Source organism: Lichenostomus cassidix, chromosome 4A (assembly GCF_008360975.1).
Source record: "Lichenostomus cassidix isolate B80296 chromosome 4A, HeHo_3.0, whole genome shotgun sequence".
Classification (NCBI taxonomy): domain Eukaryota; kingdom Metazoa; phylum Chordata; class Aves; order Passeriformes; family Meliphagidae; genus Lichenostomus; species Lichenostomus cassidix.
Window position 1 is genome coordinate 12,219,871 of NC_139485.1, and position 267,516 is coordinate 12,487,386.

Sequence of the window (267,516 nt, forward strand, 5' to 3'; positions counted from 1 at the left end):
TAAAATGATAAATATAAATTCAGAAGTGTTTTTCTTTTCTGAGCAGGAATGCTCAAAGGCAGGAGAACTTACAAGCAACTTTCTTAGATATGAACACTTACGCCAAGAAGGGAGATGTTGGAGCAGGCAGCCCCTCTGAACACAAGGGCTTTTGTTCCACCAGCCTCTGAGCTCTGAAGAAGTTGGGGGTTTTTTTATTCTTTTTTTCTTCATTTAACTCTGCTGGCCTGCCAGCTGGGTATGAGCCAGAAGGGTTATCCAGTCAGACCTTACTGCGATATATTTACAATGGTAGTGCATCTAAGGTTTGTTTATTTCAGGATTAAAATTCAAATGGTTAGAACCATTTAAATAATTAAAGGGCAATCAGAAAATGCCATGAAACCAAACAAATCAGGAAGAGTCATGGAAACCATCAGCAATATTTAATTCAGAAATTCTCTTTGTTAGGGAACTTAGCTGAAAGAAAACAGCTGGATGTAGTTCAACCCTCTAAATTAAAAACAATCTAACAAGGTCTATAGGGATAACTCTTTCAGCTACATATTGGAGACCAGATTCACTTCTACCAAGTAAATGCAATAGCACTCAAAGCTAGAAAGGAAATTCCTCAGAACTGAGGTAGTTTCTAAGTATCAGCACATTTTCCAATTCCTTGCAAGGCAACTTAGCTATTTACAATCCATTTTTTCCCACACATAAATTTATAATTTTTTCAATTTTATGGTTCCATGATTTATTTTCTAAAGAAAAATAATCTAGCCAGAATATCCCTAACTCTACTAACATCATGTTTTAATAAATAACTGGCTACTTCTAGTAAAATTAAGCCTCCAGGATTATTTATACCAGCCAAGAATACTCCGTCTTTATAGCTTTGCAGAAATTTGGTGTGAAAATAAAGTTGAGTATAATGCTGACCCTGAGCTAACAAGTAATTAATGCTTCAATATAAAAATAGAAAATTATCTTTTATGACACAAGAGTGGAATAGAGCTCTCCCTGGACTGCTCTCCTGGCTGGATCCCAGCATCCAGCCAGACCTAAAGGCTACCCAAATCAGGAGAAGATGTGTAGAATAATTTTGAGTCTTTCCAAAGACTTTGCTTTCACTAAATTATGTTTAAAATTATTTCATCTCTTTTCTTAAAAATATACATTTATTTTATTCATGAGTTGCTGTTCACCACAACACTATTCCAACTGCAACAGCACAGGTAGAGAGAGGAGGCTGTCTTGGGTAGTGCCAAAAAGCTACAGGTGCTGGGCATCAGCTCCCAGGAGACCAAAAACACCCAAAATGAGGCATCTTCAGCCCTGTCAGCTGCTGCCTGCTCCTACTCCCATGTACCTGCAACAGTGCCTGCTCCTTCCCTTTTGACCCCACCGGAGAGGAAATAAAACTGCTGTAAAAACAAACCCAACCCCTCCCCACCTGCCCTCCCACACAGGATTCCTTAAAATCAGAACCGAAACCATTAAAAAAAAAATCAATCCAGCATTCACCTAACAAACTTGCAGACAAGACACATGTTGGCATTTGGATCTGCGAGACGACAAGTTGTTTCCAACCGAACAAGTTTAATGCCTCATTCCCGTGGGGGATGCGCGTTGGGAACGAACCCACAGGAGTTACAGCTAATTGCAAGGATCCCAGGGAACCAACGACAACTCTTCTCAGCGTCTGCAGAATGGGAATTCTCTGTAGTCCCTTCCAATTTAACCAAGCCTCCTGTAAGGCAAGCACAACCTGCTCCTGGCATGGATGCCCTACGCAAACAGCGCCCTTGGCACGATGACCAGCTCTGCCTTCACCTTCTGTTTTACCGCATAATGAAGACAAATGACTTCCACTTCTCTCCAGATAAGGCAACTAACATAATGTGGATAAATGGGAAGTTAACTACATGAAACATTTTCTGCTTGTTGGGCAATTATTTTTTCCCCATAAGATAACATGATAAATAAAACCTGCTTCTGTACAGATATTTCTCATTTCAGAAACACATACTTGTTACAGGCCAAGAGAAGACCCTGGGGTTTTTGTTTTTGTAAGAAATACAGTAAAAGGAAAGAAAAAAAAAAAGAAGTGATAAAGACACAAATGCAGAGCTAACTACAGGCTTGTATATACATTTTTGTTATCCACCTCTAACATGGACTCTTGGTGAACAGGATAGACTGGTAGTTCCCATTCCTGTTATTCCCAGGATAGCAAGGGAAAAAAAATAAATCAGTATCTTAAAACCAGTGGCAACATAGTAAAAACTGTACACTGTTGTCCATTAACTTAAAAAGCAAAGTCTCTAGATGGTATAAAAGTGAAAGCAGGTGCCTTCTACCTTCGATAATAAAAGTCTTTTCCCCTCCCCCTATGCTGCACAATTATCTCCATTGTCTTTGCATGGCCAAGAACAAAATGCTAAGGAGCAAGGCTGCTTGTGATAAGCCGCTCCTGGTGGCAGCAGAAGTGTTCACGGTCTTATCGCTCTTGTTGGAGTTCCCAGTGACCTCGGTGGCGTTGAACTCGAACTCCGAGGAGCACTGCTGGAGCTCACAGCCGCTGCCGCTCTCCTCCCCGCTGCTCTCCTCACCTGGGGAGACAAACACACCTGCTGTCCTCCTCTGCTGCCTGCACAGGGCAGCAGGGGGAAAAGGGAAGAGCGTGGCTGCTGTGGTGTTTATGAGAGGTAAGTGTGGGTCCCCTGGTTGATGGGACTTCTGTGTGCGTTCATCACGTCTGGGCAGTGTGTGCTCACAGGCCAGAATCCCAACCCCATCCTGGGCTGCACCAAAAGCACTGTGACCAGCAGGTCAAGGGAGGAGATTTGCCCCCTCTGTTCCACTTGTGAGACCCCACATGCAGCTCTGAATCCAGCTCTGGGGCTCCAAACATAGGAAGGATCTGGAGCACGTGCACAGGAGGCCACAGAAATGCTCAGAGGCTGGAACACCTTTCCTATGTGGACAGGCTGAGAGAGCTGGGGTCGTTCAGCCTGGAGAAGAGCAAGCCCTGGTGACACCTTACTGCAGCCTTTCAGTACTTCAAGGGGCTTATAAAAAAGATGGGGATGAACTTTTCAGCAGGGTCTGCTGCAATAAGACAAGGGTAATGGTTTTAAACTAAAAGAAGGTAGATTTAGATTTGATATAAGGAAGAAATGGTTTATGATGACAGTGGTGGAACACTGGCAGAGGTTGCCCAGAGAGGTGTTAAGTTCCCCAGTCTGGAAACACTCAAGGTCAAGCTACATGGATGGAGCTCTGAGCAACCTGATGTAGTAGATAACTCAGCTCATTGCAGGAGGGTTGGACTAGATGATCTTTAAAGGTCCCTTCTAACCCAAACCATTCTGTGGCATTATAGGAACATCCCTCCTCACACAGCCTGTCAGAGGCCAGTTCCCACCCTCCTTACTAACACGCTTACCCACAGCTGAAGCTTAACCAGCTATCCATGTTAGCATGAAATCCTATTAAAAGGGAAAAAAGAAAAAGCAAAAGGCAAACAACAGCAAACATACTTATGTCAATGAAGTCGACATCGTTCCCACTGTAGGCATTCTTCAGCTTGTTGGTCATCACCCGCAGAGCCATGATTTGCCGGCGAATCACCATGTCTGGCTTGGTAATGTCAACTTCAACCTCTGGGTTATTCACTTGACTTGCCAAGCCATTTCCAGTCACTGCAAAGTCATACCTGAAAAGAAACCATTCCTGCTGGTATCAGAGCTGCAGTTCAGCAGGGTCCCATGCCAAAGGGTGACAGCATGGGAACTCTGCAATGCCTGCTTTCAGTCTGGGCAATATTCTGAGCCCAACAGGATCTTTCCACGTGCTAAACCTCACATAGCCCTTCACCAACTTCTTACCCCATCTCCTCTCCCTGCAATCTCTGCAGTATGTGGAATGAAGCAATGTTTCATTTACATTGTGCCACAAGGGCAGGGGAATGACAATTTTCTCCCCAGCTTGAAAAGAAAAGGAAGATATGGGGTTTATATTAATAATGGCTTTCGACAGCATAAATCAACTTGCTGAAGAGGCTACAGAGCAAAACAAGGTGCTGAGATGCCTTGATGCCCAGTTAGATGATACTTCTGGGCAAACAACCTTCGAGACCCTAGTTATCCCACAGAAACCTATAGTAACTGTTGGAGGCAAGAGTTTCATTCTGGTTTTGAATAATGCACCTTAACCATCAAGCTGAGATATTGAATGTGTGCTTCTCACCACACAGACGTGAGATGTAAATTTCCCTAATAACCCCAGCAGGAGAAACATCTGTGATGCTGAAGATGAGATCCTGTAGCCCCACACATCAGAGAAGGGGAAAGCCAAGATGCTCAGCTTCAGAAGGTGTACATGCTCAGGTCTGCACACACATACAGCCTCCGGGTTTAAAAGAGAGACTGAGCGACAAAACTCAACAGAATACATTTCCTGAAACAGGTATTTGGAGTATCATCTTATAAAGCAGGGATAGAACACATTTCCCTTTCTTCCAATTACCTGACTTGCTAAAAAATCAGTTTAACAAAAGAAAACATAACTTTTCTTAGTTATGGTGCCAACATCAGTACCACAAGAGAGAGAAGCCAAAGCAAATTGTCTTGCCCACCCCACACAGTATATCCAGCCTGCCCTGTCTCCTTGCCCAGTGCTGCCAAGTCTCCGTCTCCTCTCAGTACTGGTGTCTCCACATACACTGCAAGTATCTGCTATCAAAAGCCCCTAGAAGCTGCTGATAAACAAGACTTCAGGAGGCAGAGCCATTTCACAGACCCAAAACATTGCCCTAGCCGAGCATGGTAGAGCTTTAGGCACACACAGAGCAGTGCAAAAGATATGAGGTATGGCTTAGTCCTGTGGCCCAAAAATATCAAGGGCAAAAACTGCTATTACTTAAAAAACTGCTGGAAAACCCTAGACAACTGCTTTATTTTTTTTTATGGAACATCTTGGATTGTGCTTATTTCCTCAAGCAAACAGAAAAAAAAAAGAAACTTTTATTTCCAAAATAAAAATTAAACAGTTACATAAACCATATGACAGAAGAACTTTGGCTTACTCATGTATTGGCAATTTCTTCCTTACAAGAAAAAAAAAGTTTTGTAACTCTTTTTTTCCATAAAAAGTGTGAATGAAACCACTTGCCCCCTTGTGCCACTGACCTCAGCAGTGGAGAAAGTCTCCACCCTCCATCATCCCTGCTCTTGCTCAACAAAGAAACCAGTTCATGGTAGAAACACCAGCTGGGGGCACTGGGGCAACAGAACTGTCAGACAACACAAGCACCCCTGCTCTGTGGCTATGATACAGCATTTTGTACAGATCATCTCCCCAAATCCATGAACAACTAGTAAGGGGCTTAAATCCAAGGAGAGATGCCCTAATTTGGGTATCTACACTCTGTTCCCTCCTCTAAAAGAAACCTTCACATAGAGCTTGGAAAACACTTTGGAGCTACATTCCAGCTCTCCCGTTCACAAAAAAAAAAAGGCAGCAGCCTGTCTTGGGCAAGCTGGGATCACTCCTGTAGGAGAAGAGGGCTCAGGGAGAGGGGCCAGGATGTAGGGAAAAACTGGGGTGAGAGGGTTAACGAGGGGCAGCAGCATCACCAGACCTGCTCTTGGCGCTCCCATTCCAGCACTCATTCTCATTGACAGTGCCTACAGACATCTTTTCATCATTGCAAATGTTGCCAGGGAGAGATGACCAAAATTTTTTGGCTTGTTTCAGCTTCTCTTTCACATCAGTAACCTATTAAATAAAAGAAAAAAAAAGAAACACAAGACATAATCCAGAATACCAAACACTCAGTAAAAGTAAAGTTGGGAAGGTATTTTTTATCACAACAGACGTGTACAGGCCAGATCTTCAGGCTGCGTGTTTTGATGGTTGATTTACTTTTTTAATACAAAATTAAACACTGCTCCTCAAACACATATTATTCATAAGCTGAGCTTTTAACACAGGCACTTCTCTGACATAGAAGGGTTGAGGTAATTAATGTCTAGAGCCATGAGCAGATTACACCCCTCAGAGAGTTTTAACACAGCCAAGGAATATTAAGAAACCCTATAAATTAAAAATGGAAAATTATACACTGTGGCACCCGGGTATGAAGCACCTGTGTGGCACCAGCAGGACCAGGCACTCACCAGTCTGTCCAAGCTCGTGCCAGCAGCTGTTGTTGGTCTCTCCTCCGGGTTGTAGGGTCTGAAACGAGCACTGAAACCACTTTCAGAGACAGAGCGAGCAGACCGGCCTTGGGCAAGTGTTTTTGGCTGGCCACATCCCTGGAAAACCTATGTGAGAGAAGGAAAGGATTTTATGAAATAGGAGGTCACAAGAGCCTCTCTTTTCCAGGCTCCAACCCAGCCCCTGCCCAAAACAATACATCAGTTTTATATATAGTTGAAAGGGTATTCAAGAAAAAAATATTGACAAGAATAGGGAAATAAAACACATTAAATAAATAAACCCCAAGTGTCCTCTAGGCCCATTTACCTTCTGAGACACCTGCATGCTGTTCTCCTGCATGTTCATGATAGCATCTGAGATTTTCACGTCAATGGGGTCCATGACTGACTCAATGTTGAAAGGACCCTCCAGCCTCTCTGCTACCAGCAGCATTGAATCTAACACAGAGAGAGAAACAAAGTTTTGTAATGGAGGAGAATCTAACACACAGAGTGAAAAATGAAGGCTTTTAATGGAGGAGGTTCAAGAACAGCAGATAACAAGGTTAACAGTTTGAGCACACAGACACTAACCACTGCAGTGTCACCTCTCACCAGAGAACATCTCCAGGAAACATTTTGCTCCGTTCCCAGAGCCTACACCTTCACCAGGCTCTTCCAGACTGCCAGCACCAAGCCACAGGCTCATGCACATCAAAAGCCATCACAGCCTGCCAACAGCAGCCTGTAATCAGCTCCTCCCATCAGAACAAGCATTACTAACACCCTCTTTTCCATGCTCGTTTATTAAAGGTTGCCTTGTGTCATTTGTTTTTCAAGACTGCTTTCAAAGCCACCGGCTTCCTCATGCTGGTCTCAAGCACAAGGCACCAACGTGCAAGGGTCCAAGACAATCCCTGATACCATCTTTCCCTTATGGCCAGCTACAGGCTTTTTCCTGCCTGGGGAAGCCAGGAAATGGCACCTCCCAGCATTACATGGACAATTTGCACGAGGGAGGGTGTCTGAGTGAGAGCAGGGTGAATGCTGTGCACTCATGATGTATTTGGCACATCTCTAAGCAAGGGGAGATGGTAAGTCCCTCAGACAACACTGGGTCACTCCTCCTGTGCCGACATGCACGTCCTCATCAAATGCATCATTAAACACAGCAGCTACTGAACATCCACTACTTCCTCTGGGAAATTATTACTGGCATTAAGGCTTTCACCCTGCACTGCATTTAAGCCCTCTCTATGGTTCTCCCCTACAAGGTGCCTCCAGGAATAGGCCTGGCACTAAGCTCTCGTCTCTTCTCACCCATCACAACCTTAATTTACTGTTAGCTTTCACTGTGGTCCCTCAACCCCAATGCATTTGCTGGTCTCCTCTCCTGCATCACTTCACGATGCTGTGCCACAAACTCTTCTTTTTCCAGTTGCATGTAATTCTCCAATTTTTCTTAGCCTGAGTGATGAGGACACAACAGTCCCTCTGGCCCCAAGGAGCTCCTCCCTGCTCCTAAGATATGCCTGATTCCTTCCATTAATGAGAAATGGGTGTTTCACACTCAGTCTATTAATCTTTCTCTTGACATTCATCCTCCTCCTAACTGCAGAAGGTACTTTGCACAAACAGAAAATTTCTGTAGGCTCTGGCTATCTGTTAAAGTCCTGTGAAAAAACTCCACATACTGAACAACTTAGTAATAGCTCTACCTTAGTGACCAAGTCATGTTAAATAACCCACAAACAATGAAAAATACACAACTAACCTATTTGTATGTGTGAAGTTATTATTATTATTAATAAAAACAACAAAACACAACAATGATAATAATAATCCAACACCATAACCCCCAACACAAACAGCAGATGCCATCCTAGCCTATAAATCCACTTTTTAAAGACAACTCAGTATTCTAAAGATTTGTTGGGTGTTAGTTAAAGGACTATCAGTCAATTAGCCCCCTCTCACTCACACAGCTCCACCAAGGTGTGGGTGTTTAGGGAGAGAGCCCCGGGAGGAGCTGGAGGCCCCAGCAAAGGCACACACCACCAGCATCAATGACAGAGCTCTGGCAGGGCATGGCTGGAATTTTGCCGTCAGGGACTACAAACAGGTCTGAACTAAATGCATTAAAAAAAAAAAGGGGGAAAAAAAAGGGAAAAAAAGGAGAAGGTAATAACAAATGAAACAAAGACTCTTAGACTGTATTGTGGTGGGCTCCAATAAAGTGATGCTTCAAATCTCTGAGTAATGACTGCTAGCATGAATATACCATTGTGCCGGAGGAGAGAAAAATGCTTTTGATGTGCTACCAAATGGAGACTTTTGTAAACAAGTGGAGCACAACTTAAATGTGTTCATCATTGTCAAAGCTTTTGGGGTTTTTCACGCGCATAAAGAACACCCCGGCACAGTGTGCAGGAAGCCGCTCATTTCAAATAAAAATATTATGAATAGACAGATAATAAAACACACAAAATGCACAGGGTTTTTTTTTTAAGGAAAAAAAAAAAAAGGAAAAATCATTCCATTTTGTAACTACTTAATTCTCTGAGTGGCCAGGAAAGGCCACAGATCAATAAAGTGTTTGTGAAAGACTGAAAGGAAACATAAACCCCAATTCTTCTGGCTGTTTGGCATCTTTGTAAACTTTGAGCCGGGCAGGCCATCCACAAGACCATGGGAATGTAGAGCGAATTGGGTCCTTTGTTAGCAGGGGTGCCATGGCGTTCCATGTATCACAGCCCAGGAATGCAGCCTCTGCTTTGACTGCCGATAGAGAAAATGCATTCGGCCTCCAGCAGAGCTGCCAAAGCTGGCGAGAAAAGATAAGGAAAGTAATAATTGGAGTTGGGATTGATACTGGTAAGGAACGACAAACGAAATAAACTTTCATTAGAAAGGGGTGGGGAGGAGAAGGGGCTCAGAGTGGGGGGGGTTCTGCCTCATCCACAGTTTTGATTTTGGAGGCATCCTGCAAACTTTTACCTCCCACCAGGAGCTGGCTGGTGTCCCCACAGCAGTGGTGGCGAGCAGTGGTTCCCTCTGGCAGCCCTGCCTGACTTTACTAAGGCTGGCTGGGGTTTCTGCCTGCAGGAGGGGAGGCTCCTGCTACTGCTCCAGGAACAAACCTTCTGAGCAACCCATATCCCCCCCAAAAATTTTCCATTATGGGGAGAGAGGAGTTGATTATAAATAACAATTATTTGCCACAGATCTTGTGCGAAGTTATTGATATTTATAAGCCACAGTGAGGTGGGTCAGTTTTGCTTCACAAAAAAAACCAAAACTGGAAGAGTGAAAAATGTACCCTGGCCATGTATTACAAACACACAGCATGACAAAGACTGTCTCTCCTCCCTGTGATGGGGAGATAGAAGTGGATTTAGGTGAAAAAAAAAACCAACCAAGCCACACCATCTAGCACCATCCCTTAAAGACCCTTTTCCTCTTGCATACATTTGTCCTTGCTACTGGCATTGAGACAATCCTTGGCAACAAAGCACCTCGCTCTCATGAAGGAAAGCAATTCTTTCTCATTGTGCCACCAATAATCAGAAACCCACATCTTCAGCCTCACTGTCTGACTTGAAGAACAAAAGGCAGTTTTCAGTCTTAACCCCAAGATCTGATTTAAAAGGGGAAGGAAGGAGGGGGAAGACCTTGACCATTCATTAACAACAATCTTTTTTTTTTTCTTTTTTTTAGGGGGAAAAAATTCTTTGCACACAAAGTAGTACTCCAGATATGTATATGGAGCCTGAATTCGACATCTTTGAGCAGAGTAAACCTTTGTGGAGAAAAAAAAAAATCATGAAAAGGCACTGGAGATTAACACTGTTCATTCAGGAAAGCTCCAACCCCCCAAAAGCCTGTTTGAAACAAAGTATACCCCTGTCTAATTGGTGTACAATTGTGTCAGGAATAGAGGGAGAAATAATTTAGATAGTTAAAGGGGAGAAAAGAGTACAATTCAGTCATTATTTCATACTCCTCAGCTTTAAATGGTACTTTGGAGAAATAAGGAATTACAAATTCTTGCCTCAAAAAACCTACAAACTTTACATCCCAGCTTTACATAACTGACTTACTTATAGACGCACTGGCACACGTAAATGTGTATCTCACACCCTCTTCATATAGACTAGCAGCACTTGTTGCAAGTTCTCTGATTTAACTATTTTTAAATTGATTTGATAGGTTCAAAATCTGCTTTTGACTTGTAATAAAACATTGCCATAACTTGGCACTTAAACCCACGATGCAATATTGCATTGAGCCCATGGAGGTGGGTTTTTGGGATTTTGTAAGGTGGTTTAGGGGGAATTTTTTTGGGTGTTATTTCTTTAATTACTTAAACCTTTAAATACACATACAAGATATTCGTGGCATATGCCTTGCCCTAAACACCAGATAATTTAATTTGTCTCGAGTGGCAAATTGAGAGAGAAACCATAACCAGCACCTGTTCACTTATTGCATTGTCTAAAGAAAGTGCAGCCTAAGTTTTCTGTATCTGTACTCCATTGCAACCATCAACCCAGAGTGCAAGAACCAAACAAATACTGCCAATAAATGTAACGAAGCTTAATACCATACTTAAGTAATGAGTGGGCAAGAAGCCCTTTGGGGAGGAAGCACTGCAAGAAGAAAGCTTTGCTTCCAACCTGGAATCACACGTATTTATTTTGTCTTGTTTAATAATCTTAATTATTGTATGCAGTCCCTGATCAGTCTCGTGTGACAAGGCTCGCCGGCTTCCCCTGAGGTTCGTTTTTAGCCGCATACCACCTACAGCAATTAGCTGCTTGTGCTTTTGTCTGTTTTCTGGCATTATGCCCTTCCCTTTCATGGGATTCCTCTTTTCTACTTGGACTAGATGTTTGCAAGTCTCCTGGCTTTGAGCTATTTCAGCAACAATTGTAGTTGAAATACTTAATATTCTCATGAGAAAGACGGCTGGGAGGACTGGGGGGGCGGGGTGTCAGCCTCCCAGAGAATGACTTGGAAACCCAATTTAGTGTCACATTTAGCTCCCTATATGGAATATGCACACAAAAAAAACGCCTTCTGAAAATAACACCCTGTGCATATCCAGTTGGCATGGGCAGCAAAGTGAATATCCAGTGCACAAAGCACAGGAAAACAAGTTCTAAGCTTTAAATGTCAACTATCAGCAATTTCCCCTTTTTTTTTTTTTTAATCTTGCAACTTAGTGAAAGGGAAATCTTTTCTTTCTAACATTTTTTTTTCCATGAGTGGGATGGGAAGAGTACCACAGCCTTTTCAGTAGCAGCAGATATTTTACATGTGCACTTCATCACACATTAACTGGAGTGAAGCGACTGCTCCCAAAGGATGCTCGATCACAGATAAATCAAACCTTCTGGAAAAGGAGCACAAATGAAAACATTTAACATTATCTACTGCCTGTGCCCCAAAATGTGATGCACTGCCAATTCTGATGAGCCTTGACCCAAGGTAGAATTTAACATTTCAGCCTAGATTTCATGTACTGAATGATACCATGTATAAGCACAGAACAGAAATAACAACCACGAGGAAGAGGATGGCAAAAGCACTCACACAGTGTCACGTAAGATCTGCTGACATTGCAAAAGGATGGTGGCCAAGTGCCAAATGAACTGTTTAAAAACAGATTCAGACATATGTCCTATTCAATTTTTTAATGTAAAATCCAGGTCTACAGCTTTTCCTGAAGCTCTTCATGACTGGCAAAGAGACTCCCAGCCCACTGAAGAAGAAAACTGGCTTCAGGAAGGACAGCTGCATGGTGACAATGATGTATAAGAAGTAGTATAGAAAAAACAGCTTGCACACATGCTTGGACCAGCAAGAAGAAACATTCCAAGCCTACAAGCCCATGGCACTTCCATGCTACTAAAGCATCTGCAACAAATGTCACTGGCACAACAGTCTCATTTATTTAGAGGTTAATGCGAATGGCAAAAGGTGTGCTGTATGCAGAGGCGTGGAAGGAAAAGATACCCATCACAGATACCTGAAAAACCTTCAGCACAGCCACTCACAAAGCTATTCAGGTGAAGAACACGGCATCACTGTAGACTTACACCCAGTTTTAACCCATATTTCCTTACCCATAAAGATATTCCACTCGGCATCCAAGTCCCCTTGGTTGGCCAAGCAGCCTCTCATGACATTGAAGCAGTAGTTGTAGCAGGGCTTCACCGATACCAGACCTCGGCAGTGTGGGCAGTACATCATCTTCAGCAGTGCTCGTGTGCCCTGCGGCGTGGGGTTCACCTTTAGGGGAGAGAAAGAGAAAAGTAGAGAATTAGCCCTCAGTCACTAAAGCAAAAAATCCCACACATTTAGCCCAAGGTGTACAGGACAGAGCTGTGCAGAAGAGATGCAGTGGGGTCAGCCATCGCTGTCTGGTCCCTGCTTATGCAGTCCAGAAGTCCAGGGAACAGATGAAGGATCTGGCTCACCTCCTTGGGTGTACCTGCTACTCCAGGGGATATAGACAGCCCCCATCTCTGCAAAACATTATTTGCACCATGCAGTACACCTTGTATGCTGTGGGAGCCCTCCCAGGGCTGCAAGGATATGTACCCCAAGGGGACAGGCAGCACTCAAGCTCAGGGAAGGCAGTAAAATGCAGCCAAGTCAAAAGATGTCACACAAGGCTGCACTCTCTGGGCCTTGCTGCTAACACATGCTGAAGATGATGATGCTGGGATTTCTCAGGAAAAAGTGGGATGTCAAGATGGGATGTCTCACACTATCCCCATACCAAACCCACAGGAATGTGCCCTCCTCCTCGGTGGGGCTGCGGCTCTTCCCGGACAATCGCCCAGCAGGGCTCTCCAGCACAGAGACCAGCTCCTTTATCTCACATTCAAGTCCCTCAACACAGCATTTACATGACAGATACCCGGGTTCATTTATACTCAGCACTCATCACGCTCAGTAACGCCATTCCCCACACCCGAAGGAGGTGGCAGCTACAACCCTGCAGCTGAGGACAAGCCAGGAGGACCCTCGGAGCCACCGTGCAGCCGCTGGGCGTGCAAGCAGAGCTGTCTGCAGCAGGCACGTCACCCCTGAGCCCTCAAAAGGGCTGTTTTCCAAAGTGACTCATGGTCATTCATGTTTGATTCACTCTCTGGCCCAGCTTCAAAACACTCATTGAAACCATTTCCACATAGCCAGTCCAAGGAGCATTAGCTCCATCCCGACCACATGGTGGGTCTGCCTGAAGTGTTGAACAGAGAAGCTCCCTCAGGAGTGAGTTTAAGTGTTAATTAGCCACACATGAAAATAGAAAATTAAGATGCAATCAGAGATACACTGACAACACAGAAGCGGTCTCTGGTGTTTCAAACAATGCACCTGAGACGCCTTGTAAGGCATTTGGGGAAGTGCTCTAAAGAGACTGTGATCCAAGACCGTGCTGGAGGAGACACACAACATCCCTGAGAAGGAGGGAAGTCACTCAACATAAACAGCTGGAGATGTGCATGGCCTTCACATGTCATCTGCTGGAGGTCTGGGAACTGACTTCATGGCAGAAAGGACAACAGGACTTAGCAGAGATGAATGAAACAAACCAGAAAAGAAAAAATGCTACTTAATCAGGCTGGCTCTGTTAATAACATCAGCAAATTTTTAAACCCTCTTTTCTTATGAAAAGAGATGGCAGATAAAGATCTGCTGTGTTTCTGACAACTCCAAAAAAACCACGGTTTCTTTTCAGTAGGCAAGTGAACTGGTTAGAAAGACAGAAGGACAATTTTCTGCAGCTGATGTAGCTCAGTGCTGGATTTTGGCTGGCCAGCAATGTTCATCAGACAGCACTTTACCCTTCTTTTGTCCACAAAGAGCCTGCTTGGCTGAGGAAAAGGAGAATCCATGCAGAAAGCTGTTTGCGGTCGCTGTAGAATCTGATTCAGATGCTTCAGAGCATATACACATTTTATTTTATATATATATATTTGGAAGGCACAGTGGGAGCAGGAGCCCCAGCAGAAAGCTCCCTGTTGGGACAGCACGGCTTTAAAGGAGAGCTGGTTCAAACACTAAGAGCTCAAGCAACAGAAACCAAGCTAAATCAGATGATTTATAGTTGGAAAACTGGAAACAGACAAATGTAAAGGTATCATCTGCTATCCAGATGGTGCAGTCCTTGCATAACAAAAAAAAGGGGGGGTGAGGGAACTAAATAACATCTCGCACCCAGAGACAAGAGCTCTGAAGGACACTCAAATTTAGTAGTTTAGTTGTTTGTCTGATAAAAATACCTTCCCATGTCACTCGACAGTAGGTGACAGGAACTCCATGTCAAATCCTCCATGCCAGCCAATCCTGGCCATCCTAGCATTGTTAGCCCTCAAAGGAGTGCTCTGCATCCTCCTCGAGAAGAAAAATTAGGAAAATGCTGATAGCACGAGCCAGGTGCTAGAGCAGCTCCAAGTGGAATGAGAAGCAGGAGGATTCCCCAACCCCACCATGCAAAGCTGCAGCTTTATGAAGGAGATTGCATGGCAGCGTGCTGCAAAAACCCACCAACAGAGCTGTGACCCAGGAGGCCCCTTCCCATCTTAGGTTCCCTCCTCGCCCCTCGAGCGGCTGCAGCCCCACAGCATCCCCTGCTTTGATATTCCATAGGGGTTGATCTTTACGAATCCCAGCAGATGCAGGGGAAACTGAAGCTGCTTTCCTGCATTCCACAGCAGGCGATATGCAATGGGCACTTGGATTAGGTCCTTTGAACAAAGACATGGGATGATTTTAGAAGCAAACAAGGTTTTGCTTCCTTCCCCAAGTAGGTCTGAGTCCTGCACAGAGCTGAGCAGAGGGTGATCACAAAGGGATGATGGAAAAGAGAAACCCCAGCCTGCAGTAATGACCAAACTGAGCCCTGCTAGTGATGGATGTAACCCACAGGGAAGCTGTTAGTGTGCAATACAATTGCAGGTAAAGAGGAAGACAACAGGCAAATTCATCAGTGCAGAACTGGCATTTTATGGTGTCAGAAAGCAACAGGAAAGCACAATCAGAGATCACCTCTAAGAGAGAGTTTTGGGGAAGACTATGAGCAATTACACCTCGTTACAGCAGTGATAAATGCTTAACTGCTGAGTATCACTGCAAGGAGAACCTTAACCCCTGGCATGGGGCCCATACCCAGTCCAGACCAGCTCTGGCTCTGTCAGTGGGATGTGCCATATGTTGCATTGGCAATTCTTCACAAGCTTTTAATGTTGGCCCTGCCATGCCAGGTGCAAGCTCTTAAAACACCATTGTATGTAACAGTAAACCCAGATATGCTTTGTTCTGGGGTTGTGTTTATCTTGGAAAGCAACTCAAGTTCATTCAAACTGTACTCTAGAATGACCCTCAAAACCAAGTAATCTCCTTTCTAATAAAGCAGAGTCCCAAAGAAAGCTTTATTTGCTGGAGGGGATTTACTCTGGTAGATTTGAGCTCAGGTAGTAGTAGCTGCAGTGCACACACCCTGTAAAAGCTTCTGATAGAAGTAAATGCACTCCAGTCCCTTCCTTTTATCTTGTGAAATTTATTTCCTTTCCATGGCGTTCCACGCCACTGCAACAATCCATCACCCTGCGGTTTCATCATGTAAATTACAATTTGTCCATATCTATACGCTTTGTCAAACGTGAAGATTAAAAGCTGTTAACAGATGTGTTTTGGCACCAATCTTCACATTCATATTGAACTTGCTCCTTAAAAATATGGATTTGCACACAATTCACAAAAATTAAGTGAAAAGCAAACAACTCAGGGCTTAATGCAAATATTTCGTATCGTATTTGTTGGGGTAATGCCCCAACTTACATTGACCCGTGAAGGTAAAATCACATTCTTGTAAAAATGACATGCTCTTAGCATAATAAAATCTGGTTTTTGTTGGTACCTTGTCATACTCACCCCATTTCAGAGTATCACATGAGGGAAACTGTTACGCCCTTAGCCTTTTCCAACTTGCTGGCAACTGCAGCTGGATGCATTCCTCTGCTAGAACCATCACCATTAAAGTACACACCTATCAAGTACAATGCCTTGTTCACAGCCTACCACAAAACCACCAAAACTCAAGATAAACTGATCAGTGCAAGCAGATTAAGTTCAGAGAAGCAACCAGATTCTTCTTCACTTCCTTCCCAAGGCAAGGAATAGCTGAGGAGGGATGACAGAGCTCCAACCATGGACAGTCCTGCAGGGAGCTCCCACCAGCTGTCAGACAGCCAGAGCTACATTACATTCTCTCACTCTACCCTCAAGTTAACATTAAGAATGTTAATAATAACATTTAAAATCCTGTCAGCTTTAATAACTATTTATAATAACACTGATAACTCAGGCTTTCTTATTTTCCAAACTTGCACAACAACAGCGTTGCCATGCCAGCAGCGCAGCTGCCAGAAAACATAAAAATCCAACAATTTGAAAATTAATGCAGTGAAATTACTTTTGTTTTATACTGTTTCCTCTGGAAAAAAAAAAAAAAAGAAAAAAGAAAGAATTAGGGCAATACTGGCTAAAAGACTGAAGGAGTAACTTCTCAGTGACGTGGAAAGATGATTTCAAAAGCACACTCCGAAGCTGACTGTGTGATGCTCTAGGTGAGCAGTCAGCTTAGACAACTGAGTTGTCATCAATTTTTGGGACTAGCACAACCTTACTTGCATCATTTTTTCCTTCTCTCAGTGTTGTGCAAGAGCATCATCTTGGCACATGCTGGTCCAGACATTCAGCTCACTGTGAGGCAGAACATCACTTGGGAGGCTCTTGGTTTGCTTCCCCACCCCAAATATTCCAATGAAAGTGTTTTGGAATTAACTACGTCTTTAACCAATTTTGCTGGCCTGGTTCTAGAACATTAATAATTTAGACAGCATCTGGTTCAACCACAGATTTGGGCCTATGAGGTCTTGCATAAGGGAACACATTTAGGAGTGACATTCAGGAACTGCACGACTCTGTGTCTCATCAACACTCGCTACCCACAGCGATGTCTGCTGCAGCGTTATCTTGTGCAAGGAAACGTTCAAGAGTACATTTCTGCTCAATTCCCTACTTACAGCTTGCTCCCCCCACTCCAGATATGACACTGCCATGAGGAAAAGCAGAGCTCCTGAGAATCACAGCACCAGGCACTCAACCTGCTCAGTCTTAACATTCCTGCTGTGCTTGTCTTCCCCAACAGCACCCCCAGCCCACAAGGGGCACAGAGGACCTGAGGGTGCCAGCTAAGTGGCTGCCTCTCCCTCTGAACCCTTACACAGGGGTGCCAGGGTCAGCATGTCCTGCTCACAGTGCCCTCAGAACCAAAGTGCTTTTCCCACCAAGCTTGTTCTCTGCAGGACCTGCCTCTCCCTGCCTCAGACACCACAGATCACGAGCAGCGTTCCGTCTGCTTTAATGAGCAAAACAGCAGGGACATTTATCTGAGCATCTACAACCAAAACCATCCTTAGTTATCCCTCACATTGTTTTTCAAAATTAGCAGCAGAACTGCAGTGCAAGGCAGAGAAAGGAAAAAGCCAAAACCACCCCAGTGGACTGAAGCACTCCTGAATGACGCCATCGGCTCCAAACCCACAGTCACATTCACGCACTCCCAGCCCTAAATCTGAGCTGACTGCTGCTCCAGCGTGCTTTGAAGGCCTAGCACAGGCCCTCAGATGGCTGGAGCTGAGGCAGATGCAGTCACATTCTTGGCAGGTCTTCTCAGGGTCATCTTTGATGTGGAGAAGTGCTTGGTATTGTTTTCTGCATTGATGTTTGCCCTTGGTATGTGGAAGGAAATGTCCTTGTGCACTGCAGCCCAACCCCTCGGTCTGGCCCCGTGGCTGGCAACCTGCTGCCTGGACAGCACTGCCTCTTTGGAGGTCCCTCTGCTACACTAAAAGGGCTCCTTGGCTCCTCTAGCTGTTTCTTAGTTGCCCACAAGTGCAGAAGTGTTGCCCCCCCGTCCCTTCCCCATGCATGCAAGCAACATATTCCATTTCTGTCACTTCCCTGGCAAGGTTTGCTCTTGCCCAAAGGCTGCCCAGCTACTTTGGATATAGGAACATGAAATTCCTCCTGAAAGAGGATTACAGTCACATTCCCCCTAAGTCAAACCAAGGGCAAAAATTGCACAGAGGAAGGCTGGACCCTGGCACTCTGACTAAACTTTTAGATCCTCAAATGGCAACGAAAAGGGGCACTTTTATGAAAACCAAATCTCAGTGCCCTACTATTTGTGATGACACAGGCCTTAATTCTCATTAATTTATTGTTTTATTATTTTCACCACTGCTTCTCCTAAGCCAATGGCTGGTCCACATGCAGCACCCATAGCGAAAAAGGCAGGAGCCACAGTTCAGGTTGCTCACGCAGACCAGCAGGTCAACTTGTGCTCCACAGGTGCCTCATTCAAGATGAGGCAGCTCAGAGCAAAAGGGGTTACAAAGTCACCAGGCTCCCGCTCCAGCTGTGGAGTGCCTGTGGGAAGGCAGTCACCTGTCCCCTCTGCAATTCTCTTCATAAACATTTTGAATAAAATTCCGTCCTTGGCTGCTATCATTACACTTCATTAGGAAAGAAATGTCAATACCAAGACAGCTGACCTCCTCTATCCACTGGGAACATCTCCAGCAGCCTCCTCTTCATTGCTAACGTCTCTGGAGGACGGCAGGTGTAATCCTTATGAAATTGCATTATTTCGTAGGGCTCATAGCTGTGCTTCCAAACTAAACACCATTTCTTGCATACAGCTTTCAAGCTGCTTCCTTTCCCAGGGTTCCAAAGGATAGGCTGGAAGATCCTTTCCAGCAGCCCAGGTGCTTTGGTGGCAGCTACATCTCATGGGGCTTTCAGCACACAAATGCTTGTTGGGGAGGTGATTTGAGAGCCTCTTGAGCTCCCTGCAGTTCTGCCTCACATTACAGGACAAAAGGGCAAGAGGGAGAAGTGGTAAAAGAATCCCAAAACAACAATTTATCAGCATCAGTTTCCTGGGGGGTTCCAGAAAACTCTCACCACTACTGCCAAGTGCAGAAGGTCACATCCACACATCCTGGTCTGCAGAGAGATGGTGACACAGACACAGCAATTCCATGTTGGGTGGCTGCACACTTCACCCTTCATGTGCCTCTGCTGCTGACCTCCAGCCAGACCTTCCCTCCCAACTCCTCCTGACCCTACAAAATGCTGTCAGGGAGCCTAGCCCTTGATTTCACTTATTACCCCACACACAGGAACCTCCACCCCATACCCATAGGTGGCCTGCACCCTACAAACCCCAGTGCACTTTGCCCTCAAATGTGTCGTGACCCTCAACCAGGCTGTGGGTTTAATGGCATGCAACTAATTATGGGAACATCTCAGCAGCTTGAGAACTGCCCAGTTGCAGGTTTTCATCCTTTTTTGAGTCACCCAGGGCTCTGGCTTGTATTTGCTCCTTTTTTTCAGCTCCGGCCAGGGCAGGAAATGTCACTGCTGGCAACAATTTAACCCGGCTGACTTCAGTGCTTGTCCAGGGCTAAGTAGCAGGAGAGTGATTAGGGGACAGGCAGATTTCCGTGTCCCCAAGGCAGGGGCAAGAAGGTCAGGGAGAAAGCAGCCAGCATCAGCAGAGGACAGAGGGAAGCACTGGAGGCCCCCAGCACCCTGCAGCCCACCTCAGAGGCAGGGCAGCCAGAAATAGCATCCTGAGTTTTCTGTTCAGATCTGCTGTTCAGGATGGATCTAGAAAATTTTGTATTTTTTGGGTCCAAATAAGGGAATTTGAGGGGTGAAGACTTAAGCATCAAAATTGTGGGGTTTAGACAGTTTGAAAAAAAGTTTGTGTTTTCTCTCAAAACCATACAGCTTTCTCTCTGTTGTGTATTCCAGCACAGTGGTACAGCTTTTGATCCATTCAAGGCTGAATTTAAGTTATTTTCTAGCATTCTGGCTTGGAAATCAAGCATACTTGCAGCTTTTCAATATTCTCTCTTCTTTCACCCCTCTATTCCCAAACTCACTCAAGAACAATACTCTTCTAAATGCAACTCCCTAGTGAAGATGTAAAAATATCTAGGATCATTAAAAAGCCATCAAGGCCATTCCACTGTAAAGTGCTCTTTGCTCTCCTGACAGTATCCCAGGAAAGTACACAGCTGGGTCTTGCAGTAGTTTGTATTTCTCCTCACGAAGATTTTCAATTAAACATTTTTAACCTACTTGCTACATTAAAACTAGTTTGCATTCCCTTGGACATATTTTCATAAAGAAGAATGAAGATTTATCCCTCAAGTTAATCCCTGGTATAAACAGTCATTCCACTATAACTCCTGAGTAAAAATAATAAGGAAGCAAAGTCAATGGAGTCATTATATAGAGCTCAGCAAAGCCAGGCTAATCTATACGTAATGTGGGAAGCCCCAAAACACAACCGCAGAGCAGCAGGCATTAAAACATCAGCTTTTAAACTCACGTCTAGGATTTCCCATTGTGTCTTGCAGAAACATGATGTTAGATTCCCACTGAATGAGATTAAAACACTACAGAAAAGATTACTCCTTCTATTGCTGCATCTAAAGCTTAGGTATTCAACAGCAAGGACTTTTGTTACTGCTCAGAAAAGTCGATCTGTTGTAGGATTTGCAGTGCAACTTGTGAAATTGAAGTGGAAAGTGGAATAACTGTGATTGTCCACGGCACGTGAGCTATTTTTGCAGCTGCATGGGACTCTGGGTAGCTTTCCACACTCGAGCAATTAATTCTAGGGTTGAAGGCAACTCTACACTCAAGGATCTTCAAAAGGGAAAGAGAAATCACGACGCCACCTCGGGTTCACGACTGATTCGTAACAGATGCGGGGACCGTAGCCCTTGTGGTTCCGTGTCAAGTCTGGAGACGTTTTGATGAATTCTGAGCAGATGGAGCATAAACACGATCCCTCACCCATACACGTTTACTGCCTATCAAGTAATTGCACATTCCCAAACTGTACTGGGGTTTAATGGCCAGACCTCCCACCCAAATATTTCATCCACGCTCTACAGCAGTGAAAATCCCATCCCCTGACCACAAGAGCTGCCATACAGCCACAAGCAAGGGCCACCAGATCTGAAAGCCCAACCAAAAGCCAGCAGAGGCTTGGCCAACAGCCTGGCACAGAGACATCACACTTCATCTGGCACCACCCCTCCCTCCCTCCCACCAGGACAGCATGCTTGGGGCTGAAAGGCTTTGTGGTCTCGTAAGAGTGACCCCACATGTCACAAACAGAGCTCCACACACTCATCCTCAACCAGCAATCTAACTTGAGAATCATCTCTATTAGGTGGGGAGTCAAAGTGTCCACAGTGTCCTAAATTTGCCACTGCTAACTTACTACTCACTCCCGGAGTCTGGGTATTTTAGTAAAGCAGCTCCTTTCTTGCTAATATTCTCTGCCCTGCCATACACTTTCAGGCCTATTGCCAGCTGTTTGCCTCATTTCTCTTCAAGGAAAATTAAAATGGAAGCAGACTTCTTTTTTCCCTTATCCTCAGAGACAGTATTTTAATATTATCCCCATAAGTCAAAGAAATTTGACTCATTATCTCATTTAAAGATGCTGTTTGTGCTGCCTACAGAACTGCTTTCTGCTTCTAATAGTATCTGAACAGCTATTTTTGTTTTTTCTCCCCTGGCACTTGGGGTGATTCAAACTCTAGCCTGCTCTTTCAGCCTCACATGTTATTATTCCACAACCAGGTAGAGAGAAAGTAAACGTCTCTCTTTCCGATTAAATGATCACAATAAATCTTCTACACCCCACAGGAAATGAGCTGAGTTTGTTAAAAGGAAATCACTAATATTTGTTATCTTACATAATCACTTCAAGGGGGTTATTGACTGCTCCCTATACCATACAACTCAGACTAAAATTAAAGACAAATCGCGTGCCAAAAAAAGAAGTCACCCCACTTAAATGACACCAAAGTGATTTATATGAAGAGGGAGGTAAACATTTAAGTGACCAACACATCACAGCTGTTTTATCCCCCCAAAAAGTGACTTTACTATAAAAGTCTGAGTTCTAACTTGTGCTCTGTGTGTAGCACCAAGTACAAGTGGCTTCTACCCCGTGTAGATGGCTCTAGTTTACTGTTATCACAGAAGTGCTGTTTGCTCATGTGAACTGCCACTCCCATGCCCTGGAGCGAGGAGAAAATCATCTGCTGCTCCATAATAGATGCCTGTAGCATCCATGACTCACTGTAATTTAAAGGCAATATTAAGAAGAAGGTACGGCCATTACACAACCAAACATGGTTATTTCCACTGCAGAAGGCATTTAATTTCCTGCTGTCGTTCCCTAGACAGGAGGAAAGCATCCACCTGAGGAACTGGGCTGCAGCCCTGGATGGTGGCATCCTCAAAATGTGACTCTACCATGCAACAGCACAGCCTGCAGAGATGGAGTTGGGTCCCCTCCGTGCTCAGCTACCACCAACACCTTTAGGAACAGGACAACAGGGGAAGATGCTGCCCATCATGGGTCCAAGGGACACGGGGACAATCAGGGGACAGAGCTCACCGCAGACACTTTGCTGATGACATCCCTGGCGACGGCCAAGCCCTGCGCAAAGGTGCGGGCAGCCACGAAGGCTCGCGTCACTTGCAGCTTGAGCTTGCGCGGCACATCCCCGAAGGGCTTCAGCTGCTCCGTGTACTTGCTGACACACTCCAGGTACTCGTCCGTGAAGTGGTACTGGGGGTTGACCAGCCGGAACATGCGCTCCAGCAAGCGCGCCCAGAACTCGTTGAGCATCTCCTCCAGGTTGACGTTGCCGCCCACGTAGTAGCGCTTGAGCTCCACAAAGAGGTCCTTGAACAGCTCTGAGTTCTGCATGTACAGGCGGCCGTACGTCCGCACAAACATGTCGTTCAGAGACTTCTCGGCATTCTCCAGCAGCTCCTTGAAGAACTCTAGGGAAGAGGGAGAGAAGACAGGGTAAACACAAGCAATGGGGTTGTGCATTCAATGCTTAACTGGAGAACTGAGCAGAGCAAGACCATCAGCAAACTAAAATGGAAAATTAAAGGATTCCCCCAAAGTTTTCAAACAATGTCTGTATCTCAAAATCTTTGATTACTCTTCATAAATCAATCCCCAAAACTCTCACCCAACTGGATGACTTGTATGAGTGAAATCTCTCTCGATATAAATGTGAATATCATAAGAATCACTAAAAAGACAAAAAAAAGCACACCAGTTTCTGATGCTTCCATTTAGCCATCTTAAAAGATGTAATTACAAAGAACAACATATTGGAAAGAAAATAAGGTGGTTTTGTTAAACAGATGTTTTGCACAAATGAGCCCTTCCTTCCAGTTCTTGACAACTCGTTTTCCAAAATTATCATAAACCAGCCTCAAAAATGAAAAAAATTTAATAGATTTTAAAAAAACAAATTAAAAAATCTACCCGCAAGTTCTTTCTCCTGTCTCGCAAGTTTGCCGCCTCTCAGGGTAGGGCCTGACCACGTACCTAATTGGTCCTGATTGCAGAAGGGGCTTCAGATGTTTGTGGCAGTGCAAAATCCCTCACAATTATACCAAAATTTGCTCAAAATCTAAAGGCTAAACACATGGCACAATAATAAGAGATTTTTCAAATGACAAAGGACAGATAGGGCTTGAGATTTTTCTCACTTTCTAAAAGCAAATCCCCACTATGGTTCACCTTCTAGGAGCACCAGACAGCCCAGAGAGTGGCTGCTGTCACATCTTGGCAGTGCCCCATCTGTCTCCAACACTGATAACAAGTTGACCTGATGATGATATCACTGCAGAAGCAGCTTAAAGAACACCTCCTACCAAGGCCATGTCACCACAGCCTTGGTATGTGGGTCTAAGCACGAACTACCCTGTCACAAAGCCTTTGCCTTGGAGATTTGGCATAAAGGAGATAAAATAAAATTAAAAATAGGGGAGGGGACCACTAGGCCAAAAGAATTTGGGCCATTTTGGAAAAAAACTCCCTGCTCTATGGCCTTGGGGAGCAGCCAAGGAGAGCAAGGGTAGATGCCAGTGGGACAAAGCCTCCCATGCTGCATGTTTGCTCCAGTGCTTCAGGGAGCATCAGCACCCCGGGGAGCGGGTGCAGCCGGGTAAGGAAACTGATTATTTTATGCATGCCACCAGCAATTGAGGATTCTGACCTCTGCTTTTCTGTGACTCATATTCAATAAATATTTTTTAATAAAACATGCCTCTGTGGTTTTCTAAATCCTCAAAGGAGCAATGCTTAGAGGCAGAAGTTGTTAGAAGGGGGAGGGGGGGAATATTTTGGCCCAGTGTGAATTTAAACCTTGTTAAAAGACATTAAAAGTATGCTGAAGTTCAGATTTTCGTCTTCAAAGTGCTCCAGTACAAACAAAGCCTAACACAGAAAACATTTTCTGGAAAAACTGAAACATTCCACGAGTTCCTGATGAACAAAGTCATGGGGTTCAGTGCCTGACATGGCTGTATATAATGCAGCCTCTTAGGAGCACAAGAGAAATGATCCAGGGAAGAGGAGATTGATTTCAAACATCCAACACGTCCTCTGTCCAATATCAGCAGGAACCTCCACTTTCGTTCCCATGACTGGCATTTCCTCTCCAGGAAGATTTTTTTCTGTTGAGTTTACACTATAGAGATTAGCTTGGTGTATATTAATTTCTAATTCACTTAATCATTTTGAAGGCTCACTTCCTTCCTTTGCTCTTTTTAGTATCACCAAATAAGTTGTTTATTTAAATACTTTTGTACCAGGCACAAAACCTGCCAGATGCATCAGCAAGTTCTTCAAAAAGAATTAGGTTTTTGAAATGATATTGATCAGATAGCTCCAACCACCAGTCTAAAGAATGCAAAGCAATGTTTTAAGCCAAGAAAGTTATTTGAAGTAATACATCCATATTACCATAACCAATTTATTCTCCTGCCCAAACTCATTTTATTGGTTACACTCCAAAGTGGAAGTTGAATAAACTGTATCCAGGCTTTACAGTTCTTCATCTCAGCAATTTTTTCATGTGGGCTAGAACCAGGTATGTTCATTAATTATCCCGAAAAAACCCTGCAATCTAATTAGCATCAAATACCTGTGCACCTGCAGCCTTCCAGCCAGCAGCTTTTCCTTGCCCGAAAGGAAGGTAAATAAAGGAAATGAAAACTTCCCACCAAAACCAGGCACTTCCAAAAGCCCAACGCAGCACTGCAGAAGGAGGCAGCATGCATGCACACACAAAGCCCTTGTCTCTGGCTTCAGCTTCAACCATGGACAGAAAACACCAATTCTCAGGTGCCACTTCCCAGAGAAGATGGGGAGGAGGGCAGAGGAGGCTGGGCGTCTGCACCACCCAGCATCCACCCCTGCCAGCATCCCTGAACAGGCCAGACAGAATGCCCTGGTGACCAGCGCCTGTGGCTTGGTCCCTGGCTGCCACTGCTGGCACCTCGAGGCTCCTGGGGAGGAGGTGGGGTTGGGATGGTGAGGAGGGGTGGTACCAAGCATAGCACTAGGGATAGAGGGCCACTTAATGCCAGCAAGCATGGATGGACCCAGCAGTGGGGTGTGCATGACATCTTCCTCCATGCAAGCTCTCAAACTTGGTCAGCAGCAGCAATTAAATTATATATAGATATTTTAGTGTAGCTATTGGCACAGTATAAGCCTGTATCCTCAGTTGCTATCTCCACACCAAGAAATCAGCTTGGGCGCCAGAAGGAACATTAATCTTTTCTCTGTGCAAACTATGGGCATAGATGTCTGCAATGAAGAGAAAAAAGCCTGAAAGTCCTTTTTATGAGTTAAATGCTACTCTGACTAGTAACTCCCTACATCTAATTAGATATTAATTCTCCCCTTCACAGAAATGAGCTGATTAGCAAACACCAACATAACCCAGCATTAACCCTGCCACCACAAGAAGAAAAATGGCAGGTTCCTCTCTTACGTCTTGACTGTTTGCTGGGTAAAATAAATGACCACCTTTCATTTGTATTAGAAGTCGACTTGTTCTCAAACAAAGCAAACACACAAAGGCCTCGGTTGCTTATTTTACAGCACTGTAAAAGCACGTTTTACAGCTGTGTTGCAAGCAATCTGTACTCATTAAATTATCACTCTGACAGGCTTCCTGTGAAAAGCTGTCAAACGCAAACATTTTTCAGAGACGACAAATCATACTTTGCTGGTGCTCTCTCAGACACTGCTATCTGGAGGGATGGCAGGCTCTCTCTTCCCTCCAGTTATCTTGTTTAAACTCCCTGGACAAGGGCTGGCCCCTCTGTCGACAAACAGGCACAAGCACCACATGGTTGGGAAGGGCTTCACAAACTGACCCGAGGGAGCAGCATGTGGCTCGAAGGACTCCCTGGTTCTGCTGACTAAGAGCAGAGTGTGGCTGGGTTACACAAGGAGGATGGACCACAGACAAGGACTGGGGACAACACGGCACAGCCAGCTCTGGTGCAGCTTGACCCAGGAGCAAGGCCATGTTGTACTGCTTCAACACACCTCTAACCCAGTCCTGCTGGTGCAAAGTCACCTTCTCACTCAGGGCGATGCTCAGGGATGAGGGAAGCAGCACTATTGAGCTGCCCAGTGGGACCAGGGCCACAACACCTTGCTTAACGCCTAGAAACAACTTCAAAATATGTCTGTATTGCAAAATAAATCCTGCACATGCTACGGGCTTTGAGGCTTAAAGGAAGATAACATTTCCAATGCAATTAACTTTTAGAGGCAGAAAAGGCAGTAATCTGCAGTCTGGAAATCTACACCTCTGGGCTCTGTTTATTCTTCTAACATTTTTGAATTTCAGGGTAGAATTTCAATACCCAAAAAGCAGTGAACGCCTAGACATGTCATGAAATGGTAAGAAATACTGGATGTGACATATCTGCTATCTCTGCAATAAAAATCCTGGGGAAAGAAGTCTCTGCTTTTGAACAAATGCTTCTTTAAAAGAGCACATTGGGAAACGTAATCATAGTTACTTTGCAATTTCCTTTTTTTCAGGTAATAAGATGTATTACCTCCTTGCAGCTTGAGGGCAGACCAGCCCTGCCAGTAACCCAGTGCAGGAGAGCACTGCATCTCCCCAGGGTGCTTCCACATGACATCAGATTCCACCGCCATAATAACTCAAAACAATCTTTCTTCCAAATTGCAGATACATGAGCTAATTGAAGAAACACAATCATCACTCCACCCACTGTGAGACAGAGCAAATCCCACCTCCCAACAACACATCCACTTCTTTTGACTTTCAAACCTAATATATTTTTAATCTTGGATTCATAAGTGTCATCTGAAAATATTTTTTTTTAAGTAAGAAGGGATGCAGTATTTTCCTATTCCTTGTGCTAACATTTTCAGGTATTTTAAGAGTAGAATTTTCATACAAGAGGGCTTCTGCTGAGGAGAGCCCAGTGCTGTAGGGCACAGTCCTACCTGAATCAAAGGCAGCTCCTGGAAATGAGATGAACACATCAAAGGGGCACATTCCCTTTCACCCACAGACAGGTTTGGCATTTCCATATGTGCGCTGGAAACAAAGAAAAAAGCAGCACAACTGCCTGGTCTGAGCTGCCTCCTGCCACCACCTGCCCTGTGTCAGGACTGGAGCACTGGTGTCCTCTGCCTCCCCAGTCCTGCCCCAGGCAGAGTCCTCAGGGCTGAATCTGTAGCTGAGCACTGCAGGAGTGCAAAGCTGTGCTTTCAGTTTCTCTAGCTTCAGGAGCAAAACACATTTATTTCAGGGAATGCTTTCACATAGAGAAGCAGAGTGCTCTCCAGCACCACACTTACTTCTCTTATAGCCACTGCAAAAAGTAAAACCATCAGTGACCCAGGGCTCAGCACCTAAACCCCACATGTTTTATAGAACAAAGGAAACCACAATCAGAGTGCAAAAAAAGGTGAAGCCTTATCCAAGAACTGAGCAAGGCTGTTGAGCCAGTGTGCTTGCTACAAACACCAAGCTGCTGGCCATGTTCAGGTGTGCTGGTGCCCTTCCAAAAGGACACCGCAGCTGCCACACACCTTTCTGCTCCCAAAAGCCACCAGACATGCTGCATTTCCCATGCACCAGGTTTGTTTAGTTTAGAGCAGAGCTTTTCAATTGGCCTTATTCTGTTTGAGGTTTGCAAATGAACTACACAAACAGATCCCAGGTAGACGTGCAATTACTCAACCACCTTAAAAAACAAATAAAACCAGGTTCAAGCATGCATACAGAACATGCTGAATTTTTATAGGCACAATTAATTAGTTTCAGATAATTTGCCACCCAGCTTTTTGAGCATACGCTTAATATGTAGTCCAGATTATGATTAATTAAGGACCGTCTGTTTTACCAAAACCTTTAATTTGCTTGTCTGTATAGACAATTATGCTTTCTAGTGTATACGGGAGAACAATGCCACAAAGACATTAATTATATTTTCTCCTTAAAAGGTTTACTCATAAAATGTCCACAACAGCAAGATGGATTCCCAGACGAATGCTCCTGCCCAAGCCACAGCCCCGCAGGCTGCACCGTGGAAGGGCCGGCGCCAGCTCTGTCCCAGTGATTTCCAGAGGTGCATCTGTGGATGCAAACTCCACCCTGCAGCTGCTCCTACCATGTGAAGCAAAATTCAATCCAGACAGATAAAAGGAATTTGGGAGAAAGTAGACAAATGTTTCACAGCTCTCTTCACCTGGAGGCTGAAGCCGTCCACAGACATGCCACCTAGTCCAAAAAGAGGAAAGTGATCATTTTTTTCTAGATGTGCTTCATTATTTTTAATATGCCTTCACTTCCTTTATTGCATATACAGCATTTGTAATTTCCACCAGGGAAAAACAAACTCTAGCTTAACAACCTTTTTCCGGAAGTGTTGAGAAACCGATGAACACATAGTGTTAACACATTTATTGAATATGAACTCAGGAAGGGCAGGGCAGATCCACAAGCTGTTTCTCTGTCCTGTTTTCAAACATGTGTTAGCACTTATGTGACATGGGAAGAACTCTTTCACAGGGCTTGAAGAAGTACAGGCTTAAATCTTGCCAGTGTCACAGCAACAGCCTCAATATGTGAATGCTGCAGAACTGGGAGGAACAACATCTCCCCAAACTTTGCTTGATTAGTGAAAGTTAAGACAACAAAAACAACTGGACCACAGCCTCATCGGTTAAAAAACGCAAAACCACTAAAAACCAAGATTTCTAGAAGTTCTGGTTTCTGGAGCACTGTGGGGCTGGTGGGAGTCCAGAGGAGCAGGGCAGAAGATAACACACAGTACCATTGTCACACTGAGAGACTGAGCTAGTAAGGGAATAAGGAGTAATGAAGGAGGAGGAAAAACAATGTTGAGATTGCTGTCTGTGATTCAAGAAATGAACAGCAGCACATTCCATCCTGCTGCATGTACCAGACATGCCATGAATTAGGAAAACAGCAAGAGAAACACCCTTGGTCCCTTCTTAGTCCATCCTGCTCTGCCACATCCCATGCCGCAGGATGAGCCCAGACTTTGTAGCCTCCCCATCCCTGGTTTCAGGGACTGTCACTGCTCACACATCCCATTTTGGGCCAGATACACCAAGTTCTCTCCCACTGTTCCCATGCTGCCTCCTCCCCATCAGCAGGTCCATTATTACCAGCACTTCCATCCCCCTCCTTGCAACAGCTCAACAGTACTCTTCCTCAATGCACATCTCTGCAGCTGTTTCTTCTTCCTCCATTGTTTGATCTTTGCTCTACTCCCCCCATGTCTAATTTTCACTGCACCCACTCCTCAATCTCTTCAGACACACCTGTGATTTCTCAGGTGCTTCAGCCTCTGCCCCACATCCATTTGGTAGCGACACACCAACTTCCCAGCAAAAAATTTCACCTGGAAGTGAGCTCCTTCAGGCTGCCTCCCACATCCTCCCAACTCAAAGGAGCTTTCTGGGACACTCACTAAGGTAATTCACATCTAAGTGTTTTCCCAAGCCTCCCTTCCTACTGCTGTCAGAGTGTGAGGAGGGCCTGCACTACTGAACAGTGGGGATGTCTTTCTTGTTCCCATTACCTCAGTTACCCTCATCTCATTACACTTGCATGGAGAGCTTTTCCAGCTGGGGCTGACTCTTATTTGTTCAGCCAGCATGTGAGTGGCTGGACACTAAGACATTACAGTACATGAAACACTAATAAAATAGCTCCAGCCCTGCACCAGTGTGTTATCACAGCCCCAAGCTGAACCAGCACCAAAATGGGCATCCAGGGGAGCAGCTACCAGGACTATGCACATAGGCTTGGTGGCTCCTTTGTGTAGGAAGGAGGAAGAGAGAGTTAATTTTAAACAGACAAACAATAGCTCATTGACCGGTTGACAGCAATTAGTAACCAGAGAGCACCAGGCACGTTTCCTGTAGCCAAGTACAAAGCCTGTTGCCTGCATCTCTGCTTTTGGGAAATAAAGCCAAAAGGGTAAGAGCCATTTACCTGTGACATTAAGAGCAGAACTGCTTGGACCTGAGATCATGTAAGAGTGTTTGATCCCTCCAAGCTCATACATAAACTACTTTGGCCCCTTGCTGAAGTCTTTACTCAGTTACAGGATCTAGCATCTTTATTTCTTCTCCTCCTAACCAACAGGGCAGGACCCCCCCCTACCTCCCCACTATGAGATTTTCTACTTCTGCAATAACTTGAGCTTGGCCTTAGGATCTTTCCAAGCCTCCCAACAGAGAGATCTGGTTCCCACCACTGTCAGACAAGCATCACCCTTCTCTCAATGAACAAGACTAAAAATCATGGTGGTGTATGCACCTCCTTAAAATCCTCCAGATGGAGAGGAGCCAGTTGAACAAAGAATAAACAAACTTCCAAGGCACGGACAGCAGACAATTTGTTTCATTGCTGTCGCAGTGAGTGGGAAAGCACAAACAAAAGCCCACAAGTGGTATTTTCTAAAGGACGTGTGTTGGTGGTTGCTCCCTCCAGCTTCTCCTCAGTCACTCCCTAGCTACCCCAGGTAAGCACCAATCCAAAACCACGTCCAAAGGATTGCCTCTCCACGATGGCTTCTTTGAGGGATCTTCCCAACGTTTTCTGCCCTGGTTGGTACGAGGCTTGGTGCCACCCCTTTGTAGAGAGGGCAGAACAAGGCTGTGAATGGCAGCATAGACCAAACCACCCCATTATTTGTACATTAACATGCCATGGTGCCATGGTCATCAGCACACTCGCCTGAAGGTGGGTGGTAAGGGGAGAGCTCCCCCCACCACACAGGTGCATTCAGAAGCTTGAACTCCATGCAGCTCTGGCACAGCAAACGTCCACCAGGTCTCTACTCAGTGCTCCAGCTGTGCCACACACCTGGAGCTTCCTCCTGCAGAGATGAACGTGCTGGCAGCCAGTACTGACCCCATGGTCCTGGGTGCCACAGACACAGGGGGACCTTGCCAAAGGAGCAGGATGAGGGCCCAGGTCTCTGCTCTTGCAAGCAGTTTCCAGCAAAAGAGTTAATGTGAGATGAAGGTCCCCAAAGGGCAGTTATTTTGGTAAGGCAGAGCACCCCGATGGGCTGCCAAATTCTAACTATAGGAGCAGCAGGCTGGGCACCTGTGGGGCTCATCTTTCACTGTTTGCCTCCACACTGCCTGAAGTGGCAGAAAGAAGACCACCAAAAGCTTTCCCTCGTCCCTTCTGTCATCTTCCCAGTTATTAATACATCCTAGCCATGTGTCCCATTGCACCAGCACACCTCCCTGTTAACTCCAAGCTGGAGACAGAAGCTGGAAGCCAAGGGTTATCTGAACAACAAAAACTAAATTCAGAAATGAATTCCAGGCTTTTCCCTCCAGTTTCAGCAGAGTTTGGAAGGTATTTGGCCAATGCCCCTCTGGCCAGCCTCTCAGACTCAGCCCCACGCCAGTTACTGGAAGAAATTCACGCACCCAGGAGTAACAAGACTTGCACTACAAGGTCAAGGGCACCCTGGGATGCTTCAAAGATGCACATCATGATCACACTTTGTACCTGTAGCTACCCTGCCCACTACAAACATGGAGTCCACAAACATGAATCCCTCTCCAGCCCTTCTGCCCACTCCCCATGCAGCAGAGGGGTTGTATTAACCATGGACTTGGGGACCCCTGGCCAACTCTTTCTTCTTGGATTTGGTTTTTTTCTTCTTATTGTCCCAAAAGGGTTTCTTTTTACATCTCTGTATTTGATTTATCTTAAATGCTAATGGAAAATTCAGGGAGAGTAGATCAGAAATGGAACTCTTGGCATTATACAGTTTCCCAGATGCTGGCTCGGGCTTTAGCATTCTGTACAAATCTTTCTGTTGTCTGGGCATTGGGAACACCAAACCTATTGCCAGCCCAGCCCAGAGAAAGACCAGTTCACACACTTCCATCTTCACTCGTGTACAATGAGGGTTGCAGAAGCTTGCTGCCTTCCCTAAAACTGGAGTGCACAAAAGAAAGGGACACAACTTGGTTTCAGTGCAACAGCAAAAGTGCTTGGGAAACGCAGGGGCAGGAGAAACAAGGAGCTTGTGGGACTCAGCAGCTCCTCTGTGCACAGGGGATTGGGGCTCTGCCTGCCCGGTCATTCTGCAAACAGCCTACAAAAATAATTTCTTCCCCCAGAAAAGGGCTTGGCACAACAGTTATGTCTTCCAAGAGATTCAGGATGTGTCTTTAAAAAGTAAAAAGTAAGAACATCTTATCTAGGAAGTAACAGAACAGCGGAAACACTGCAGAAGAGTTATGGGCTATGTCCTGTCCTGGCTCCAATTCCTCAAAACAGCTGAGCAATTTCCCCAAAGCACTGTTGGCTAGCGCAGATGCTGGCGTGGAAAACTTCAGCCTCAAAGAGCAAAAGAGGTGAAAGTTCAAATTTAATAAATGGAACTAAGCATTTATGCTGTCTAAATGTCACCATTAATTCTACTAATGTTATTAATCCTCGAGAGAGGGAAGGAGAGGGCACTAAGTTGTGAAGATAAGACAAGGCACAAGAGATTTTATGAAAAAAAAGTGAGGGGGTGTTTAAATCCTTGACTGCTCTAGCTGCTTCTGTGGCATGAGATGTCACCACAGCCAGTTACAGCTTTCCCATGACTGATGCTTACATGGCCAAAAAATTTTACCCACTAATTTCTCAATGAAGCCCATAAATGTATCTGAGATAGACCAGAAAATCTGCACCTCTAAAATCATTTACCAATGGTGAATCCAAGAACTCACGAAGTATTTTTTATTTTATCAAAAAAGCATTTCCCTTGCTGCTGAAAATACATCTCTTACTGCTACACTGGCATCAGGCTACTGGTTTAAATTACAACAGGAGAGACCTCCAGGGGCATACATACCTGTACTGTAAGCAAATATTTAGACAGGATATGTAAGATATGGGACTCCTGAGTTCATGAGTTCTCCCAGTGCCTGCAAACCAAATACACACAGGAGGATCTGACGCTGTCACATTACGCACTGGGAGCCAAAATGACTTCTGGTCAGCCCTTTGGGGATGGATAATCAGCAGCTTGTTCCATGCTCCCAATTAAGAGGAGATAATCCACTTCTGTACAGCTTTGGTGTCAGATCAGAGCAATTCTGGCAACAGTTCCAACAGCACACAGCGCTCCAGCAACAGCTGATGCAAACACTCCAGAAGCCACAGGGCATCCCAGCCTCCATCCAAAGGACATTCCACCACTTGGGCTGTCCTTCTGCAGCAGCAACTGCTGCAAAGGTCAAGCACATAACGGAGGCAGGACAGGTCTGCCTCTCCTCCCAGACCTGAATGTCAAGGCTGGGAGATTAGCAACCAGAGAACCCACAAAAAAGATTTCCAAAGGGCTAGAAGACAGGGTTTGCTGCTTGGGCTCCATCCTGGAGTGGCCAGTCACAGCCTGGGGATGTGTCACCCCGCAACAGGAGTGTCCATTCCACTTGGTGAAGCACATTTGCTCTCTGTAATAACTCATCCTGCCTACTCAGTCACTCTGCACAGCTGTAGCACAGAGGATTTCATGTTACACAGAGGAAGGCATACAGCTCATTTTTGTCAGTTTTATTTCCACTTGAATGGATTTAGCTATGAGTGACAAGGAAGCCCTGAAGAGCTGCAAATGGTAAAATCAGAGCATGGGTCCATGAAGAAGAAGAGCTCTGGAAGGGATTGTATCCTTTTCTAATCTCTTCCGTAAGGATCAGGACAAATACATGGGTCTTGATTGCCTCTCCTTCCTGTAGTTTGAGTACAATAGATCAAAAAGTGTGGGATGACTTATGCTGGGCAAGGAGAACTCAAATGTGCAAGACACAACTGACCACAGCTGATCTGTTGACCAAGGACCAAGACCAAAGGAAGGAAATGCCATCCCACAAGCAGCCAAACACTCAACAGCAGGGTCTTAAACAAACAAAACACAGCAGTCTAGAGCATGGAACTCCAAAATTTTTGCAGAAGAGTCTGAGGACCACAGAGGGGAGACTCCTCAACCTGCCCCAGCCACCAGCAGGAGCACTGCTGAAGGTGTGCCTTCAGCCTCCAGGTGACGAGGCTGGAGGAAGAGAGGCAGTCATGATTAAAAGTCTCCCAAGAGGTAAATGATGGAGGGTGGTAATCAGTTCATCTCTACTTCCACCCCAGGTAAGATTAAAAAAAAATCCCTAAATCAGCTTTGTCTGCAGCAAATGAAGATTAAGATCTGATATTAGTGCTCAAAGACAGAGTCATTAGGCTTTGGGACAGGCTGAGGAGGTTGCCAATTCCCCTTCATTAGTTTCATATGAGGCAGAGACACACCCTTCAGGGACAGGTTGGGCACAGTAAATCCAGCTTTCAGGAAGAGCTGAACAACACCATCCCCTTCCAGACTCGCCAGACAAAGACTTCCCAGACTAAAGTAAGAGTGAGACCAGCACAGGAGATGCTGTGAGGGGCTGACTGGAGAGCCACAGAGCACAGACAGAACAGCTTGTGCAGGGCTTCCCACTAAAGCTCACTTATTTTGAAGCCTTGTGCTTCCACAGGCATCCATCTCTGCCTGGATTAATGTCCCCCTGCCCTCACACAGCCCTGCAGCCATCCCTCCCCCCACAAAGGGGCAGATGCACCTCACAGGATGTCTGCTCCACGTCAGGGATGCTAATGCAGCGACCCGTGCATGCTCTTTGTTTTCAATGCAGCATTTCAAAAAGCCTCATCGTTCATTTAAGGTGAAGCAGATGCTGCTCCTCTGGTCTCTTTGAAAGGGCTTATCTATGGGCTGGATTTCATTAAGTGTCTTGTTCTGCATTTAATAAGCTTGCAAGTCTAGACACTTTGGTTCTCCCTCTATCACCCCTTTGGTGTACCAGCAGGTAGAGACAACAGAGGTTAAGAGGGAAATATTTAGCCAGCAGATTTAGATGCTATCAAGATGATTGCGTAATTCTACTTTGACTCACTGCAATTTCATACCCAGGGATTTTTTCTCTCACCTTAGTGCCAATCCCTTTTGAAACCAAGAGGCTGCTACCTGCTATAGTAGCACAGAGGAGGTCACTGAGGGGTTCAAGGCACAGACTTTGGGATACTCATAGAAAACCCACATTAAACCAATGACCAAACAAGGAAAAAAGGTCCAGAGGAGCTGCATGGTGGAATCATCCTGTACTAAAGAGTGTGATGATGATGTACCAGCAGAACAACTGGTCAGCAAGCCAGTCCACAGGAATCATCAGATATTTCCATGTGCAACTGACTGTCACCTCACTCCCCCAGCCAGCAAGGACAACCCAAGCAGCTGGCTGACATCCTGCTCCTACTCCTGGAAATGCCCAGGCACAGGGGCTGCAGTGCCTGGAAGCACTGAAGCACCTGCAGAGCCCCACAGGAACCAACCAAGAGCTCAGCAGCAAACCAAGAGATGCCCTAGGACCTCAGCTGGGTGCTGTGCTCAGTGTCTAGGCACTGACTTCAGCTGTTTGCAGAGGTGCTCTCAAAGGAGAAGCACCTTGCTGCAAGGTGAGCAGTGCTGGCTGCATGGCAGCTGCTTCCAAAGGGAGCTTCTTCCTGCAGCTCCCATGAGCCAGACATGCCCTATGGAGACCCAGTCTGACAGGACACACTGTGGACCTGAGGGCAATACTGAGACCAGTCATTTGCTTATCTGTCAGCAGTTAGCATCACTCCAGCGATGGGAACTCAGCCGAGACTTGTTCATTATGGTTCTGACCCTGCATCACACTTGAACCCTCGGCCTCCACACAAAACCACTCTGTTTATCTGCTGCTCTGCTGAGCCCCAAAGGCTAAAAGGGAGATGGATACCAATCCTGTGGGTTCACAACACACTGGGAAAGATCAGCATTGTTGTGGATGGGGGCTGCAAGATGTGCACGTTACAATTACGCGCGCTGCGGGGATGTACCAACAAAACCAACTGCAATCTTACATTAGAGTAAAATGGCTTTTTAAAAGATTAATCAGGAAGAAAGATCTCTCTCTTTGGGAAACAAGCAGCCATAATCAGCAAATACTTCTCTCTCACGGGATTGCAAAACAAGGCATGCTCTGCCCTCTGAGCAGAGTCATGAACTTTCCCAGCAAAAGGAGAGACAGAGCAGAACGACTGCATAGGAAACAACAGGATGGGGATTTTTTTACATTTTTATCCCAAGGAGAGCAAGTTCAAGGTCTCTGCACTTACCATCAAACTTCTTGTATCGGGAACTAAACATGGTTTGTAGGTGATTGCTAAGCTCTACAACGGCATTTCTGAAGTCGTGTTTACTCTGCTGGCTGTACTTCTCCTCCATTTCTTGAGAGCAGCATGTGTAGCCTTGTGAGCAGACCTTCAAGTGTTCACCTGAAAAGCCAAGAAGAAAATATCCCAAGTTAAAAGGACTCTCTATGCCAGGGAAAAGAGGTCTTGTCAGGCAAGGTGTGTGAGGATCAGCAGCACCATCTCCTCCTAAGGAGATCCCCCCACTGCAGGCACTGAACCAAAATATCAAGACCTGATTCTGTAGAGAAACTTTATAGCAACACATGTAAAAACCTTGTTTTTTCTGCAAGAACACTAAAAAGTGTCCTCTTACTTATTCAGTTAATAAACAGAATAAACAGATACTCATCCTGTACAGTATAATCTGAAGAACAAGAAAATTGACCTGTATATACATATACTGGATATAATAACTTCCATGAAGTTTTTGCTGAGTATTTTAAATACTTCCAGTTCATTTAGTTAATACACAACATCAGTGGCAATGCCCCTATTTGTCCAGATAAATGCTTTTTTTCTTCATCCCTCCCCCTGTCCAATTATCAGAGAAGTGATCTCTCTCAGAAGCACACTTACCACTAACACTAAATTATATTAGTTTTATGCAATGGCTCATGAAAACACTTTATATTTCCCAGCTCCTAATTTTGAAGTTTTCTGTCATCATCCTGGAGGAATCAGGGGGTTTGTTTTTGGAGACTTCAAACAGTTCTTTTTTTCCCTTAAGATAACTCTTTCCTAAGAGTCATCTGGCTTGGTCAGAGGGATCACCACCAAGTGTTTCAGTATCTGCAACAGCTCCATTTCAAAATCTCTCAGACAATCTGGACACAGGATCTGGCCCCATATAATTCACTTCTAGATGCCTTGAAGCAGCGCAGGATGAAGTTCACCCCTTCCAGCACCACCCGTAAAATGTTGTTGTCAAGTTCTGTGGGCCAAGATAAACCCTTGGCACAGCAGTCCTCAGCTCCAGCTCTCTGACAGGCCTCACCACACCACACCACCACAAAGTAGGTGGGCTGATGCTAAAGTGGTTCAGATTTGGGCAAATTGTGCAAATCTTTGTCAACACGGAAGATACGATCAAAACAAGCAGTCAGGATGAGAAACTCATCTTTCCAAGTCAGATGGTATTTAAAAAGACACAGCCTACATGTAAGCTGCTGCCTTCTCTCCCTTTTCACACCCTGCTGCCAGACCTTATCCTTCATTCTGAGGAAACAGATGGAGAAGGGAGGGCTCTTCCCTGCCTGCTCCTACCCTGGAAGCCACCAGGGACCTCCAACCACCATAGAGGCTTAGAGACTCACTGCCAGAGCTGCAAAGCACTCCTCAGCCCTCATGCAGAAAATAACATCTTCCTGACAGGCTGTCCACCACACACTTAACCAAGAGCCATCCATCCTGCCTGCCAGAGCATCCAAACTGGGTTTAGAGAAACAAAAGCAGGTTTTGGACAGTGCAAAACAAAGCCTGCCCATGGTTAACAGGACAGGTTGATGCTCTACCTGCCCTGTGCAAGATTTTTCAACAACATCTTTTGCCCAGATACTGAACCTTTCTATCATTTTGCATTACTTTCTAGCCCAGAAAAGTTAGTTTCTCCTTACAGATACTTCAGGACCATCTTAAAATACGACACAAATATTTTTATCTCTCTCTCTACATATATAGTTCCTAAGAACCTCTCTTGCTAAATGTATTTCTGTGTTATGCTACAGGGTTTGTTTGTTTTCTGTGGCATTACAGAGAGACCTTGACCAGCAGATAATTCTGACACAGCTAATTTATTGCACAAGACCATCCACTGCTCTTCAATTACCGAAAGCTCAAAGTCTGCTACGGGAAGCAGCACTGCTTAAGCACAGCTTTCGGAAAACACAGAAAAATCTTGCTGACCCCTACAGATGTATCCTTTTTCATGGACTGCTGTCTATCTCAGAGGAACACCTCCAACTGCAAATATGTGGCTCTAAGGAAGGCAGCTTCAGGTAGCTTCATAAGCCATTTAAAAAAGGGGAAGGAGCACAACCAGATTTTCAGATCCCGCCCACTAAATCCATCCTGGAGCACAGCCGGGCACTCCCCTCTGAGCCCACTTTACCAGTAAGCATTAAAATAACAAAGTGCCCAAGCATCACTGCTTTATTTCACCTTGAATCTCTGCTCCAATTCCAATATAGGACTAAGGACTCTGCCACAACAGGAACCATAAATAGCAAAGCAAATTCAAACCTACTGATAGCAGGATTTCTTTTTCTAGTAACATTTCACAGACACTTCTGAAGTTGTCCATAGATGCCCTAGGATTCCCAATACAGTGGTTTTAACAACTTCTCCAGTTTATAATAAAAAAATAAAAGGCCAACGCATTTCACGAAAACAGGTATGTTTCACATCTATTTACATTCTTAAACTAAAGTCACCATCCTACTTAATGTTATAAAGCAAAATAATTTCCTCTATTTCCCCTTGTCCCAGATTTGACAGTGCCTCCCCAGGACACACGTGCAAAGTCAAGCAAGAGCTCTACTGACAGTAAATCAAGCTTGCACAGATCCCATTTGGTTGATCATTAAGAAATAATGCTCCAAAATGTAACTCAGACATTCAAAAATGAATGACCAAGCAATCTAATTATGGAAGATATTTCTCAGTCATGTCAGCACTATGTGGTCTTGGCTCGTGATCAAGAATTAGCTCTGTCTGGAGCTGAGGAGTTCTGGCTACTCAGTGCTAATCATAGGAGGATGCACTCTGCTACCCGGCATTAAAAAACCAGAAAGCTCAAGTTTGTGAGCTGCTTTTCTTGCAGTTTTCTTGTGCCACAGTGAAAGATCACAATGGAAAGTCACTGAAAGACACTGGGGGCCCCAGTTCTCCCACAGGGAGGTTTGTCCTTAGCACCACCACATCCCTAAGAATACATCCTTACTTGAGCAAACCAACCAGCACTGGCACTGGGTGTGAGAAATCTCATGTCTGGCCTTTTAAATCGGCTAGCAGAGCTGATCCATTCACATCCATCCACAGGACTCATCCCATGGGGACAGACCCTGATGCAAGGCATGGTAAAACAGCTTTCAAACACAACAGTGCTACAACCAGGGGAATGGAAGTGACGAAGGCTGGAGAGCTCCATGGAGAGCATGGACCAGTTATGAACAAACACCGACCTGGAGCCAAGATCAAGGCTCTTTGTCCAACTGGCAGTGAATTCCTCTACGGAAAATGAGTGAAAAATATGTGTATTTAGGCGTACTTAGCAGAGAGCTAATGTTTATGTATATTATGTAGAGAACACTCATGGTGTGCGCTCACTGTCAAGGACACATTCGGCAATAATTATTTCCCAAGTTAAAACTCATCAAACAATGCCCATACAAGGCAACTCTTCATCTACTGTTGAGTGTGAAAAACACGGCAGCTTTTGTAATTTATCACCATGTGAGCACAGTGAAAATATAACTCTGCCACAGCCTCCTTTCAAGTTAGGCTTTTTATTGAATTGTTTGGCAGGGTGTGCAATCATCACATCAGGGGCTGCATGGCAAAAAGAGCTCAAGTAGCAGAGATTGACTCCAAATATCTCCCGCATATGCACACCATCACCACAGCTTGTCATGGATTTGCAGCAGATCTTTCCCATGGTCTGTTGCAGCAAGACTTTTCTCTATTTTATGACACATATGCATACAGAGAGAGAAATGAGGGACCAAAAATTGTGAAAGAAATTTGCTCCTTGGCTGGTTAACAGCATGTTATTGGGGAACAGAGGTGGTTGTTTAAAGACAGAAATGTGACAGCACATGATGTTACCATGCGAACATCCAAGGAAATGCACTCAGAAAGGTAATCTTGCAAACTTATGATTTAAGCCATTACAGAAACACCGCATTTAGCAGACTCCAGGCACACAGAGTTTCTTCCAAATCAAGTAACTGTTTTGCAATGTGTTAGAAAACAAATTTTCATCAAATGAGTAAGTGAGCAGTGCAAACTCAGAGACTACATGACACATGAAAAGCAGTTCTCTTTACCAAACAATTTTCCAAGACCTTTTCAAAATGTTGTTTCTGGATGTCTAGCATGCCTTCCCAGCCTGCTTCTCCTCACCTTGCACAAGTTCATACTTTAAGTACAGCTAACTGCAAAACTAGCTAAAGCTTCCTAGCAGTTCACTGTGAGGCAAGGGTGGGTATTTCTTTAAAAAGCTCCCATACGCAGTCCAGCCCTTCACTGGAGCTCGGCAAACAAGCCAGAAGTAGTTTATGGTTTGAGATGTTAATGCTGGACTTTGCTCCCATGTGAGAAATCAGGCTGGGGTAAGGCTGGGTGGTAAAGGAGCAGGAAGCAAACACTGCCGAGGACCAGAGAGCAGGGCCAGCATTGCAGCGTCGTCCTCTGCCTCCCCCCTCTAGCACACATGAGCCTGTGTCATCTTTAAAGGAGTTTTATGACTTCCTCTGAACCAACTACCAAAGGAATCCTGGACTGTAATGCCGGGCCCTAATCCGATTTCACACTAGACTTGCCTTCTAATTATCACAGAATATTAGGCTTCCACCCATCATATATAATTGACATGCTATCGAGGCTTTACAAAACCCCCAACAAAGATGACAAGAAACACTAGCATCACCCCTGAGCACAGCTCCACTGCTCTGGCCCCACATTAGCAAGGGGCAAGAAGAAGAAAGAAAAGCGTGAGCTTGTGATTGACTCCAGCGGAGTCATCGAGACAGACACGGCTACCCAACTGTCCACTCAATCCGATCACCTTTGATTTACCCAAAATACCAAAAATGCCCAGGCTACAAAATGATCTGGGGATGTTCAGCACCTCTGGGAATGGATCATGAGCTCTTGTCCATCTTCAGTGATGCTGCTGTAATCCCTACAGGATATCGGCACAGCCGCGGCAGAATCACTGCTTACAGTGTTGTTAGGTATCTGCTAATGAAGAGCACTACGAAAACGCAGAGAGTCTTGGCATTTAACTGTTTCCAGGTGAAATTACACTATTCTGTGAACACTAAAGGGGGGGAAAAGAATCTGGCTCTGGGGTAGACTGCACCTCCAAAGCAACCCTACCACCTCCTTCCTGGCTGTCACACACACACACACACTGCTCCAAGGCATGCTTTCTGCCTGGCAGAAGTGGCAAACTTGAATTTTTAGTTGATGCCTCTTATCAGAGCTCTCATTTTTCACTGGGTGGCCAGTGTTCTCTGCTTGCTTTAAAGCTGTGCTGCTGTTGGCCTTGTGTTTATTTTACTGGGAAGAATACTCCTGTGGAGATGGTCGCGTGCCAGGAAGGAAGAGATGTAAAACAGCATTGAGGTCCTGCTAACGGCAGTGACACATCCACCAAGGGCAGCAGAGTTAGAATTCCATGCTCACATCCTGCAAACGATACAGCACTGCTGGTACCCTCTGATCAGAGCAGGGCAAATCAGGCTGGCATATCTGGAGCTTGATGCTCCCAAGTGCATGGTGTTATACCCATCTCAAACCCTACTTTCAACTGCACATTTCCAGGAAAAGCACTTTGTACAGCAGCCTCCCTACATCTATCAGCATGTAACAAAAAATAACATACCCCATTTTCTAATGTGAATCATTTCCCATTCCCATTCTAAAGGCTTGTGCAACCACAGTCAGCTTTCCTTTCTTCCCTCCTCAAAACATTTGTAATTCCTACTGGGATCTCACACCTAAAAACCACCAGAAGAGAGAGCACACCCCATGTACCCTAACCCACGTCCTCACCATGAAGGTCAGCAGCCAGCACCACTCTCCAGCCAGGTATGGGGCTCCAGCCCTTTCAGAATCACAGAAGATCTTGGTCCTGGACTCAATCACCATGGATTCTCATGCCTACCTGAACCTCTTTTTTCCAACCACCCAGGATTTTTTAAGCCAGAAGACAGCTTCACCATGCAGTCAGCTCCCAAAGCTGACTGGTAGGGTTATGGAAGTACCACAATTTGGCAGCATGTGCGAGTGTGCAGCGTATTTAACATACCACTCAATTAGCAACCGTTTTATATGAATGGTTTATTTGCCTTATTAATGTTAAAGCCACTTGTTTCCCCTGCACTTCCAGTTAGGTTATTAATCAATGTGCATTTCAGTTTTTTGCTGATTACTCTAATGGCACAAAAAAATTCCCCAGACTCACAGAGAAAGCTTATAATATTGAAATTATTTTTTTCATTTTTGCAAACTTGTCAAGCAGTCAAAATACACTCTTTGATACCCAAACCAAAGCCCTTTCACCTACACTTAACAACAGTGAACTATTTTCAGTTGAGCTCTACTGCATCTGTTAACTCAGCTGCTAATCCATCTTGCAGGCATGGGAACAGCAGTGCACACAATACCTCAGTGACATACCTCCCTTCAACACAACAAATAATCCTAATTATTTCCATAGCGCGTACCTACGGTTACTTAAAATATCGTACACAACCGAGGTCTGTCTGGCTTCTATTTTTCCATTTTGCTTTGTTGACAGCTTTGGGTTCCCAAATTTACTGCCAAGAGGGTCAGGGAGAGCAGAGAACAAGAGAGATTTATATCCATGTGTGTACCTCAAGCCAAATGCACATTAAGAAACTTAATTTTCTACTGGAAAGAGCAGCTTAGGACACAAAGAGGGCTCTTACAGCCACCCGCTCAGGTCCCAGTAACCACTGCAAAGCTCATCCTGGAGCTGATGACAGAGCCAGGTCCCTGAAGGACTGAATCTGGGTAAATGCTGTCTGCTGAGGTCAACCAGAGTGATTTTGGGACATCCCTCCTAGGCAGGGATAGACCAGGAGAGCCCTTCCCACGCTCCTAACACAGCTCTTCAGCCCCAAACAAAAGACAAAGACCTGTCTCTGCTCTCCATACCAGCCCAGAGAAGCATCACTGGTCAGCTGAGATCCCCTCCTGCCCAGCTCTCAAACTGAGGCTGGGGCAATGGAGAGGTTCAGGTGGAGGAACCCAAGGACCAAACCCAAAAACTCTCCACAGCACATCTGGGCTGGGGACTCTGCCCTTTGCAGGTGATGTCTAAGCAAGGAGGATGCAGGATCTTGACTTCAGTGGGGTTTTAAGAGTTCATCCAAAGCTAAAACCCAGCTCACCTGAGGAAAAATACCATCACTGCTTCATTTCCACAGCACAGCCAACAATTTCCTACCCGACAGGGTGGCTCAAATACTGCAAGGTTTTACACCCTGGAAAAATATGCCATGATAGAGCCCGCTTTCATTCCAACAAACAGGATATTGAGTCAATTAGTGGCACACCAAACACAAACCAGACAGATGAAGATAATACATTTCTGCAAACATCAAAAGAGAGAGAAACCACACAAAGACCTGAATATACAAATAAGGCAAGGGGGGGAAAGAATATTAAAATATTACATAATTAAACTTATTATTTAAGCAAATCTGGAAAGGAAATAACTCTGGTTAACTAGAGGATTCTCCCTGGCTCCAGCTAAGACGGAAACCTTCAATGAAAACCAAGAGTTGTTTCTTAATTAAAAATACAAAACCTCCTTGATATCGCTGAGTGAGAACTTAGGAAATGCAAATTCTCTTCATTATCACTGAATTCTTTAGGCATGAAATAGTTTTCATAACATGTCTCTGCCTACATGCATTAAGTGAGTGGTGTTATACAAGGGACAAGGTATGCTGAAAATTATTGGTTTTTTCCACCTCTCTGGTAAGGAGGTTGGATACCCTAGGCATACAACAGACCAACCCACCTCCAGGGTGACTGAGCCCCTCCATCAGCTAACAAACAACAGCCAAAAAGCCCAATACCTCCAGTCAGTAATTCTTCCTTTTATGTAAGGGTAAAAGTCACAGGAAAAAGAAGTTGCATACAGCCAGCAATCAGACTTCAAAATTCAACAGAGATTTACCAGGGCAATCAGAAAAAACTCACCAAGTATAATTTCATGCAATTAAAGGGGGTAAAAGGGGTGCCAGGGAAGAGAATCCATTTGGAATAGCAAATACACAGAAATACTGAAGCCTCAGGCACATGGAACAGCAAACAGAAGAGATCTGGCGGGGAGACAGTTACTTTCATTGTGAGACTTCTAATTTTTTTTTCCACAAATTCCCCATTAAGAAGGCAAAACAAAGCCAAAAAAACTGTGTTTGTATTTTTTTTCCCCTAAAGCTTTCGGCTATTTGCCAAAAGAGCATCCTTTGACCAAAACTGACTCCATCACAAACAATATCATTTAAACCAGAATATTTTTCCTTCTTAACATTTTCTCCCTGTTCTTTTGGTCCCTCTCCCTCTGCATGCCTCAGACCCTCCACCAAGCACCTCCAGGGATGCTCACACCTGTGCAGGGTGGCACCACACGTGGGCAGGCAGGAAAAGAAGGAATATGCCGCTGGCAACCACTTTGCCAGTAATTTTTTCCTTTTCAAACACAGTTGATTCCAGTGTCAATGCACAAAAACACATTTCAGAGCCACACAGTAGGTTCTTGTGAGATGCACCCAGGCTCACCTATTTGTGCCAGCAGACTGGTCATCCACTGGCATGTCCCAGACCTGGCAGCAGATGACCCCTGTGATTCTGAGGATCATGCTTAACGTGGAAAAATATCCCACCAAATTACAAAAGAAACTCAGAAGGATGTAAGACATTCATGGTTTTGTGGAGGCACTTGGTGAGACAGATCTCCTCGTCTGAGAGCTGCACTACCAAGGGAAGCCATTGCTCTCCCAACTGGTGGCACTGACACGTTCCAAGGGAAGCACTGCTGTCCCAAGGCCCTGGAAGTGTGGCTGTGTGGCCAAACCCCCTGAACATCCCCCCTTTCCAAAGTTACCAGCTATGCAGGGGCTCAACAGAAGTGAAGCTTTCCTGCTTGCACAAGCAAAACCACATGTGCACCACGACACAAAGCAGAGCTACCATTTCCATGAGTTCCACAGCAGTGAGAGCACTAAGGGCATGCGAACTGGCAGCTATGACCCAAGCAAAAATTTTTTAGAAAGCCCCAAAACCTAAAGATGTTTTTAATTCCTCAAATAAGAAACAAAGCTCGTGGAATTCAGCCACAATTTCCTGTTTTCGACTTAAAATAAAATTAAAAAAATATCCCAAGCTTTATACAAACAATAATCTAATCTATAAATTGGAATGCAAGAGAGATGTTAATTAACTTCCAGAGAGATTAATTCCCAATTGCGGGATCCAAAATAGGCACTGCAGAACCTGCTGCAATTCTGAGACCAACTTTACACAGAAGGGAGAAAAAAACCCCAAGAAACAAACAAACAAAAAAACCCAAACAAAAACACAAGACCAACTGCAAACAACTATATTAAAGGGCAGTGTATGAATAAATACACAAATACCCAGGAAGTAGCAGGGCAATGTTTTCCACTCCTAAGGACATGCTCCTTCACCCTCCCTTGGGTGGTTTTGGGCAGGGAGAAGAGTAAGCAGGATGTAGGGGCTCAGCAAAGAGCCAGCACCAGCCAGGGCCACCCAAAAGTCCTAAGTGACATGAACAGGAGGTCTGCTTTTGCTCCCCTTGCTTTGATAGCAAAAGCCATGAGTCCCTTGTCCCACACAGCTGCCAGTGGCAGGGCTCTTTTCCCAGCAGCACAGGCAGCCTGGACTTTGGACCAGAGCACCAACTCCTTATCCCCTCCCTCCTGGTGTCCTGCAAGCCACCAGCCACCCTCACTGCAGCACCCACTGATCCCAGGAATCCCACTCAGGGAGGGAGCAAAAGTGAGCCCAAGCCCTGCACCAAGGAGAAACACCCCATCCATCTCCATTTGCAGCAGTATCGCGTGCTTGGGGGTTTTGGGGTCAGGACTTCGGACTTTTGGTAACTGAAGTGTAAACTAAAAGATGACAAGCTTTAAGGGTTCAGGTGTGGCAAAGTCCAGCTGTAACCGAACAGTTGTGAAACCAGGCAGCTCCCGTGTCTCTGCACACCTCCAGTGTCCCCAAAGGCACCTCTGTACAAGACAGAAAACAGCTTTGAACTGCTTCTATCAGGAACAGCTAAAACCCGAGGGCCAAGGAGAACGAGTCCACTTGGGCAGGACACCATGCACACCTTCTGAGGGTCACCAGTCCCTGGGGCCCCCAGACCTCACTGCCACCTCTGATCCATCCCTTGACACCAAGGCAAGTCAACAGGGGTTTGCTGGTACCCACAGCCTTGAAGGGCATCATCTCTCCATTCTCTGGGTGGGACAAAAGTAAACTTCACTTTCTTCCAGCAGGGACAGATCTTCCCCAAAGCATAGAAATACAACGTGAATAACTCTCTCTTTGGTCTGGCTGTCCAGCTCCCTCCAGTCCCACTTGATGGATGGTTGGCTCCAGCCAGCATTTCACGCACTCTGGCTCGCTGAGGACCAAGCCTGAGGGCTTTTGCTTCTCAAATCCCCCCTTATTCAAGCTCAGAGACACCCGTGGCCTTTCTGCAAGACCTGATAACCAGCCTGACCTACGAGGGGAGGCAGGGCCCTCCAAACACCTCCGACAGCATTCAGTGTTGCTCAAAACAAGCTCGCTGGCACGCGAAGTCCTTCAGCCAGAGCCTCCTGCCCGCGCCAGGCCTGGGGATGTCAGCTCCCTGCACAGAGCAACACTTGTGCAAAGCCAGCAAAACCCAGCCCAGGCACAGCCAGAACCAGCCATTTGGAGGGTGCTTCCCACCAACTGCAGCCTTGAGGTCTTTAAGGGAGAACTCAACCTCTTTATTTTCCTTTCCAACCCGCTATTTTCCATTTCTCCGAACGGCAGCTAAACCAACCCAAACCTACCTGTGCCCTCCGCCAACACGGCCCTAACCAGCAGACTCTCCCCCTCCCAGAGCAGAGCTGCTCCCTGCGTGGCCACATCCTGCCGCCCCTCGTAGGACAATTAGCCTTAATCCTCGTTAGTTCTGTACGTTTCCTTTAAATCCTGTTACCGCATTCCTCCGTGCACTGGAGCGCGGCTCAGCCTCCTCCGCGGCGGTGCCGCTGACCCCGCGGTGCCTCCCGGCCGCTGACCCGCCCGAGTCCCGAGGGCCGCACTGCTCCCGGACTAATCTATCTTCACTGATTAGTTCTTAATCAGGAAGGCAGACGTGAACAAAGGGTGCGGATGAAAAGAGAGATTGGGGGGGGGGGGTGTTAAAGAGGAGAAAAAACAAAGATTTTTCTCTTCGAGGGAAGGTTCCCATTTGCTGCTTCAGGGGGCAGCTCTTAAAGCCTGGTCCAAAAGCGGCGTTTGAAGTCTGGCTACTTTCATATTTATAACGTTTGAGTCACTCCAGAAAACTTACGCCGAAGCAGCCCGAGTTGGACTACTACACTCATTTATTTTGGAAGTTTATCCAAGCCTTGGTTAAAGATAAACAACGTCCCTAGATGTGAAAGAACATTAGAGCCAGGCTAGCAGAGCAGCGGGGAGCTTCCACCCGCTTTGATAGCGCCAAGGCACGAGATGCTATCGGCACAACCCAAAATGTACTTATTCTTTCCTGGAGAGGCACAGGAAAAAGGCTTGGGAAGTTCTCCCTTGTCCTTGGGAGGCATTCCTGCCATGCTAATGTTATGCAAAGGATTCAGCTTAGAAAGCTCAGGCACAATCAAGGCATTTAGACCTGACTCATTAATGGGCAATAGTTAATAGGCTGTAGCTGTAATTCCTCTGTCTGGGGACTTGAGGGTGTTTAAGCCAAATCCATAAAAAATATATATATTACAGCTGCACTGTAGATCTGTTACTGAAGATAGGAAGCACCTCTCAGTCCAAAACACTCTGAGAAACAAAAGTAAACCCAGACATTTTCAGGTCTCCATTGATTTCTAAAGCCAGTGAGTGCATCAGTCTCTCTAAACCTGTTTCCTAAACCTGGGGAAAAAAGTGATCAGTAACACATTTTAACACTCAGTACACGCCCAAGGAAAATTCTCCATGAAAAAAAGGTTTTACAGAATGTAATTCCCTCAAAAGCAGCACCTGCATGTCACGATTACAAATCAGTCTTTGGAGCCTGCCACCCTCCTTTCAATTCAAAGTTTAAGGCAACACCAACCCACCAAAACCCAGGGTCTTTCTTGTGAAAACCTGATCTGCAAACACATGGCCAACATATTGCCAAATTGGAGAGACACCCCGAAAGAGTGACAATGCGAACTTTTGGGACTTCAAATAAACAAATTTGAACTAATCAATCTGGAAAGTCTGTTTTCTATTTGTGGCTTTGGGTTCGCTGTTTTATGTTTCTTTCTTTGTCTTAGCTGTTTGTTTGCTTTCAATTAGCCAGGCCCCTCCTTATCCTAACCTCTGAATTTCCCTGTGTCGTGCCGGCCGGGAGGCAAGCAGCAAGATACCATAGTCGTGGAATATCAAATGTGAGCTAGAGGATGAGCCAGAAGAGGCTCCTTCTTCAAAGGTTGTTGGTTTTGCTCTCAAATCAACTTTTTTTTGCACATCCCCTCCATGACAAGGGTATGGCACCAGTAGTTTGGCGTCCTCTCCTCCAGAGCAGGGACTATTTGCTGTTTCACAGGTCATCAGGAGGTAGCAAGCAAAGTTTACCAGATGTGGCTTTTATCACCTCAAGTGGAACTATTTTCTTTATGGGAACCCTGGTTTTTAAGGTTTTATCAGATCACTGCGATTACAAAAGCCTCACTTACATGCTCAAAAGGTCCTATAAAACCTGTAGTTCAAGGTTTATTTGGTCTAGGTGGTTTTCAACTTGGAGGAATGACTTGCAGACACAAGTAATTTGTCCTATAAGCCTTGACTGACCAGTTGCAAAGCACACTCAAACTGCGCCTGCCTCCTGAGCAAAATTCCATCAACTCACTGACCAAAAGATGTTCTTTTAAGAATATTTTAAAAAAAGAGGGAAAAGAAGGGGGGAAAAGGGCTTGCAGCAAAAAGGAAGTTTCAATTACTTTGTGAAATCAAGCAGAAAAATTAAGATCCAAGCAAACTTTATTAGCTCTGACAAGCAAATGCTGATGCCTTTGTTTCCTATGCGCGCAAAACTTTTGCTGAGAAGGGGTGTGTGTGGTTTTGGGTTTGATTTCTCTTCTTTTTAAGTCAGAGAAATATGCTTTTTTTTTTTTTTTTTTTACAACATGCTTTGCTACAACTGGGTTTTGTAACTATATTCAAACGAAGGAACTGGCACAGAGCAATCACAAAGCAGCTGATCCTTCTCTTAAGCATCCACCAACATTTCCATGTGTCAATAGTACTTCACAACCACATTTATCTATGTAAAAACCCACATTAATAATCCCTTCTCCTGCCTGCAGAGCATGCCAAGCAGAGTAATAGTGCAGATAACATAAGAACTTAGAGCAGGTTAAGAGACTCAAAAATAAAAAATACGCAAAAGGCCAGATTTTTCAAATTAATTTTGCATCCACACATTTTTCAAGGCAGTTTGGCTCCTATTAAGCATTTCATATTCAGTTTGTAGTCTGCAGTCTGGGGGGCGACTGGAGGGGTCTGTGAGTTGCAACATGGGGAAATGTGGTCCCCTGAAAACTAAATTTTTAGAGGGCTCACAAACTAAGTTTGAGAAAGCTGTGCTACCCACTGCCCCATTCAAGCCCTACACTACTCCTGCTGAACAAACCCCTCCTCTGCCAAAACCCCACTGGCTCCCAGCCCCACTGAGGCCGGGCGGGCTGCAAGTTGGCGGAGCAGTTATTTCCACCCCGTCGAGGACCAGAAAGTCTCATTTGCTTAGAAAATAAAATTCAGTCCAAGAACAGGTCCGGGGCATAAATGAGACTTCAGTTCTAAGTGGAAAGTTTTCCACAAGACATTTTCATAGCAACATGGAGACTGTTTTGGCACCAGAGGGGAGGCAGAGTACTTGTGCTGCTCCACAATTCCAGCTCTCTTGTTGTCCCCCCAGTTGAGCTCAGCACAGACCTTCTCAGCCCAGGCATGAGCAATGCCCCTTCCACAATGAGCCAGTATGGGGCCAAATATTCCAGCTGAGAAACTCCACTGCAGAGCAGCTTTCCAGGAGTCTGGAAGAACCACTGCCATCACCCCAGAAATGCTTCTCCAGAGCATCACAGCCACAACTCAGTTTTGAGGAAAACACGCTACATCTCAGTACACAGCTGCACACTATGAATACCCAGTAAAGCAGCAAGCTTGTGCAATGCTGCATTTTTCAGCCTTGTCCACAAAACCACACAAAGGCCTTTCTTGCTTCATCAATGACCCCAGGGATGCTGTCAACCCCTTGCTCCAGCCTGCCTTCCTGGGAAGAAAGGTGATGCTGCTCTGCCCCAGGTCTTCATTCTGCTCATGACTGTACAAACAGCTGGACTAGAAAGAGCTAACTTAAAATTAAAGGGGATCAGAAATAATTAGCTGGCATCAATCTGATTAAAAGCAGGGCTGGGGAAGCAAGCCCAGATGAAGGGCTTTGGGAGGGATAGCCAGCAGAGCTTGATCTTGCAGCAGCTCCTCCACTGCAGATGCAGGACCAAGACATCTGTATTTGTGCTTCCCAGCTCATCCCCTCCCTCAGTCAGAGATCCTAGGGGCTAACTGGGACATGCAATAGGTTCTCTGTGGCTATCAGGCTATTTTTGCTTGCTAGGCCATCAGAATAAAGGCTGCACGGGAAATTAATGAGCAATCTGTGTATCTGATATTGCATCGGGAAAAAAAAATCATTTAAAAAATATCATACACTGCTGCCTGCAGCAGGACACCAAATTTGACAGGACTTTCCAATTTGAAAGGTTTAAAAAACTCACACCATGTGTTATTGCAAAAGGCAGGAAAGAACACATTGCTTAAAGGGGACGCCAGCACTGAAAACGAGGAGGTGGGTCAGGTTTAAATCTAAACAGGTCCACCGCACATCCATCCTAGGGCCACTGTTTATAATCAGAGAAAGGCAACTTTATACACAAAGATCACACACTAGTGGTTCCTGGCTGTTCCCAGGGAAAAAAAAGCTGCTTTTCAGCTGAACTTTCCGAGAACTGTTCATGTAAATACGACAAACCTCCAGAAACACACATTGCCAAGGCTGAAGCAACACATGAAGAAAGGCAAACAAGCAGCACAACAGGAGATGGGGGAAGTCCAGTGCCAAAAACCCAAGGTGCAATTTGCCCAGGACCTTTGAAACTCCCTGAAACTGGGCCACCATACAGAGAGAGGGTGTCAGTGGAAATCCTCCCTCCAGCAAGAGACACAGCTCCAGGTTCAATTCCCCTCAAAAAAAAAAAAAAAAAGGGATGGTGCCTGGAGAGGTGAGTGTCCCCCAGCTCTGCCTTAGCCCAGGCACAGGGCAGGACATTCACCCAGAGATTCCAGCGGTGGGGTCACTGCCTCCTCCCCCAGGGAGCAGCAGCTCTGGGACAGAAGCACTGGTGACATTCAGAACCATCCCCTACACCTCTCACCTCTCAGCTTTATCTCCTCTTGGACAAAACACCTCAGAGCTAAGACCACAGCTGAGTTTGCAAATAAGATTTTTTGACCTGAAAAACGTGCTTTTAAGCCCTTGACTGCTACTCCCTCCAAGTGTTACTTTTCCAGCAGCCAGGTATCCATTGCAGAAGCCACCCAGCTCACACAAGCACTGCACTGTGCTCTGCCAGCACAACACGACCTACGTCCAAAAACCCATCCCACTGCTGAAACAGACTCCCAATGTATTCCCAGGTCTGGAACCACCAGCCTGCCAGTGTTTGTGGAAAAGGCGAGGCTGAGTAGTTTAACCTACCCTGGAAGAGGCAAGAAGTGGGGGTGGGAGAGGGGGGAGAAAGGATTAAGATAAGGGTATCACAAAATTAAAAACTCCTCCTTCTCCCCCTCTCCAGGATGCCCTATCTATCCCGCACTCCTTGGCACAGCTGTGAACACCAGCCTTATCTGCCGCCAGCTTCACACAGGCACTCCTCCTCCTCCTCCTCCTCACCACAGCACAGATAAATCCCAACATCTCTGCAACAATTCCCAAGTCAACTTTTGTGCTGCCACCTTTGAGCAAATCCCTTCCAGGACGGACAAGAGCATCCAGATGACAACAGGAGAACACAGGAAGCCACTTCAGCCTTTAAAAAATGAAACCTTTTCGAGTTCCCTACCCTCCTTCCAAACACGTTTCACAGTGCAAGCACGTGCCTTCTCACTGCTGCTCCACATGGGAGCATGGCACAGGCTCACATTTTCTCAGGTATTTTGGAAAAAGTGAATTTGGGAGACACCTCAGCCCTGGTGTTGCACAGACTGTCCACCTGCAGACCCCAGTTTTGATCCCTTCCCTTGAACAGCAGCTGGGCTTGTGCAAACAGCTTTGGTGGGGTGGGAAAACAACACAGTGGGCTGAAAGCACCCAACTGTAGCAGGGGACAAATGCACTGAGGTTTTGCTGGCAGGCATCGAAGGGGTTTATTTTGTCTTCTTAAGCACGGCCCTGAGCAACCTGGGGGAGGAGGGAGTGCAAACAGGACCTTTGCCATCCACCTCCTAGGCGACACCATCCAACATCCACCAGCAGGAAGGTAAACAGCCCTGGCACTGTGAGCCCTGGGGAAGGGCTGGCTGATTAGAAGGATGGGATGGATTTACCAGTTGCATTACTCTTTGTGAAGCAGGAAGAGGAGCTCCCACCCTCCCCACAGCCACTGCTGTGTCCTGGCACCCTCTGTCAGCAAAAATACCCTATAAAATAAAGTTTGCAGCTAAAAGAAGCCCAGAGGAGCGATGGGCAGCCCCAGCAATGGGGAGGCACCAATGCCAGCTATATGGGAGATTCTGGCAGGGCTGCCTTCAGTGGCAAATCCACATGGGCTGGGTGTCTCCAGTGGATGACTGTGCTGTGCCCAGTGGATGACTGTGCTGTGCTGCGGTGTGATGGACCACAAGCCAAGACTCACCTTCCTTTCAAAACTCTACCCCCTGCTTAAAATAGAAAAATAAAAAATAATAAAAATTAAGTTCCCCATCCTTACACCACCAAAGGAAGAAGCAGGAATGGGAGAAGTGTAGCCCTCGAGCCTGGACACCCTGGGACAAAAGCCCAAGCATAACACTTAAGCCATGAAGCTTCACTTGGGCCCCCAGGTAAGAAGATGATTTCCAAGACTGTCACAGGCTTAGAGATAGCTCCCCTCCTGCTCTTGTGCTATTTTCAAACAATGACATTTTTTCCAAAACAAAGTGTTTTGCAATCCTTAAGCAATTCTTTCCTTTTCCAATAAAAAGTGAAATTCTCTTCATTGTCAGCTGGTCGAGACTCAACCACAGGCACAACCACCAAATCCATCCACCCTGCAGATGGCCACGTCAGAGCACTGGGCTGCCTCCAGGCAGGTCTTGCTGCACCACTGCTCACAGAAGGCTGGGAAAGGTTAAATTTTAACTTGAAACTCCTTCCCTAAACTGCCTGACTTGTCTTCTGAACCTCGCTCCTGTAATTGAGGGATTGAGGGATTTCACTTAAGCTATTTAACTTCCAAGTGCGCTCCTTCTGCCATAACTTGTTTCCCCAAAAAGAAATTGCTTAATGTCTTGCAATATTAATATATATATAACTGAAAATCCATGGAGCTGAATATGACCTATTTCTCTTAGCAATATAAGTATTTCCAGGTCCTAGCAAAGGCACAGTAAAAGTAGCTCCACAGCAAAATGAAACTGAAGCCAATAAAGAGATTTGCTTTGAAAGAAATTAATATGAATCAAATCCAAGGAAGCGGATTTCATGGCACAATCTGCCTATGTTAACTGCCCAGTAGTCTCCCAAACTGCCAGTCCAAAGGCAACACACAGTAAAATTTACATTCTGTGGTCACTCAGACAGACATCTGGTGCAAAGGCTTGCACTTTAAAATAAAAACCCATTGAAAGCACTTCTTAAAGAACTGTGCAGTTTAAAAACAACGTCTAGAAACTAAGTGGGACTGAGCAATTTAATCCCAAAAGACACATGGGAGCTCATCCCTGGACCCAGCTGAGAGAACACAAGGGGTTAAACATGCGGTGGGCTCTTGCTGCAGGAGCATGAAGGGCCTATTTAAAAAGAAGAACCAGAAATAAGGAATTTTGCCAGTTTTTACCCCTGATAAATCCGCATTCCAGTCTGTCAGCTATCTTGTTATCCCCAGAGCTGCTGAAGTGTCTTTGGCTGTAACTATGCATGACTCCAGCTTTGAGTAATGGAAATAAAGTATGTGCATTGCGACTGCAGCGTTCCTTTCCCAACCCCAGAAAAAGAAAGGCAGAGCAGGAGGAGATCCTAGAGAAGCTCAGGAATTTTGTACAGAGAAGTCGGAAAGCTGTTCACACCCTGCATCAGCTACCCACCCCACCAAACCTGCCTGGGGAGGGATGCCTACAAATTGTAAAGGAGATGCCAAGTTTTAGCCTAATACAGCAGCTCTTAGTGTCTGCAATAACAAACAAATAAATACTCTTCCAGATTCACAGGTCCAGTTTAGCTGGCAATTCATACTCAGCAAACATTTGGAAGCAGTATTGTAAAATTAAACAAAGCTATCATTTACAGGAAACCCTGCCTCGAGTACAAATTATAGAGTTGTTAAGTTTATCTGGGAATGCCTTGCCCCTGAGTGCTATATAATTATTCCTAAATCTTTCAGGAAAGAATGCAAATATTTTCAAGCCGTAATTCATTGACAAGGAGGAAGTCTCATTTAACCTTTTGTGCATATTTTCATACCTAGAAATTAACCCCTACTTTCCACAACTATTTTTCAGGATCCTACTGAGCCAGCTGGGCAATGAGTGGACCCAGCCCTTGTTCTGGCAAGGCTGGCCAGGAGCACCAGGCTCGCCTGGCATCCTTGGCTGCTCCCAGACTGCTTCCACAGCAGCTCCAGGGCTGGTTTGGAGCAGCACCGTGCCAGCCAGGCTGCTCCCCACACAGAACCTTCCCCATAAGGAAGGTTTCAGGCTGCTGAAAAGACTGGCTGTTCTCACAGGAGTTACGGCAAGAAGAGGTATAAAGGAGCCTTTAATAATGCGGAGGGCTGAGTTATGTGGAGTTTTCACTAGCGAGGCGCCTGCACCGGGATCCCCTTGGTGGGCTGGATTCAACAGGGCTGGAGCAGCCCTGAGCCCCATCTCTTCCAACCTCCTCTATCCACTAAGCCACAGCTCTCCAACCAGCCCAAATTAATTCATATTAATTAGCAGAAGCCACGTGGCCAAGAGCAGTGAGACCTTTCCCAACCCCCCATAAAAGTGTTTTGCTTTGCAAAGATGAAGAACATCAACTCATCCTCTGCTCAGGCCCCTCCAGCAGGTGAGCTCTTAATCTACCACTGGCAGCAAACTCAGACATATTTCTAAAGACACAGTCACTTGCACCCAAAGGGAAGAGGGCATGCATCCCCCAGGACATCTGCAAAGCCTCGCACACAGCCCCCCACGGCACCCCTGGGCAAACACCCACTGTGCCATGGGGACCCATCCTGCTCCAGCGCTGTGCCAGGGTCAGCCACATCCTGCCTGCCAGCACTCAGCTGCTCTGAAACCCTCATGCATCCACTACTAAGCTCGAAAGGAAAAAAACCACCCAACCAAACAACACCCGGCCTTACCTTTTCAAAGGGTAGCGCTCACGCTATTGTATTCTGCTCCCAGTGGCATTATTAATTGAAAAGAGCTCAGCAGTGGGTGTTATCTCACGGCAGCTCCTTGGCACAGCGGCTGGGTGCTGCAGGAGGCAGGCGCTTGCAGCCTGGGGAGCAGCATCGGCACCGCTCACAATTACTCAGACATGGAAAGTGAACAAGCACGACACCAAGGTTAGGCTGCAGCAGCTACACACAAACAATATCCATGATCTACATCCACTGTCACAGATCAGTGCTTCTGATATGGTGGAACTGGGAGACAAAAGGACCTGGTTTCTTCCTCCATGTGGAAGCAGGTCAGTGGATTCCCTCCTTCACAAGCAGGTAAGCCCAAGAGTATTCAATACGAAGATGAGAGAACCTGTGCTGAGAAATCATGCAAAATGGATTTAAACCAAACTCCACTAAGATGCCATGATGCTCCAAACCGCTATGATGATGCTCCAAACCACCACCTGGGTCCCAGCAAGTAGAAAAACCCCTTCACCTCCTCTCCTTTCCAGTGAGAAGTTGTGAGCTTTCTTCCATGCCTGGAGCCAGGGAAGGGAGGCCAGGCCAGGCACAGAGCCCTTGCACTCCCTCCTTGTCCCACTGCCATGCTCGGGGAGCAGAGAGGCAGGAGCATGTAAAACCCAACCAGCAAGTGATTGCACTGGAAGAAAGCAATCTCATTATGAGAGCTAATGAAAGTGAACCACAATTATTATGTAAACAGCGCTGAATCATTAGCAGACGCTCTTAAAGCCATTTTTCCCCCAACTGAGAAGAAAAGCATACGGCCCTATGGCACCCTCAGTTCTGTCTCTAAACTGAGCCAAAACTCAGGAGGAAGCCTGTTTGTTTTCCTCCAGTCCAAACCAAACCAGTGGCACCACTCTGACCCCTGATCTGCATGCTGGGTATTTGCCAGCTGCCTGCTCCCAGTGCCTCTGCCCAGGCAAGGGGACATGGGCGCTGCTGCCTCACCAGGTGAGCCTTGGCTCACCAGGCACCCTGTGCTCCCCCAGAACTGCTGGCCACCACACTTTAGAAACCTTAAGGTTGGCAGGTACACAAAAAAATCCAGCCCACACTATTGAGAGCAAAGGCAAAGCCTGCCTGGGTGCCCATACATAGCTGGCAAGGGACTGATTTTCCATCAGGCTTATAATTGTGCTCGTTTCTTTGATCACATAAATGCCCTATCCCTCCCATGGGAATGGGCCAAGGAGTCAAGGAAGGCGCAGGAAGTTATTATTGCAAGCCTCTCCCTATCACTGATTTCTTTCCAATAGCAGCACCCATCACAACTGGGTGAAGCTGCTTGCTCTTTCATCTTCCATGGGGCAAAGTTACCTTTAAAACAAACAAGCCAGCTCCCTAGCAAAGGGGACACTGCCAGCCAATTGGCTATAAAGACACTCAAACAAGATCCTCATGTTTGTTGGAGAAGCAAGAAACTGCATTTCAGCCCAGTAAAAATCCTGGCTCCGTCTTTATGTTCCAAGAATGCTGAATCAAAACAGGCTCCGCTCTTTAAAAAGAGGAGAGTACAAAGAAGCAAAAAGTTTGTATTAAAACCCATGTAATCTTTTTAAAACACCATTATTAGAACCTGTAGTACCAGCCAAGAGTGATTTATCACCCCCTGTCATCACAGCCTGCAACACAGAGCTTTTTATACCAAACTGTCAATGCTACAAAGCTAAAGCCCCAGCTCATAATTTCTTAAAGCTGGCCCTCTGCTGCCAGCAAATCCCCTAAACCCTGGGATTTGGGGGTCCAGAGCACTGCTGCTCCTCCATCAGAGCCATGCAGGGCAATCTGACCCAACACCGAGCATCCAGCACAGGTTCTGCACGGTGCTTCCAAGCAGGAGGATGTTATAACTCAGTGTAGGTAAACAAATCACCCAGCGTTATTTCAGCTTCTTTCAAAAGGAAAATCAACGGGCCATAAAGGCTCTAACTGCATTTCCCCATGCAAGAAGGGACGCACCTCGAGGTGCCTGGTTTTCATAGGGCAAGCGGTCAGAGCTCTCCGAAAACCAGACACCCTGACATTTGGGGTTTTCCTGTGAAGTTGTTACTCTAACACACCCCAAATCACCAGTAATTTCTAGAATAGCACTACAAACCACAAGAGGTTAAACTGACTGCACATTACTTAAACTAACCTAAGGGTGACCCCTGGAAAGGAACAGCTATTGGATGTTGTGGTTCTGTAGAAACTCAATTACCAAAGCCAATTTCCTATGAGCATTTTTAAAAAAGGAAAAAGAAGGGGGGGGGAAAAAAAGCAGCAACAATGCTGACAATGTGTAAGGGCCACATATTTTCACCTCCTGAAAGCTGCAGCCTTGCCTGTATAAGAACTGTTCCTTTTCCCACAAAAATGTTCAAACATATTTTAAACATTTCATCATTGTTTGCTCCCATCTGAATTTGCTTAAAATCCAGACAATTTTCAACTTCTAAACTGGAAACATTAAGAGAAATATTCCTTCAAAATCCTTTGCTCAGGGCAGCCCCTCTTCCCTATCCACATACCTTTCCAACACCAAAGCTTGCAGAGAGAAGTCCCTCACAGGGAACTCCCACAAATCCAAGTCCATCAGCCACTGGTTGTGTAAGCCACAGAAAATACAAGTAGAAGGACAGGAAACTAACTAATTCTTTCTCTCTGCTTAAAAGATGAACAACAAAAAAAGTATTTCTAAAAGTGTTTTTTGGGGGTGTGGGGAATCTGGCAATGCTTTGCACTGGGAAAGAGGCACTACAGTTCTAATTTCATATTAAAATCAACACTGAGCAGCCCTTAATGAAGATTGAGCCCATCAGTTGGTATCCCCACATATACTTTTTAAGCACCACCTCCATTCTTTCAGGCACTTTGCCAGTGAGGTGATGCACTATTGCCCTTGGGGACCATCACCTCCTCCCCATCCCACCTCCCTCCTCTCCCAGGGACCCACAGAGACATGAGAGGTGACAAACTGCAAGGCATGAAGTTGCAGAGAAGATGATTGTGCCAACCATAGCCATTTTCAAACAGAAAACACCATCCTAGGAAAACTACCACAGCCACATCCTCACAGGGGCAAAGCCTGCCAACAGCCCACATGGCTGCCACCAGCTCTTTCCCACCACTTTCCTCCAACACTTTCCCACCAGGTCCCCTCTTCCCAACATGCTATTTTTATCCAAGCACCTTTCCCAGACCAGAAAGACGTAAACAAGAAGAAAATCCTCTGGCACAAGCATGGTGCTTCAGCCACAGCCTCTGCAGGGCTGCAGGTATTCTACACAGGCAAAGAAAAACACAGATGGCCCAGAATCTCTCCTAGAAAAGGAAAACAGTTTCATTAAACACTTCTTTAACAGACCAGGAAGCACGTAAAATGGGCTACAACAAAGTAGTAATCTCTTTTAATTAAAACACTTGGCAACTTAAAAAAAGAATACACAGAGCAGCTTTCTTCCTGAGATGCACAAACCCCAATGAAGAGCACAAACTGCACCTTTCAGGGCACCAGAGGGGTTTGCCATGGGGCATCTTGGAGCACATGAGATAATTTAGGAAGCAGGAGGGAAACTTGAAGAGTTTTGCTGGGCCCTTGCATTGCTTAGCAATGGGAGAAGGAAGTTATCTTCATAATCTCAAAAGAAAGAGAAAGCAGGAGGAATGTGAGGAATGCAAGGAGGTTATTGCCCGGGAGACCAGGACTGGCAGCTCGCTCTCAGCCTGGCCGCCGGCGAGGAGACACATCCTGACCTCTCTGGCTAACAAGAATTTCCTTCCCCCACTGAAAAAAAAAAAAAAAAAGAAGAAAAAAAAAGCAGAACAAAAGCCAGTAATCAGGTCCCTGAGGATTGCTCCTCTTCTATGAGGAGGCTAAGAATTTTGCAGCAGACTGAATAATTCTGATGCTCCATCCTGGTGTCGCCCAAACCTGCAGGAGATGTCAAGGATTGAGCCTGTGCAACTCAACATACACGTACATCCACAGAAGTCCACAGTGAGCATCCGTCTATCAGGGGAATGGCTGTGGGTGGAGGGGACAGAGATGAGAACCACATGTGTGACACCTCTTGAGAAGCACTGGCAGTCCTTCCACCTCTATGCAGGGTTGGCAACCCACCGCACAGAACCAGGACAGTGGGCTCTGCACAAGCCACCATCCAACACCAGGAGCAGCCTAAGACCACAGATATCACCACCTCGAGGAACTGGGACCTTTCCACCTCCTCACAGAGGTCCCAGCTCTAGTGAGGAGATGGTGCCTGCACTCCAAGACAGAAAATGCTTGTCTGGGACCTTCTTCCATCAGAGCCATCCCATACACACAGCAGTGATGCATCATCCTGAACTTCCTTGGCTTCACAGGTACCAAGGAAATACCATGTCAGAGGGGAGATGCAGAGACCCAAACCAGCTCCTGGCTGTCGTGTTGGCCTCGCTCTGCTGCTGTTTCAGTGTGAATAAAAAGCCTGTTGACATACGAAAGCCACAGAAAATCTCCCTGAAACTACAAAACAGTACTGAAAACATTGTGCAGCTCCGGCCTTTTGCACAATGTACACACGCCTATTCAGCCTCTTAAAAAACAGCTACACGTCTAAGGAAACATCTGATAATTAAGGCAATTTTAACAATAGATAATAATTTGACTATGAATTGTATGGAATGCAATGACTGCTTATTCTGGCAGAAAAAACAGAACTTTCTATGAAGCGTCTGCCAAGGAAAACGATACTCCCACTCAGCCCGGACCACTGCGAGCAGTCGCTGCTAACCACATGCTTCGCGCTGCCGGCTGCTAGGACACGGCAGCCGAACAAACCCCGCGCTGCACATTCGCAGGGAGACAGCAGCGAGCATCCCAGGCGAGCGGCGGAGCCGTGACTCAGCCGGGAGCCAGCCCTTGCCAGCACTCACCGAGCCGCACGGCCGCCAGCGCCGGACGCCAGGGCGCTCCTCGGTGGCCTGCGGGCAACTCGCACGCTGCCAGCTCCCCCCTCCCGCTGTTTCCAGTTGCTAAATGACATTAGAAGCGGCTAAAAATACTTCAAGCGATTCTCTCGTTTACTTTTCCATGCCAGCGCTTGTGTTTGCCGCGGGGACGTTCTCTCTCCAACGGTCACTCCGCCGCTAGAGAAAAGCCCTTGCCCGCCAAGGAGCACTGCCTTCACCGGACAGGAGTCATGGCAGACGGTACAGCTGGGGGTCAGGGCGATCCACACCTCCCAACAGACCTCGAGGATGACCAGGTGTTCTCCTAACACACAAAGTCCCGGAGCTGCCACGTGCAGACCGACTGGAGCAGGCACAGCAGTGCCAGACAGCACAGTAACACCGGCCTGGAGGGGATCCAGAAACACAGCGCTTCTCGCCACATGGAAGAGAAGTATGTGGAAAACTAAAGAAGCATTTGCTGAACTTGACATGTAAAACAATGGGCTGGTTTTGGCTGGAGTAGAGTTAATTTTCTTCACAGTGGTTAGTATGGGGCTGTGTTCTGGATTTGTGCTGAGCACAGGGTTGATAATATAGAAAAGTTTTTGTTATTGCTGAGCAGGGCTTACACAGAGCCAAAGTCTTTTCTGCTTCTTGTACTGACATGCTGGAGAGGAAGCTGGAGGTGCGCAGGAGGTTGGGAAGAGACACAGCTGGGACAGGTGACCTCAACTGACCAAAGAGAGATTCCAGACTATATGACATCATGGTCATATATAAAGTGGGGGGAAGAAGGAGAAAGGAGAGGACATTTGGAGTCATGGCATTTCCCTTCCCAAGTCACTGTTACATGTGATGTGGCTCTGCACTCCTGGAGATTGCTGAACATCTATCTGCCTGCCCAAGAAACAGTGAATTAATTCCTTGCTTTGCATGCATGCTCAGCTTTTGCTTTCCCTGTTGAGCTGTCTTTTTCTCAACCCAGGAGCTTCCTACCTTTTACCCTTTTGGTTCTCTCCCTGATCCTACTGGTAGGGGAGTGAACAAGTGACTGTGCGAGGCTTGGTTGCTGGCTGTGGTTACACCACAACAAACAATGCCAACAAAGCAGCCTTCCTGACTGACCAAGGGCAGCACACTGAGGCACCTACTGACAGCCAAAAACACACTGGGGACAAGCGACCTGCAGGACATGTGAGCACACCAGCCCAAATTTACTTTGGGCAAAGTCCCAGAAGTCCAAAAATCAAGGGTCAACCGATTTCCTCTGCCATGGGGAAAGAACTGCTCTCACAAAGAAATGCAGCTATTCAATTAATTCAGTTTAAACAGAGATTAATTACACTGAACACTTCACTAAGACTGAACAGGGTGCTGCTTTCACCCAGCTCCCTGCAGAGGCAGCTCCAGGTTTGCTCTGTGCTCCCCGCCACTGCCAGGACAGCAGTGCCAATGAGAGAAGGGATTACACTGCTGCAGGAACTTTGCCTGTTAACTGACTATATTTTCCACCAACAGGCAAGATGGTTTTTTTTTTCCTTTTCAATCCAGGAAAAGAAACATCTACTTCTTCCAATTAGCAGGAAAAGGGAAGGAATTTCCGTCTGTTAAACACCTGAGGGCAAGAAGGAGCCCTTTGAAAGAAAGGTTGGGAGTTTTTTTGTTTTTTAAATCAGTCACCTACTGTGGGTCTCCGGATGCCACCGCACCAGCTCACTTTGCATTTCATTCTGCAGCCCCATCAGACCAACCAGGGTAAGCAGCCCCTTCAGATGGTCACTCCCAGGAGTTTGGCCCCAGCACCCTGACAGCCCAGACACACATGGGTTCAATAAGGAACAACACATTCTGGGTAGAGTTTGGACAAAGTCAGTGCCTCCGGGACCCAGACCTTTCCAGGATGTGACTTGTCCTCAGGAAACTGTCAAAGTCATCTTAAAAGCAGCTACAGGCTGGTGCTGTGCCCACACCAGCTACTATCTCCATGCTCTCAAGAGTCAGGTTTCACAAACCAACCATGTAGAGATCAGGTCTGTGCAAGCACTGACCTCTCCAGCAACAGCAAGATTGCATATCACCACTGCCAGGAGCTTTGCCACACACACATCACAGGGCTATAGGGGCAGCAGCCATTGAAGAACACTTGGGTACAAAGCAACACCAAAGGGCCACAAATTATGAAATGCTTCCACACAGACTTTATAGCATTAGTCTGTCTTTATACCTCTAACACCAAGACTACATAAAAGGAAACAAGTTCTCTATGTCCCACACCACAAATAACCCATTTTACACCTCTTATCAAGCAAGCAGAGAGTTGAACAGCTGTGCTGTTCTTTCAGAAATGCCTAGATACTTCAGCAAGATATATCCTGCTATTTATGAATACTCTAATTAGGTCCTAAACCTGGTCTAAATAAATATTAAAGTGAACTCCTGGGTAATTATGGACAAGGAGCAGCCTTTTAATGCCACTGAAATAGCAATGATACAGATAAAATGCCTGCTGGAATGGGCATTTCCTTGAAAGAAAAAAGTTCTACACACCTACTGCTCCAAAAGAAAATAAACGTGGCCAAAATATCCATGTGAGATGCTATAAAACCCCAAATGACTCCCATGCCCTTCCAGTGAGGATGAGTTTCACCTGCTGTCACATAGCCCAGTGCAGGGACACATCTGCCTGCACCACCCAAGTGCTTCAATTTGACAATTCAAGGCCAACATTTGGTAGGATCACTAATCCCTGACAGCAAAGAAATCACGACACAGAAACAAATTTGCAACAGCTTTTAGGACACCTTTTTGGAAAGGTGCTAGGAAGCTGTCTCTGCACTGTGATCTAAAGCAACTTGCTAAGAGAATGCAAGAAGCAAGCATAATCCATCAAATCAGTACAAAAGTCTAACAGCGAAGTTGATGGACTTCAGACAGGAGTTCATGCCAGTAACAACCATGTGTCCACACGTCATTCCATTCAGCCCACTGAACCCTCCCCAGCCTGTCCTCCACCACAGTTAGTGAGCAGAGAGGTGCTACCAAGCAGAAATCACCAGTTTCCACCACCACCCCAACGGGATAACTCCAGTTTCCACCACCCCAATGAGCACATGGCTCATTCCCTCACACACATTTATCTCGTTCCCACCGCTAGCCAGGCGCCCAGGTAACGGCCTTTCCAAATGGCTTACCCTCCTGATGGAAAACACAGCCACTTATCACCTGAAACACCAACTGAAATCAAAGCTTTGGCAAGTGACTCGTTTCTGGAGACACAATACACACCACAGACCTCTTACCCTGGTGCCAGACCTCAGCACTCCAGTGCCCTGTGCTGATCCAAGAGAGACAATGGCAGGTAAAGTTTCCCACTCTGAGAAAATTCAACACCAGCAGTGGTTCTGTCTGTGTACACCAGATGAGCAGCAAGAGGGGAGATCCGGAGCCTCTAAACACAACCCACACCAAAACCACATGAATTCACAAGGGGAATGTGAAACTGCAGCAGGTGTAGCACCCCACTCCAGGTTTAATTTTCAATTCAGTCGCACTTGAGGTACACCACACTTTAAAGCTGTACACAGCATGCCTCCTTTAAAGACTTCCACCACCCTCTCTGAAACACCCCGCAGAGCAGGATTACATTTAAAATGCAACTTTGCTAGACCTGTTGCTTTCCAAGCGAGGCCAGACACAGACTCCCTGCACCCCTGGAATAGTAACACAACCCAGCCAATATTTTCAGCATGTCACTGCAGAAAGCCCTTCTTTTGTCAAATAATCTTACCTTGCTCATCACTTTTCTCAGACAACAGCTTTAGAGCTTCAAATGGAAGCCCTGTCAGCATGATCTACTCCTGACATTCTCCAAAGCTCACCAAGTCATCTTAAACAACAATATATAAAATAAGGACTAGGTCAAACCTTCCCAATACTGGACTTAAGAGGAAGTCTGCTCACATCCTGATCCTAGACCGATGAGGGCTGGACTCAAATCAAATCCAAGACTATTTATTAGAGACCATTTTACAAAGCAGGCAGAGTGAAGGGGAGAGAGTATTTTAACTGCAACCAGTCAGACGTTTCTCATTAAAATATTTCTTGGAGAAGTAAACGGGCCTGCAATTTTATTCAAACAGATGTAGGCTAAATGCATATCATTAGTCTGACAATATAAAAGCACAAGCGACTGAAATGATTTTAATTTTGTCAGTGAAAAGGATAATGTATGCATATCTGGAGGGCACACCAATGGTAAAGATTACCCCCAGCTTCTATCTGAGACGTCTAAAGGTATTTACTTGGGGTCTGTCTGTGTTGTGACAGTGTCCCAGACCGAAATGAATGCCTCCAACACTCCACATTTTTGAGCCATTCAGTCATGCATTTTTGTTATTGTTGAAAGTAGTGCGAAATTGCAGTGCATGAGCTGGAGTCCTTGGTGGTCTCCGAGGATTCCAGCTAAAAAGGCACTTCCTTTGTTCCGCGGAGAATGCGGTCCAGTAGGTCATTCAGAAGGGGAAATAAAAGCAGCGGCCCTGGGAGGGAGATGAAGGATGAAACAAAAAGAATAAAATGTTTTGGGTGTGAGCACATTAGCTACCATTTCCTACTGCTGCCGGCTGCGAGCACTCCTGTCCCCGGGATGCGCAAGTACCTCGGGACGAAGGTGGAGGGAAGGAAGAAAGAAAGACAAAAAAAAAGAAAAAAAAAAGGAAAGGAAAAAAAAAAAGAAAGGGGAAAAAAAAAAAGGAGCCATGTCTCGGTCCCTCCGCCAGCAGCCGCCGGGCACCGGAGCGGGACGGGCCGAACGGCCCAAGGGCAGGAGCGCCCGCCCCGCCGCCGAGCCGCCAACGGGGCCGGCAACAGGCGCGGTCCCGCCCGGCACGGCACGGCACGGCACAGGGGGCGGGCAGCGCCGGGACCCTCCGAGCGGGATGGGCGCCGAGCTGCGGGGAGCCGAACCGAGCCGGGCAGCGCGCCCCAGCCGAGCTCCGGGCCCCGCGCCGTGCCGCCAGGAGGAGCCGGGCCGGGAGGAGCCGAGCCGGGCCGGGAGGAGCCGGGCGGGGGACCGGCGCGCACCCCGCGCTCCGCGGGGCCGGGCCGAGCGCGCACAAAGGCGGCAGCGACGATCGCGACTCACCGCTGATCTCGTGGCTGGGCGCCTCGCTCTGGCTGAAGCCCTTGGCGGCGTAGAGCCTCCGCACTTCGGAGCAACTTTTGGCGCGGGGCTCGGCGGCCAGCAGCAGCGGCAAGCTGAGGGCGGCCAGCGCGCACAGGAGGGGCGGCAGGCAGCCGCGCCGCCGCGGCATGGTGCGGGCGGGCAGGGGCCGCCGCGGCCGGGCGAGCGCGCCCCGAGGCTGGAGCCGGCGCTCCGCCGAGCCTGCCCCGCCGCGCCCCGCAGCAGCCGCGCCCGCTGCCCTGCGCCCCGCTCCGCTGCGGCTCCGCTCCGCTGGCCCGGCGTGCGGCGGCGCTCCGCGAACTTGGCCCGGCAGGAAGCACATGGGGTGGTGGTGGAGGAGGAGGAGGAGGTGGAGGGAGGCGGGGAGGGCGGCAGCCAAGCAGGATCGCGCAGGGCCGGGACAAGCCTCTGCAGCCCCCGGGAAAATCAGGAGCTGGGATCCGCCCGCCCAGCGAGGCGGAGCGGAGCCCGGGGCTGCCCGCCCGCCGGCCCCGCACGGGCGCTCCCTCCCGCGGAGAGCCCCGGCTCTGCCCCCGGCATGGGCACCCCGAGCTCCCCTGCCCGGAGCCGTGCATCGCCGGCCCGAGGAGTTCCCCCCTGGCACCCGCGCTGCCACCCGCACCAGCTCCGAAGTGCCCCGCGAGGGAAGGAGAGATTCCCTGGAAGGGCTGGCTTGGCTGTGCCTCCTGAACTGGAGCTGTAGATGGTTCAGCTCTGCCCCAGGTTTAATAGGTTCACTACGCTGATGAATTTTGACATCGCTGTGACAGGTCTGAACTATGTGCGTGAAAGACTTGTCAAAACCGACATTTTTCCACTGATCTTCTGCTTCCTAGAGTCTAGCAGGGCAGAGGCCTCAGGAACACTGACACCAAGGTGCTCCAGTCCCCAAGCCAGCACACAGACACATACACAGATGTAAACAAGCCCTGCTAAACCACTGAACCCTTGGACCAGAGTCCAACAGTTGCTCTTTGTTTCTGTTTACCAAAAAATCACAGACATAATACTGCAAGAATGACAGGCACCATCGTGATTTCACGAGGCTGCAATGTCACTTACAGGGTCTGCTCAACCCTTGCTCCCTGTCTGACACCTTGAGGTCTCCATGTCCTTGTTCCCTGAGTGTGGGTGCTGCACAGGGAGCTCTGTCCTGTTGCAGCATCCATGTGTCTATGCCCAGTGCTGTGTCTCAGCACAGATCCATTTGCCCCAGGACAGTGTAATGGCCTGGTGATAGCATCATTTAAGAAAAAGAAATGTGCAGTAGTTTACAATACAATGCTCCTCTGTGAGCTTCATTTCTCTCATTGCCACAATGGGGAAGGAAAGGCTGAAATAATAGCAAAGAAAGTTGCCAGCTTCACCGCCTTGCTCCCAAGTTTTGCTCCCAAAACTCCATGCAGGTCAGGAGGAAAAGCTCCTCTATTCATTTCCCCTGTCAGAGCAAAGCACAGCCATACTGTCCTGCGAGGGACTTCTCCTGGGAACAAGATGCTCATCCAGCTCCGAGCTGTCCAGTGGCGATGCTGGCAGCTCACCACAGCCTTAGGGCAGCACAGGCTGTTGCAGTCACAAATCACACCAAAAGCAGGGGAAAACCACATTACCACAGCCCAGCCTGCGCCAGCCGCAAAGGACAGGCTCGTGCTGCAGAAAGGCTTCCCTCTGTCTGGATGCAGGGAGCATGCCCTGGCTGCACAGAAAATGGGCTACACCATCCCCAGGGCAAAAAAAAAGAAATTCGCTTTATCATGGTTTTTAAAAGTCTCCAAATTCAGCCACCCTGATGGAATGGGGTGTAGGTTTCTCAGTCACCCTGCCATCCGCTGGGGCCACTCACACTAAGCTGGTGAGACAAGCCAGGCCAGAAGTTCTCATGAAGTTATAAAGTGTCCTGAGAGAGAATAATCCTCTAGGATCTGGCCCTGCAATGTATGACTGAGTTCTGGTTTTCAAAGCACTACCTCACCCTCCCAGCCTTTATTTGAAGAGACAATGTGAATTTTAAAGAGAACTCAGCAGGGAGCACTGCATTTTTTATTCCAAAGTGAGAGAGAAAACGAGAGTGAGAAAGTCTGTGGGGTTAGAGACAGCTTGCCATTTGTTGTTTCTCATAATCCCATACCTCGGTGGGATTTAAGAAACCTCCTGAAAAACACGGAGGGTTTTGTCAAATACTTGCTCAAGTAGTTAAATCAAAGGCTGAAGCAAAACAATGGAACCGCCTGAAAAATTTCATGAAAAACTCTTTTTTTTTTTTTTTTTTTTTTTTTTTTTAAGGAATGGAAAAGTAGCCTCTCTCAAAAGAAATTTTTTTCTCTGAGTTTTTTGCTTTCTCCAGCATTTTCTCACATCTGGCAGACCCTCCCCAGCCCCCTCACCCCAAACCGCTCCAGCAATTTCCCCTCTTCACTTCTCTCCCTTTCCCAGGAGAAAAAGATGGAGAAAAGCGAAGGGAAAAGCTCATAGTTTAGTTTTAAAAAGACTGAAAACTTCTGACTTTGCACATCCCCCACAACTCTTTTCTCTCCATTAGTATTTCTGCCCCCAGACTCATTTCCTTTCCAGCCCTATCTCCAGGCCTGCTGTGGTGACACAGGATGCTCCTCAATCCTGGGGCTCATGTCCCCATCTCCCCTACCTGACAGAGTGCTGCCTGCAGGGCTGTCAAAGCTGTTTCATCTCACCTGCTCACACTCAGCTGTGAGTCTCCTCTCTTATTTGGGGGGATCCCAACGTGTCCCTGTCACCAGTGTGGGCACCCGGGGCTGGGCAGAGCCAGCTGCAGCGAGGACCTGCTGGCACAGCCATCACTGGCCCTGGTGCAGCAGACAGAGACAAGGTGACATCACCCACGTTGCGTCTGCACAGAGCCTCTGCCAGCGTATGCCATGGACCTTGCACGACTTGGCATTTCAAATTCCCATCATCTCAGTCAGTGGAAAAGTTGCAGCCCTGCCAGCTTTTCAGAGAGAAGGAAGGGCAGGGAAGGAGAAGCTAGAGGAGACATGTTTCTCCAGTTTCTTTTCGCCTTCCTCCCGTGTGCTGCCTCTCCTCTCCAGCTTAGACTTCTAGCCACACTGCTCCTACCCAAGCCTTCATCCACACAACAAAGTTATGCTGGTTTAATTAAAACCACTTTGAATCTACCCTAAAGGAATCAGCACAAACCGTCCACACCTGGGGGTGTTGTTAAATCACAAAAAATCTTATTGTTATCAAACAAGTCCACATTAGCAATGTACTGGCTTACACTAAAAACTGATACAAATAATTGCCACCTGTGCAGGATTCCCTGGATCAATTGTAACTTCAAGCTGGTGGGACTGGAGCAGTCCTCTAGCACTGGCAAATCTTGGCAGCAGAGAGAAACACCAAGCCCAGCTGTGGCACCAAATACATCCAAAAATCCTTCTGGAGTCCTGTGAGGGCTTAAAGATTTTGATCTGATTTAATTCTGATCCTGGCCATAGGTCTGCCACAACCCTGCAGTGTTTCCAGTCATTTGTTAGGGAATTTACTGGGGGGTTGTACGTGGATAAAGATTTCAGATGTAGCCCTTTAGGAAAACCTGGCTGAATGCTATCCTTGGCCTGGCTATCATTAAGGATGATTAAATCCTACACTCTGGTAGGAAAGTCTGGGCCACAAGGAGGTTAGAAAGTGTTGAAAGAGAACTGGACAGACATGTCTTCCCAGCTCCAGCTCATCAGCAGGAGATGGTTCACTGTAAACCCAAACCAGGCGCGTTCCTGCGGCAAAGCAGCCGGGCTGGAATGAGGGATGCTCAAGTGGAAACAGTCTCCTTTGATAAAACCCCACATACCACAAATTCAGGGGTGTTTAATCCAGGGCATCTGTCAGGAGGATGGGGCATTCTGCTGGTTGCAAAGTGACGCTCTGAATCTGGTTTCTGAATGTCAACAGCATGATACTTTAGGGCAAGCAGATCCAGTGTTTCGGCATGGGCTGATGTCTCCATTTATTTTTATCACTTATTTTTATCCAAGGGCTACTTCACCCCACCCAGAAGAGCAGAAACCTCCTGCAATGACTGCTCTGCTCTGGGGCAAGGGGTGGGCTAGCTGCTCATTGCCTTCTGCAGACAGGCTGATGCCAGCCGGGTGAGAGGGGCTGTGTACACTGAAGCAAGATGGAAAGATCCTGAAAGGACAGGGGGGAGCAGGCTGGCCTTGCAGTGAGGCTGATGCCAGAGTGTCACTCAGTTTCCCATGCCTGAACCAGCTTGCAGTGCACTGGGCTTGCTCTGCAGAGCTCAAGACCATCCCCATTTTAGGGAATGCAAAAGTTTGTCTCTTCCCTCAGAAGGACGAGAAGTCATCCCAGCTCTGTCCCCAGACACCACAGGGAGCAGACCTGGGGACACACAGCTTTGAAGGGCATGGGAATGCACTCACTTTCACAGATTTTGATGCCTGCACTTCCTAGCTCTCCCAAAAGTGACTGTGTGGCAGATGGCTCTGACGTGTAGCACCCTCACACCCAGAGGATAAAAATACTCCCCAGCAGATTCCTGGCAAGTGAACGTCAGTCACCATTGCTCCAGAGCTGGCCATGGCTTCCTCTTCTCCTCACTCCCACACCTGGGGGGACAAAGAGGGACTCCAGGCTGTATCTCCCCATTGGCCATCACACAGATCAATGCTGGCAGCTGGGCTGGCATCCCATATCCAAGCTGACCCACCTGCATGTCTTCCACAGCACAGCATTCCTGGGGACATGTCCCCATCCTCCCTGCCCCAGGTGGCCTTATGTCTGGCTGCCCCTGAGGAGGGGTGGGAGGCAAGATGGGACCCTGTGTCTGCCACACACAGGACTTTCTCAGTGTGAATGACAGCCATCATGTTTAATTCTCCATCCACACTCACATAATCTTCCTATGAATATGAAGTGGGGCTGAAATGGGGAGTGCTTGAGGCAGGGGGACTGAGAGGGAGCAGTGGTTGCAGGGCAGAGGAGAAGATGTGTAGCACAGTTCAAGGATGACAGAGGAAACAAGCCCATAACTCATTTTTGCATTTTCATCCCTTCCAAGTGGCAATCCCCTGCTCAGCCCTCCCTTGGACACTCTGGGCTATATTTACAGCAGGTATCACTGCCTGGGCTGATTTATTTTGCTTTTATTTACCCCTTAAGAGTTGGTTCAATGCTGGTGCCAGCCCAGGACAGGGTGGGTGCTGGCAGGGCAGGGGCAGAGCGAGGTCTGTGGGTGCTGTGAGCAGTGGCACGGCCAGCCCACACACTCCAGAATGTGCAGCCTCCTGGTCCACAGATAAGCTCATCACCCATCTCAGGGGGTTAACAAAACCCTGGAGCTGCAGAGATTAGGACTGGAAAATGCTTCAGACACCTGGTGCCTTCCTGCCTGGCCCAGCAAAACCAGCCTCAAGCTCTCCTCTCCCTGTCTGTTCTCAAAACCCCTCCTCAGTCAAGACTACGCAGTCTGTCCCAGCTACTGACTCAGTATTTCGTTGCACAAAAGCATTTTTTAATGGCTAACCTAAACCTCCCTGGCCACAATTCAAGCTGGCTATCTTTTTCCTCCTATCTCCTGTACATGGAGAAAACATACCCTGCTCTGGGCAGAGCCCAAAGCTCTTGGCACATGTGGCTAGCACGGCACAGCATGGCTGGAGGTGGCCCCCTGTTGCTGTTGGTGGCCCCAGCAGCCCAGTGGCCTCAGCCCCTGCAGACCTGGGCCTGAGGGAACAACCCCAAGCACTATCTGGAGCAGCAGGAAATAGTCTCCAACATGGAAAGGAGAGAGAGAGGGAGAGGCATGTTCAGAGCAGCAGATAACCCAGCCAGTTGGCACTACTTAAAAATGAGTAATAGCTACGTATCACCTGAACTCCCTCGTGCCAGCTAAAACACCATGGAGCAGAGCCAGGAGAAGAGGGAGCTGGTTGCCCCACAGCTGTCAGCAAGGCTGTCCCAGTGCCCTCTGATGCTGGGTATCACCACTCAGGGCAGTTCCCTGTGGGCAGGCAGCTGTGCTCCAGGTTTCCATGCTCCAGGCCAAGCTGTGCTTGCCCAGGGATGGAACAGCACCGTGATGGTCAGCAGAGAGGTCAGCGTTGGTTTTTGAAACTTGGGAAGATCAGTGAGAGCTTGCCAGGGGGAGCTCCAGAGGTCCTAATTACTGCAACCAGCACTTCATCTGGGGCCTTTCATTCCCCTCAAAGCGCTTCCACCTGGGCACGGGTCCAGCAAGCGCTTCGTTTGTAGACATCTGCCTCCTTCCAGCAGGGATGCGCGTCACTGCCTTTGAGGTTTTTGTTAGCAAAGGGGAGCAGAAGTGGCCAACCTCTTAAGTATCACCTGGGATGCAGAAGGCAAAACAAAACAGGTAAAAGGAGAGCAGAGAGAGCACCAGCTCTGAGCAGGATATGACCCAGTCCTGTTCTGCACCAGGCTTCGGAATCAATGGAAAAATAATATATAAAAATAAATAATGATTAAACTTTTTTTTTTGCCCCCCCAGGCACTCTTTTAATTCTGTTTATAGGCTATTTCAAAAGAATTTGTAAACACAGAGTGGAAAATGTGTGTGCTTACACAGGTGGAAGTAAACAAAACCTGGTTAAAACGCCCACTGCTGCAGGCAGAAGGTACTGGCAGCACACACTGCTCACTCTCCAGATCACCCGGCTGGCTGGACAGGCTGATGTGGCTCCTCTCCCCAACAGCACACTGCTGGAAGCAAAACCCATGAAGGAGCAAGCCAGAAGAACGGGATGCAGGATGAGTGTTGGCTCAAGTCCTCCTTAAGGAGGACTCACCAGACTTTGCCATGGACCAAAGTCACAAAGACTTTTGCCTTGATCGCAGCTCTTGTCCCCCTGCCAGGTTTGATGTTCATCAGAGGGTACAATGTGGGTCCCTCCTCACCATTCCAGCCCCTAAATGGATTAAGCACCATCCATACCACAGCAGGGATGCACATCCCTTGCCTTCCGTTCCATCCTCCTCGTTCAGCGGGGCTGGGGCAGCACAGGGGCTGACAGACATTCATGGTTATATCGCTGCTGCATGGAATCCTTTTCTTTTTTAATCTTCTTGTTTCATTCCCCTCCATTCTTGCCCCTCACCCCTACGGTTTAAAGTTTTCAAATGAAAATATGCAAGTTGTGACTTGCGGGTAGTGAGTCGGGGCTTGCAAGGAAAGCGGGAGGGAGGAGGGAGGAAAAGAAAGAGCAATCTGCTCAGAGTGCCAGCAATTGTTTTTATCCTTTCCAGATGAAGGAAAAAGATCATGTTATTTGTTCAGCATAAAGTTCCAGATTTTCAGGAAAGAAATCTGAGAGCAACATGTCAACGGTCTGTCTTGAGAGCTGGGGTGGATGGCGGCCTTTGTGCTCCCAAACACCAGCGGGGCCAGTACGCTCGGCTGCAGAAAAAAAAGGCTCCATTCTCACACTCTGAAGTGGTGGCATTAGATATCAGCAAGATAATGGGCCCAAGGCCTAGCCCTATTTCTTCTCCCAACCCAACAGCCCTGGGCTGCTGGCTTTGATGTGCTCATTTATTTGCCTTTTCCTCTCACAGATGATATTTTTAACCGATATTGCGGTTTGGGCATAGATTGGAGAGAAAGGAGGAGAGAAAAATGAAAGTCATTTTATTGCAACAGCTGATCAGGAGGGAAGAAAGAAAAAAAGATGAAAAAAAAAATCAGCCACTGGTTACCCTGCAGGTCGATGTTTCCTGCTGTAAATCAGCCAGGACACGGTGGTCTCGCAGCTGGAGGGAGATCCTGCATCAGCCCGGGCAGACACCAGGGCTGAGGCCAGTGCTAGGGGCTGTACAGCCCACGGCCCGAGGCATTTGCACTTGAATCCCAAGGGAATAGGAGGGAGATAGTGGGGTCAAGGAGGTGGCCAGTGGCGAGATTCAGCAGGGCTGATTGATGTGCAGGGCGGTGTGGGTGGTCCTGCGCCACGGGGCCGGGAGTGTGCCCCGCATGGGATGGGGACAGCAGGAGCACCACTAGCCCTCTGATGTGTGGCAAGGCTGCCCGTCCCGTGCCTTGCCCTGGAAATCCAGCAGGCAGGTTGGGAGCACCCATGGCCTCCAGACACATCTAGGGCAGGATGAAGAATTAAGAGGGGGATAAAGCAAAAAATGAAAATAAGAAAGGACTTTTCTTGCCACCTTTTTCCACTTTGCAGAGCCCACATGGGAGCAACGCCCAGCATCCCCAGGTATGCAGACTGGGAACCTCCCAGAATGACCAGTGCAGGGCTGGGCACAGCCCCACATCTCCTTCCTGTGGGAAAAGGTGTCTTGGAGGAGGTGAAGGGTCTGCAAAACACCTGCTGCACAGCCCTTCACTGGAGTACCTGGCATCCCTCTGGCTGTTACATCCAAAATTTGCTTGGCTCCACCTTGGTCTGAAAGACCAGCTCCAGGGATGTCCCCTCTGTGCTGTGCTCATGCCTTGCTTTCAAAACTGCCTCTGTGCAAAATGACCATTTCTCCTCCTTGCAGCCACCCTGTCCTCCCCCAGAACAACCAGCCCTCGTGGAGCCCGTGGTGCAGATGCTCACCACAGACTCTTGTACAAGGGGGGAAAAAACATTCAGCAGTTTTTGTTATTAATGGGCAAAAAAATGTTTCCTGGGGAAAATTTCCTTGTGACTCACATCTCTGTTTGGGTTGGGAAAGCAGAGCATCAGGTAGCTGTGTGCCTGCTCCTCTCCTGTGACACGGGTCTGCCTGAAAGTAACCGTAAGCAATGCTGAGCTCCTGCAATTTAGGTTTCACAATACTTAATGTAAGTGCCCAGCACTTGAAATTGTTGTCTCAGCTCTTTAAAGAAGTTGGGTTTTTTTTCCCAAGTCCCACAGCTGCAGTGGGAAAACTGAAAACTCACACCCAAATCATACAAAACCAGATGGCAGGAATGGAAATCCAAATTAATTCTTTCTTAATTTAAAAATTCTTTTAAATTTAATTTGGTTTCTGAGGCAGGCCTGGCTCATTCACCAGCTTGAACACTGCTGGGATGACAATACTGTGACATTTACAGTGACACCAGCTCCTAGGGGTGTTTTTTTTTCCCAGAGCCTGTTAGCTGGCACACATGTCCCAGAGACAGACACACTCCTAAGTCACCTAATTCACATCTCAACTGTAGGATCTGGTGCAGAATGGGCTCCTCCATTCCTGGGACATGGTGCAGCCTCAGTCCCTGTCTTGCCAGAGGTGATTTGTGCAGAAAGATGCCTCCTGTGATAGCAGTGCTGGGGTAGAGGATGTTCTCAGCCCCCAACAGAGATATGCTTCAAAAGCAAGAGCATCTGGACTCTCCCAGAGGGACACTTTCAAGTGGAAAAAAGTATAAAAACAATGGGTTTAAGTATCAACGTTGGTGTGTACATGCCCAGGACCCCATGGAAGAGAGGAGACTGAGGGGAAAAAGAACATGGCAACATGACAGGAAGTGAAGCATCAGCACCTCTCCACTCTGTGAGCACCTCAGGGCTCATCACACTCAGGAACACCAAGTAAATTATTTTTATTTAGCACTTTGTCTACCCATGACTGCATTGGGATGGAGCACCACAAACTACTCACATCCCTTGGCCAAACACTACCCAGGGACAGGCAGCATTGCTGGAGACCCCTTAAAAGAGGCAGAGCAGATTTGGCTAGACCGGCAGGCACAGCATTCCCTCATCCCTCCTCCAAGCTCCACACACCTTCTGGAAAGCACTCTGGCCCCAGCTTGCTTTGACCTTCCTTTGCACCTCCAGCAGCAGGGATTTCATTGCCTGAGCCACAGCTGCCCCTGCTCATGCAGCCAGCTCTTCCCTTGGGCTGCACAGTGGTAACAGGAACAAGCCAGGGGCTCAGGAGCAGTCCCTCTCCAGCAGCCCAGAGCCCATCCAGGCACACCTGACAGTCCTGCAAACCATCCACATGCACACCCACACTGTCAGGAACAAGATCAAGAGCATAATGTTAACCAAAATGCCATGTGAGGCTGTGTAAAAGAGGTGGTAAAAGGGGAATCCACTTATCCCACAGTCAGCAGACAGGAACATCAGGACGTTGAGTTACTCCTTTAGAGATTGGATTAGCAGGTCAAGACCACAATGACCAGGAGCTCCTGCCAGACAGTCGCCAGAGATGGAGTCTGGCAGCCCATCAGGCAGTGGGATCAATCAGTCTCCTTAAAAATAATTAAATTATCTGTCTATATCTTGCTTAAAATGATCACTCTTCAATAGCTGTAAAAAAAAGTTTCAGGCAATAAGCATGGAATCCACTCAGGGGTTTGAGTGAGCATGCAGGATGAACTACAGAGCAGTGGTTGTTGTTATTATTATTATGGTTATTATTATCGTGCCCTCACATACAAGGGCTCTTCCCCCAGGAGTGACTGACTGTTGTGGAGGTCTCTTCAGAAGGAGATGACACTAAGACTGTCCAACAGCCACACACAGAGCAGCTGGGCATCCCCTCCTTCCCTCGGTGCTCACACCCTACCTGCACACTGTGCTGAGACCTCCCAGTGCTCCTGCCTCTCCCTCATCCCTTGCTTGGCCCCACAAAAGTGGAGACTTCAGCTCATGCCACCTACAGCAGCCACTGCCATCTCCCCCGTGTGCCTGTCACCTGCACCCCCTAAGCAGTGGCCCTGCAGGGGAATGAGTTAGTCCCCAGCTTCAGTGGGCTTCTTTGTCTGTCCCTGGAAAAGACATAAATTATTAGTGCTGAAACCCTTCAGCCTCGTGACGCAGCAACAGCTTGAGCATCACCACAGAGCTGGAGCTGGGACATTGATGACGAGAGTTTTTCTCCACTTTCCTGCTTTTTTTTTTTTTTTACTTTTTTTTTTAAACTTTTTTTTTTTCCAGTCGCACATTTGGTGTCTGCACGGTGGTTTCCATAAACGTGGCACCATTTTTACAATACTAAATATAGCAGCATGCAAATCCCATCTCCACATTTGCAGTCCACAGACTTGGAGTGTTTAAAAGGTGCAAGAGCCATGTCTCTAGTTATTCTTTCACCAGTAAATATGCTGCTGCTAGACATTTGTCTCCAAGCTGTGTGACACAGCCACCTCATGCAGCCAGGCTTATTTCCTTACTTGATCGTTCTGCTGGATCACCTCCAGCTTTAAGGCAATCCCTGTTAAGTTAATGAAATTTCTCCCTCCCAAAGCAGCTTTGTGGACTGGTCAAGACCCCTGGACTGGTCAAGCCCCCAGCAGCATCCTCACAGGCCAGAGCAGAGCTTGGTGCCATGGCTTTCCTCCCCATTGTGACTCTCAAAAAGGTGTTACCTCTGCCATAGCTTGAGAAGAGGGTCACCATTTCCTAGCCCAGGCCTCTGTGTCCCTTGCTCTCCGTGGGAGCATCTCAGGGTAGTGAGAGGGAAAAAACCTGAGCCCACACAGCTGCTATTGCCCCTCACCCCAGTGCCATGGGGAAGTGAGACAGGACTGCCCTGTACCCCAACCTTGGGCACTGAAATGCATCCAGCTTAGGGCAAAACTCGCCTTGGCTCCCCAAACCCCAGCAGGCTGGCTGGTGGGAGCTCAGGGCAGCAGTGCCCTGCATCCTTTTGGAGCTGTCCCTTGTGAAGAGACAGCAATTAAGGAAAGAGCTGCTGGTCACAGGCACAGAACAGCCCCTAGACTGCCATCATACCTTTATTAACAAACCAGTGTCACCCCACAGGCCTGATCTGACCCTCTCTGCAATTAACCAGGCCAATTAGCGCCTTTACTCCTCCATCAGACAGCATCTCCCTGCCCCACGATGCCCAGCCTGGCCCTCTGAGCCACCAGCATTTGCTGGAAGAACTGGCAAGGCTTCCATGGCCACTCGGGTGGCAGTGCCCAGCCTGGGCTTGCAGTGCCAGCAAGGTGATGAGCAGGTCCTTTGCAGGGGGCTTCACCCCACCAAGACTGGTGACACCAGTGGGAAAAATCCCCTTCCCTCACCCTCCTGTTCTATCATCCTTGTCAGGAGCAGAAGAGTCGAGAATCTGGAGCAAGGGCCCTGCTAGAATGATTCAAGAACACAAGACATTGGTACTTTGACAGGCAGGAAATGGTATCCCCTCCTCTGACATGGTCACAGCGGGCTGAGCACAGCAAAGCCACCCCCGATGGCTCTGTGGCACTGCCATGGCGAAGTGTCTGTGCTGGTTTCCACATTCAGATGTTTATCCCACACACAGTGACAGGCAATAGCAGTAACTTACACCACGGGTCTGGTGCCCTGGGCCAAATCCTGGATTGTTCCACAAGCTTCAGCTCAACATCATGAGTCACTAATGCCACCATTCTCCTTTTACTTTTTTTTTTTTTCCATAAAACTTTGTTTTTCCATCAAATGGGAACAAATACACCCAATACCAGGAATTTTGCTAGATGGAGTCCAGATGACAAGTTCTCAGAAAACGCTGTCAGCTGCTGAGATTCAGATTCAAGAGACATCATCCAATGTTAACCATAAACAACAGGGGCAACGAAATGTCTGGCAGATCTTGAAGTGACACGAGATGCCTGTGCTCCACAACAAACCCATTTCACACCACGGGAAAGGTCACCACTTTAATCCACTTCTGGGTGGAATGTACACAAACGTCATTCTTCTTCACATCTGTAATTAAACAGCCTCTTGCTTTGCTATCCAGCCCGTGTTTATTTTCCCATTTGTGAACATGGTGGATGGTAATATAATACGACACTGAAGGGATACAGGCTGCTATAGGCAGCTTTCCACTTCTTTCTAGTGATTTGCCTGCAGAGAGCTGGATGCAAAGGGTCGTTGTGCTGCTTGGACCCAGCAGTGATTTCCTTTCTGGATGTGCAGCATCTTTGCACACTGAAATAATAATAGCAAAGAAGACAGTGAAAGCAAACAAAAACAAATGGCAGAGATCCCCAAATGTGTTGACTCATTTCAAGAAGTTGCTGAGGTCTCTGCTGGGCTCCCACAAGGGAGGAGACAGCCAGTAAACTGGGAGGTTGAAGCTCAGTCTTTAATTCTGCTGTGAAAAATCTGGTTTTCAACACTGGTGTTGTGCTGGATCACTTGGGAGAAGTCTTCTGTATCCCTGTGGCCACCAAGGTACATGAGAAACAACCCTGGATAATCTCTAACAGGACCCTTCCTTCCCCGTAAAGTGCTCTTGGGTACCAGCGCCAGCTCCCGCCCCACCACAGGGTGCCCAGCAGGAAAAACCCCACACCAGCAAGAATGTTTTCTCCCTCTCCAAACCTTTTGGGCTGCAGTGCTGGCACATGGTTCACGGGGAGCCTCAGCAGGAGCTGGACTCGATGGCTTTGGCGGGAATGGTGTTATCTGTCAGGAAGGACTGTGGCATATGTCACTCTGCAGCCCCGAGGCATGGCTGTGTACTTCAGATCCTAGCACACTCTCAGCAAAACAACACCAAGATGTTTATTTTCAAAACGATACAATGTTTGACAAAATAAACTATATTTGATTAATACCCACTGCTTTTCTGGTTTGGTTTTTTTTTTTTTTTTGAAGGCAGTAAATTTGCTGACTGCATAAACATGCCACAGTGCTTCATCTTCCTATACCAAAATTTCAGTTACTTCATCTCCAGGGAATGCCCTTAGTAACATTTTGACAATCTTATTTAGGGGGTTGGTTGTGGGTTTGAGTTGCTTTCTTTCCCCCACTTTTACATCTTAAGGAGGTCTCCCATGAGCAAGCCACAGGCTGGAGCTGAACAAAATCCACCCCTTCTCTTCATATGGGGACTTTCACCATGTCCCTACATGAAAACCCAAATTCCCATACTGATGACCAGCAAGCATCCTCCAATGTCACAGTTTCACCCCATTCCCTTCTGGCTGCAGGTTTCATTCCCCCAGTACATCCACACCTAGCTCCTTGCTAAGGGAACAAATAACATACTGGGAGAATTTGTGAATTTGCTGGTGTCAAGCTGAGTCACACCCAGCTGTGGAGCTCAAACTAAAAAAATCCCTGGGTTTCTGGGAAAGGACACCTGCTTCTAGGGGGTGTGGTGTGTGATCAGGTAAAGCTTTAGCAGCATTTGTCAATCATTAAGCTGCAGTGCTGCTGGAAAGGTCAAGGAAATTCCCACCAAGGCACCCAAGTGTTTGGGAACCAAAGGATATTTCTGGGCTGCTTTAGCTTAGGTGAGCTGGAGAGCCTGCAGGGCAGGACTCACCTGGTAGGCTTGGCCATGGCCAGTCCCACCACTGAGCTGCATGCTCCAGCATGGGAAGGAGGCATCTCAGCAGCACACCTGGCTGTTTGGAGAATTTTGAGTCATTGTTTGGTTTCATATATTTCACTTTAGAGACTTATGCAACATCCCCAGTCTACAGGCATGGCCGGTGCTCTCTGCATCTTCCACGCAAGGAGTATTTTATCTCAGTTGGAAGCCCCAGTGAATCCAGTCCCAGATCCCTGCTAGGCCTGTGCTCCAGAGGGCTTGAGGGCTTTGCTCATGGAGATGAATGAGGAATTCTGAAAATCTCCCTGAAAAATGAAACCGAGACACTCTAGATCTCACTTCCCCAAACAGCATGAGCTGCAAGCACCAGCTGTTTCTAGCAGCTGTTCAGTGTGTTAGATTTTACCATTCCAGCACTAAACTATTAGTCAATTGATTAATGAACTGGAACTTCCCATCCAACAAAAACATTTTGGTTTTAAATTATAATTTGATGTGTGGTTAGTGCAGAAATACATTACACATGCTAAGCACATGTTTGCATCTCTTCACCACCCTCAGACACGGCGAAAGGTGTCGGCTTTGTCACCTTTTTAAGGCTGCTTGCAAACCCCTCCAGGGGATGCAGTGCCTTTACACGAGGGGTGATGCTGCTCATTCCTGCCCAGATGTGGGATGTGCATGGGGCCAGCAGGCTCCACCACCCCAGTGCTGCCACTGGAGCTTACAGGAGCTGCAGAACATTCAGGTAAACTGGCAGGAGTGAGGGCTCAACCACCTGAGACTGGAAACATTCCCAAGGTCGCCAGACCTTTATCTGGTGCTGGCACGAGGTCCCAAGCCCACAAGGCACTGTTGGGACACAGTGCTGGCAGCTGCACCAAGGAGCCCATAGCTCTGCACAGGGACACTCGGGGACTGGAGTCAGCCACAGCTCAGGACTGGCCCTGGGTTTCACCACAAAGCTAAAAGTTATCTGAGAAGGAGTTTTTCCATTTTCTTTTTTTTCCCAGAAGCACCTTCATGCCATAAACTCCTCTATTCAGCTAAAACTGCAGGTATTTCCTGTGGTAACACACTTTGCTGGCCAGAATTGGCCACCACTGGTGCTGAAGTCACATCACTGTGTTATCATGGTGCTGTGTGCACAGCTGAGCTGCAGCCCTGGCACCTGCCAGCAGCTCAAGCCTCCTCGACTCATATAAATATATAACCATATATATTATATGTATACTCATTAGTAATATATAATAATATTGATAAAAATTGAAATAATCTCAACTGTGTATTAGCAGTTAAACCTGGGTGCCCTGGGACAAGGTGTGGAGTTCCAGGTACACAAGCAGAGGGGAGGTGACAGTGCCCATCTCCTGATGGAGGGGTCCCACCCCATGGCAAGGCAGGTCACAGTACACAGAGTTGGTGTAGAGAAAAAAACAGGGGAAAATTATTCGTTATTTCTCGTGACACAGGAATGAAACTGCCCAAAAGGGAACACCAGCTTTATTCCACCTTGGTGGCCAGGGCATCCCTTGCAAACCTCCTGTTAAAACATGTGCACAAACCCAGGGCAGAGGAAAATTCAACAGCTGCTTTTTCAAGTTATAATCCGTTATTTTATAAACTTGGCAGGTAGCAGCTCAAAGGCTGCTTTTTGTGATCTCTGATCATAACGAAGTCTCCAGCAAGCACAGCTTTGCTGAACAGCAAAGGGAAACCAGGCTCAGTGTGACTCAGAGGGGTCTTCTGCTGGGAAGCATCAGCATCACACTGTGGTGATGCAAGTGGGAGAACCCATCAGGCTTTGTGAGACACAGCAAAGCACAGCCCACACCAGCTCCTCAGAGAAAAAACACACTGGACTCATACTGAAAAACTGCCGCCACCCTCCCATCCTGCTGCTTATCTAAGGAAGCAGCAGCACGCAGAATATTTCTGACATAATATTAGAGGAGATGATGTCCCTGCACTGGAACCAGCGATACCTGGCGAGGCAGAGGCAGCACATCATCTCTGAACAAACCCAGCAGCCCACTCCCACCCCCAGCGCTCCTGGGGGATGAAAGGAAAATGATCAGAAGGGAAGAAGCGATGGAAATGCAAGAGGCGCTAATAAAATATTCCCTTTGGTGGAGCAGAGGCTCATGGGCTCAGCCAGCTGCGGCACGGAGAGCTGGGATGATGTGGAGAGCTGGGCCAGAACGAGAGCAGAGCAGCAGGAAGGTGAAGAAATCCCTCTGCCAGCACCACCACTGGCTCTCCCCTGCATCACCCCATGCACCAGGACCCCTTTGATCCAGGGGTCAAAGCGTGGTCCCAAGACATGGAGAGGATTGTGGTTTGCTTTGTGAACATGTAAAACGTAAAATACAAAATACATAAAATACAAAACCACATCACGCTGCATGGATGCAAAAAATCAGCCCTTACAGGAACACTGCATATCACCAGCACTGCCCAAACACCCCCAGTGCTCACCCCAATGGGACATGGGGATTCTGAAACCCAGAGGACAGCTCTCTTAACCATCATTAACCATCAGGTCATGCCACAGACTAGCCTGGATCTGCTGTTTTGCATCAGGAATGGTGAGCTGGGAGTTGACATCTCCATGCAGAGGAGTGGGGGAACAATAATCTCTCCTTCTGCCACAAACCCAAAGCACTTCACGCAATTCCAAGGCTTCAAATCAGAGTCAGATCAGCCCCACCGCTTAGACTGGGCAAAGTTTCCACTCTCCAAACCATCTGACTGCATGGTTTGGAATTATCTACTTTCTCCTAAACAGAAAGCTGCTGTAAAAGAGGCCTGGTGCACACAAATATTTGAAGCATGCACGTGTGTGTGAGGGGGAACATGCACACATACGTGCACACGCTGCAGCTTAAGATACTGTGGATATAATCACTCTTGTAAAGGCAGATCTTAAACAGAAATATGTAACCATCTTGGCCAGAAACCAAACCAAACCCAGCCCACCCATTTAATCAGACCAAGCCAAGTCTTTCTCTGGTGGCCCTGAGCTGGGCACAGTTGGTGTTCCCAGGCTGCCCACTCCAGTACAACACAGGCTATTGTCTCACACATGGGAGGCTACTTCCAGGGCACCACTTACAGAGCAACCAATCTTTATTTTAGAGATAGCTTACGTAAAGGAACATGCAAAGAAACACATGAGTAAGAGTCTCATCTGCCTCAGGCTCCTGTAAATCCTTTTCTTTTCCCCTTTCATAGCACAACACATTGGACAGCCATTGTTCGCCCTGTAAAGCACAGCGTGTACATCCCTGCCGTCTGTCCTTTGGCTGGAGCTGTGTTTGCAGGTTTCCCGTGGGAAAGGAGGTGCTTCACTTCTGAAGAATGAAATCAGGTTGTTGCATGTGCCACAAGGATGCTGGTGGGTATCAGCCACCTGCACTGACGGACTTCAGGACCTGGCTGGGAGGTGAGCAGCAAAATCACCTGCAACTTGCCATGATGTGGGTGGGCTTTGTGCCCAGGGGAGCACATCTCCACCACAATCCCAGTGCATGACAACTTCTCATCCACAGCATCTTTCCTCCTGCCGTGTGTCTGATCTTCTCTCTCCCCTGTCTTCACATGCTCTCTGTATTACGTCCTGACCGAATTCCCAGGGGTGAGACTCAAATTTGGAGTAAGTACAAAAACTGCTTGAACTACAGAGAAAATCTGTATTAAGTCAACTAGGATCAGGGGTATGATATTTGCTGAGAGTATTTCATAAACCACAGGTGTTCTGTACCCCATGCATGTTCAAACAACTCAAAATGAAATATGGTCTTCACCTTAACAGCAAGGGAAACCTCAGTCTTCAAAAGCTGCAAGGAACACAGTTTAATATGAACCTGCTTATAGCAAACAGGATTAGCTTCAAAAAGCACTGTTAGATATTTACTACTTTGCCATGAACCAATACTTTTTTAGTTTGGGGTTTTTTTCCATGAAGAGTCTTGAAAAATTGACTCAGGTCATTTGTCCCATCTTTGGAAATGTGCATATATTTCAGAAGAGGTTCCAAGTATCTTCCTCACTAAAAAAGGCATGGAGAGACACAGAGTGATGCCACCAGCACCTCTCATGGCTGGTGGCCCAGCAGCAGTGGGAGGAGCAGGGTGATGGCAGCAGCAGGAGTGGGGTGGGTGGCTGCACTCCCAGGGTCACTGCTGGGGACTGCAGCACCATCTTTGCTTTGCTGATTCAGAAGCTGTTTATTTGCAGAGATGTCATCCATATCCAGGTCATAGGCCAGCTCTGAAAGCAGAAGGAGAGAGGTGGTCAGTAACAGGTGGCTTGTGCCAACATTCTGACACACAGCACAGCCAGTCCCCCCCAAAACTGAGGTCCTGGGGGCAGCCTGTGCCACAGCTGAGGGCAGCTGGGTCTGGGGGCACTCAAAGGCATCACAGGGCTTGATGGACAAGAAGAGCCTAGCAAACATCTTGTCAGTCCTGCACCCACCAGTCTCAGCAGCCTACACCAAACCTTGTACTTGGAGAGACCAAAAAATCACAACTATGAGTTGCTCTGGTAAGAAAACAAAAGAGATAAGGGATCTGGCTTACTGGAGAGAAAGGGATGAGCCTTACTGGAGAGCTACTCCCAGAGAAAACCAGCTGAGCTTTGGAGGGGGTGTTTAGCAATGCAAATTGTGTCTGTTCCCCAGGCACAACCAGGAGGCGTGCAGGAGTGAGGAAATCCTGGTGAGCACTAACACTTTCCCAAACTCAGAGTCAGCAGAAGGCCTTGCTCACCAAAACCTCTTGGCTGTAGGACCTGAGGAGCTCTGCATTCCTGCAATCTTACATAAGAATGTGCAAAATATGCTCCTTACAGCATTGAGAACACATCCCATCCCTGGTCCACCTCATCAAAGGAAGGAATGTGAACGGATCATGCACTCTGGGCATGCTGGTGTAGCAACATGGAGACTTTGAGTTGAAGCACATGTGAGTTTCAATCCAAGAAAACATCCAGCATAAAAGTTTTGATAGTCCTGGCAGAGGGACATGATGTTAATAGAGGGAAAAGCTTGTGGCAACCCATCAGTGGCTGCAAGCGACCTGCTGAGCAGTAACTCACAGTCACCCCTGTCTTGCTGGGACAGGGAAAAACAAAGAAGTCCAAATAGACAGTATGGAAAGACAAGACTCTAACAATTCTCAGGGCCAAGAACAAAGAGGAAAAGGTGTTTTCAGATGCTATTAGCCAGATCCACCTGAGGCATTTGAACCCGTCAATCAGCTGGACCAAGTGGATGCACCCATGCTTGTCCCAAGGCAATGGGGCCCTTCTTCCCTGCTTGTGCTGCTGCCATCTCCTTCTGGGGTTCAGGTTTCTCACCCACATGGGAATCAGTTAAGCCTGTTCATCTCATCCCCAGAGCCTGGCCTTTGGAATTGGAGGACACTGGTGGTTTCCATCAGAAGAGACCCTGGCTCAAGCCTTTTACAAGCCTTCTGGATCACTAGCATGTTGACAAGGTTTGGATCATCCCACCCCACCCCTGAGAAAGAATCCAAGAGACTGAATAAACACTCTATCTAAAAAATGCCACATCAATCCAATGAGCACCACTGCCAAGGCAAACAGGCAGTATTTCTTAATCAAAAAATACCCAAACATTGCAAAACAAAAGCAGAATGATGTTAGCGTGACAAGTGAGTCAGCCCAGGCCATCAAAGGGGGTCAGAAAGGCTCAAAGGGAGCAGTTATCCATGCACACAGAGGGCCAGGTGCAAGCAGAACCCGCCTGGTAAACTGAATTCTTGAGTAGATTCCCACAGATACTGCAATTCCTCTTTTCCACAACTTTCCTGCTTTCCTTCTAAAGAGTACAGATACGCTGCTGTCCTCTGGCACTGCACACCCACGGGAAGAGCAGGGAAAGAAAGGTGCCACCTTGAAAGGGATGTGCTGGGAGGCTTTCCAAGAACAGAAAGAACAAGTGCCTCTGGCACAAGGCATGCTCAAGCTTCAGGGCAGTTTGGGAGCAGCCTGCCTGCACCACCTTATTTTCCCAAGCTCATTTCTGGAAAATAAGTGAAGGGATTTGGAGTTAATAAAATCACAGCAGATTATTTCGCAGTTTGTTATTTTACACAAGACTCCTCAGCTGGCACGACGTTGGATCACGACCTGCCCTGGTGTGTTTTGGAAGGTATTTCCACATATTTCAAAGGCTCCTGAAACCTAAAAGATGCTCTATGGGGTCATGGTACTATCAGGCACCCACATACTCTCAGACCACTGATCATGAGAGCTTCTGGGGCAGAATATTATCTTATTGGATGTCCTAGCAAAACTAAAATTCCCCAAGAACTGAGTAACTACTCTTGCCTTTCCTTTAGAAAAGAAATTTGAAACAAAAGAGTGTTTCAGCAAGGTCCTTAGCGGCACAAAGGGTTTTGACGGCCCCATTTACAGTCTCGTTCTGGGATGTAATTTATGAGATGTGAGTTCCTGCATGGTCTCAATGCAGCAGCTGAATCCTGTTGGAAATGTTCAGCCAGGGCGTACCGAAATGTGCATTTCAAACATATTCTTTGCGTGGGAAATTTCCAAATTCTGGGATTTCACCTCAACTGGATTAAGGGTAATTTTATAAAACATGGCATTTCACCCAAATGGGGATGGTGATTCTTTTGCTCTTCCCTCCTGACCAAATTAAAGAGAAGGGAACAGAAACCCTCTTGTCATCAGAGATTAGAGTGCTATTTTCCTCGCCTTGTTTAACTGCTTCAGAAGTTTAGTGCTTGGGTGTGCCGTTTGTTTTCACTGTTCCTTCCATTGTTTCCTCCTCCTTATTTGTGCCTCACTGTATTTTTGGACTTGATGGATCTAGGCAAACATCTTTTATTTTGTATTAATAATGGATCTGTAACCCTTGCAAATCCCTTTCACTTAACTTCTAATGACCTTTGCTACATCAGAGGAAAGGAAAATAAAAAGTATGAGGCTCCAACAGACCTCAGGCAGCTGATCCAGGCAATAACAACATTAAAAATATGCATCACAGAATCACAGAATTGGTAAGGTTGGAAGTCATCACAGTGAGTCATCTGGTCCAAGATGCTCAAGCAGGGTCATCCCAGAGTACATGGCACAGGATTGAGTTCAGACATTTCTTGAACATCTCCAGTGAGGGAGACTCCACACCCTTTCTGGTTAACCTGCTCCAGTGCTCAGTCACTGCACAGTAAAGAAGTTCTTCCTTGTGTTCAGGTGGAGCTTCCTGTGCATCAGTTTCTGCCCATTGCCTCTGGTCTTATTGCTTATCTTATTGATAATAGACATATTTCAAATCCAGGAATCCAAATTAGCAAATGTCCCTAACAAGGTAGCTCTTGAGAGGGCTCCATTATGATTTCCAGCTTTTGTTAGGATCCCTGATTAGTCCAGGTCACCTCCACATCCCTGCACCTCCTGCTCCCACAGCTGCCAGGAGTAAAAGAGCCTTGGCATCAGGGATGGAGCTGCAGGATGGCTGGTGGGGTAACAGAAACTAAACCTTCCACATACTCCATTTTGGCCACTTCCACCCAAAACTCTGCCTTTATGCTGCAAAATAACCTGAGAGAAGCTTCTCCTCTGCCTCCCCTCTACCCAGCAACGTTCTGCATTAAACACCTCCACCACCCCAGCTCTGATCACCCTATTCATTGGCATCAGTTTCTCAGTACAAAGTGGCCCTTTGGCCTGCAAAGCCTTTCGGGGGAGGGCAGGAAACTAGAAAAATCTGTTTCTGTTTATAATCAGTCGGAGTCCAGGGGGTATTACCAACAATCTGCGCTAATTACAAATTCAATCTTCACTCATTTTGGCCCCTCTTGTCCTCTGGGCTGCAGATTAGATAATCCCTTTAAAATAATAGTCAATCATTAGCTCTGCTTTTCTCTGCCCCCCTCACGCAAGCCGAGCGTGCCGTGCCGTTTCCCGGAATCCTCACGCAGCTGGTGAAAGGTCTCCAGCCGCACACAAGCCGTTCCCTCCGGAAGCATCCTTTGTAACCAAAGCCCCTCTAACACAAAGCTGCTGCGCTGTGCTCCCAGGACGGCAGCAGCTTCAATGGTCTCTCAGCGTGGATGACAAAACCCGGCGCCAGCCCTACGACGCGCGCTTTCCGCGTCCACAAAATAAAGCGGCGGCATTTTCCCATGGATTAGGGATGGAATTGGGCATACTGACTCTGCACAAGCTTATTGGGCAGGAATCATTGGGAAGCTCTTCTTGCTGAACCACGGCAGGTTTGGAGATGGCTGCAAAAGATGGCTGAGCTGGGAGGAGGTTGGGTTTGAGTTGGGATAAAAAGTCCCGTGGCAGCTGGCACAGAAGGAGCTGGAAGGATGAGTTCTGGCAGACAGGCTTTCCTCTGCCAAATCCATCACTGCCTACCAGAACACCCCTTTTCACCCCAAAAAGTACAACATGGCCTTAGGCAAAGAACTGCTAGCAAATGTCACTCTGGCAAATGACCTCCAAGAGCCCTGCTGCTGCTCGGCTGCTGCCCAGAGCCCAGAGCCAGGGAATGTCATCTCCCAGCCAGGCATCTGGGCTGCCTGCCTGCCAAGCCTGCCCAGCAGATGGTTCCAGAGATGGACCCAATATAGCAACAGAGCCATAATGGATGGCCAGGCATGGAACTACCCCCTGTCACTTGATAGCTCTGCCAGTGCCTTGTGCAGCGGTGATGGCTGCAAGGGGATCCTGTCACAGGAGAAACCACCCAGCCTAACACAGCGTGCTCAGCCAACAGGGCTGCTGTGGTGATGTTCCTGCTTTGCAGATGATGGATACCCTGTGGTGTGAAGGGAATGGATTGTGACCATGTAGTTTCCAGTGAGCGCAAAACACATCAAGTAGAAATGTCAGAGGCAGGTAGGGCGGCTTGGAAAGCTTCTGTGTCTGCCAACATCCACCTGCATCTTTCCTTCAGGACTGTTTTTTCCTAGGAAAGTACATGCTACCATTGCTGCTGAAAATTTCAATCTCCAGAGTGCGTTGCTTTGTTTGGTTTTTTTAAGCAGTGAGCACCTTCAGTGTAGGGACCAGGCTGCCAATAGGTGCAGTAGACTGGCTGTCTCCAAAACAGTACAGGATTTCTGAAAGGGAGAGATGTTTGAGTCAAGCCCAAACTGTTGACTCATTACAAGGTGAAGCACAAGAGCCTGTGATTCCACAAACCAGTCTGCCTGACCTTGGCTCCCAAATCTCTCCTTCTCTACAATACCTACCATTTCATTCTCACAGGTGTATGCACCTGAAATCTAGAAGAACAGTCCAATTTCATCCCAAACTTTTTCTGCTGGAACACCAAAACGTCTGCTCACTTCAGCCTGCAGTTATCTGGCTTTCTCATGCAAACAGCTTGTAATACAAACACACCTCTGGCTCCCCAAAGACAACACCTGAAACCATCCATGGGGTTACATGGCACAAACAGCCACAACTGCATGGATACAGCCGAGATTCCCAACCTTCTGCTTCTCCAAAACACCTTAAACTCTTCCAAACACCTAGCCAAGCATGGTTTCATCTCATCAGGGAGGTTTTGCCCTCTGGCTTATTACCATTAAAATCCTGGAGCACCAACAGGTTTGCCAGTTGTCTTCTTGCACAACGAGCTGCAACAGCCCAGCCATAGGTGCGGCCGCGCCGGTGTGTAATTAAAGCACCGAGCCAGGGCTGGCCGTGGTGCTTGTGTTGGCATAGATCACCGAGATGGATGTGCAGCATGTGCATGGTCTTGTGCCTCTGCTTTTCCACCTCCTCCACAGCAATTTAGGAGGTGCGGCTCTTGGCACTATGGATTTGGAAAAAAAAAGAAAAAAATCCAGCTCAACACCACCCTCCTGCCGTTGGCAACATGGCTAAGAGAGCCTGGCATGGCTCAGCAGAGAGTGGTAAAACCAACTTCCTGGGCTGAAACCCAAAGGAATCAGGTTTGGGATTGCTGATTTGCAAACCAAGACGTTTCCCCCACTTGCCTGTTTGCCACCTCTCGGCTGCTGGTGTGCCACTGATGTTCCATGGCCTGCAGTGTGTGTTCACCAGTGACCCAGAGACCAGAGGCAGCAACACAAACCCAGCACCATGACCCCAATTCCAGCAATTTCTCTTTCTCCCCACCTTGGCCAGAGGCTGGTCTCAAGGAAGGGCCATCATTTATGACCTGGGACTATGTTTACCTTGAAAACATACTCGTTACATTCCTCTTTGCTCCTTGGTTTGTTCTAGATCTCCCCTGAAGAGAATCTGGCATCTGCAATTGCATTATTACTTTTCCCCTTGGCAGAGTGTGAAAGAGTTTCTGAACTGCACTTGCAGAGCAGAGCCACAAAAACGTGTCTAGCAAAACACACTCGTAATCTATTAAAAATTAACAAATCTCATTAGCATTATTAATTGGAAGTTCTGGAGTCTTTGTGCTTTGCTGATGAAGCAGCATTACCCTGGTCTGATATGAAGCTGTACAGTCCAGAAGAATAGCTGCTACCTCAAGGAATTTAGGAGAAAAGCACTGAAAAATACGAGCTAAGCACACACATCCAAAAACATCTACAAAGGCAGGAGTTGAGAAACAAAAGAGGAATAGCTGGAAACAGAAGAGTATGAATAGAACTGAAAATATTTATGTGGCAGCAATATAGGACTGGGTCAAGCAATGGTCCTGCAGATCCCCCAAATACCTCAGCACACCCAGATGTGGAGTCAGTCATCTTCTTCCTCTTTGGAGACCTTCAAGATCTAAATCACAAAGAGATTATTTCTGATCACTCTGCTGTCACCTGAGACATCTCTATACAGTCTTGATTTTGGGAAGTAAGGTTCCAAATGATAGCAGAGCAAAATTAAATGCTTCCTATTCCCTCTAATGACTGAAAACAACATAATCCCATCAAACTGAAAGTTTCTCCTTCATCTTTTCTTCCCCAGAATCTCTTGGTTATGACCAGGAGAGGCAGCTCGTTCTTGCTACATGCTGGCCTTCAACTCTCCAAGCTCAGGACATTCAGTGACATTCAGGTATTTGCAAGACCTGCCAAAATGCAGTTCTAAAGGGAATGCAATGGTCACTGCCTTCCAGATGTTAGCCACTAAAAGCAGCCCTCGAGGCAGAAGGATATTTCTCAATGCTTGATTAGAAAACTCGTGGTGGTGTTATGGCACCCAGGAACATCTGACATCTTCCTTTGTGACTCACTGCATGTGGCAACCAGACCTGAAAGTGCCCAGGCCACAGAGACCAGGGGTTTGTGGCATTCCTCTTCAAGCAGGCAACCTGGAATGTGCCTCTTCCATCAGAAGGGACAAGGACTTTGTGCAATATCTGCACTCAGTGAAAAATCCCTGGACATCCATCAGTGCTTTTAAGGAAAAAAGAACCCAAGGCAGCTGTTGTTTTGCTCCTTGAGCACATGTGTAAAAAGTGCCTAAGCAGCACTCCCAGCACAGGGATCAAACTGACAGACACTCCACCAGGCTGTAACTTATGATGCCTAGGGAAATATCTGGAGGGAGATTTCAGGTCAAAACCCAAGAATCTGGGCTGTGCATGGACATACCTGCCATGCTTGGGACCATGTTGGAGCTCAAGGAGACCACCTTGACTGCTCCCACTCCAGAAGCAGGGAGCAAGGAATGGGGGAGGTTTGCCCTGGACTTCTGCCTGGCATCTCCCCAGGTCAGCCAAAAGAAGGTCCCATGGATGAGGTCACACTGCTCATGTGGGAACATCCAAATTTTTCTGGGGACACCTCCAGCAAGCAGTGAAACAAGGAGGTGACAACTCACTAGGGCTCCAAGGTCCAAGTCCACAAATGCCTCCTTCTCCACCCTATCTGAAGCAATCATGGCTCTCTCTCAGGAATGTCACAATCACAGTGGAAAATCAAAATAAAAAGGCTACGTAATCCAGTTTGTAAATCCCTTCAAAATCCTCTCTAAAATGGATTACAGAGATTAGAGATGAGAGTTTCCTGGAAATCAAGAATTGCATTTCAGCCTCCCCCATCTCTTCCCTGCCCCAGAAAAAAAGTCATGCTTGTGCCCCCCACCCCACCTCACTCCTCCCCAACCACCACCCAGCTGTGGGGAGCAAAAGCAGCTCCCTCCAGCCCGTAAAACAGCAGAGCTGTTTCTAGCTGATTTTGCCCCTAGCACCATTTTGGGGCTCACACTGCTGCAGGTACCTGATCCTGCAGACAATGTGCATCAGTGGTAGGAAACCTGCCTGCAACAGGGAGAGAGGGGATGACTCCAGCCTCCTGCGAGCTTTTTTGTCCATCCCTACTCCAAACAGGCTCCATGGGATTGTGCAATGTGCTGCTGTGGTTTTGTGAGCTGCAGGACCTGCAACCAATCCTGTGGGTACCCAGCAGAAAAACATCCTCTTAAATCAGGGTAGTCTTCTAAAAATCACCAATGTGCCAGTGGTGACAATGCAACCAAGAGAAGAAAGGTCAAACACTCATGTGAAGATGATATAAAATTATTTAGCAGCCATGCCATTATTATTCTGATTGATTAAAATCATCATTTTAAAAAATATTTTGACTCAAGTATCCACAGTCGATGGGGGCAGGACAATTTCCTATTGGGAATTTTTATTTTGTGAGAGTTTCTGTCCTTTCCTTCTTATTTGGAACAACAACAACAGAAAGGGATTGCAATATTAGCATTCCCAGCAGAGCACACATTCAAGTTCCTGACCTGTTATTGCTCAAGGACTTCTGCAGCTGCAGATGCCTGTTTGGAGCTACAGTTAGGTCACTTTGAATGATGCTCATAGAATAAGGATCAAAACACTCACAGCTTGATCAAAAGGACATTTTATGAACACTGCAGCCTGAGTTAAGTGCTGATGTGAATACTTAGGTTCGCCCTTATATTACCTCAGCTTGGTTCTAATAAAATTAACACCCTTTTAAATAATGCACTCAATTTTTATTTGTTTCATGGTTTTGTGCCTTATGGCTTTGAAAACATGTTCTCAAAATCTTTCCATCACTCTGGGAATGTTTAGTTGTGTTGGGATCTGCAAATCAACATCTTTGTCCTGAGGAATAATAAGGGTTGTACCTTTGCAGCATCGCTCTAACCTGGATTTATCCACCAAAGGTTGGGTTTTTTTCCCCCCACAAAAGAGGGTAACACAGTCACACTCTTTCATTGCCCAGGAGGAATTACCATCTGTAAATAAACAACTAAAAACTGAACTACAAGCACCAGCAGCATCAATTCTCTTTGAAAAGAGACAACAGAAAAAACAAAGCAGGGAAAAATCCAGTCATTCCTCTGCATTTCACTTGCACATTAGAGGCAAAATTAACTTACCAGTCCAGGACAGGGATGTCTTACTGGTGCAATACAGCTGCTTAACTGTTCTTTAGAGATATTCATCTCAAAAGCCAGAACAGAAAGAGCATTTTCCCCCCTTTTATTTATTTATCTTTTTTTTATGCCAACTCACCTTAGCTGAAAAGCACATTGAGATTCTAATTATGGGAAGGCCTCATCTAGTAGATTTGTAAACTCAGCTATCAGCTTGAATTACTGGAATTAGCAAGGCTAATTTAATGTCACTGTTCAAAATAGCTCAGATTTGGAATTTCTTAATGGCCTTAGGAAAAGGAGTCTTTATGCACACTGCAATCTAGGCTTCATTCTTAGACTAAATTCCTTCTCATAGATTTTGTGAATGCCCTGTTTTGTAGCCAACACAAACTCTGTCCAGTAAAATAATGTAAGGACTCAGAATGAAAAGAGATTAGCTGTTCCCTGCTCCTGTTATTTTAAAGCAGAAATAACTTTGGCTTCTACTGATTCATAGACAAAGCTTGAAATGCAAAGCATGCTCAACTCCAGATTCAGCATGAAAAGGACCTTAAAATATTCCCGAGTGCAAGTAAAGGACTTATTAGAGGGATGAAAAGAAGCACTTTTCACAGAATCCCAAACTCTTTAGTCCTGTCATATCAATAATCTTGCTTAAGAATATCATTCCATTTACGTTTCTTTTTCTTCCAGATATCCTGCCTGACTCCTTTGAAATACAACATTTACGCTTTTAAAGCGTTAATTTATTTCTGTTAATGCTTAGTGGTGTAAAATGTCTGTGGATCACCCAGAGCATGAGCAAAGGCGTCACCAGGGGGTGGGACAGGGAGCAACTCTGTGCAATTATACACCTGAGAATTTATAAATGAGGGGGGGAATTTTAAAGACTTGGTTAAATGCATCTTATTTAAATAATGGCAGCTGATTGTGCTGGAACTTGACATACCTGCACAATCTGTTGCACTCTCCTTTATGTTCATGTTTAACACCCACAAAAACAATGCTGACAGTAAGGGGAAAAAAGATATATAGATTTAAAGATACAAAAGATTTATAGATATTAGGAAGGAAATTTACCTGGCTGCCAGAAAATATCAATTTTTAACCCAGTTTGCCTAGACTTTACAAGATGGTTTAGTCTAAAACCAGCACAAGGCAGCTAATGACAATTTTCCCTCTTTGTTTGAAGAAATTGCTGAAAAACAAAGGGAATTCAGGAACAAATCACAAAAGTCTGTGTGGGCATAGCAAGAAAGGAGACAGAGATGCCCCTTTTTAAACAAGTCAGGGGAGTTTTTTTCTCCATTTAGCTCCATGTCCCCAGGACAATTTGCACTGACTGGAGACTATCATAGCATAGAGGGGACACAAGATATTCTGGGCTACATCTGCCCATGGCCCTCCACAAGACAGCACCAGCAGAGACCAAAAGACCCCCAAACACTGACAGGATGAGTGGCCACACTGAGACAGCCATGCCTGGCATGTGGCACTGGCCAGTGATGGTTTTCATGGACCAAACCAGATTTCACGCTGCCCAAGAGAGCCAAGGGTCTCAAAGCACACCACAGGCATTAATTACACTCTCCACTTTGTAGATATTAATTAAGCACCAAAACCTCCTGGTGAGACATCCTCCAGCCCCATCCTCCCAGCTTCTCCAGCCCCAAGAGACATCCCCAGCAGACCCATGGGAAGCAGACCAGTGGGAAGGCACCCCAGCATGCCCAGGTGCTTCAAGATGCTCCAGAAACCACCCTCAGTGCAGCATTTGCAGAGCTGGTATCCTCCACTGGAACAAATCCACACACATCACACAGACTTGGTCACTCTCCCGCAATGCTCAAGTAAAGAAACAAAATCCTTTTTGCCTCTTGATTGCCCTGTTTTGCTCCATTTAGGCTTGCTGGATGCCTCCCTGTCTTTCCATCTGCGTGGCTGACTTGGTGTCCTCTCAGAAGCTGGACGAGCCACTTGCCCAGGGCACTCACAGTGGATTTAGATGAGCATCCTGCCAGCCCACAAACATCTGCTGTCACTGTTTCTTTTGCAACAAATGCCTGGATGAAATAGGTGACAAGTGCATTAGAAAAATATGATACCTGTGCTGCGGAGAGCTAGAAGGCAAAGGGGGATTGCCAGCCCCTGCAGCTAGCAAAAAGTGGTGGCTGTGCTGCAGCTGGGAAACCCATTAAGACCACATGGGGTGTCAAACTGTAACACGAGTGCTGGGATTGCAGGGCAAGCAGGAGCTGGGCAGGAAGTGGATTCAAAGAGACCAGAAAACAACATGAGTTTCCCAGCACACCCCTGCCTTTGCCTCCTAAAAACTGGGAGGAGCAGGTGAGCAGGCACACCTGAGCTGTAGGTCAAGACAGAAGCAGAGATATTATCCCCCTGTGCATCCCATCCTGGGGTGGGGAGATGCCCAGCAGGGATCCCTTAGGGCAGGGATTGCTCTAGGGGCTGTATGGGTTAGCTCTGCTTTAGGGTTAGTGCCATCCTGCAGCCATCCAGTACCCCAGTGGAGGTTTTGATGGATGGAAGGGATTTAGGAGCCTCCAGGCAATCCCATATAGTGGTCCCAGTTACCCTATGTACTACAGAACAGGAGCTGGTTAAGTATTTTTACAGACAGGTTCTGCTCCTTAATGTATGCAACTGGTCAGGGTGAAGCTTATTGTTATTAGCAAACAAACGCAGGCTCTAACCTCTTGCTTTCCAACCCAAGCACAGCAGTACTTTTCATTCAGTGTGTAGCAATACTGCCTTGCTATGTCCTTATTTTGGGATTTATTTTGTACACAGAACCATTTTTCTTTTTTCCACATTTTCTAATGAGTTCTGGCGGTAGGAAGTTGTTTGTAAATCACACAAGTATTTGTTTTACTGGAAACATCTGCTTTAACACATTTGTCTTTAAAAAAATGCCTTTTTTTTTAAACAAAGGTATTAAGCTGCAATGTAAATTGGGCACATCTGTTTATGAGTCACTGCAATAGCACTGCCTCTAGTGCACCAGATCACATGGATCTCCAGGGGCCTGATCCAGCAAATTAGAAACTCACAGCTAGCTCTGCTCCCTTCTCCAGCACTCCAAGAGCACTTCTGCCTGATTTAATAAATTACAGACACTAAATAAGAGAGACCTATTTAGTGTCTGCTAATTACATTAGGTGTCTGGTCCAGCAGACACTTAAGTATCAACGAGATACTTAAGCTGGTGCCCAAGTCCACAGGCACCCAAAGGCCAAGTTCAGAGAATTATTTATAGCTGGGAACTCCAGGCTGCACCAGACCCACTCTGCCCACAGTGCTGTACCACCTCTGCTGCCTTCATCTGCTCAGGGCTGCCATAAAAAACATTTAGAGAAGCAAGACAGATGGAAAGATATCAGCTGAACCTCCAAGATCAAAACCTGACCACCAGCTGGTATTAGTTCACTGGAAACACAAAGCTCAGCAGACCTGGGGAACTGGTCTGAGGCTCAGGAAAAAACATTCAGTGGCTGGAGAGCATCCCTGATGATTCTGGGGTAAATAAAGCCAAGGAGGGGTGGGAAGGGGGGATTCCAAACCAGCAAGGAGATGCCTGGAGAGGGCAGATTCAGGACCTCCATCCCCACAAGAGCTGCCAAACTTCAATTGTCCAGGGCAAAGGTTTCTGACTGTCACCAAAGCCCACATGTAAGTAAAACTACAAGTGTCAGGAAGGGACCTGGAAGGCAATGGTGCCTCAGATGCTCCCTGAGAACAGGCACTAGAGCTCAAGTGGGGAAGTTTGCTTTTAGAGAAGGGGAGAGGAGAGCATTTTGGGTATAAATGCATCCTTTCACATTCTCTGCACATGCTTTAGCAGTGATTTATGTGGACAAGGGAAGAGATACTGCAGGCTGTGTTCTGCGATGACTTTGGGAAGCACACAACCCTTTTTTTAAATTTACCTTTTACTGGAATGATCTACAGAGAACCAGAAGAGGACGAGCAAACATACCAAAGCTGCAGAGCAGCCGGCAGAGAGTTATCAAGGAGGCAGAGGATATTACTCAGATTCTGATAATAACCACTGGCTCCCACCTGCCAACTGCAGGCTGTCTGACACAAAAAACTCCAAAAACAGGCTGGAGCAGCTGTCTGCCTCCCCATGCAGGAAGCATCTCCAGTATCCATGAGACACAAGCAAAACAGCTCTGAGTCCAACAATTTTACAGAGACTCAAGATACTGAATTCAAACAGGAAGGAGGAAGAAAAAAAACAGTAAAGCAAAAGGACATGTATCACATTGCAGTTGTGATTTACATTTTAGAAATCCTGCTGGGACCCCTGAGCTTGACTGAGGCAGTGACAGATGTCCTGGCAATCTGTCCAGCTGCCAAACCTGATGCTCAGCAGCCAGCAGTACCTGCCACTGCAAAACATCCATCCCCACACGTCACAGCACAGAGCCACCAAGGGAGGCAGCAGCATCATGGGCACTCAGTGGTCCAGAGTCCCTCACATCCTATAAAGAATCAGCCTCAAGACAGCACTTCAGGCAGCAGATCCCACCTGCCTGGGATGGGATACACAGAAAGGGCCCTCCAAGGAAGGAAGGTGTGGGGAAGGGAAGGTGCTGTTGGGTTTGCATTCAAGCTCTGTGTGTATTCTCAGCCTCCCGTGGGAGGGAAGGGCACAGCATCTTCCCAGGTCCCATGGGAAGCAGAGAGCAAATGAAAAGCAGGAACAGACAGCAAGATGTCATCGAGAGGCCCAAATACCATTGAAGACACTTTCTGAAACAACAGAAGTTGGTCAACATGCCAGATTTCCATTCCCATAGAAAAGGGGGAATGTGCTACTGCTCCAAAGCAGAACAAAAGCAAAATGCATCCAAATTTTCTGTTGTTTAAATACAAAAATTTTAAAAAGGCAAGTTGACGTATCACTCCAACAAAGTCCAATCAATTCATTTGGATTTTTTTTTCTGTGATATAACTAATAACATAATTTTAAGTAGACTTTTAGACAAGAAGCTGCTGTGGAGTGAAAGCAGACAGCATTACCTTGTGCTACAGACTGCTGCTGCTTCACTTCCCTGAGCAGAGAAAGATATTTCAATTTATTCCAAAACAAGAAAATCCCATCCAAAACTCCAGTATGCTTCACTGCCTCCCAGTTCCAGTAGAGGCAGCTTGCAAGACTAAGTCTCCCATCAGAAAGTTTCTGGCTTGCCCTAAAAGCAACATAAGGGAGGTTAAATTTTGAAGCCAGGGCACTTTTGGCCTGAGGAAGATGCCCCACAGACCCAGAAAAGCTGGCAAAGCCAGCAAACTCCAGAAGCACTTGGCTGCCTGAAATTTGTTCCTGTGGAAGAAATCCATCTGGGCTGTCCTCTGAGCTGTGAAATCCCCAGGCCAGGAATGGAGGGAGAAGGCAGAGTGCAGTCCATGGCAGCCACCGTGGGGGAAGGAGGACATCCCTCCTCTAGTTCACAGCTCATCCATCCCAGTGCTGGGGTCAGGGATCTGCTGGAGACACACCTGGGAGTGAGGGGAGGCTGAGCTCAGGCAAACACACCTGGTTCAGTTCATGTTTCCCCTGGTGTCAGCCCCGGCAGATGTGCAAGCACAGCTCAGGGCTAATGCACAACAGGCGAGGAGAGCTCCTGCCTGACGGGTGATGGATCCCCTGCTTCTGGAGCACACGGAGCAGTGTTGACTCAGTAACTGATCCTGTCCTGGTAATGCACCCACTGATGAGTGATTTGCAGGCCAGACCCACATTCACACTGGTTTTGCTTGCAAAGCAAGGGGTGGGAAGAGAGAAAGAAATGAGGATTACAACACCAGGATACTGGAAGGTTTCTCTGGAGGAGCATCCTTCTCCCCCTGTCCAATACCTTTTTGGGAAGGACTAAAAGAGAGACTGCTTTCTGGTCTGGTCTGTGTTTCTTTCTGCTGGAGACCAACAGCCACCAGCAACAGGCTCTATGGTCAGGTCTGTGCACAAATCCAGCATGGGCTGTCCATTGATTTAATTTTGAAAACCTCACCTCAAGTAATGCCTCTTCCTCCATCCAGGCTACATCCAGATCCAGACATCTTCCAGATATTTAACTCAGAACTTCATTTAATCAGGCTTAGTTATTTTATAGATACATACTATTCTATTACATTCTCTAATGTAAAAAATTAGTTTTCACATCTGTCCATTTGTATTTATGGAAGGATGTAAAAACTAATTTTCAAAATGCAATGCTGACATCTGCAGCAAGTAGGAACCTGTTGGATCCTGGGAAGGGAGATGGTGCTGTGCAGACTCTCACTCAACCACATCTAAGTAAACACCAGCTCCCCAGAGCTGCTGGTCACTGCCACAATGCAATGCTGCAACTCGCTCTGCCAGGTCATTGCCACAATAGCCACCTGCACAAAACCAAACACATTTGTTCAAATTTGAAAAGGGGAACCAAGACGTCAGGCTTTTTAAGGCAGCCTGGAGAATTCCCCATCTTCCTCTCTTTAGGGCTCAAAAGTGCTCTGAAAGTTGTACCCAAAAGGTTTCCAGTAAGTGGTGGTTTCCATGACCCACCTGTAACATCATTTGTTCTTTTAGACATCTCCTCCAGGGCAAGAGGATGGACAGCCATGCAGCCACAGCTGAGAGCCCAGAGCCTTCTCCTGTGCACTTTCAATGAGACAGGGCCACCTGGCCTGACTCATTGTGTCTCCAGCTATTGACACAGTTGTATTTCCCCTTTTTGGACAGACGTGTTTTATAGTCCGTGAGGGACCTTAGTTCCATGGAGTTGTGTCACTGGAAAGGACCTTGAAGATCATCTAGTTCCACCCCACTTGCCCCAGACAGGAACCTTCCACTAGAGAAGGTTGCTCAGAGCCCCATCCAAGCTGGCCTTGAGCACATTTTTTGGGAACAGGAGCTGCAGCAGGCACGGGGCAGGAGAGGGATGGCCCAGCCCTGTGCCACAGGACATCCCATGGTGTTTTCCAGCTGAGTGCTGGCACACTGACACGAGTGCTGGGCACACACATCAGCAGGACAGCTGGGACACACTCCAGGGCCAGAGCCTCTCCTGCAAAACTGAGCAGGGAGAGCCCAACAGCCTCATTTATTACATCCCCATAATCGCTCTTATCAGCTTACCTGCAGTGAGGCATTAGTAAAAGCCAAGCCACTCATGAAAGGGGCACCCTCTCCTATGTGAAAAGTCAATCAACATGTTATATTGTTATCAGGCTCGCAGACAAACCTCCCTTTGTATAACAAAATGTGCCCTGACTATCAGTGTAAGGTTATCTTGTTGGGCCTTTAGCAAGTAGCACCTGATCTGCTTCTGTCTGAAATATGCCTTTATTGTTGTCCCTTAAAAAGAAAACCAGTTAAACTATTTTGCCTCTCCACAATGAAGAACAGAATTTACAAAAAAAAAAAAAAAAAGCAAGAATGTATCCAAGTCAGGAATTGTGTTTCCCAACTTCATCAGAATTCATGTGTTTCCAGCCACAAAAAACAGATTCATCATCCTTTAAAGATAAATATGGCCATCACTATTGCAACTGGGCACATTTTTGCATACTTGAAATTGTTTTGAGGCGTTCAGTCATGTACGATGCTGCACTTGGTAACAATTTAAAGAAACATTAGCTCCCAAATTACACTGTTGAAAAGTCTCTCCTTAGACACCCTGGCATAGCACAAACTGTTATTCAGACTTGCAGCCTAACTAGAGGGTGAGCCTTTTGCCAGCAGACTGGCATTATAAACCCCTGGGAGTGATGAGCAATCAGAGGTTCCCACAGAGCTTGGCACATTTTTATTTGTTATAGCAGAAGCTCCATCTCACCTGACCTTCAGAGTGTCTCCAGCCCCTCAGCCCACCCAGTCACTCACTCTGAGCACACAGACCAGCCTCATCTTCCAAAAGAAGGGTTTAGACCCATGTCTGCTCACACTGGGGATGTGATGCATCACAGGATTCACGAATACTCCCTCCTCTGATTCAGCTTTTAAAAAAATAGACACATCATTCTTTGCTTTGGGTCAGAATGGACTGAGGCAGAGGAAGTCCCAAAAATACTAGATACAAACTGCTCAGATGGACTTGGATCTGTAAGCACAACACTAGAAGAATTAAAAAACATTTAAAAATTGAAGTGAAATTGAAAACAGAAAAAAGTAAAACCATGGGATTAATATGTGGATTTACTTGCTGATTGTGGTTTTTGCATAAATGTAGCTTTTCTCAAAGTACAGATTCTGACAGATGACTTTCTAGTTCTTCAGCTGTGGACCTAGTGTTTCTTTGGAGGAGCTCAGGGCACAGAGATCACAAGAACCCTTCAAACTGTGCACACTGTGTACAGTGTGAGGCCTGCAAGAGCCCCAGCAGCACAGCCAGCTGAAGGATGCTATGAACAAACCCTTCTCCAAACACCACCAATAATTTTACCAGTCTGTCAATAAAAAAATCATTTTTTCCTGACGTCAAAAGTAAATTAATGAACTTGCCACTCAATTAGAGCGTCAGTCAACTGCTGCATGTGACTCCCTCCCCATCTTTTAGCTTTTATTTAGATGGTGATGAAGAATTCTTGACTTTCACCCAAATCTTCATTAATAGAAAAACTCAACAAACACAAACATTTGAAATAGGAAAGCAATAATCAGGCTATTGCACTGTTTTAGTTGGTACAATTCCAGCTCCTCCATCAGGATAATCTAGCTGACATTTGGCCTTGTCATTTTTTCACCCTGGGACAGGATGAATGTCTTGTAAAACAGCATGTTTCTGCTGTCCTTGCTTCACTCAAGCATTCAACAGCACTCTATTTGGAGGGGAGTGGAAAAGTTTAAAATAAAAGCAAGTTGCTGCTACTAAAATGATAGAAGTCCTAAAGCTTTTAGCAGATAGAAACACCCATGGGAAGGATGCTGTGTCAATCCAGCCCAGCTCACCCAGTGCCTGAGCCAAGGACAGAGCCACGCACAGTAAATATTGATATTACACACATGATATTTGTCAGTAGGACCATCCAAGCCTGCAGGCTGTGCAGCAGGAAGGGACAACAGCCACGTGGCCCTGCAACGTCAGCAAAACCCAGGCAGATGGGGGTATCTCCCACCTGTGGAAGGAGTGTTTTAAAAGTCATTCGGGTATCTGAGAATGCCTGTCTCAGCAGAGGGATGAACAGCCCAAGAGCCAGCAGTAAATGGAGCAGAGCAGCATCTGCAGATACAGGTGCTGGGATAGGGGCACCCTGGAGGCATTGGCAGGGCAGTGATCCCGGTGATAAAGGATGGGAAGACATGATCTTGTCAATATTTTAACTAGTGCTGGTCTGTCTCCCAGCACACACATGGAGTGAGCTCCAGCAGACTCTGATCGCTATTCCCAGGCTGGGAGAATCTCCTTCTCCAGCACAAATGCTCATGTCTAAGGAACTTTTCCCACAAGAATGAGCAGCAGAAACCAGGAGGGCAGCAGCCAAAGTGACCTTGTCTGGCCTCCCCTTCTGCCACTCACAGCCACCACCTTGGCAGGGAAACCCTCTGTTCTCTGTTTGCCACCCAAAATGAGCAGCCTCAGCTTGGATTGATGGCACCCTCCCAAAATAAACCCAGGAGAATTTTGGGTGAGGGGAGGAAGGCCACCAAAAGCAGAGCTATAGGAACATCTCAGCATTGAGACCTCTAAGACATGGAATGCTTTCCTGGGACATTTGGAGCTGTTTAAAAGCAGAATAGGATGAAAGTTGCAACTCGCAGGGTTTCAGAGCAGCTTCCAAAAACACAGTGCATGACAGAAAACACAGAGGTCCCACTCTGTGCCCACACAGGGCATGGCCACCACACCAACACAGAGACCTCCCCTGCCCTGTGATGTGCCTATATTCCCATTTGGAAGCAACACCACCTTTGTCACAAGGATAAAGGGACTACCAACAAACAGCCTTTCCACCTGGGAAGGACCATGCTTGGCCAGCCCAGAGGTGATATTCAAACCTGCAATTTGATGAGAGCACACAAAAAAAAAAAAAACAAAACAAACCACCAAACCCCTGCCAAGAGGATAAATCAGTGGCAAAGCAAGCTAGAAGTCACTGAAGAGTTACAGATCTGGGTAAATCAAGGGGGAGACTGCTGATTTTTCAAAATGCACCTAGGTATAGCATGAATTGCTGGAAACCCACACAGGGTCTGGGAGCAAAGGGTGCTTAAACTCCAAACTCCCTCTCCCCATTAGAAACAGCCAAGGGAGAGCTGAGAGGAAAACCAACTGCAGGTTATTGCAGCAGGAGCAGCCAGGCAGGGGAGCTGTTTTACACACACAAACTTCCAGAGCCATCTTTATATATCTTTATTGCACACATCTATCCTTACATATCTCATGGGATGAGGCCAACTTCCCTTCCCAGGACAAACTATTTCTGCTAAATTCTGCCAAATCCATCTGTTCCCAAGACAACTTTTGTTGCTGCCTAACACAGATATTTTGGAAGAGTAAATCTTCCCCTCAGACTCCCAAACCCTTCCCCCAGTTGCTGGATTGCTCAGAATGTTCCCTGGGTGCTTCAGCTACTAAAAAAGATATTTTCCTCCCAGCAGAGCTTGTGAGATGCCCAGGGCCACAGGTGAGCTGGACCAAACCACCTTTGCAAAGCCCCTGAAATGCCTGCATCTCCTCTTCCCCAGCACTTGATAAAACCCACACCCAGCACAGGAGCCTGTCTAGCATCTATGTTTTATTTTCAGGATCCCTAGCAACAACATTAGTGGTTCCAAGTGGCATCTGGAGTGAGCACAGCAGAGGTGAGCTAATCAGTGGGTGGCTGGCTGGAGCATCAGCAAAGCACCAGCCACCCTGGGCTCTTTTTCCTTTGGGTGCCTGGTGCAGGATGATCCCAGCAGGCTGCAAGCACATGTTTGCATCACAGAGCCTGGAAGACATTTGCACTGACTCATAATTTGGGGGGAAATACTATAATTCATCCACAGACATGATTTGCCATTGGTGTGGCATAAATATATGTGTGTGTATGTGCAGAGCTCTATTTTTAGAGCTGCATGGCCAGGGTGCTGGCTCCATGGGTACTCCATTGACAAACAGGATGCACTCTTCTCTGAGCTGGGAGGTTTTCAGTCCTCCCCCTTATTGTAAACATCATCTGCCTTCAAAACCCTTAATGTGTTGCAGATGTGACAAACAATAAAAGATCTATCATAAAAAAAAGCCTGCCATCTCCGTGTTTCCCACTGGGGCAACATAATAATGAATTTATTAGCATATAGGGCTCACCAACATATGTTTATAGTCACTCACAAACTTTTGACTTGACAGTTTACAAGTATGTTTAAATCATTAAAGTTTAGGTTGACTGTCCAGTTATTACAGGCTCATTATAAATAGGAAACAAAGGTTACATTTTATATAACAGGCGATAAATCAAAACTAGTCTGTATTTTAGACTGCCTTTATTTTTTTTCCCTGTTTTTCTCTTTTTGCATCTCCTTATTTTCACAACCTTCTGAGGGGGCATCTTGGTGAGGTCAGTGCTGAGCAGATGTTTGCAGTTAGCTGGCAGGACCAGCAGCACCCACAGTGGGGAGCAGGAGAAACTCCCACTGCATCTGAGAATTGAAAATACCTCAGAGGTGCCAAACTCTGCCAATGTTTTCACTCCACCAACAGCCAAAATCGGTGCCAGCCCAAGACACTCACCTCTCCTCCTCCTCCAGGCATCACCAAGTCCATCTGCAAGGCTTGGGAAACCCTTTGGAAGGGAGGAATTCTCCACTGCCAATTTCCTCCCAAGCTGAACAAAGCACCAAAGAAAAGGAGGGCAAAACCCCAAACTGTGTCCCCTGACTGCAAACCTTGAGGGTCAGCAGAGGGACTCAGACAGGCTCAGGTGGGGTTGGGTTTGACCACTGCACTGCAACACAGTTTTCCATCCATGTTCCTTAACACTGCATGGGATAAAACCAGGGGCTCAGAAACACAACCCCAGCCACTCCCAGTCCCTTCTGCCTCTATTACAGGGTAACCACCTTGGGAAGGAGAGAGATAAACCCACATTAAATGTAAAAGTTCATTTTGTAAACTATTTCCAGATTTCAAAGCCTGGCATCATTTCAAATCGGCATGCTACCCTAAAATTTAGAATTTGTGGAAAGGTGGGGGGGAATGTGGAATGGTTTCTGGTCCCTTTTATTTCTTGCTATGTACATGTGATATGACGGGAAAAAAATTAATTGAAAAATACCCTTTCAAAGTAAAAAGAAATATCATTCTCAAAAATGTTGAAAGTGAGTATTTCCACACCATCAGCAACTTTTCCTGGGCTGGTTTCCAACATAAAACTTGAACAGAGTCACAGTTTATATCAAATACCAACCAAATAGGATTCTGTCACTGTTAGATCAGCTTCACCTTTTTGCTCTAAAGCCAAACACAAAAAAAAATAAAACATATGGCATGGGCAAGCAAGGAAGATCTCCCTGATGGCACAGCTGATGCCCTCTGAGCTCAGTCAGTGCCTAAAAGCCACACTGGACAAACCCCACACTCTCAGCAACCTGAAAGACTTTACCTGCCAGGAAAAGTCTTTAAAGTTGCTGCTTTAAAGTTAATATTTACCCATCCCATAGCAAAGGCAGCAGCAAACACCCTCCAGCAGAGCAGCCTAGGGAGGACAAATCCTCTTTTCCTACTCTGTTTTCATGTGCCACAGTGACAAGAGGGGTCTAAGCTGCCAGAAGGGCAACTTATCAGGGAGATCAATACAGTGATTAAACCAGCCTAGAGAGACAGAAAAAGGCAGAAAGGATCATATATCCAGCCTCAGAGATCACTGATGATAGTGTGGGGAAGGCTTTAAGAGGAAATTAGAAACACATTAAAAATAGCATCAAGGTGTGACACAAAGATCATGGAAAATGAAACACGTATCTCTGCTCTCAGCACGGGACACTGTGAATCACCTGTATTTCTTTAACATAAACTTTGTTATTTAGTTCTGGGATGAAATAAAGTATATTTTATCCTTCTCAGAATTCTATGTTTCCCTTTCAGACTTGAAGTGGAGGACTTAAAAAATTATTTTCTTTCCCTTACTTAATATTTGAATATATGTATTTTATGCATTTTACATAATGTGTCAATAATCTTTGATATGAGACTGGCATTTAATATTTCAGCTCTCACTTCATTAAGGATATTTTAATTATCCCAGACCAATGGGAGAGAATTTATAAACATCTGTGCTTCATTTAGGAGCCCAAATTTGCCTTTTAAACTTCAAAGCTGCAAAGCTGATTTTATCCAGGTTCAGTTGTCTGGTCTCTTGAAGAGCACCGTGGAACCAGCATTAATTGGGTAAAGCCTCCAGCCCACAGACCAATGTCCAGTGCTGCTCACCCATGCTGGACACAGCCTCCAGCAGCCTGGGCTCGCTCACACAGGCAAACCAGATGATGCTGCTGAGCTCCACGGAGTGGTCAGTGGGTCAAGAAGGCCCACGCCAGCAGCACATGTGACTGCCCAAGTCACAACTAGTCCTTTGCTCTCTCCTCCCAATGGGTGACCAGGGACTACCTCATTAATAACGTCAGGAGTGCCTCAGGGCCATTTTCAAAGCAACCAAAGACATGACTCACACTGGCAAGCGATGCAATTTTAGGCTGCTGAGTACCTAAATCACTTCTGCAAAATGAGCCTGAGTTGTTTTCAAAAAATTATCAGGAGTTTCTAAACCTTACATCAGAAATAAACACCATTTGCTGCAGTCAAACAAGCCTTCCTGACTTTCTGATGCACTCCAGAAAGCTGAGAAGCTCATCTCAAGGCTCAGGATTGCAGGCAGCAGTGGGAAGGAGAGAAGAGGGTGACCCTGGGACCTACATCAGTTTTGCAACTTGCCTTGAGTCCTCTCCAGTGGGCTGCTCTCAACACACTCCTGCAAAACCAGCCTGGAAAAGCAGAGGCATTTCTTCTCCAGCTGCTGCCTCGACTGGCACCAAGGCCAGCCAGCACAGTTCTGGGCATCTGCAGCCTCTGGGCTGTGGCTGGGGAGGGCACTGGGGGTGCCTGCAGCAAGTAGGGCTGAGCAGACTCCAGGGAGCAGCTCCCCACACCATCACCAACACCTGTAACCCACAGAGGGGCAGCTCTGCAGCAGCACCATCCCCATCACCTGCTAAGAACCGCAGCTGGTTCCTCACTCGCAGCTCTCCATCCCCTGAGCCTCTGCCGCAGACATCTTCATCGTCGCAGTCTCCACTCTCCTCCTCCTCCTCCTCTGGGCTTTTTCCTGGAGCTTTTCGGTGGGGCAAAGTCATCCCTCTGAGCAGCTGAAAGACATGAAGGGTCACAGTCACTCAGCTGCTTCACTCCACCCTCCCTGCTGCTTCGTCCTGCGCTTGCTGGGGGAGTTGGGGACACGAGTGGGACAGGACTCAGTGGAGCCAGGACAGTGGGACAAGATCCCAACACACTCCTCATGCCAAAGCACTGACGAGCTCAGGTTCATTCATGGACAAAGCTGCACACAAAACCTCAGTGGAAGAAACAAAAGGAGGAGGCAAAACCACATTGAGTCATTCTGCCCTTCGGCTTCTGCACGGTGAGCATCACATGAGTCCTGCAGGACCCCAGTGTCACCAAAGCTCTGGAGTCAGCTACAAAACACATGTCCAAAGTCAGGACAGATGGGGGAAAAAGCAGTAGCAAGAGGAAGCTCTGCTCAGGGAATCTCACTGCTTTCAGGGACTGTCTCCCATCTGAGAAGTAACACACATGAAAGCTAATGGCAGATCTCTCAGGTCTGTATGAACCCCACAAACATCGCCAAAAAATCTCATTTCTCGCTCTTGAAGCACAGAGGATGCTAGTTAAAGTTCCTGGAGTAGCCAAGCGACACAATGAAAGTATCTTTTAAAGAATGTTTTAAAGCTGAGTCCTAAGTAACAGTGAGAAGTTGCAGGGGCTTGATTGCCTCCCCAGAGCATGGGGTCAGGACAACTTTCCAAACATGGGTGGGAGCTCCTCATGCTCCCATCACAGCACACGGAGGGATTAGACACATTATAAACTATCGGCTTCCTCTCTCCGCTGACTTTCCTGATTCTGCTGTTGCTGAAAGCAGCCAGCTACTCCATCATAAACCCAGATCCCCTTTGAAAAAGTGTGAGTCAGCTAGTTAATATATGCTGAAAATTTCTATCACTGCCACTCTGCTGTTAAAAGCTTCTTGAATTTAATCTCAGCGCTGAGGAAAAAAAAAAGAAAAAAAAAAGAAAAGGATAAGTAACAGAGAACATATTGCAAAATGGGAGCTTTCCGCATATTTCAGGGGTTTAGTTAGTTCCATCTCTTGCAGCAATATGCATGCCTTGCAAGGCATTTTTTAATATCTGGAATCTAGGTTATATTTTTAAACTATTAAGCTAGCCTTAGAAAACAGTTTCTAAAATATTTATCTCCTGAAGTTTATACAGCCTTGGAGGAATGCCTTTGGCATGTGGCTCGCCCTGTCCACAGCAATGTCCACATACCTTAGTGTTTATATTAGAGGAGCAAAACGTAATGAAAAACAAATGGCTCCATGTGAGACCCCTTTGGGTTCCCCAGCTGCAGCAAACTCTGCAGCAAAGCTCTCCTTGGCATGTGCCAAAGTCTGCCCAGAGTAAGAACCATGCTGGGTGAGTCCCACAGCCATGGCAGGCAGCACAACGCAGCTCATCTCCTCAAAACTCAGGGGATGTGTTTCCATGGCCTCCAACAGGCTTTGGCTCAGGCTGGTCAAGTTAACTTTTCAGGAATTTTATTTTGTTTAGACATTTACAGGCCTCTCCCAGAATATGGTGCAACCACAAAAAAAAAAAAAGAAAAGAGGTAAATGCAGCGCTGGGGATAGCACAGGGAGCACTCAAGCCTTCAAACCATCACCCCAGTGCACCACTGCCAAAACCCAAGCCCATCGTGGAAGGGACCACGAGTGTTCAGCAGCAGGATGCTCCATCCTCTGTGGGATGCTCCCTCCTTTGTGGGATGCTCCCTTCTCAGCATCCCAGGAACAGAGCAAGCCAGACAAGACCCCACCATGCAGCCCAGGCGGCATGACTTTCATGACTTACCCAAAACAGCAGAGGAACTTTCTGGCAGAGAGAATTAAGCGTTGGGATATTTTCAGATTTAATAAGCTCAGCAGGGGGCAAGGGAAAATCAGGATTTTTCAATTGTGTGTTTTCAAACATTAAAATAACTGAGCATTTCTTGTAGTACTACTCTTTTCCTTGGCATGCCATAAATTAGCAGCTTAGTTTCTATGCCTTTGTAGCCACAATAAAACAGGAACTTTCTGAGAATCATCACGTGGGCCCCAACTTTGGATCAAGTGAACGTGACATCCCTGTGCCACACTGCTCTTTCCTTTGCCAGGAGAAAAGCTCCATCCTCAGCCATGCCCTCCTCAGCTGCTGATAACTGTAGAGAGGTTCAATTATTCAAATTTTGCAGCTGCCTGTGGGAGAAATAGAGCCCATGACACAAAACCTACTGGAACAGTTAGCAGGAGACTGGGCGTGGGGTGGAAATCCCACTCCACTCCATTGGTGCATCCAGAGCCAGGAATGCTGTTGGATGTCTCAGCTTCATCCAGAGCAGCAATCCTAGTCCCACTCATCAACCATTCCACAACCTCCCTGATGGTATGCACACTTTATGAAATTATATTTGGTAGACTGAGCACAGACTCCCCATCCTTAAATAGCAAGCAGAGCTGACTGTACCCTAACATTACAGTTTATTCGTGTCCTGTGGTTTAAAGCCCATGGCAAGAGGCAGGAAAACACACAGTCTGGTGATCACTAAAGTAGTATGTAACAGTAAGAAAGCTTTAGCTTAATCACAACTCACCCAGCTGTAAGAGATTACTGTCATATCTACTCATCTTTGCTAAACCATGGTGGCAAAAATACCCTGTAATGTACCCCATGTAAACTGGAGCACACTTTGTGGGAGGCCAGGCACACACATTCATACACCTCTGAGGCCATTCCTCCCCCACCTGCACAACCACCACAGCAAGAAACTCCCTCTGCTCCTCACTACCAGTTCTAAGAGATCATGTGTCCATCAGTTCCATTTCCAAACTTATCCCTTTCCAGCCATGACCCTCTGGATGGGCAGGGTGGGCAGTGCCAGGGCATCACCACAAGGGACTCCAAGGGACAGCAGGCAGTCACATCTGGTTTTCGTGCACATCTTTGCTGCTTGTCCTGTCTTGTGGTCTCCCTACAGCTAAACACACAAGGCAGACGGGAACGGTGTGCTGAGCCTTCCTGCAAGGAAAGCTCCCCAGGGCATCCCAGCATGATTTACACAATTATTCATAACTGTACAGTGACCAGACAAAAACAGATGCAGCAACACAGGATAATGACTCAGCTTGTCTTGGACAGGCCACCGTATGTTGAAATCTTTTTAACTCCTCATTCTTTACAACCACTTTGCTCAGAGCTCCCCATCCCACCAGCCCACTGAGCCACCTGGTCTTATTTTTCCAATTTTAACATAAACAGTGGGAACTGCAATGTACTTTTTATCATTAATCTCCCATCTCTGAAAAGAGCTCGGCATCGTGTTTCTTGGACTGCAGTTTAATAGCTGTTTTCTCCTTCTGGAAACCAAGCCCGTGGTATTGCAAATATCAATTTGAGCAATACCCAAAATTGTGCCCACAAATTCAGATTAAGTACTGTCAGCAAGCTACAAGCACTGTGCTCCTTTAGGGGAGAAATCATCCCTTTCAACACACTTCAAAAATATGTAAAGTAAAGAGAACAGCCAAAGAGATTATTAAGGGGAATAGAAGACTTTTAGAAAAACATTTAATTCCTTCATGAGTTTAGGGGAGAAGCCTGATTGATATTTGTAATCTTTTGGTGGACAGAGCTGTCATTTAATTTAGCTTGCATGACTGAAAGAATTTAACAAAAAGTGTTCCAGAGAGTTTTGCTGAAATTCTTCGCATGTTTTTAGTAAGCCTTTGGAATACGATCAAACCTAAAAAGCTGGAGAGGATGGAGACTGAACTTGCAGCTAAAATAATATTCAGAATTGTAATATATGCTTAATAATCAAGTATTCACATCCAGCAGAAAAAGTGCCTCAGTGCACAAATGACTCTGGAGCCCCAGCCATGTGTCTATGTGCTGCTTGGCATCAGGAAGGGAACCCTGGGAACTCAACCTAGCAGTGAAAAACAGCTCCTGCCTCTGCTAGAAGCCATCCAAAACACAATGAATTTCACCAACTCACAACTGCTTGCAGTGATCAGGATGCCTTCCTTCAGGAGACTCATAAGGAAGAGTTTTGGAGGAGTAAAGGTGTTATTTCCCCTTTCATCACTCCAGTCACCCACTCCAGCCCCACACTTACAGGTACCTGACACAGGTGCCAAGATACTTCTCACACAACTCCCCAGATTCCCAGCAGATAAGGTTTTCCTATTTTTAAATTCCAGCCTGCTGAAAACATTGGTTTTTGGAGGTGAAAAACTGGATCTTATGTGGCCAATCCTGACCTTGAAATCTGCAATACCAAATAATTTATGTGTGGCTTTTGCATCAGGGCAGCATCATGGGAAATGTGCAGATTTTCACACGATACTGTTCCCTGTTAACAGCTCATTACAATGTACAGAAGTATATTCCCATTATGAAATACAGCTGGGGTTGTTTTGCTTACGAAGGTCATTATCTGATCACAGGCAAGAATCAGGGAAAGGAACCCATTTTATAAGGCAGAAGTTGTGGACTTTTTGAAAACTCATGTGTTTTGAATTTGGTGGCCTGATCATGCACAAGCATGCAACAGCAGAATCGATTCTCTCCACTTCCTCTGCTTATTAGCCCTGGAAATAGCATGGAAAAAATTATCTTTTATTAGCAAATACTTTAATACTTAACCAACCCTCATGAGATTTGCTGGTGCCCTCCACACCATATTTCTATTTCCCAGCTCCCTTAGTTTTATCCATTCTGTGGAGAGGCGCCTCAGTGGCACAGGAGTGTGAACCAACACAAACTCAATGCAACATCAACAGCTTTTTGTTTTTTTTCATTGCTTCTTTCCAAGCTCCAGAGAGCTTTCCCCCTCTTGGGCAGCAACAAAATGCAGCACATATTACAGAAAAACTCAATGTTCCCTGGCACCAGGCACCAAACTCTATTTGGAAAAAAGGATATTTAAAACTTTACAAATATCTGTAAATACCAGGATCTGTACTTCAGCCTTGCAAGAGCGAACACATGAGCATGTGCACACCAGCAGGCACCACTGCTCTTCTGATCACAGTGGTGGCCCATGGACAGAAGATCCCATTTTGGCAGGAGAATATCTGAATTGTGGTTTCCTCATGGCCCTTCCAGTTGGATGCACCTGGGCAGCACAGACATGGCAGAGAAGAAACCTTTTCCTCACTGAGCTCTAATTTCAAGCTCAGCAGAACAAAGAGTGATCACTAATCAAATGTTAATAAAGTGAAAGCAGACTTTGGAGATGGAAAAGTAATTTTCAGTGCTTGGAAAAATAATGAGTTGGACATGGACATTTTCTCAGCTGCTCTAAAGGCCAATTCTGCATTTCCCTGTGCTGCCTCCTTCGAGACATCACAGGGTTTGTGCTGCAGGAGCTGAACTCATCAGACCAAGCCCCAGACAGCACCTCCTGCCTGCTCTGAGCAGCTTGAGCAAGGGATGGCACTGGAATTTCCACCCCACATGCACTGCTCTTGAGTCACTCCTGCTCTGGGGCTCCACACTGCTCCATGGTGATGGGTGACTAAAGTTCTGAACCACAGCTCTGAGCTTACATTGTGGCTCCTTAGCCATAAAAATGTTTTGGTCTTTAGCACTCAAAATACCTGGAACAGGAAAAATCCCTTCCATGCACCACTTGGGGTTTACCAGCACAGCAGGACGCACTTTCCTGTCTTCACAGACTCCAGAGGAGATGCTCTTGGCTGCTAGTAAATCAGTTTTCCTGGTCACTCTCCTGATAGCACAAAGAAGCTGGTGACAGCAGTGAATTATTGACCAAAGGGTGGCCCTACTTTATGGATCATCAGTTTAATTCCAGATTAGCTATCCAAACTGACAACATCCCTATGGGTAAAAGAAGACAGATAAAGACCCCTAAGTGTTGGCAGTAATTAACACAAGTCTGCACCGGGCAGTAAATCTCATTTGGCAGCAGAAGGGGCTGCCAAGGCTTTATGGATTGCTGTGGTTTGGTGAGGGTAGGCTGATGCCCGGGTCTGGATGCTCCCGTGAAGGTTAAGCTGTGGCTGGCACCACGGCAGGGACAGGGACCAGCTCCTGCCTGCTGTCCCCCAGGCAGGGGAGGTGTCACTTCCCCAGCCTGAACAAATGCTCATTCATCACCGGGCACATGTGAAAAAGAGATTACTCAGGCTTTACGATCAGCTCATTCACCTTACATCCAGTTCCTTCCCCTTCCACCCCCAGCTATTTATGGCTTATTTTTGTGCAGCAGGAGGAAGCAGCAGGACAGCGTGGGCTCTGAGCAGGGCTGACAGGTCCAGCCCAGCCTGATGGGGACTTGGGCAGTCCCCATCTGCTTCTGGCTCATCCCCTGAGTTCCACATCGATGCCAGTGCTGTAGAAATGCTGCTTTCCTCTTTGAGCTGCTAAAGCCCCTTCTCCTACTTTGCCTTTCCAAGCCTAAACTATTGCTGGCCATTCAGCATCCCTTCCTACATCTGCTTCCATCAAACACAGACATCCCTCAAACTCAAAAAAACCATCATTTGATCAATCATCAAGCATGTGGTTGGACTAGGCAGTAGATAATGCCTCCAGCATTTTGCTGGAGTCTGCCAGGACCTTTTCCTATCAGGATCAGAAAGACTTCCATAAGCTACCACTTCCCTAGGAGCACTAGGAATGCAGCTATTTACTGCAAACACCCCCTTCCAGCTCTTCTTCACTTTGCCTGGGCTGATCAGGCACATTAATTACCCATGCCTGTCAAGGGTGATGGAAAAGCTATTGCAAAGATGCTCTCTTTCTTGCTACCTGCAAGGTCTGTTTTGTCCTCTTTTCACACTGTTCTTTCTCTGGCATCAGAGAAAGCTCCATCTCCCCACAAAGTTTCTCAGTCTCCTACCAGCAGCCCCAGCTGCCTTCCCCTCTCCTTTCCACCCACTCTGCATCACTAGACATGAGAACCTGGACCAATTTCTCCACCTCTCAAACAGCCACCCCTCAGGGCATTGGCAGCTGAGTGAAGGAGAGGTGTGGGAGACTACATGGGCCAGGACCCATCACTGCTATTACCCACATTTTCCATATTTTGTTTAGTTATGTTGGAGCAGAACCCCACTCTGCCATCCAAACAGCTCAGGAAGGCCCAAAGAGCACGTCACCAGAAGATGAAACATGAGACAACAAGCAAAGTGGGTGCACAAGAGACAAGACAAAATGGGCAGAGGTGGAGCAATCAACCACCTCATCACCACCACATCCTTCAGACATCTGAGCAGGGATGGCCTGGATGGAAGCTGCCCTGGATGCAAGAGCACCTAGAAGGACGTGCAGGTCTCACACCACCTCAACCCACCTGCTCCAACAGCCCCACAGTTCTGTGGAGGGGATCAGTGTGACCCAGGCAGGGGGTGCAGCAGCCAAGGGGTCCCACAGCCTCCTCCTGCCCAGCCCAGCCCATCAGAGTGGCTGGGAGATTTCCTCTTGGCTCAGGCTCTGGCACACGTGGCATCTCTCTGGCTGTCGGCAGGGCTGCGAGACAAACACCTCGTCCTTGGCACCAGGTAGGAAACTGCATGCTGAGAGCTGTGCCGGAAGGATTTTCTTCCTCCCCTTCTCCTTCTGCAACAAAACCCCTGTCCCAGCTGCTTTCCTTTTCCCCTAAAAGGTCCCAGTGGAGGGGGACTCCTCAAATTATGTATTTTTGTGCACAGTGTTGTGTTGCACAGAGGTTTCTGCCGGATCACCAGTTTGAGTCACCCTGGCTGCATCCTGCCCTCCCAGGGGCTGCTCTTTCCAAGCTTTACTTTTGCATTCACTTCACCTCAAAGCTCTGGAAGCCCAAAATCCAACTGCAAGCAGTTCTGATAAACGTCCCCTGGTCCACAGAGCTTCACAGAACACTGAACAGCTGCCTTATAAGCCAGTTACCTCCCACCAGACAAGACAACCCCAACGTGGGGTTAATTATCAAGCTGTTGATTTCAGCAGAGACTTAAATCAGGCAGGGGGAGGAGGACTCCATGGCAAACACCCCCAAATCTGTTAGCTAGGCAGGACTGAGCAGCTGGTCTCTAATTAATGGCTGGTGGTTGGGCTGGCTCCTGGGCAAGGTCTCAGCTCTCCTCTTTGTTCAGAGCACGGATGCTGCTTGCAAAAACCCAAAAAACTTCACAGACACAGCTCTTAGAGTGTCAATACTGGCTCCTAGGATGAGCCTACCAACAGGATAAGGAACCAACCATTCCAGGCTCCAGCATGGGCACTGCTGACACACTGGGGTGCAACTCATCACTGATACTGAATGTACCCTACAGCAAGGCTCAAGCCTCTGGAGCTGCAGGCAGGAGGAGCCCTGCCTGGTGTGGTTCTCCCACACACCAGTGCACAGACACCAACTGAACAGCTGAAGCAACTCAGTGTTTAAATTAAGTTCAAAGCTGGTGACTTTATACCCTCCCCCAGTGAGACCAAACACTCACAGAGGAAGCCCTGAAATGCACCTATGAGTCTCATCCTCAGCTTTTGCATACTTAGGTGCTGCAGGAAAAGGGCAGTAAACTCCTTCCCCACTCATAGGCAGGAGGCATTCAAGGGGTCTTGCCAAAAATAAAAGGTAACTTCCTGCCCATCACAATATTTGTTGACTGCTCGAACACCCATCCTCTGCCAGCTGCCTCCCACTTCCCTGCTGACCCTGCTGCATCAGCAGCATCTTTTTACACATGTCCTCAGCCAAGCACATTTCCTTCTCTTAAACATTGCTCCCTGGCACTACAGCCAAGCAAGGCCACAGGCAACAAATCCTGCTGCAACTTAAACTTCCCTCTTTGCTCACAGTTGGATGTGCTGCAAGGGTCATCTCTCCCTGCAGCATGAGAACAGAAATACAGCCCAGTCTCCACAGCCAGTTACAGCTCAAAACCAAGCTAAGAAGTTTAATGAGGAAGAGCATTAAGCATGAGTCCTCCTGAGCCATGAAGGGTATTTACACCTGCCCCAGTGCAGTCAGGTCAAAAGGGTCTCACTGACTGGGGACAGGGTTTGCCAGCACAGAGAAAATGCATTCCACAGGTGTGCCTTGTTCCCCCTGCAGACACAGTGCTGGGGTGAAGTGGCAGAATTGCACAGGGGAAATCCCCAGCTCCAACCTGCCCAGCACATGAAGCAGCTCAGGGTAGAGTGGGAATCTCACAGGCATTTGTGCCACGCTGCCTGCACACCACACCACAGCTGGGCACCACATCTGCACAGCACAGCCCAGCCCGGGGCTGGAAAAGGAAATTCCCATCAGAGCTGACCCTCTCTGCCCACAGCACGTCTGACAGTGCTGCCTTGTCCTCCTGCCCCTGAGAACATCATCACTAGGCAGTCTTACACCATCTCAAACTGGAATCAAAAGTAAGTTATTGGTAACAAGGCTTTTTCTTGGAACCAAAAGCAACTGGATTTATTCTGCGACCAAGAAGACTATAGAGGTTCCTTTTGGACAATGAAAATTAGCTCTTTGAATCCCAGTCCCCTCTCAGTCTGCACCATGTTTTTAAAACCTTGATGGCAAGTCAAATTTTGGAGAAAAACATGAGAAAACTACCTAATATCAGAGAGCTGTGTCCTTTGTTAGTGGGCCCATCAGGGAGGACACCTCCCTCAGACATCTACTGATTAAATTGCAGCCTGAGTCACAGCACAAGACGACACTTGATACAATTAACCAGGCCCAGAATAACTGTAATTAACTGTTAATCTGGTATCAACAGCTCCACTTACACCGGGTTTTGCTGCGCAGGGATTCCTTCAGGTTTGCTTCCTCCACAACAGGATAAACTTCAGCTCTGGTACAGGATATCTGGTATTTGTTTTAAGGCATCAGCTGCATGCTCTGGACACAAAAGCAAATGAGTCTCCTTTAAAGGTGTTGGTTTGTTTTTTTCCACAGCTGATTTCCACTGCATTGTTTGGAGGAAGGTCCCTGCAGGACACACCTGAGGCACCTGAGTCCCTGCTGGAGCCTGAAGCCACAGGGACAAAGTTGAAACCCCTCACATGCATAAAACCACTCCAGGATACACCTCTGCTTGGAAACAGGCATGCAAACACACCAGGTACAAACTATCCTAAAAAACTCATTGTGGGTGACCTGTGGATACAGAATTCCCACAACAACCCCGATAAACCCAGAGGTTTGCCATGGGGTCCTGGTGGGTGATGTCTGCTGGCAGTGCTGGCTCTTCCTGAAGGGAGAAATAAGGGGTTTGAGTTTGAAAAGCCAGTGACAGTCAGATACCTGCAGATTTAATTACATTCTCATTATCGAGGGTCACACATCCCCTGATTTAAGTGCCCTGGCAAAATCCTGTCAGTACCACTCCCATACAGAGTGGGAGAGCATTTACCCAGTGTGGTAATGAGAGCCAGGGCATAGCTAAAAGGACAATGGAATTAGTACTTAAATACCAGGCCTAGACTCGGTGGAGCTATAGAATATTTTGTGTACTAAAGAAGAATTAACTGATCCGTTCTAAAACGCATTCATCATTAAAATAAAAATCTTCTGTCATTTCGTTTAATAGCCTTAGTAAGAAATAATTGCAATGTCTGGTTGCTTTTCAACAACATGTGGTTTTAATATTTTAATTGTTACAAACTGTTTAATAATGATGAACAAAAGGCGTGTCCAAGTAATTACTGTATTTATTACCATTTCTTTTGAGGACTTGATAGATTATATTGCATATATACAGCACTTCAGACATTGCAGTGCTAACTTATTAAAGGTGGAAAATGAGCCAAAAGTGACTTGCTTTGGTGCAATTTAAATATTGTATTTTCAAGTGATTAGTGTTGTGCATCGCATTATTTAACAATCTGGCAGTTTGCACATTTTTCTAATTATTATGCAGCTTCATCTGATCGGGGAATTAAAATACAGTGGGAATAACAAACCTCAGAGAGCCTCGCAGGCACAGGGAAACTATTTCACCAAATCCGTCAAAGTCACGGATTTTTCTGGAAGGGGAGATATTTTCCTGAAAAGTTCCCAGCTCCCCAGGCTGTCCCATAATAAACTCCATATTTCCCTGTGTGCCCCAAGCAGGGTCTGGGTCCCTTTGCCACCCCGAGTTTGTCTCCCCATGGCAGGTCAGACCCTCCTCACCAGCCCCCAGTGCTCCACCACCCTGCATTTTAGGCAGAGAGGTTGCAGGGGACTCAGGCACAAGGGCACCACACCGTTCCCAGGCTTATTTTGTTTACATTTGATTCAATCAAGTTGTGGCCTTTTGGCCTCTTTCCAAATTAACTTCTGGGTGACCTCCGCCATGCCCTCTCCCAGCAGCCAGGCCGCCTGGAAACAGCCCATTAAACCTACAAACAAATATGGGACACATTGCTTGATCAGACCAGCTTCAAACACCGCTCTGGAAATGCCAGGACGTGCTTTTTTTGCGAACTTCAGGTCTATTTTGTCTTCGGTCATTCGCACCTCTGGGCCTCCTGGCTTTTTTTTTTAATTTTTTTTTTCCCTTCCAACTATAGCTGTGTGTTTTACTGCCTCGTAAAACTTCTAAATTTTGTTCTCATCCTCCTGCAAACCCTTCTAAGAGCAATGTGAGGCTCTTTCACATGGGGCTCACTGCAGGACCTGGGTTTTTACACTGAGCACATGAAGAAGGGCAGTGAGACCCTGCTTGGGGGAACAGCTGTAATTCTCCAAGAAATTGTGTCTTCCCCTTATTTCCAAGGAAATAAATCAAAAAGAGTTTCTCAGGGTCTGTGAAAGCATATTGCCTGGATTCCCATCCCCAAAGGGTTTATTTTTTCAAGAGCTTATATGGTAGTTAGATTTCTGGCCAGAAAATATGCAATATGATAAAAACACAGTCCCTATATGGGGCAATAAATTACAGATTGTTTGATGTGGAAACCAAAGAACTGTCAAACTCCAGTATATCTGAAATATTCTAAATGAGCCCTTAACTTGAGTGTCTGGAAATGTACAATATGTTTCCAGGCCGTTCAATTTTGTAAAGACACATCTTCCCCAGCTAAGTTTCCTTTTATGGATTTTATTATTAATATTTGGTGTGTTCTTTCCCTCCTTTTCTTAAAAAATTGTGCTCTTCCTCCTTGAGACAGCACTATGATAAACACCAGGATTTATCTAAGCATAAAAAGAGATTGCAACTGGGCACAAGCTTAAAGAGGTAAAGGCATTAAGGATGAAGTAAAGCATCTGCTGCAACGGTGTCAGAGCCCCATAGGCACTGCAGAGGACCTAAAAGTCACTTCAGGACAGACAGGGACAGCAGGGAGGACCAAGAGTGTCACATCAGCCAATTTGGTACCACAGATCCCTGCTGCATCCTCACACCAGCATCACCCAGGTCTACCCTCCAGAGCCAGCCATGGAGGAGGATGACCAACAGGAGGTGACCAGCGTGGCAGAGCTCCCAGCACATGGGACATGTAGCACCACAGCTCCCACCTCCATGTATAGCTGTGAAAACCTGCAGCTCGTCCCCATCTGTCAGTCATTCAAATGTCCCTGTGGTCAGAGGAAAATGGAGTGACCAGAGGAAAACTGAGTGACCAGAGGAAATAGCCAACCCTGCACAAAGCTTTCTGCCTGGGGATGTTACCAAGTCACAAAAAAACTGAGCAAGACCCTGTGCTGACACTGAATAACCTTTCAATTTCAATATAGTTTCACTCACAGGATGAGTGAAAACCCTTCTAGCTAGAAACAGACCCCATCCACTCTGGGAAATAAAAGTTAGGAACCAATTCCAACTCATTTTCCTGAAGGTGACCCTTAGCCTCCCAGCTGAGATAACAATGCTAATATTTATGGATGGGCTGTTCATGCCTCTGGACACACAACAAAAATAACTCAAATCAAAACTTGGTAGACATCTAACAGAACTGGGGGAAAAAAAAATTCCAATATGGCAACAATAAACTATCTCACCCACCAATGCACAAAAAATAGCATCAGCCACAATCACACATTTGGGTGAAACAAAAATGGTCTGATATGATGAATAGGCAGCACCAAGGGGGATTCATCCAGAAAGGGCTAACTTGAGACAGCACACTACTCAGGCACTGTGCTTTATTCATTTATTTATTTTAGCTTGATAGGTGTTCAAAGCAAAAAAATGCAGTCTGGGGCACTTTTGCTTCCCCTTCTATCTGGGTTAGGTTTTTTCTACTTCTTTCAATCCCCATGGGTTCAATTCTAACCCACAAACCCCACTCTCATTTCAAACTGCAAACAGTTGATGATAATTTCTCATGTGAATGTGTGCACATTTACCCAAATTAGGTTTGAGAAGACATGAACTAAAGAGCAAGCACAATATCTATACACAACACTGAAAGAGCAGACACTTCTAGCAGCATGAGCACCCTGGAATAAAAGCCAAGTCAAGTCATCAGCAAATTACAGATACTTAGCAAAATCCTACAAGCAAAAATAAAAGCTGTGGACCTCTATGAAGATTGCACCAACCAGCATGGTTCCTGAGTCTGCCCACACCCACAAAATCCAGGCTGCATCTCCAACACAACACACTGAGAGGAAGCCACAGCATTGTACAAGATTCACAATTTATAGGTAGTTACATGGGAATCCAGTTTACAGCTCTGGGCACCACAAAAACAGTCTTTTTTCCAAAAGAATCTGGATGTTTGAAAATCCTTAAAAGCCACTGTTGGCTTGAGCTTGGTGGATTAGGAGATTTTCAACCCTCCCCAGCTTGGGAGTTCCCACTGCTTCCCAAATCTGAAGCCAACACCTGAAAAACACAACTGTAATTCATCCAGAGCTGCTGCTCTTTCCACATTTCATACATCCACTTCATCTTTGGCAATCAAGATGCATTCCAGATGTGAAAGAGAGCTCAAAACTTCCTTTGGCCAAGCAAATAAGCGTGATGGTAAGCTCTGACACCCTAAATCCCAAATTTAAGTAACCTCCTCAGTTACTTTCCTGGTATATAAGCTACTGACCATAGATTACAGACCCTCCCCAGGAAGAGAATCAAATCCCAGAATTACAGATTGGTTTGGGTGGGAAGGGATCTTCCAGATCAGATGTTATCCCCTGCCACAGGGGCACAGACACCTTCTTCAGACCAGGTTACTCCAAGCCCCATCCAACCTGCCCTTGAACTCTTCCAGGGATGGGGCAGCCACAGCTGCTCTGGGCAAGCTTCAGAACTAATTTGCACAAATAGCTTCCCATTTTCTCCCGATTTTATTCTCAGTTCCTCCTCTTTCTCAAAGCCAGCTTTAGCAGAGGGATCAATATTTTTCAGACTCTTACATTTTCGCTGTTCAAACCGAAACAGCTTACCTGCTCCCCATGACACATTCCAACCTGACACTGCAAGCCAAGGAGGGAGAGCACAGTAAGAGATCATGACTAAGCTGACCGTATTCACCCCTTTACCACAATTTTTCTCTGAGCAGCAGCTGGCAGAGACACTCTGCTGGAGCAAACAGCTGAGTTGAGCACAGCAGTGTTTACCCAGGGTCTCCCACTCCACGGACCTCCACTCCTCAGAAGGCTGGGCTGTTCAGCAAAGACCTAACTTGACCCAGTCTAGCAGCCAGCATTTCACAACCACTTTATGTCAGCAGTTTCAAGTACACTAATAACCATGTTTTGTTCAGTGCGACTTTCTCACTGTGAACGGCAAAATATCATTATCACCTGCAGGTTGAAGCCTGCCCTCTACCCCATTTAATAGGGAGCTGATTATGCTATTCCCCCCTCCTTTTCCCCTTCTAATAATTATGGGCTGCTGGCAGATGGCACCGCTCGGCACGGGGAGCATGTGGGAAGGCAGAGCAGGCTGTAGGGCCACTGCCCATGGCAGCTCCCATGTGGTGGGGTGCTCCAGGGACCCCAAATCCCAGACAGCACCTAATGAGGCGTGCCTGTGTCGGAGGGCGCGGGGGTTAAACTGGGAATGGCTGTGCAAACAGTGCCTGGCAGTCGCGGGAGCAGGAAAGCAGAGGTTAGCAGAAAAGTTGCTAAGCCAGCAACTCCAAACAAGCTGCCCTCACAGCCCACCCGGCCGGGAAGAAAAGCTGGGCTTAACCCGGGGGACCCACTGCTGCCCAGAGCTTCGTGCTGGAGCAACCGTGGGCAAGGTCAACCCTGGGAAGAGCTCTCTCAGGAGAGATTCCGGGGCAGCTCAGCTGCATTAACAGCATTACCACCCAAGGGTTTGCCCTGTGAGGTCCCAGTGCTTTGTCCTGGCAAAGCAGCCACAGCTTGAATTTTCCAAGTCCAAGCTATCTGGCTATGAAAAACATCCCCCCTACGAGATACTGCAGCATCCCATGCTCAGTGACACAGAGGGGAGAGCAGAGAACAGAGCCAGACCCCAGCCCTGCTGGCCTGTAGCAGTGCTGAGGGAGCTTCAGCCACAAGCTGAATGCTGTGCAGAGCTGCCACCTAATTCCCTGGCAGCAGCAGGGCTTGCTCACAGACCTAACCTGGCGTGGCATAATGGTAGAGACAAGATACCACTTGTCCCAGGAAGGATGCCAGGTCTGAGGCAGTGGGAAGGAAGCTTCCTCCCCAGCAGAAAGGATCTCATCCAGCTCTGCCATCTCTCCATTCAACAGTAACTTGCTCCATTACTGGCTGGCTGTGAATGCCCAGGGAGATAGAGCAAAGAAAAAAGTGACCCTTATTGCCAGCTGTGAGCAATGCCAGAAGGGACTCCTCCAACCAGAGGGCACATCAGGTAGGTGCCACATGACCCCCTGCCAGCACCTCATGCTCAGGAGCATCCCATCAGCTCCATCTTTCCTGGACCTGCACTGCAAAGGGCATGGATGCCCATCAGAAGCATTCTCATACTGCAGAGATGCATCCACACATGAGCCAGGCACAGGCTGAGTCCTGGGAGGTGCTCCACGGAGAGCTGCACCAGCAGGCATCCACCAGGACTAGCCACGTGTGCCCTGTGAGCCTGGTGCCATGTGTGGCCAGGGTGGCACTGGCTCTGCACACAGAGCTGCTGCAGATGGAGACACCTGGGATGTCTGTCTGAGCCCAGAGAGAGTGAGGGGGAGGCCAACCTGATTTGGAAACCACCCACTGCAGAGACATCCCTGCTGGCACGTCTGCAACAAACCTGGTTGATGTGTTTCAGCTTGTCAATAATCTGGCTGATCACTGGCTCTGGACCTTTCATCTTCACCTCATGGTTGCCAGCCTGAGCTTTTACTCCGTTCCTCGTGGTCTGGGGACTGTACCTGTAGGAAGGAGAACAGAGGAGACCACAAGGTAATGGGCTAATAGAGAGGAGATCTTTAAAATTCAGTACAAATGTAAGAAATACCAAGGCAGGCACCAGCCCTTTCTAAAACAAAGAGCACAAGACAGTTAATAATGACAAAGAGAGGACAGAAGAGTCCCATAAACATTTTTGCTCTGACTTTGCAAAGCAGCAGGATGATGTAGTTGTATCACTTGAGGACAATGAAGTCCTTTCCAGTCCATTAGTAACCAGGGAAGACGTTAAACAGTATACAACAGAGATAAATATTTTCACATAACTTGCACCCAAGAGTCCTAAAAAAGCTGGCTCAGAAATTCTGGCTTGCTCATGTTTGTTTAAAATAAATCTTGGCAGACCACAGAGACTCCAGTACAAGAGCAGTAGTGTTGTGCCCACAGCCAAAAAAATGAGTGGGATGACCCAGTTAACTGCAAGCTGATTAGCATAACATCAACCCCCTTGCAAAATAATGACTATCACTGATGTGTGATTTCAATAATAAAGAATTAAAGCATCAGAATATAATTAATGCTGTCAACATTGCTAATGGAAAATAGGTGTTGTCAAACAATCCTGATTTCAGTCTTTGATGAGATCCAGCCTTAGGGATCAAAGTAACTGCTCAGACAGAATGTACCTTGACTTTGGTGCATTGCTGGGCTCTGCACCATGGGGCATCTCGATTTACACAGGTACCATGAGAGTCAGCAAAGCCCCTGTAGAGCAGATTAAACTGCCAGGGCAACTCTGCAAAGGAGGGTGGCCAAGGCTGCACTCAGGTTTTTCATAGGCAATTAGGATAGAAATATACATTCACTTGCTGCAAGATTTATGCAATAGCAAAGTTTACCAGAGTGATAAAAGAAATGAGAAGAGGGGCAGAGGAACTGCTGCATGCTTGCCTTTGGAGGAACATGTTCCTGCACTCAGGACCTGGGTAACAGCTTGTGATGCTCCAGCACGAGACAAGCACCAAACTCAAACTCAGCTTCAGGCCAGAGCAGTCAGCTGCCACCACTGCCTGCTGGCAGCCTCAGCAGTGGCACAGAGCACACCAGTGACTTCTTGAGCTCTGGGCTGCTGGAACTCATCAAAGCCCCAGTGAAGGGCCATGGTACTCCACAAGCACAAAACAAGTCCTCATTCCGAGAACTGGCAGCCAGAACAGGCACTACCATACCCCAGCACAGCCCCTGAAAGTGAGATTGTCAAGATAACACCAGCATCAGTCTGCTCTACTGTGCATCTGTTTTTCCAGTGCCGTGGATAAACATCATGAATTTTCCTTTCTGCATTCATCTCCTACACATCATGTTTTTACCCAGCACCCAGCACCAGCCCTAGTGGCAGCCTGCTTGCCTGTCTGTCAGCTCCCTGCTCCCCTGCCCAGCTAATCCTTCATCCCCATGCTGCCAGGCAAGCTCAGGCAATGACAGTCAGCCCATTTCACATGGGTTTTGGGGAGGAAGTGGGTTTTCATCAGGCATTTAAAGAAGGGGAGGGAGTCAGGAGGGATAGTGGGGCCAACTCAGGGAGGATGCTTTGCTAGGGTAGAAAGCAAGAGGCATGTGGACATTTGGCCACAAGAGGTGTCAGGGAACACTGAGGGGCTTGGGGGTACTCAGGGGCTTGGCTTAAACTCTGCTTAAACTCTAAACTAGGGATGAGATCTACTCAGACATGTTGGGATACAAAGGCAACCCCAGATCTATACTGGTGCAGCAGCAACCTGCCCTGACCTGGAATACTCACACAGTTGAAAATACAGAACTGAAGCTGATTGTTGCTCCAAGGCTATTTCAGAGCAGGAGTTCTATTTACAGGAGCTCTCTGCACTTCCAGCTGGGTCCCCAGCACTAGGCATTCCCCATATGCATCTCCATTAAAGGCTGACAACCCTGCAAGATGCTGCACTGAAGAGATGACAGAGGAAAAAGTACGGTAGAAAGGAGGTGCTTGTGCCTACAGGAGCACATGGCTGTGAATATTCCTTTTCCAGGCATAAGGAGCTTGTCCAGGTACAGGCATCACTGCAGAGACATTGACTTGGTTCTCCCAAGCCCCACCACCTCCTGACCACGGGGTGCACAGCCAGCCCACCCCCTGCATTTCAGCACCAGCACAGCACCAGACACACAGCTCAGCTCTGTCCCTGGCTGGGACCTCCCATTAAGACTCACCATTTTGCAAAACACTTTTTTTAATAGCTGCATTATCCTGGGAAGCACAAAACGCGGCTATACCTGAGCCACCATCACTCCCAGTTCAGAAAAGCCCTAATACACGCAGCTAGGGGCTCGCTGTGGGCTGAAAGCATAGTGGCTGTGAGCAGGGGCCAGGCTGGTGCCAGGCTGCAGCATCCCATGCACTGCTGGCACAGCCATGCATGCTCCGAGCACCATCTCGTGGGAAGAAGCTGCTGCAGCAAGCACAGACCCACCCGGCTCTGCTGCAGCTTGGGCTGAACTTCTTGCGGGGGGACAAAGCACTGGGAGCAGTGAACCATTAATCCTCCTGCTTATTTGTCACACAGCCACTTCATGCCACCGTGCCAACCTGACAAACACGTCTGGGGACTGGAGGTAAACATCCACAACACGCATGAGGTTCTGGATGACAAAGAAATTCCTATCTTTGGTGTCACTGTAATTTTAATTTAAAACACTGGTGGAACTCAAGAGTACATTGCTGAAAGGTCTCCTGCGGTTTCAGAGATTTAATTAGGAAACTTGCACAGGTTTTAGCAAGAGCAGAACCAAGCCCACTTGGTGCATCCCTAATTTAATACAATCTCCTAAACAGTTTCATACAAAGAAACACAATAGCTTGGTTTTGAGTGGGCGAAATCCCTTCTGAAATCCACGCAACATCTGCCAGAGAGGATTTCTGTAGCCTCTGCCATGTAGTACAGGAGGGAGGAACACAGTACTACAGCAGTGCTGTACTGAAACTCCATGTCCAGAGACTGAAACTGTTCTCCAGAAGGCTCTGCTGGGCTGGTGAGGACCTCAGATCAGCCTTCCCAGAGGGTTAAGTCTACTAGAAAAAGAAGCAAACCTGAAAGCATTTGCAGAGGGATATCTCCCTAAAACAGTGATTTTGGAGAAATGGAGTGTCACCCCCTGGTGCTTCCCACCTGGCCAGGTACAAGAGCATGGACCTGACCCAAAATGAACCATTTGCACCACTACACACATCATTTGAAGCAGCAAGGCAGAGGGCCCTGCAAGCTGCACATCTTTGAGCATGAATTGCAAACAAAGGAGATGCACAGGCCCTGCTACATCCCAACAGCCAGAGACATGGCCCTGTGTGGCTTGGGTGCTTTGGGACGCTCTTCCTCTGTGCTGCCAAGCTGGGAACTCCTGGTGTGCTCAGGTACAAGGGGGACACCAGCTCCCCTCAGCTGTGCCACTCTCTGCCCCAGCAGCAGCCCGGGGTGGCCACGCTCAGGCATGTGGGATGCAGCCAAGCAAAGGGTTAAAGGCTTTGAAATGTAGCTTCAGTGAGAGACCCGCATTCCTGAAATGCCAGAGAAGCTGGAAAAGGCAGCTGGCACCCCTCCCTGCAGCCTGGGCCAAGCAGCCAGGCCTTAATATGGCAGAGAGATGCCTTTGCAGCCCCCAGAAAACTGGAGGATGGGGGTCCCAGGACTGTACCTCCTCTGCATCCCCCCCAGGCTCAGGGGTCAGTGGGCTTGCAGGCAAAACAAAGCCAAAGCATCACTTTCTTCCCACGTTCTCCAGTCAGTACAGAAAAGTAGAAACCTCTGAGCTTTCTCGAGCTGCTTTCAACTTCTGCCAGTAGAACAAACCCTTCTGCAGGACACTTGTGCCACTTCACAAAACCCATCACATGCCTCTGCCATGGTGATTGATATCAGCATGGAACAGCAAACATGCACAGTGGATAAAGTCTCCCCTCCCTGGTCCCCGGGGGTCTCTGTGCCGAAGGGATATCAGTGTTGCAACATGAGCATGGTCTGGCTCACACTTCATAAGCAAAGCCCAAAATACTTTTCTCTTTGACGTGTCTCAACGTCAGCCAGCAGCATCTCCTTGCCTGGGCTCCCTGGGTACAGGCTCTTGCTGGGGATGTGGTATTTTCCAAAGACAAATGTTGCATTGTAAAATGTGCTGATAAGCAGCCCTCGTTAAAAATTACTTTAAAGATAACCACCTGATCCAAACACCAACAATCTGAAGTTTTCTGTGGGGACAGTACAACTGCAGACCCTTCCTGCTGCTTCTCATCCACCAGACATAAATGCCCAAGTATGCTGTCAAATTGAGGCATTTTCCTCTTCTTTCCTCTCCACCATCCACAAATGTCTCCTGTGAATGTTTGGTTTTTCCAGTCCAAATGCAGCTCATTCCAAGCTTTCATTTCAGAGTAAAGAAGACAAGATGACAAATGCTATTTAAATATATGGCAATGAATGTAAAATGTGTGTTCATCCTACTCGGCCCTGCTAGGCTTTGAGAAGAGTTACTGCAATGCCTGACGTGTGATTTAGAGAAAGTAATCCTGAAAGTCAAACATAAAGAATTACACCTTTTAGAAAAAGGACAGTAAGTATGTCATTCAAATAACAATTAATTTATGCCTGCCTTCCAGTTGCAAATTATTTATTCAAACGCATCTCCACAGTTTAAACAGCACAGTATCCCTTACAGGCTCTGTGTTCACTGAATTATACTTGTCAGAGAGAGTGGGTGGGGGACAAACACAACACAGATCACTACAAGACAGGACCACAATGCAAGAGAAGAGGTTGCATTGCACAAGAGTTAATAACTGGGCTTGAGAGACCAACACTCCCCCAGACTCCCAAAGCTGCTCTGCATTTCAAGATGACTTACTACAGATCATGTGGACTGGTGACACCAAGTCCTCACCACACAGGAGGCAAAAGAGATGAAAAAGGGGAAGAAAGGGAAGACAAATTTTGCCCCCCCCCCCCATGCCTGACAGGAAACCAGGTCTTACTGCCAGCTGGTTTTCAGGGGTCAGTAAAGGTGAGTGCAGTGGTGAAACAACATTTTGCACTCTGGCCCTGCCAAATTCTGGTTTGGTGCTCAGTGTCACATCCACAGTGCGAGCAGAGGGAACCAAAAGGCTTGAAAAGCTGTTTCCAACCCACTCATCCTGCCCTGCAGACAGAGTGTACCCACAAGCCTCCAAGAAGAGGTAGTAACTTCTTTCCTAGATAGTTTCCCCATCTAAAGACAGACTGTCCAGACACACCTGGTCAGTCATACCCCATCCCAGACATGGGCTGGGTGTGGGGTGCAGGTCCACCCCAGCTGTCCCCTTCCACATGGGGTGCATGTCCCCACCATCCCATGACCACATGCAGGCATCAGTTACATGGGAGTGCAAGTGGCAGGAGAGAGGAGGACAAGGTAGCTCTCAGGTGCCTTCCTGGCTTTGTTTGCTTGCTTGCAGAGAGTCCTGGCAGTCACTGCAGAGCTCCTGATGCCGCAGTCAATTTACACCACCAGCAGCTCCAAACAAGCTGCTTCAAAAGCAACCAGGACGATCCAACGCTCTCAGTGGGGAGTGTTCTCACCTAACTAAAAAGGAACCATTTTCTGCTGGATTTCCAAATACCAACACCTTGAAGCCTCTGAGAGCCTCCTCAGATCCTGCTGTGTCAGTTCCTTGCCAAGGGAAGTGCTGCCTCTCCCCAGCCACCCCACACAAAGCACTACAGCCAGGGAGTGTCCTGCAGGTGATGGTTTGGTCATTAATGTGGGGTCTCAGGTAATCACCTGGCTCTGGGAGATGTGACTTCAGAAGGAGCAAAAACTGAAATATAGCAAAACAATGTGAGTTTGTAGACAGCCTGAAGTCTCTCTCTATTCTTATTTCAGTTCAAGACAAATAGATTATGGAAAAATTGGCTAGACCTGAGACCAAGCAGCAGGATTCACAGAGGAAGAGTCATTATCTTCATTTCTGAAATACTCTGCAAACAATCATGGCCACTCAATAAACCACTGAATTTGCCCACTATCCTTTCATTATAGCTTATACTTGCTACAGAGCTGTGTTTTATGGGCTTGAAAAGTTGTACAGCCCCCTCTTTGGGGATTCCATTGTATCAGATATTTTGCAGCACTGCCAGAAATAACCAAACCCTTCACGAACTAAAGGGTTATTGCTGGCATGGAATTTCCTTTGTTCCAATTACAGAATCTCATTTTTCTGTCTTGCTTCCAATTGTGCTTTCATTGTTTATGATTTGTATGATTAAAACAAACCACAGTACGCTGGCAACAGCAGGGAAATCTGAGACTTCTAGCTTGAAGAAGAGAATCTGGCAAGGTGCTAAAAATATATTAATTTTGAATTAGTACAAAGAAAACAAGAGTTATGCTGGTGATTTAGATTAATGTACGCGTTTGTCTTGAGAAATTTGGAAATGGCAGACTCTAACTAATGCTTAATGTGCTTACAAGTTTTGCAGTGGGCAGATGTTGCTGTCATTCTATTCAGAACAGCTTGAAAGGAATATACTCGTGTAAGCAGATTATTAAACTCCGAGAATCTAGATTTTAATAGGCTTTTAGTATTAAATGCTGCAAAACCCTGATACTATATATAAAGTTCAAATCACCTTTGAGATTCCAGTGCTGAGCTCCTATAGAAACTGAGGTGAGTTTGATATCTCAACACCTACTTGACTTAAGCCAAAGGCTTTAAATGAACTAATTACTCAGTCAGGACTTTGGTGATAAGAATCGACTTCTGTTTTTTCTCTACTTTGGATAGAGATAAGGATAAGAGAGGCTGGACAGCATTTCACCACCTAACACCACCAGCGGGAGGTCTGGTGAGAGGATGGGGCATGAAGACAAACAGAGGCAAGGAGGGGCATCACAGAAACCCTCACTGAGGCAGATTTGAGCTGCTGCACACCCACCCTAGATGTCTGTCTCAGGAAAGTGCCTGGAACTGAGCCCAGGAAAGCTGCAAAGAGGTACACAGGGATGCACAGAGACAGAGAAGATCCAGCAGGGCTGGTCCCCAGCTACCGCCAACACCCAAGCACCACAACCCCCCAACAAGCTCTTTGCAAATGGTAAAATGTGCCACTTGTGGCTCTTGCTATGAAGCTTTGTGGCATCCCATAAAAGCACAGTGTGTTTTTGCACACTCTGAAAAGTGTGAAAAGCAGAAATTGGTTGCCTTTTATTTTTTCTTCCCACTTCAGCTTATGTTCTTCAACCACGCAAAAGCACAGCAAAAGACACAGGCACTGTTCTGCATTACAGAAAAATCAACCTTTCTTGTGTGGCTGCCACTGTTTGCAAGCAGTTATTTCAAGGCACCATGTCCTAAATCCACAATAGGGATGGCAACCAAACTATTAACCCACAGATCAAACTTTGGGAAGGAGGATGAACTCTTGCCATTAGATGGTCCAGCGTGGAGAAGCAAATGATCACAAAGGATCACAAAGTGAGACTCAGCAACAGAAAATGAGGGATGAAAAGCAGGATAAAATACTACAGCCAGCTGCATTGCCTGGAGCCCCAAACAAACATGCCACCTTCAGTGAGGGCAGAGAGGCTTAAAGGCAAGGAGGAAACACAGGATGGTTCAAAGCTCAGATTGTGAAGTGAGACCCTTCAGCTCCTTCCTCCATCCCCAGGGGGAACTCCATGTGCTCCAGCTGGTCACTGACAGACACCCCATCCTTGTCCCCACTGCCTGTCCTTTCCAAGAGCATGTATCCTTCCATGCCAGCATTCCAGCCACAGGAACCATCCCACCATGTCCCTGCCACCTTTCCTCCTGCAGCCGCTACATGTGTGGGACAAGTACCAGGACAGCATCCTGAAATTAACACCAGATATTCAAACCACACCAGATTTCTCACAAAAAGTGGCAAGATGGGGTCTGATGACCAACAAACACACACCAGTCCAGCAGGAGAATAGAAACGCCCCAGTACATAACACACAGTCTCAGAGCAGCTTGAGTAAGAGCTGCTACACCATGAACAGCTGCTTGGCTCCCTCTTGGGGAAAACACTGAAATAAAGCAACTGGCAGCTCGGGGTACTCGAGCACCATTACCTTAAATGCTCCTGATTTTCAGGAATCCTCCCAGACACTCTGAAAGAGATGCCAAGCTGGGAAGTCCAAGCACATGAAACAGCCTGTTTAGAGATCATTTAACTACGTTTGCTTCTATTTGAAACATTCTGCAAACAGGTCCTGGGAGAAGAGCACCCTTGACAATTATCTTAGTTCAGCTTCATTTAGCTGAGGTGCCCCTGCTCATAGCAAAAATCTCTAATATCTGCCTGCAAGGGAACTGTCATAGGAGCTGGCAGAGGTGGTGACATCTGTGCAATAGATCAGAGGGGGCAAGGAGAGGAGTGGAAAGGCACACACTTGTCAAGTGCAGTAGAGGACTTAATCTTCAAGAGCCAGGGGCTGAAATCTTGGTGCCCCCTTCATGCACACAGACTTTATCCTCTCCCTGCCTTGCCCCCTCTGCATGCCATGGCACCCATCACCTGCAGTATTGTGCCACCACCACAGCACTGCAGCAGGGACCCAGGGGGACATCTCTGCCTATGATGGTCCCCTGGTGTTCTCAGCAGGAAGCTGAAGGCCATCTATCACCTGAAGTCATGTTTAATCTGAAAATAGCTCTGAACTTACATCTACAGGAGGATCTGGACTCAGAACCCTTCCACTGCTACCACTTCACCCAGCTGTGGCATCAGCAGGACCTGGACCAGGGCCACTGGCCATGGCTTCAGTGAGCTGTCACAAGCCAAGTCCACACCCCAGGTCCTCTCCTCCAGAGCTGCAGTGTTTATAGCCCTGCTTTAGAAGTTTTAATTAACAATCAGTGAGACAATATTGAAATAATCTTTTTCTTTCCAATTGAACTCCTCAGTTAGGCATGGAAACTCAAGATATTCCAGAAATAAGTACCAAAAGAGGACACATTTTTCCTTAGGCAACATAAGTACATTTTACTAAGCGTGTGATCTTAGATGCTTGAGTTATTTTTTTTCAAAATAGAATTTGATGCTATTTTGGTCTATTCAGTGTTTCAGGTCAGTACTGAGAGTACAGGCTAATTACCACCTGAGGTTACTGATCAAGAAGTCATAATTAATATCTCAACATTTCACCACTTCCTGATTTTATTTCTATTTCTTCCCTTATGCAAGCTACTTAATAGCAAAGGATGCTTTGCAAAGCAGGGTGATTAGAGGAGATTTATGTATAATTATAAAAAACATTTTCAAGTTCTATTTCCACATTATTTAACATTCCCAAGGGGCATTTTTTGCAAGAAAAATTTCCATTTCTATTAACACTTCCTTCCCCTTTATGGTATGAATCCTGCATGTGCCTGTCTGTTAACCTCAATTACCACCAGTACATACTCTGAAATGGCGAGTTGGGCAGGGCAAAGTAGTCACAGCACAAGCTGGACCTTGGTGGGAATGGCTCCATCCAGAGAGGACTTGGTGGTGGGAAGGTGCTCAGAGGGCAGCAGTGGCACCACCAGAGCTCAGTGGTTCTCACTTCCTCCAGCTGAGAGCCACAGCAAGAAGAAATTCAACAAGGGAGTCTTCCTTGGCCCACCCTGGATGGGGCAGAGGATGCCAACCACACTGTCCTGCTACCAGTGCATGGAGCCCAGCTGGAGACATCCTCATCCCAGGCAGTGCATGGGGGCAATGCCCTTTTTGCTGCTCCAGGAGAGCCATCCCTGGACTGCAGTGCACTCTCCCACAGGAGCAGGGCTGTGTTGAGCCTCTCCCAACACTGCTGCTCTCCTGTCTCTGGCCCACCCCTGCCAACCCACCCTGACCAAAACCCCTCACGGATGCAGGGTTTTCACTGAGCAGAAAACTCAGTGGAGGGCAGCACACAACCACTTCTATCAGTGCAGATCTTGCACATCTATCTGAGCTGTGGCACAGCTGGACACTTGCTCTGCACAAAGTCCTTAAGAGAGCCAGCTGTATCCTGGTCACAGACTGCTCCTGTGCCTGGTTAACACAAGATAAGCAGTGCTGGGGAGAGGGAGGGCAAGGGAGATGTGAGTCACCTTTCCACGACTTCTTGTCCGTTCCAGCAAAGGGTGTCATTCTGAACAGCAGAGCTGTGGTTGCAGATGTACTCTGGCAAGCTGCTGTAAAAACTGCTGTGGGACTTCAGCTTTGCAATCAGTTCCCTGCAAGAAAGGGAGGGAAAAGGGTTATTTCTCAGCCATTTTCCTCCCTGGGAGGGATGATGAGGAATCAGCACCTGGAGCTAGGAGCACTCTCAGGAGCATCCCCGGGTGCCATACCGGGGGGTTGCCCTTGCCCTGCCAGCTTGGGGGAGCTCCCCATCAAGCTTAGGCAGGTTGGTGGGCAGAGAGGGTGCCCAGCCCCTCCATCCCTCCTTGCTTTGGGATTCCGTGCAGTTCCCTCTCCAGCCAGAGCCCGCGACAGCCAGCTGGGGGCAGGCGACACAAGGAGAAGGGAGCCTGTGCTCTGCGCTGCCTTTTCGCTGCGTTTTCGCTGTTCCTGCCGTGGTGGGACCGACAGAGCCCCGCAGGAAGAGCCGCAGCCCATGGGGGCAGAGAGCCGCCCAAGTCCTGCTCTGACCACCACGGCACATCCTGCCCGGGCATCGCAGGCACTGACCCGTCTGTCACTGCCCATGCCAGGGAATAAGGGTTTGTCTGGTGAGTCAAAGCCCCTCCAAAGGGTGGGAGTTCAGCCCACAGCCCCCTGCACAGATCGAAGGGATGCTTCAGGCAGTCACCTCCTGCATGAACCACCTCCTACATCCATCTTCTGCACTGGCCTAACAGTGGGGCAGGAGGTCCAACAAACCTTTTGGAAAGCCAAAATGAGGTGAGACCTGGGTCTTCAGTTATGGCAAACCCCAAGGGCTTGGCAGGACAAGACTCACTGCCCATGGCACTCAGCTCCTTACATCCCAGGCACTGCCTTGCTCCTCTTCCACAAACCCCAGCAGTGCTGGGGAGAACAGGGGAAGGAAACTTTCCTGGGGAGCAGAGCTCCCTGCAGGGCAGGGAGGGGTAGGGAAGGGAGGAACTCCTCCATTTCTGCAGGTATGAGCCCATGTAATTCATCTCAGCAGATTTCATTAGACTTCAGAGTCCTCAAAGGACATCTCTGTCAGAGTCTGGGCTGTGTAACCTCCAACGTGTTGAGACAACGGAGGAATGCAAGCCCTGGTGCTGTATCTCTTGGGAACCGTATCAAGAATGTGGCCCTGTTAGTCTTCAAAGAGAAATCCACCCAACTTAGTCTATCCCCAGTCTCAAAAATTGCCAAGCTTGCTTGTTTCTCTTTCCCAGGGATTTTTCTTTTATTCACAACAGCAGTAAAGGCACTGCATATCTCTGGGTGTGCTTTCAGATCCAGAGGGGAGATGCTGCTCCCTGACACATCAGTGTGAGCCTACTTGATTACAGCTTCTACTTACATGGGGAAGGAAGCACAGGGTGCAGTGCCAGCAGTGGAGGCACCTGCTTCCTCTGAAAATATTCAGTAAAAGGCTGTTAACATCTCTGAAGTACCACAAAACACTGCACAAAAAGCATGAAATGCATTCCCTTTACCTACACAAGGTGTAACACATAAAAAATTGGGCTGGAGGGACCATTTCTATCTGTAACTACACCTGTGAGTATTTCAGACACCATAGCAGTGCCCAAGAAATCCAGACAATGCATTTGGTGTATTAACCTGGGTGCACACGGTGAGAAAACCCATGTAGACACCTTGCTGCATTTCAGAGCCAGCCACAGAGCAGCTCTGATGTTCACAGCCAAAACCAGGTTTATGGGTAAGGGAAATAAGAAGCTTTTCCATCTGCTTCCACAGGGCCATTCCATATGGTGGCTGCTCCTGCAGCCCATCCAGCAGGCACCACACTCAGCCTGAGCATTCTCACCTCCTCCTGCTCGACAAAGTTTCTTCTTGCTCGATGTGAGTCACTTTCAGGACTTTCTTGTCAATGAAAAGGTCTTCCGGATAATTAGCTGATCGAATCTGCCTCTGCTGAGCATGGCCACACAACCGGCTGATCTGGAAAACACAAACACTGCAGTGTGAGGAAGTGTTGGGACTGCAGGAGAACAGCTGAGGCACCTGCACACAAGCTGCTATCATCCTGTCATCCCCATCTTGCTCATAGCTCAGCAAGCACCTGAAAGCAAACTGCTGTCCTAAGGATACTACCTGGCTTTTGTACAAGTACCCACCCCCTGGGAAGGAATGCAGGAAGCTTCAGGCAAAATTTGGGGGCATTGAAGTGTCCCTGTGGCTATCACAACCCCTGAGCTGCAGGTGTGACTGGCAAATCTTCCTGCGTCAGGTTAAACTTAGGCTGGCAGCAGCGGGTTTGAGATGTTCCCTGCTCCTTCCTTCCTGACAGCCACAGCATCTCAAGACTCTGCACTCTCCCTCTCTAGTCAGACTTTTAGGAAGGAAAAAGTCCTTTCTCCCCACTGAAGGAAAATCCCAAGACCCTGGTTCTGCATCTTGAGGCAGCTCATCATCTGTACAGACTGCACTGCAGGTGCCCAGGGATGAGCATCATACACATCACTACTAATTAAAAAACCCAGGGCCTAAAATAAAGCAAGCACTGGGGCCACAGCCCAGTCATATTGTGGGAGGCCCTAATTAACAGGGTTCTGATAATGGCACAAATTAGCTCATTAGCATCCAGATGATTTGGGCACTGGCTGCAGCAGCGAGGGAAGGAATCCAAAGCGCCTCGTTAAAGCTCTCTCGCATGGCCACTGTCCCGAGACTCACCAGCAGCTGCCACTGCTGCTCTCCCTGCTGTGGATGGGTTTGCCACCATTTCCTTCTCTGGGAGACCACCAAGGGACATCTGTCCCCCTGTGGCACCACTGCCACCGTGAAAGTCTCCTTTTGATCCACCCTGTGCTGCTCTGCAGGACTCATCCATACTGGGCTGTGAAGGAGGCTTGGCAGGTTGCTGGGACCACGAAAACACCACAGGTAACACCATCCTCACTTTGTCTGAGCCTCATCCCACCACCCACATCCAGGCTTGGGACCAATCACACCCCTATAAAGTGCCTGTTCCTTGCAGCACCTCATTTATCTCCATGCCACACCGAATCAAGGCAATCAGCTAAACTCCCAGAGAGCTGCACACCAGAGGTTAAAAGCACACCCGCCGCCCAAAGCTACCAGCATCTGATGTGTAAAGAGAAGAGATTAATTCTGTTCTATTACATCCTACATTTGGGTGGGCAAATAAATTAGTAATGTCACCTCTTTCATTATCAAGAGCAGCACAGTTTGTTTGCTCAGGCTGCCATACAACAAAGAGTAAAATAGAAACCTCCTGGGAGCTGGGCATTGCAGTTTCTGGTTCACAGCACAGTGGGAAGAAATGCTGCCACTGGTCCTTCTCCACCTGCAGTTTTCTCTGCCAAAGCTGTTCCTCCTGCAGCTGCCAGAGAAGCAGTTTCTGCAGCATCTTACCTGTTTTATTTCTGCCCTCCCTTGGCTCTGTTTCCTCTCTGTCTTGCCAAAACCAAGTTTTGCAGAAGAATGTATCAGCCTTAATGCCCTCCCTAAATCACTTGGCAGACTTAAAAAACAGAGAGAGGAAGGGATTCAGAAAAAGGACCACATTTTGGGCTGTTCTCTTTGCCTTTTGTGCATTCCTTTAGCACTCCTCCCTCTCATAATGTTTGCAGGTAGTCCCCTGATGCAAGCAGACAGGAACAGGAGGACATCACAGGACAGCAGGAGACCTGGAGAAGGGCATTTTGGATCTGAGACCCCACTGCTGCAGAATGGGTCTGGATCTCCCATGCTTTCTCTGAGCTGGCTGGTGCCACTGTCCCCACAAGGAGCAGACCAGCAGGAAAGTGTGAGGATGCTCAGGGGTCTGTGGGCTTTTCCCCTCCCCAGGTCAGAGATGAGAACTGCCAAGAAACCTCCTCCAGGGATACACAAGGTACACAAAAGCTCCAGGACAGTGGGTACAGAGGCAGCAATGCCCCAAAGCACCATCACTGCATCCATGTTCTGCACTGATATGTAGAGTGGAGAAGTGGGAAAAGGTCGGATATTTTAAGCTGCTGTTTATAATAACTCCCCCTTTGATTCTCCCCAGCTCTGAGAAAATCCCCCATTCCCTTTCCAAAGCCCAGCTTTCAGCTGGCAAAACCTATCAAACCCTGAGAGAAGAGCAAGTCCAGGATCAAGGCTTTTCCCCAAGGATGCAGAGAGGTGGTGAATGGGAGGGGAGGGTCAGAGTGACAGCACCAACAATGTCACCACTAGAGAGAGACACGGCAAAGGGGACAGGCAAACTGGGGCTGCCTCGTCTCCCAGCCAGCACTGGAGGGAGCTCAGCCCCTCTGCTCCCAACTCCTGCACAGGAGCTGCAGCTCAGCTGCATCCTCACAGCCCTACATGGCATCTGAGTACCACAGGCTCAGATCCGTAGAATAATCAAGGCTGGAAAAGACCTCTACAGTCATCAGTTCAACCACTGATCATCAAATCAAAGCATTGATCACCAAGTCCTGCCATTCCTCCTGTGAGGGATGAAGCCATGAACCAGCTTGTGTTAGCTGTGACATGGGACAGCAGATGAAATCTTTATGGATAGAAGGATGCACTGCTCAAACTTTCCATCAAGTTTTTACTTATTTATCCATTCAAGCACCAACTAACCTTTTCAAGAAAAAACCCAACCCTGAAGCCCGTCTTGTGAAGTCACAGTGAAATGGTTGTCACCTTTTAGTCAAACAAAAATCCGGCTGAGATTTGAACTTAAAGTGAGCGAAAGTATAAGTAACAGATTGCCTGCTCATTTGCAGGGGCAGCATCCTGTATGCTTTTGGGGGGAGGGAAGGATTTCACAAACCATCTGCCAAAGACTGCTGGGCCACAAGCAGTCCTAGGACAACAGCTCAGAAACCCTAATTCAATCTTTCCCTCTTTTTGAGTCCACACTGCAAGCTCAGGAACACATGAACACAGCTTCCCAGTCTTTTCCTAACCATTGCCACTTTAAAGCAGGCTCCAAAAAGTAAAGAAAAATGCCACTGTAGGGCAGTTAGAGAAGAGACAACACAAGCTCAGTCCTTGAAAAGAAACAAGTATGATGATTCATACTCTCCAGGTATCGCTTGCTCTGGAGGAGCAAGGACAGTCAGCTCCCCAGCTTGTGTCTGGAAGGGGGAGAGCAAAAGGGAAGGGAGCATCTCTAATCCAGGTGACAAACTCATATCAAGTAACAGTGTTTAGTATGTGGTTTCCTCCTGCCACACAAATGTAAATGTGAAATTCAAAGGAAATTGACAGAACAGAGCCACAGGCTCTTCTACTTGGGCTCCACATGCTACCAGGGGGATCATAAATACACATCAGCCCTTATCTAGTCAGTGCTAGAGCTGTGCAGTGTCTTAATTCAGAATAGGCTGGAGTTGGACACATCAAGCCACAAAAAAATGAATAAGTAAATCAAGTGGCAATGTGGTTTTTAGGCAACACGAGTTGGACTTTTCCTTTGTTTTTAAAAGAATCTGCCAGTCCACCAAAAAACTGCTGCAAGGGGACACCAGGCAAGAAAAACCTTCCCAAAGCTCTGAGCTTTTACAAGCCCCCAGAGCCACCAACACTGTAACAGCCAAAGCAAAATTTCCCTGCCCCAGCTCATTAACAAACTCACTAATTACCCGATTTAATTAGCCTCCTCCATGCGAGCGTGACCCAGGCCACGAGGGGAACATTTCACCTTCTGACGACCACTACCCCCTGCCCCAATTCTTTATTCCAGCCACAGGGAGATCCCACACCCAGGCTGGGCAGAGCTCCCTGGGGACATCCCCACTGTCCCTGTGCCCGATGGGGAAGCAGCTGGCTCCCAACACCCTTGAGAGCTGCACACCGTGTAATGGCACTGCTTTAGAGGGAACATTGATTTGAGAGGAGCACAGGGACAAGGCTAATGGAGTAGCACTATCAGCCCACTTTAACTCTTCCCCATTAATTTAAGGTAAGAGGTGCCTGAGGACTGCAGAACCTGCGGCTGCATGGGAATGATGCACAGCCAGGGATCAGATCCACCAGATCCCCCAGCACGGCTGCAGAGCACAGCACTGATCCTGGGAAAACTGGGAGGGCTGGGGCTAGTTATCAAAGAAACAGTGACCACAGTAGCAGGTTCTGTGTAAATCATCACAACCTCGAGGGCACCTCCAGCCTGGCTATGGCAGGATGGCATTGCTGTCACCACTGAGGCTCCTGGTGGACCTGCTCTGCTGCCAAGGCATGAGGCTGTGTGGCCATGAGGGGCAAAAGCATCTAACCTCACACATGAGCAAGGAAATCTGGGGGGAAAGGGTTGGAAAGAAGCACATGTGTGATCCTCAGTGCCAATGTGAGCTTTGCTTTTAGGAGTAAGAACATTTTAAAGGTAATTTTCTGGATGATTTAGAAGAAAGGAAAAAAAGACCAAAAAAAAATGCAGCTAATCAGCTTCTCCTTGGACAAGATGAGAGTGCATTAGACACTGCCTGGATACCTGCTGCTGCCACTTCTTATTCAGCCCAGAAGCTCCACTCTGCTCTAAAGGAGAGTTTGCTGTATTTGACCTTTGCTTAAACTTTACATGGAGTTTCCATTTGTCTTCCCTATGAACTCTTCTGCTTATAGATTCATTCTCCAGGAAGACACAGTATTTTTTCCCCCTCGAGGGGATGGCCTCATTTTTGAAGATTTCCTCCCACAATCTCCTCTGCTCTCTGGAGTTCACATAAGTCATTTTATACCAATTCGTGAGTTTCCTCTGGGAGAAGCCACACATTAAACTGGAAAGAGATTAACTATGATAATTGATTTGAACACAGCCTCTGAAAGGGTGATTTGCTACCGTATGCACAGAACATCCAGAGACCACAGACATGCTGTCTTTGGAGGAACCCACTGGTGCCCATTAAACCCTGAGCATCCTTCAGTGATGGAACCCAGATTGACCAGTGAGGCTGAAAGCCTCAGCAATGCAGCTGCTTGAATTGGTGCTTCTTCCCCAATTCTTTTTAACAACCTGCTCCACTACACATCACAAGTGTTATTAGCATTATAAAGATCGCATTTGTGCCCCGTTTATCTTCAAAGTCACCATAAAAGTGAACCTGAAGTCTATTACTCAAGCGCTGCTACAGAATTCCGCTTAATTAAATTCTAAAGGGCTTAAACCAAAAATATACATTGCGATGATGTGGGACAGAACATAAACTTTTTAATAGTAGTAACCAAGCACATTTACCATTTCTACAGGTGCAATAAAAATGCTAATATATGTTAATGTTTAGTCTGTGGTTAATGTTTTGTCTTGTTAATTTCCCCAGGGCTTTTATTACTGATTTAAATCTGCCACACTGCCCCAGTGATTGCATCGCCTTCCACAAACGGCGCCGCGCTCTCAAACCAATGCTGATTAACAGGAGTGGAGAAACATTTGGCTAGGACAAACACTCTTATTATATGCTTCTAATCATTATATACATTTTGTCTGGAAGATGGGGAAGACACAATTCCCAGCTCCCTCACTCTTCTCACGGCAGAAAAATGTGATTATGGGCATAAAAACGAATTTACAAGCCTTTATTTTAGGAAGCACATCATTATTAACTAAGTAATGATCGTTCTTCTGGTTCCAGGCACTCAAGCAGAAAGAACAAACTGAGTATGGTAACACAGATGTCTTCTATGAACACTCCAACAAAATTCCTCATTAATGGAGTACTAAATGTTATTAATCAGCTCTCTAGTATTACGATCTCCATCATTCAGACTGCAAGGATTACATAAGCATCCTAACTCATTCATGCAGAGGCAGGAATCGCAGGAAGTGACCTACTCTCCGTGCTGAGGAGAACATTTAATAATGCATCACCCTTAAATAATGCAACGCTATAATGTGTAAAATGCACACAAACACTAATGCTTAAAATAACAGAGTGCCTGTCACACCAGCGCCCGCGGTGACGCCCAACACATGCTGCAAACATGCACTACAAACGCTCAGGGACCCCTGCAGCCACCAGACCAGGTTGGGCTGAAGGCCATCACCATCTGGATTGAAGACCAGGTCCTTCAAACTCTTGCAGAACCACATTTTTCGGAGGCATTTTTCAAAGTAAATACAACTTAATTTTTCATGGAATGGAATGGATTGGAAGGAACCTTAAAGATTATCTAGTTGTAAATCCCGATTCCCATTCTTCATACAGAGGATCACAAAACACTTGGCAGAGTGTCAGAGCAGAAATATGGGGCCAAGAGAGAGGACTGATGGGAGTGGTTCTCAGGGCAAGGAGCAGGATGTGCTCCACACACAGCCACGTGTGGATGTGACAGAGGTGCCACAGGAGCTGGCAGGTGTGACACACGGCATGGTTGCACAGTCACTCCACCCAGAGACTGTGTAAGGGCATGGGTGCACCAGCTCAGCGGAGCAGTGGGGAGCACAAGGGACTTTTAACAGGTTTCAATCCTTGGTGCCAATTGCTGAAGCTGGATGATTCCCACCTGCACCTCCCTCTGCTGAGTCAGAGCTCAAATGCCTTAAACTGGACAGAGATGACCCATGCAGTTCCAATCACTGCTCCTGTTAGGACATGCCACCCTGTCCCCAGGAGGATGTGATGACCAGGGTGCCACACAGTGCTGCAGCACACCAGGCACCTCCACACAGTGTCCCACCATGCCCCAACCCCTGCACTGACCCAGCTTCTCCCAGTGCAGGATGCCCTTTCTCTCAAAGGAGCCATGACCTCAGCTTGAGTCGAGGCCTTTCAAACCTACATAAAATAATGCAAACAAGATGTTTTTCCTTTCTGGCATCCCCAGCATGGAGTGTTTAATCCACCAAAGAAAGCTGCTCTGTGTTTCAGCGAAAGCCTGTTTATTGTTATTTATAGGTAGAGAGGAAGTCGGACTAAATGATCACAGTTGTTCCTTCTGCCTTTATAATCCACGACATATAATTAAAGCACAACTTCCCAAGTCAGACTTTCCCTCCAGCATTTTGTTAATTCCATATTTAACACAAAATTTGGAATTTCAGTTCAGATGGTTGGACCTCGGCAGCAAACCGCAGGGTAGGCGGCTGGAGCCCCAGCCAGGGCTCAGACCCAACCCAGCCAACCAACGGGGAGAGTCAAGAAAAAAGCATTTTCTTAATTTTTGGCACACACTTAAGCCATTTTCCCAAGTGGAAACATTTCCTGGATCAGGGCCCCATAGCATACTAATACACCATTATGGTTTTAAGTTAGATCCGTGCAATCTGATATTTCTTAGACAGCCAAACTAAGACTTTTTTTCTTAGAAGGAGAAGTCAGCCTTGCCTGGAAGGTTTACAGCAGAGCAAAACGGAAGATGTGGGAGCAAAATCCAGAGGAAACCAGAGCACATTAGACTGACCAACGCCAGGTTCAGGAGCAGAGTGTGGCAGTACCCAGAGTCCATCTCCTGGTGAAGCCCAAAGTCCCCAGCATGTGTCATGGCTAATGAAGCAGCACAGCAGAGGCAGGGGATGTGGCTGCTCCTGACCCCAGGCTGCTGCTCTGCCTTTGGGACTGATTCCAAAGTCCCAAAAGTTTGGAGGCTGAAGATGCTCCAAACTCAAACAGCTGATTTCAACATCAGCACTGAGTCATCCAACCTGACAGAAAATCTGGACTCAAGGTAGCAAAGCCCATTTCTGCTACAGATGCTAAATACAGTTTAATGATACAACTGCATTCTGTGCATGCTCCAGCACTTACACAATTGCTACTACAGGTCCCTAGAAGACCCTCCCATTGCAGGCAATTAAATCCACCCCATCCCAACAGACTGAATTGGCTTGAGGGATCACCAGTTTTTACCAAGAACTGAAAAAAAACCTTGCTGGGCAAAGCCAGGCAGCAGGACAGCTCCAGGCAATCACCATGCGCTTGTTATTTTCCTTCCATGGGTTAATCGGTTTCCCTGACAGATTTCTGTGGGCTTTAATATTGCACCGTGTTTGTGCCTACGGCACTACAGAAAGGAACAATCCGAGAGAAATAAATTCCTAGCAGCTTAATTTAGGGAAAAAAACCAGATACCTGCCATCAGTCTGGAACACAAGCCAGAATCAGAGCCTGTAACAGGGTATTTAACAGCAGCCGTGTCAGCTGGGTTGCAAATGTGGTCAATACCCACCAGTCTCTCTTCCCCCCTGCAGCCATGAGCCCAGATTCAATTATTCTTTGAGAAATACTTCGTTGAATAATTAAAAAGTTACTGCATTACTTTTACTTTTTTTTTTTTGTTAAACCAGACCGATTCGATTTTGGAAATATAAAGCCATTATAATGTGTCAGCTAGCAATTAGCTACTGTACACTGTTTATTCTTTAATATAATCTTTGAGTAGAAGGGCAATATTCTCAGAAATGCAGCATTAACTTGTTCCTCAATGACTTTAATATGGCTCTTTTCAAATTACTGCTCATAAAATCTCAGGGAAGAAAAATTTACCGATGATATTCCATCTCCTTAATTAGTTCTCTCTCTCTCTCTCTCTCTCTCTCTTTCAGCAATCCAATAGCAAGTGTAATATTTATTTAAAATAGAGCGCACAGGGCTTACCACTAAATCTGCCATAACTGGTGATATCAAAACAAGCAGGTAAAAGGCAATGCCTGTTTTGCAGCCTGCACAGACCATGCTCACAGGTACACACAGCTTTCCAGATTTGTATTTCAATAAATGCTCATTCTGAAACCATCCCAAAGATTTTTACACCACTAAGTACTTTTTGCTATTAAATGCCCTTCTCCCTTCCTATGATGAATGGAAAGCCCTTTCTACCCCAAAGGGTTTGGTTTCACTGTTCATCCCCACTCACCATCACTCTAGGACCACAAAGGACCATCACTCTACTTATTTTAACCTCCCTATAGGAATAACCCCCCCAGCAGCCACTTTTTGCTCCCTCTATCCACCTTTCTGTTTCCAAACACCAGTCTCTGCTGAGACAACAAGGCTGAAGGCACCAAAACTCTCCAAACCATTTGAACAGTGAAGTTGCTGAATTTCTTCAGCAGAAAAATTACAAGCATTTGCTTTCCAGCAAAGCCCAGAGCAACCTCAAAGCTCATTATCCAGCTCCTGGCAAGGGGGCATGAGGCTTTCCCCATGGTCATGCCATGGACCTCCCCTAGCCAAAGCCTGAAAGAGAAGTGCAGTAATTATCATTAATGGAAAATGGTAAAAAAATCTCTGCACAGCAGAGATTAGTTGCTGGTAAAGTTAATCCATTCAAGACCAAGAAAAGGCTTGGGATGGCCCTGTGTTCTTTTTTTTTTGTCTTTTTTTTTTCCCCTTCATCTGTTGATTTTTTCTTAGTTTTGAAGCTACCACATCCATAGCAATTTTTTCTCCCTGACAGTAAGGACTAACCTAATCCAATTAAGGGTCAGTACCAAGATAATATAAGCAAAACATGGCAAACAAAGTAAAAAGGCTCCCATTTGATTTTTGCTCGATAAAGGCATTACTTTTTTCCCAAAGACAAATCAGAGTTATTGAAAATGTAAATCATTCTTTCCTATAAAGATATAAATATCTGCAGGGCTTTTTTGAGACTTTGTTGTAAGACATCTTGTTTTTACATGTACTGTGGTTAGAACAATTGAATTACAGAATGACTTACAACGTTAGATTAGTTTCTGCCTGATTGAGAATATCTTTATAATGGAAATCGGTGTGCACTTTTAACCTTGTTACAATGCTATATGTCTGATTAATGTATTAAAGGGACTCATTCAACAATAGGCTGTTTGCAGACTGAAATTAAATTAATTTGACTTTATCACAACACCTTTATTAACAGCATCAAACAGAGGATTAGTATTTGATTATGAGAAGTGAATTCCAATAAATTGATATACAACAAATCCAAAATTAGGTAGGAGAATCAGATGGGAAAAAATGGACTAAATGCTTGTAATGCATTTTGGTTTATCTTCATTACTCTTCACTCACCTTGCAAGTTGTAAGCTGGGCATTTCCCACAACTCATGGAAAAGATAAACATCTTGCAGAAAAATCTCCAGGTGGAGCATGTTATTTAATTTCCTTCTGGCTCCAAACAATGGGAATTGCATGAAGCAAGGCTCAGAGATGACCTTCCTGGATGTTATTTAGCATCTCCTGTGCAAACCCTTTGGGTCCATCTGCACTGAGCTCATGGTGCCATTTTGCTCATCAGAGCCAAGCCAGCATCAGCTCCCACTGCCCTCAAGTGCCCTCTGCTCCATGGCTTTTGGGCTGTCCCTCAGGGAGGACACACAGGATGGATGACATAAATACCAGCACAGGCTGCTGAGGTACCTACAGAAATACCTGCACTCTGGAGAGCAGCAGCAGGAAGTTTATTTGTACAGTGATACAGATCAATATGTGCAATCCAGGAGTTAATAAGCTTTAGAGAGACATAACTTGGAGCACATCAGTCACCCCCAAGTTGTCCTCAGTAACCACAAAGCTCTCCAGGTGGTTCTCTCCAGGTCAGTGGCTGAGAGCATCATCTCTACCTTTGCCAACGGCATGGAAGGGAATTGGGTGTGCAAATTGATTAGGTTAGAAAGATACACCTGCATAAAGAATTGCAAAATTTGCCAACAGCTACCTTGCTTTTTCTTTCCTTTTCCTTTTCAAACAGAAATAACTCAGCCAAAGTAGCTGTAGGCTATCAGCACAGCTTTCTGCAGCCAGCCTGCTCTTGCTTAAACAAATCTTTGGAAGAATAATGCAGTTAGCAGCAAACTTCACCTACTGAAAGCAGGCTCGGTGCCCTCGGGGGCTCATTAGTGGGGCAACACAACAGGTAGGGATGGAAAAGGCCACCAGTTCTTTTTGCAGTGGTCTGACAAGGTAGTGAGGACCCAGCAATGAGGGGTGCATGATGCAGCAGATGGATGAAAAAATCTGCCTCAATTTTTTGTTGGAATTTTTTTCCTAGCCAAATGTATTTAGCATCTTTCATGCCTGGTACCTCAAAGCCACTTTACAATAAGATGTAAAAATGATATAATTCACAGCACCACACACAGGCAGAGAATTCAAAATGAAGCAAACCACTCATTGCAACCCAGCCCCTCATCCTCTCCAGCACAAAACAAAACACCACTGCTCCGCCCGGGCAGCTCTGGGCACTATTTCTGCTTTGCAGAGGGTCGCTTTTAAGTTTCTGGTTTGTTCTTGGCTCATTCATCAGCATTGCTAATGGGAGAGATAGTTCTAGTTTTAAGGCAGCAACACTCACGGGGGTTACTGTCACTGGAAGTAAACTCAGTGCTGTTAAGATGAAGGATGCCCGGTGAATGACCCCGGATGGAGGTCTGAGTGGAAACTGCAGTCACGGATAATGAGGCCAAAAGAGGGTTTAGCGTAAAAAGCACAGAGAGATGGATATTGGTGAGCACAACTCTGGTGTTGCAAAGCTGCGGGTCTAAGCAAGGATAAAAATCTTCAGGAAAGGAAATGGGCCAGAATGTATTTTGCTAATAAAGCATCTGTGTTAATAGGGGTTGCAGGAGGCTGCAGCAATCTGGGCAGCAAGCGAGGGAGCCTTGTCGGCAGGGCTGATACTCAGGGGTTTAATCTCTCTGGTAAAAGAAAGATGTGTGGGCAGTTTTAACAGAGAATTCCAGAGGCAGCTCCACCATTCCACAGTAAGAGTACAGGGCAATGGCATGTCTGGAGGAACTGAGCTAAATAAGGCAGCCCATGCCACGGATATCACTTCTCTGCAGGCTCTTTGGAAGCCAGGGGGGTCAGCCCACACCTAAAAATCTCATGTTTCGTTCTTGCACCAGCTTGTAGCATCCTTGAGGTAAAACAAATCTAAATCTCAGCAAGGACCCAGAGCATAAGGCTGGTTTAACTCCAAAGAAGTTCAGCTGTAAAGCTCATCTGCAAACACAACCCCAGTGAAAGGGGCTCCCTGGCCAGCACCTCTCCCACAGTTTTTGATGCAGATGAAGCCTCAAGACACCCAGAGGGAACTTTCTGCTGCTGTGATCTTCGGTTCAGACTGAAAATCAGGTTTTTTCTGCTTAAATCCAATCTACTTCAAGACCTCACATTATGTCCTTGACCATTGCAATTTATTACAAAATCAGACAGCTTGAAATTTCAAAGCTTGAAGCTCAGAGGCGAAGGAACAGGCACCCCATAGATTCCCTCCTGCAATGCTTTGGATGACATGATCACCAGCTCACTCCTCTCCTACATCCCAAAGTATCCCAGGTCCAGCTGCCCAAGCCAGCTGTGATGGGAGCCAAGAAAAAGGAGATGAGAAAAAAGGCAGCTGTTCTGTGCAGTGAAGAAAGCCGCAAAACATTGCAAAGCTGTGTACCCTCATTTCAGGCTGTTAAGATTATATCCTGACCCCCTTACTCTGGGAGCTCTTTGTACTGATGCCAGGGCATCTCAGAACCAAATATCTTTTTAAACACTCGGGAGCCAGCTGCAAAACAACAAATTAGCTCCTCCACTAAAACAAGGAACACGCCAAGCCGTGGTACATGCAGACAGCTACACAGAACCAGCAATTAATCTGCAGGAGGTCTTTAGGCTTGTTCTGGCTTCAGCTTGGAAAAGATGGAAGACATCCCATCACACACAACCTGTGTGCATCTCGCTTGCTCTGCAGCCAACACGTGGTTTGAAGGGAGATCAAGCCAGGCTCAGTGGGTGCTGTATGATATTCCTGCCCATAAAATGCAGCAGCCTTAAAAAGCTCTTTTAAGCTGTAGAGTAGTGGGGATGAAGTTGCCACCAGCCGAGTGATCTGTCTCTGACTGAAGTCGACAAACAGATTCATGTGATCTTCAGTGCAAATTTGGGTTGGACATCAAACGTGCTGTCAAAGGATGCTCCACGTGCTGCCATGCATGCATGCAGGGAGGAAGGGGCACTGTCAGCAGCACCTTCTACTTTTTATTAAAAAAAAGGCCTCACTGCAAATTCCCTTGAAATGGCACATCTCAGAGGCTAGAACACATTCAGTTAAGAGGACAGAGGGAGAATTAAAAAAGGAGTATAACTTAAAAATTTACAAACAGAAGCAAAGTCAAATGCCGTTTTATATTAAAACTGTGCTGATGCCACCTCCTGTGGCTTTGCAGTGACAGGTTTGAGCATCACTGGCCACTACCTCCACCCAGCAGCTCTGCAGAGCCCTACACACTCAGTCTGCTTCATCCAGACCAATCTGGTGACAAATTGACTTGAAGTCTTGCCATGCCACCAGAGCAAGCAGGAGGGCACAGCAGCATGCCACCTTGCCCACACTGGAGAAGGGCAACCCTGACCAAAGACATGCTACCCTGTGTCCTCACAGGAAAAGTTCTTGTTAGCACTGAATTAATTGTGACACCAGTGGTCCTCCTCCCCAGGCCAGACAAGAGGTAATACTCTCACTAGACTGAGAATAACCTCTGAGTCTCACTCCCTTAGAGAGGAAAGTGATGGCCAAGAGCATTCATGCCAAAGTCCCTTCCAAGAATGAGATGCAGACCCCTAATTTGCTACTGCATATTTGAATACTAAACCAGAGATTCAAGTCCAGCAGCAGCATGCCAAAATAACGGGATCAAAATTGCTGATACTGGGTTACAAAAGTACAAGCATTAATAACTTCTGCCCTTATTTTTTCAGCATCAGCCAAGCCACCAACAACATGGGGATTTCTAGCTCAAAATCAACACCTTGAAATTCAGTGCCTTGCCATATGCTTCCCCAAGTGTCAGAAAATCTTTACTACATGAAACCTCTTCAGACAACAAATCATAATACTCCCAAGGTCTTTTCACAGGAATGGGAATGCTGCTGATACTGCCCTCGTAATAAGGTTTATTTTCATCCTGGAGGGGGAACAGATGCTTGCTTTAATAGGCTTATCTTACACCTTACACTGCCTATCACAAAATTGATAACTAAAGTACACAATACACACACCTTGGGATAGTTATGAGGGGGTCTGAGATCACTGAAAACCAAAACTTCACCTGTATTTCCAGCTCTAAGTGAAAAATTGAGCTAGCTACAAGTGAGTATTAGAGAATAGCCTGAGGATTAAACTTTGCCAATAAAGAACTTGAAAATACAGAGGCTGTACATCCAGCTGACTCTCCCAGGAGTGATGCCAACAAAAAGCAACCCACATTAAAAGTACAAAGAAACCGATCTCGGCGTCTCAGAGGGAAGGACTTCGCAAACAGCACTGTAATTTCAAAGCTTTCCCCACAAATCTCCTGCCAGCTCTAGTACAGACAGAAAAATCCATTAGCAGATAGGAAAACTCACCAGAGCTCCCTGCCAGTGCAACCTGCTGAGCAAAGCAGCTTCCAGCAAGTCACTAGGTATGATAGCCCCAAAAGAGCTCCTGGCAGCATCCAGGGAAAACCAGCCTGGCATCACCGTGCTGACAAATGTACTAAATCACTGTGTATGGCAACAGGTGATATTTTCATCCCTGGGTGCCAAAAGTCATTCAAAAGTTATTTATGTATTCTTGATTTTCACCCCTGGGTATCTGCTGGAACCGCTATTCTGAACACCCACTGCAGCAATGTTTCTTTGGTGCTACAACCAACCAAAGTACCTAATTATCTTTACAACATGCTCATGGACTCCCTGCCAGGATTCCCTAAAAATCTAGGGAAACAAGGGTCCAGTTTGCCTGACTCTGAGGCTTCCCAAGCCATCAGAGCTGGGTTCACAGCAGGCACTCTCCCTGAGCCAGGTGAGGTGAGTGCTTTGGGACAACATCAAATCCAGCCTGCATCACCTCCACAGCACCCCAGCAGCACAGCTGTATGACCTAGTTAACCCAGACCCAAGCAGTCTTTTAAAGGTGTTTGCAGGGAAGTAAAACAGCAGGAATCTGCTTACAGAACAAGCACGTTGGGAATTGCCTGCTGTTCCCATATAGCACTGGCACCTTTCTGCTTCCCTCCTTCTGACGGGCGCAAGTGGTTGAACAAAGGTTTGGTTAATTTTGCAATTTAATAGGATTTCCTAAAAGCTCAGTTATCAGTTCTGAGTGGAAAAAAAAAAAAGACTTTGCTGAGCTCCCTGCCCTTTCCTTTCTAGGCAATGTCCTGCAGGTAGAGCTGCACAACCGACTGCAAGGGCCAGATGATCTTTAAGGTCCTTTCCAACCTAAACCATTCTATTATTCTAACCACAGAGGAGATCAGCCATTACCTGTGTAAGACCCCTGGATGGATTGTCTCCCGTGTAATTCCAACAACAGAGAAAGCATTAACTTTCAGAGGTGCTGGGGTTGAATATTTTATTAAGCTTATTTTTACTGCATCTCTCCCAGCTGTCTTGGTTTGTGGTAAAAAGCACAAACAGACTGACTAAAATCACTCTTCCCTACACTCATTAAAATATCTACAAGAGGTGGACATACTAGGCAGATTTTCAACCAGGGAAAAAGTAGAAGATTAGGAAATTAATATAGATATAGGCCTAGACAGCAATTTTTTTCCCAATGTGCCATGAGAGTCAGCCTCCTTGATAAAGTATTTTAATAGCAGGTTTTAGGGGTGAAGTTTTTAAGCAGACAAATTGTAGAAATAATAAAGCCCTAACACACACCACTGCTGACAAATTAGCTACTAAAGCAAGGCTTGGGATGGGAACTGTTTACTGCCACATTACTGAATTCACTCTTCTGCAGTGCTGTTTACAGACCAAGAACAACACACAGGCTGCCATTTAAACACATGCCTGGAGGCACAGCTTCCAAAAGCAGATTTACAGCAGTATGACTTCCTCCTCTTGGGGACTGCAGATCTCCTCAGAAACCTATCTGGAGGTTCAGCAACACCTCTGGAGCTCAACTTCACATGCCCTTTGTAGCCAAGTCTGCTCCAAGCTACAAACAGTAGCTGTGTGTGTGAATGTCAACATCCAGCCTACAGGGGATGGCAAGGGGGAATAAGGAACAACCATGTGGAGAAAGGATGCTCAGTCAGGTAACACACCTGAGGATCTGAAATACCAGGAGGAATAACTACTGCTGCAGAAATGCCACCAATGTTGTGAAAAACAAAAGAAGCTCAAAGGACAGGCAAGGGCAGTAGTGTTGTTATTCATGGTATAATCACTGTGGGCATGGTAGATAAGTTTTCCATAATTCCAGGGGATTTTAATGACAATTAAATAACCTGTCATTATTCTTAATAGCATACAGGTGAACTGTACTTTGCCTACAGAAGCAGTGGTGGCCAAGGTCAGTAATGAAACAGGTCAATATGAGAAGCCAGGATGAGCATAAAACCCCACATTTTCAAAGACAACCCCTGTGGCATTTCATACTTTGATATGACTACAGCCTCTAAAAACAATCATATTTACAGGATAATAGTAAATACAACTTTTGCTTCCAGGTATTTTCTTTGAAACTCAATATGTGCTTATAAGTTTAACAGAGAAACTTTCATCCTAGCACAGCTAAACGAAAAAAGTTGTATTCTATAATGTACAAAGTGATATCTCACAAAGATATTTACCCCAGATTACCCCAGGTCCTGATGCAGCTCAGCTATCAGAGTCAGCCCTCTGCACTACTGCAGTTAAGACTGTCAGTGCTTCCATTATTGCCTTATTTCTCCACTGAACAGTTCATATCCTCATTTATTAAAAAAAAAAAAGTTGCTCTGGGCTCAGGTCTGACATAAGACCTTAGCTGAGCAACATCAGTGTTTAAAAAACAAACTTCAAAACCCCAGTAGCCATTCTCTTTTGGTGACAATTGCCAGGCAACTGGCTTGTTTGGCTTGGATTTTTCCTTCTTCACTCCAATAACTCTAAAACGTCTCTAGAGCAAATAAACAAATCACTGAAGTATTAAATAATCAAGAGGAGTTATGTTTAAGTAAGTGCCTAACTACATATGGCACTAATGAATTCCAACAGCTTTATCAAGTATGAAAGCACTGAATGGTCTTGTAATGCCCAGAATTTTTTTATTGTAAAGGAAGTCAATTTATGTTCTGGTTTGGCAGAGGATGGGCAGATTGTAGCTCTACTGCTTTATGTTTAGTGGCACTCCATCTACTTGTCCTCCCACAAACACATTCTCTGTAGAGAGATCTTCTCTGTAGAGAGATTCCCTTTGATCTCTCTGTAGAGAGATCAAAGTGTCAATATTCAATAATACAAGGGACAGTCATGTGTGTTCACTATATACATATACACTTGGACACCTCCAAGAAAAAGTGCATTTTTGTTGTTGCGCCAATAAAAGAAAGATACAGGAGAACAAACACTGATCCTTTCAGGATCCTACAGCAATGGCCATGTTGTCTGTGCTCCCAAAACCTGGCACACAGTCCTCACAGGCAATGTTTCTGCTCTGCCTTAGCACCTACAAGCATGGTGGGTTCACTGATGCAAAACATGTTGGATGCTTTTGCTCTCAGTTGAGTATGTCAGTGGATCTTTGGAGGTTAAACAGGCTCACTCTACATGTAGAAGTAAGTTTTGTTCCTTACTGGAAGTGCCAGCTGTGCTTGGACTCGAGCTGGGTTTTCTCTCATTATCAAGTGTAACGTGAATTCTCCATCTCACCTAAACTCAAGGTAAACCTTCAGTTACATCTCTGCTCCTCTGCCATTCCAGAGAAGGTTGGCAGATTCTGGTTGATGGGAGAAGAACTTCCCCTGGTTCCATGACAGCAGAGCTGCTGCTCCTGGACCATCAGCTGGAACCTCCCTGCACAAGAGGTGTTTGGCAGGCACTTTGAATCACAGAAAACAGTGATTTTTTTGCAAAAAGGGGCTAAGGCAGGTTGAAAGCCAATCTCTTGCCCTGTACTCTCAAGCTTAACATGCTGCCCACAAGTCCTGCCTTGACCAACACCCAGCCCAGCCACAGCCTCCTCCTGGTCACTGCAACACAAGAGTAATCCAGCTCAGCGTAATTCAGTCCCTAAACCCTTCTAAGCAATGGAGAAAGCTTGCTCCATGTGTGCCAAACTCCCTGGGGAGGGAAAACACCCAAGTGCCACCAGGTGGTTTCACAGCCTGTACAAGTGTGGTGGCTGAGCAAAGCCAGCTCAGAGAGCCACACAGCTCAAAGCCCGTAAGCTGACACATTTCCATGGTCTCCCCCAAAAAAGATAAGAGTTACTTACAGTGCAAGTAGTACAGTGACCTACATAAACACAGTTCTTTTGTAAACAAGAGTCAAGAATGGCAGGAACAAGCAGCTAACAGGGAAACTGTGTCAGATTTTAATCATCGTTGGCTTTAAGCAAACTATTACAACACTCCCACACCTTTCCCCCATCCCCAACTCTGCCCTGCCTACACAGAGCAGTTCAACTGTGTGTCAAAAAAAATCTCCTCTGCAGAACAAGTATTACTACAGTACATTTGCCCTTGGTGTTCAAACAGAGCAGCAGGATTTTCAGAACGAGACAGCCTCAGTTTCTCAGGAGGCTCAGAAATTCACACAATGTGTTTTTAAAGAGTCAAGTGAAAATTAGAAATAATCTCAACCTTGCAATTAAATGATGCTCAAAACTGGAATAAATTACTAGAAGGCAGAGAATCAACTCTTCTTTGGTAAATCAGGGGATGCCACAGCACATTCCTCTGCTTAGCATCTATTTGGAGGTACATTTTTGTGATGTTAACAGCCAGGGGATACCTGGAGAGCAGGACCAGCCTTTCAGAGCTACCCAGGGCAAGAACAGCACTCAGGGGAAACTGAAGATGCTGGAACCCCTCAGCTCCCAACCTCAGGGGTTGTCCAGACCCTTCTACTCTGACCAGCCTAAAGAGACAAAGCCCTTAACTGAAACCTGCAAACACCAGTTTCAAATGCTACCAAAAGATTTTTGAGAGATCAGAGGGGGCGGGAAGGGGCTGGTAATGGAGCATTTGGGTTTTGTTGTCAGGAGGAAAGGGACAGCTTGGTTTCAACACACAGAGCTTGTGTTACAAGCCATGGCAGAGAGCCTGGGGAACTGCAGAGCTACTCACAGCTGTCGAGAGCTTCCCTTCGTTCTTCTGCGCGTGGACGATGGCATCGCGCACCACGGAGAACAGGCTCAGCAGGACGTGCTCCATGTCATAGATGCCATGCATGCCTTTGGTCAGCCCCTCCAGAGACCCAATGTACTCCTTCCAGAGGTTATGGATCTCCAGGACGCCCGCCAGGCAGCCCTGCATCACCAGGCTGCAGTAAGCAGCACAGGGCTTGGCCAGGAGCAGCCCCTGGCAGTGGGAGCAGTACCACATCTTCAGCAGCGCCCGCCCGCAGTCCTTGCTGAATTTCAGGTGGTCAGTGGTGTTGATCACCTCGATGCCCAGGTTCAGGGCCTGCAGAAAGACTCGTGTGGCCTGCAGGGACTTGGACACCTGTGTCATCATCATCTTGGGGTAGTTCCCAAAGGCTTTGAGGTCTCTCCTGGCCGCCCGCAGGCATTCGGTCATTTCCACAGAGGGATCGGGGAAGTCGGGATTAATCAAGTGAGAGTAAACCAAAGGGAATAAACTGTCAAAAAATTCATTTATCATGTCATTGACACTGATGTCAGAGCCCAATATGTACAGCGAGATATCAGTAAAAAGTTCTCCAACAAATTTCAGAGCCCTGGGCCCCATGCTCTGGTAGTGGGTCCGAAACATGCTGTTGGTGAAGTTTCTTGCATGCCGCACTACAATTTCAAAGGCTTCTGCAAAACACAACAAAAAAAAGTGTTATTAAGAGATGATGAGCTCAGAAACACGGAGGAAAATGTTCTACCACATCCCTGCTGCCAGGGCTGGCCCCATCCTGCCTGCCTTGGGTCAAACACCTGCTGGCAGCCGAGCCTGCTGCAAAACACCGGCATCAGCAATTTCCAGGGGAAATGCATAAATTCTTTATACAGAAGCTACATTTCAAAATGGCAAAAAAACTATGATCTAGTTAACATTTCAGCTTTTAAAGAAAATATTGATTCAAGAAAAGGGCTAGACTGCAATTTCTTTCTCTCCCCCTTTCATATTGATTTGAAATTAACAGGAATTCTATCTCCAGACTTAATTTAAGGCAGAGATAAATGTTTGACAAACTGTACAATGTTTAAAATCAGGAAACAGTAAATGCTGACATTCCATTATGAAAAGGAAAATATTTATAGGTGTTTAATCACAAAGGATATTCTGACTCATCCTCCCAGCAGCTGCTCTGCACCCAGTGTCCTCAAAGCCACTGGAAAAGTCCCACAGGGCTGCAGTTTTCCCAAATGCACCAGGCTCACTTCAGCTGCAGATCCAGTGTTTCACCTGCCTTGGATGGGAGCTGCTCCATTGTCCAAAGTGATGCTGGGAGCCAGTGATGCTGTGTCCACCTGTGGGTGCCCAGGAACACTCTCGTACATATCAGGTTATCTCAAACTGTCCAATGAAATTCAGGTTTTAGACAGAGACTGTCGTTTTGCTGGAAAAAATCAAGGTGCATTTTCCAGTCTCCAGCTTCAAAGACTTTAGGACTTTCAGGCCACAACTCCTCCACAAGGTGAGCAGGGGATTCCCCCTAGTCACTGCACAGTTATTCCTTTAGTTATAGCCCCCCTCATCAGGGTGCTTCCAAAATATCCATGCCCCACTATAAACAGACAACATACCTAAACACACATCAGTCTGCATCTTAAAGCATCAGAAAGGGAGGCCACCAGTACAAAGTAAAGTCTTTTCCTTTGGCCAGTTTGCTTTACCAACCCTTGTCCCACCCTCCAGGGTACTATTCATAAAATGCTAAAATTAATGAACAGCCTCTCAGTTCAAAGGTCGCTGACACCCCACGATGCAACTGCTCACAACTCTGTCACTCTGGAAACACACATCCAGGCTCAATTTGCATGAAAATTATTCACATTCAATAATTAAAGGGAATGTTTAATTTTTAAAGCCGTAAGAGTTATTTCCCCCATTTGTTAAGGCTGGAACGCAGCTGAGCATGGCCTGACACATCTCCACAGGGGTTCAGTATCAACACTATCACAGGCAATGTCGGGCCTTGCTGCTCACCCTGCACAACCTCTTGCATTGTTCAAGAGCTTTTAAGACCATCACATCTCCAGGACTTCCAGCTCTTTCTTCCTGGGTGTACCATACACAGGGATGCCCAGCAGGACAGGGTGATGCTGCTGCACCCCACCAGCACACAGAAAGCTGTGGTGTAAGCTGTAATCAGAGCAGAAATTACCGACAAACTTCTGCAAACAGTGTCTCCATCCCATCTGGTGCCTGCCCACCTCCCAGGCATGCTGCTGAAACACTTTGTCCACAGCGTCAGACACTCACACCAGGACAGTCCCAGCAAGCCAAGAGGAACCATCTGCATTCTCAGGCAACAACCCCTCCTTCCTCACAGCACAGACTGAGGGATGTGCAAGGACACAGGGACACAGGGACCCTCTCTCCCTGCCTCCCCTGCCATGACAGCCAGCATCCCACTCCTCACCCCATACAGAGGATGAAAAAGCTTTCCAGGCACAACAGCAAGTCTGACACAGAGTGGGCTGTGCAAGCAGAGCAAATTCTGGTTGCACTATTATTAAAAGTTTTAAAACAAAAAAAAAGTCTCTTTAAAGAGGGCGCATGGATTACCAGACTCTTTCCCCCTCTTTCTCATTCTCAAGAACACCAGAAATAGCTTTTGCCTCAAAAAGCACAAAGAACTTTTTGGACCACTGTTTTTTTGACAGCAGTGGAGACGGTGCCAGGATTTTCATGCTGTGCCTCACCATTCGCCTTTACCCTCTTCTCTGTTAGTTGCCTTTAGAAAAAGTCATCACTCTTCCGTTTTCCCGCTCCTCTGTGCTTTGCCAGTTATCATCAGAGCCAAAGGACTCTTCGCTGATTAGAAAAATATTCCAAGCCCCTATGCAAACCTCCTATGGTGAGAAAGGCTTCAGAAAGGAATGGAGAACAGTGGCGTATCAGAAGAGCATGCACACACAGTCCCACTGCTTTAAAGGTCATGACATGCACATAATTTTTATCGTAATAACTGGCTGAGAGTGTCTACTTTATGCGCCTTGGAGCTTTTGCATATATCCATTAGAAAGCACAACAGGGACTATAAAAGCATACGGAGACTCCTGCTGCCCTATTAATAGATGCAAGAAATAATAAAACTTTGTAAAAAAGAAGTCTTGCACATCCAAAATCTCTCCCACCCAACTCCCGCAGTAGTTGCTTATTCTGAAATATTCCTCAGAAAGCGCTGGCTGCAGGAATTCTAAATCCCCAGCTGCCAGCAGCTGCAGTGACCCTCGGCCAGGCTCTGAGTGCTTCAAAGGGGAGGAAACTTTGTGGGTCAGTCCCCGGCACTCCCACGAGGGAACCTCGCAGGGAAACAGAGGGGATGCTGCATTACAGAAGTGACAGAGGCTTCTGATCCCTCATAAAATCTCACAGCCTGGATTTGCTGCTGGTAAAATTTGCCCCGCTCATAACACGGCATTATTGAAACTCCCATTGCTGGAGGATAATTCAATCTTTTCTCTCTGTTTTTTTTTTTTATATTTCAAGGATATTTTCAAAAGCTGCCATTTAAGGCAGCTGTTTTGCAGATCTAGCTGAAGCAGTGTGAATTCAAAGCGAAGCATCAGACTTGCCCCTGACTTCAGCAGGCAAAGGTACTGCACGGCTGAGCAGGGCTCACATTTTACAGTCTCCATCACTGTAGCTATGCACACACAGCAAAGTATAAAAAATGCTCCTTTAAGCACATTACCAACAAAAGAAAGGCTCAGGAGAATCTCCATCCTTTATTGGATGTGGAAGGAAACACAGTGACAAAGGATGAGGAGAAGGCAGATGTACTTAATTAATGTCTTCTTTGCCTTGGTCTTTAATAGTAAGACCAGCTTTTCTCCAGGTACCCAGACCCCTGAGCTGGAAGACAGGGATGGGGAGTAAAATGAAGCCCCCATAATGCAGGAGAAAATGGTCAGGGATTTGCTACAGCACTTAGATACACACAAGTGAGGCTGGATGGGATCCACCATCCAACAGAAGAATGGGCAGAAGAACTCACAAGACCACTATCCATCATTCACCAGCAGTCCTGGTTACCTGGGGAGGTCCCAGGTGCCTGAAGGTTGACAAATACCTGGGAAGGTCAGGTCATCCTCAGTGCCATCATGAGGCACATACAAGACAACCATGACATCAGGCCTGGCCAGCATGGGATTATGGTCCTGCTTGACCAATCTCATCTCCTTCTCCATAAGGTGACCGGCCTGGTGGATGAGAGAAAGGCTGAGGAGGTCTACCAGGACTTCAGAAAATACTTTGACACAGTTTACCACAGCATTTATTTTGGAGAAACTGTCTGTGTGAGGCTTAGACACCTGTCCAGGTGAAACCATTTGCAGGATGGGAGCCAGAGCATCATCACCAGCCAAGCACTGGTGCCCTGGTAGTGTACATCTGTTGACTGCCTCAGTCAAGGGCAGTTTATCAGGGCTCCCAAAGGATGAATGAAACAGCTGAGCCTACTCTAGACCACAGGTATCAGTCACTAGCTGAAATGCACTGGCTATTACTTACTCTTCAGGCTGGACTCTTGCTGAACTACCTGGAGAGGGATTGCTGCCTGATTCCAGCAGCCAGAAGGCAAGGACTAAGCTCCTTTCAAAGTGCAAAAATTCCCCAGAACACAGCCCAGGGAGAGCTGCATGGCCGCTGCAAACCGGCAATTAGAGAAAATAAATTGTAAAAGAGCATAACTGTGCCCTGAGTGGGGATTACCGGCAGGAGAAGGAAATCACTGCATTCTCAGCCCAGATAATAAGAGTCTGCTGCTTAGTAAAAATGCCAGCTTTCCTGAGAAAGCTCGCTGGCTCCTAAGCTGCAGCAACTTCAAAGGGGTCGGCGGCGGGGCCGGAGGAGCTCCGGATTAACCTACTGGCTGCCCCAGGCTGCAGGAGGCTCCAGCCAAGTCTGCCACTTGATGGGTTTATTTAAGAGATTATGTGATGCAGTCGCCTGAGCCACAAGGAGCTGGCACAAGTGACCCCAGCGAGCCATTCCCATACGGTATCCCAGCAGAGAGGGGAGAGCCACAATCTGATGGCAGCTGCAGAGCTGGGGCAGCTACAGAGGTGGCACCTCCAATTCCAAGCTCAGCAAGTGCTGCTTCACAAGCAGCTGAAGGTGTTTGGAAAGGTGCTGTTGTCAGAAAGGTCTGTCCTCCTTCTGCCTCCCATGCCAGCTCACCAAAAACCAGCATCACGCACCTCTGTGACCACTGGGAGGAGAGGACAGCAGGCACCACGACATGCCACAGGCTTCATGCTGCCCCTCCAGGAAAGTGCTGCTCTGGTTCTGCTGTAAAGACAAGCTTCCCCCATAGACAGCTGCCCTTCTCTGAGTGTCACACAGGACAGCAGTCATGTCCTCTTTGGCAAAGATGCAGCAAAACCAGCAAAAAAACCAGCAAAACCTGCAGCAGCTCATCATCCATGAGGCACCTGGGAAGGGAGCAAAGGTGGGTGGAGGGGCAGGACTGTGTGACCCATGCACCCCTCAGCACATGGATACCAAGGCACTAAAACTGCACCTACAACCTTGACTTTCCTCTTTCTTGACATCCAGACACATAAATCCTGCAACCATAAACTCTGAGCAGGGAAGCTCCCACCATGGCTACTCCCACTTCCTCTCAGGAGCTGAGCTAACAACTGCCATTTGCACTTTTGCAAAGGATTGTTTGCTTAAAAATTTGCCTCCCAACACTTAGTCTTATCTTGACTACTAAGATATATCTTCACAGTGAGAGGAACTACAATGTCTGTTATTCCACTACCAAGAGGCAGTAATGGCAAGGCTCAGTTTTATTTTTTGAGAGACAACCAAGCAAGTAATCCTAGACAAGGTCACGGCGCCACCATCATTGCTCTACCTCTTCATAAAAGCTTTGGGACCATCTCCTCCAGGAGTTTGGGGCAGAGTGGTGAATCCTCAGGGAATATCCCAACCTGTAAAATGAACAGGAAATTGATTTCCCTGCAGTAGAAACCTCCCCTGAGATCAACATAGATCACTGGCAGTCAGGTAAATTTCCCTCCACAGATGATGATGCATTTTGTGATTCCCTACACCTTCCCCAGGATGCTGCTGCTCAGGAGCACTTTTAGCTCCAGGCTGTAAATGTGACACACAATGACTCCCTGTCCTGCACTTGGACCATTTTCAAATCTTACCAGCTCCACAAAATACACTTTAAATGCCTTTTAGGTATGAATGTGCCTCTCCTCCCACAATGAATCTCATCTTTGATGCAACTGCTCCAGGGCAGCAAGTGACCCAGCTGCTGAAGCTCAGTGGATTTGCTGAAGTTCCTCTTTCAGGCTTTGATGGCTCTCCTCGTGTCCCTGGGTTTGCTCCCCAGGGCTGTCCCTGGAGGCTCCCTGCTCACAGGGGCTGACAACAAACTCTGCACAAGGCACAGCAATGAGTGCAGGGGTCAGAGAGTCTCTGGTCTGGCCAGACCTCACCTGCCTTGGCTCCACCTGATCTCTGGCACTTCCCTGCTGATGGAAAAACCTCTCCTTTCACTCCTCAGGACACAAATCACATCAGGAGAGAACTAGGCACTGGAATCTCTCAGCCCACAGGAATAATTTCCACCCTGAGACAACACATGGGTGTCCAGGCAGCGTGTTGGAAAATTCATCAGTTAATTAATCTGTTCTAATGCAATCACTGCATTTCCTGTAGGCCCAGGGTTCCCAAACCTTTAAAAATCCCATACATCTAAAACCCAAAACTGCTCTCAGAAACACCACCAGTGATCATGGATTGGAATTCAGATGTTCCTCAGGGAAATGCTAAAAGTTTGGATGTTTGTAAGCTCAACTGAATTATTTTCTGACCTGGCTCTTGCTGTGTCACTGCATGGAAGCAGCAAAAGAAACCAGAGGAATCCTCATGCAAGTGAGCTCTAAAGGAGGAAATGCTTCTTCCACATCTCCAATGAATCAGACAACTTCAGTCCCATCACAACAGCCTGTGTTCCCAAAACACACACAACAGAGCTCACCAAGAGAGCAACAACTGTTTGCAATAATGGTGTGGCTGCCACAGGCACTGCTGGTGAGATGAACCCCAAGTCATTTTTCAAACAGCAGGTAATATTTATTTACCAGCCTGGAAAAGGTTCGCAATATATTGAGCAGAAAGGAAACAAAATCTAAGAGAATTTCCCCTGGCAGCAATAAGAGCAGCCACCAGATTTGTTCCGTTATGATTTACACTACACTGCAAGTTTTTAACAACATTATCTGGAGACAAAAGCTCTTCTGAGCAGTATAATTACTTTTGTCTGTACCATTACAAAACCCATCAGATGGTGCCACTGCTGCTCTTACAGGGTTTGTTTCTCTGAGCACATTTGGGTTTAAAGCTTAGGAAATGCTTTTTTCCAACTATGACACAGCCTTTTGGATTACTTTTACAATATTGTCACGATAAGAATTATGGTCTCAAGCTCCCAAGCTTATGAGATTAGCTTCAAAGCATTAGTAATAAAAAGTAGAACAATTCAGTTATTCTGTCTTCTAAATTTTTTAGCCATCAAGGTTTTCACCACCTACCTCTGCTCCATGACCACCAGCACAAGAGAGCAAAGGTCTCAGTCCAGGCTTTAAATGTGAGTGGGCTCCTTCCAGCTCCATGCCCACTGCCTTCACTCCCACAGGAGCCAAGTTACAAGTTTCCAAGCCAGTGTTGCTCACCAGCCAATGCCAAATCATTACCCTCTCATCAGAAAAACATCTTCTCCTAATTATCTGTTTCTATCAAAACGCCAAGCCCTAAAGCCATTTATTTTTAATGGTTCAGCTTATCTAGTGTCCTGGCAGTCTGAAATACACTCCCTGAAGTTTCTAATAAAAATACTGTATGATCCATCTCATTATACCCACTCAAACTGCCCTGAAAACATGCTCCTGTTCCAGTCCAGGTAACAGTCCAACTGTTACACAATTAGTCACACTGTGGTTCTCCTACTTAATATTTATATCCCATACACAAAACTTTGTTAATGCAGACAGCAGAGCTCACCAACACAAGCTGTTACCAGCCCAGAAGCAATGAAATAAGAAATGCTGGTTCCCACAGCTCCCCACTTCCAACCAGCCCCTCTCCTGGACCAGACCTGCCTGGAGAGAGCTCAGCACAGTGCTCTGTACCCCACACAGGCATCCACATCTTGTGACAGCAAAAGGCAGGGTCAGAGATGCTGGAATGGACCACAGAAAAGCAATGTGTTTTTGAGGGACACCAGGGTGCCTTTAGAGATCTCTGGAGACCCTTGGGAGAACCCAAGTCCACACAGGAAACCTACACTCCCAATGAAAGCTAAAAAACCCAAAAAAAACTCACGGCAAACATCTCACAAGAATGACTCTGCAGTAAAATCTTTTCTGGGGCTTCTTGCTTGAACACATGGCTTTGGTGCTTTTGATTAAATACAGGTTGCACATCCATTGTATAATTTGTTTTCCCGAGCATCAAGGAAGATAACGCTTCGTGCAATGACTGATGTGTGAATGCTTAACAGATTCCTGAAAATTTAATAAAGACAAAGTTAAAAATGCAAACAGTCAGGGCTGGGCGCAAGTGGTGGATGAACATGATTCTTTATCAAAATCAAAGGGCAAGGGAGGAATAAGGACCTGGAGAGGCAGACTCAAACCCTTCCCTCGGAGCACAAGCAGGAAAAGTAGAGACACTGCAGCTAAAAGGTAGCTCTGTTGTGTTGGCAACCTGGCAGACCAAAAATAAACCTCTTTCCACGCACCCCATATGAGGCCTGGGGTTCAAGTTCACCTTCCCTATTTTTTCCATCACATATATTGTTTCTAGCTCCTCTTACCTCTCCAATTTGCTGCAGAGACAACAGTCCCCATCTATAACTCATATTTCAAGCCAGGTGCTCAGCCAGGGAGCACAGTCCAGTAGGAATAGCTACAAAAACTTTGGGGAAAGGACATGTCTGCCCTGGGTAACTGAGCAGAGATATCACAAACACAGGCATTTTACCATTGCAAAAGCCCATCAGGGATTGTTTTGTTTTTTATTCTTAAACACAAAGCGCATTAAAAAAAAAAAAAGAGAGAGAGAGGAGACACAAGAAAACCAGTACTTGGTCACCCACACAGCCTTATTTTACTAATTGGAGGCTGCAACATCCACCTAATGGGGTTATAAAGATATCAAAAAAAGCAGCAAATCAAGCCACACATATCAAGAAGAGGGCAAGTGATTTCATGCACACCCACCCAAACTTACAAGCCAAGCATTTCTAAAGACCAGGACACCAGTTTGCGTAGTTCGCCCATTTATTTTAAACTAAAAGTTATAAGCAACTTCTGAAAAACCGCAAGCCTAGCAAATTCCTTTATTCATCAGAATAAATGAAGATAAAGCAAGCCACCAGGTCAAGTTGAGCTTGCATTCAAAAAGTTGAAAAAAAGTCTTTGGAAGTGCATTGGTCTCAGTAACTTTAGAGCAAGGCAGATCTGAGACTGGCTTTCCAGGCTCCCTTTCATTCCAGAGGGCTTTTATCAGCCTGTTAAGTCTCCAACAATGGAGAGCAGACTATTTATTTAAGCAGCAAATTCCTTCCTTAATAATCTCTCCTGGCCAAATTCTCTTTAAAGTTATCTCAACTGTCTGATGAAAAGCAAATGGCAGAAGATCAGTTCTTGATCCCTATAGTAACACATAGGACTTGCACTTATTTCGGGACCTGTTGACCATTCTTTAGTCACTCCATCCCCTTTATTTCTGTTATCAGTTTCCTACCTGGGCAGGCAGAACTTAGGAAAGCCATTTGCTCAGTAACAGACAGCAACCAACATCAGTATAACTCTTCCCGCTGAGGAGTGACTGTTTCCAAGATACAGAACAATGTCCAGGCTCTCAAAAGCAGTTCAGTGATTTTCAAGCTGGTTTTGTCTCAAGACACCTCAGAGAAAGAGGTTTCCAGCATGGAAATAAGGCTGTGGATCACCTCAGGAGCACAAGAGCAACCAGCCACTCCAGCACTCCCTGGCAGCACCTGACTCACTGAGCATATACAGAATATTTTAGCAGCATCTTGCTCGACAGAGAGCAGGGTACCCAAGTCCCTCCTGTCTAAAACACCAAGGGGCTGACACAGGACACCATTCCCACAGCAGCACCCCTGAAACAGGACCCAGAGCATCCCAGGCACACAAATCCCAGGTGCCATCTCCCACCTGGCCCCAGTTTTCAGCCTTAGCACTTTGCAAAAACTAGACTCACTTCCTCCTTTCCTTTCTTTGTGGTCCCTTAAGTGGAGCTCCCCAAAACACTGGTGGTTTTACTGGGGGGAGATTGGGTATTGTTTTGTTTGTTTGCAGGGGAGGGTGGTTTGATGGGGGTTTTGGGTTGGGTTTTTCTGGGTTGTCTTTGTTTGTTTGAGCAGGGATTGTTTGCTTGGCTTTTTCAGGGGGTTTTGGGGTTCATTTCTTCGGGGGGGAGTTTGGTTGGTTGGGTTTTTTCTTCAGTTGCTATTGCTTTGGGGGCTTTTTGTGGGCTTTCTTTATTTGACTGGTTTTGACTTTTTTTTTTTGAGTTGGTGCATGGGCAGGTCCCAGCCCAGGCAGGATGCAGAAGAGGGGACACCATGTCCTGGTGGCACCAGCTGAGCCCATGGCTGGTCCATACCCAGCATTCCTCGTGGCTCTCGCATCCTGCCTGTCCTGGCTCAAAGCCCTGGTTTGATTAACACTCATTTTAAAAGCAAGATGTTTTATCATCTCCCTAGTCCCCCTGTGAGAGCAAGGCAACCATTGTAACAGGAGCACAAGATGATAATTTGGCTCTCAAGAGTAAGACTCACAACCACAGCTGCCAGGAATCGATCCGAAGCTCCACTGCTCGCTCCAGAGAGGCTTTCCTTCAAGAACATGAATAATCCTCTGCAAAGTAATGGCACTATTCATCTCTGGAAAGTTCCTCACAGGCCTAAATCCCCCGCTGAACACGGGGGGCCACGTGTTCAGCTGCGTTCCCAGTAAATTAAAATTCAGCTTGTTCTTTTTCTGAAGAGGAACATGGAGAGTATCGATCGATGAATTTACCAAAAGTTTTATGGCAGCTGCTTTTCTCAGTAATAGAGCAACCACTGCTCAGACATGGTTTAACACATAATCTCCAGATCAATATAACTTTTGATTTATAAATAATGATAACAAAAGGAGCAAGGACAAATATGCCTGGGAAAAAAAAATAAACAGCTTTTCCAAAGGATACTTTCATCCTAGTCCTCTCAAAATAAAGATCGTGTATTTCAAATGCATGTGGAAGCCAGCACAGAATATATTACTTACATAACTAAAGGTTCATCTTCATCATTACACTGTTCTGACTTGTCTATTCTACAACTCTTGGCACATGTGACCCTCTTGGTGCCATTTGCTAAGTATTAGCTGCTCATAAATCCAAAATCCTCTTTTTCCCAAGGAAAAGTTACTACCCAGAGACACCTCCTGTCTGAACATTTCCACACAAGGTCTATGTCTGTACTGCAAACATTATGTCTATTATGGAATCTTTCCTAGGTGTGAAAAACACAGGTCAGAGAAGACCGTAAATCCTGTCACCTGACAATTTTTTCAATTACTGTGCATGTTAAAATGATGCCACCACAAATAGGTTGCAAGAGATATGCTGGAAAATCTATTAACTCACTGTAAATCTATTTAAGTTGAGAATTCATGCCTTGCAGAATTTTACCATTAGTCCTGAGAATTAGTTTATTGCTGGACAGGGAGGGCAGAGCCCATGAGGGTCATTTCAAAGACATACTGCACCACAGCCTGTCTAAAAAGGCCCCTGCACAGGTATTTAATGTGTTAGTGAGCCTTTGAGTAAGTGCTTGCACACTCCCCTCTACAGAAATACTCTGCTGAATAAGAAAAGGCATCACCTTTTTCTAAACCTTCACATTGCTTCTCCTCCCATTCACAGTCTCCTCTTCCACTGATATATTTGAGAGGTTATAACAATTTAGGTACAATTATCCAGTTGCTTTGGGAATCAACACCTGATTTTTTTATATCCATGCAGAAAAACCAAGGAGGAAAAGAGTTCAGGTTCAAATACAGAGAATTCTGATGCAAAGACTGCTTTCCCCTACCCCAAGCCTACCACTGTTCCTGCTAGAAGAACATTTTCCTTTGAAAAGCCATTTTTCTTTCACTTCTTGTCAAGAACCAAAAACTTCATTTCCTCTCAGGTTTGCACTTAACTGACCGGCTCAGGCACATCAGAGATGGATCCTTTCTGATAACAAAATAGTGGGAGTTTTAACAGCCTCTGGAGATGAAAAACCAGAACCAGCCCATTTTCCACTCTCTGAATTGATCATTTGCTGCTTGTGGGAAGTGGTGGAGTCATCATCCTTGAGGTGTTCAAAAGATGCACGGACATGACACTTGGGGACATGGTTTAGTGATGAACACGGAGGTGCTGGGTTAATAGATGATCTTGGAGGTCTTTTCCAACCTTAATGATTCTGTGGTCTGGCTTCAAACCTCCCTCTCCCAAGCCAGAGCCAAACTCCATGGCATGGAAGAGATCCTTGGGAAGGGGGAAGGGGAGATCTGTATGCATGTGTTTGGCACTAGCAAAAACTTTAGTTCTCAACATGGGCAAAGAGGGGCAAGCATCCTCTTTACACACAGCACCTCCAATTTATATAAAAATCTGTTTTTCTGTTTGATATAAATAGCATTCTACAAACATTTTTGCTTTTCTCCAGAGTTTTCAGATGAGACCCAAGGATCTTCCTGAAGGTCCCTTAGAGCAGCCTCCCCCTGAGCCAGGACAAAAAGGGTGAAGCACCAGGGCAGTTTGGCCACAGCTGTCAGGCAGTCTACACTTCCATCTAGGGATACCCTTAGCCCTTAAAAGAGGGACCTTTGGAGGCAGGGAAAGAGCTGGGGCCAGCAGAGGAGCAACAATAGTCTAGGGCATCCCTGCAGCCCCAAAAGCATTTCTGGAAAACACTTGACCACAGTCCCATTACAACACTCCCCATGCACTTTTCCATTACAAACACTACACAGATTCCCTGGAACTTCAAGGCAGCTGAAAGCAGGTGAACAAAGCTGAGGCAGCTCTCAGCAGGCTCACGGAGGCTCAGCCCATGGCTGAGTGAAGAGCTGCCAGCGATCAGACGGGATGGTCTCGCTCCACTGCTGATCCTTCTCTCCATTCCCAGTCCATTCACTGTGACAGATTTTGGAAAAGCTCCTTCTGATGTCCAGAAGCAGCAGCTCAGGTCAGGTCCCCACAGACATGGACCCAGCCTTTCCCTAAAGGCTCCAGAGTGGGGCACAAAGCCCTCCTTTGATTTCTCCTCTCACACAGCAGCAGCTCTGCTATTGCTGAGCCTGAGCTGCAAACCTCCCTCCTCCTCCTCCTGTTACCAATTTGACAGCATTTTACATGCTCAAGAAACCTAAAGTGTAATGAAACCACAGTGGCAAAACCCAAACTGGCAATGGAAAAAGCAGTTCCTGCCCAGGGTGGCTGTGCAGGGAGTGTGTTAAAAGCTGTCTGGAGCAAGAGCCATTAAAATCTGCAAACATGCAGCTCTCTGCTGAACTGCCCCCAGACACTAACCCCCCCTCAGCCCAGACAAAGAGTCCATGGACGCCAGGGCTGCAGAATCTCCCCATAAACACTTTCATTTTAAGCCAGTTTAACTGGGAAAAGGTCAACAGCAGTAACAGCACAACATGTGTTATCAGTTAAACAAAGTTAGCAGCTATCAGTTAAACAAAGACCACTTAGACACAAGCCAAACCAAAGATCCTCTGTATTCCAGGCACCCAGATGAATCCCTAATACCCTACTAAGCCTCTGTGTTTTATGTGCAGTCTCCATGAAGTCTGCATTGGGAGTTTTTAACTGCACATGAATGAATTAACCATCATTAACCATGAATTAAACAGGCTAGAAGTCATTAAAAAAAAGAATAACAATATAAAATGCTGGATGTGTCATCACATCTCTGCTGCCCATAGCCACTGCTGTGCTCCTGATTTCCCATCATCAAGCACTACCTAAATTATCATCCAATTTGTATATACAGTCAATAGGATATTTTTCGCCATCAAAAAGATCAAATAGAAGTACCTATTAAACAGACCTTTAACAAGAAAGCTTGCTCTTTGCAAGGTGAATATTTTCATACCTTATTATTTAAGGGATATAAATACCATCTGGGTTCCAACTGGCACACTCCCCACTTCAATAATTGATATTTGTAGCAAAGTTTCACTTTTGACAAAGGCTGAATCTATTCCCAACCACTGGAATTGCTCTCAGAGCTTGCACAATCTGTTGTTTTCCTGAAGCCCCAGCTTTGGATGGAGCAGATTACATAAAGACCTCAGTTTACAATTAAAAACCAAAACAATCCAGCCTTTGGTGCTGTGGGAAAAAGCTTGAAACTGTGACCTGTAGCGCTGGCAGACAAGAAAAGTAAATTAAGGAAAACCTCACAATGTATCATTTTTCAAACTTACCAATTTTAATGCCTATCACATTGTTCTTAGGGCTTTAATCACGATTTCGTAATGCCTTGAGGTTATGGGAACTGAAAACCACATGCTTCCACTCAAGTGAGACAGCAAAACATTTTGCAAATTCATCTTTCCTGTGAAGATGCTCATGTTCCATCCTAATCTTCACTTCCCCACTAAAACAAAAACATACCCAAATCTCCCAAAGGCTGACTACATCAAGATTTGATGCCATAAAACCCCAATGCATTTTTCCTCCTTTTTTTTCCCAGAGCATCAGTGTAACCCTAACCCCGTTTTGAGGTAGTCCCAGCCTTTACCTTTATATATTAACAAAGCCAACCAGTTTTAAAACATGGGCATCTTATCCCCTTCCCTGTTTCCCAGGCTGACATGCAGTTTATCCCCAGACCTAATGAGCAGTATATAAGCATGAGATGCCATTTCAAACAGCCACAAACCACAAATGATTCCTCCCAGATGCAGCACTGGAAATTCAGACGTGTTTTCCCCGGGGGCTGAGTGGCACCAGAGCTGGGACTCTGCAGGGGCTGGAGCTCCCACCCTCCCCAGCACCAGGGTGTGATGGCACCCCCAGAGCCAAACACATTCCAGAGCTGGGAAAGGAAAATTAGGGAGAAAAAGCTAATTTCCTTTGCTCCTGAATGAGTTATTAGCTACAGTTCCTGTCCTAAAACAAAGCGTTTCTGTCGGCTTAAGCAGCATGAAAGCGAAAAAAGTTAGCAAGTGGCAGGTTTGTGCTCAGCAATGTCAGTATATCGACCTTCATGCAGGAGGGGGAAAGAAAAAGGAAGAAAAATAGTATTACAGGAAATGCTGAGGGCTTCTCTCTGAGCTTTGCCACCTTCACTTAACAAACAGAACATCATTTCAGTTCCTCGCTGGTTTTTGTGAAAGGGGACTGGGAGTCCCCACAGCTGGTTTCTCAGCACATGCATCTCAAAGTTTTTCTCTCCATCAAGAAAGTGAAGTAGACAGAAACATCAATTAGATGGTAGGAAAAAAAAAAGGTAAAGAAGCAGAGGCTAAATTGCTTCTCATCCTTTGCGTTCCTGTGCGAGTCCACTCCTGCATCAGTCCACTCTTCTTCCAGCCCAGGCCTGAAGTCTTAAACCCTGTCTGCAGAGAGAATTAGGCTGGATTTATTGCAAACACCTCCTCTGGACACTTGTAAAGCAATCTGAGAGCACCTAATGGATTTAGGATTTAGCTAAATTGGTGAAACACAATAAAGAGATTAAGAACACAGTCAATCACAAGCAATTGAGTTAGCTCATCCTTAAAAAGCTGTGGCCATCAGCAAGGTCCAGGAGTAACAACCAAGCAGGGAAAAAGCAGAGCAGAAATGCAGGGCAGAGAATGGGGTTTTCTCCAGCAGATTGTGGGGAAAGTGTCTCTAAGGAGTTGCACGGGGCAGCCAGCATTGTAGGGACACAGAGCTCTCCATTTCTAACACAGGAAACCCCTGGCAGGAGGAAGCAGTTGGTCCAAGCTCATCTGTAGAAATGAAAGCTCACATTACTGCCAGCCATTTAACTTTGGAAAATGTGTTCAAAGAGAATGAACAAGTTTAAAACAGCACATGGCTGGATGCAGACCCATTCCCATGGATGACCATGTACATGGATACCTTCAGGGTCCAGCCAAAACCTTGTAGGATCATCTCACAGCCTCACCTGACCTTGTTACATCTCACCAAATGGTGTCACAGAGAAACACAACACAAGGCTGTGTCCAAGAGTTTTGTGTGCTCTGAATGTGCAGGGTCTTTCTGGAGCTTGGCAAGGCACATTTCTTCTTAGGTTTTACTGAAAATTTCCACGTGTTTCCCTGAGTCCTCTTCCCCTCCATCTCCACTCCAGCACACTCTGCTGGGGGATGCAAGGCAACAGATTATATACCAGACTCCCTCCCTGCTGGCACTTCTCCTCCAGCTGGGCTGAGACATGGTACAGGGAGGTCTTTGGGTTAGCAGAAATTGAGTTGACTTGGGGAAGTTACAGCAGCAACTCCATCAGCTCTCAAACAGCTTAGCACCACCTTGCACCAGCTGCAGCATCTTCCAGCCTAATTCCCAAGAAAAGGTTCATGAACAGGTTTATTATAAAACAGTCTTTTCTGTAGTCCAGGAAAAAACACGAACCATATTCTGGTTTCATGTTCCCAAAGGCTCCACACAAGAGCAGAGCCAGCCTCTTCTTACCATCCTATCAATCACATTCCTTCCTGCAAGATTGGTTTCCAAGCAAACAGAAACACTGATAACCTTCCTGCTAGTGCCCTGAAACTGCACGTCTTCAGTTCAAACAAGTCCTACACTATTTCTCTTAGTCCTCACCAACATACCTTTGTTTCAGAAGAAGCCATCCATATTCCTCAGTCTCAGAATCATTCTTCTTCCAACAAGTTGCAATAAAAGGTTTCCCCCCAGCTTGTGTGAGAACACAAGTATCCAAATATTTTGGCTGTTGGAATTGTATAATGATAGCCTAGCTTATTGCTTCATCTTGTATCAAACTTAGTGAGGCTTCCAGGCATTTACACCGACAGGAGAACTTCCCTTACTGTAAAATCTTTTTTATTGACAATTCAATCATGTCAGGTTTGGAACAGCAGACGCACTGATTTGATCAGCTATCATTGGATTTACAATATATAAATGACAGCATCATATCTGCCCCACGTTGCAAGCAGCTGCCTTTTATCGATTTATATTCTACTAGCAAGGAAGAAAAATTGCAGCACAATGTAGTGGTATAGTCTCAGATCAATACCAATTTTTTTCTTAATGACAAGAAGGCCAAGATAAGGACAGCATAAGTCAAAGCCAGACAGATCAAATTTGCCCAATATCCCTTTCAATTACTGAGGAATGTACGCAGGGATATGTAACATTAAATTGAGGGGAACATTATCAAAACAGTTTAAAATTACAAAAGGCTTACAAGGTTGCCTAACGTCCCCACAGTCCCTGGGAATCATGATGGAGAACCCTGGGCTGCCTGGCCAGCCCTTGAAACCTGAAGGCTGAGGCTTCCCTGGAGAACATCCAAGACCAACTCCACTGCTGCGAGCAAAGGGGCTCTGCTTTGGTACTAAAAGTCAGTAACCATCGTGGCTCCTGACATCTGCTCCATGGCCACAGCTTTGGCATGCCAGGGTGCTGGCATGGGGTCTCTGGTGTGCTGGGTACCACCACCACCTCACCAAAGAACAGGGCAAAAAGAGCAGCAAATGGCATTTGTGTGTCCCTCCAGTCTGCTTCCCTTGGTTTAGCCCCTCTCCTCTGGATAGCCCAGAGGCAGCAGTGACATCCCCAGTGCCACCTCCCCACCCCTCAGCAAGTGCTGCCCTACCCCTGCCATCACCCCAAGGTGACCAAGGAGGAGTGAGTGCAGGTTTAGATGCTGCCCACACTCTGCAGAGCCAGCCTGACCCCAGCTGGGGCACAGCCTGGCAGCAGGAGGAGCCCACCTGAGGCTGTGCTGCTCCTCCCAGCACCCTGCACAGCCCAGGCTGGCTCCACATGGTCCAGGCAGATTTCCAGCTGCTGCACAGAGCACCAGCACAGGCTTCGGGATTGCCACTCTTTGAGATAATGCATCCCTCTTTAAGAGTCCAACTCATCAATAATAGAAAACTCCTAATTATTCCACTAGTGCCAGTATTTCATAAATCCAGTTGTTGCTTAATGAGAAGTTATGAGCAAGCACTTTATTCATTAACTCTTCTGCAAGACACAGAAACAGAAACTTCCCAACCTAAACCCTCCATGCTCAGGCAGCTTAAATTCCCATTTTTAATTGGCAGCTGGAAAGCAGCACTGTCATGATTTATACCTCTTCTCTAATCCAAGTTCTGATAATTACAAGTTCTGCATGGCTTGTGATTAATCTATTTGCACTGTATGAATTACAAACCCAAACACGTTTGGAAATGAAAATTCATGTGCTGGCTCAAATACAGGCAATGTGACAGTAAAGTGACGAAGTAAAATCAGCCCAAGGCTGTGGCTGAAACAACACTGCCCAGGATCAGCCCTGAAAACTAGTTTGGGAGATTTAAAAAAAAAAAAAAAAAAAGAGGCAGTTAAAGGTTTTTTCCCTCCTCACTTCTTTTCTGGAGGCAGAACAGGGCAGAAGCGCTTAGATAATTATTAATTTATATGACCTTGCTGTGTGTGCATTCGTCAGCTCTTTAAAATGCATTTAGAGCAGGCAGTGTAAAAAGCCATTGAGCCAGGCGTGTGCACAGGCACATGGTTCACAAGGCGACACAAATTTAAGAGGTAAGTGGGAGGAAATCAAACGGTTCCTTCTGATAATTCCTGCAAAATTAAACGCCTCTTGCCCAAGTGCTGCGGTGTTTTGGTCGCAGTGACCTCACATATCGTGCTGACCACTGCAGGAAAGCAGGAGAGAAAGAGAGGTGACCAGCCCAGGGGCAGCTGTGTGACATGGCCAGGATCCCCAGAGGGGGACAGGGACATCTCACTGCACTGATGCAGCAGAGTCCCCTTGGACACAAAGCACCTGGTGGCCCCAGGACACAATATTCCCACCCAAGCACACACAACAGCTCAGTCCCAGCATTTCACAGCTCACTGTGGCCACTGCTGTCTTGCTCCTTGTCCTGTTCCACATGCCACAGTCTGCAACTCCGAGACTTCCAAAGACAAACAGGAAACAGGGCTTCAGAAGGCACCAACCTTCCCCAAAAACCCAGAAACACGTCCCTAAATTCTTGTGGCAGGTGTACCTAAGCCAGTCATGTAGCAACCAACTGTATTTGAGATAGTGAATCTGTATTCACATGCTGACAGAGCTTTAATTGGTTTATCTGGTTTAACTAGTCTATTAAATAAGTCTCATTTGCATATATTATTTGTCTCAATTTTCTAAGCCCCCACCTTAAGCAGATGTGACCCAGCCTCAGTGCTCACCATCAGCCCACCTGGAGATTGCCCATTTCCAACTTCTTTTTCAGAGAACAATTTCTCTGGCTAACTCTGGGGTTTTTTTCCCACCTCTATGCATTTCAGGATCATTACAATCCATCCTATAAATCAGCCTGTCCTTTTAGTGCAATTATTCTGAAAAAAATGCCATGTAGCTGTGAAACTTCTCACTCAACAGTGGCCACACTCTAAAAACAACTAGAAAAATGTTACTTCCACTCTGCAAAACAAACATTGATTTTTAATTGCCTAAAAGGATGAGACAATTTCCAATTCTGTTGGAAGATTACTTCTTTGGAATAAATATTTATTGATACCTACATCTCACCTACTTAGTCATTTACTTTCTTAAAAATATGCACATTTTAAAACGGGTTTACTTTTTCCGCCATCATAAAAAATGCAGGCTGCATTTCTCATTCATGAGGGTTTCATTTTTAATCTGCCATCTCAGAGAGGTTCAGGCTGCATTTGTGGCGAGGACAGGCATGAGAAAAATAAAACTTTACTTTTTAGAAGAAAGACTGAAAAAAAAGCTGAAATAAACTCTCAATCTCCCCATTGTGTTTGCCTCAGAGAATCCCACAAGTCCTTGTGGCAGCAGATGCAATTTGATGTTCATACCGGGTCCTTGAGTCACACAGTTCCCAGAGCATGTTAACTTGACATTTAGAAATACTGGTTTTGAAAGCTGTTTGAACATTAAGTTCCTGTCTATTTCTGGTCTTCAGGGCAGTAAGAGGAGCAAGGGTGGTAATTAATTTTTCCCCTGCCAGAGAGGGAAAGAAAAAGGAATAAATAAAAAGTCAGCCTCAAATAAAAGCTTTCCCTGGAAAATGACAAAACATATCCCAGAAACGCAGCAGCAGAGACACACAACAAGTGCCACTGCTGTGCCAGCTACATCAAACAGCCCAGATGGAGCTGCTGCAGGTTTTTGGGGTGCACCTTCCACGCAGAGCACACTGGCTTGGGCTCCCCTGCTTGCAATTTAATGCAGCCTGTTGTTAAAGCTCTGCTCTGCACAAGAACCACCAACACAGGACATCTCAGCAGGAGCTCTGGCATCCTCTGCCTGGACAAGGAAGGAGCCCAGCCCAGCACCATGGAAGGGTTTAGGGACATGCTTGAGCCCATTATTCTTAAAGGATTTGTCCAGGATTTGTCCAGCTTCTGGAACTGCTGCCCCCAACACCAAGAAAACAAGTTATGCCCCATTAACTACACTCCAGAGAGCAGTCAAGCATCTGCTGTGCCAGCTGAGGGCAAAATGATGCCACCCAAGGAAGGCTGAGGGAGAATTCACTGGTGCACAGACCAGTTAATTCCCACAGGGCTGCACTGCAGGAAGGGCTGATGGTTTATTAAAAGCTTTCACATGATTTCTGCATTCTTCCTTTCCTCCCCAGGCACCCCCATACCAAAGTACTACAGATTAAAGTTACAGCTAAAAGAATTTATTGACTAATAAAACAGCATTAAAACAACTAATAGCATATTGCAAGAGTCCTGGCTGCCTGATGATAATATAAAAATCCCCTGGTGAGGAAGGCACAAAGTGCAAGTTGGGACATTGCCTGGGGCTGAGCCAAGTCTCAGATACATCCTCAAAATCTCTGCCAGCACTTCTGCCCATTAAACCCAGAGCCCAGCTCCCAACCTAGGCAGCCACCACATCCATCACAGGGCATCTGTGACTGCCAGCATCAATGCAGGAGAGGCCAGAAATCATCCTTACTGCCTCATGCAGGAAGATCTGCTTGATGCTGCCCAGCTGCATCCTTCTCCCCTCCACATCCTGCTTCCCCCTTCCTGGAAAAGGAAATGTCCTCCTGCCCAAGATCACCCACCCTTGTTCCCATCCTTGCCATGTGCTGTTTCTGTACCTCCTTCAAGGGCTCAATTCAGGAGCAATGCAGAAGAATTGCATGAATAAAAAGTCAGGGTGTCTTTTATGTTCTGGGAAAAAAAAAAAAAAAAAAAGGAGGAAAAGAAGTCTGGTTCCTGTGTCAATACAGACCTGAGGTACCACTCATCCAGTTGGCTTTGACTGCTTCATTGTCAGGACTTTCTGAGCAGGATGGTGACCCAACACTGCAGATGGCAACTGCAGATCTATCACATTAAAAAATAAATGTTTTGCAGTGTTGCAGGAGAGATGCCAGGATGATTTTATCCAAGAATGCTCAGGGCTAATAAGCTGCTAAGAGAAATGTTGGAAACTTGCCTTGGTAAGAATCTCTTCCTTAGCTCTTCTCAAGGAGTTCATGGATCAAATGGACCCTCAGTGTTGTTGTACAAAATGGTCTTTAATACCCTTCTGGCTGCAAAAGGGACCTCTCAGATAAGCCAATACCTCACATCCAGCACTTAACAGCAACGGTGGGCACAGGGCAGAGGAGAGCAAGGGGAAGGAGCAGCAGAAGGAACTCTCTGACCTGTGATTGCAACTGGTAATTGCTTCCTCTGCTTTGAGAAAGAGCTGTACCAGAAACTTTTATATGAGAGTTACTAATTTCTGGCTTGTAGTCCCGACTGACAACTGAGCCCAAAAAGCCTAACAAAGCAACAAGCACACACTCTGCTGAGTCCAGCCGGCTGCGCCTGGGGAGAAGAAAATTTCCTCTCTTTGCAGAATAAGGCATGAGCAGCCTTCACTCCTATCTGCACACACCACTCTGCTCACAGCGAGTTTAATAGCATAATTCCTAATTCAGGCACATGCATGAAGAGTGAAACATATCCTGTGTGCAGAAAGTGGTATTTACTGATGAAGATCATTTTTGCAGCTGATGGACTAGAACTGTTCCCACTGTGTGCTCCAATGCTGTACTCCTGATAGAGCAGGCATTTTCCTGCTTTTCCTATATTTCCTCTAAATCCCAAACAGATGGGTTTGTTGGACAGTTAGTCACCCAAATCTGCCACATTAGAAGCAACAGGAATTTCAATCCAGCCCAACAATCCACCTTGTCCTTTATAAGACTTCTTTCAACAGACCCCCAGGATCCACCCCTAATACTGACAGGCAAGCAAGGCAAGACAGAAAAGCTGTCCCAGACATCCATGGGGAAGAGTTATTCAGAAAGACAACATGCTTTCTTCACTTAAAAAAAAAATAATGCACAAAACAGCAGTAAGCTCATTCAGTCCAATAAACGCCATGTGCTGGGTTTCATCAGTACCTGCAAGTTCCCACAGACAAATCTTCTCCAAGGTATTTCCACACTTCAGATTTGTTTTCCTATGAGGAGACGAATGATTTAGGGCTAAAGCAGACGTTTGGCTGCCAGCATTGCTTCTGTGTTCTCCATTATCAGATTCAGACACATTTTTTTTTCTCACTGAGCTAAATGACAAACAGAATAGCTGTGATTGCCAATACCCCATCAACTGGTACAAACACCCAGCACCACCCTCCAAAGGAATATGCTAATATCTGTCATTCAGCTGAGAAGAAAAAGGATCTAAAACGTTATTAAGGAAGAACAACCCCGGTTCTTTGGAGGGAGGCTGAAGCTGATGACTGACACACAGCCTGCTACAGAAACACGTCGAACTTATCAAGACAAAATGTGTAATTGCACGCACGTGATGCCACATATGGGGCATTCCAGCACAGCAAGCCATCTGCAAGAAGGGAATATTTTAAAGTCACTCAGAAAAAAGGGGAAAAAAGGGGGGGGGGGGGGCAGTATTTTATCCTTTCCTCTCTCCAATTTTGCTCTCTTGCATCAATTTTTACCAACAATTCCAAGAGAGACAACACATGCTCTGGTTTGAAAAGCTTTAAAACTTTTTTCCTCTTATCTTACTGAAATAAGGGCTCTGTTTTTTTAAAAGGGGAGCTGTGATTTTGGACCACAGCCCCATAGCCACTGAGCAGCACAGGGCACAAGACAAGAAGAGGCGAAGCAAAGTCTAAGCAACCACTTTGAGACAAATATTTTATTTTAAGCTCATGATTAGTGGGGCAAGTTCTCCCTTCTCAACAGTTATTATTCAAGCAAATCCCATACAGACAATTCTGCAATGCAAAAAATAAAGGGAGGAAAAGCATGCTGAATTAGCTGGCATCTGGCTTCATCTGGTTCAGTGTGCTCCCTGATCTGTGAATAGCTGCAGCCCAAATTACAGGCTGCATTCTGTTCTTACACCAGCCACATGAGCATCAGCATAAGTGGTATTTTGGGTATAAAACCAGGCAAAGTTTGACACAAGTTTCCCAAGAATCCCACTTTAAAGTAACTTTCCCTTCTTACTCTTTCTGCTCTGACCAATCTCAATGCTCCAGAGAGATCCAATTCCATTTCATACCCACTAGTCAAAAAAAAAAAAAAAATTCAAACAGACTGGAGCAAAACCTCTGTAATTAAGCAGCCTGCTCAGGAAGCACGACTTCAACAGCAGAAGCAGCAAAGCGAGTGCCTGCAGTCCCTGTTAAAATTAGAAATAGCTATCCAGAGAGAAAATGCTGCCCAGTGCTGCTGATTCCTTCCCCCACCTCCACCAGCCCTACCGACCCCGGCAGGCTGTGCTATTGGGATTTTCCTATTATTTTAATTCTTTTTATGTGATACTTCAGTCCAAGTGTAACTACAGCAAGTCCATCCAGCCTGTGAAGAGCAAACATCCGTCAAAGTGACAGCAGAGGCAGCACAAGCCCCTTCAGCCTGGATAAACTGAGTTATAAAGCACGTGCCTCCCTATGCCAGCACTGAGCCAGAGCTCCTGCACAGCAGGGCTGGAGCCAGAGGGCAGGAAGAGAGAGCTGCACTGCTCCCAGGAGCTCTCTGGGCACTTGGAAGGACACACGGTGACACACACCTTGCCATGCCTCTCCTCTCCAAATGCCAGCACATCCCACACACGAGGAGATTCGGCAACAGCCTCGGGAAACTGTGATGGAGAGGCAGGGGACAGTCTGGGGTTCTCCTCAGAGCAGAGCCCAGCAGCACAAACTAGGGATGCTCCTGGAGGCTGGAAAGGCACAGGAGAGGCAGGCTGAAACCTTGCTCAGCAGGCAAGATCAAGGCAAGTGGAGCAGCAGGAAAAGCAGCCCAGAGGAGAGGCAGGTTTGGGACAGACAGGCAGGTTGTTCTGCAGCAGAGGGCTCATGGTCATTGAAGGCTGTGCTCATGCTGTGCCCACCCAAAGCAGCAAAAAAGAAAAGTTGTTAGGCTAAAAATCGAGGGCATTTAATAAAAACAAGGCAGACTCTTTTGATTTGTCTCCTGGCATCTTTGACTCTAAGGCAAAACCAGGCTGGGTTTTCAAGCCTCTCCCTGCAGTTTACCCAAGCTAAGCCTTGTTTAGAGAGAAAAAAATTTTAAAAAATAAATAATAAAAATCCCAACCCTCTTCCTTGGTTAATTGTATAAAACTGGGAGCAGCAAACTCTCCTTTAACAGCATACCAAGTGGTGTAAGAAAGCTACCACTCCTGTTAACCAATAAGCTCTCAAGTGTCCAAATGGAATTAAACAATCTGTTTAACAGCTAAACTCACAACAGCACCTGCCTTCATGAACAGTTCACTAATTTCAGGAGAAATGCTCAAACTTCTGTGTGACTGCAGGCTGGAAAAAGCTTCAGCACTGTTAGGAGGCCATTTGGGATTTGGGATGCAATCTGCATTTTAAGGCATGGGAATGACAAGCTTTGCTACACCCTGACCTTGACAGCCGTTGTGTGTTCATAAGGGATTTTATCTCAGCTGTCATTTAATGCTCTGTAATTATCACAGCATTCAACAGCACCCAACATGTTGCTGTGTTTATTTGCAGCCTTTACATTAAAGAACATGAATTTTGGGGGTTTTAATCCTTCACTATGGGTAAAGAACAACCACACCTTCATCTACCTGCAAACCAAGATAAAAGAGGAGGGGATAGGAATACTAGCAACCAAACTCAGACCACCAAGAAGTGACATTATTAATAGAATTACAGTTATACACTATAATTCACTGTATTACACTGTAATACATCACATCCCTGAACTCAAAGCTTTTCTTTTCATTGCAGAAAATTCTAAAGAAGACTCCCAACTCTGTGTAGCCAACTCACTGGTGTGCCAAGCTGCCACTAAACACACAGTGCCCAGATTTTTGGGTGATGATGACCAATGTTACCTTCTCCTGTTTCCACGGAATTCTCTCCAGCTCCTTCTCTCCCCAACACAAACACTCACAAAACCCCCGACACGCTGACTGCAGCCACAGTGACAGACAAGGAGACACTGAACACACAGATTTTGGGGGCTGGGAGCCACGTCTGTGGGCAGCCAGCACTCCCTCCACCCAGCAACAGCAATTGTTCCACATAATTGGGTTTAAGTGATATTTATGGGTGGAGGTTTTGGGAGTCACCTCCTCAAACACAGTGGAGGTTCTGGGAGAGCTGCTTGGGCACAATGCTCTGGCATGGCACACAGGGCTGGGTGACACATTTGCTGGTCCTTGCTAGGGGCCACCCAGGGACAGGTATGGGGCATCTGCCTGAACAGGATCATAAAATCACAGAATAATTTTGGTTGGAAAGGAACTTTAAGACTGACTGTTAATCCAGCACTGCCAAATTCACCACTAAATCATGTCCCCAAAATGCCACAGTGATATGTCTTTTGAACACTTCCAGGGATGGCAATCCACTATTTCCCTGGGCAGCATGTTCCACCAAGGCCTGACCATCCTTTTAGTGAAGAACTTCTTCCTAATATCCAATCTATACCCTCACTGGTGCTACTTGAGGGCATTTCCTCCCATCCTGTCACTTGTTACGTGGGAGGAGAGCCTGACCCCCACCTGGCTTCAGCTTCATGTCAGGTGATTGCAGAGAGCAAAAATGGTCACCCCTGAACCTCCTTTTCTCCAGGCTAAACAAGCCCAGATCCCTCAGACATTCCCCATCAGACTTGTGCTCCAGACCCCTTCCCAGCTCCACTGCCCTTCCCTGGAGTCATTCCAGCACCTCAGTGTAATGAGGAGCCAAGAACTGAATCCCACAGTAAAGGGGCAGCCCTACCAGTGCTAAGTACAGACAGATGATTGCATGTTTGAGTCACACCTTATTACTTCCTTTCCCACAAAAGATACATATATTATATTTTCTGAAGTACAACTGAAAGAGACAAATGAAGTTGCTGTTGACTTGTCAGTTTTCCCCAGCAAAACACAACTATGCATGAAATACAATTCATTGCAGGGATTCTGAGCTGTACCAGGAGGCAACTATGAGTCCAGGTTTTACTCCTGGCTGTGACTGAAGTCCCTCCAGTGACAAGTCAAGACAGACCCACAGTCCTGCCACAACAGCTGCCTTGGGGCTGGGAGCAGACAGGAGCTGCAGGGGCCAAGCCTGAGATCAAAACAAGTGGCAGCACTGGGAGGCTGTGTGGGTTTTGTCACTGTTATGTGTACTGTGCTAAAAAGGGAGACAAATATGAACACTAATATATTTTGATCATGAATTAATCAGAAGAGGAGACGTGTGCTCTTCAGAAGGGAGTGCTACAGGAAGGTAAATAATGAGGCATGTAGCCAGAAACTGGCTCAGATCAAAGAGAGGTTTACAGACAAACCAGACAGTTCAGTGCAGATAACTGTAGAGTAATGACGACTTTGATGAGTCTTTATCACACATGCCTCTGTGTCAATGACTGCAAGAAATAACAAAACACGAGAGGAAGGCTCTGCTGACACTTGTGTACATCATTAATGAAGAATGAGGAACTGAAAACACAAACATCCCAGTGCTGAGAGCAAACACAAGGAGGTTGCATTTGAGGAAACTGCAGGCAGTCCCAAGGTAGGAGATGCACTCCACACGACAGACAACATTCAAAATGTTCATACGTCACCTCAAATATCAAACACTTCTGCACTAGAGTCATGCCTCTTGGAGGCATTGCTCACTGGAGGATGGTGTCAGAGGCAGAGATTCATCACATTTAACGAGGCCAGGACCAAGCTTAATATTTCACAGTTATGTGCAGTTGGACATTACTATACCCCACAAGCCCTATATGCCCTAAATCATTTTTGTTAACTCGTGTATTCTGCACATGGCACTGGGTAATCATTTCAAGCTGGTTCTATTGGTTTAACTGGTGCCCCCTGTAAAGTTACTGACCCAAGTTAATTCAATATGTTGAACAGAAAAATTCATGCACATGAACAGCACCGGGTAAATGAACAGCAAACCACCTCTTCACATCAACCCTGCAACTCTTGAGTGTGAATCAGAATTTAGGGAGAAGGCAGCTTTGAAAACAGCAACACACCAAGGCAGAAAAACAGCAGGACTAACAAAGAGAGACACCATGTGAGGGGAGAGGGAGCTAAATGCAGGTAAAGCTCACTGTCCTGGGAGCTGCCAGCCCCTGGGTTGGGGCAGTGCTCCGAGCTGCACAGGTAACTTGGAAACTGCAACCCCTGCCCTGAGGAGGCAGCTGGACCAGCTGATCTCCAGACATCCTTACCAGCTTAAATTATTCAGTGAACAGACTGGAGAGGTCAGACCTAGACAGCAGGCTCCCAATGGGCAGATTTTTTTCCCTCCTACACCTCTGTTGAAAGCCCAGCAAGGCTCAGAGCACTCGGTAACTCTGTACTCCTCCAGCGATTCAGCAAACTGGATTTCTTGCACCATCTCCCACACTTCACATTGTATATTCACCATATGAATATTTTAGTCTCTCCCACCACTGATTCATAAAGCCCAGTCCAGGCTGGGCCACTTTGAATCACAGGTTTCATTTGTATGTGCAAACATGAAAGAGAGGTCTGCCAAGGCACAGTCACTCCTGAGACCAAGCACAGCACCAGGCACAGCTCTTCTCAGCATCCCACATCGTTCACTTTTTTGCACATTAAAAATCCCCAAAAATAACACACACGAGCACCTGGGCAGCAAATTTATGCCAAGTGACAATCCAGTGGTTTTAGCTTCACAGCTCCTTCAGAAGCAGACCCAGGATGGGGTCTGCAGATTAAACCCATGGCTTTAGACAGAACAAATCCAGGGACATTTCTGCAGACAGGCCATTATTTCCACATGAGCAGAGGGACACAGGAAGCCTTAGAAAGAGGCAGCAAGGTTCACACATTCCCATGGCAGGAGACCTCAAAGCAGGGTGTGAGCACAGTGAGGATGCTCTGGTGAAGGGCACAGAGCTGGCACAGTGCACACAGCATCCCACTGAGCACACAGGGATGGGGCACAGCACAAAACCTGACAGCATCTAAGGAAGGAAAGAAAGCAGACTGGGCATAAAACAGGATTTTTTGCAAATCATCTTTCTGGCCTTATTGCTTAATTCATAGCAGACACCCAAACTGCATGTGGTTTTAAGAGACACTGCTAGGGGAGGGGCACAGCACCCCAGGCTGTCTGGGGGCACTCCTACTTCCCAAGCCCTCCTTTGATGGAAAAGGGAATTCTCCTAGGACCTCGCTGGAGAGAAGATTAAAAAAAAAAAATTAAATTTCTGGAAAAAAGTTTCCCTCAAATTTCTGGAAAACAAGACTACAGTTCAAGATCTTCTGACAAATTGGAGAGATGATTCAATTAGCACAATCAAGAGCTCAGAGATGTCCTCCACCAGGAGCCACATGGACCAACACAGACCAGGATGGGCAGGAGCACAGCAGGAAAAGCACCCAAGGCTGCTCAAGTGGTAAGAACAGACAGGCATGAGTGGTGAGGCCAAGTGCCATATATAAAACAGGAGAAATCTGTTCTGCTCCGTGTCATCAAATGGTGAAATATTAACTGGATGTCAAATCCACTCTGCTGTGCCAGATGTGAAGGAAGATGCAAGACAACTACAAGGAATTCAGAGGAAATCTGCAGTAACAGGGGCTGGTGTAGGAAGAAAACTGTAAGGCTCATAGTAGACTTCAGTTTGACTAAAGTAAAGCTAGTTTGAAGTCTATTGATAGCATTCACCCCATCCTTTGTATGGCTTTCCATCTAGACAAAGTTCTAAACAAGGTTAAACAGATGCCTCTTTGCCCCAGATCAGCAACACTTCTCTGAAACAATCTTCTCTAAACAACTCATCTAGAGCAGCTTTGTTTTTAATAGACATTAGGGAGCAGAAAAAAGGAAACATGTAAGGGGAATACAGAGCCTAGAAGCTCCAAAATATCACTTCTGAGACCAGACTACCCCACCAGTCAAAAATATTCAGTGTCCTTCACAGACCAGCCTGTGAGCAAGTCATCCATGAGTAGAGACCTACAAGAAATAATTCTGGTATTTAGCTTACAAGACACAAGATGCAAAATCAAAACCTGATTTAAGCGAAAATGGTGATTCCTGCTGCATCTCTTCATTCCCCTCCTCCCTGGAAGAGCATAGCAAGGAGCAAGCAGGCAGAAGCACAACAGATTTCCATCTCCTGGGAACTGCCAGCACAATGCCTAACAGTAGTATTTGCTGGCCAGCCTGTGGCAGTGAGGGACTCGTGGGACTGAGATGCTCATCTGTCAGCCCAACTGCTGCCTGCAGCCCCCAGGGATGTCACACAGAGCAAGGAAGTCACTGGAACACCCTGGCTGTGTTCCTAGATATCACTGCTCTTGCAAAACGAGGCAGAAAGGTCAAGGTGTGAAAACCCTCCCTGATACAGCCAATACCTTGGGGTGTCAGGAATAAAAACTTATTAGAAAGCTGTGATGTGAGCCATGACCACTCGGTGTTTGAACTGTCTTTCTACTGATGGTTGCTCCCTGGGAGAAAAAAAAACAACAAATACCACCACCACTTTGGAGCTTAGCTCTGCAGAGCCTCTCCACACACTGTGGTCCTTCCACACTGCTGGTGCTCTGAAGCCAAAGAGCAGCCCTGGTGCTTGTGCTGAGTGCTGCAGACTGGCTGACAGCCCTGACCAAGTGCCACCCCAGCTCCAGGAACTCTGCTCCACCCCAGTCCAGAGCCTGGGAACACATTAAACCACTTGGGATACACCCACTGCAAAAGCAATACAGGTAGGAGATAAAATAAAGTATCAGCATAGGAGCACCAGAGCTGTGTTTCACAGCATGGCAGCTCACAGATGAGCACTAAAGGACACATCCAAGAGCACAAAGTCAGCTACAGAGCTCACATTTAGACATATTAGGCCATTTATGACATTGCAACAACTCTCACATAGCCACAAGGAGGAGGCCAGGCAGGCTCTGCCTCATTGGTTTTACTGTCTTCCTGGTGGAAAATGTTGTTACAGTGAAGTCTGGGGGTGGCTTTGAGTGCAATGTCAGTAGTTGTCTAAAGTAATTGTTACTTGTCATAAAAATTTCCTCTGAAGAGCAGCAGAGTAGCATTTAGTGACAGACACCCCTGGAGATGAACACACAGGTATAGCAAAGTGGCACCTGAGATCTGAGCTGCTTTGCTCACTTACAAACATTAACATCCTGCTAACAACTCATTTGTCTTCCTTATTGCCCTTACTGCCCAGCCACACTGGACAAACAGAAAAGTGACCTCATGTTATGCTAATGCAATCAATATTTCATGCAGGGCAGATAAAAGTTGAGATGGTCTGCCCAAATGCAAATTTGAAATAAAAAGCAAAGTTCCCTTCAGAGCCTGGCATTAGCAAGCCATTTCACAAGCAAGGGAATTTTCAGTAAATTGCACATTTAATTTCCATGTTATGGGAAGTGGTTTCCCTTAGTTCTTCCAACAGTCACCTCCTGCTATTAATGACCAAAAGCAATGCAGTGACCCTTATAACGTCTGATTTCACAGCAAATATTTTAATTTCTAAAGGTGAAATGGGAGATGTACTCTCCTATAACACTTATCTTTATGGCTCCCTTAATTCTTTAGGATTTATCGTCTCCACTAAAAGCACACAGAACATAATTTAAATAGATTTTCCAAGATATGTCTGGATATATCTTTAACCTACCTTTCTTTGTTAGCCTTTTATATCATCTTATTCTAACACAGGGGAAAAGGTATTTTCACACTAAGAGTTCACCAGCAGCTTTTTAAACTTAAAAAAAAAGACCAATACAATACAAACATTTCAGAAACCAGAACTTCAGGGAGGGCTTTACAGCCCCAAGATTCTCCTATTTCATACAAATGGATCAGTCCCTCAAAAAAAGACATTAACTCTTCTTGAAATTATGTCTCAAAATGTTCGATTTCAGGGATTCCAGAAAGGTATGAACATGACACAGCAATGAGTCTCCAGCACACAGAGAACAACTGCTCTGAGCCATCCCTGAGGATAGGAAAACAGCATTTTCCAAAAATTTTTCCTGCTTACAAGAGTCCCACTGTGCTCTGGGAGAGGCTGCCACACCTCCAAGTTTGATAACATCAACACTGGACTTGAAGCCCATGAAACTTCTGTTTTTCATTGCTGTTTTATGTGAGTTTTTTCCTCCAGAAAAACAATATTGAGACAAAAAGCACAGTTTGAAGAATGAATGCCTTTTCCAGTGTTATCACTTCAGCAATAGGCACATATGGGAGCTCAAAGCAAGCTCCATTCTGATTTATGTTTGATATTTCATTTAATTGAATTTTTGCAAGAAAACTGGTTTCATTATTGAGAAATAGACCTCCCATCATGCAAAGAGGAGGGGAATCAAATGCTTAAACTCCGTCTCATTTAGCAGTGACACTTCAGGAATGAACAATAGCTTTGTACATAAATTTGCTTGTTTGGCTGCCACAGATATGAATTGTCAGGGCATTTTAGAACAAAAGAAATGACATGTCAAAGCAAATCTATAGTTTAGCTAATCAAAATGCCATGTTTTAAATATTCAAGCTGTTTTACACCAAAAGGCGGCATTTATCAGAAAGCACATAAATTGACAGGAAATCTAAGATGAAAGTGAAATGCAAACAAAATAAGGATTTTCAGATACATACAAGAAAATTTATTACTCTGTGCACTTTATCAACCACCACCTTCCTCCTCAAAAAAACCTCTAAAACCAGCACATCAAAAAGCATATCCTCTGCGCTTTTAAGCAATGAAAACATTAAAGCCAGCTAAAGCAATTTAGCTAACAAAGCTGGTTCAGCATTTGGCATTGCTCAGAGAGCCTTTGCTAGGCTGAGCTTCTTCCCAGTCTTTCCCCTATGTTTTATCCAGGCACGTTGGGTTCATCTGCAAAGTTTGAATTTGTTTTCTGCAGGCAGCCTGGGGAAGAAGTGCAAGGGGATGATTTTGGTGACTCTCACATACAGACACACTCTTTACCTGGGAGCAGGCAAAGGCACGTAGATACCTCCAAGGGTACTGCAGCAGAAGCTTACCTAGCTATGAAGAAAAAAAAAATAAAGGAATCAGGCACGAATTGCTCATTTTGTGAGTCTCCTGCAGGACTTGTGCTGCTTACAGCCAGCCTCCTGGCACCCCCTCAGCACAGATTTCATCGAGCCCCATTCCCCCCCAGACCTCTCTGCTCCTGCCAGCCTGCTCTGAAGTTACAGCAAAACTTGTCAGATCAAAAAACCTTATTATGCAGGCACGACAGCTCGCTGTGCTTAGCTGCTCCCAGCACAATGCCCAGTTGTGGAAGCTTAACATTATCTCTTAAAAGTTAAGCCCTGTTCGTTTATCATCTATTGCCAGAACAGTTACTGGGTTGCTAAGAAAACACTCCAAAGGGAGACTTTTACAGCAGTTGGTCTGTTTCCTGCTTCTCTGTGCTTGGGAGGTTAAGTCCATTGCCAGAGCTTTGCCTTTGCAACACAAACATGTTTCAGAGAGTGTAAAATCCCCCTAAGCCCACCGAAGGTGTCGGTCCTGTTGTGAATCTCACCACTGCCTGTGTTCCACAGCCTACAAACCTGCAGATAAGCTTCCTGCAAAAACACTGGCTCTCTCCTAGCCTGCCACAGCACAGAGAGCTGCTACATCCTAGAGGCACACAGAAAAAGCCACAGAAGGTCATACCCAGACTTTAGAAGAATTTCAGGAGCTGGGCTTCACAGTCCTTTAATGAGCTGGGAACCCAGCAGATTAACCAGAGTTCAGGAAAGTGCAGCTGGGGTTCTTCTCCAGGAGAATGGAGCAGCATCAACCCAACTGCAGCACTGTTTGCCACAAGGAGAGCATACCATGCCATCAGGTATTACAATTATCACCATGTTCTTCTGCATCTGTCACTTTTAGCCCATCTTCCAGCAGGTCCCAAATCATCCCCCTACCAGCTTCACAACTGATTCTGTATCACACATGAAAAAAAAAGTACGAAAATAATTCAGTTTACCAAAGTCCTTCTGCATTTGTTTTTTTGCATGCCCATCCAGGATTTCTGCTCCACAGCAGGTACAGCACTGATTCCAAAGGAGAGGATTTTGCAGAGACCACAGCCCCCAGCCCAGGGACCAGCAGATGTGCAAGAAGAGCTGCAGAATGAAGCTTCAGAAGAGGCAATACCTGCCTTCAGGGGAGACACATTTTTTTGTTGGACTAAAGGACCAGGGTGTTTTCTACAAAAGGCTTTCTTTAGGGTCACTGCATTCTTGATTCAGTGACAATAATTTATGGCAGCCTAAACTCACAGACAGCAAAGTGACTTCATCACAGAAAGGTCTTGCTGAATCTGCAGAAGGGAGCAGCATCACCCTGCTAATGCCAACCTCCAGCAACAGCACTGCTGATTTCCCGAGAGGCTGAACTCCTGTGGCATTTCTGCTATGTGGCTGGACTGGAAAACATTTCAGCTCAAGACAAACACCACCACCTAAAGAAATCCCAAGATGCTGGTGTATTTAGTGCTGCTGGGCAATGATGCCAACTGGAGTTGAAAACAAATGGCACCAGGAGCTGGGTGTATGAGTGTCTCTTTCTCTAACTCCCCAAGAAGCTGTCTCTGAGCAATCTGACAAACCTGGCAATTCCAAATGACTGAACACGTGCTGATCCCTTCAAGTGACAGCTAAAAAACATCTAACACTTTGGGGCTTTACTTCAGCTGCAAGAAAAACCATTCATAAGATCTTTAACTGCAGTTATGAAACAAAGAACCCTTTAAACATTTTTTTCTCACCAATCTGAGTAACCAACATTTCCAGGAGGAAAGCATCTGTCCAAAATGGGCTCAGGCAGATGGCATACCTGCTCAGGAGAAGCTTCTGTTTCCTATACTTCAAAGAAGGGAACAGGACTGACAAAATCTCCATTCTCTGCCTGCCCAGAGCTCTCCTGCCCCAAACCCACCCTGCCCAATCTTCCAGCATCCAAACCAGGTGCCTCTGCCTGCAGCACCATCCACAAAAACAGAGGGATGAATGGTGCAACTGTTCTGGTGGCAAAACAGAACCTCAGTCATAATGTAAAATCACAGGTTTCAAACACCTGCCTGAATATATTGCAGTTTCATTATTTGCACTGGACATGTGGCAAGATGGGCACCATCACCAGATGAATTTCACTGGGGCTCTTGATCTCCCATTTCAAATGACTAAAAGTTCTGTGGTAACTACACCATTTTTTAAATTTTGAACCTGTCTCCCACAGTAGTTCAATAACAAAGCCATTGTTGTAAGTCTCTGTGTAGCTACGACACAGTCACAGCTCCCAGACTGGACTGGGGTTTGGATAAAAGATTGCCATAACCAAAAACAGTGAAGCCACGCTACATTTGGAAACATTATTAGACTATTTAGTTCTTTATTAGTAGAGCCATTGAGATTTATAGCCTACAGAAAAGGGTTGTTCAATCAACAAGGAGCAAGTGAAGTGAAAAAGCATTAATGTTACCACTGAGGCAATTATTGTAACATGATCACAATTCCTATGCATCTTTAATTTTTTTGCCAACACAACAGATTCTCTAATACATGGATCCCTGTTTCATTAAAATAATATGATTTGTAGTAATAATATGAGGTGGGTGAAACAGAATCCAGTCTCTTAACACTTGAGCATGCTTTCCCATGGGGGATATCAGTACACAAAATGGGGGTTCCAGTAAAGTGCCTGTAATCCCAGAAGCTGGTGCACCTATTAAACACTTAGCAGGGCTCCAGCAGAAAGACAATCCCAGAGAAAACAGTCTCAGCTGAGACAAAAATCCCAGTCCTGGCTCTCAGGAGCAGAATGCTGGTTTAGCTCCATTTAACATCTTATCTGTCTGGAAATCCAAACAGGCAAGAAAATGTCATCACCCTCCAAAGAACAGAGCTGCAATTCTCTGATCCCATGCAGCTCCAGCAACAGGGTTTGGGCAGGTGACCAGTTTGTCATGGGAAAACCAATTCCCTGGAGCCAGGTCTCTCCTGTTCAAGGGTGATGCTTTCCTTTGGTAGTCTGGAAATGCAGACCCAAAGGGATGGGAATGCCTTGATACAAGAAACCTAGCTGAACTACTGCTTCAAAATTTTGCAGGGTGATTTTCTTCCCTTCTCCTTTTTGGGGTAGGGAAGGGAGAGATGGAAGCAGGCACTAAGAAAATAACTTGTTCCAACTACAGAAAAAAAAAAAAAAAGAGGAAGATGAAAGAGATTTCTAGTAATGGAAAATGTCTATTGCACTGTAATCATCACTTTACTAAAGGATCAGATCCTACCAGGACACTGGTTATCTCCATTCACCTCCCAGTGAAAGGTTATCTGAGGACTGTGGAAGATCTGGCCAAGCACCCTAGTCCTAGCACAGCACAGAGTTTGTGACAAACTTTAAAACTCATAAGATTCTCCATTTAATACTTCACTGGGTTGTAGGAGGGACTCAGTCTTGTCAGGAAGAGACAGAACATTTGCAACAGAGAGAGGGATGTTTGTGCTGTGTAGAGTCAGAGGTGTGCAAGCCACAAAGAAAGTTTCAGAGCATTCTAAAAGAGAAGGGAAAAGTGCCTTTCTTTCTGGACTTGTCCCAGCCCTCTTCAGGTCCCCTTTTTGACAGCTAGATTTTTGGCACATGCAGACCTCTGACATGCTGCTGTTCTTGTACAAAGCCACAAGCCCCCCTTAAAAGTCACATCAGTGTCCTGGCACCTGCTTTGGCCCCCAAAGGAAAGAGCAATCAGAGGGACACCACTGCTGTGCCACTGGCTGCAGAGGCATCGTGTCCTCCACACTCCCTCCCAGAGGGTAACATGCAATAAAGCCAGAAGGGAAAACAAGAAGCGTGCACAAAGCTCAGCCATTCCCATGGAAACCCTCCACTGGATGGCCTGTGGAAAACCCCAGCCCTGCTCATCAGTCAGGTACCCAGGCAAGAGCAGCTCTTTGGTCATGTTAGCTGAAAGGCGACAGCTTGGGCTAATGAAAAATGGAAGCTGTGACATTTGGGTTTGTTCTGAAACAGATGTTTTTAGCTAGCAGGCATTTTTCTGTCCAGCTTTCAAACTGACTTTTTTCCTGCATTCTCTACACAGTGCCACTGTTGCTGCATTATGCACTGAAAATATTTATAAATTCATTGAAATTAACTCTGGATATGACTATGGCAAGCAGCGGAGGAAGGCCAAAGGAAAGAAATTCTCTATGTGGAGAAGCTGTTTCCTTTGCAATCAAAGAAACAGAGCAACTGCAAGACCAGCTCTGAAGTCAAATAAGATGAATGGCAACCACAGCAAGGGCCATAAAAACACCAATAAAAAGTAAGTTGCCATAAGGGAAATACCCAGCTCAACACCTCTCCAACAAGGTAAGCATAATAAACTCACTCCTAACACAGACACCAGTTTATTTTTTCAGGTGCAACCTAAATACAAAACCAGGGAGAGATGCAGGAGAAGCAGCACTTAAATTCCATCTGCTGTGTAAATATAGTCTTGCTTGTTGATGGAATTAGTTGCATGATTTAGATCAACATAATCTGACCTTAAACAATAAAATTAACATCCAAAAGCCAGTGCTCCTCCTTCCCTGGGGGCTGCAGCAGTTTCTCTGCAAACCCTTTTCTCAAGCCCTCAGAGGAGAGATTCCTCTCTGCTTGTCTTGGCACCTGTCACAGACCATGTTTTATTTTACTTTGCACCAATGCAAAGAGGTTCTAAATATTCTGGAATTAAAACGATCACAAAACATGAAAGTGCTTATAAGGCATTTCCACATTCTTGTCTGGTAAGTGAGTGGCTGATTTACAAGCCAGCTGTCAATACAGAACAATTGCTCACCTCATTTTACAGGAAAGCAAAAAAAGTACTGAAAAAAATACTTGCAGTGCAGAATGCTATGAAAAATTGCTTTTTTCCAACATGGCATTCAGCAGTGTGTGTTCATCAGTGACCTATCAAGGAGAGATGCTTTTCAGATAAGCACCCAAGAGCTGGGAGCTACTAAGCAAATAACCAGAGACCACCCCAAAGCTTTCCCCCCTGGAAAACAGCAACCAGCACATCCCTACAGCTGAAGACCAGCCTCTCCTCCGAGCATCTGCAACTGTGCACAGACTTGTGTCAACACAAGGCAGGATCCCACAGGCTCCAGGCACCCTAAACCTCAAAGGAAAGATAATCCTTGCAGTTAGTCTTTATCTAGGGCAGCACAGCTCTCAAAGGAAGACTCCAGCTTGGAAGTGTGAAATGTTGATGTCTGCAGAGGGTAGATGGCAAATGCCTCCCTCCATGTGGATGTAACCCTTACTGAGATGGAAAGGGAATACAAAAAGCTGCCCTGTGCACCCAGGGACACCTCTGCAGTTTTCCTGAAAGAAGGAACCAAATGAAAGCAGAAGAAAGCAGAACTGACCTTACATCTCCCAGTTATATCTGCACAAGGTTCTGATTATGATGCAACAGCAGATGGTGTTGCTCTTTCCTTAAAGAAAATATGCATGCTTTAGGGAATTGTGTGCAACAATGCTGCATCAAGAAGGGCAGATCAAGCCTTGTGGGAGACAGGGAGCTGACTTGAAAGTCAGTATTTTCAAGATGGAGGCATCTGGCACTTTTCTGTACAAGGAAACCTCAGAACTGCCTCCTCACCATTGGCTGTGCTGCTATTCACCACTGGTCCTGGTGACCACAGCCACCTCAGTGCCAGCCTAGGCAGTGCCCCTGGGCAGCCACAAATGCCCATAAAGTGTCACTCCTGATGCAATGACACACCAGCAGCAGGAGATGGATGACCAAGGTTTACCACACTACTCTTGGAAACAAACAACTCCCAGTTACAGCTCCAGCCCATTCCCCTACTGCATCCACTGGAGATACCTGTACAGGATCTTCCCTTCCAGCTGGCCCATGGGGACACCAGACCAGCCCTGTCCTTGTCCCTGACCAAGCACCAGCCCCACAGTTGCTCTCACTGGTGCCACAGCTCCCCATTTTGGAGACCCCCAGCCCCAGCAGAGTGTTCTGCTCTTTCTGAACTGCTGCCTGCAGAGGGTTTTGGCAAGAGCCCAACTCAGCTCTACACCTCCATCACTTGTTCTTATTAAAATCCTGACATAAAACTCTGTAAGACAGTACCACAATGCATTAAAACTACAATTATGTAGTAAGGACAAGGCAACTGCATTTTGAAGGAGCAAGTATGACTTTAGCCTAGAATGTCATTACTACTAGGAAAATAAACAAACCAAGGACACTTCATGCTATACCATTAAGCATTTCAAAGTATCTGGGTGACACCACTGTACTAAGTAACAGACTAGTCACTTTCCCATGTAATTTGTTTAATAGGCAGCTGAAAACATTAGAAAGACAAAAGGGAGTTTTTATATTCTGATCATTTACATTTTATCTACATTAACCATCAAAAGCATCATAAGCAGTGAAGGCACTGTTGTCAGATACCATTTTGATGACATGCGTCCTTTTAAGTGTATCCAGTGTTCCTCATATCATTAGAAGCAGGGGGAAAATTAATAGAATACTAATGGCCAAGCAAGCTCCGAGTACAATAACTATTCAATTTTTCTGTTCATGCTATCAGCCCATATTTTATCTCCATTTCTTCTTGAAGACCGCTTGAAGAAATAAAATGGAAATTTGAATATACTGTCTGACTAATTTTTCTCCCATGCTCCAGTACACCTGAAGAGCTACCAGAACCATGGGCAAAGCCACTTATTTCTATATCTTCAGATTCTTCCTTTCCACCTCTTTTTTTTTTTTTGCTGTGATGCTGAGACCACAGCTCTACACCTGCCCATCAATACATACCTGTTTCTTTACATCCCCTCTTTTGTCCATACTCAACTGCTGTCACCTGTTTACACCTGGACTGCAAACCCCAGAAAGCAGCAAGACCAGACACAACACCACCACTGTCCCCTACAGAGGCTGGGTACAAACATTTGTGTATTTATAAGCCAATGCTACATCATTGCAATTCATGTGGACAAAGCTGCCCTTAATCCCAGATTTTAGCAAGAACTTGCATTATTCTTTCCTTAGTCCTAGAGTGAAGCTCCCTGATGATCCCTTCCTTTAGAAGGACAAAAGGAAAACCTACACTGAAAAGGTAAGAAAGGACCTACAGCACAGCCCTTTGGTATTTTGCCTCCTCTTGTGCTTCTTACTGGATCTCTAACTCTAAAATGCACACATGCACCAAACCTGGCTGGTTTTCCCCATTACTCCCACACATTCCCCAAGGCAGCACAATGCTTTGCTGTGTGAGGTGTATCTCTGCATTGAGGGGAGCAGAGACACAAAGAACATCACTGAAGAGCAGAGAAAGTCATAGTCTGTTAACCGTAATTAGAGGAAAAACTAATTTATGAAGCAAATAAACTCGGAGGTATGTTAGCTCTATACAGTAAGTGCACAGAAGGTAATGCCTTCTGAAGAGTTTCCATCGCTCCCTGATAATCCACGCTTAATTAGATCTTTTTACCTTAATGCAGATTTCCTCTCCCTAATGTTCCTGCTGTCCTTCCCCACCTCACCCTTTCCCCTGATGTCAGTGGCTTTGTCCTCTGACAGAAGCCCACCACAGCAGGCAAAGTGCCAACCTAATTAATTTTTCAGTAAAAGCCAAGTTGTTGTTTCCTCAGAAACATTTTACACTTCGGAAAACGTCAGAAATGTCAGAGTCCATAAGCAGAAACAAAATCAGAGATCTGCTTCCCTATTAATACTGCATGACCTCCTCAACCATCTCACTCCGGGAGAGGAAGACAGGGCACTCGATGGGGAGTGGGAGGGGGCCAGGGAGCCAAGCAGTGTGAGCCACTGGCTGGTGAGAAAAGCAAAAAGAATTAAATATAAGGAGCACCAAGCCAAATGTCTCTGCCTTGAGAGCAGGCTGAAAAGCTGGATGCTGTTCAGAAGAAGGGGCATGCAAAGCCCAGAGGAGAGCAGAGAGGCAAGGCTTGATCCTCAGTGCTCAATCAGCCTTAAATTCCTTCTCTGACACTTGTGCATGCAGAGGTGGCAACCCAAGATTACAGCTGTCTATAGAGAGGATGAAGGAAAGTGCTGTGTTGACTCTACTTGTCTCTCAGAGGGATCCCTGCAGCTTCCCCTCAGTGCTCACCCAAAACAAGGCAGGGGTCATCTTCAGAAATAACACGTGGGAGTCCTGATTTCTGTCCCCTTTCACCCCTGAGCTCAGCTGCTGCTGTTTTACTGCGACCTCAGCTCCAGTACGTGCACAAACACCCCTCCTGAAGCCTGCAAATACATCACAGTGAGTTATGGGCACTTGCAGACCTCTACAAAAACACAAAAGGAGATATATCTCTGCTTCCCCAGGACAGCCTCAGCAGAAAGGTTCAGACACAACAGGCATTGCCCGTGGAAGACACCAATCCCATTTCCACAGGAGTTTTACAGCCCTAAAGATCTAAGGGCTCAGGTCACCACCCGATTCCATCACTTGTTGTAGCTGATAGCCAGTAGTGCCAAAATGTGTACAAACAGGGCAGATTGTCTCTTACCCAGAGTAACTAAAAACATTCTGGTAAAACTTAAAAAAATCACAGAATCACAGAACCATTTAGGTCGGAAAAGACCCCTAAGATTGAGTCCAACTGCTGACCCAGCACTGCCATGTCCACCACTAAACCATGTCCCCAGGCACTACATCTATATGATTTTTAAATCCCTCAGGGGACAGTGACTCAAACACTCTCCTGGGCTACCTGTTCCAGATGAAACTTTGCTCCAGCCTGCTGGGGGTCTTCACACTTTTTATTGCCCCATGAACTGTGATCAGCAGTGTTACTGGCAGAAATGAGAAGTGCTTTCTCCACAAGAAAGTGACATCACTTGGGCTACTGCAGCATCCTCTCTGCAGCTCCTGCCACCTAAAACAGGCTGAGCTCCTGTTACAGATAAAATTGCTCCTTTTTTTTCTTTTCTTGCTCCATTTCTCCTCTCTTCTGAGCACACTAAGGAATTCTAAACATTTTCTGGCACATTCATAGTGTTTAGAGTAAGTCCTTGAACAGGTGATCATTTTTCAGCCCACAGACTGAGTTGTCTTGCTGAGTTAGTCCCCAAAGGGCTTAAAAAATGGTATTGAAATGCCTTCCATGGAAAAATATCCACACATGCCATAATTTGCTTACACTGACTCCTGCAGCATCGCAAATGAAGAAAGAGTCAGAGCCATTTACAGGATTGGAACAAAACTTTTCATTACAAATGCATCAGCAAAAATGTAATCAACTCAAACTTAGGAAAGATTTGCTTATGATCAGGATTTGTTTTGCTCATCTATTGCACAGACTGATTACAGGATGAATAAAACAGCAACACAGGCATCTGAGGTCTACATGGCCACAGCAGGTATTGCTCACACAAATCCAGCTGAGAGGAAGTGACACATTCCTAACATCATACATCCAGAGGATAAAAAACCCTCTCACATTCCACAAGCAAACTCACTTTAACTGCAGCATTGAGTCCCTTCCAAATCTCTGAATGAATGATCACAATTCAGAACAGCATAAGAGCTTTCTGCAAGAGACATTTAGATTAAATATCATAACTGATTACAGGCAGAGCCAGTAGTCCTGCAGATTACAGTTGCCTAATGCTTCTGATCTTTAGACCCTATTCCTACCCTACCTATAATTTTGCCAAGCTCTAGCCATCTGGACTGCAACTTCATGTGCCTTTTGTCTGCCTCAGGCAAATTTTAATTTCAGCCAAAACTGTTCAACTGCTTCTAAGAACAAGGCAGAGAAGAAAGATTTATCTTTCCCTTTTTTGCCTACAGTAAGAAATCCTGCTGACCTTTTCTTTAATTAGCTAAAGCATTTCCCAGACTTTGAAACAGAACTCAGCTTTTGACAGGATTTTGTTCAAGTCTGTATAAACATGAACTTTTTGGTCACAATTTGGGGGTGTGGTTGGTTTTGGTGGGTTTTTGCTGTCTCTGCAGGAACATACCCAGATCCAAATCACTTTTGCCTTGGGAAATATAAAAGTAAAAAAAAAAAAAAATTAAACTCTTATTCTATTTACAACCTTGAAAGCTCCTGCTTTTTAAAAGAGAGCCCAGGGTTTGGTGCATTATTGCTTCTTTTTATTAACCTGGAGACAAAGTGGAAGTACTCAAAGCTGGACACTGCTCCTCCAGCTCTTTGCCTTGCCAGCTTCAGAAGCCAAAAGGTGTGTGTTGTACAAAGCTTCTTAACCAAAGAAGCTGAACCCAAGCCCAAGACCTAGATCTTGCATATCTATTCCTACACTGCACTGAACACAAACTTAGGTGGTCTTCATCAGGGTCCTTCTGAATTCCAGTTTTTCTATCCATGAAAGAAACATGCTGAGAATCACAAAACAGCATGAAAATAAAGTACTCACATGTAATTGAAAATGTTGAAGAATTCTATCTTTCAGTGTCATTTTAAAGTATTCAAAAATAGACAGCAAACAACAAGGAGAAAGAAAACAGTTCATGAAGGGACATTCATTCAGTGCCCTCACACAAGGAAAGAAGCTTGTGGAAAAACACATGATGCTGTAATTAAAGGCTGTATTCCAATGCACAAGAAACCAAATTGAGGTTGCAGAGACTGCCTGGTTTGTTCATAACCTTCATAAACTTTTCACCCTCAATAATGTCCTTCTGATGTAGTTTTCTGAACACAATTTTGTGATCTAGCTGTTGGTGTGAGGTGAATCCAGGAGGATCAATGTGCATCTGGAGAGGTTACTGTCTTCCAGCTTTGTATCTTCAAGATGCATTTCAGGACCAAATATTTACTTAGTAGTGAGTCTAATTATTTTTCATGCTTATGTCACAGTGAAGCATCACAAGCTAGACAAAGAAATGGGTTTCAACCTCTCCCCAGTTCAAACACTGCCTTCTCATTTGATGTGAAGCATTTGCTTTAACACTAGTAATGCAATGCACTTTAGAGAGCATCTTCAAGGTAAAAATCTATGCAATGCAGTAAAAAATAGCATTATACTGTCCATTAGTTCAAGAAGCAGATTCTGAATCACATCCCTTAGAAAATGAACCATTTCTTCAAATGTCAAAAGCACTGTTTACTCCTCACTGGTAGCAAAATGTGATGTACAAGGTTAGAAATATAATTTCCAGGCCATTATCTAAACAAACAACCTATGAACAAAGCAAGAGAGGGGGGAAAGTAGCTTATCACCTCCAGCTTTAAAGCTGCTGCAAATTCCAACACACAAGTGCCACCTCTCAGCAAGCACAGAAGAGCTGCTCAGTATGGAAACACACCTTTAGTCTTTCTTCAGAAATCACAAAGCTCATTCCCAGGGCCTATGAAGGCTCCATCAGCACAGTGCCCTTCAAGGCAGATCTTTCCCCTTTTTCAAGGCTGTTCCTCTAAATGCAGGCACTCCCTTCATTCCAGTGCTGCAGCAGGAGTGTGACCTCCTGGTCCTGCACTGTGTGGTTTCCCACTCTTTGACAGATAACAGGAGCATCCCAGCCCCATCCTGGCTCCCAGCCCAGGGGAGCTGCCACAGGAACCCAGCACAGCTGGGCAGATGTGAACCTGCAGCAGGCCAGGAGGAGTTGGGCTGTTCCTCCAGGCACCTGCAGAGCTTCCCAGTGCTCAGCCCATCCCTAAGCAACACCCCAGCAGCCCAGAGGCTGGGCATGCTCCTACTGCTGTCCCTCCTTTCTACAGAGGGTAAAGCCCAGCAAACAGCTCACCAAGCAGCCACACCATCCTCCTGAAGGACCACAGGCAGGAGTAACCATCTCTTTCCCAAATCTCCCCTAAAAGCAGCTCTCTGCCTAAGCTGGGGCAGCCCTGGGTCAGTGTCACACGTGCCCCTCCTGTGTGTCCCTGGCAGTGCTTTGGCAGGGCAGTGTGATGGTCAAACACCATCCTCCCTCTAGCCAGCACACACAGCTCTTCTGCAGAGACAGCAAAGGCCACCAGCTATCACTTGTCCTCCACAGGAAACTGAGCAGGAGACCACCATCCATTGCTGGGCTCTTGTATTTCCTCAGCCAAAAAAAAGCCCATGTTTTCCATGTGTCTTACTGACTTATTAACAGCAGAGGCCAACTCCTTGTGACTGAAGTGTTTGCTGGAAGCAGAAATGCTGTGCAAGAGAGTCAGCATTCTTCTTGTCATTTGTCTCTTCAGACAACACTTCAATTTATTTTATTCTTTTCTATGTCTTATCTACACAAGAGGAGGCTTGGCTGCAGAACCACCCACCAGCTGTGCACCCCAGCCCCACTGAGGGGGGAGAATGCCTTACATCACACAAGAAAATCCTTCTCAGGCCACCTCAGAGGTCTCCATCCAGCTCTCACTAAGTACACAACCATTCCCACAGGTCTCATAGGGAGGGGGATCAGGGCTGTGCAGCTGGACATCAGAGACCAAGTGCTCCCCTGACAAACGACAGCAGAAATAACAACCTTAAAAGCCTCACCCAGAGGGAAGCTGTGCACCTAAATCAACCAGTGCAGATTTCTCCAGGACAAATGGTAGCTCTCACCCTGTCATGATCTGGGCTGACACTCTCAGCTGAAGGACCAGGGATACTGTTTTCTTCCTTTTAAAGAACTATTTTGAATTTATGAGGCAATATTTAAGAATAGTTGATAGCCCACTTACATGGCAGACCCAAGCTGATTGAAATAATTTCATAATTAAAAGGCAGTAAAAGCATGTGTGTTGTTTCAATATAATTCCTCGGAAATTCAGTAGCAATTTGATTTTATTTTTTTAATGAGATAGATTTGAGAGTGTGCATTGATCTGATTAGCCTTCACATTCTTTCCTCCTTTTACTGTAAGCCAATCTCCTTACATGGATTACTAGGCCTATTTAATTTCCTTTCCCTAGAAAAAGGAACATCATTTTTCACTGTGATCATAATAGGAATTTGACCAATACAAATACACTGCATTACTGCAATCTGTTACTCACCAATTTCCTTCAAAAGGAGTGAATTCCAAAGCTGTGAGCTGTAATCCTAGAGGCAGCCTTACTGTTCTCTACTGCTTTTAAAATTGCTTCTTTATAACACTCAGTCATAGATTTTTTTTTTTACTTGAAGATGACAAATTTGGGAAGAGTTAATCAGCAAAAGAATTCATTTGCAATTGATCTACACTGCTCTTTGTTTTGCCTTGTCTTAGAGGGTTGGCTTTTTTAATCTTCACTTGCCAACCAACAGGTTTGTGATTTTTTTTCTCCCAAGCATACATTCAGATGATTTTTTTTCCAATTAAGTTTTGGGGATTTTTTTAATAGTAGCAGATTAAACATGCAGTGCTTCCTGCATTTAATCTGTCATAGAAGATGCATTCATTCCAAATGCAATACTTCATGGAAATGGATTTACTTTCACACATCAGAATTTTCACTCATCTCCTGTTTAGCCCTGGCTGCCAAGTGCAAACCCAGATGTCCCTCTCTGACCCACCAGTGTGACATGGGACAAACAGGCTCAATCCAGCACCCATCAAAAACACCCAAATAGGTCCAGCCACTGTGCACACCACAGCAATCACAGATTCCATCTAACACTCCCCTGGAAGTGTTCAAAAAACACATGGATGTGGCACTTGGGGACATGGTTTAGTGGTGGGCTTGGCAGTGCTGGGTTAGTGGCTGGACTGGAAGAACTTAAAGGTCTTTTCCAACCAAAACGATTCCATGAATCCTATGACACCTGCACTGTGAGGGCTGCAAGTAGACACAGCACCAGGTACAGCATCCCAGTGAACCCGGATGGAAAGGGTTTTTCCAGGTAGTCCTAACCAGACACAGTCCAGTCTGCATCCCCTCCACAGCTGCAGGAGAAAAAACCTAAATCCAAACATTCAGGTACTGCTGCCACAGAAACAAAACACACAGAAGATCCCACATCCCCCAGCATCTCTCCACCATCCATGCCAGATGTATCTGCTTCACTTTCTAATGAGCAGTAATACCACAAGTCTGCCACAGGCACCTCTTTCATACCAAAAGCAATGTGGAAAGCTGTGCCTCTTCTGGGCTGAGGAAATAAAGCCAATTCCAAACTACTCAATTTCAAAAGTTGAGTAGTAAAAAGTTAGACCAAGGCACTGCTACGATTTTTTGAACATTTTAAGGATAAAGCCCCAAGCTTGAAAACTGGATTGTCAGTGCCTCCAGAGTGTCCAAAAGTTACACAGGCTTCCATGCACCAGGTAATCCAAGAGGCACTGGCAGCTATACACACTCGTGAGGAAAGCTGTCATCTGTCCCCACTGTGCAGAGTCTGAGTGGTGTTTTTCACAGATTAATATACTTTCACAGTAGAATGAAAGATTATAAATTGCTAAAATTGATTTCACATCAGTGGTGAAGTCAGAGTGAGTAACACACCTGAGGTGACCCAGTCTGCTCAGGGGAACGTGAAACCACAGTGTATTGACAGTTTAATTGGCTCAGCAAGAGTTCATTTCCCTCAGATGAAATGCACCATTGGCCATTTTATCGCTATATCTTATTGCTGCTTTAAAAGTGAAGCAGATGACAATCTAGCAAAATGTTTTCGTTACACAGACAGCCCCTGTCTTTATTGCTGGGCGCTGGCTTCCTTCCCCCTTTCCTCTCCAGCAAATGCAAACTAGCTCTTGTCTGCATTTTAAGCACTTTGCAGGATGAGAATGCCTCTATATATCCTTTCAGGACAAGTGATGGAAGATGGTGCTGTGCCCATTTCTGTACTGGAACTACGAAGGATAAAACACAAATATTCAACAGCACCAAGCAGTTCTATAAATACCACATTCAAGGGTAACATGACATTTATATCCCCTCACTGCAAGCTAAAGAGATGTCATTTGACTGCTTTATAGCGTTAGGAGGCATTTAAAGGACGTTAGTACTTGAACTATCAAAAGATGATAACTTGGAGCTCAAAAGGTAATTACAGAAAACAGCCCACTTGTGGAAGCAGGAGACTCAGAGGAACACAGAGCCATCGCTCCCTGGTTGTCTCACAGCTCACACTCTGACAGGGAATGCAGGCAGAGCATCATGTTCTGCCCGTGTGGCTCAGAGAGGAGCTGCAGGAGATGCCACAGGTACTCCAGCAAGGCTGTGAGTCTCCTGCAGACCCCCAGCCCAGACACCTCCCCATCCAAAAGGCCTGAATCCCCTGTGGAGCTGCAGCATCTTCCCCAGCCCTGCCCAGGGAGCAGCCCCAGGGTGCTCAGAATTGATTCTTCCCTCACCCCTCAGAAGCAGAAAAGCAGCACCAGAGCTGGCAGGGGACAGCAGCCTGGCAGCAGAAGGCACAGGCATCCAGCAATTCCTCCACACACTTTGAACTGGAGACCCCTAAGCCCAGACACCAAGTGCAGTGCTTAAAAACTGCTGAAGCAGCACGTAGGCAGTTACAAAAAGCCCCTAATTAACCTCCAAGCCTCATTTCACCGACGAGGGGAAGGACGTCAGCAGTGTTTAACTGCAGGGGGAAAACAGAGGCAGAACACAGGGAGAGACCTCAACCACACACAAGTCCACACTGCTGCAGCCCTCAAGCCATGAAGGCCCCAAAAGCAGGGACTGGGGGGTCACAGACATCTCCCACCACACATCTGACTCCTCCATGGACATGCCAGAGAGTTGCTGCCAAATCTCTGCAAAGGGCATAATGCAGAATCTTCCTGCAGCAGTCAACAGATGCATGGAAATGCAGGTGGGAGCATGAGAGGCCAGCAGGGAGGGGATGTATTGCAGAGCTCAAGGGGGGATGCAGGGAAACAGCAGCAAAAGCCAACAAGGTCCGTCCTGCAAGGAGACACCCCAGAGACATGTTCCAAGTGCTCCATCAGGTGTGAGCAAGGAGCACAGCTTGTGTCCTGTGCAAGGCTGTCCAAGATGCACCAGGATTTTGGGAAATCATGGGAAATGGGACCACTCTGGTAGTGACTGAGGCAGGAGAGAGGGAGCCCAGGCAGGAGGGGAGCCCCACACCTCAGGCTCAGCCTGGTGAGGAGCAGAGGATCCTCCAGGGGAAACCCCATCCAGCACCCCCAGAGCCCAGTGAGCCACATGCCAGTGCTGTGCTGGCAGTGAAACCTCAGGCAATGAGGGGAAGAAACAAAAGCAAAACCAAACATCTTTCAAAATATCCCTTCCCAGTAGCATGTGCTGTCATGCAATACTTCCAAAGCCATGGTTTATGTGGCTCAGGAGGGCAGTTTCATGCCCTAACTCCTGCATGATGGATTTTACAATTTGTTAAAGAAACTCATCAATCCTCAGCAGTCATTTTTAATGCCCAGAGCCTCCACAAACTCTCGCATTTTGCTGATCCCCCAATTTCAAATCATTTGAAATTGCTGCTACTATTACAGCTCTGCTCCTAAAGCTAAGCATTATGGCACACTCCAGACTTCCAGCTTCGTATGCTGGTGTAATAAACAGATTAACTGTGATTTATGAACAATAAGTTCTGGTTATTTGAAAGGAAACATTACCTCCCTAGACCAATTCTGACAACCAGAGATCTCTCATTATGCAGACAGCTCTTTCCACCTACCCGTAATCATTGGTTTAGAACATCGTTTCCAACCTGGTGAATGTATCACCATAGTTTTCCACTACAAACTTTGTGCATCCAAAGCATCTGGCAGGAAGCCCCACCAAAGGCAGAACATCAGCCTGAATTGATCCAGCGAGACAATTCCTATTTTAAATACAAGTTATTAAAAAAAAAAATATTAAAGCAACAACAAATTAAAAAGCTTTTGAAGGGAAGGGCCACAGTGGAGATCAGTGCATCACAGAAGGATGCAGCAAGACTCCAGTTAGCAGAGGACTAATTAGGAAGAGGAATGACAAAATGATACAGAGATGTGTTTCTGGAGCTTATTTACTTGTAAAGTCTAATAAGACTTTTAATATTCTCCTCCAAAAAATGGATTCATTCTTTGAGTCCACTCTAAAATGTCAGCTTAATATTTTACAAGCCCACAAGCAGGAGTTGACATTTTCACATAACACTCCTCACCTGCAGCTACTAAACTGACCACCCCACTCAGGACACTTTCAAGTCCTGCTGAGAATAATTTCATTCATTTATTCAGCTAATCATAATCACTTTCCTCCTGTTTAAAAAAGCTGTGCAACCCTGCACACTGGTTAGACACCCAAGCCCATCCACACAGTACAGCTGTGGTCACATCTGGTCTCATTGGTCACATCTCCCCTCTGCAGGGCTGGTGCAGCTCCAGCTCCTCCAAAGTCCCAGCACCTCTCACCTTCACATTCAGAAATGGTTATTAGCTTTCCAGCATAGAAACTTCTCCCACTTGCCTGACATCATCTCCTCCCTCCCTCCCCATTCTCAGGACAACACTCTGCAGAACAACACAGTGCTCAAGTCCACCCAAGGCTCTTCCTTCTGCCAATGCCTGAAAGACCTTTCTGAATTATCAACACTTAATTGGCTTAAAGACACTGGAGTATTAAACTACTCCAAATGATAAGACAGAAGCTCTGCTGGGCAGTGCTGGTATCAATGGACCCTTCTCAGTGATTAACATGCAAAAGCTCCCACCACACAGCCTCTCCTCACCTAATTGCCACGTGTATCTTGGATTTACCCATGCAAGGCATAATTAGTGAAGATAAAATTCTTTATATACTTAAACCTCTTTAATAGAATAAAAGAAATCTCAGCTCCCTCACCTTGACTCTAAAGTAGTATCAGCAGCTCGTGAAAAATGAAAAGCCTTGAAGGATTTGGAATAAGAAACTTGGAGAGACAATCGCTAATCTTTTATCTTCCAGACTTCAAGCAGAATCAAGTTCTTCAAAGAAAACCCAATAAAGCCCAGACATTTTCATCATAACAAAATAAATAATTCAGTCATACTTTAGAGGACTCCAACATTAGGATTGGCTATTTGATATATTTGTGGCTTAGGTGCCTCTAAACTGATTAAAGATAACCTGATAGAAGCTTGCAATGTCAAAACTGCCTTCGTCCCTGACAGATATGAATGGATAGTGTAAATAACTATAAATAACCAAAATGGCTGCATTTATGCCTAATGGAGGATTTACAGCCTTCAGAGCTGCCAGGTAGGACTAAGAGTTACAGCTCTGCCTTTATCCTACCACAGCACACAAGGGGAGATGAATTGACATCCTCCCCACAGCACTTGCTCTGCCAAAACCTCCATCCAGAGGGACAAGGAACAGGATTCTCCCACGAATAAGAAAATAAACACCTACAGGCATGGTCTTTCTAGAAACCACTCTGAAACACACATGCCAAAAGCCCCTCAAACCTTGGTAGCCCCTGCAAGTGGACAATATTTAGCCCCTGGAAGTTGGTTAGTGGCATGTCCTAAATATTCCTACAGATGTAAGAGCAAGTGGAAATTTAAGGACTAAACTTCTTGAGGTGCAAATTAAAAAAAAAAGGCAACAAAACAAAAACCCCACTTCTCCAAGAATTAAAATCTCCATGCAAGTGCTGTCTTATCTGACTCTGCCAGTCCCAAAATACAGGTTGCAGTGATATGATCTGGTTGTCACCTCAGTGTAATGCTTAGTAAGATCTGCCTCAACTGTGTGTATTGTTATTCTTATCCAAGGCACAGCAAAGTTGGTTTTTCTGTGGAAAAGGTGGCAGAGGCTGCTGGTTCCCAAATGTGGCTCCTGGTGCCCCATAGGGTGAGTGCTTGGTGACCCAATGCCCTGCTGCCTGGGGCAGCTCTCTTTCTGATGATAACATGATGGTTTTGGTTTGGTTTGGGGTTTTTTTTTGCTTTTTTTAAATTCACAAAATGGATTTGTCAATATTTTTTACTGTGGATACACACTAGTTTGTGCCACTTAAATCTGCAATCATCTTTTTAGGGCCTTTACACAAGCAAAACTTATACCATCTATGGTTAATGTGCAGTGAAATGATTGCCTATTTGTTGAGTGCTGTCCTATTGAGGTTCCATCATTCTGTATGAATGGTGGTTTTGCCTGTATTTAAAAAAGAAGTCACAGGCAATCAAGTTTTTTTTCCTTCATGATGATATTTTTGCAGAATAATTGATTTATTTTTGTTTATGCCTCACTCATAGCAAGACCCAAAGCCTGCTGAAGCCTGTGAGATCAGGGCAGAGCTCTGTTCTGGTCCACAACTGACTGATGAAGTCTAATATGTTGTTTTTCTCAATGTAAGATCAAACAAATTGCTGAGGAGATAACAGCACATCCCCCTCCCCTCCAGTAATTCTTAATGCAGTTACCATTAAGCTCCAATTCTAATAATCAGAATGGAGTAAAACTAATGAGAGATTGGTTTCCTAGGCATTGGAAATGTGGACCAGCTTCAGAAATGGTGAATTACCTGGGTGGAATACAAAGCGCCTGCCTCCCTCCTTCCAATTTGACAGAAACTGCAACATTAGTTTTTATTGTGCATGGGAATGACACCCTGTGGTACTGCAGGTTGTGCACAGCAGTTGGGTGTTCTGGCTCTGAACTTTCTGCTTCTGGAGAGAGCTGAACCCCTTGCTTTGATTTTTTTTTTTCCTTTCCTTTCCTTTTTAAAAACTATTATTTCCATCCTGGCCCAGAGACCCGTGAGAGGGTTTTGAAACTGAAGTTATTCTGAGAAGCCCTGGTATGTGGAATTGCCATTCTTAGTGGTGGGGAAGAAAAGCATTTAATTGAACAGTTTCTAACCACTTCTGCTTATAAAAAAGCTCGTGACTAAAAATTGTTGGTAATCCCACTGCAGAAGAGGAATTCCTAGCTGGAACCATTGAGGAGCTCACTTTAATTATCTTATATAAAGAGTTTTGGACTTGGAAGGATGATTCCTTAGACTTTTGAACACCATTTACTTTTGTTATCTTTAAAATTAGCCTGAAAGTCTGTAGAAGAACTCTCTTTAAAATAGGTTGATCCTTTGATTGCTGCTTGCATAGGAGTGTTTTGATGGCTGCAGTGCCAGAGGCTGTTCCAGGTATAGAAATTGTGCAGGATGCCCTGGCAGGGCAGCTGTTGGGGGGATGCTGGAGTGGTCAGGGAAGAGGAGCTTGTGACCACCTTTGGAGCCCCAGTGGTCACTGAGCACCTCCTGCAGACCCTGCTGGAAGCTGGGGACATTCCCTGTGGCTTTGGGAACTGGGAGAGCTGGAAGCAGTGCCAGCTCTGAGATGTGCTCTGGCAGGGGACAGAGCTCCCCATGTGCCTTGCTTGGGGTCAGTGCAGAGGGTGGATAATTGCACCTCCCTCCAGAGTGGGGAAATGTGTTGGTATGGAAACACAGCCATATTAAAAACACAAACATGAAGCCCTTCAGAGTTAATTTCAATGTTTTTACCCTGGCATCTAAAGGGACTGCTAGTCTGACAAGCAGAATCTCACCCAGATGTTATTATTTTGCACCAAATTTAATTTCTTCCTGCTGAAGCTAGAGCAGCATCTCTGCTGATAAAGATCAAGGGAAATTGTTTGGCATTTACAGGAAATCTCATCCAGGCCTATCTGTTACAATGTTCACTTAGCAAAGTTTATTAGATTATTAGTTTTAGACCCTTGGGCTTTTTCTTTATTGCAGTTAAGAAGGAAAAATCCCAACCAAAAAAATCCTCCCTTCACTAAATTTAAATGGTACAATTAGCTCCTGGTCTTATCTTGCAGGCATTTTTTAAAATTATGAAGATGATTTAAGTAGTGATTTAATCTTTTGGAAACTTGCTGCATTTGACAGTGTTAAAATGGATTGTGGCTGCCTCAGCTGCAGTTAAATCTTACTCCAGGATTTTTTTTTGCAGGCAGTTTTTTCACTTTCCCTTGATGTATCTGTGCTGGTACCTGCCCATGTGGCCACCTCCTGGTTTGGGTTCTCTGCTCTGACACCTCAGAACTGCTCATGTGTCTTTTGTAAAGTGACATTAGTATTGCTGTGGGGTGCTGACCCAAATAATGTGACTCATCTGCTGGAGAGAGCACTGAGAGCCCTGCCTGTGGTTTGCTTTCTCCCCTCTTTTTATTCTCATCTTAGATCTTTGCTTTATTGGTGGGGGAATTTCTGTCCCTGTCCCACCATCTAGTCTTTTCCTATTGAAACAACAACAAAAAAAAACCTTCAATGAATTCTACTGATTTCCTAAATATTAAACTTTAATAGCTCAACTTTGTGAAAGGTAAACTTGAGCAGGAAAATACCAGCGTGGTTCTTTATCTCCCTTTTCCCTTACTAGGGGCAACTAGCAGGGGCAAGCCCTGCAGAGCAACCACATAGCAAACCAGGTGTATTACTAACCATAAACAAGCACATATAATATATACAAACACATGAAAACAGGTGAACAGAAAGCTTCCAACCACCTGCACTTCCAACTGCCCAGTGCTGAGGAAGAGGAGCAGAGATGCTGCCTCCTCCTCTATGTGACTGGAGTATCCCCAGCACTCACCTTGGAAGACAGCAGCGTTCTGGATGACGAGGAACTTCAGCTCCATGCTGGCAGACTGCAGCAGCTGCTCCATGTTCAGGCGGGCAGCTGCCTGGTATTTCTCCTCCATCTTCCTCGAGCAGCATGTGGAGGAACCCTTTGGGATACATACCTGCAGATCAGTCCCTGGAAGAGGCACAAGAAGAGCAGAAAATTCACATTAGGAGGTGGAATTGCTGAGAGTGGGGAGGAAACCAACTCCAAGCATCAGTATGGCTGCAATTAATGTTCAGGCAAATTGATGACATTTCTGGAATTTGTCCTGAGCAAGCTTGGCCAAAGGAGAGGACTGATAAGACAGAGCCCAGGTTGCTGAGCAGTGAGCCCAGAGCTGTGCTTGCCTGGCAGCACAGTGCTTGTTTAGCTCCCACACACTCTGTGCACTGATGTGCCAGTGCTGAGCAGTGAGCCTGAGCCTCACCCTGCTGTCCCCTGTGTGCCCACAGCACACCAGTGAGGAGCCACAGGCAGGCAGCAAAGATGGAGTGGAAGATGGAAAATGGAGACAGGATCTGGGGCTGTGGATCAAGGAGGATATGCTTGTAATTTGCATAAAGACTTAAAAGTAATTTGAAACATAACAGTTCTGTTTGCCTCCAATTTCCACCCTTTTGTATCCCCAGCAACAACACTAACAGCAGAAGGACACAGCTATAATGATTTACTTGGCTTTTTAGAGCTGGTTTTTAAATTGTACCACCAATGTCCCCATCCCATCCTTCCTCCACTGCAACAGGCAAAGCTCAAGGTCCATTGCTTCACTCGTGGACATCCCACTGCAGAGGGACAGATCCTGAGAGATGCTCTGAGCACTGCACAAGGCAAGAGCCTCTTCAGCAGCACCTTGACTCATTGACCAGGATGTGACAAAAGCCAGGGGACAAAGGCCAGAGGGACACCACTTGCTCTGGCATCTCCCACACTGCTCAGTGATGCTAAACTTCTTTTTTTGACGTTCCTGAAACATTTACTCATGGAGAAAGTAGATGACTTTAAGAAAAGTGTCGTTAGCTAAAAATAAATAAAACCATAGGAAAAAAATAGAAATCTTTCTAGGCTCAGACAAGAGAAAATGAAACAGAAGAGCTGGAAGTAGCAGGAAAAAAAGTCTCATTTTCAATCAACTTTTAAGAGCAAACTGAGGCCCTGCACACACAAGGAGAGCAACAAACTCACATCAAAGCAAACAGCTCTCCTCATGCAAAACACATCTAATCTGATCTTCTCTTAGAAACTCAAACAGCAAACAACAGCTCCATTAAAAACATCTACCCAGGGTCAAAGAACAGCCAGCACTTCACATTTCAGTGTCTGCCACCCAAACTGCATGGTGCCCAAAGCAGAAGCAGCTCCCTGCTAGGCTCAGCACTGCCAAGAACCAGGATTAGGAAGCAGTGCCCAGAGCAGTGACCAACAGCCCTGACAGAGTGAAAGCTGCTCACACCTCTCAGCCCTCATTCTGCCTTCCTGCTTGTTATAGAGGTTTTTTTCTTCAATAAAAGCTACTTTGGTAATTTACATCTTTGCTCTGGAAGGATTATGCATCCTTTCAGGTTCCTGTCTCCTCTCCTTCACAAGAGTCTTTTACCACATCCACTCTCTCCCTAATTACTAGAAAGTGTCAAAAGTCACTTTTGCAAGTGTAGTCTAGAAGAACAGGATTAATATTAATGTCAGTTCAATCGTGTGCCTCCTGAAGAAGAGTCATGCACAGTGCCAAGGGAAAACCAGCTGTCAGGGCTCAGGAGCAGCGACAGCAGAAATCCTCCTCCCTCCAGCCCTATCCCTTCCCCTGGCACAGCATGGGAAAAGGAGCATGAAACACTTCATCTACAATACGCATTGCACGTGGGGAAAGGAGATTTAACCAGTGCAGGTCCTGCTGTGGCTGCAAAAATAAAAACATGCAAAGGGGGAGAGAGGAGTCCACACCCCCATCCCAGCTCCATCACTCCCTGCTGCCTCAGTTTCCCCTTCTGCAAAGAAGGATGCCCAACAGGAGCTCCTTCCCTCGAGCCCTCTGACACAGAGCCAGCACCACTGACGTGTGAAGCTCAAGCCTCAGTGGTTTGTGAACTCACCCACTCCAGAGGAGCACAGCGACAGGTATTTCATGCATTGGAAAAATAAAAGGGACCATAAAACCACATAACAGCAAGACACTGCCTTAATGAGAGGAGCAGTTATATAACAGCAAGTTAAAGAGGTTTTTTAAAGTCAAACCCAACTCAATTTACACCACAAAAAGGCTTAGCATGGTCTCTTTAACACTACAATACGGCCATAAATTTCTTTTTAATACAAAGCTTATTTCCTCCTACATTTATTATATTAGGACACATTTCAAATTATAAAATAAAAAATCCTTCCATGATTAATGGAAATACCAATATAGAAAATCTGAGACTTGGCAATTAAGAGGTCTCTGCAAGTTAAAGCCAAGGATAGGAAGCAGCAAGGTCATCTACTCACATCCCATCCTTCTTTTTAGCAATTAAGCCAACTTCTCCCCTTAAATGGATTTTTATTTTTGTGCAGTAAAAAGACAGACACATGCTGTATCAGAGGAGGAGAAGGAAAAAGCCTGGGAATTAACTCAGCTTAAAATGGTTTACAGAGACAACCAACTAACACCAGTGACCACAAACATCACAGTAAACACAACAGGACACCAAAGGCAGGGCAGGCTCTTGGAAGGTACCAGGGACAAGGTCCTTCTTGGCACAGTGCTGCTACAGAGGGATGGGGAATGGGGGGCTGACTCCCATCTGCCAGCTCCTCTCTGTGTGTGGCTTTCCCAGATGGCGAGCTGGCTCAAACACTGCTATCTCCAAGTCACCCAGCAGCAGTAAGGACAGGAGGTTTTCATGCCAGTTTCCCCCCAGGAGCCACAAACCCACCCTGCTGACCCAAACCCCAGCAGACACGGACAAAACACAGAGCTTTTTGACCTGCAGCTCTGGGGGTTGCAATTTGGGGTTTATTCATGGCTTGAAGGAGCCTCTTCTGCCCTGGAGCTGCAGCACCCCAAGGGATGGGGGCTGTGAGAACCACGCTCTCCAGCAGTGTGAGGGATGCAGAGACACCAATGCCTGGGAACACTCAGCAAGCCCACGGACCAGACACGAGCAATAAATGAATTAGGGTGCCACACGTTTCTGGCTCCAAAAAAAACGCAAGGAAAAGGTCCTGTGAGTCATCAAATCGTACCTCTGCCTCCCAATCCACCCCCTCCCAGCATTTTATCTAACACAAACACCTCCAGCGATACTCCGGCTTGTGAGATAGCAAAGCCCATTCCACTGCCTAATGGGCCTTGCTGTTAAGACTGTTTTTATCTCCCAACCTACACAACCCCTTTTTCTTAAAGTTTCAAGTCATTACACCTTGTAATGCCAGTCTCAGCCCTTGCAAACAACCTTCTCCTTTTGCTATAAATCACTACAAACTCATTTTCGGAAAGGAAGCGTCCCTCAAATTATCGCAACCGTTTTATTAAATTGCATTTGGATGCTCACATACCAATCTCTGCAGGATTAGTGAGATGATGAGATGCCAAGCACAGCAGGCTGACCCTCTGACACCCAGCTCCCATGGATGAGAAGGCACTGGCTGCAGCCCCTTCCATGGGTGAGGAACGCCAGGCACCATCAGAGCTGTGCCATTTATGCCATCTTGGGGAACAGCAGTGTAAATGCTCCAGTAATTTCACATACGCTCCCAGCTGACAGAAATAAACTCTAGAGCTGCAGTAATTTCAGTAGCACCCTGCCTCTTCCTCCTCCTGACAAGGAATTTTTACTGACAGCCGGGTAGCAGTGAATTTAAACCATTACATTTGACTTTGATGTACAATTACTCCCGCAGATAGGTGGCTAGTACAGCAAAAGTGAAAATAATTTCAATGGATTATATGTTAAAAAAAAAAAAAAACTCGAGATCTTCTATGGAGAGTTGTGGACTCCTTCATAAGGCTGAAGGATTTTCCTTTGATTTTAAGCATCCCAGGAAAGCTTCAACCCTGTCATCAGATACAGGCAGACAAGCTGTGCACATTGAGGCACGCAAGCCTTCCCACCCAGATCCAATGGCAGCTTAAATCAGATTAACATTCCCCCCAAATTTACCCCAGGCATTGCCAAAATAAGAATCTGTCCCTGGTTAACGTTACATTCCTGCAGCCTCCTCCCCAGTGAGGGGGCTCTGCTACCCCACACAGTGGCACCTTCGCCTTCTGCAGTCTGGAAATGTCAGAGGAGTTCCTCCCACCCTCTTAACTCACCAATTTGTTGATATTACCCACAAGAAAGATGCTGTTTTGGGTCGATTTTCCTCCTCCAATTGTTTTACAACCAGCATCATGCTTTAAATAGATAAAATGAGTGACTCAACATTTAAATATAGTGGATTTTCCCCCAGCTTTTTCAATACTTTTTATTAAAAACCTTTTAAATTATGTGATTAGGGGGTTGTACATCTGTCAGTGCCCTTTAATGCTCAGCATTTGGGGGGAGGAAAAGGAAATGCAACTGTTTAGAACCCAGATTTAATGCTGATCTTTTTAAGACCTAATTAAAGAGATATAAATTATAAACCAACCTCATTCAATAGGTGATTTAAGTTGGAACAGTATGGGCACTACATGGGATATTTATTACTGCTTAATTATCCTTTATTTTCTATTCCATCTTGTGTTTCACAAAGCCATCTGACTCTGGATTCCTCCCCAGGTCTTACAATGTTGGCCAGATGATTCTCATGCAAATCTAACACTCTATAAAGACACATCTTTTGAAAGAAGACATTACAGAGAAAAATAGGTTTTACAGAGTAAAACTTTCCTCCTAACAAACGTACAAATGTATCAACACTGACATCAATGGAGTTCACTTGTGGGCACCCACTCCCCACAAAGATTTGTTAGAGTCACATACATGCATCCTACAGCCATTCCAAAGACTGGGAAGAACACTGTTCAGGATGTTGTTAAAGTTAACCCCTGGGAAAAAAAATAAAATTAATGATCTCACTATAAAACCACTGCCTGGGGAGGTTACTAAATTTTAGGGTTCTGCTCCTGCTCTCTTAACTATCAAGAGAGCAACTTGCAGGCCTGAAATAATTAAGAACAGAAAACTCAATTATCTAGTAAACTAAGCTCTTAAACCACCATGCTAAGCTAAATGGAAAGGCTGCACAGGGAGGAGCATCATTAGTCCCACTCCGGAAAAACAGAATAAAAGAGCAGGAGTACAAAGGGAACCAGCTCATGAGCAAAGGCACATCGAGACCAGCAGGAAGATTGGGATTTTTAATTTTTAAACTGTACACTGGCACACACCAGCTGCCAAAAAGAGCAGAGAGAAGAAAGCTTGACACGCTCACCCAGCCCCTTGTAAAGCTTTACACCTCAACTCCAAAAGCAAAAGGTTAATCTCCTATTTTCTTAGGGTGAATCCATATTTGCTTCCATCAAAGAAAAGGAACAAAAAGCTGGAAATAGCACTTTGCTGTAGGAGATGGAAAATAGACCTGCCAGCAGATATTTCTCTCAAGACAAACACTCCTCAGTTTTCCTTTGTCCCAGAGTAGACATCCATCCCCTCTCCCATCCTGCCAAGGCAACACCTTGCCCCTTTCCCCTCTACCCACATGCAGCAGCCCAATTACCTGGAGCCTCACCACCCATACAGAGAAACCCAAATGGCAAAGAAGAGAGAAAAACAGACCAGGAGAAATGGAAATGCAAGCTGCTGTTTACAGATAGGGGAAATTATGCAGAGGAAAGACAAATGGAGGAAGAAAATCAAGAGAGGTAATATAGGAAGAAGAGAATTTAGTTATTACTGAACACGAAGCTACCCCAACACAGAAGCACAGGCTGGCTCAGGAGCTGGCATGCAGCCTCATCTTCATCAAAACCTAAGAAAAGCAATCTCCCATCACCCTGCCTTCACTCCTGTCCAGCCCAAGACCTGTGATCCAGCTTCAGTTGAGATATTACCATGAATTACATCCTCCCACCCCTGGGACAGTCAGCCACAGCTGACAGTAGTCACCCATGCTGTTCCCCACCTCTAAGCAGGGCAAAGCATGCTCCAGAGTGACAAAAACCTGGTCCCAGACTGCAGGACTGGAGGAGACCAAGCTTCTCACTGCCTGATGAACACTTTCGGCTAGAATTACTCCCAGAACATCAATACCACTCACAAAACAGCATGACACTTCCCAGTTTATCAGAACTGCCTTTTTTTGGTTTGTTTTTTAATTAGAAGCATGGTCTCTGTCTTCTTTGGAGCTCTCCTACAGAGAGTGCTGTGCCAATGTCCCTCCAGCCCACGCACCAGTGATGCACTAAAAATGAGCTGTAGGACATTTCTCCTGGGTGTGTTGCAACTCAGCAGCTTTTCCACTACTTACTCCTTCAGCCACAACTGCTCATAATGCAAAATGGGGCCTCCAGAAACAATTGTTTTCTGTTTGTGTCAAAAAAAAAAAAAAAAATCCACATTCTAAATAAGTTGTTTGGCTTTGGTTTCTCCAGGGTGGTGGGATCCCTAGGGAAAGGTTCTCAGAATTTGTGGCTGGCAACTCCAAAATTTTGTTTAATTGACAGATGTATGAAAGGAAGAAAAGCAATAAACAGATGCCTGGAAAATAGTCCTTGAGTGATGTTCCCCTATTACAGAGATTTATGCTGCTGCTACTAGAAGAAGCAAGTGCTCTGAAGTGTAATTACCACACAGAGTCATGCAAGATGGGCCAGATCCAAGGTATAAGCAAGCAGTCATTGCTTTAATTATGATCAAGTTTATGTACTTAGGCAAATGTAAAATCCACTTTCGATTTGATATGTGGGAACTTTATCATCGTAACAAGCTGGAAGCGTTCACTTGAAACACCAGCCCCGTTACGAGGTATTGATCCAGCTGCCCACAGGCTCTGCAGAGAGCTCCTCACTCCTCCTGAGTAGCAGGGATGCAGCTGGGGCTCCTAGGAGAGCAGGAGCACAGCTGAGCAACCCCAGCAACCTGAACCCTCCTGGGAAGGGAAGATACCAGGGCAAAACCCCCACTGCAGTCACAGCCAGGACAGAGGATGCTACTGGTTTCTGGGGAAGGATCAACCCCACTGCAGCATGGCAGCCCCAGCAGGTCCTCAGTACAATGGGAGTCATCCTCCAGGAACCTGCCCAGCCCTCCATCACCTCCCTGGAGTGTAAAAACACACTCCAATAAAGTTACTTAGGAATCAAAGCAAGAATTTCACTGAGTTTCAAAGAGGCATCTTTCCTTCCTTCTGACAAACAGAATTTGTCAATTCCATGGTAATAAGAGCAGCTCTTTCCCTTCCCTGCAACTCTTCGTGCAAGCATTTCACTGGAAAGTATTTCCAGCGCCACTTCCCTACTGAGCAGGAGACCAAGGCCCTGCAGGATGGAGAGAGAAGAGATGCTGCTCCTGCAGCTAGTCTGAAAGGAGCAATAAGTGTCAAAAATCACATGAGGAGGGAATGTAAGGACAGGTAGGGAGAGGAAAGGTACACCCTCACCAGAACTTACATCTAAACTCTCCTTATATCTCTCACAGCTCTTGGTAAGCTGAGGCATTGCTACAGTCCTACAAACCAAAAGACTTGGGATTTGCACCAGCAGCCACAACACCTTGCAGTCCCAGCCCTGGGCACCCCATTTCCCTCCTTCCTATCTTCACTGCAGCACATCACTGCTGAAGGAACTCTTGTGTTTCTGGCCTGTGAGACACTAAAATGCAAGAAACTCAAGACATCGTTATTAAAAGCAGCCACCACTGGCGATGATCTCATTGCACCTCCCCTGCCTGTCACGTTTGCCTGTTATCTCTTCCTTTTCATACTTTGATCATAAGCTTTTCAGGGCAGGCGTTCTCTGCTGTGTATTGAACCCGACACAGCAGCGCCGAGCTCTCCAGGCAGCTCCGTAACACAGCCATCAAAACTGATCCGTTTGTGTACACACACTCCAGCCACCCACCTGGAGCAGCCGGCAATCCCCAGCTCCCAAAAAGCTGCAAAAGAGCCTTTAAAAGGCAGGGAACTCAAGTATTTTAAAATAGGAACGAGGCATATATACAGAAAGCAGCCTTGCAGGGTGTAGGCGGTGAGGTTTGGTGCGGTACTACCCCAGCAGCCACCTGTAATGGGAACTGCAGAGCAGAGTAACACCTCTCCCAGATCCACCACAGACTCGCACTGCGCCCTCGCACCCCGCACGGCACCCGCACAGCCCGGGGAACGCCGCGCTGCCTCCTTGCAGCCCATCCTCCAGAGCTGCGGCAGCTCCCGGGCTCGGGCTGGGATGAGGGTTGGATGCTCTCGGAGTAGCTTTACAAAGCGGGATCGCCTCGGACCCTGGCATGCTGCGCGCTGTGGAAAGCGCTGTGGAAAGCGGCTCCGGGACCTGCAGAGACGTGACGGGTGCGCGGAGCCTCCGCTGGCCGGCAGGGACACCGCGAGCTCCCGGGGACCTCGCACCGGACCCCCGACAGCGGCTAGCGAGCAGGACGCGGCCGGCTGGTCCCTCCGACAACGCCGCGGCTCTGCCCGACAGCTCCAGCTCACCTCGGCCACCCGGGGCGAAAAACCCCCTGAACAAACCGAGCGCAATAAAGAGCCGCTCTCCGGGAGGTTCCCATTACCGCGACGTAATCACAGGCTCCGTGTTATCCCCACATCCCAGGCGCCGAGCCGGGCGGCCACCGACACCGGGCGGCCGGCAGCCCCTGCCGCCGGGGCAGAGCAGCTCCCCGCGGGAGAGCGGGCAGCCCGCACCCGGCCCCGCAGCGTCCCGCAGCGCACAGCGAGCCCCCGTCCGCGCCCCCGGCTCGGGGCGCTGCAGCCGCTTCGCCCCGCACCCGAACGGCCCCGGGCGAGCCCCGGGGAGAGGCTGACGGCCGCCGAACACCACGGGGCAGGGCGGTCTCACCTGGCACGGGGCCCTCGGGCACCCACTTGGCTCCGGGCTGCAGCACCTGGAAGGCGGCGCGGACCGGGCGGCAGGCGGCTTCCCCCGCCGGCTGCGCGGCCCCCGGGGCACCGAGCAGCGCGGCCGCCAGCAGCGGCAGCAGCAGCGCTCCGCCGCTCCCCGACATCCTCCCGGGCCACCGGGGCGCTCCTCTACGCGCTGCCAGCGGGCATCGCCGCCGTGCCGGGACGCGGCGGGACTGAGAGCGGCGGAACGGAGCGGAGCGGAGCTCAGCCCCGCGCCTCGCGCGGCGCTCCCGGGGCGCCGGTCCCGGTCCGGCCCCGCCCCGGCGCTGATTGGCGCCCGCCCCCCGCCCGCGGGAAACTCGCCCCGCGCGCCCCGCCCCGCCCCGCCGCTCATTGGGCCCCGCGGAACCGCCCCGCCCCGCCGCGCGCCACGCCCGCCCCGCCCCGCCCGCACCTGTGCGCGATTTCCCGCCACCGGCACCGACCCCAACCCCGGCACCGCCACCGCCACCGACTCCAACACCGGTACCGGTACTGGTACCGGCACCGCCACCAACACCAACACCGGTACCGGCACCGCTGCTGGCGGGCTCACACCGCGCTCAGCCGGTGCTCCCGGTGCTCCCTCGCTCGCTGCCTGTGCGGTGCCCCCGCGTAGCCCCACGCGTGCACCTGGCGTGGTGTGGAATGGGGGAGGCGCGGTCGCTCGTTCGCGCGTGTTGCGTGAATTCACAGTGCTGCACCGCGAGTGAGTAGAGAGCCTCTTAAGCCCTTGCCAGCCCTGGTTGAGGCTGCAAGGGAGAGCAAAGTACCACACACCGCGCCAGACCCTTCCTGTAAGGCTGAGGGATGGAGTGGGACTCAGCTGGAAATTCCACCGTGAGGGCAGAGTGGTGCTGAGCGCAGGGCCCTGGGGCAGCACTGAAGTCTGGATAGCCGTGTTTCTGAGGCACCCAGGAGTGCCACAGGTCTGGGGTGCTGTTGGGTGTGCACAGGAGAAATCACCAGAGGAGCTCACTGGAAACAGGCAGCTGCCTATGAACAGGTTTTATTCCTCCTGCAAAACCATTTCTGCACCAATTTCCCGACTGAACTGTTGGGAACAGCTCACTCTCTGAGCTGCAGGTCTCCCAGGGTCTGACAGTCCTGGTCAGATCCTGTGTCCCCCAGCTGAAAGGACATTCCAGCTCCATCTCACCAGCACCTAAATGCCAGCATTGCACCCTCAGCTGGAAGGGGCCCACGCTGCTCATCACTCAGCAAGCAGCTGTACAATGTAGGAAGCAAGAAGGTGGGGTGAGGAAAGGCTCTATTTAAAACATCAAGGGCCACGTATGAAAAACTGCCAAAACAGTGTTTGCCCAGGCAGTCTCCTCGCTGATCGCCCCCAGCCTGCACCATGCACAGAAAAACAATGAGAGAGCAAGAGCAAGCAGAAGAACACAAGAAAAATCTATTTAAAATTTCCAGCGCAAATGCAGGATCAAATTATTGCTAATGGCTCGCCACCAGCTCTTTTTCACTCTGAAATTTTGAACAGGGATGAAAAATGGAAGCCCAAACTGTGTATTTGTTCTACGAAAATGCCTGCCAGGGAGAGATTGTTAAAATATATTATGGATATGCGTCTAATAAGCTGGAATGTGCAACACGTCTCGTTGGTTAATGGATTGTCGGAGCCTGTTGCTGTCCGCAGACTGCACTATTTATTATCCCTTTATTGTTTCTAGTAAGCATGACTGACAAAATTCCCATTAACCGGGCAGCAAAAAGTCCTGCTTTGCAGGAATTCAGAGAAATCCAGAAATTTCATTTTGTTCAGAGGTGCAGGTGCTCCACAGTGCAAATTGTGCCTGATTTCAGCAGAGCGAAGGGCAGGCATGTGCTCGGTGATACGGATGAGGAGTCATCCTTTTCCCAATTTCATTTCTCCTGGTGCCTTACATGGAACACCAGCACACAGGCTGCGGCTGATGTGAGTCACACCACCCCAGATAGCTACCACACCTCTTCTGCATCTCCTTCATTGATTTGGTGATGGATTTGTTATGTTTATGCAACAGTTTCGGGTACAGCATTGTGTTAGGTGAGGAATCAATTGGACTGAATTGCAGAACACAAAGGCTGGTGTTTGAAGTGCTCCTTTATATACAATATTGCAATCTATATTATGTTTATGGCCTGAATTACAGTTGTCTAAAAGGCATTCAAGCATCTCCTGTGTTCATCTTCTAACCTGCTGCGTGTATTTCATTTAAGTACAGGAGGCTTGTGCTGCTCCAGGTAAGTACACAGATATTGTCAAGCATGCCATTAGAGCAAAGAATTACACACAGCGCCAAATAGGTGCCATTTAGGTATCTCTGCTCAGATGAGGGAGTGCTTTAGGATTTCAAACAAATTAGAAAACAACATTACTGCTCTTTACTGGATCTGGCTTCTCAGTGGGATCTGACATTATCTTGACAATGACTCCCTGCAACAATAAAGTTTATTTATCAACAAGGGGATGTGTCAAAAGCAAGTTAAAGCTTGTGGAAACATGCAACAAAACCAAGTGACACCCCTTTCTTTCAGTCACTCTTCTGGGTTGCACCAGAAGTCGGCTGGCAGGAAGAAAAAGAGCTCCCATTTTAACTGGAGAATTTCCCTAATGGAGTCAGTGATTTTCACTCATTTCTCCCAGTTTTCACCCAGCATTACTGACTTTTCTTGGGGTAATAAAGTCTAGGATGCAGCTAAATGGAAATAAGAGGGGAATCCCATCCCATCCATGGACCAACACTACTGTCATGCTCTGTAGCACCTCCAGCCCCAAGCCCAAAGGATGCTCTCCCCCCACAGTGTCTGTAGAAGCATTCCCAAGGTGACAATTGCAGACTCTCTGGCTTCCATCAGGGCTGCAACATCAGCCCCACAAAAATCTGAAGCTGTTTTCCTGGGCACGGGCACATCCATATGGCTTGTCCTTTTAATGTGGTGGTAGCAAATGCAGGTTTATCCTGGAGGAGAAAGCAGAAGACTTGCTCCAAGATCAGAGGCAAAGTCACTGGGTTAGTTCTCTGCCAGCAGATGTAGTAAGAGCCAAGTCATTGTCTCATATCCAGGATGATAATTTCCCTTGTTACAACTGCTCACACCGTAAAAAATTCACTTAATCATCTACCTGCCTCAAGCCTGTGAGTAATGAGAGGCAGGATCGTGTGTAGCTGATTTTATCAAATGCTCTTATGAAGTTCTCCACTGGGAAAACCCTGAATCAATTAAAACACCAAGGAGAGATGTAGGAGAGGGATTCATACTCCCCAGTAGATGCTCACCAGGTTATAAACACATTTCACTTACTCTGTGGGTGGGATGGATGAGCTCCATGGGGACAAGGCCAGCTGAGCCATGCCTGTAATGGAGGAAATCACTGTGGGGCAGGGGAGAAGAGAAAATCCTGGAGCATCTGTTGACACATCTGCGTGGTTTTGGCACATACCTGGCAGCCTACATGGGCTTGCTTGGCCTGGATTTCTCATCCCTGCTGTGCTCCTGTTGTGCTGTCCATAGCACAGCTGCACCACTTGAGATCTTGTAGGTCCTGCTGGAACCAGGAGCTGCAGGCAATGACATCTTCTCCCTCTCAGAATGACCCTTCCCACCTTATTCTGCACCCTGCAGAAGTTGCACTTTCAGGCTCTCATAACCATTTGTGGAGGAGGAGAAGGGAGAAGCTCTTCACTATATAACAGTACTTGCACATAGCCTGATGGAAAAAAGAAAAGTGCATTTGCCATGGGGCACTGGGAGAAATGATGGATTGCCAGGTAGCAGACATCCCTCCCTGCTTTGGCAGGATATTGTATTCTGTGTGCCATACAGGAATGCTGATAGATCCATAAAGCATTAGCCTTTTCCTCACCCTAAAAAGCAGTGGCTGATAAATCACTCGCTCTCTGGAGTTTGTTGGGAGCAGATCACACAGCAGAAGCAGTGAAGCCTTCAGAGAGATACATCACTTAAAGACACCGCAGATGCCAATAGGGCTGTACATCAAGAATGCACAGACAAATCACTTTCCCTGTCCAAAATGAGATACTTCAGACCTAGTACTTTTTTCCCAAATATGTACTGGTTTCAGTCACACATCAGAAATGTCTCCCAGAGCTTTGGAAAATCTCTGCACTCCAGTCCTAGAGACTTCCCTTTTTTTTTGCAAAGGGTTTGCAAAGTCTTCTCTCCCGTTAAAGGACACAAAATTGTAGGATATTTCATGGGATAAATTCCCAGCCAGATCCAAACTTTTACAAATGAGCTCTTAACTGTGGATAAGGCACAGGTTTTGCAGTGGGCGGCTGGCTGTATAGCTAACCATGCAGCCACCTGAGGCATGTTGTATCTTTTGTAAAACTGAAAGTGCACGGACACAGTTGCGTGGCTCAAAAGCTCCTCCACACACCCTCTATCTCCAGAGGACCCAAAGCACAGGGTGAAAGGATGAAACACACAGTGTGCTGGAGCTGGGGCCATGCTGCTGGTGGGATGCAGCTGTCAGGGAGGCAGGATGCTCACTGCACTCCTCACCACTGCCCAAGCTGCAACACCCATCTCTTCAGCACCCAGAGAGTGGGGCTAAACACTGGCAAAGCTCCCAAGCGCAAGAGAATCACTTGAGGCACAGCTCTGCAGAGGGAATCAAACACAAGAGATGGGAGAAAACTATTCACCATGCACTGCTGCCTCTGCTGGGAGCACAGGGCAGACATTTCTCAAGCTGATATTTTCATTCATCATCTCCTGGTGATTAATCAACAGAAGAGACACCACCAGGAGCCAGCCCAGTAGGGATCAGCCCAGAGCATTCACCTATGGAAATAAAGCACTGCTGACAACTACCAGCCCAGGGCTGCCACACCACAGGCATCCCAGTCACACAGAGAGCTGGGATGTAAAATCACAGAGCTATGGACCAGCTCTGAACAGTGGGAGCAGCTTGAGAGCTTCAGGGCAGCCATGGGAGCACTCTGGATATAACTCCAGAGAGATGCTGCACTCCCAGTCCCCTGCACAGGCTCAGCAGCACAACAGGAGCTCTGGAGCTGCTGGAGCAAAGCTGATGTGATGCACAGAGCGTGGTCAGAGGGCAGAGCCAGGCTGGGCTTTTGCAGACCAGACAGCCCTGAGTGAGAGCTATAGGGCTGCACACACTGACAAAGTCCTGTTGTACAATGAGGAGAGCACACAGCTCTGAGATGGGATTTACAGCAGAACCAATGGAAGTTATATTGAATATATAAATTGTTCCCACTCCAAAGGAGGCCACGATGTATTCAGGTGCAATTCCAGGAGTGCTTTTCTCCTGTGCAGTGGCACTACAGTAAAACCTGATTTATGCCTTATTAAATTATTTTAATGCTTAATATTATATGCAAAAACTCTGTGAAGAGACATAATAGAGGACTATTTCTGCTGGGCTCATGCAGAAGCTGTCTCCAGTCGCATGGTAATGAGGCACTTCCAAAGGTATCAGAAGTGTTAGACTGCTCCTCAAACACCATTTTGTGGGTAAAACAGTGGATGGGTGACCCAGTGTCAGCTTTTATACCCAATAATTCAAGAAATTGTAGGGACACAGTGCTGCTCTCCCTCACTAGTGCAGATCAGGAGTCATTGCTGGAGCCAGTGGATTTGGAGCAGCCCCAGCGAGCAGCACTGAGTCCCAGCCAGGGAGGAGACCTCGGAACAAAGGAATGGGAAGCAGCATGAGGAGTCTCCACCCCAGGCAGGATGGTCCTGGGGCTGGCAGTGGGCTACTGAGGTGTTCAGCCACTGTGTAGCAGGACAAGCACCACCTCTGCCACTTGCCTTGTCCTTCCCAGCATCTTCTTCCTCCCCCTCCTTCCCTCCCTCCCAGGCTTCTCTCTCATTAAGGAAAGGTCACTGCACATGATGGCAGGGAGAAAAAATTGCAAACCAAAGGAGTTTCTGTTTTTACAGCCATTTTCTCCAAGTACCCACCAAGCCCCTGGGATTTTTGTGAGCCTCATCCCGCAGAAGGGAAGTGCCTGATGTTCCCCAGGTGCACATTCAGCTTGCAGTGGGGCACAGAACTGTTCCACCCTCTGCTGCAGACACTTCCTGCTCCCAGAGCTCTCTTGGCCTTTTGGGGCTTTTCCTGCTCCAGGTCTCCCAGCACAGACATGGTGTCTGTACTGAGCATGGCCAACTGTGTCCCAGAGCCCTTCTCTGCCTGGGAGGTGAGGGTCCCACAGGTTGTGCAGAGCTGTCCCTTGCCATCAGCATCTCCCTCGCCATTTGTCCCTGCTCCAGCCCATCCCCTTGGGAAACCACGACCTTGCTTTGACTATTTTTTGACCCCTCCAGAGGTGATGCCAGCAGCAGGTGCCCAAGAAGCCATCCAAGCACTCCTGCTGGATGTATGGACTCAGAGCTCAGCACACCTTGGGCCTCTCAGTATCATCCACACTTGCCTCTGCGAGGACATTAAAAGATCTTAGAGGGCTTGGCTATTAAGATTACATCCTTCTTGCACAAGCCAAATAATTTAATAAAAGAACCCAGTAAGATTTAACACTGGTGCATTTGAGGGCACTTCCCAAAGAACAACTAATTATCCTGCTGGATGCTCAGGCAGGTTTCACCCCTGTGTGGAGGAGGACAGCTCATTGACAGAAGGGAAGTTTTGTTTTAAAAGGAGCCTCACTAAACGTTCACATTTGTCTCATTTCCAATCAGTTAGAATAATGAACTACCTTACACAGAGAGATTTATTTTGTTTTTAAATGCTAAATCATTCCTGCGCACAATGCATAAATGTCAGACCTCTCAAACAGTTCTTTGGGGATTGGTTTATATTATTACTATTAAACATGAAGCAGAAATTGAGAAGCAGATAAGTGTGATGCAGAGGTACTTTCTCCTGACTCCCCCTGTCCTTTAAATAAGACTGCAAAACCTACCCTAGCTAGGGGTGTCTCAAGTAGAAATTCTCCCCAAATACAGAAATCTCTGTGTGAGTATGTCACAGGAACAGGATGGAAAATAAAGGGAGAACGAGTCACTGTGCTCCATCCACTGCTCCATGTTGTGACTCTGGTGTAGGGCACTTCAAAGGTTTTCCATAAACTGAAGGATTAGTGCAATTAGGTCAAAACTTCTCATTAATGAAGAAGGAACAAAGCTGTTAACAAATTACTCCAGAGAGCTTGGCCAGCAATGGAAAAAGCAAACAGAAACCAGTCCAAGCATGTTATTTTTAGTGCTTTGGGGTTGTTGAAATCAGTCTCCAGGTACTGGAGGTGTGGGGAGCTGACTGAGCAGCACTTGGAGCTGACTCTGCCCAACACAGGACACAGGACCATGAAACTCGGGGAGAAGAACAGGAACCAAGGCCCTGCCTGGGAGACATCTCCAGAGGAACTCGAGTGCAAGTGGCATTTTAGGACATCATTTTAACCTCAGCCTAAGTGCAAGCATTTAGAAATAAAAGTGACCACAATGTATTATTCAGTGGTCTGGTTTGGGAGTGAATAATTTAAACAATACATGCTTAGAGCTGAGTGAGTTTTCCTCCTCTTGCTCCCCTTTCTCTTGCTGCACCTTTTCTGAAGCCAGCAGTAAATATCCTGCTGATATTGGCAAAGTGCAGCAAGCAACATTCAGGTCTTGTTCATGGCCTTTAGGGATTTTTCACCATTTGTGACCTGGGCAAGAGTAAGAAGGAAGATCTTAGGGAGAAAGAGATCTGGCTCTATTAGAAACTGCTCTCACAAATGAGGATTGCTGTCAGTCAGCAGTATTTAGTACTCACAAAGTGAGTGTGGGTGGCTTTGCTTTAGGTTCCCCTGGAAAGCAAGACTCTGATTCAGCAAGAAAGTGTATTCAGTTTAAAAGCAAAATACCTCATTTTTGTGTGATACAAAGCACTGAACCAATACAAGCACACTCTGTCAGTCCAAGCACCTTGCGAATGCATAAAAAGTTCACTCTGTTCTGCAGAGTTTCTGCCAGACCAGGCATTGCCTAGGGAACACAGAGCAGTCCTCACTCCCAGGACAGGAATCCTGCCACAGAGAGGTCCCACTGCCAGCACAGCTCTAACACCCTGCACATGGTCCAGCAGCATCTGACCTTTCAGGAGCGCTTTCCACAAAATTACTTAAATCCAAACTGCAAAGTGATCCCACTAAAAGCAGCTCTGCCTGCAAACCCCTGGCTCAATCCAGGCAGGAGTCTTACAAGATAAAAACTTGAGTACAAAAGGAGTCACTGATAGTCTTGTGCCAGCCACTTAAGCATCGACAGCAGGGAAGAGCAAGTAGAGGTGAACTTTGAAGTGTTGGGATTTAGAGTGGAAGCTCCACTCAAATACCTCCAGACCAGACAACCTTGGGAGCTCCTTCACTGCCTCATTCCCACACCTCTCCCTTTGCAGCATGGGATAATGGCTTCACTCTGCTTTACTGGGACAGCGAGGAGATAAATTCATAAGTATGCTGAAGAGGATCAGCAATGACAGCACCGAGGTCACACTCATGCCTTCCTCAGTGATGGACCATGCCAGAGACATCCCTGCTTCTTCCTGGGATTAGCATCAATTAAACACCATGGAGAAACTGCATCCTTTAGCAACTTGTGACAATTATGAAGATGGTCAGGTTCTTACTTTGGAAAAGGGCTTTGACAAACCTGCCAACAGGAAAGCAGCTAATTCCCACTGGCTGTGCTCAGGCTGCAGCTGCAACACCAGAAATCTCCAAGGTCCCGAGAACATGAAGATGCCGTCTTCATTTCCAAATGGATTTCCACACTTATTAGATATTCCTGATAGAAATGTATGGGTAAGACAGATCCAATTAGTTCATCTAATGGTCTTGCATGATGAGATTGGCCTAACCATCTGAGCACAGGATTTTGCACAAATGAAAGAGCATTCCCATAAAATAGAAAATTTAATTTAGCAATTTGGAAAGAAAATCGACAATCTTTTGAGAAAACTAATAGCTTTTTACTATGTAATATAAGCTCACCTCTCTAGTGTGGAAAAAACATATAAAGCATTAAAGAGACAACCCTACCACTAAATGTAATAATAATAAAACCTCCTCAAATTATTTCTTATTACCATTCTTTGTTCATTTTCAGACTCTCCAGAAACAGGGACTCTCTGTGCTTCTAACTGATAATCTCAACAATCCTTTACCGGGCTGAAAATGGCATACTCCCTGCTAGCTGCCACCAAAAAACAAAAGGGACATTTTCTGCTTTGTCACCTAAAAGGTGACACTTAGATCATGGCAGATCAGAGCTGCCCAAGCTGCAGTTTCATGGCACTGTTGGGCTGTGATGGGGTGAGGAGGTTTGTCTCTTTTCCAGAAATATTTGTAATCACCTGAGGCCTTTTTTTCAGGAGACATTAATCCATAATATCTCAGATCAGAAGTGCTGGGTGGATTATTTGCTCTCCTGTCACCACAGTTTCAAGCTGCCTCCTGTTGCACTTGCCCCTTGCCCACCTGTGTAGGTCTGGAGGCATCTGGCTTCAATCTGAAAATGTTATAAGATGGAGATCCTGGGGTTTGTCTGCCTTCTTTCCTTCCTTCCCTGTGCCCTCTGCTCCAAAACACAACCCTCCTTCAGCTGCTGCACATGCCCTGCAAAGCAGTCCAGCCACTCCCCTGCTGCCCCTCTGCCCCCAGGGTTTCTCTCCAGAGAGGCACAGGCTGCACAGAGCCGATAACCCTGATAGAAAATGCCTTTGTCTTTTAGGCTGTCGAACCACAGGCTGTGCACACCACCAGCAGTTAAAGCTATCAAGCATGGCATTAACATCCCCTGCATTTTAGGTTCCCATAAATTCCCAGCTTTGCCATCGCTGGGACCACCTGAAGCCACCAGTGCAGCTCCTCTGTCACCAGCACAATGCCAGGAGCTGAGCAGGTCGGGGGCTGTACAAAAATAAACCTCCTCCACTCCTCCTGTCTCCCCCAAATCCCTCACTGGCACTTACCCCTCAATCAGGCAAGCAGGGCAAGATGCTCAGAAACAGCATTCCACAGCTGAGCAAAGAAGAATTTGCCTCTGATGAGATGGTTTGAGCATCAGCTGCTGAGCACGTGGCACTCCCATCGGCTCGGTGATGCACGGAGATATTTACCTGACCCCTCAAATGAAGGCAAAGTGTTTCAATAGCTGCCAAGAGCACAGAAAGTGGCTTCAGAGGCATAGCTAGAGATTCTTCATATGGAAGAAGTGAGAAGTGCAAAATGAAAAGCTGTGCCAGTGTTTCTGCACTGGATTTTGGGTTATGATTGTTACAAATTAATCACGTATCCGTCGTGTTTGGAGCATTCACATCCCTCATCAGCTCATTCTCAAATGCTGCTTCTGTTTTCCAGGTTGCAACAACAGCAGAAATCCAAAAGTTGGTCCCACTATGTGCAAAATTACTGATTTCTTCAAAGAAAACCTCCCCCTCCAGCTGCCCTGCTTCTCTAGGTTATAATGGGTGGAAAGGGAATTAATTAACCTAGGCAGCTCTCTGGTACACACGTGAACTCCCAGCAGCCCATGTACAAACCTGCTTGGAAATGCTGGCTTAGCAAGCAGGCAGGCTCTAAATACAGCTGCAGATGGAATCCCTGAATGTTCCAGTGGTAGTTTTGAACAAGAATAACTTGACATTTAATTCTGGGACAATAGTGAAATGTCAACATCTGTTGTGGAAACACAGTATAATGATTAAATTAACATTACTTGCATCTTTTAAGGATAGGGTGGTGTTAACACCACACTGGGATCCACTTATACAAAGCCATATTGTGCTTTTATGGTTTAAGTTAAAGAGAGCAACTGTCCAGGCAGGAGCAGAACAGGATCAGGCCCTGCTCTGGGCAGATGTATTTCAAGGATGGAGAGCCCAGCACTGCAGCCTGTCAGCTCTGGGATTGCTATATCTACATCCATTAGATTGCTACATTCCCTAAATGCATCCCCACAGCCTCTACAGAGAGAGTCTGTAACACCCATGGAGACATCAAACCATCCCTTATGACTTGCAAGAGCTTCTCTGTGATACAGCAGAACACACCAAGGCTTGCTCAGTATTTAATTACAAATCTGAAGTCTTTTACAAAGGTTTGTTCAAGGATTTCACCTTTTGCTTCTTCTGGCTATGGCTGATGTCCAAGCCTAAAATCCATCATGATCTTGTTCTGATATCTTTTAAGAGAAACATCTCCCCACATCACAAGGGTGTGATGGTGGAGACAATGTGAGATCCCACAGAAGCTGAGAGAGCTAGAAAGCAGGAGCTTTCCAAGGCTCAGCACACAGATGGGGATCCCAGCAGGAGCTCTGCCACTCGCAGCTTCTCTTCACCAGACAACAGCCGCAGGCAGGCAGCGAGTGCAGCAGCCAGAAACAGCCTGGAAAAAAAGCAAATAACGGTGCATTTTGGGCAAGACACCCAAAAACCCCTCTGCACCACTCAGTCCTGGCCAGGAGCAGAGGTGGGCAGCTCACCCTGCTTGCAGGGTTGTGTCCAAGAAGAACCTGTGTCTCCCTGTGCCCTCCACAGCCCTGAGAGGCACCAGCCCAGGCAGCAGCTCATCCGAGCAACCCAGCATTGCAAGAGTTTGTCAAATCACTTCTGCCCTGCTTGGCTACAACAGAATCACAGGACAAGCTGAAGCACCACAGAGTTGGCACTGAGTGAGCTTCTGAGCTGCGTTTTATGAATTGGTCTGAACACAGGCCAAATCTCAAAGTACTCAAGGACATCAGTGCCATAGATTTTTTTGATCTGAAGGGAAGTTACTGTATTTAACCATTATGGGGTGATGTTAAAGAATGGTCACTAAAGCCAGTCAACAATGGGGCAGCATGTTAGCAATCCTGGCCTGTTTGGGAAGCAATAAATACAGAAACTGGCCTTGTTTTCCCCTCCCCATGGTCATGCATCTACACATTTTTTAAAAAATGCCTAGGTCAGATGATTTGTCTCCTTAGACATTTTACACCACTCTGGAGGAGCCTTTTGTTTTCCCAGGGTCAGATCTAGAGAAGTGCTGAGTCTTGAAATTTAATTGTGGGTATTTTAAGGGTGAACTGAATGCAGAAGAGCATTGCATGCAGCACAGCAGATCCTGGTTCTTGGCACCAGGCTGAGCATCCTGAGCCCACAGTCAGGCTGGTGCCAGAGCCACAGGGAAAATCCCAGAGAGGTCACCAGTGATCCCAAACTAGGAAAATTAAATGCAGGTTTGTTTCCATATCCAAGTTCTCGGTTGTGCAGGGAGCTGGGGTGGGAAATTCAGCTTGTTACCTGTGAATTGCCACCCAAGGGAAAGGGGAAGTGGCTGTGAGTAGGGAAAACCTGTGCCAGAGAAAAGCTCAAACAGGCTGTGCAGAATCCAATGGCACTTCAGCTCCTGCAGCAACCACAGCAGAACTGATCAGCAACAAATCCAGCTGGCTGAACTCTGCTAAAATAGAGGTTAGTCCTCAGGCTCCAGTGCTGGAAATGGGGCAGTGCAGCTGGGCTCAGCACCAGCACTTTGAGCTTTTAATCCCAACCCAGATCCTGGCCCAGCTGAAGTCAGTGGGAATTTTCTCGTTGACATTCAGCCCCTGCTTTTTGCAGAGGGCTGGATTTCCCTGCAGAGCAGCTGGAAAGCTTTCCTTCCCTTCTACCAACATCACACAGCTCTGCAAAGAGATTTGCTCTGGATTTCCTTGGATTTGAGCTTGGCACTGGGTCAGAGACCCTGACACAGTGGCATAAAAGAACTGCAGGAAAGCAGCCCACAGGGCCAGTACCAAGAAATAGTGGAATTGTTGCTGTTATCCCACAAACTCTGGGATAACATAAAATTACTGATTTCTTCAAAGAAAACCTCTCCCTCCAGCTGCTCTGCTTCTCTAGGTTATAATGGGTGGAAAGGGAATAATTAACCCAGGCAGATCTCTGATACACATGTGAACTCACCACAGCCCATGCACAACTGCAAGCCAGGGGCTAAATACCCACCAGTCCTGGGTTTTGTTCATCCAACTAGCTCATTCCTCGTGTTTCTGCTGCTCCATGACTACATATTTAGCAGAGGAGTCTATTCACTGTGAAGATAGTTTTTCAAATTAGTGCTCCATGTTTTCTAGGTGGTGTGGGGGACAGGATTTGGGGACAGAGGGAGCCATGAAGAGCTGCTTTAACACATTCTATCATTAGCAGCCAGAAAGGGGTGAGGAATTTCCTCAGCCAGCTCCAGTCCTGCCAGCAGACACTGGTAGCAAAGCAACCCCACAATCCCACACCACTGGGCAGGTCCTGCTCCAGGCTCTGGGACCACCAAGGAACACACTGGGAGGTGACCTGAAATAGAGCAAGGCTCTATCTCATCAGCTGATAACACCCCACAGAGCACTGAATTTTCTTCTCCCCTCATTTTAAGCAGGATAAAAACACTCATGGAGGGGGTTCTTTTCCAAATTCAATCCTTAAACTCCATCATTACCTGTTTGCTGTTTACTCCTATAAATCCACAGGAGAGTGATAGCAGAGGAGAACCACCACTTCCAAAGATAAATAACATTTCTGTCCCCACTGGGGCTGAGTGGCCACATCCTGAGTGCCCACCTGGCCATCTCCCTCCCCAGCTGCTGTTTTGCACTTCAACTCATCACACAACAATGAGAAAAGAACAACTGAGGAAACCACCTCTTCCCATGCTGGAAAAAGCCCAACAGCTCAGCACCAATTATTTATGTCCCTCTAGATGGGAAAAAAATCCATTTTTAAAAAATGCAGAAAGAGAGAATAAATTTGTCACTGTTCAAGGCAAGGGACCAGCACTTCCTGTGGCTCTGGAAGCCTCAGTCCCAGGATTTACTTACCTTACATCAGCAGTCATGCTGGCATAACTGTGGGGAGTGAGGATGAGCAAGAGCAGGGGTTGCCAGAAATGGAGGTTGTGTTTGCCTGGCCCATCCTCCACCCAGGACACATCTGTGGACCAGGACACGTCTCTCCCACAGAGCTGCAACAGCTCCACCAGATTGAAGACAGTAATAAAAACTTTAAATGGAGCCAAGGTGTCCTCCCAAATGCTTCACACAGGAGGACATGAAAAATTATTTGAGGGAGCAAGCAAACCAGAAGCATTTCTAGGAGGAGTTGACTGGAACAATCTACGTTGATTTAAATCCACTGGTGCCTGCAGCTCTGCAGCCCTGAGGGCAGGCAGGGGTTGGGCAGAAATCAGGTTTTGAGCAGGAGGGCACAAACTCACTCATAGTGAAAGACAGCCAGGGATCCAAACACCAACATTTCTTGGATACTTTTTCCAGCAGCCACCTCTGGGTTTTGGGGGTTTGCTTTGTGCTGTTCTTCTTTGGGGTTTGGGGTTTTTAATTTCCCAAATGAACCTTTGAAAAACCTGGACAAAGCAGCAGAGCAGGAGCAAGCAGGATAGAGCCACACTGAGAGGGTTTCTCATCACATCTCCTGCCTGTATCATTCTCCAGATAACTGACAGAGACTTGGGGTTTATTGCAGTCACTGTGATGTGTCTGACACTCACAGATTAATAATATCTGGTAGGCTTTTGCCCACCAGCAATCACGTTGTTTCACCATGGGCTTTCTGCTCATGTCTGGTTGTTCTGTCTCTTCCAATGACACATTAACAGACAGATGCTCTGCCAACACTGGATTGTGAGCACGAGGATTTCCTCAGACCCATAAAGTGCAGCTCATGCTGTTGGTGAGAGCAAATTATTTTGTTATTGTAGCTGAAAAGGGCTTTGGAGAGGAACATCTCACAGGGCTGCCCCTGTCCCACCCTCAGCCCTGTGCTCCTGCCCAGAGCACTGAGCACAAAGCCTTCAGCATCTGCCTTTGACACCCCAAGTGTCCTTGCTCTGCTTTGAAGTCCATGGGTCATAAACCCATGGGTATTATTTGCTACACTGACAAATCCATATTGCTTTTTTCTTCAAGTCATATATTCCCACTGGGCATTTGCAGCTATATGTCCATACCAAAAAGAAAAAAAGTCAAGGAGAGCCATAAACTCAACTCAGAGGCAGCATTAACAACTATCAGACAAACTCCAGTTAACTCTGAACACTTTTTAAACAGCTGGAAGCTGTGTTAACTTGCACAGTAGCCAGCAGGCAGAAGCTGTGAAGTCAGGTGAGACTGTGGTGGTAAATCCCCATGGAGCTGGCTGACAGAGCATCCCTGCACTCAGGGGATGTGGGCTCCAGGGCCAGCAAACACCACAAACCTGTGGCTGGCAGAGCAGCAGCACGATGAGAAAAGACATTTAATATGCAGAGCTAATAATGCCATTAGTGTAAATGGAGTTTGCCCAGAGGAATAACAAAGCAGTGAGATGGTTACAGGAGATGCTGGAGGATTCTCCTGGGTGGGGAGAATGATGGTGCTCAGGTGGACTCTGCACACCCTGGACATGTAAATCTGCATTCACTGCATCCCCCTGGGGTTTTGGGGGCCAAATCCTGGAGGGGGCTGCAGCAGTCATCCCTCCCTGAGCCAGAGGGAGCCTGGAGCTGGAGAATTTATCCACTGAGCTGAGGATTTCTCGCTGTATTTTATTTAGAAACAGCCTGCCCTCATGTGGTGAATGGAAAACCAGGAGGCTGAAGATTTTGGACTAAAACTGTCCAGCAATGTGTCAGGGCAGGGGCCAGGTGCCAGGGCAGGGAGTCCTTTGGAGAAAATCCCTCACAGCTAAGTCTCAAACACAGCTTTTCCTGGGTCGTTTTTGTGCCTATTTCCCTTCCCATCTGCACAGGTCTGGCACAAAGCTGCAGCTCATGGCTCCAACAGGACCCCTTGACATGCAAACAAGACACAGTGGCTCCTGCCTGGGGATTGCAGGAACCCAAAACCCAGTGAGAAAACAAAAGAACATACCTGCACATCACCCCGAGAGCTGGCACACCCGCAGTGCAGCCCCAGCCTCCGAGGGACACAGGCAAAGCAGAGCTCATTCTCACTGCCAGCAGCTTCTGAACAGCCTGGGAAAAGCAGAACAGAATCCCACAGTGGGAAGGAAGTTGAAGTGAAGCAAATCCTGCCCAACACAGATGCAGTTTCTAAGCCCAGGATCAGGAGAGTCCCTGAGGTCTTGCTGGGGGAGAGCTGAGCACCACAGGCTGATGTGGAGCCACAGGGGAGGCATCTTCCCACTTCCTCCAAACACCTGCATTTAATGCTCCTGTTTGCAAAACTCCTTGACACCAACAACCTGTCCTGTCCCCATCTCACTGGTGCAGCTTCAAAGCCTCTCCAAAGGCACTGACTTGTGACATCCTATAGAAAATGAGGACAAACACAACGAAAGGCATGAGTCTGGATGGCAATCATGGATTTTCTACAGCCTAGACAAGCAGTTTCACCCCAATATCCACTCTTTACAGGAGTTTCTCACAGCAGCACATCCCACAGTCGCTGCTTTCTGAGGCATCTCAAGCAGAGCAGCTGCACAAGCAGGTCCAAGTCCATAGAGCAGGATGCTCACACAGATCCACATCTGAGAAGTTCTGAGACCTGCTAATCCCAGTCTTCTGCCAGCAACCTTCCAGCAGCTGGAGTGCCAGCCCTGCACCACAAACTGCCCGAGTGAGAAACTACGAAAAGCAGCGCTGCAGCTCTGCCCGCAGCGAGCAGAGGCTCTAATTCCATTTTATCTGCTTGTCATCACCTCCTAAAACAAGCCAGGCCCGTGTTTTAGTTGGAGAGTGAGGCGTAACTGAGTAAAAGAGATTTTTGGTACATAAAAATAATTCTGAGCAGGTCTGTTTACGACGGGGCTGCCTTGAGAGCAGCCCCACAGCAGAGCCAAGGCAACGCAGCCAGCAGGGTTAACACCAGCGTGTTTTGCTATATTTACTGCACTAATAGAATTGCACAGGAAGGAGCAATGACAATCAGTGTTTCTTCCATCACCACTGCTCATTGGTGGTGGAAGAGCCACACTGGGCTGATGTAGTTCTAATTGTGTTAGTTTTAAATTTTTCTTCAAAGCTAACCACTGGTCTTACTGCAGATTAAGTACTTACCATGAAGTCTCCCCAAATCAGAGGGTGAGCAGCCAGCTCCACTTCTTTCCATATTTCATCATGATAAAGAGAACTAAAACATTTTTAACCAATCAAGCTCTGTCACATGCTGCCCTTGGTTTGAAGGAAAAGGCTCAACATTCTTTGGATATAGGGTGGATTTATAAGGTTTTATAAGGTTTTCATCACCATCATCATCACCATTTTCTTTCAGAAGAAATTGCTCCTTTGAGGAAAGAAGTATTTGGAGGTTTGCATAAACGCAGACAGAAAGCAAAGACTAAATTCTTTTCCCATCTTTCTGCATCCTTTTTACTCCATATCAATGCAAACCCAGCTTTTCCACCAGTGAAACCAGCAAACTTGGAGGAGGGAAGGGGACCATGAGTTTAGGGCAGGAAGATCTTAATTTTCTTTTCATTGCTGCAATGAAGCTCTGGGCAGGCAGGCAGGCTGGCTGACAAAGAGTGGCCTTTGAAGTCCCAAGAGATTTGTTACTTCTTTGAAGCTTTCAATCTGTCCTGCCAGCCATTTGCTGTTGCTGCAGGGTACCTACCCAGGAACCAGCCTGGGCGCTTCCTCCAGCAGAACTGCACAAGAATGGCACTTTGCACCAGAGACCACTTCCATTTAAAAAAAAATTTAATTAAAAAAAAATTTAAAAAAAAACCAAACCACTCCCGTTCTGTACCATCAGAGTAACAAAATGGTAATTTCCAATTTGCTGTTCTATACTATTTTTTTAAATATATACATACACATGTGTAAAAAAATCATTGATGGTTTCCCCTTTAGTACAGCCATTCTCTACATTTTATAAAATCCTTTGGCAAATGAGACTTACAAAGAGACTTACTTTACAAAGCAACACTTCCAATGGGAAATGTAATTAGCCAAAAAAGTGGTGACTTATGATCTGGCTGCAGCAGCCAGCACACCGACTGCAGAAGTACAGCAACTTAAATCCATAGGTAGATGTAAAAAGGCAAAAAGAATGAGGAGTGTTATTGTGGTGTATTATCACAGGGATTTGATACAAAAGCCAGGAGGAGATGAGGACAGATGCAGCACATAATTATTTTCTCAGCCAGCAGCTCCAGGTCAAAAGCTGTTTTGGATCTGGACAACACTTGGTCCAGTGACCAGTGTAAGCAAATTAGAAATACTTACACCCCTCTGTCAGCTGTGATTTAAACCTAGTAACATGTGGAAACAAAAAAAACCAAAAACCGATTTTTTGGACAAGCACTGTGATTATTTTGAAAAAAGCAACTTAGGAGCAACCAACCAAAGATGACAGGCAGCGAGCACACAGGCTGTGTGCTGTGAAAAAACAGTTAGAAATGCTTACCTGGGTGTACTGCACGGATTTAGACATGAATGTTCTATTAAAAAACACCCTGAAGATCATCAACAGCAGAAGATACTTTTTTAAAAAACAAGATAATTCAGAAGTATTAAGAATTATCTTAACAAGTTTCCCTTAAGAGAAAAACAAAGCACCCACTGGGTGCTCCGCAGGATAACCACTGATTACAGCTGGGAATAACCACACACAGATTAAACAACAAAGTGTTGTGTGATGGGAAGGAGACTAAAATAATACAAAATATTCCCACTCTATAAAAATAGCCCAGGCACTCTGATGTTAGAAGCCCTCTGGAGTTTCCAGAACAAGAGTTGTCTCTTTCCACGATCAGTCTGTGTGTGTTCAGACCTATTTATATACTTCCAGTGAAAAATTACCAGTGCCGACTCCTTTCTGACATCCCACTCCCAGGAATAGCCGCTGCAGCAGCTCCTGGAAAAGCCTCAGCCCCTCAGCACTGACGTCCAACAGCCACACAGCTCCAAATTTCTCATGGATGAAAAAACCCGCCTTGTTTAAAAAGCAGCACAGCCACCCCCGCAGTGATAGCAGCACTGCACGTGTGAGCAGCGAGATTCCATCCTCTCCTCCTTCCCTGGAGCACTGAACCACCCATCCCAGGGCTTCCCATGGGAAAAGGGACTGCAGAGACACATGGGGGAACCCCAGGCTTCAGCTTTTCCAAAGGCAGGGTCAGGGCAAGTCAAGAAGTAAGTCAGAAAAGCCCAAGATCCCGTGGATTCCATCCTTGCAGGGAGCTGGAGATAAAACTCCACAGCACCCCACTGCAGAGCTCTGCACACCCCATCTCTGCATCCACCCTGAGTTCAGATACCCAAAATACCCAAACCCAACGTTCTCAGGCTGGTTTGCTTTGGAGTTGAGCATGTTTGTGGGGTTTTTCTGAGCTTTTTGGTTCCTTCTGGAGCTCCACCTGATCATAAAGAGCACCCAAAACCTCAGAATCAAGGGCATCTCCTGAGAAAGCTCCCAGAGCAATGCTCTGGGCTTAAGACAAGGCAATTCCACACAGTGCTGATAGTATAAAAACAGGTCACTTGTTGCTTCAAAACAGCAAGTTCAGCGTTTTTAAACCTATGAAAAATTAGATCTTGACACAGACCAGGGCAGTGTGACAGAGACTGTGAGTTGGGCACAGCTGTGAACAAGGCTGGGTGACCTGCTTAAAAAAGGGAGTTCTGCAATGTGTGAAGGGCCATGGTTTATCCTCAGGTAATAGTTTATCCTCAGTGAGAGGAAAGGACAGAACATCTCACAGATAAAACATGCCTCAATGGGAGATGCAGTGATGAGTTCAGAGCCAGCAGATTCTGCTGTCACATGAAGCTTCTTCTCACACCATTTCACTCCTCATCAGCCTCAGAGACTTGCTCAGGTGGTATTTTTGACTTCTGAATCCTGCAATGCCAATACCCTGTAGGTTAACCCCTCCTCATCAGTCCTGGAGAGGCATCACCTGCCCTGCTGTGCTCTCCAATACCAGTCTGACAATAAAATCAACTTACTACCGAGCATAAGCACACTCAGGGCACCACTTTGCAGAAGCTGCTCCCAGAGAACAGAAGATCCTGCATCCTCCCGATGCCTGAGCTGGTTTACAACTGCAGGAACACTCAGCTCGCTTCCATATTTCAGCACTTTGTTCAAAATCAGTGAAATCCACACACATCACCCAAACTGCACACCACAGGCTCATCACTCAGAACAGATTGTGTAGACACTCAGCAGCACAGCACAACACCTACGCTGCTAATGGAGAGCTTTCACTGCTGGGAACAGACAACAACAATCCCCCTCACTCAGTAACTCCAGCACCACCCCACTCACTGCTGAAGCCATCGGTGAACTGAACAGCTCAGCCTGGCTGGGGTGGTTTGGGGTGCCTGTCTCAAGCTCTGGCCCACACACAGTGCTCAGAAATCTTCACTAGTGAGACATCCCACGGTGACCACACTAGCCCCTTAGCCCAAACACTGGCCGTGGTGAATGCTCACACTGGTGGCACAGAATTCCCTCCAGCATCCCCTCCCACCAATACAAGCCTGCATCACCCCAAAACCACCAGTAAGACCCCCTGCAAGAGCTGGGTGCAGCACCAGTATTAGCAATACAAAGCCAGGCTTGGAGCATCTCCCAAGAGTGCATGAACACAGTAGCAAACTTGAGTTTCATTCCTGGCATGAACACATCCCAATGCCTTCCACCCAGCTGGGGTATGATACACTACAGTAAATCACAATTAGCATACACTCCAACCCATTGTTCCTCACTGTCACTAAGTGGTGCAGCCAGAAGGGCTCTACACTTAGGGAACATCTTTTCCTGTTGTTTGCACAGGGATTTGAAGATGAGATTACAGCTCTCCAAGCAGAAGGAAGATTACAACTCAGCCTCAGATTAAATTCTGGAGTAGAAAATCATTCAGAGCCACCAGCTGCAGTGACACCCTGATAGTTCTGCAGTTGTGCTTGAACCAAGAAAGTCTTGCTGTGCTTGGCATGCTGCCTTTGCTGTGCACAACCAGCCCCAGACCACATCTGGGCATGGGACACTGGGGACAGGCTTCCATCAGGGACCCACAGTGCTATCAGCCCAACTGCACTGGCCACAGTAAGCCAGCCCAGTGGTAAGACTCTCTTGGCTCTCACAGCATTTTAGCTGGGGAGAAAATGGTGTTGAAAACTCGCTGGTGCTGCCCACCCACTTCACAGACCACATCTGCTTGTGCCGACGTGACTGCAGCGACTGCACGCTGAGGTTCTGGGGCACATCCCCAAGCCTGGCCACACAACGTGTGTGCAACCAGTTTTGGGAGGACAGGCTAGAAAAACACCCAGAAGCTTAAGCATCCAAGCAACCCTCTCAAGAGGTTCCCCATAGCAGATAAACCACTCAAAAAGAGCCAAAGCCAACCCAACGTTTGGCATGTGGCAGCAATGCAGCAGCAGTCTCAGTGACACAGCTCTCCCCAGGTCCATCAACCCTTGCACACCCACAGCTCAGGCTCATCTTGCCAGACCACCCAGACCCCATCACTCAATCAGCACACTCTCCCAGCTTACATTCAGCTTCTACAGCAGCCTCAGCTCCAGCCCCACTTCTGGTTACACCATTTTGCCAGTCTATGAAGCTGGGACAAACCAAGGGGTCCCCACTCCCATGGCAGCAATTCCAGGCAGGCTGCAGCTCCCCTCCAAATGTCAAGGCTAAGTCGAAGAGCTTAAAAAAAAATGGAGTGTGACCATTGCTTATGGGTAAACATTGAGTGGACATCCTTTTCCTAGCCTGGAGAGAAACACCCCCTTCCTAGCAAAGATTGTCCCTGAATTAGCAGAAGCAAGAGGTTTGTAGCAGATCCACCTTCTTCAAAATCGAGGGAAGGAGGTTGTTGGAGACTGTAACCCACAAGCAGCAAAAAAGCTCCCACATTTCTTACTTGTCTACTGCAACCACACTCAGTCAGATCCATTAAACACAAGTTTTATTTTAAAATGTTTTTATTGGTAAGTTCACCACAGTCATTTACGTATTACAGGAACAAACCCCTAAAATGTGCTTCCCTGGACAAGTGTTCCAGGGGTTTCCTTTTCAGGCTGCATTTTGGGTGTTTTTGCTCTTTTTAAACGGTAGACAAACCTTAGTATCGAAGTTTTCTTTCTTCCCATCCCTTGAAGCCGTGGAGCCACCAGCAAGGACTGTCCCATCCCTGGGGACTGTGCTGTGAGCAGTGATTACTGACACAAGCCACACCGTCAGCGATGAAGGTCTTGCGGTTTACAGATGGATACCGTGCAATTTTTCTCCTACTAAACTAATCAAAATTGCATCGTGATCCACCCGACAACAGCAAAACAAGAGCTTTACCAAACTAGCAAATCTGGGGCAGTTTAGCCTGATGACAAGTCCTCCTTTCCTCCACAGGCCGGGACAAGTGCAATACTCTCCATACAGCTACAAGTAATGCAACAAATCCCCACCCATGGAGAAATCAGTGCAAGGCATCTTCAAATCTTCCAGAGGGGAATAAAAAAAAGAGGGGGGGAGGAAAAAAAAAAAAAGCTTGAAAACCCATTATTCACCACAGATTCACCACCACCACAGTCAGTTTTGCATGGATTTGCACAGCAATTTTAGTAAGCTGGGATGCAAACCTGCAAAACTGACTGTAATCAGCACCATCTTCTCCAGCAACTGGCACTGGCTAGGATGCACTTTATCTAGCAGTACTGTAAGTGCCCACATTACAGTAGGTCCAATTCCAAGCTACCTGCACTATGAGCACTTTGATACTGCTAGGACAAAACTACTTCCCAAGCAATTGCCTTCAATGGAAAAAAACCCTTTAACTAAAAAACGGTAATTGCTGAGCCAAAGCTAGATGGATGCAGTTTTTTTCGATGTGCAGGCAGCAGCTTGTGCCAGAAGGAGCATTTAGGGCAGTAGATTCTACGCTACGTCACTAACTGCACTAGATGCACCTTAACACAAGGGCCATTTGCAGTGTGGCTCTAACACAGCACAGCAATCCTGGTTCCATCCGTGCCCCTCCAGCATCATGGAATCGCCCCAGTAATGCCAGAAGTGCTTAAACTGCAGTAGATCCTAAACTCTACCTGCACTGTAAGCACTTTTGCACAACTCGAGGCTCATCACCAGACACAAATTCTTCTGTTTCCAGGTCTTGTTTCAGTGCAGCTGAAGCATCACGGAAGCATCTTGACTGAAGCACGTGAGCCAACAGTACCTGCCAAGAGAGAAGACCAATATTAATGTTGCATAACGCGGATATGGATTTGCTACTTAATTTAGGAGAGATTTTTCTTATTAAAGCATAGAGCAGAAAGATGTTTTGAGAAGGCAGCTTAACTGAGAGCACACCAAATGAGGAAGGGTTTGCAACTGGTTTTCCCTTGAATTACGGTAAAAATGGCTTCTTCCAGTCCTTAATGGCAGTTGAAGCACCATAATAGGTATCAAAACCTATATGCTCCCATGTGTTACTACAGCACGACAGACGTTTTAGTTGACCTTTCTCCCCGAGCATTACCGAGGGTCTTGCATCACCCAGCCATCAAACATTTCCTCCCCCCACCCCAGGAGTGCAAGAAAAGTTCTGACACACGATCCCGCACCCTCCGCATCAGATAATGGAGTATCTGTACTCCAGATGATGCGTGAGCTGCGGCGCGGCACAAAAGCGACGGACCCTCCGCTTGCGAGAGAGGAGGGGGGCAAAGAATTGCCTGTTAACAACTTTAAATTTCCCTCCGGAGCCGCGCTGTCAGAACCCGGCCTTACAAACCCGCGGGGGTTGGGAAGGCTGTGCCGGGCATGCCCGGGGGCAGCGGAGCCGACCCCCGAGGGGCTCCGTGCGGAGCGGAGCCGCTCCGGGTGCCGTGCCGGGGGCTGTGCCGGGGAGGCTCCCCACCTCCGCGGGGAATTATCAGCCCCGGGCCGCCGTTATCTCCAGCACTGACCATCTGCTCGGGGGGGCGGGCACCGGGATTACTCGGCCCCGCTCGCCACGTGCACGGCGTCCCCCACGCCCGCCGCGACCGGAGCATCCCCGGGGGCATCGCTCGGCGCTGCCGTCGGCACTTTCAGCGGGGCAGCGCCGGCCCCGTCCCGGGAGGGGACTCGGGGCGCCCCGCCACGTGCTGCCCGCCCCGTCCGGGGCCGCGCGCGGCCGCCGCGGCGGAACAAAGCACGGTGGGAAATGCAGTCCTCCATTCAAAGCCCCAAAAACGCGCCAAGCCGCCCGCCCGCCCCCCCTCCGCACCCGCCGCCGCCGCGAGGGACCCCGGCCCATCCCGCGCCCCCGGGGCAGGTGGGAGCCGCGACCGCGGCGCGAAGTTGCGCCGAGGGCGGCTCCGCACGGCCGCGGGCGGCCCCTTTGTCCCGGCCCGACGGGGCAGCGCGGCCGCCTCCCGCCGCCGCGTCCGCGCCGCTCCGGTCCCCCCCCGGCCCCCGCCCGCCCCGCTCCCCCCGCCCGGTCCTGCCTGCGCGGGGCCGCCGCGGGAGCGCGCGCGGGGATCTCGCGGAGCCCCGACGGCGGCGGCGGCTCCGCCGAGCGCGTGGTGCGGCTCGCGCCCGACCGCCCCCTCCGCCCGCGCGCGCGCGCCGCCGGCCCGCCCCCCTCCGCACTACAACCCCCAGCGCGCCCCGCGCTCGCCGCGCATGCGCACCGCCCGCACACCCCCCCCCCGCACCGGCCGCCGCCATGTGCTCGCCGCGCGCGCGCCCCCTCCCCCCCGCCCCACGCGCACCGGCCACGCGGGGGCGGCGCGAGACACCCCCACACCACACACCCACACACACCACACACACACTCACACACACACACACACAGCCCGGCGCGGGAACGCGCGGGACACCCCGAACACACCCCGAACCCCCCAGCACCGAACCCCCGCACCGCACCGCACCGAGCTTCGGCCTCTCCCGCCGCCGCCTCCCCGCTCCATTGTTGAACGGGGCCGCGGGAGCCGCCGGCCGTGCAGCGGGTGTGCGCGGGCGGCTCGGCGGCGCGGGGGAGCCGCGGGCCCAGGCGGGACGCGGGGCGAGCCCCGCGCACTCCTACAGGTGGGTGGCGGCCCGCCGCGCCCGCAGAGCGCTGCCGCCCCGCGCTCCCCGCACCGAGCCGGGCTCCGGCTGCCCGTCCCGCTGCGCGCCCCCCGCCCCGGGCAGCCCGGCACTGATTGCGGCGGGACTCGGTACGGCGCGGGGCGGAGGGAGGAACACAGAGGGGAAAAAAGAGAAAAGCGATAAATTAATAAAATAATAGAAGACGTGCAAAGCGGGGAGTGCCCTCGGGCTGGCGCCGGCTTTGGGAAGGGGAAACAAAAAAAAGAAGCGCGAAGGAGAGAGCGGGGAAAGGGGAAGATAAACACGGTACCTTGGAGCCGAGCTGAGCCCTGGAATAAAAAGGGTTTTACGAAAGTGGCGCGAAGACAATATCATGTGATCGGGCCAGGGCGGCTCCTCCCGCCCGGCCAGCCAAAAACGGGGAGAGGGATCGGGGGGAAGCGAGCACATCCGCTCCCCGCGCCATTAGCATAATTAATTGTGTCCTGCAGCTGCGGCCGCCGCTGCCCGGCCAATGGCAGCCAGCGCCCCCGGCCGCCCCTTCCTCCCGCGGGGGGATGGCGATGGAGAGACCCCGGGCAGGGCCGGGACGGGGCGGGCCGGCCGGGCTTCGGCGGGGATAGGGGCTGAGGGGTTGAGAGGGAGGGTTTTGGGGGGATTTTGGGGCGCGGGGCTGCTCCCGTCCCTCGTGGAACGCCAGCCGCCCCGGCCGCAGTCGCTTAGGGCCGGCAGCGCGGTGATGGGGGAAACTCGGTCCGTTTGGGGTGAAAAGCCCCGGAATGATGTGGCGGGTCCTGTCCCGGCCGAGAGGGGCTCACACGGGGCTCTCCCCGTGCACCGGCATGGCCTTCCAGCACCTGGGCACCCCAAAGGTGCATCCCGAGGGGTGCTGTCTCACCTGCCCCCCAGGGTCACCCCGAGAGGGCTCCCCATGCTCGGGACCCCAGCGCGGGTGTTTGTCCTGCCCCGGCGGGCGGCCCTCGCAGGAATGCCAAAAATGTGCTAATTGTGCCCAGCCAGCGGCCACGGCTCCTCGGGGATTAGGAGCGATCATCTCTAAAAAATAAATAAATCGCATCAAATGGATCGATAACGATCGGTTTTGCCCCAATTCCCCGCGCGGCTCTGCTCGGTTCGGAGAAAAAGCCCCAAAAGTGGGGCTAACCCCATCATCGGTACTGAATCAGAACACAATGTCCCCATGGAAACCGGGCACTATCTATCGGGGCTGGATTCACACACAGCGAGAAAAGGGCTTTTGTGTCGTCCCCCCCGTGTTTACTAGTTTAATTTCTTTATTCGAATCCCGCGGCCCCGTTCCCGCAGGTTGGAAGGGCGAGGTTGGCGTGAGAGGCCTCAGACAAAGGCTCTGAGCAGGCAAACCCACGCCACAGGATCCTTCCTCGTTCCTTCCAGAAACTGCAATTTGTTTCTTCATTATCAGTGGAAATCCTCAGCCGCGTTGCTCTCTGCAAACTTTGTGTTGCAGTGCCCGGGATGGATGTGGAATTCTCCTGGTTTGGAGCTGCGGGAAGATCACGTGTAATGGAGGACGCTGGAAAATCCCAAATTTACATTTTCTCCTTGCCTTTCTGAGGTCCCGACCCACAAATGCTAAAAGAGAGCAAAACGCTCAGCACTGAAATAGGCAATTTGGCAAGGGTGTGTGAATTTGTTATCAACAGCCCTGCAGAAACAGAATAGTGAATTGACACAGCAATGAAAAATGCAAGTGTCCCTGTAACTCATGTGTGCACAACAGGGAAAACATTCCCAAAGAAAAGATACTTAATACCCTGTAAAACAAAAATTTTTAAACTGGCAACAAATAAGGACTAAACGTGGCACAGTAATAAAAAACTTTATGTAAAAAAATTATTTATGTGCTGTGCATTGATTTTTAATTATTCAATATAAATATTTGTATCATAAGCACATTCAAATCTTGTATATGTGAATAAAGTTAGATGGGAGGGTGGGAGCTTTTACTCAGTGCATGCTGCAAATTGGTTATCTCTTTTTTTGTCAGTTCAGAAATAAATTAGTCTTTCAACAAAGAGAGCCTGAAGATGGTGAAATAAGTCTACATGAAGTGTTGCACAGATAAGATTAAATGGTATTTTTACATCCTCCTGCTGACCTTTGACTTGTGTTTTTGTGTATCTTGGAAGGGAGTCCTGGGGTCTGCAAACACATCAGTTGCTAAAAAAAGTAATGGTCAAAGAAAAAAGTGCCAAAACTTTTCTTAATATTTTAAAGGGTATTGTGTAGTGAAAGCAGTTCTCTGCCATGTCAGCTGGGCAGAGAATTCTGACGGCCTTTTCAAGCACACAGTGATTTATAAGTTGCAAGGTGGTGCTTGTAAAATATGTTACTTACTGTGGGAAGGTTTTGTTCCAGGTTAGGAGGTCTGTTAGGAAAACCAAGTGAGGTGCAATTCGTATACAGAGATGAGAAACATTTATTAAAAATCACTAAAAATCACTTTCAGAATGTATAATGAAATTATATAACTCCCACTTACAACAAATATACAGACATTTGGAATTTTTTTCCTGTAATGGAACCACATGTATGTATAGATGCTGGGAAGATATTTCTGTTTCCTTCACTGAACTTTTTTTCTCCGTGCTGCAGATGATTCTGTTTTATCTCTTCTTGGTTACTGATTCATTCATACTCTTAACAGCTATGATCAAGGTTTGCCTTACACTGTCTCCACTTCTGTTCCCTTCCAAACTCAGAATTATTGCCTGACCTTTTTCATGCTGGAGAAAGCACAGTGAATTGTGCTGAACTACCCAAATGCATAAAAGGAAAGGAAATCACAAACAACTAAGAGGTATGAATCTTTGTGAAACAAAAAATTATTTTTTCAAAACAAACTATCCCACAATCAGTTCCTGTATGGAAAGATTTCTGTCAGATTAATAAAATCTAACTCATTTCTCAAAACTCTGGGAATAGTTGAAAGTCTGAAGATCTTCTCCTAAACTTGCAGAACACCAGCATGAAATCAGTGTCCAAAACCTTATTTCATAGCCAGGTCTGGAGTCTTTCAGACACGATACTTTATAGTTTTGGAAGAAAATGTTTGGAGAGATCAAGTCATCTTAAAAAGAAACAAAAAAACCCAAAGGAATATTTAAGAGCAAACACTTTAATCGTTAGCTACAGAGTTATTCCCCTGATAAGAGAGAGGCTGCAAACTCTTTCAGTGAATTCTCACAGTCACAATTCTGGTAAATCTTTGCAGCAGTGGAGTTCCTTAAAGATCTGTCTTCATTTGTCTTCTGTACATTTTGGATTTTTTGTGTAACTGTGGATTACCTGTCATTTGCTGCTGAACTGTCTTCGTTTTAAAGCATTCAGCTGAAAAAGATGTAGAATGAAAATTATTTTCTTCTTATGAGGATAGAATACAAAGATATTACAATGATCTCTTTGAGATACTTTGAGATTACAATGACATTTTTTCCTCAGTGTCAGTGAAAAATTTAATTCAATATTAGTTTTCTGAGTCACTGCCATGCGCTTGTACTTGTCTTGAAAAATGACTGAAAATAGAGGAATTATTACAAAAGATTTCACACTTTTGTCATTGTATTAGTAAAACATTTGAAACTGGCATTCACCTTTTAATTTCTATTTGCTTCATTTGTAAAACTGTTTAATAAAGAAAAATAGGGTAAGAATAAGCTATGTTGCCTTGCATTTCAGCTAAGTGAAATATGCTTATTAGAACATAAACCCTCTCCTAAATTAGATCAATCTACATGTAAAATAAGAAACGAGGGTATACTAATGGCATAGACTTCATGTCTAATTTTAATTCTTTTTTTTTACTGTATTGATTGCTGTAATAAATAATGTAACATTTGCTGTGTCTCTTACATGCTGTAAAGGACTACTGCATACTAATGTCTCAAATCTGTCCTTTTAGGAGCTCTTTCACAATTTATTATAAACATGTTTATTATAACAAAATTTAAATGTATAGAATGAACTCTGTCTCATTTATCTTCACAGTTTGGTAGCTAAGTATATTAAAGCCTGCATTTAGCTTTCTAATACTTTTCATTTATTATGTATCTGTATTACTTTGTAGCAGGCTGAAATTATATCTCTGCGAAGCTCTTTTCTGCAATTTCTATAGGGTTTGATTCTATTAGTTACTTCCACCTTCATTAACATAATGGGAAGTTAAATGAAGCCATCCTTTCTCAGCACTGAGTTCTTCAACTATTTCTTTCCCATTTCAGGTGGGTTAAATCCTGAAAAACTGGATATAAGTTGTCAGATGGAAAGGCAGCTACTTGCATGACTAAATGAGCCTGTAGTGGTACAGGATAGGGCCATGTGTAATGCTGAAATCAGAAATATTTCCCATGTGAACTTGCTGATGAGCAGGGTTTGTATTTTTTCATGCCAAGATCAGTTCTCTGAAGGCAGGGTTTTGAATGCTGTCCATCTATTTTCTCTTTTAGATTCTCTGGATGGTCTGTCTTGTTAAACACCTCTTAGACACCCCACTCATCCTCCTGCCTGGTCATGGATTTTACCTGCCCACATCACTTCATTAAAGTCTCTGTGCTTCGAGATTTGCCTTTCTCATCAGATTTTTGTTGTGTAACAACTTCTCTGCTTCATTTCACTCCAGATGGGTGAATTCCTCTCATACATAGGTTTCCAACTTTGCCAAATATTGCTGGTACTTTGATGAGTTTTCTGATTTGTGTATATAACACAGCATTTTAATTCATGCATATGTCGCTGCCTATTAATTCTGAAGTACAGTTTCTATTTTGTAACAGTGCACAACTTCCCCTTTTGTAAAATTGCTTACTAGATTTTATTTTCTCCACAGCTGGCAATCAGAATATGTTGTGAACTGTCTAGATTTTGTGTACATTTTTATATTTGGATGATTATCCACATAATCCAAATATGTGCTTAAGCCCTTAAAACTGTGTAAATAGCTTAAGTGAGGAGTGTGTAAGTTTGCAAACCAAGAAATCTGTGTCTTGAGGAGCAGTGATCTTTCCATCACAACAAGCTATAAAGGCAGGCTGCACCATGAATCTGATCCTGCACATTTTATACACGTGGTGGGTGATTGGGACATGAGTGCTCCAGCTGGTGCTTCAGCCCATCCATTGGTTCAGGGCAGGAAGAATTTGCCCCAGCCCTGCACACACCTCTGTGCACACTCTGAGCTCCTCCTTCAGGGCAGGGGAACTAAACAGGACTAGTTTAACCTTCTTTTCTGTGTACAAACTTAAAAATATGCTCCAGTCATTTCTAGATGAGACATCTCCTTCCAAAATACACTTCCCTTACACCACGTGGCACTTTAGAAATGAGTCAATAAATTACTGTTTGACTACATGTTACACATAAAATTAATATTTTGTTGAGCTCAGTAACTGTTGCTGCAGGATGATGTACAGCATTGCCTGCATTTTTCTCTGAAATCCACATGTATTATCAATGTTTGATGTAAGGACCTGATGAGAATACCCAGGGACGAGATCTTGTCTTCATGTTTCCATTGTGTCCTGTGGTTTAAATGTTGATCTGAGGGAAGACACATACCTCTCCCTTGTTGATCAGCTTGTGTGCACTCAAGGGACAAGCAGGTATTAGATTTTGAGAGCTGTTTCTGTCAGGCAGCCTCTAAGAAGAGGCAGAGGTTTGGGTATTGTACATGTAAGAAATCTGGCAGTTTACACACACACCTGATCATCATGCACAGCAGAAAACCAGCTGGTCCTTTTTTCCACTGCTGAATTCCGACAGTTGCATGCAGTAGGAAATGCAAGGATTCCTCTCTTTTTTCCAGCAGAAATATGAGCAAGTTACAGACAGAAGTTCTCGGGTTGCCTGTTAAATGTACAAAACCTGTGCAGGTGCAGGGCAGGCTCTATAAACCACCTGCAAGTGGCAGGATGCTTGTCCTTCACCCAGCACCCAGAGCATCCCTCAGGCCCTTTTCTCTGTGCAACATCAGATTGCCCTTCAAGAACACTGATCAAAGCAGATGTCCTAGACAGAAATCTGTGTATGTGTTCATTAAACTCAAAATCCTGCCAGTCAGGATGAGCTCCTTGGAGCAGGACAGTGTGAAGTAGTTTTTACATCCATTTGGGGGAGGTATTTCATTATGCAGCTTGTCAAAGTTCCCCTTCAGTGATTTCCCTTCCCAACACTTGTGCAGGAGCTGAGCACTGGAAGGTGCATCTCAGAGGCTGTTGCCTCTCGCAGGAGCATTTTATAAATTCGGGGAGCAGCTGAGTTCACAGGTTAGTTAAAACACATTGAGATTCAGGCTGACTAAGCACTGGGATGTCTACTGCAGCCTGCAGAGCAGCTCAGGATTAGAAAGGCATAAAACCATCTTAAACCTGCTATGTTCCCAGCTCTGTGGCTACAGGCATAACACAGGATCTCTCCTCTCATCCCGAGGCAATGCTTTTTTCCAGTACATGTGTCGTGTGTGCTTCAGATCCCTGCTAAGAAGATAAAATACATTAACAGTAGTTTAACACATTTTGGGATGTGCATACTAAAACGATGATCCTGTTATCCCGAGCTCAAAATGTTCTGTTGGAAAACTACAGCATGACAGGAGGTAAACAAACCTTACCACGAGGAAGAATGTGCAATTGATCTCAGCATAGTGGGAAAATGCTCTTGCTTGGAGTAATAAAGTCCACAGATCCAGCCCAGACGGGAAATAAGGCTGAGGATGGATACAGGCTGGCGTTCACATAAAAAGACGCAAAGATGGAGTTTTTTTAGAGAAAAAAAAAATCCTTTCAGGAGGGAAGCTCCTCTGTGCCTCAGAGTGAGGTAACTAAGTGTCTAACAGAGGGAAGGGAGTGTTACTCCCCCTGCAGAACCTGTCCCAGCTGCAAAACCCTCCGGGGAGCGGCTTTTCCCGGCTGCCAGCACCAGCCGGTGCGGCTCTGCCCCCAGGCTGCAAACAGGCTGAAGTACAGCGCCAGCAAAGAAAAGTATTCCGAAGACGGAGTAATATCCATTCTCTTTAATAACAAGGAGGGAGAGGGACATCTGGGGTGAAGCCAGAGGCGCCGGGGACGAGCTGCGGAGCGCCGGGAGCGCAGCAGCATCTCTGCGGTGGCAGCGGCAGCTCGGGATGCGATGGCAGCGCAGGATGTGATGGAGCCCGGGATCCGATGGGAGTCCAGGATCCGGCACCGCAGGAAAAGCTGCTCTGCACAGCTAATGAGGTTGGCTCTGAGCCGCGGCGATCCGCGGGAGGACACAGAGCCTTCCGCCCGTCCTGCCACTGTCGCCTCCCGCCGCCTTCCAGCCGGGAGACAGCAGCTCCTGCCGCATCTGGAGTGCTAAAAATCATCCCTCCTGGCGTAGTCTTTCCCTAGAAATTAGGGTTGTGAGTTCTGGGAGGACATCCCTCTCCTGTTTGCATAAATTTGCTGCTGCTCTGTAGCCTATTAAAAAGCGACACTTCTGCGCTGTTATTTCATTAACCCACAAAGAACGGGAAACTGATGAGGACAAAAGGTGTTTTTCCATGTAAATTCCGCATCTCCAGACAGCAGGTCCTGTCAGTGTTTGAGAACTGTTTATTGTGCAGCTCCTTACATGAAATTATTTTCTGGTTAAACATGAGCCATATGCAACCAGCTAAGGCAGATTTGCAGTTTACATCGCAGACTTGTCAGCTTTGCAAAAATTAGTGAAAACACACAGATTATTGTGATTCAGCCCTTGAAACTCATGATATTCTACCTCTAATAATGTTTCCCACAAGTTTTTTGCAGGAATAAAAGTTTAAATTAAAGCCAAAGTGTAGAAATTCTTGGAGGCAGTGACTCTTAAGGATTTGTATTAAACTGAGTTAATAAATAAATCATCTATTTCTCACATATTACATATTCTCTTTTATTAACTCTTGGAGAAAAATCAGACATTGTTTTCTTTAGATTTTTATGGAAATTATAGGTCAATTCTGCAAACACCTAAACATACAAGTAATTTTGTTTATGTGAGCAAATTTACTCATGAATCTAAACATTTGCAGAATGAGCCTTTCAAAAGTACATATCAACTAAAAATATTGATATGTATAACTTTCCTTTTTCAATTAGTTCTTGCAAGTGCTGACTAGCAAAACCTTGGCATTCGATAGCAAAAATGCCTTTGAACAGCAAAAAATGATGAAAGATTTGTTGGCTTCTGCCTCCTTCAGGATTAGGGTAGAATAAGGTGAGTTTAGTGCTACAGGCAGCACTCAACCTAAACCCAGATATTCTGCCAACGACTTTGTCACCATGGCCACACTCATTTGTCACAAAAGACTACATTCTGAGATTTGAATCTATCACAAACATTTTAGTCTCCCATGAAATCATTAAAAGAAACTGAAGAGATTCAAGTTTTTAAAAAAGGTAATTGATAGAATAAAGAGTTTTATTACTGAATTAAAAAGCAAAATGCAAAATGTACAGCAAAATTAATTTACTATTTATTTTTTAAAGTCTCCAAACAGATTTATTGAAAAACTTGGGGATGAAAACCTCAAAAAATGCACAAAATTTGAGGGCAGAAAGCAAGAAAACAACTAACATGCTGGGGTTCCTTTCACATCAGCATGTGTTCACATGGAAACTGAAATCCTTAAAAGATAACAGCAGCAATCATTGTTAACCCTGAAATCACATCTATCAGCAAGGAGACAGTTGTAGGAGTTTATGAGCTCTGCAAGGAGCGAAACTCTAACTGAAATACATGTTATGCAAAACAAATTCTCTGCAATTTCAGCTCAGAAATGCTTTTGAGGTACCTTGTGACAAGGCGCTGGGTCATGACCCAGGTCTTGAGAAGCCTGAGTTAGGAGATGTTAGTTTTCCTTGGGGCTTTGTTTACCGTGGACTTAGACATTTTGTATTATTAAGAATCTGTGGCTTATGAGGACATTCTATTTATCTTACCAGTCTTTTTTGATGGAAATGCCTGAATTTTCTTGGAAACAGGGATTTTATTGTGGATTCCTGGTGCCCCTTGGAGAGGCTTATTTTTCTGGACAATAGTTTTCCTTAGTGTCACTACCCTTTTGATTTCCCAATGGTCACAGGCTCTCAAGGTCGTGCAAAGTGCATCCTTTTGTTATAATGCACCCAGAATTTTGTATTAAAAAGCAGAAAAAATATATCTGTTTAGTGATTTAAAGTATATTTTCTGTCATGTACCTCTGTGTTAGATTTTGGCTGTTCTGTTTTAAAAAACTCTGTGCAATTTGTTAAGAATATAAAAGGTTGAAAGCAAAATACAAGAGTACACTCAGTATACATATATATATTTAATTTACATGTAAAACTGAAATGCAGATTCTGCAGCAGGATTTTCCACATAAATCTCTGTAGAATTTAAACATTCAGTGCATCAGAGATATTGTATCTTACACGGAGTGTAATGTAAAGCATTAAGAAAATATGCCTGTTTTGTTTATTTTGATTTAGCTTGACTTTTCCTTTCTACATTACTCATTTAGACAGATTCTCTTCTCTTAAATTCCTCCTGATGAGTGTTGCATTAAAAAATGCTGATGACTGCCATGGCTTGTGGCATCACTGCAGTTTGTGACAGTGCTCTGCTTGCCCAGAAGTGAAATAGTTCCTCTTTTTACTAACCAGAAAACACAAAACTTTATGAGGACTGAAGATTCAGTGAGAATAATATGAATTCTAACATGATTTTCCCTCCTCGAGATTTGCCTGTTTGCAATCTCCTTTCGACTTCTGCAACAGCAACTTTTGATTAAATGTGAAAAAACACACCAACCTTGAAGAGCGTTCCAATTCTTTAATTTCTGTTACGAGATTACACAGAATTCCAGGTAAATCAATTCTCTGTTGTGCAGAAAATGTGGTGAATCACTTCCCCAAGTGCTCGCAGCCCCTGCTAGGAGTGAGTACAGTTGGTGTGCAGCTGAGCAGGAGGCAGGAGGTGCCCCAGGGCTGCAGAGGTCACTGCAGGGTTTGGGCTCCTGCGAGGCTTTCTGGGGGCAGCGCCTTTGTCCTGCTGCTTGTCCCAGCTTGTGCACAGCCAGTTCCAGCAGGATCCTGCGCTGGACTCTCCCTAGAAAACCCACAGCCAAAAATGGTTGTTAAAAAGATCACGTGAATTAGCAACGTAAAATTTACTGCCTGCAGGAGAGTGTGGCTTTTTCAAAAGTGATTATTTTATATATTTCTTTAGAGATGGCTAGCAGTTGCCACACTAAATGTGTCTATTTTTAGCATCATTCCCTATGAATAAATTCTCACAATCGGTTTAATTGTTAAATTAGGCAATTTTTAGAAATCTTTCTTAAAAAAAAAAATCTTCACTTTCCTGATATAAAAGCAAACTGTTAAAGCTACAGCCTTTTGAACTGTGGTTTTGTTTGTTTGGGTTTTTTTCCAAACCTGCTGTTGCTTACGTTTTCAGAAAGTCTCTAAAGAGAAATGAGAAAAATCAATTGATTTCACTTTTGCTTACAAGTAGTATCTGATCATTTTCACTGCCTAAACTTCCTCCATTCACACAGCTCTTTCACTTTGTTCTGCAAATTCCTGAGTAATTTTTAAACACAAACAAAAATGTGAAAACTGCATATTTTACACATTTTTATTAAACAATTTTATGAGAAGAAAATTTAATTATAATGTTCTGCATAAATTACCAGGCAGTTCCCTGACAAAGCTTATTAAAGTCAATGGAATTTTTTCTCTTCACTGATTTCAAGTTGAATTAGAAGAAGTCTTTGAATAGGACTTAAACAACAATAACTTAAAAAAAAATGTGTAACAAAATATGGCACAATAAATTATTTTCAGAGAGTCTAACATGAACTCATACATAATTTTATTTATCTATATTTTTTATTTGCTAGTTTTCCATATTTTTCAGTCTTCTGGGGAAAAGGGTACTAGGTTCAATTGCAGCTTTGCTTAATTAAGAATTTAGGACCAGTCTTTTTTTTTTTTTCCTTTTTACTTGAAATGTTTTCAGGTCAAAGTAGAGCTGATTCTCTAATTAAGCTCTTACATGCTGCTACATTCTAGTAACGAAAGAAGGCAACAAAATCACTAAATCCTCCATTTCTGACAAATCAGGTTATTTTCCCATCTGTTCCTACTTGCTGGAATCACTTTTTAAATCTACCTCTCCAATGCCCACAGAGAGGACAGGAGGATTTCCATTAACTCAGAGTTACATATTCTATTTGTAAAGAAATGATGAATTCTTAAAAGATTCTTGTCCACATCGTTTTTCGATTTTTTTTTTTTTTTAGAAGAATATAGATTTTTCCTAGAAACCTGAATTCCTTTTTAGTTTAGATCTTTTCTTGAGCTCTGGATGATGCAAGCCATAGGCATAAACAGCTACACAAAGGAAACTGGGATTTTATTGTGCATTCCTGGTGCCCCTTGAAGAGCTTATTTTTGTGGACAATAGTTTTCCTTCGTGTCACCACCCTTTTGATTTCCCAGTGGTCACAGGGTTCCAGGGTCGTGAAAAGTGCATCCTTTTGTTCCTCCTAGCCTAAAATTCTGTATAAAAAGGCAGTTAAAGGACCTTAAATTTGGTTAAGGCATGGAGAGTATTTCATGTAGAAGAACTCAGGTTGAAGGATTTATTAAATTACAGTTAAGATTGCATATCAAGAGAAAAGATTCCATTAAACACATTGTTTAAAATCCAAACTTTAGAAATATCTGTTCATAAAGTCGCAGAATTAATCCAGGAGTATTTGTTAGCATTCAAATAATGATCACCAAGCAGCAAAAATTCAACATTATTTTAATATCTAGCTATAATTAAATTGGTTAATTAATTTTGTACTGTCTTTTAAAAAGAATTCACTATGTATTTGTAACTTTACTGAGAAACACTAATTATTATGTTTATTATTTAAATATTATCTTATTCTTTCTGTCAGTTAAATAATGGTTCTTAAGGACTCTTTACACTTTTAAAAATGCTCCTGAAAACTAAATTTCAGACAGGAAATTTAACAGCCCACCTTTGAAACTTGTCAAGAAAGGAATAAACACATTTCTTAAACATGTGCACTTCATCCTTAAAATAAGATCAGTCATACCAAATAAATGTCGTTATTTGCAATAGTTTATCTCTTTAGCATCCTCACTGCACACTCCCATCTCTGTTTCAGCTTTCATGTTTCCCATACAAGGTGGCTCTTTAAGGGGAGGTGCAGTGCAGCAATTAATTGTTGGAATTGAGGGCTCGAAGTGTGCCCTGGGTGAAGTCATTCTGAGGGAGAAGAACTCTGCTGGTCACTCCTCCTCCTCCTCCTCCTCCGTGCACATCCACATCCTCTGAAGCTCCCAAGGTCCCAGCAAGAGCTGCTGGGTGGAGAAATTGGCACAGGATGGGTAAGAGCTGGAGCAGAGCTGCAAGGGATGGGGAAATGATCAAACACGAGGTTGCATCCTGGAGGGAGATGGGCTGGGAGGGAGGAGAGTCATTCCCTGACACTGGGATCTGAGATAAGACTGCTGATATATTTATTTATTGACTCCAAGTGTTGGAGCAGACAGTGCTGTGTCAGGCTCCTCTGTGCTTCAGGAGTCAGGCTGATCCCATCCTCTAAAGATGGAAAATTAGTTATTTACCAGGGTAAAGTGTTCCATGGAAAGTGTGTTACCTCTGAGCAAGTGTTGCTCTGTTTATTTTTCTGATAAAAAAAGAAAAAAAAAAAGTGTGCAAAACCTGACACAGTTAATTTGGAAAAGTTTCATGGCACTTGTCAGTGGATTGCCACATGTTCTCATCTTCTCTTTTCAGCCAAATTCCCACAAGGCAGAAGAATTCCCACAAGGCTTCTGTGATCCATTCACTTTTTTATTTTTTTCAGAAAAGAATCCATCAAGATAAGGACCTTTGGTTACAAGTAGTAAGGGCAGGATGCATTTCCCAACATAAACATTGCAGTTTGTAAATTAATGGGTTTTGTACTGAAATGTATGCCAAAGCCCCCCAAATCTTCCCTGAAAAACAAGATTAGAGAATCTATTGAAAGCTATTTTCTGGATCCCCTGTAGTCCCTCCCTTTTCCAAGAATTCAACTCTGTAGTCTCTAAGTACAATGCTGATTTTCCTAAGAGCAGATGGAGTGCACCTGGAAATTAGAAGAAAAGACCAAATATCCACATCCAGGAGACATTTTTGTTTGTGCTGTTCAGATATCTTGTTACTTGGGAAATGGAAGGTATTTCTAATTTACCAGAATAAAATTAAACTAGTCACTGGAATGCTCAAGTATTGGCTATATCTAATCCAGACTGCAGAGTCACTACCAGATTAGCAGCCCTGAATCAGTGATATTTAATACTGGATGTATTTTGTCTGGTAGAATGTACAGATCACTCTTTAATGCCATAAGAAGATGATTTCCTTTGCAGTTGGTGGCTCTGGCATTTAGTGAGTGAAAGTTTAACTTCTAATGAAGCAGCAGTTCCTGGCTGCTCACTGTCCTGTCTTGTTTGATCACTTAGTTTTCCTAAACTCAGCTTGCCATTTCCATGTGCTCATCTCAGCCTGGTATCTCCAGCAGCTTGAAAGGTAATTTGAAACAGGATTTCATAAAACAAAAAGAAAATAATATCAGATAAAAATATAGATTTTGGGGCTAAGAATGGTTTGTTTCTGTTTTGTTCAGTGCTTCCATTTAACACAAGGGCAGAAGCTGAAAGAACTGAGAGGGAAGGTTTATTCCAATAAATGTTTGTGTATTGAGCTCTTGCTCAATATAGACCTAGCACTCACTACTTATACAAATTGGATGTGCTTCATTCTGTCAAAGTGTTAATTACATCCTTGGCTAAGTAAATGTTGAGGCTGAAGCACATAATAATATATGTCACACATTTCCATGACACAATATATACATAAACCTGCACCATGTACAAGACAGTCACGTATAAAATACACTTCAAACCATATAATTACATTCTAAATATTATTTCTATAATTTCTATAATTAAAGTTGCATACTGCAAAAATTATGATCCTTTATTACAAGCCTCGGGAATGTATTTTATGTTTGCAGGTCTGATGAAAAGCAAAATACATTTAAGGGAGTATGAAGAGCTGTAATTGCTCTCCTGTGCCCTTTCAGCTGTGAAAGGGCAACAGTAGGTTCCCCCACCTCCATTAACCCTGTCAGAGGTTCACACCAGGTTGTTTTGCAGGAGGATGGAGTGCAGGATGGAAAACAATTTTTTCCAACATTGCATTGGACTTCTGAGTCAAACAGCCAGTATAACCCATGGAAATCACAGTTGTCAGGTAGAGACATCTCCAAACCCTTCACTGCTCTCAAGGAACACAGACCTGCCTGCAGGAAGATAAATCTTTATTAAAAGGAGGCAAAGAAAATTCTTCTTAATATACAATGCTGAACCTGCAGGAAAATCTGGGAATCTACAGAGCAACACATCTCTTCACAGGTCAGATGTGAGAGTATCTGATGAGGGATGCTTCCCAAACCAAAGCTGCTTCTCCAACAGACTTGGATTAAAAAAAAAAATAATTAAGAGTGTGCAATACCAGTTAATCTGTCCTTATATCTACATAGTCTGCAGTCTTTGACAGAGGACTGAGATGACAAGCTGCAAGCAGCAATATCTCTCCATTCCCTTCCACAATGTACTACTTATCACTCCACAAATACAGGGCTTGACTGTGGATTGGATGCACCACGTTCCTATAATGTAATGATTTCATTATCTATCATCATAGCATAGAGGTAAATGCTGCTACATAAGAGCTGGTGTCTTCTGATTTTTTTTTTTTTTTGGCAGGACTGTCCATTTCCATGGCAGGGGGATTGGAACTAATTGATCATTAAGTTCCCTTGCAGCACAGATCATTCTGTGATTCTGTGATTCTGTGATTCTGTGATTCTGTGATTCTGTGATTCCCTTAATCTTGGTAGTGTTCTTTCCAGCCTTGTTTGGCACTTCTCTTTGATTGCTCCTGCCCTGCTTTTGACTTACCTAAATATATGTTCCTTAAAGCAAATCTCCATCTGGCTTGTCGGGCTCCCCTGCCCAAGCTGCAGGAAGCAGCAACTTCCTCTGAGATCCGGCTGCAGCAGGAAATTTGATGAATTTCTCCTTCCCTTCTCTCCCGTGCCCCTTAGCTACCAGTTTAGCTCAGAGCTCTCATACACATTGCATGGAAGCCCATTTTTAGGACTAGATTGAGAGGACAAGAGACTAGGATTGTGAACCAAAATTGTTACAGTTTCAGAACTTTTCATCAGTATGTGGTTTGAATGTGGGCAGCTCCAAAGGCAGTTGCTTTGAACTTGTGCAATTTATCTCTGTAGTAAATGAGAAGTAAGCTGCACAGAGTACCTGTACCCCTCTGGGAATAGTGTTTTGGTAACTCCTTCTGTTACCATTTGATTTTTAATTGATCTGTCAGGCAATTACATCAACACAAATTATTTTTGTAGGTCACATTGTACACTGTCTCACATAGATGCACATAATCGATTTACATGGTGGTTATCCAAAGTTTTGAGATCCAGAGTTACTGTCCTGCAGAGGTTTCTGTGGCGAACCAGGCTGGCAGAGGTGGGTGCTTAGGGCAGTTCCCTGTGTGGCCAGGCTGGTGTTAGAGCAGGACAGAGGTACAAAGGGGACTCTCCTCCATTCAGTCAGCTGAACTGTCTTCAGTCAGCTGAACTGGCTGATTGCAGCATGAAGCAATAGCTGGAGTCTGAACACGGATGCAGAAAAGTCCAGGTGAGGATGGTCAGAGGAAATTAGAAATGGTTCTTTTGCTTCGACAATACTACGTCCTCAGGGTGTTTGAAAATTCAAACTTTCAGTATCTGAACTAAATGCAAATGTGTTGTTTGGTTTTACATTGTTTATTTGCTGCACTGGAACTCAGCCTACTTTTATTATTAAACAGATGTGTCATGGCTAATTGTGTTCCTTGGTAATGTGATCAGAGATCCTATATTTCCAAAGTTGGGAGCTGAGTTTTGGGATACACAGTTGGAATGAGTCAAAGGTTAGCACTACAGTGGATAAATAATAGTATTTACATTGTCTCCTTCCTTCCTTCCTTCCTTCCTTCCTTCCTTCCTTCCTTCCTTCCTTCCTTCCTTCCTTCCTTCCTTCCTTCCTCCTTCCTTCCTTCCCCCCCCCCTCCTTCCTTCCTTCCTTCCTTCCTTCCTTCCTTCCTTCCTTCCTTCCTTCCTTCCTTCCTTCCTTCCTTCCTTCCTTCCTTCCTTCCTTCCTTCCTCTTCCTGTCTTTTCTTTCATCCTGTCTTGCTTCTTTTCTTCCTTTTCCCTTTTTTCTTTATCCAGCTGTGGGTTCTTTTCTGACCTGTTCCATGAAAGCACCACTCTGGCAAATTGCCCTACAGAAGCCCTGAAAGGCTCCTCACTGCAGAACAGGCTGCAGATTTCTGTCATCTGCACTCTCAGTGCACATCACTCGTGTTCTAGGACAACTTCAGGGGAAGTTGCCACTCTCTTATGATGAATAAGATACTTGCCTATGTGACTTCAGACTCCTCTCCAGATTAATTTAGTCTCTGAGCCCAGCGTGGTGCTGACCTCTGAGAGAGAGGTACCTGCTTGTTTGAATCTGGGCTGAAACAACTGTGCTACTGTCTGATCACTGCTGGATCAGGAGGATCAAAATCCCACAGAGGAGGAAGACATTCTATGATTATTAATCCTCAGTCAAGTGAGACAGAAATTCAGGACTTCAGACTGCCTCCAATTTACACTGCTCCTCCTCTAATGTCAATGAGAAGTTTAAATGGAAACTGAAGGAGAAGATATCCTTTCTGCAGTGTTTGTATTTCAATTTACTCATCCTCATACCACATAGGTGTACCTCAACACCTAATAAAGCATCTCTGAACTCACTGCTGCCCAATTATTTAATTTTGGTTAAGTGAAATATTTCAGCTGCTATTTAGTTAATACCTTTCTTCATCCACAAATATAAAGTCTGTGTCAAAAATCTTGTTCATGTCTCATTTATATTCTTTATAATTCTTACAAAGTTTTTTATTTTAGATGATCCAATTATGATAACAAACAATCATTTACCATAATCCTTTTGCAATATATTTCACAACTATTATAGCTGTTCTTATGGGATTTTGATGATAATCCAAATAAAACTTGTTACTTTTCCGTTTTTATAAGCAACTGTGTTTAATTTCCTCAGTTCAGCAGCTATGGTGCAATAAAACATACATGAACAAATAATTCTGAGTAAATAGGATAATAATGTATTCCAAATTTTTCACTCCTGGAAGTTTTGATTCATGTTCTAATTTAGTTTCAGTTGACAGGGATTTGGAGATACCCTTGAAGTTCCTACAGAAGTGTGTTTCTGTATAAATGTACCTCTGCTCAGTTTGTATGCAAAGACTAGACTATGACTGGAATATCAGGAATCTTGTAGGTCAGGATTAAAGGGCAATTGTCAGGGTTACTGGAGGAAGCCCATATTGCCTGTCTGTACTCTGCAGAGCTTTCTAGTAATTCAGTGTAATGAGGTCTGACACCTCCACAGTTCTTAAATAACACTTAGCACCTAAACCACAGCCGTGTTTCATATATTCAGATCCCAATGCAAATGCTAAAAAAAAGTAAGAATCTCTGAGGAGTTGGAGTGGTGATGCGATTAAATTAAGTGGGTTTACAACAAAGATAGTTTGTAATCCGTAATGTAAACATTTCAAACATAGTTCCTATGAAATTGGCTGTACTTTAAAAATAAGTTTTCCTTAATGCATGAACTGTAACATTTATTTGGTTTTTGAAAGTGTACATTCCCTCCAACAAACTAATATCATACCAACAGCTAAAACACAGCTGAGCTCCTGTGTGTTTAGTTGGTGTGTTGAGAGACTCCTGCTCACACTGAATGAAACCACCTTGGTGTTTGTTTCCTTATCTAAGGACTGTTAAGGAAAGGTAGTAAAAAATTAAATCTTTCTACAATAAAACTGCTCAGCATTCACACCAAAGTGAAATTATATTGTTCAAACTTTTTTTTGCCACTTGATAGGGAACAAACTTTAGGAATGGAGAGAAAACACCGGAAGGAGATACTTTCTCCTAATTTCAGTGCTCAGGACTTTTTTAGTCAAGCTAATCAATCCGAATCACTGATGTTTGAAAAATTGGCTTGAGAGAGACAAGAAAAGTGAAAACAAACAAACCAACCCTCTACAATGCAGCAATTACAAGAATTCTAGAAGAAAAAGAGTTCCGAAGGACAAGAAGGGGTTCCCAAATTCCTTGTTGGAGCGTATGAACCTGAGTTAGGAGGTGCAAAGATAAACATATTTAGATGTTGGAGCTGAAGAAAGCTTCCAGGGAACAGAGGGTCATTGTGCCTGGAATGCAAAGGCATCCGCAGCTTTGCTGCGAGAAATGCCCGGGAGCCGCCGGAGTTCACTCACAGCAGCGCCTGGAACTCCGGCAAGGGGGAGCAGGAGTGGGAAAAGGGAAATTGGGCTTCACTGCGGACCCCCAGCCCCTTACAGGGTCAAGATTTAGGAAATAGCTCGAAACTGGGGGTTTGAAGCAAGGCTTAAGGGAAAAATCAGCAAACTTTAGGAGATGAAGAGCTGCATCAGGCAAGAAAAGCAGAGCTTAGCTATGGACTGAAATTTGAACAGCCAAGTGTGAGTCTGAGCAAAGTTGACACAGCTCGGACCATTTTTCAGCCGGGGCTCGGGAATAGGGTTTGCATGTAGAGGTGGGAATGCAGCACCACTCGGGAAAATCAGGAGCGAGCTGGCAGCTGATAAAAGTGAATAAATGTGGAAAAATCTTGCCTGCCTGGTACGTTAAAGCTTTATAAATAGATAACCCCCAACCATTAAGTGACCCACTCGGTGACTTTGGGCTGAGTGTTTTTTAAAACACACGAGCGAAGGGATGTCCAGGAGTCGCAGAGGGGGCGGAAAGAGGCGTGGGGAGAGGTGCGGAATCCACACCCGTGCCTGCCTCTCGGCTTGTGCTGTCTGTCCGGAAGCCTCCCGGCTCCGAGGGGGGTTGCCCGGGCTGGGGCTCTGCTCTGCTCCGCACATGGCCGGGGATGGGAGCGATCCCGCCGCGGAGGGAACAGGAATCGCTCGCCCGGGACCGGGACCGCGCTGCCGGCAGCTCTGGGGTCGCACACCGAGCTCACGGGGGCTTCTCCCCTGTTCCACCCGGGAACCGAGGCAGCGGCTGCCCCCAGGGTTCGGCAGAGCGGGGGGAGCCGGCAATTCCTGCGGGAGCAGCTCTGGGCTCAGCCGCAGCGGACAGAGCCGGCAGCACAGCGATTCGGGGCTCATTCATCGAAACACCCTAAGTTTAATCATCACCGAGTCTTGCGCTGGTCTTTGCTTCCCCCCTCCCCGCACTCTGTCAGTGGTTTAAAGTCTACCAGGGCGCTCTGAGCCGAAGCGATTCATATTTACATGGGGGGCGAAGAGGGGTGGGATGCATTTAAAAATTACTCAGTTCAAAGGTAGTGGCTGGTCTTTGCCTGTCTGTCAGATCTAAGAGGAGTGAGTGGATTTTCATGGAGGAATTTCATGGAAATTAAATCTCTACTGGAGTGATCCATTCAACTCCTAAAGCTTCAGCCCAGTTTTGTATCCTGGATGAATGCCCTGCTGAATAGCTTGGTGGGGATGCAAAAAGCCACCTTAAACTAGGGATTTTTCTTCTGCTAAATTGACTTCAAAGTAGTAATTAAACAATAGCTAGCTTAAAAAAAAATCAAGTTATAAGAAGCTATAGGACGAAGTTACCCCATAACTAGAGGCTGTATTTTATGGGAGGGGGGCAGGGGGAATAGGGTCTTCAAAATGGAAAAGTGACTGGGTAGAGGCAGTTTGAGAGAAAAAAAAAAAGGATGCAAGAAAGTAAAATGAATTGCATTGATTCAAACTTTTTGTTGGTTTGTTCATTTCTTTTTATTACAGCTGTACTACAGTCGAGTCTGGAGCTGGATAAGTGGGGGAAGGGGAGAGACTGAGGAATTGTTTGGGATATTTTAAGCAGAAGCATCCAGTTCAGGGGCGACAGGCTGAAGCAGCTTTCTGTGGCCTTTGTCCTGTCCTGTGTTTGAGGCTTGTCTTCTCCAGGCTGCTCTGCATAGGGCTGAGCCTGCACAGCTCAGTATTCATCTCTGCTTTTGTAAAGCAAAAACAGCATTTGTGGCCAAGGGCAATCTTGCTGCCAATCTTCTCTCTCTTCCTCTGCCTCCCAAACCCACAATCACAACTGCATTCATCTCTCTCTGTGATGATTTAGAAGCACATTTGACTTGAAGAGAAACCAAATGAAAACTAATCTCCTGTCGGACTCCCATGGTGAACCCTGCCTAAAATTCCCTCACTTGCCATTTGCTGATTTTAGTCCTTGGAGTCCTTGCTCCCACATGCAGAATGTTGCTCAGTGTTGCACCTTCTTCTATCATGCCTTTCCTGGAAGGAGAAACATAAAAGTTTATGACCTAATTTAATGTAAAATCTCTTTGGAGTGATTGGTTTGGGGGCTTACCCAGGCTTAAATGCTTTTGGGGGTTTATTCCCACTATTTTGTTGTGTACTGGATGTCACCAAATAAGCTACAGAAAGAAGGGGAAATAAACACAAATTCAGCACTATAGCAGTTGCTACATTTTTAGTGGGTGTAAGGTAAGGCTTACTATTTTAAAGTGAAATGTCCAACACTGCACCTAATCTGATTAGCACATTTTTTTCATAGTCCCGGGGTGTTTCTGAGAATTAATGCTCAAGTTCAAACCACAGAAGCATGGCAGTGTACATTGGCAGAATCTGAGCCATGGGTCTTTAAAATACTGTTCATCTCTTGACTTCTGACAAGTGAAACCATGGTAAATGGTACTCCAGGTAATGACTTTACAGTCTCATTAAAGCTTACTGCAGTCCTTGGGCTAGACTATCAAGCTTAAGTATTCCCAGTGTCCCAATGTTGTACTGTTAGTGTGATAGTTACTGTTAGAAGAAAGCTCTTAAAATATAATTTGCCATTGTTACATTGCTTTTCAAATACATTTCACAGTCTATTTGCACTGAGAATTGTTTTTTGTTTTCTAATCTTAAATCCAATAGGTTGCTGATAACTGCAGTGCATTTTCATGAAGCGATGAGCTGAAAACTGGCAAGAACTGTTTGATGGGATATGCAAAATCCTGGTGAGTTTTAGCCCACACACAGATACTTTTATTGTTACAAGCCTTTGCTATACCTGTCAGAAGGCTGGTTTCCTGCCAGACAGTAGTTCTTGTGACAGCTAAATTTTATCCTCTCCAAGATGATACAAGAGTATGAAGGTAACACACATTGCCAAAAGTACTGGAAATGGGAAAGTGCTTTGGACAACACTGAGATGCCTCTCTGCTGCTGGCCAGGTAACAAACAGCAATACAGAAAGACTTCGCAGCAGTGCTAATGTAATTTGCTGGAAAGTCCACAATTTCAGTTCAGAAAACCATGAAAGTTGCAATAAAACACAATGCAGAGTGTGTGTTTTGTTTACAGCTTTTCTGCCCGGCTGTTCCACACCATTCAAACAGACAATGTTGCTGGAGTGTAAAGTAATGAGAGCTCTGCAGGGTGATTTGTATCAGCTGAGCTCAAAGGCAGCAGCTCTGGGACAAGATCTGGCAACAAGTCAGTCCTGTGGGTGTTGTGTGAGAGGCAGTGGTGTGCTGATTGCTGATATTTAATGAATAATCAGTCATCTCTCCTTTTTCACAGAGAGCTTGGGGCTCTCAGAGAGTTAAATTGTGTGGCCAGGCGGGTTTCCCGACAACAAACTGTCCTGGGTCATACACCAAAACTGTCCTATTGTACTTTAGAAAGCAGCCTGAAAAAATGCCTTCCCAAAGTTATGCCAATCCCAGCCAGGACTGTGTTGCCAATGGAAGTGGGTTCCCTCCACAGTCACTCCCAGGCTCAGCCAGTGCTGCTGGCCTACAATCAGTCAGGTCAGGTTGCCAAGCTGGTTATAAAAATAAACATACAGATGATCACTCACATCTTCTCTGGGAGTCAGAAGGATCTGCATCCTTCGTGATACAGGATATTCGCTACACATAAGCAAGAGACATAGACATAGACATAGACATAGACATAGACATAGACATAGACATAGACAAGAGTCAAGTCCCAAGTCACTTACACAGACTACCCACCTCTTTTGAGGAGGCCTGACCAAAACTATGGACTATTCTCTGAATGTCTTCACTCTGAATGTCTTTCTAACGACCATATGTTTCATACACTTTGCAGCTTTACTTGTCTCATGCAGGTATTCCCAGAGGAAAGTCTGCAAAGACACTGCCAGTACTCACAAGCCAATGTTTTCCCATACATCTGACAGTGATCCCTAACTCATTAAGAAGTCACCAGTGTTTGTTCATCCAGAAAGTTTTTGGACTGCTGGTCAAAGATATCTTTATTGTCTGACTGTAAATAAGATATTCTGTATCAAAAAACACAGGGGTGTATTAAATCCATGTCTGTGAAATCCTTTCCTAGATGGAAAACTGAGCTGTACAAGCTGAAATTGGTTTATTTTTAAGGAAGTGCTGATGCTTTTAAAAGTATATAGAATTCAAATGAGGAGAAGACATTTTCCATAAGCCACAGATGGCTTGAAACAATAGCTCTGACAATGGCTCCCAGAACCATCCAGTGCTCCTGGCTGGTTTAATTCAGAAACTTAAAGATGGTTATTCAAATGAGAGTAGCATCAGCTATTTATATCTTAGCGGACGAAAAACTTTTAAAAATACTAGAACCCAAATGGTTCTTATGTCCTTCACTGATCTTTAAATTTATCTTCTTTATATTTCTAGCCTCAATGGTTCTGCATGTTCCGGTTACTGACTATAACCACAAACATCTGTTATGTATTTAAAACGAGGGTGGAGTCTGCATTAACTACATGATAAATCAAAACAAGTACAACTTGTATTAATCCTTTTCAGATTTGTTT

General features: G+C 46.3%; 2 protein-coding genes across 3 annotated transcripts; both read right to left on the minus strand.

Moving 5' to 3' along the window:
* Positions 1 to 403: 403 nt before the first annotated feature.
* On the minus strand, positions 404 to 67,106 carry GPC4 (glypican 4). The gene is made up of 9 exons (XM_085060554.1): positions 66,731 to 67,106; positions 36,917 to 37,075; positions 22,762 to 23,153; positions 12,314 to 12,479; positions 6,514 to 6,644; positions 6,165 to 6,311; positions 5,627 to 5,763; positions 3,525 to 3,700; positions 404 to 2,594 (listed from the first exon to the last, which is right to left on the minus strand). The coding sequence occupies exons 1-9, from the start codon at positions 67,089 to 67,091 to the stop codon at positions 2,386 to 2,388; spliced, it is 1,878 nt and encodes a 625-aa protein (XP_084916680.1). The 5' UTR covers positions 67,092 to 67,106; the 3' UTR covers positions 404 to 2,385.
* Positions 67,107 to 84,092: 16,986 nt separating this feature from the next.
* On the minus strand, positions 84,093 to 219,689 carry GPC3 (glypican 3). 2 transcript variants are annotated; one of them, XM_085060556.1, is made up of 8 exons: positions 219,375 to 219,687; positions 210,374 to 210,538; positions 156,055 to 156,749; positions 136,900 to 137,033; positions 135,035 to 135,160; positions 124,796 to 124,916; positions 108,545 to 108,701; positions 84,093 to 85,267 (listed from the first exon to the last, which is right to left on the minus strand). In XM_085060556.1, the coding sequence occupies exons 1-8, from the start codon at positions 219,538 to 219,540 to the stop codon at positions 85,092 to 85,094; spliced, it is 1,740 nt and encodes a 579-aa protein (XP_084916682.1). In that variant the 5' UTR covers positions 219,541 to 219,687; the 3' UTR covers positions 84,093 to 85,091. The 2 variants fall into 2 exon arrangements, with proteins under 2 accessions (XP_084916682.1, XP_084916683.1); XM_085060557.1 differs by lacking the exons at positions 84,093 to 85,267; positions 108,545 to 108,701; positions 124,796 to 124,916 and adding an exon at positions 127,399 to 129,469 and having other exon boundaries at positions 219,375 to 219,689.
* Between the last annotated feature and the right edge of the window lie 47,827 nt (positions 219,690 to 267,516).

Coding starts and splice junctions, on each gene's coding strand:
- GPC4 (XM_085060554.1), bottom strand. CDS start 67,091: ATGTGCTTCCTGCCGGGCCAAGTTCGCGGAGCGCCGCCGCACGCCGGG. Junction 37,076..66,730: donor GCCCAGCCACGAGATCAGCG/GTGAGTCGCGAT, acceptor TTGGCTTTTCAG/GTGAACACTTGAAGGTCTGC. Junction 3,701..5,626: donor AATGGGAGCGCCAAGAGCAG/GTCTGGTGATGC, acceptor GTTTCTTTTCAG/GTATGACTTTGCAGTGACTG.
- GPC3 (XM_085060556.1), bottom strand. CDS start 219,540: ATGTCGGGGAGCGGCGGAGCGCTGCTGCTGCCGCTGCTGGCGGCCGCG. Junction 135,161..136,899: donor ACTTTGTCGAGCAGGAGGAG/GTGAGAATGCTC, acceptor CCTTTCTTGCAG/GGAACTGATTGCAAAGCTGA. Junction 108,702..124,795: donor AGCTGAAACACATCAACCAG/GTTTGTTGCAGA, acceptor CATGTCTTTCAG/CTGCTCAGAGGGATGACTTT.